At 36.5% G+C, this 288358-nt stretch overlaps 9 protein-coding genes, 2 long non-coding RNA genes and 1 other non-coding gene across 20 annotated transcripts; 4 read left to right on the top strand and 8 right to left on the bottom strand.

Moving 5' to 3' along the window:
- Window positions 1–31419: 31419 nt before the first annotated feature.
- Window positions 31420–32267, bottom strand: LOC128245558 (GTP-binding protein Di-Ras2-like). Its single transcript, XM_052963758.1, has one exon. It carries the CDS (start codon window positions 32149–32151, stop codon window positions 31420–31422), a length of 732 nt encoding a protein of 243 aa, XP_052819718.1. The 5' UTR covers window positions 32152–32267.
- A 26441-nt stretch (window positions 32268–58708) lies between these two features.
- Window positions 58709–62064, top strand: LOC128209763 (uncharacterized). Its single transcript, XM_052913965.1, has 8 exons — window positions 58709–58847; window positions 59456–59538; window positions 60007–60133; window positions 60517–60608; window positions 60722–60893; window positions 61193–61347; window positions 61654–61743; window positions 61880–62064. Exons 1-8 carry the CDS (start codon window positions 58787–58789, stop codon window positions 61925–61927), a joined length of 828 nt encoding a protein of 275 aa, XP_052769925.1. The 5' UTR covers window positions 58709–58786; the 3' UTR covers window positions 61928–62064.
- A 3174-nt stretch (window positions 62065–65238) lies between these two features.
- LOC128209748 (alcohol dehydrogenase class-3-like) lies at window positions 65239–76990 on the bottom strand. 3 transcript variants are annotated; one of them, XM_052913952.1, is made up of 11 exons: window positions 76883–76990; window positions 73374–73475; window positions 71416–71557; window positions 71006–71093; window positions 70260–70392; window positions 69763–69849; window positions 69417–69546; window positions 69035–69165; window positions 67368–67503; window positions 66588–66726; window positions 65239–66079 (listed from the first exon to the last, which is right to left on the bottom strand). In XM_052913952.1, exons 1-11 carry the CDS (start codon window positions 76898–76900, stop codon window positions 66052–66054), a joined length of 1134 nt encoding a protein of 377 aa, XP_052769912.1. In that variant the 5' UTR covers window positions 76901–76990; the 3' UTR covers window positions 65239–66051. The 3 variants fall into 3 exon arrangements, with proteins under 3 accessions (XP_052769912.1, XP_052769894.1, XP_052769903.1); XM_052913934.1 differs by having other exon boundaries at window positions 76853–76915; XM_052913943.1 differs by having other exon boundaries at window positions 76880–76915.
- Window positions 76991–82563: 5573 nt separating this feature from the next.
- On the top strand, window positions 82564–88973 carry LOC128220245 (prefoldin subunit 1-like). Its single transcript, XM_052928565.1, has 4 exons — window positions 82564–82648; window positions 86214–86380; window positions 87541–87625; window positions 88516–88973. Exons 1-4 carry the CDS (start codon window positions 82595–82597, stop codon window positions 88597–88599), a joined length of 390 nt encoding a protein of 129 aa, XP_052784525.1. The 5' UTR covers window positions 82564–82594; the 3' UTR covers window positions 88600–88973.
- Window positions 88974–89085: 112 nt separating this feature from the next.
- On the bottom strand, window positions 89086–92608 carry LOC128206818 (uncharacterized). Its single transcript, XR_008256594.1, has 3 exons — window positions 92520–92608; window positions 92051–92106; window positions 89086–89203 (listed from the first exon to the last, which is right to left on the bottom strand). It is a non-coding gene; the product is annotated as an uncharacterized LOC128206818 (long non-coding RNA).
- Window positions 92609–92665: 57 nt separating this feature from the next.
- LOC128215857 (uncharacterized) lies at window positions 92666–93704 on the bottom strand. Its single transcript, XM_052922471.1, has 2 exons — window positions 92782–93704; window positions 92666–92681 (listed from the first exon to the last, which is right to left on the bottom strand). The coding sequence occupies exons 1-2, from the start codon at window positions 93702–93704 to the stop codon at window positions 92666–92668; spliced, it is 939 nt and encodes a 312-aa protein (XP_052778431.1).
- An 11682-nt stretch (window positions 93705–105386) lies between these two features.
- Window positions 105387–176034, top strand: LOC128207939 (filamin-A-like). 5 transcript variants are annotated; one of them, XM_052911153.1, is made up of 17 exons: window positions 105387–105607; window positions 154267–154402; window positions 156833–156961; window positions 157900–158070; window positions 159888–160046; window positions 160218–160424; window positions 160693–160845; window positions 161687–161815; window positions 163076–163240; window positions 163615–163716; window positions 163999–164136; window positions 168929–169059; window positions 172363–172496; window positions 172650–172804; window positions 173356–173571; window positions 173853–174044; window positions 174928–176034. In XM_052911153.1, exons 1-17 carry the CDS (start codon window positions 105488–105490, stop codon window positions 175113–175115), a joined length of 2625 nt encoding a protein of 874 aa, XP_052767113.1. In that variant the 5' UTR covers window positions 105387–105487; the 3' UTR covers window positions 175116–176034. The 5 variants fall into 5 exon arrangements, with proteins under 5 accessions (XP_052767113.1, XP_052767123.1, XP_052767132.1 ...); XM_052911163.1 differs by lacking the exon at window positions 105387–105607 and adding an exon at window positions 118423–118752; XM_052911172.1 differs by lacking the exon at window positions 105387–105607 and adding an exon at window positions 144154–144394.
- A 1020-nt stretch (window positions 176035–177054) lies between these two features.
- Window positions 177055–186748, bottom strand: LOC128246233 (uncharacterized). The gene is made up of 16 exons (XM_052964429.1): window positions 186685–186748; window positions 185392–185494; window positions 184818–184960; window positions 184271–184368; window positions 183926–184128; window positions 183244–183410; window positions 182866–182981; window positions 182496–182567; window positions 181523–181624; window positions 180581–180739; window positions 179462–179546; window positions 178713–178896; window positions 178339–178521; window positions 178038–178207; window positions 177613–177717; window positions 177055–177342 (listed from the first exon to the last, which is right to left on the bottom strand). The coding sequence occupies exons 1-16, from the start codon at window positions 186685–186687 to the stop codon at window positions 177100–177102; spliced, it is 2136 nt and encodes a 711-aa protein (XP_052820389.1). The 5' UTR covers window positions 186688–186748; the 3' UTR covers window positions 177055–177099.
- Window positions 182267–182343, bottom strand: Trnah-gug (transfer RNA histidin (anticodon GUG)). Its single transcript has one exon. It is a non-coding gene; the product is annotated as a tRNA-His (tRNA).
- A 13239-nt stretch (window positions 186749–199987) lies between the features above and the next one.
- On the bottom strand, window positions 199988–230366 carry LOC128213182 (uncharacterized). 2 transcript variants are annotated; one of them, XM_052918738.1, is made up of 8 exons: window positions 230300–230366; window positions 230164–230209; window positions 216676–216906; window positions 213940–214149; window positions 212440–212553; window positions 209973–210742; window positions 205238–207824; window positions 199988–205048 (listed from the first exon to the last, which is right to left on the bottom strand). In XM_052918738.1, exons 1-8 carry the CDS (start codon window positions 230354–230356, stop codon window positions 204117–204119), a joined length of 4947 nt encoding a protein of 1648 aa, XP_052774698.1. In that variant the 5' UTR covers window positions 230357–230366; the 3' UTR covers window positions 199988–204116. The 2 variants fall into 2 exon arrangements, with proteins under 2 accessions (XP_052774698.1, XP_052774703.1); XM_052918743.1 differs by having other exon boundaries at window positions 212449–212553.
- Window positions 230367–233580: 3214 nt separating this feature from the next.
- On the top strand, window positions 233581–275676 carry LOC128211443 (zinc transporter ZIP11-like). Of its 2 annotated transcripts, XM_052916247.1 has the most exons (10): window positions 233581–233714; window positions 236631–236669; window positions 236922–237089; window positions 238057–238171; window positions 238538–238693; window positions 239384–239453; window positions 250585–250683; window positions 251747–251905; window positions 259714–259797; window positions 270877–275676. In XM_052916247.1, exons 1-9 carry the CDS (start codon window positions 233607–233609, stop codon window positions 259790–259792), a joined length of 993 nt encoding a protein of 330 aa, XP_052772207.1. In that variant the 5' UTR covers window positions 233581–233606; the 3' UTR covers window positions 259793–259797; window positions 270877–275676. The 2 variants fall into 2 exon arrangements, with proteins under 2 accessions (XP_052772207.1, XP_052772211.1); XM_052916251.1 differs by lacking the exon at window positions 259714–259797.
- Window positions 243196–244363, bottom strand: LOC128211454 (uncharacterized). The gene is made up of 3 exons (XR_008257291.1): window positions 244246–244363; window positions 243762–243870; window positions 243196–243323 (listed from the first exon to the last, which is right to left on the bottom strand). It is a non-coding gene; the product is annotated as an uncharacterized LOC128211454 (long non-coding RNA).
- Window positions 275677–288358: the final 12682 nt, after the last annotated feature.

The following is a 288358-nucleotide window of genomic DNA, read 5'->3' as shown; positions in this document are numbered from 1 at the left end:
ATAATAAAATCTGAAATATATACTTTAAAGCTCATAATGGGTCTATGTCATTTACGAATGTATTCTTTTGGGCTTTCAAATAAACTGATTAAACTGTATTTTTTTTAAACTTGCCAGAGAGGAGCGTTAAAGCAACTGTGTACCAGACGACCGTATTTTTCCATTAAAAAAAGTTTACTGGGTATGTCTAACTAGTAGAATTCATCCCTTATGCGTGATTGGCTAGTCGATGTTATCACGTGATATTACCAAGTTAGGTATATACCTTAAATATATCACTCGTTTAGAGTAATCCTTCGTAGCTCAGTGGATACAACGCACGACTGCAATTTTGGCAACACGGGTTCGAACCCGGTCTCCGACACAATTTATTTTTACATTTTGATACTTTTTTACAATTATGATATTAAAGCGTAACACATTCTTTTAAAGAATTGTCCTGCTTTCTTTACAGGAAAAAAACTTTTTTGGTGCCAATCTGGTGTACAGTCCCTTTAATATTTTCGGAGAATAAACGCACACTACTATGAATTTGAGACCTAATATTATTTCTGTTTTATACGTTTTGTGTGTATATATGAACATATAATACTGGCAATTACAAAAACAGAGAAGTACCTTCAAAACGCTCATATAGCGCAAAATAATTTGGCCTTCCTTAGATATTCATGCACAGCGAAATTCTATCATAACATCACTTGAACATATCTTTGCTTTTATGTTTATTTTTTTATCCTGGGAACGCATTGTGATTTTTTGATAAAGTGAAAGCGACAAAAAACTAAACAAAATATTAATTTAATCATTTAAAATTTATATTAATGCATTATGGAAGAGAGATCTATTAAAGACCTCGATTGTTAAGACAACAATCTCGGTTTGATTAACAATTGTGAATAGTGTATTACTGTTAACATCCCTCGGCACAAACATGCTTAAGCGTATTATTTTCATATTATCAAGGCCTATTTGATGATCCTGAAGGACTGAACAAAACTAACGTGCTACACGGCTCGATGGCAAAGTACGGCGCGTCGGGTAAGGAAGGGCACAGCGGAGTATGTCCGTCGTTCGATCTTGGATAGTTCGTTTGCTGAGCTCTTCAAAACAATGTGTAGTCAATAGCAGTGTTTTACAAAGACTTATGTGTATTTTATTTATATAGTGGCGAATTTTCCGTACAGACATACCTTTTCTTAGCATGTTCTACATTTGTTTTATTTGATTAGCAGTATACTCTTATTATAGATATCGATAGAAGACAATTTCGAGTGTCCGAACGTTCCTCGTATTGACCGTAAAATAAAAAGTAAGAACCTAGCGAAAGTGTTGATTTGATGCAAATTCAACTTGTCCATTTGTTTTGACATTATACTTGTTTAAAAAAGAATACATGAAATGATCATGCCGTTTAAGACTCTTTGTTGTTGATGTGTTCTCACAAGTTTATACTTTTCTTGAGAAATAACTTAAACGTACCTGTATTACGAAGAGAAAAATGTAACTTTTGTGCTTTGAGGGCCATTTCAATGGATATATTTTTATCTAAAAACAATCTACTAAAAGCATTTTACTGCAGAAAGACACCTGTTTACAGTCACTATTACAATAGCTAGCACAAAGATTCATTGTATCTGATTCTGTTTTATTGTTCTGCTTTCTCCTCAGCAGATTTACTTTGGGTGACACGATCTTGATACCATACAAAAATACAGGCAGGCTACAGTTGTCATGACATGTTTATAGAACGTCGTCTTAATTAATTGTCGTAATGAATATTATTTAAATGGAAAAAACTACAGACACAAGTCGAGTGGTCGAAAGCTTAAACATAAACCCCATTCAATTTTATAGGACCAAAGCCATATACACAACTTAAATATACACACAAAAAACACACATATAGAATGAAACAAACTATGGGCGTTTACCAAAGTGTTTATCGAACGAATAATTTTCAGGAATTGTAATTTAATGCCTTTTCGACATTTAACGCAAGTCAGAGCTAGAAATCATCATTTTACGTCTTACTAATTTCATAAAATTAGCACAATTATCAAGATCTTAAAAGTAGATTTTTATGTCTCATTTGAAAATCTTGTCCAATTAGGTCATCAGTAGGTTTCATGTACTTAAAGCAAAGAAGTTAGAATCACTCCGTGATGTTGTATCGCTCCGTCAGTTTGCTTTAACCAGATATAATCTGTTGATGCTCTTAATGATCCTGCAGAGTTAAGGAGATTTGTCACATGCTCCAGCTGGCGATGCTCTGTTCATACCTCATGTGGTGAATGTATGCACTTCGGCAAAATAATGCAAATTACTGTTAACAGCGCAGTATGTTATGTGCACTTTTTAGAAGATTTAATGTTATAACAAAAGTTCTAATTTGGAAAGAAGTCACATTCTGTTTAACAAAATTACAACTACAATGTCAAGATGTAAAGAACCTTCAATTTTAAACTACCAATACCTGGTTATTTATCCCTAGCCCATCCTAAGGGTCGGTCACCAGGGCGCATGGACTCTAAACTATCGATCACCCTTTAAATCAACAAGGCGTCTGTAACTTCTCTCATGGAGTTTGTATACTCGTCTCAGTGCTCCGCTACATGTCGTGTAATTATTGACTCGTGGTCAGCTGTAATAAAGCTTCCACCATGAATTTTGATAACGGTAGGAGTCAATAGCAAAATGTGTTTTCTTTCGTAGTTTTATTTATGCTCACAAATCAATTCATTTCAATAATGCAGTATTCAAATATAATGAGATTTTCATGGCATTTTTTCAATGTCTGCATTATTAATAGAGTTTATCTGCAATAGGTGTACCCCACTCCCTTCACGCACCCAACCTTACATTGTTCGCATCTGTACGCCTTTCTGAGGAAGATCCCGTTAATCGTAAATATGAGTTAAGGGTGCGATTGACAGATGTACAACTAGGGAGAGTTTGTTTTTATATGCGATTTAAATATTAAAAATGAAAAACAAATATTGTTGGAACCATTTCCAATGACCCGTGTATTGGTAAAAATATATAAAAACATTGCACCACAAACGTTATGGATACCTCGATAACAAATTTGGGTGCATAGACAATAAACATCTAGTTTAAACTTTATTTAATTTTACAACGATTGTGATACAAGCTATAACAACTTATATTAATCACTCTCGTTGTGGTCTTGTGTTGTGGGGGAAACCGGAGAACCAGGAGAAAACCCACTTGTCCGGCTTGGTGACCACTAACCGAACTCAATAAACATTTGAACATTCAATAAGTATCAAAACTGTTTGTTTCTCTTTTTGTGTTTGTGTGTGTTTTTCTTTAAATATAACCTACTGTTTATATCATTTTTTAAAGATATATAACTATTCAAATGGATTGATTGAAGATATTGTAAAGGTATGGCATTTTAAACAAACAGCAACAATATATATTCACTATAAAAGGAAAACTATATGGACATAACCATCCTTAAGTAGTCAGATCTAAGCTAAAGTTATAGCAGTCCTCACGATGTATACTTACAAAAGCGATATAGAAGATCAATCGAATAACTATTAATTGCCTGAAAACAACAACTAAAACAACGGAAAATAAAGAAAAATATTCCACTATGATTCTACATAACGTTTCAGCTTTTCAAAAAAACGTTATCATATTATGTTTGTGCAAGTATAAAAACAAGCGTAAACTTGAATGTTACGTATGTCTATATTCTTTATTCGCCTATCACAAATCAGGTATGATTTATATATTGCAAATCCAATTAGCTAGCAGTAAATTGATATCATTATATTCTTTAACGTTTACTTTGTATCCTGTTAGAATAATTATATTAAAGTCATTTTAATGAATGGTCAAAATTTCAACTCTGAATTTTCCAGTTATATCATTCCATAAGTTTTCTTTTTATTTACACTGTATACAAAAGTGATTCAAAATTTCCATTTCATTTCACACGGAACACAATGGATTAGATCGTATTTCCTACATGTTAAGATTTGTATTTGTAGCTGTTTTTCTTTGAATTAATTTGAACTTAAAAGTTTTGATTCCATTATGAAATATTTCTAATATTAAAATTAACCGAATTCCACTAAGTATGCGTATCGTCAAGTTCTGTTGGTGTGTGTGGCTTTGTGCTTTTCTTTCAAATTAAAAGTTGTTTTATGCATTTGTTCATTGAAGTTCTACCCGTAAGCTTATAAAGCATACTGGATTTGTTTGGTAAATCTATAGTTTAGTCTGGACATTTTTTAATAATGCATGTATAATGTTTGTTTCAAAATTGTTGGAATAGCTTTCTTTAAGCACTAATTTCAGATATCCAATTAGATTTAGATCTTAATTTACCTAATATACAGACTTCATTAATATTTCCTTCTTTTAATATATAGTCGAGATATATACAAATAGATTAAATACAGTTAAATTAAATTAAATACTAGAAATTTGCTTTTTTATTTTAATACAGCAATTACCCCATACAATTTGCTTTCTCATTTCTGTAAAGGATGTTAGCATATGAACAGAAGCAGGATTTTTAGTTAAATAAAGGCGTACAAAACACGTTAATATGAGAGAGGTTGTTTTAATTTTACCTTTGGCAGAGAGTTTATGCTGTCTGTATTCACATTGAATATAATTTAGTTCTTGTCGTATTGATTGAGAAATGAAAAGGGGCGGATTTATTTTCCAGTTTGCTATTTCTGGATTTTTGAGTGTTTTAACCAATTTCATTTGAAGAGTTTTATAGAATAGAAAGATATAAATCATTTCTAGTCCTTCATCTAATTTATCTCCGATGAGTTTTGTTCTTTTGATGTTCTCACTCTTATATGACCAGAGAAAATTTAATTCTTCAAGTACCTTCCTTATTGTAAAAAGGGATTGCATAATATGTGATATTTAAGATAGAAAAAGAATTACCACCGTTATCTTATCATAGAATATCAGTGTTCTTTTGCTCCATTGATTGATTTTTAGTTTGATTTTTTCCAATTTAACATTCCAATTCAGTTCTTGCATTTGACTTAAATTCGTACCGAAGTAAACACCTTGTGCGTTGATGTATCTTTTAAATTGGATGCCAGAAACGTTGTCAGTTTTACATGCTCTGAGTGTACCTATCCATATCGCCTCGGTTTGTGATTTTTTCAAATACTGATCGGAAACACGACTAAATTAATCAGTAAGTTTTAAAATAACACGAAATTCATTTTCCTATTTTTGCGGATACCGTAGTGTCATCTGCAAGATGCATTATCCTAATGCATGTATTCTTTGCCACTTAAATGCCTTTCATATCTTCGCCAGACTTTATTTTTAACGAAATAATTTCGACAACATTTATAAATAGCAAGGCAGAGATAGGACACCCGTGTTTAATGCCTCAAGTTAGTTTAAAAGGTTAAGATTGCCATCCATTATTAGTAACGCGTGAGGAAATATTGTAATAGTCGTAACCATTGTGTAAACATTTCTTCAAAACCAATTTTCTTCAAACAAATCATCATTAAAGGCCATTTTAACCGTATAAAAAGCCTTTTTAAAATCTAGAAATATTACTGCCCCTTCTATATATATATCTGTTCAGTATATTCTATAATGTTTTTCAAATAATTCTGTTTTTGTAGCCTCATTGATTCTGGCTAATATTTAATTTCGTAAGACGTTTTAAAGTGGGGCTGCTTATGGTTTTGCAAGAATTTGTAGTCAATATTTAATAATGATATTGGTTTCCAGTTGTTCACAATCTCCGGGTCTCCATTATTATGCAGCAGTGTAAATATTTGTTAATTTTCGGAGTTAGTAAGTTTTTCTTTCTCAAAACATTCATTTAAGGTATCTGTTAAAATTCAACAAAAGTATAGACCAGAACTGTTTGAGACAAGTATTGGTTTTTAGTAGAATATAACCTCTGTTTTACAGTAAGTATTTCATTAACACTAGGAGCTTTGCAATCATTAATATTTAATGCAGTCATTATTTTCCTGGTTTGACGGGATTTTTCTAAATAAATAAAATAACTTGAATTGGTTCACCTTCTTCAATAAAGTCTTCTTTGGATCAAATTTGAGCACCTTTTGCTTTTTCATTATAAATATTTAATTTCGTTTTCAAGTCGTAGTACTGCATTATCATTTGATTTGTGATTTACAATGTCAATTGCATGCAATATCCTTAGTTGTTTTAAAGTTTTTGCAGATGATTATTTTTATATCTTGCCATTCTTTTGAGAAACTGATTGACTATACTTGTATTAATTGTTTACATATTCCCATTTATTTCGCAGAGATAGTATTTGAGCATTCAATAATAGCCTCTGTATTTTAATAGTAATGAACGTCTTTTTATAGAGAATTTTTTTAATTTCCAGTTACCAGGACCCAGTAGAGGTCAATACTGCTTCGTTCAACGTTACATTTTCTTCTCCACGTATATTGTAAATACGTTTGATTTAATGACCTCTAAATATCGACTAAATAATTTGATATGATATTGTTTTGAAAATTTACTTGTGATTTCCATTTGAAGGCGATACCCTTTCATGGATGTCTAGTGTATCCACCTATGACATTTAACCCTTGAGATATCTCTTGCACTGGTTTTTATATGTGTTCAAAGAATGCATTATGTTCATTTTTATTATGGGAGCATAAATATTCATTAAGGTATACACAGTCTCACAGATTTCAATTTTCATAATAATATATCTACTGGTTTTGTTGTACGATGTAAGTTATCGTTTGATATTATTGAGCAGTCTCTACTGGATGAATTGCAATATACATGATGTCATTCCCGGTTTTAACTCTGAAATTAAAATATTTTCTTTGTTTTGCGTAAAGTACACAGACATACTATTCACTGTAACAAAATAAACATCACACACATGCTTCAAGTAATTTAAAAAAAAAAAACAAATTTATTAAGTTGAAGTGAATTTATATTTAAGATGATTTATTAAATTAAACAATCATAAAATATGTGATGTAGGCGTCGTACATGAGGTCTAAGCATTGGTTTATTCGGTTTGGATAATTTCTTTCCATATGTTAACTGTTCATGATTTAACCAAATATTTGGTAAAAATGTGTCGCTTTCATAGCTTCATTAGCCTTGGAGATTACCCATATTCCTTATCAACGCAGATAATATATCTATCTGGATTTCAAAGTCATATAGGAGAGGACTAGTTTCCAAAAACCAGACGATGAAAGGATATATAATGCATATGCTTTGAACTCATTAATTTTAATATAGTTTTAACATTAGTCTGTTTTCACTCACAGATTTCATGTTTTTCAATCAAAATCAATATTTGAAAACTACACATGATTCAGAATCACAACGCACGATCCGTTGCACAGTTACATCCCTTACATCATGTTGGAACTGCTTGTTTCCACACACATGCTTGCCGCCTCCAGTGACAACAAATGGGTTGACCTATCCAGTTGATTTAAGTTTTTGTTTACCAGTCAAATGTATTTAATGTTAAAATTATATTGCCATAAAATAATTAAAATTGCAGACTTATGTATAAGAACGACTGCTTATATAAGCTAGTGAAATCTTAAATAATCATGATACAATCAAGATACAATATAGAAATTTTAAGAAAATATTCGCGCAAAAAATGTAAAAAATCAATCTTTTGTCAATTTTAACCCTTTTTATGAAGTGCATGTTCATCTACTCTTGGACACGAAATTGGATGGGTTTTTTACCAAGGCAACAATTTTGGAGAATAGAACAGTTTTTTTCCGTCAGTGAATGATGGATGTACTTTTTTTGCTTCGACATACACTACATTCCACTAATCAGTGTCTACACCTTCAGTTTTTTTTATTTCTTTAAATCGGTTTTACCTCGTTTGAAGTTGGACGTGTGAAAACCGACTGGAAGCCGACAGTTATAAAGCATTTATCATATTCATATGCATTTATAGTCTCACTATTGATGCATTTATTAATATATTGCATACATGCTTAAATGTGACGTACTGAGAGTTTTTGATTGTCCTCTTGTTTACACATAATGCCTTGTGACTATAAATAGGCAAATTGAATATTCTACATCAAATTACTGTTTAACTTAGTCAGTAGAGCGAGGCACGTCCATTATTGTGTACCTGCTATAATACTTTAAAGAAAAATGAGATTCATGAAGAAAATAATATTCTACTTACATGGAAACAAAAAATAAAAAATCTATATGATAAGATTACATATACCTTTTACGTAGGGAGCATTCTGAATATGAAAATTACCAACGGACATGGTCGTATAGTTATACAACGACATTATTGTACTTGTCCTTGACCATAAGTATTATAATGACCTCGACGTTTTTGATACAGCACAATCAAAATAAATAAAAAAATTATCTTATGGCAAGGCAATTATTCAGCCAAGCCACCTTCCTGTTGGCATTGTGTATGTCCTTCATATAATTGCATGGCTTCGGTATTGCTTGAACCATCACATAGTCTTACTATCAGACGGCAGTCATATTGACCAGTGTATCCATGGTAACACACCCGAGGTGTACAGCCCCATGCCGAACAGTAACAGGCCTATGGAATCCATTACGGCCTCACCAGAGGCTAGTGTTTTAGACCTTCTGGAAGTAGAAGGTAACGATGACATCAAACAAATCCAGGAAATACAGTGTTGGTTTAATACCTACCCTATGGATAAATTTGTTGATCATATATTGTTGTCATACCAAAACTCAGATCTCGTGATAGAGGAGGTACGTGCAAAACTCTTCGAGGTCCTACGCCAGAATGACGATAACCCGTTTGAACGTAATCGTGAGTTGAAGCGAAGAATGAACTCGCGCCTCGGAGACAGCGCTTGCGTGAAAATGGCACGTGATATACATACCATTACTTCAGTGATCGAGGGAGACGACTTCCATTTATTGACCGAACTCCTTGGCAACCCAACGAAGCATAAATCACGACCGTCGACGTTCGAAACACCGACGTCTCAAGGGACGACAACGTGTGAGTGTGCCGCCGATGTTCAGGTCCTAAAAGACACTGTTAAGTCTCTACAATCTGAATTGCTTCTTATTAAACAGAAGCAAGCAAAGATCGACAACGATAAAACAACAGATGTTAAATCGCTTAAAAAGTATGTCGACACAATGCAAGAAACCATGAATAACGCGGAAATGTATATGTCGGCTACGTGTACAAACTTGACGAAACATTTACAAGATCTCGATTCCCGGTTCTCTAATGAACGCTCCAGGTGTAAGGAAAAATCACTTTCAGACACGGAGTGTATTAAAACTATGCAACATAACATTTTAAACATAAACGCTGTGTTGCCGCATATTCAAACATCTATTGGGAATATTCAAGGTTTCATACAAACCAAATTCCACCAACTCGACACTAACGTACGACAGGGTACACTGTCCCCAAACGAGTATAATGAACCAGAGAGACGTCATGAAAACAGTCGATGCCAGTCTTCTTTTGACGTTGATGTGCCCGCTCAACCAAGATTCAGTGCTGAACGTATAGACAATTCCAATCAAATGACTGCTAAAATAGTCAAACAGCAACAACACCTCAGAGTCCTATCGACAACGCGTATTGCAGAAATGACACAATAAGTGATGGGTCGGATCCAAAGCGCATCCCGACGCGTGTTTTCGCCAGAACGACCTACAAGAAGAGAGCACTTCCAAAACATCAGAAGCAAGACATTGCATCGACGGCTCCGAACATCAACTTTGATGTAATAAACGATGAACGTTCTAGGATACAAGAACGCCGAAACCATACATTTAATCAACATAACAATCGTCGAATGTATGACGCAGACGTCGCTGAGCACACCGATGTGGGCGACAGTGATGGCGAATTCGAGAAATATGTTCAAAAGCGAACCAAACATTTATATATAGGTGGTTTTAAACCATCCATAACCGAAGACAAAATTGCCAACTATATCAATAAACGCGGCCCAATGGTTACTCATGTAGCTATATTTCCAAGCCGGCGTTACAACAAAGTCGTGGTGCGCGTTAACGTAGAAGACGATGATACGGCCTCTCTTCTCACGGACGACCCGGAGTTCTGGCCACGTGGTATAACGTGTCGGCCTTGGGCCAAGCAGAGATCGAATAGGTTTCAGGGCCCACATGAAAATGACGTCACTTCCGGAAACCGACGGGGACCACAGGCTTCAAACGAAAACCTCCAAAACCACGGTTTCTTTGACAGTAACCAATACGAGGTGTTAAGTATTGAATAACATTTTCTTTTGTATCATGACACTTCAAACATTAAATATAGCAACCTGGAACGCAACAGGTATAATGTCTAGTGCAAGCTATTTGAATGAACTTCTTACAATGAATAATATTGACATATGCGGCGTCTCTGAGCATTGGTTGTTTCACAAGGATTTACACTTTATGGGCTGTATACACAGTAACTTTTCACATTATTCAGTGGCAGATCCAGATTTATTAACTGTAAGTAAGAGACGTGTTGGTAAAGGAGGACTCTCAATATTATGGAACAAACGATTTAATGATATTGTTTCACCGCTTGTGCTTAATTCGAAGTATATTATAGGCATAGAAATTAATATTAGCCCAGGGCATTATGTATTTGTATTTCAAGTTTATGTACCTTGTAAGAACCACAATACAGCACTATTTGATAATTGCATTGATGATATTGAAAACATAATATGCAGTTACATAAATAGAGGCAATATCTATGTTATGGGAGATTATAATACAGAACTCCCCTCCAGGCATCAAACATCAATTACCTTAGACTCGAGGGGTAAAGAACTTGTTGATTTAATAATACGACACCAGTTAGTCGCTGTAAATGGTTTATCGATTTGTACAGGAGCGGAGTTCAGTAATGTACCATATAATAGTACGAGGGAAACTCTTATTGACCATATGTTAATTCAAAGTGAGAATGTTGATGTCACAAATCTCTTTTTACATTTATATTATGGTATTATTATTTAATACAATTTGCTTGTACTAGTTTAAACATTGATTTAAATCAATCATAAGGTAGTATTGTATCGACACGATTCGGTAACACTTGACCAATTTTCACTGCTCTGACCATTTTTACGTCATCATAATTTGTACATGTTTTGGGTGTGTAATTCTCTAGTTATTTGGGAACAGTTTTTTGACCAAGACAGACGTGTAACATTCTCTGAGTGGACGGACGGAACTGCCACGTCTGCAGTTATGCAGCCGAAAAGCTGTTGGGGAATGAATGTGCATTAATACTAAGTATTATTAACACCTGATACCAGGGTAAGTGCCATTACATTATAATTGTTTTATAGACATTCTTGCATGACAATTTAGGTTTGTAAATACAGTTAAATATTGTCTCTTGTACATGTACTTTGCAATTGTCAGGTTTTTATATTGCAAGTAAGCGTTGTAAACATTATTTGCTCATATAATTTTCTAGAGAACTATTTTCGTGTTAAACTATAATTGTTTAGATTCTCACAGTTTTGCCTTGACGGGGAATGAACCGACATTTTATTGTTATGCTTTGCATGATTGTTGAGAGTAAAAGTGTATAATCATGCTTGTTAAATATAATTTAGGTAAGCAATGATTTAGTAAATAGTGTGACTTATGTCGTAATTTTGAATGTCAGGTTATACGTAAACAGCAGAACATCGTTTGCTATGGTTGCCACGTTGCGGTTATATTGATGTTTTGGGGCTCATGACGTCAGAGGACGTTTTCAACGTAGTTGGGCTTCCGGACGCTAACAGGGCGGGATGTCAGTGGACCTCGTGTTTGTACCGGTAACACAGGCTGGTGCTGAGGACGGATACGCCTAGGTGGGCGTTGATATATCCTATCGTGGACGTCGAGAGTCGGGACGTGTATTGGATTGGCATCTGAGTGACGTCAGTGTTGACGTCTAAGTGACGCCTGTATTTCCTGTGGTCGGCGTCTGTGTGATGTCGATGCGTCTATGTGGTGTCTGTTTGACGCCGTTGTCGACATCCGGGTAACGTCTGTGTGACGTTTACGTTAGCGGGAGATTGAGATAGTGGAGTGGTAGACTGGTAACAGCGTAACAGTGTGGCAGTAGTGACATTCAACCATAGTTCATAAGAAGATCTCTATTTATTGTAATATATGTAAATAATATATTTGTTAAAACTTGTATTGTCATTTGTCAATTTCTTCATAACAATTGGGACTGCCCCTCTCTATGCCATTCCTGACCTTTGACATTGGTGTCAGAAGTGGGATAGTTCTAGGAGTTATGAAGGGATATTGATAGTAAAATAATATTAATTAAGTAATATTTTCATACAAGTAACATTTATATGTCTATGTATTTTACCACTATGTGTATTACTTTGTGTACATACATATTTTTGTGTTTTTCAGATTTAAGGTTTTGCTGTGTAACCCTGGAGTCAGGTGGTGTTTGTATGGGTGTTGGCTTGGGTGGTTATGGTTTACATACGGCTGCATGACTGAACGCTGTGGTATGTACATGTGCTGACACGACGACGTAGACTGTTGACTGTACGGTAATACTTACTGAGTGTTACGTTATTACGGGGGTACGTCATTATTTAATTCTTAGTGAAACGTCGTCAAGTGTTATGGTTAGTTTTGAACAATACAGTTTTATCTGTGATTTCAATATACTCTACTGTGTGTACTTTAGGAATAGCATTTGTTAATTTTATGCCATTGTGTTTGTTTAACCATGGATGGTCTTGAGCAGTTAACTACTCAGGGTAAAGAGTTAGGGTACAGCGGAAAGGAGTTGCAGGACTTTGTGCGAGAGCAACAGGCCATTCAGCGTGAGGATCGGCGTATCCAGTATGTTAAAGAACGTGAACGGATGGAAATGGAACGTGAGCGAATGGCACATGAAAAGGCACTTAAGGAAATGGAGGTAAGAGATGTAAAGTCTGAGCATAGGGAGCGCACAGATTATGTTAAGGCACCTAAGTTACCGTCATTTGATGAGACCAAGGATCAGATGGATTCGTACCTTTACCGCTTTGAGAATACCTCTCAATTCTAACAAATGGGACAAGTCTACATGGGCAAATGGGACAAGTCTACATGGGCTCTTAATCTGAGTGCATTACTCAAGGGTAAGGCATTAGATGTTTACGCAAGGTTGCCCTGTGATCATTCTCTTGATTATGATGTCCTTAAGACTGCACTACTTAAGAGATTTGATCTGACGGAAGATGGTTTCCGGCATAAGTTTCGGTCCAGTTTGCCTGAATACGGTGAGACATTTCTTCAGTTTAGTAATAGGTTATCAGGGTATGCGGACAGATGGATTGAGCTATCCAAAACTGAAATGACGTTTGAAGCTGTGCGTGATCTTTTGTTGCGAGAGCAAATATTAAATATATGTACTAAGGATTTGGCTCTTTTCCTCAGATAGCATGTACCCAAAGACGTAGCTACAATGGTAACGCTCGCTGATCAGTTCCGTGAAGCACGGGCGGTAAGTACAAAATCCTTGTGTTCTTCTTTTAACAGGTCACGTAATCCAGAGCATAACGCACCAGGAAACAAAGGCCATATTCATGGAGGCAACCAGAGTGGCAAGAGTGACAACAGACCGGCAGATACAAAGGGAAAAGGTGACGGTGTCGGACGTCCTCAGGGTGGAAATTTGAGACGTTGTTACCGTTGTGGACGACAAGGTCACATATCTACTGACAGTATTTGTCAAGATAGAAACAAGAAGAGTGCAGCAACGGCGTCAGTGCAAAAGGACGGGACTGAAAAGGAAAAGGGTTGTGCTGCCTTTCTTCCGGTTACAAATATAAGTATATACTCGAATGCTGATTTTGATTTTGATGTACGTCGTCTGATAATGTAATGCCAACGGCTGAAGGATTGCTTGGTAATCGTCATGTTAAGGTGTTGCGAGATACAGGGTGTAGCGGAGTCATTGTGAAGAAGGCACTAGTTTCTATAGATGATATTACAGATCGTACACAGACTTGTCTGATGGCTGATGGTTCTAAGGTCACGGCTTCCATTGCCCGTGTAAGTCTAGACACACCATACTTCTCTGGGGATATTGATGCTTGGTGTATGGAAAACCCTCTGTATGATGTTATTATTGGGAACATTTCTGATGCTAAGGCTCCAGTTTTACAAGCAACCGGCGGCTCAGCAGCCAGAGTGACGGCGGTGCAGACTCGACTGATGAAGAAAGATGAAAACGAACGTCAGAAGTTCAAACGCATGAAAGCTCCAACGTTGATTGATAGCAGTGCAACACCAGACGACATCATGAAAGCGCAACAGAGTGATGCGACATTGGAAAGAGTGAGAAAATACGTGACTAAACCAGGTACCGATAAGACCAAGTTTGTCATCGTAAAGGGTATCATTTATCGGGAGTTCTTTTCGCCTACAGTTGACCACGGCAAAAGATACTTGCAGATGGTAGTACCGAAGAATTACCGTGAAAAGGTTATGAGTCTTGCGCATGATTCCATTATGTCTGGACATTTAGCCGTCAAACGTACCGTAGCTAAGGTGCTGTCAGAGTTCTACTGGCCTGGGGTACAAGCGGACGTGAAGCGCTACTGCCAGTCTTGCGATGCATGCCAGAGGACAATACCGAAAGGTAAGGTAACTAAGGCTCCTTTAGGTAAGATGCCACTAATCGAAACACCTTTTCAGCGAGTTGCCGTAGATATTGTGGGTCCGATAGAGCCCAGATCTGCAAAGGGAAACGGGTATATACTCACCTTAATGGATTATGCCACACGATATCCTGATGCTGTTGCTCTACCCTCTATAGAAGCGGAACGAGTAGCTGAAGCGTTGGTAGAGATGTTTTGCCGTCTAGGTGTACCTGGGGAGCTCTTGACAGATATGGGCACGCAGTTTACTTCAGATGTTATGAAGGAGGTAAGTAGATTGCTTTCTATAAGACAGCTTACCACAACACCGTACCATCCCATCTGTAACGGACTGGTTGAGAAGTTCAACGGCAGCATGAAGCTTATGTTAAAGCGTTTGTGTTTGGAAAAGCCCAAGGACTGGGACAGATATCTTGGACCAGTTTTGTTTGCCTACAGAGATGCTCCACAGGAGAGTTTAAGGTTTACACCTTTCGAGCTCATCTATGGTCGATCGGTGAGGGGACCTATGAAGATACTCAGGGAGCTGTGGACCAAGGATATTCAGGACCAAGAGGTAAAAACCGTTTACCAGTATGTTGTTGACCTGAAGGACAGACTAGAATACAGCGCTGAAATAGCACATAGCAATCTGGACAAGGCCAGTAAGAGGTACGCTGTCATATACAATCGCAAAGCCAAGGTTAAGCGTTTGGATGTTGGTGATCGGGTATTGGTCTTACTTCCAACCAAGAATAACAAGCTTTTACTTCAATGGCGGGAACCATATACAGTAACTGGAAGAGTAGGTGGCTTAGACTACAAGATACAGATGGACAATAAGGTCAAAACATTTCATGCAAATATGCTAAAGTTGTATGTTGAAAGGGACGCAATAGTACACGGTGTCGCAAGTGTTGCTGTTGTCGATGACTATAGTGAAGAGTCACTCAACGACGAGGAACAATGCATAGTGGAGCCGCCAACGTTGTCAACAGGAAAAGGTAAAGACTACCACATAAGCGAACAACTGTCTCCAAATGAGGTTGAGCGTCTGAACGATCTGTTGGAAGAGTTTTCCGATGTGCTATCTACTTCACCAGGGCGTACAAGTTTAGATGAACATGACATAAAACTGAATACAGACACACCAATAAGGTCTAAACAGTATCCTTTACCTTTTGCAATGAAACAAACTGTTACTGAAGAGGTAAAAGGCATGGTGCAACTTGGAGTCATTGAACCGTCAGATAGTCAGTATTGCAGTAATTACGTGATTGTAAGGAAACCTGACGGGACCAACCGTTTCTGTATAGACTTTCGTGCTATAAATAGAGCGAGCATCTTTGATTGTGAGCCAATGCCGAACATTGATGACATATTTTTTAAAGTTATCCAACTGTCGCTACATCACCAAGGTGGATTTGACGAAGGGATACTGGCAACTACCACTGACGGAGCGGTCCAAGCCTCTCACAGCCTTCCAGACACCGATTGGTCTGTTCCAATTCGTCACTATGCCGTTCGGTTTGGTTTGCGCCAGCGCTAATTTTACTAGGATTATGAGGAAATTGCTTGATGGAATGGAAGATATCGACAATTTCATTGATGACATCATTGCCTACACCGAGACCTTTGAACAGCACCTCAAGGTTCTTAGAGAACTGTTTGAAAGATTGCGTGACGCCAAATTGACTGCTAAACCTAGTAAATGTTATTTTTGTTTTCAGTCTGTAGAGTGTTTGGGTCATGTTGTTGGTAAGGACCAGGTTGGGTTGCTACCAGACAAGGTTAAGTCCATTGAAGAAGCGCGAAGACCGGAGACAAAGAAACAGGTTCGTGCATTTTTAGGTCTTGTAGGTTTTTACCAGAAGTTTGTGCCACATTATTCTTCTGTTGCAGCCCCATTGACAGATCTTACCCGGAAAGGACTACCTAACAAGGTTAGGTGGGGCGAAGCACAAGAGAAAGCGTTTGTCACACTCAAACGTGCGCCGTGTTCATTTCCAATACTGAAGCTACCAGAATTGGGTAAGCAATTTGTTTTGCAGACTGACGCCAGTGACGTCGGAGTAGGCGCTGTTTTGCTCCAACAATGTGAGGATGAGCATAGACCAGTTGCTTATGCTAGTCGTAAGTTAAATAAGGCTGAAAGGTCGTACGCGACGGTGGAGAAAGAGTGTCTGGCGTGCGTCTGGGCGATACTGAAGTTTCATAGGTATCTCTACGGACAAGAGTTCGTTCTGGAGACGGACCACCAGCCTTTGTCACACCTCCACAGGGCAAAAATAGGTAACGCTAGGCTTATGAGATGGGCCATTTTGTTGCAGCCTTACCGTTTCAGAATTGTGGCAATTCCAGGAAAGTCTAACGTTCTTGCCGACGGGTTGTCGAGGCTGTAGGGAGTTTGTAATAAGGATTTGTTGTACAAAAGTGCAAGCACTTCCTTTAGGTGGGGCGTATGTCACAAATCTCTTTTTACATTTATATTATGGTATTATTATTTAATACAATTTGCTTGTACTAGTTTAAACATTGATTTAAAATCAATCATTAGGTAGTATTGTATCGACACGATACGGTAACACTTGACCAATTTTCACTGCTCTGACCATTTTTACGTCATCATAATTTGTACATGTTTTGGGTGTGTAATTCTCTAATTATTTGGGAACAGGTTTTTGACCAAGACATACGTGTAATATTCTCTGAGTGGACGGACAGAACTCCCACGTCTGCAGTTATGCAGCCGAAAAGCTGTTGGGGAATGAATGTGTATTAATACTAAGTATTATTAACACCTGATACCAGGGTAAGTGCCATTACATTATAATTGTTTTATAGACATTCTTGCATTACAATTTAGGTTTGTAAATACAGTTAAATATTGTCTCTTGTACATGTACTTTGCAATTGTCAGGTTTTTATATTGCAAGTAAGCGTTGTAAACATTATTTGCTCATATAATTATCTAGAGAACTATTTTCGTGTTAAACTATAATTGTTTAGATTCTCACAGTTTTGCCTTGACGGGGAATGAACCGACATTTTATTGTTTTGCTTTGCATGATTGTTGAGAGTAAAAGTGTATAATCATGCTTGTTAAATATAATTTAGGTAAGCAATGATATAGTAAAAAGTATGACTTATGTCGTAATTTTGAATGTCAGGTTATACGTAAACAGCAGAACATCGTTTGCTATGGTTGCCACGTTGCGGTTATATTGATGTTTTGGGGCTCATGACGTCAGAGGACGTTTTCAACGTAGTTGGGCTTCCGGACGCTAACAGGACGGGATGTCAGTGGACCTCGTGTTTGTACCGGTAACACAGGCTGGTGCTGAGAACGGATACGCCTAGGTGGGCGTTGATATATCCTATCGTGGACGTCGAGAGTCGGGACGTGTATTGGATTGGCATCTGATAGACGTCAGTGTTGACGTCTAAGTGACGCCTGTATTTCCTGTGGTCGGCGTCTGTGTGACGTCGATGCGTCTATGTGGTGTCTGTGTGACGCCGTTGTCGACATCCGGGTAACGTCTGTGTGACGTTTACGTTAGCGGGAGATTGAGATAGTGGAGTGGTAGACTGGTAACAGCGTAACAGTGTTGCAGTAGTGACATTCAACCATAGTTCATAAGAAGATCTCTATTTATTGTAATTTATGTAAATAATATATTTGTTAAAACTTGTATTGTCATTTGTCAATTTCTTCATAACAATTGGGACTGCCCCTCTCTATGCCATTCCTGACCTTTGACAGTTGATAATGTTGTATATTGTAAAATGCCAAATGATAATTGTATTAATGTATCAAGCCACCGTCCTATCATTATAAACATGAAAGTACAAGTAACAGTACAGAGAAAAATTAATACAGACATTATAAATTGGAAGAACATAAAAGATTCTTATATAACTCAGTATACTGAGTGCGTGCAGAATAATGAAATTTTAAATAATTTGTTAGAGAAGAATATTAATACAACAGATGACATTGATTATTTGTATCGTACCTTTGTATCAACGTTACATACGATTTCTAAAAAGTGCATCCCCAAACCACGATATAAACCATATTTAAAGCCATATTGGGACCAGACTTTGGCTGTTTTACATAAAAATATGCAAATTCGACGAAAACAATGGATAGATGATAATCAACCAAGGGGGGGTGAATTTAATACGTACGTCGAATACAAAAATGCAAAGGCTCTGTTTAGAAGAAAACATAGAGAACGCGCGCAAGGTTATATTGAAAAACTAGAAGCAGAGATTGATCAAGCTGCTGAAATTGACAATAATGAGTTTTGGCGCTTAATTAACAAACGTCGCAAGTCAACAACTAACCAAAAAGGGTTTTAATCGGGAGTCCATAAGGGGAAAAGTCGCTTATTTTTGACGGTCCATGGCATCGGAGAGTAGAATTTGGCATGCATGCTATATCTTAACTTTGATATGTTAGCAATCTGAAACTGCCCCATGCCATCCGAGATTTGGCCCTATATGCTCAGAATTAGGTCAAAGGTCAACTGAGTGCACTTTATGTACATGGTAATTGAAAAAACATCATATCTTTGTCAGTTTTAGGTTTACAATAACCCAACTGGTATCAAAATGAAGCTTAGGCTTTGGCCTTTATTTGCCACTTACTAAATTTTATATACCTAATTTGTATACTCATGAATATTAATGAGAATGTCCAAAAAAGGGTGATTTTTTAAAAAATATAATAATTTATGGACACTAGTTTGGCAATATCTTCGTTATTTATGTTATTTATACAGCCAGACTTTACCAAAATAAGGATGAGATATTCCTCTATCAGTAAATATATACTTTTTAATATTTTGATGCATCATTTACATGCACAATTACTGCTTAAAGTGGGTGGGGTAACTTGACACCAAAATCTTGAAAAATCCAAATGTTGTAAAATTAAAAAATCCGATGTTGTTTTCTTTTACATATGGTTTATGTATATAATGTGTATTAATAACCAGTATTTGTACATGGATCAATAACAATTATATAGGTCAAAGGTCATTCAAGTGCAATAATAAGTCAATTCAAGTCAATGTGTTACGTCGGGAGACCATAAGCGGAAAAGTCGCTCATTTTTGACGGCCCATGGCATCATAGAGTATAACTGATTCAATTCCATAATCGTATTGCCCAATATCAGCTGTGTGTGACTCCACACAATGCCACTGACAAAATCGAATGTGAAGGTGAGAAACTAGGTCAAGGGTCAAGTAAGTGCAAAATTTATTGAAACTCTACCTGTCTTACTCGATGTCGTTTAACTTTTAAACGCTTATATTTATCAACTTATATTTTGTTCTATATTATCATTGTATATATAGCTTTCTAGTAAATTCTCCAACAATGTTTCCAAAAGGTAGGGTTAAGGTCATTTAAAGGTCAACAAGCGAAACATACTCGAAAATTTTAGTATACATAATATGTTTTCTTTTTATTTAGCTTTACGCATCTTTATATTGGTGTTTAAAGGTAATACAAAACAGCCCATTGTATAATCTTTGGTTTCAGCAAAATTGGGCACTAGAATGATGTCGGTTACTATGGTTACCAACAAAGCACAAAACATTGCCCAGGTTTGCTGATTCAATGACTTATGTTTTGCATATCTTATATCTGTTTTATTTAATAAAATATGTTTTTTTATTAAAAAAATATATCAGTTCTATGAACATATAGCTTTTGTGAGGCCAACTTTTAAAGTCAAATAAGGTCAAGGTCAATGTACTTTCGAGGTCAAACACGGAAATTAGCAAATAAAACAACATCTATGTGTTATCAAGAATTATTTGCCTTTGTTATGCTGTTTGGTACACACAAGTGTATTAGTGAGGATGGAAAAATCTGCAACTGTGAACGTTGCCATGGCAATAAAATAAACCAGAATAGAGATTACGCACATGCATAACTCATTGACGTCTCCTGGTATTATAAATGTTCACTATTTTATGTTGACAACAGCCTTATATTTTAAGTATATATTGCACATTGCAAGAGCAAATTATCAAGCAGCAATTTGGATCACAGCTGATGTACCAATTGTTGATACAGAGATCAGGCCTGTAGATACTAAGGCATGGCAAGATGGTCCTGATGGATTAGAAGTTGTCTGGAAACGATTACCAACAGTACCTGATGCTTGTATTGAACTGACAAGTTGTGGGTGTAAAACCAAGTGCAAATCTATCCGCTGCAAATGCTTTAAAGCGTCATTGAAATGTACACCAGCATGTGGGTGTGATGGCATCAATTGCGCTAATCCAATTGACACTTGAGTCTATTAACTATGCACCTTTAAGTAAGAAGTTGGAAAACTCTGCATATGCATTTGAATTTACACATGTCCTACACATAGGCAATTGTAGTCAACGCCTATTGACAGCATTGTAGGGAATGAATCAACTGCTCTTGACAAGCAAATGCTCAATTTCCAACAGTGATTGCAATGCAATTAAACAAGGAAATTATATTTTGCCTTGATTTTTATCAAGTTTTCCTAGTGGATACTCTTTACATAGATTGTGGGCAATATATTAACTGTTCATACTATCCTCGGCAAGCAATGTTTAGATTTACCAACAAGGAAATCATCTGATAAAGAATAATGAGTGTGGATGTGTATTGAACTAATGGCCGCATCTCAGTAAAGATGCATTAATATGCTAACAGTAATATCTAATAGGTATTTCTTCCAAATAAGTACTGTAAAGTGCCATTATATTTGAGACTACATGTATTGACAACATTGTATGATATGAAGCATTTGCTAGTTGCGAGCAAACGCTTCATTTCTTAAAATGATTTAATTACAGTAAACAAGAAATGAAGTTTCAGTTGCCTAACTGTTAGTATTTTTATTAGAGTTTTTCATCACAGATAGGTCTAAGCATAGCTTGATGAGTAAATGGTTAAACACTAAACATTTCCTCGACGAGCTATGTTCAGACTTACCAACAATAAAAGTATCTGATGAAAAAAGGGAATGTTAGTGGCTACATGTTTAATCCTATGCCGCGTCATATCAGACGCATTAAGATTGTACCAGTAATATGTTATAGAGCTTTCTCACACAGAAGCGCCGTCTATTAATGCCTCAACATTGGATAACATTGAAAACATTGTAGGACATAAATGATTGCTCGAGCAAACGCTCTATATCCTTAAATGGTTTCAATAAATAAGAAAACAAATAATTTGTAATGCCAATATATTCATAGTTTTCATTTGAGTTTAACTTGTGGATCATTCTTACAAAAGCCTTCGTAGAAAATTGTAAAATGTTAACATGTTCATTTTAACACAATCAAGATTTGCCGATAAGGAAAGTGTCTGATGAAAAATATGTTAACATAGACCTGTTTTAAGTGTATTGAAATCATTTCAGCAAATACAGATTTTGCTCGAAACAATTAAGCAAACGATTCATCTTCTACTGTGATTTTAACAGTCATTACAAATGTGGCGATAAGGGCATTTCTGTGTAGAAAAATCATTAAGAACACACTAAACATTGTTAACTTAGTTTGGTTAACAGTGCAAAACATAATAGTTATGACTGCTAGTGTTTCATGTATGTCTTTGCATTAATACATGCATACTTTAATAAATGACTTAAATTTACTTATTATTGCACTTAAATGACCTTTGACCTATTTAATTGTTATTTATCAATGTACAAATACTGGTTATTAATACACATTATAAACATAAACCATATTTAATAGAAAACAACATCTGAATTTTTAATTTTATAACATTTGGATTTTTCAAGATGTTGGTGTCAAGTTACCCCACCCACTTTAAGCAGTAATTGTGCATGTAAACGATACATCAAAATATTAAAAAGTATATGTTTTCTGATAAAGGAATATCTCATCCTTATTTTGGTAAAGTCTGGCTATATAAATAACATAAATAACGAAGATATTGCCAAACTAGTGTCCATAAAATATTATTTTCTTAAAAAAAAAAACCTTTTTTCGGACATTCTCATTAATATTCATAAGTATACAAATAAGGTATATAAAATTTAGTAAGTGGTAAATGAAGGCCAAATCCTAAGCTCCATTTTGATCCCATGTGGGTTATTGTAAACCTAAAATTGACAAAGATATGGTGTTTTTTCAATTACCATGTATATAAAGTGCACTCAGTTGACCTTTGACCTAATTCTGAGCATATAGGGCAAAATCTCGAGTGGCATGGGGCAGTTTCAGATTGCTAACATATCAAAGTTAAGATATAGCACGCATGCCACATTCTACTCTCCGATGCCATGGCTCGTCACATTTTCCTCTGATGGACTCCCGACTATTTGAAATGACATTTGGCGACCGTAGATGTAATAATTCTCAAGATATAAACAATGGTTGGGAAGAACATTTTTCTGATCTATACAAAACTGACATTGATTCGAGTTTTGATGATGAACACCTTTTAACGTGTGAAGAAAGGTTGAACATCATCAAATCTAATCTGCCAGTAGGAACTTATGTTGACTTCCATCTAACAGAAAAAGTAATTTCACAATGTTTGAAAACTTGCAAAAAAGGAAAAGCAAGTGGCTATGACAAAATTAATTATAAACACTTAATATACGGCGGACAAAAAACAATTCTGTTATTATTACGTCTGTTTTACAATATTACAAAATTTGCTCATTTCCCTATTGACATGAAAAGAGGCATAATCACGACTTTATACAAAGGCGGGAACAAAAAGAAAAGCGATCCGAATAGCTATCGTGCTATATCATTGTGCTCTACAGTACTGAAACTTTATGAAAAGGTAATTCTATTTGACATGAAAGGTGAAGACTGGCTTACGTGCAATAACCTCCAAGATGGCTTTCAAAAACATTTTAGTTGTATTATGAAGTCATTTCTTGTTCGTGAAAGCATATATTTCACAAGGGAAAACAAAAGTAAGCTGTATACATGCTAACTTGATGTTCGTCAGGCGTTTGATCATGTTAATTTTACAATTCTGCTTACAAAGTTATACGATGCCGGTGTTAACCCATATTTGTTAAAAGTTTGCATTAATATGTTCGAAAACGTTTATAGTTGCGTACGAACACAAGGATGGGTATCCAAATGGTTCCCTATACAACAAGGAACGAGACAGGGCCAGTGCTGGAGTCCATTTTTGTATCTCCTCTACATTAATAATCTTATGCACACAATTGAGAAATCAAGGAACTCGTTGACTATATTAGACGCCAGTGTAGGTTGTCCAACGCATGCCGACGACATGGTACTACTCTCGCTCAGCAAAAATGGCCTGAGCGAACTAATGAACATTTGTTATTCTAATTCAATCAAAGGACGATATCAGTATAATGCTAGTAAAACAAAAGTAGTTGTATTTAACGAATCAAAGTCGATGTTCACACGTAGTGAACGATCGTGGTATTTAGGAAGAGACTGTGTAGAAGAGACAGTCAGTTACGTGCATCTCGGGGTACTATGCGACAAGTATATGAACTTAAATAAGAGTATAGAAGATGCATGCAGTAAATTAAGAAAAACCTATTTCGGTCTTACAGATTGTGGGGCATCAGATGACCAAAGTATACACCCCCTAACCATGAAACATTTGTACGAAACGATAGTACTTCCAAAGGCTTTATACGGTTGCGAGGTTTGGTACAATATCTCAGTAACACAATTAAACTCCCTTAATCGTGTCCATAAACAATGTATTAAGTCGATTCAAGGATTTTCACGCGCATGTAGATCAGACGTAGCACTAGGCTCTATCGGTATTTTATCTATTGACTACATAATAGACAAAAGAAAACTTTTGTTCTTCGGACAACTTTGCAAACTGGACCCCGCGAAAACCGTTAAACGAATATTCATATACAGACTTCTTGAATTCCTCGAGAATCCAAGTCAAATAACAGGATTTTTCCCCGACATATACAAAATATTATGCAAATACAATTTTTTGGTTTATGTAAACCAGTATCTAGAAAATGGCACGTTTCCAGAAATGTGTACGTGGGAAAACCTAGTTAAGAAATCTATCTACGAAGTTGCTAACGCAGAATATCAATCAAGGCTATTGAGTAAAGACAGTTTGCGTGGTTTTCTGTCTATAAATAATGAAATATCACCATGTATTATATGGAGGTTCAGTCAAATATATCGCGAGCAACTCAAATATTGCAGGACGGTGGCTCTAGCTCTAAGTAAAATTTTCAGTAGACCCTACGTTACTAAGTGCACACTATGTTCTGATCAAACGTATTTCATTTCAGAACATGTTTTGTTATTTTGTCGTTCGAACGATACTACTAGGCAGTGCCTTTGGCGAAAATTAAGTTTAATGTTCACAGTAAATCAGTATGACGAATTTTGTCAAATGCATTATTCCGAACAATTATTAGAAATGATGTCCGGTTTCCGATCTTTTACGCTCAGCGACCACAGTCAAGTACATATTTTCAAGACGGTACTACGATACTTACATTTTCTCAGCAAGCCACTGTGTGTGTAATGTAGGGATATGTCATTTATTTCCCATTCTTTGTATTGTTGTGTACCCTGAAATTGATGCCATGCATATCATTTTCCTATTCTTTTCTATGTTATGATTATATATCAACTGTATATTCATGTATTGTATGTTTTAAATATGTAATGCTCTCCATTGTTGGAGGAATAAAAGAATCTATCTATCTACTGGTTTTGTTGTACGATGTAAGTTATCGTTTGATATTATTGAGCAGTCTCTACTGGATGAATTGCAATATGCATGATGTCATTCCCGGTTTTAACTCTGAAATTAAAATATTTTCTTTGTTTTGCGTAAAGTACACAGACATACTATTCACCGTAACAAAATAAACATCACACACATGCTTCAAGTAATTTTAAAAAAATCAAATTTATTATGTTGAAGTGAATTTATATTTAAGATGATTTATTAAATTAAACAATCATAAAATATGTGATGTAGGCGTCGTACATGAGGTCTAAGCATCGGTTTATTCGGTTTGGATAATTTCTTTCCATATGTTAACTGTTCATGATTTAACCAAATATTTGGTAAAAATGTGTCGCTTTCATAGCTTCATTAGCCTTGGAGATTCCCCATATTCCTTATCAACGCAGATAATATATCTATCTGGATTTCAAAGTCATATATGAGAGGACTAGTTTCCAAAAACCAGACGATGAAAGGATATTTAATGCATGTGCTTTGAACTCATTAATTTTAATATAGTTTTAACATTAGTCTGTTTTCACTCACAGATTTCATGTTTTTCAATCAAAATCAATATTTGAAAACTACACATGATTCAGAATCACAATGCACGATCCGTTGCACAGTTACATCCCTTACATCATGTTGGAACTGCTTGTTTCCACACACATGCTTGCCGCCTCCAGAGATAACAAATGGGTTGACCTATCCAGTTGATTTAAGTTTTTGTTTACCAGTCAAATGTATTTAATGTTAAAATTACATTGCCATAAAAAATTAATATTGCAGACTTATGTATAAGAACGACTGCTTATATAAGCTAGTGAAATCTTAAATAATCATGATACAATCAAGATACAATATAGAAATTTTAAGAAAATATTCGCGCAAAAAATGTAAAAAATCAATTTTTTGTCAATTTTAACCCTTTTTATGAAGTGCATGTTCATCTACTCTTGGACACGAAATTGGATGGGTTTTTTTACCAAGGCAACAATTTTGGAGAATAGAACAGTTTTTTCCGTCAGTGAATGATGGATGTACTTTTTTGCTTCGACATACACTACATTCCACTAATCTGTGTCTACACCTTCAGTTTTTTTTATTTCTTTAAATCGGTTTTACCTCGTGTGAAGTTGGACGTGTGAAAACCGACTGGAAGCCGACAGTTATAAAGCATTTATCATATTCATATGCATTTATAGTCTCACTATTGATGCATTTATTAATATATTGCATACATGATTAAATGTGACGTACTGAGAGTTTTTGATTGTCCTCTTGTTTACACATAATGCCTTGTGCCTATAAATAGGTAAATTGAATATTCTACATCAAATTACTGTTTAACTTAGTCAGTAGAGCGAGGCACGTCCATTAGTGTGTACCTGCTATAATACTTTAAAGAAAAATGAGATTCATGAAGAAAATAATATTCTACTTATATGGAAACAAAAAATAAAAAATCCATATGATAAGATTACATATACCTTTTACGTAGGGAGCATTCTGAATATGAAAATTACCAACGGACATGGTCGTATAGTTATACAACGACATTATTGTACTTGTCCTTGACCATAAGTATTATAATGACCTCGACGTTTTTGATACAGCACAATCAAACGAAATAAATAATTTATCTCTGGGCAAGGCAATTATTCAGCCAAGCCACCTTCCTGTTGGCATTGTGTATGTCCTTCAAATAATTGCATGGCTTCGGTATTGCTTGAACCATCACATAGTCTTACTATCAGACGGCAGTCATATTGAGTCAATTATTGTAAAGTACAAAGACAGCAATGCTTCAAAATATGCCAATGTGTTCGTTAATCGTCATTCGAATTCTTTGGACTCGCGACACTAACAACAAGGTTCAGCCCAAAGCAAAAGTATTTAATGAATTGAAGTAACATTGAAAAGTATAAAATTTACAAATTGTACAGATGAATTTGTATGCCAAAAGCTACAGAAACAAGCTCAGTAGCAAAAAAGTTTAAACATAAACCGGGTTTAATGGCACTGGGCATGTAAAGCAAAGCCAATAGCAATTGTACAGCTAAAGTATGAAGAAAGTCAGAATATCGCAATTGTTATATGATGTCACTAGACAAGAAAACAATTGATGGCAACAGGTGGCTCCGATTTTGTGTTGAAATTAACTTAAGTACCAATTCACTTACGTCAGTATCATGATTAGTTAACGTGCAGTTGTAGATGACCAAAGGGTATTTGTAATATGGCATATAAAAACGTATCGATTTCAGCTTTTTATCTTCAAGTTTATGATCAGATACGAAATCAGGTTGATATAGTTTTGTCAATATATTCCAAGGATATACCGTGATCAATAACAATGTCGCTTATTTAAGGATTAAAATTCGACATGTTGCATTTTATTGGGGTTATGGTATGCAATGGGGCCGTTCAAAATGGGTGGAGTCCGAAGTCTGAACTGCGCCATTGCATACCATACCCCAATAAAATGCAACATGTCGAATTTTAATACTTATATTTACATTTATTTAAATCTACATTTCTGCTAAAATAAATTGATTATTCAAGAGCATTTTCTCTTTTTTCTTTCTCTCGTTGTTCTCAACGGTGGGTAAATTAGAACAGCTATCATAACCTAATTTTATACAACAATGAATGCACAGATAAAATAGTTCCTTATTTATATGTTTATTTTCTATCTTTTCAATTTCAAGAATATTATAAATACGTATTATTGCATAAACTGTGTGTTTTCGGTCCGTTATCGTGGTGTATTAAAACGCAAAACCCGGGCTTTTTCGGTAGAAAACGTGCATTATTCAGTAAATTCACGTGTCGTTAATGACCGTTTTTTTTTTGTTTTACATATGCATGCGCTATCAGGGCCCGCATCATAACAATGAAGGCTGGGCGACCTGGTTTCTGACCGAAAGTTGGTCAACGATGCAAACTTTTGCACAAAAACATATTTTAGCATATATAATGTAGCTGCATACAAATACCAAAACATGAAATAAACCACATATAACTTACATATTTTCTGCTGAGTTGTCTTTTCCTGGCAAGCTGATGTGTTTTTTCTGCAGTTGTTTCGACTGTTAAAAGCACTAAATTATGTCTTAAACGACTAACTCCTCCGAACTTAAGTTATTTCTGTCGATTTTATTCAGAACATACGACTTATATGGACATGATTCCATTACGTCGTATGCAATGAACAAAGAAATTTCAAATATTTTTTTCTCTGATGCCGATCGAAGATGCTGTACATTTTATCAAGAACATGTTTTCAACAAAATGTTCAGGCTTAAATTAGTTATCAAAACAAATAATGATTAAAGTAGGACTGTATAGGTAATTAATTGATTACCCAATAGGTATTGTGCGTAAATAATCCCAGTAATCCAGTCAATTTCGAAAAAAACAACACTTTCAAAACGAATGAACACTGCAAAAAATGGCGTCGAAACAAAATGCCGCTGCCGAGTTATGTTGCGGCCCGAATCGAGCTTAATGTAAAACTTTTTCAATGACATCACTCATGACGTCATACATGCACCCGTTATAGAGGTTATTTTAAACTAACTAACTGTTTTTGCATTTTCGTGACATTTAACAGTCTATTAAACACAAACGTTTCTTCAACTGTTCCATCCATCATGAAATCATCTACATTCAAATCAATCAAATTATCGATGCTTATCTTGTTTTAACTGCTTTACTGCAGATTACAGTTTTGCATGTCGCCAATAATTTTACTACGATTTCATTGAAAAAAATAATTCCGTAGGAAATATGCCCCACCCATTAGTATTATTGCGCCTAATGGCAGGACAGAAGTATTAAACAAACGCACGCGATTTCGATGGGAAATACCATTGCACTTTATACAGATATAATATGAAATTGATAAACAACAACCATCGTTAAGGAATGAAGTGTTAATGTAAATATATGAGTCATGAATAAGTATTCTCTGAGATATATTAATTATGTATCTTCAATATTATAAGTGACTGTGTTAGAAGGTGACCCGCATGGGATATACGGGGCAAAGGAAACTATATCTGATGAGAGCGAAGCGTTGGAGGCGTAATGTAAATATTTAGGCCAAGTTCTATTAAGTTCATGATTTTAAGTTTGCAGAACAATACATATTTTAAATGTACAGTTAATATAGAAACAAATTAAAGGGGTGGGTTTTTTTTAGAAAATTTCTATGATTATTTATTGAAACTGGTTATTGGTTTAGAAGAATGGTTATTATTTAGTTGAAACTGTGAACTGTTAATTACATAAAGGAATATGTTTTAGTGAAACGGATATTTCTATTTACAATATATATGAACATGTTTGAACTTTGCTAACACATCGTTCAATATGACATTTTTTTGTGTGGGTTCAGATCAAATAAGACAGCTGAAAAGTCAGTCTATATGTGTCCATGTTCGTCTTAGACAAGATTCAATTTGATAGAATTTCTTGGTGAGATGAACCCGTTGATATACAGAACAATGAAATATTAACTAGAGCGCAATATAACTAATAGCCGTTAGCAATCGTGTCAATATTTCTAATTTGGTGGAGACTTTCAAATGTAATATATGCTCTGGCCTAATGTAATTAAGTACGTATATATTTCTGAAATCCCAGCTCTTTGACACACAAAAACTATCATATACAGCAGTAAAACTATTGCACATTAAAACAAATATAAAAAGTTTTTAAACAGCTACAATGTACATTTAACCTAACCCAATGCTTATTTTATGTAGAATTATACTGTTTATGAGGGTAGCAAGATATTGTGTTAGACAGAATCGATGGTGTGAAATAAAATTTACCATTTATAAAATATTAAATGTAATAAAAGATATCTATTGACTCATGTTTCAGTCCGAATCTTTTATAAACCTTAATCAATATGTTTATATTAATGCATTTATGTTCCAAACAGTAAAATGTGATGCGCAAAATAAATTAAATTGAACTTTGCATAAATATATTGAACACATTGCATATCCATATTTAATTTAAAACTATTTTTCCTCTGTGTTTCATGATAGATATGCAATCGATCTAACTGCCAGAATACAGTCAGATTCGCTTTAAGATCGGTCGTTCTCTTGATGCCGTTTTTTGGACTATGAAGTATGAGGTACGTCAGTTTCCTGTTCAGTGAATTGTCCAGGGAACTCTAATGCAAAGCCAGACATTTTAGAAATCTTTTAAAAAGATGATATAATACCGTATTAATGCTCCATCATTTGTTTGTTTGTTGTTGTTTTAATTATTATTTTGTTTGAAAGCTAGTTTTCGAGCAATCTGCTTTAATAAAAGATTTAAAAAATAGGATAACCATTTTATCTTTTATTTTAAACATGATATTTTTTTTACATATTTGGCTGTTTCAAGAGTGAGGATGTTGATGAAAGGGGAGTAGGTATATTTTGATTTTTGAACTAGTTTTTGATCAGGTGTTTAAATAAAAAAAAATCACAAGCAAGGTCAAAGAAGTAAAATATGAAGAAGGTTAAAATACTATTTCCCAAATACAACTATATCAACATTTCGTCCATTTTTCTCTAAAACAACCATAGTGATCCTTCACTTTCTAATGGCATGTTGCCACGACAATACAGTCGAACCCCGTTGGCTCGATTTCATCGTTGGCTCGAACAAGATTTTAAGGACCCATTTCTTTAAACTGAATGTAGGAATTTCGGCTTGGCTCGAGGCTCAATGCCGGTCCCTGGGAGTTCGAGTCAACGAGGTTTGACTATATTCTTGAACTTACTGAATTACTTCATTAGTTTAATATCACAATTGATAGTATTTAATATCTGCTTAAATAATCTGAATACCTATTGCATTCCTTTAAAAGTTCACAGAAAAGTTTCCTAGAAGACTTATAGACGCATACACGTGATTACGTAACACCAAAATAAATCACATTGTATGTATTGTTAAAATCGCTAAAATATTCAATCAGAAATTTCTAAGAAATAACACAGTCCTGTCGGTGCTGGGAGCGGGCGTGAGACTTTCGAATCTTTGGCTTACTTCCTCGGCGAATAAGACTTCTGGTTCTACTAAACTTGCTCCCATTTTCACTAGTTTTATCGGCACTGACCTTTGCCTGGGATTGCACCTCCAGGGAATGTTCACTCAATCTGCGCGGCATAAAGGGTTCATTTATCTTTGCTCTTGGATTCTTTGCTTTTTCCATTAGTAATTTGAACACTTCTACAATGCATTCACCGTTCTTAGCAGAGACCTCTACGAACGCCCCACAGTTTTCATCATTATAAACCCAGTTTAGTGCGTCAAATTTCTCCACTTGCCTGTTATCCTCAAGGTCAACTTTGTTACCAACAACAACACATGGCAAGTCCTCGTAATTACTTCTAACTTCCTTGATCTCTTCCCACAATCGTTTTACTTCTTCAAACGTTTCGGGCTTAGTCACCGAATATACTAGAACGAAAGCATGTGCTGTTGTTATCGACAGGCGCCTCATTGCTGGAAATACCAACTTCCCAGCGGTGTCCAGAAAATCAACAACCACTTCCGCACCTTGAATAGTGTATTCCCTAGAATACAAGTCTTCTACTGTTTCGAGGTAAGTATCACTGTAGGTGTTGAACAGAAACCTTTTCAAAATGGAGCTTTTCCCGACCCCGCCAGCGCCGAGGAAGACAACTCTGTTTCTTTGGTCTTGTTCACTCATAGTTTTTCCTGGCTATATTAGCATTTGATTGTTTATGTGTTATGCGGAAATTACTTTTTTGCCTGTGACATTTAAAATTAGTACTTATAGGACACTCTCAAATTTTCAAAACAACAAATAAGCTGACTTCATGATAGCCAATAATTGGAAAAAGCTAAATTAAACTGTAATATAAGACCAATTTGTTTGACAGCGCTTCTATTTAAAACTAACCAAAGCATTCGGTATTGATACGACAACTATGAAATATTGCATACAAAGTTCACATGAAGTCACGTTTTCCGTGTTCTTCAATCCGCTTCCTTAGTCGTTTAAAGAAGCATTAGCGCAGTGTAAATAAATTGTAACCAGACATTATTGCGCACTCTGGACTTCATGTTATCCAATTATCTCAGAAGCGATACATCGTTCAAAACAAGGAAATTGTCCGTGGAAATAACGTGTGAAACTTAAAGTCAATACGGGCGAAAGTCATGTATTGAACTCGAACTATCGGTGTCTCTCTTCCGTGGTATATTCCCCAAAGTGATATTCTCGAGTTAATTGAAGCACTTCTGTCTACGTACATTTATGATGTCAGCAGGATATATCATGATCTGAAAGATAGGAAACATGCATATCGTGTTAATAACTTTCGAATGGAAATTGCTGTAATACTGACAAATTTAACATTGCAGCAAGGCAGATGGCTGCATTATAAATATATAAGTTTTTTTTATTAATTATTAATTATATACCAGTCGTATTGAAGAGTCCATATCAGCTTTTGTGTGTGTTTCTTTGTTCACGTATTATGAAAGTTACAGTTTGATGAGTGCTGCACATTGCGCTTTATTCAAACTTTCACTGAGGTGTTATTCAACACTAAGCGATGCAAGAAACTTATTTTATTTCTTAACGAAACGGCTTAACCAGAATACGATCTGCTTTATAGTATTTCTTTATTTTTTGTTGTTGTTTTTTAAAAGTCACTTTAGTGTTGCTATTTATTTATGACATCAGTTTCGGTAAACGGTATTGTGGATGTAGAGGTTTACTGTGTGTTATCAAGATTTTTTCAGAAAAGAAACTTTAGTAAACTAGTTTACTAGTTTACAGACTGAATCATCTTAGGTTCCGTTTCAATGGAAACAGTGAAAAAATGTGCCTTAAGAAACATCCCGTAAGGCGTGAATATCTTAGAATTGCCAAGCTATGGTAATACACATTTGCAAGAATGACATTGACAGTCATTATGCAGATACAAGAATTAAACTTGAACGGGTACATCGTACCGGCCAATTCGAAGGGGGCGGGATGTAAACTCGTCCTAAAGTCGCCAAGTTTCATTACTATGGTGACAAGATGGAAATGAAACAACGTCCACGCGATAAGCAGGCTTACCAACATCCAGGTCAAACCCTTTCAATCAGAGTCAGTGATCAGTATCCCAAATATGTTCAAGAGCACCGTTGAGGAAGTTGATGCCATCTCTCATGCAGGCTCGTTAAGCGCATGTTCGCATTATTATGACACTCTTTATATCGATAACCAAAGGTTCACAGCTGATCATCTCACCCCAGGCCCAGTACAAGGACTCCCACCGCGGCATCCCAGGAGCTAGGCTGCTGCTCGCCAGTCGATATACCGTTCACCGCCGGCAAGTAATAGTGCTCCACACGCGGCCGCTGTTCAACCCGAAACCGGGACAGGCGGCTCAACCCGACACGGACCCAGTGACTCCGATGGACCGGAAGCAAGCGGCGGGACTCAAACATGGTACCAAGGGCAACATGGATACAGCTTATGAAAGCTATGAGATGCACCACAAATTATAATTTGGAATGTTAACGGTTTATGTTCGAAACTTGATGACAATGACTTCCTAATTGTTATATTTAAGAATATCTTATTGTTACATATTAAAACATGGACTCTTAAAACACAAAAATGTTAAGAAGTTGTGTGTTTTCCTGTCCGAGACCAAAATATAATTTAAAAAGGCTGAAGTCTTAGTATCGGTGTCGTTATGTATTATAAAACTAAGCGCATAGTGTAGATAAAGCTGAACAAAACGTTTTTTGGGTCTACATTATGATATACATATAAGCTGTTGTTATATTCCGCCTGAGGTTTCTAGTGTATATAACGAAAGAGATTCCTCATTATTTGAGTTCGATTTCTTAGATAAGCTTGAGGATGATATCCGTCTTTATTTCAAATTAGGTGATATTATGATATCTCATGAACTAAATACTAGATGGTATCAAAGGTCCGTTTGTTGAAAATATTAATATTCACCGCTATGTTGATTTCCTGACGATAATGTTGTACCAATCGATTTACCGATAAGACAATTATTTGGTGATTTGCCAAATAATTTGACAATAAATTATTATCCCTTTCTAGGATGTCTACTTTATACATAATAAATAGTTGTATTGAACCTGGACGTTTTACTTGCCATAAGTTAATCCGTAATAATGCATCGGCAAGTGTTGTTGACTACGTTATATGTGATAGAAATCTGTATTCGATTTTTGATAATATAGATGTTAAACAGTTATCAGAATTTTCGGGCAATTGTCCTATTTCGTTTACGTTCCAGTAGAACAATAATACTATGTGTAATAATGTTCAATGTGTTGTGTACGATACAGCTGTACGGGAATATTGTGATCGTGGACTTATAAATATTGTTTTAAACAATAGCAAAATTCAATTTGATCAATGATCTACTATTGAATACTATAACTTTAAGAAGTGTACGATAATATGTCAGATGGTATTTATGGACGACAATTCTATAATTACTTAGCCCTTTTTTAATAAATTGGTTAACGGATCCGCCGCCCAATTATTTCGAAAACTCCAAAAATAAAAATTGAAAAAAGGAAATCAGTTGTGTTCTTTTGCGCACATGAAATGATGTAAAACCTGTTGCCTGTTCCTTTGCAACATAAGGATGCAGTTTTAAAAATTGTTTTCAAAATGGCGGCCTCAATTGAGCTGAGATCATACAAAAAAATAAATTCTCATTTTTAACATACCATCTGCATTTAAACTATTTTTTTTGGTATAAATGACATCAAGGCTGATATCAGTATCAATGACAACAAATCACATATAAACCTGAGTAATTGATAAAATATATTGTCCTGTGTTCGTCCCGGGGGGGGGGGGGCATTAATTGTTAAACAAATTACATGGAGACTACTATTCAAGTAATCAAAATCTGGGGTAACTTAAATTTTGTTAAAGCTGCAGAGAAATAACTTCAAAGAATTCATTACTGACTATAAAGTCATTTTTATTATTTACATTTCCTTATTCCATTTAATAAATAAGTGAGTCAGTAAAATTTGTTACATTGTGCTTTTTCTGTTGAGAAGAAGTAGTGCCCAGCAATGAGGAGACACAGGCATATTCATTGTAAGGTTGATATGTGGAAATAGTGTGGCAAATAGGGAAACTCTTGCAGTCAGGATGTGCTTCAATAAACATCAACAAAAAGTGACAGTAAAACTGAAAGTTTATAATAATATTGACTTAATATGTGACATTATTTTAAGGTGAAAGTGTATAAAATGCTTATATAATGATTACATTAATTTGGATATGAAATTGGTAGGAGAGAAAAATGGACTGTAAAGCCAAACATATGTGTATGACAAACATATCAATATTCATTATAATATTGAGGCATTGAAGACATTGTGTTGCATAGAAATCAAAACTTTAATTAAAAATAAGCATTTCAAATGCCATTCATAAGATATCTATGAAGATGTCTTTCCTGTTTTTTTGTTATTTTGATCTTTTGGTTTTGGGTTTCGCAACAAACGCATGAAAAATACATGTACATGTATTTAAAAAAAAATTAGTATGAGTATGAAATCCTTTTTTTTTCGCACCACCCGTCCAACATTTTTTTTAAAAAATCCGTTAACCAATTAATAAAAAATAGCCTTATCTAAATAAAACAAAAGTTAAAAAGTCGGGCTTGTTTAACAGTATTGTAAACGTTGTAAAGTTGAGTAAACATGTGCAAACGTTGTTGTTTTTTTAATTTCAACCCGACTACTAAAACAATATAAAAAAAATCAATACTTGTAGTATGTTTTGTAAAGCTAAACATTTTGCCAAGTATGATTTTCATTACAAAGTAAAAAGGACGTTATCTAAGTTGTCCCCAGTTAACAGAATTCACATATATTTTGGAATTTACTGGTCGTACCTTTAAATAGACCTAATACTTGGCTTTTTTATCTTAAACAATTTAAGACAACATGGGACTCCGTGGTACTTTCACGGCTTCCAATGCTGATGTTAATTTCTTACCTCTGTTTGAACATATACTGTATGATCAGTATACAAAGGAGTGTAACACAACTGTAGCTAGTCAGTCCAAATACGATTTCTATAGACTTTATAAAAGTGAGCTTAAATTTGAAAAAAAAAATATCTTAATGTAATTTATAATGAATATATAAGAGATGAAATGTCGGGACTACGTTCGTGATCTCATTTTTGGAAATTGAAACGGGTAGATATTTATATATTGAAAGAAATGCTAGACGTTATAAATATTGTCATATTAGAGTAGTCGAATCCAATTATCATCTGTTTTGTGTTGCCCACTTTAGCGATATTCAAGGCTAAAATATCATATTATGTATTTGTTTTGATAATGTCATTTAAAATTTTTAGTTTCTGGTAAAATAAGAAAAGGTATAGAGAAAATTATCCCTGTTTGCAACAGTTAATTTACACCAAACTCATAATTTGGTTTACTAGTATATGTTGTTGTTTGAATAATGTGTTTGTCGTAAAGGTATTATATCTGCAGAATAAGATAAGACTTCCTTTATTTAGCTATAATGTGTTAACTTAGGAAACTAGATAAACTTAAATGTTAATCATTAGAATAATTTTATAATTAAAAAAATCTTTGGAGACAATGAGAGGCAATAAGGAAGACGATATCTATGGCGACGTAACTTTAAGAATTATACAATTGCGAATGTCTTATAAACAAATATGCAGCCAATGCTTTAAGAAAATCAATGAAATGTTTCAAAAAAACCTCTCTCGTAGTCAATGTTATAGACGTTGATGTTACAAATTTTATTCATTTTCAGAAATTAGTATAACAATATATATAACTACCAAACACTAATAAGTTCACATTCAATTGATCATAATGTTATGTAAATTCAAGCTTAAAATGATTCCATTTTCAATTGCGTTTACTTAAGGGCAACTATAATAACATTGAGTGTCACTAGGTGAGCGTTATATTGAGATGGAATAATCACGTAGAACAAGTGGCGTCAAGGATAACGTAGTTTAAATAATGCGATAAATGAACCAAACATCAGCTAGGGAAATGCATTATACGTAATATATAGAACGTTTATGTTTAATCTTAATGATTAAGAAGGACAGAACAAGCTAAGCTAGAGAGTTCATTTTAGTCATATGTTCTTACTGACTTATAGTAGAATATGTTTTCAGCAAGCAGGAAACCAAATAATAATGTCATCTTTGTTAATTGTAAACAACAAGCGAGTTCATTGGAATGTACTGTATAACACTGTTTAAACACGCTGTCTCGATATCGCTTGTTTTACAATCCTCGTTAGCTCGAACTGGATTAAAAGGACCGATTTCCTTTTACTATACGATCATAGAAAAGCGTGAGTAAAAGAGTAGCATCTACCCCACCTTGGCAATACCTCAATGAGTGTATATACTACAGGCCAATCTAACCATTTACGTTTTATAACCTCCTGCCAGGAGGTGATCACAATGGTCTTGTTTTTATTTAGTTTTCGCTTATGTTTTTATTTAGTTTTCGCTTATGTTTCTACTTATGTTTTTGTTTAGTTTTCGCTTATGTTTTTAGTTTGATAGAAGCATTTTTACATGTCCAAGTATAAACGTACTCACCAATTTCAGGAATTGAAATTAATTGACTTCGAAACGTACCTGTTGGGATTTTTACGTAATTGAAAACATTACTTTTCAAACAAAGCCATTTCTTAGAGTTAGACCTCATTAGGATGCTCACATGTTACGTCTAAACAATCGCATGACTCAACTTGTATTGTCTGGAACTAATAAGTACACATTTAGGTTTATTTAAAGGTTTGGTCAAAAGGCCGATCAAAACTGGTTCACGCCATTGTAAGCGAAATGTTACTTGTAATGCTAATCTTATTTATCAGTATGTGGTGTAGTTTTATGGCTTCGTCACTTTGTTTAAACCAGATAAAAACATGTTGCTTTTGAATTGCGTGCTGAGCTTAGGAGCTTTAGGCACATGTTCGACTAGGCGATGTGTAATTTATGCATACCTCATGTGGCGGTTTTATAACCCTTTTCCGTCACATACATGTTTGGTAAATTAATGCTATTTAACTGTTTACAGATTACGCAGCATGTTGTTTGCATTTTTTCCATTTCTTTTTTGCAGATTTATTTTAATACCAAAAGCAAAGATAAGTCAATTGAAAAGATGAATTCTAACGTTGAAACATGTTGAACAAAAACACAAGTACAGCAAGAGGAAAAACCCGTCGACCAAACTACAAATACTTTACAAAGCCCCGCACTTATATAGGCACTTATATTCTTTAAGCGGGGTCACCCTTTCACTCCAAAAAGCGTCTCCGGTTGCTAAAATATTATGAAATGAAAGTACCTACTTTATCGTGCTTTTTTCCGTCAATGACGAGTTATTATTGATTTACCTGCACAAAGCTGCAATTTACAATCTACACGGTACGGTGCACATGATTCGCGTGGTCGGCCGATTCCGGTGACTTTTTTTAAGTCAATAGCAGCTTGTGTATTTCTTATTTGAGCATGACTTCCGTTACGATGTAGAGCTCGTTATGTTTGTAGTTAAAATATGCCATCTTTGCATATAGATAACCGTGGATGTTCAAAGTAAATTAAAACTAAGTGTGTTTACATTGATTACAATTTGTAAAAAACACACAAGAATATCATCTTAAAAGTTCTTATGGCGTTCTTTTCAGAATGTCTGCGTTGTTGAAAACCATCAGACGCAAGGAACGTATCCAGTGTACGACATCGGTCTTATCGTTTAAATGAGGAACACTCGCCATTGAAACTGAAAACAAGAAAAGAGGGGAAAGGGCTTACTGTAGAGTAACTACAATCATAAGTAAACGCGCACGTATTTTAGAAATGGGAGCGGTAACGCCGACAGCGATGAATTGCCGTGGACAGTTTTATTGGTGAAGAATGCAAGATGCAATGAATGAAAAAAATGATGGAAGTCGCATGAGCTTATTTTACGGGAGTTCCGATAATAACGATGGCAGAAGTAACAGCGAAGGCATGCGCACTTTTCTCGGTGGTTATAGCTGTAAGAATGCCAAAGAGTGCATATTTGACCACAAAGCGAGTGATGACACCGCCGACAAACTTTCCTGCGACGGAAAACCACCATCTCAAAGATGTAGGCAAATTAAGTGTAAAAGAATCAACGCAAACGAGAACAATTTTAGACAAACGGAGCGGTACAACGCCGGCGAACGAAACCTTTTCTGTGCTTGGAGAAGTACCAAAGGCTACCACTCACGAACTTTGGCAAAGTGAGCGGTAGCAACATCAATAAAGACATAAGATTCAAACTACGGCCTTAAAGAAAAGTGGAAATGACGCAGAAGGGTATGATTAGTAACCAAGGATGCAAGTTTATTGGATACATGCGAGGACAATTATTTCATTTTGAAGTAATAGTTCATCAGTTTAAGTGAACAACGCATCAGAGTTGCTTATGTTATGTATTTAGTTAGTGCTACAACACATCGACCTACTTAAGAAAAGGAGGAAGGGTTATCCCTCTAATGCACTTACGCACTTTGCTTGCCCTTGAACTTGCTTTGCACTTTTTAACCATCACTATCCGTGCGTCACTTTCCAAAAAGGATGCAACAGGTAAATAAACAGAGTTTGTGTTTGAGATTTCCAAAAGATCAAGCAATCGGTAATTTACAGTCAAGAGGGCAAACAATGTGTGTTATTCAGCTATTTGGAACATTTATGTACATAATCGTGTAAGTATAAGAATATCAACCAACACATTGAGATGATGACTGAGTACTTGGTAGAGAAGTAAAGCTTAAAAGGGGACAATCATTATTGTCAATCATTATCACTTACTTTAAATGACAATAGAAAGTTTTGTCGAATGACCAACTTTGCATTAAATAATACTTCAGATGTCTTCACATTCATACAATGTGCATATAGTGAAATGTACATGTGTTCCATCAACACCACATGAATATGCAAGAAATCCAACTGTTCATTGAACGCATCAAATATTGAATCATATTATCTTGGCCAAGCTGCAAATGGATATCGACCAATGGCAAAAAAATAGTTTCTCGCATGTTGTGCATTTCGTAATACTGTCTATTAGTTTATATTACTGAATAGAGACAAGTTAAGTCACTGTTAATTAAACTGGTGTTTGAGTTCAAAGAATGGTGTATGCTAAACTTACTTCGTATTTACAATGTTTTGTGATAATTCCCAATATATTTTCGGTTCTCTTTATTTGGGAAATTGGTTTCAAAAAAAGTATTTTTATAATATCAACATTGATGGAAGCTATTAAATATTAAACAAGTGACTCGTATTATAAATAAAATAACATGTCAGACTGCCACTTGAACCAGCTTAACTCAATTTTAGTTTGTCTCAATGCGCTTATTGTCAATCAACAACGATTGAACGTATATTTATGGATCAATCTTAGGCTAGTAGTGATTTGTTTAGATATCTATTAAAAACATATTGTAACAATCCAATGCCAACATTCGATTTTATTATTTAGAAAATATTTTGTAAATGAATATTAATTAATGTTTTTCGGTGGAATATAACGGTGGATTATAAACTTATAAACGTCCTACCCAAAACTTCAATGAATAACATACGGTAAAAACAAGCAATTTTACTACTTTTGAAAACGTATTAGAGACAGATTACATACGACATGTTATTCAACATAAGACATAGTAACACATGACCTACGTTTAAAAGGAAACGTATTTATATAAAGGCGGGCAATACTTTCTGACGTAATCGACAAATTCTTCTTCTTCTTCTTCTTTATAAATATTAATTCCGTTCATATTGTTGCCAGTCTAGAATGTACAAGTCGGAAATGAACTGTATGCCTATTTGTCTGATATCCATTTCTATTCTGAATATAACTCACAATTACGGAAAACAAGTAGATCGATTTACAACAAGTCATAAACGCCGACAAGAAGTTTAAATCCAATGCCTTTATGGATAATATATTTCTCAAATTAGTCTTTCTCATTTTTTTATCCATAATTGGATGTATTTGTGATATAATATACACTTAGAAATCCGCAAAAAGCCTAAAAGCCATTAATTTGCGATCTGAAAGACATCTTACCTCCTAGAGTGGCCAACCTTACAGACTAAATTACAATTTTACGGGATTTTTGAAAACCATGAATTGTACTCAAGAGAAAGTAATAGGTTTATTGAAACCGGGTTAAAGTCAGGCAATTATAATCATACATATTAGTTCGTTCGGTGTGTCGTCATGTTCTCATCAAACAGCTTTATAGTTGCTTGGTATTATCGTAAGAGAATAATAGAAAGAAATAAAAAATAATTTAAAAAATGACTGGAGCTATTAACAACGCACTAAACATGAACCTAACATGCACTCAACATAAAAGAATCTTGCTTTACATGTTAAATTACTCGTAAATTATTTAATGATTGGCTTTCAGGAATAAATATGCTTCATTATTTGTGTTCGTCGCGTCCATTTGGACAACCCCTTTACAAATATATATAATACATATGAACGTATTAATGTGAGAGGGAAAAAACTATTTGAGTATCCGTCAACAATACTTTTCCCTCTTACTTTATGGAATGATGCTTGCTATTGTATGTTTAATTAACCAAAGCAATATATTTGCGGTAGTTTTAACAATTCAACATACATTTCTCTTAGTCAAAGAAGCTAAATGGAGTGCTGCTTTTGAATGTGTAATAGCATTATGCATTGTTTAACTATAATGTGAGGTTATGTAGTATTTGTACAATTATATAAATGCTATTCAGGCAAAACTTGTAGAGGTTATTTTATACACAAACAAAGCCATATCATGTCTTATATTGCTCTATAAATACAATGAACAAAGTACAAAATTAACCGACGTTTTGATTGCTGTTTATCTGTCAAAAATATTATACTTTCATACTCTTCTATGTTTAATGCTGAAAAAGAAATGACTTGCATGTTTTCATCACTGCTTGGTTGCCGTTGCTGTACAGTTATATTCTGTTTCCATTTCCACGGTTCCAGGCATGCTCCGTCATAAATCTTCACAGTCCTCTCTATTTACTCACTGAAACATCATCTTCCACTTTGTCTACTGTGAAGTAATCAATTATTCATTGTAACAAAATTCACTGCTCATTCGATGTACTAGATAACAAGATCAACGTGGCACCTCTTCAGAGAAATGTATCAAAGGTGACTTTACAGAACTAAATGCCGTTGTTTTGCAATTATGGGAGCCATCGCCCCCTGCCGGAGTTGTCTTTTGATGATTCAGTTTCTTTGTCTTCGTAAATCGATTAAATGTCATCAAAAGAACTCATGCGAAAAAAGCACCAGTATACGGCCGACTAGGTATAATGTTGTACAAAGATCCTTTAAACTTCGTGCTGCAGGTTAATTAAATTTTAACCAAGCATAATCCGATGCAATCCTTCCTTCAGAACTCGTTGGACGAAGTCGTTGTTCAACTGTAAGGTCGGTGGTAAAAAGCGCCGAAACCCAAGCAAGGGTTTTACTGTCCGATACTAGTTGTCGACGTATTAGACTGCAAAGCCCTTGCCCAGGAATGGCATGTATGGTTGAAAATACCTTGCCCAGGAGTGGCATGTGTGGATGTCTACGTTTTGGACTTCGAAGCCCTTGCCCAGGAATGGCATGTGTGGATGTCTAGGTTTTGGTTGAAAATACCTTGCCCAGGAATGGCATGCTTTGTTGAAAAGACCATGCTCAGGATTAATATGGTTTATGTCGATGTTTTAGACTACAAAGCAAGTGTCCTTGCACAGTAAAGACATGTTTGGATGCCAACGTATTAGACAGCAAAGCCTTTTAATAGGAATGGAATTTTCGGAAGCCTACATATTAGACTCAAAAACCTTTGTCCAGAAATGGCATTCATGGATCACGAGGTATGAGAGGGCAAAGTCCTTGCGCCTAAATGCCATATTTGGATGTGGAAATATTAAAATGTGAATGTGTGAATGTCTTGCTCAAGACTTTGATGTTCCGATGTCGATATTTTAGACTTCGAAGGCCTTACACATAAAATGTCATGTTTTGATATAGACGATTCAGACTGCAAAGCCCTTGACCAGAAATGGCATGTTTGTTGTTTTGCAATCTGACTGTTTCCATATATCCCTTTAAGCTCGTTATTTTCCCTGAGGATATTTTGTCAAGTCTGCAGCGACAAACATTGCGGTATTGCATGTATTGCACAATTCTTCTTTAGTATTGTGCGCGTGCTATTTTGAACTGTCCCACTTAGGAACCCCAATACTCTAAAGAAGTGGTTTTATTTGTTATCTATGAAGCTAAATTCAGCAAAAATAGTGTGCTTTTCAAATATATATTTTCAGATTGGTATGCATAGTACGATGAAAAAGATAAAAGTTGTTGCATAAGTTACATGTAAAATTTCATCATGACGCCTTTGTCAAACTTTTTGCTTGCGTGGCAATTTGATATAATTCATTGATTCTAGTAAATATATTTTAATCACTGATCGCCATTACTGTTTTTATATGCTGTAAGCCTTTTGGTATTTGTGTTGAATCTGGGTCACAAAAAAATCAGCCCTTCGTTATATCCTATTTATTCCTTTCCTTTAAAAGGCGCAGATTATCTTTTTTGAAAATTGCTCTTGTATAACAATAATATTAAATCAGAAAATCGCTCTATATTTCATGGTGCAATTATAAGCTTCGAGGCTAATTCTAAATACAGTCGGGTCCTTGTTTGACACATTCATCAGTAGGAAGCCAAGAATGAGATCTGTAAGCATTGCTGACAGATTTGATTTATAACAGAGACTGAACGCGCGGCTAACTACGTGAATAAAACATGAGTAGCTTTATATCTTTTATATAACATTGTTACAAGCTGCGAAACAATTCTGCTTTATTTGCATTCCCCCCGCATGCTGTATGAATATTTCAATGTTTGCTGTTTTGTTTAACTGCGACTAAATATTCATTACAGCGTCTATTCTTGTTCCAAACTAAATGTGTATCGTGATAATATATATTTATATAAAGTAACAAGTTATTTTAAAATCTGTCCATACAAGGGAAAGTTACAGCCCGGACACGACAACCTATACTCTATGTCCTATATGCAGCACTCCATTATGAATAAAGACTAAGTGTGACCTTGACCTTTGAGGTAGGGACACGGGTCTTGCACGCGACACGTCGTCTTGGTATGTGGAACACATGTGGCAAGTTATTTTAAAATCTGTCTATACAAGGGAAAGTTACAGCACTCCATTGTGAATAAAGACTAAGTGTGACCTTGACCTTTGAGGTAGGGGCACGGGTCTTGCACGCGACACGTCTTCTTGGTATGTGGAACACATGTGGCAAGTTATTTTAAAATCTGTCCTTACAAGGGAAAGTTACAGCCCGGACACGAGTTATTGAGCCGGACACACGGACGGACGGAAGGACGGACGGACGGTGCGATTTTAATATGCCCACCTTCGGGGGCATAAAAAGTAAGTATATATATATATATACTTACTTTTTACTTAATACTTTTTACGTAATATATATCATCACGATAATATATATGTATGTATGTATGTCATGCATGTATGTATATCCTTCTTACTTTACTTGCATTTTAAATTAAATCGTAATATTATAGTAAATGTAATATTACGATTTAATTTAAAACTCTTAACATTGTAAATCTAACTCGAAGTAATAAAGGTTCCAAGAAAAGCGCATTTAATCCAACAAATATCATTGTATTCTATAAGTCTAAATATGCAGCACCTGATGCTTTCGTTTCTTATCCATAGAAACACATTAAATTCAGATATATTGATGCTAGAAATTAGACACTAGACATATTTAAGCATTTTAGTACTTGCATTTTATTAACAGGGACGAAAACACCTGAGCCACGTATAAAATTGTAATTGTATATCACGTTTAATGTCATACATATTCCAACGTTTAAGTTATCGCTTGAAAATTGAACATTTGTTAGTCTTCCGTAAATTAGAATGTCTTTAATATACACTTTCAAATCGAAGAATTTTATACGAGTTTATGATTTTGGATTACAGATATTACAGCGAATCAAAACCACAATACATTTCAATTTCGCTTTTTATGGTTTTCGCTATGCATTCAATGCAAACAGACAACATTTCAGATTTGAAAAAAAATATATTTCTAGCGTTTGTATATAGTAACCTTACAAAAGAAGTTTTTTAAAGAAGTACATTGCATCAATTTCAGCAAAATAATATCTGAGGTTTGTATGCATTTTTTCTCAGATATTGGACTGAAGTATAACAGTTATAAATTATGTGCATTACTCAGTCATAATCAAAGTATAATTTGAATTAGCATTCTCAATCTTAGATATAGAGAGGGCATCCTGAAACATAACTATTTTTAATAAAGTAAAACTTTCCTATAGGTTAACCCCTCACTGCATTGTTTAACATAAGACACCTTCTATTATACCTTCAAACATAAAAACACCCAAAACTAGCTCAATAGACTGTGTCAGGCTTTCCAGTTTCACTGCCAATCAATCGCCAGAGAGTCTGTAATTTTAAGTGGTTTAAAGCATCAAATGTTGCAGTTCCAAACACAACTTTGCACACACTTCAAGTTCCCGCAGTAAAATTTTCACCAAATTTGGACATTTTGCGTTCGCGTTAAAATACAGACGACTAAAAATAACAGCTTTTAAATGAAAGTTACTGAAACCAGAAACTAGCATATTTTGATCAACCTGAAAAGACGATGCATTTAAAAGTGAAAATAAGCCCGAAAAAGTGAAATGCAATACATTTCTTGACATAGATGACAAAAAGCAGTTTGGTTCCTTAGATCAAACATTACTAAATTATTTTCCTATGCATTCAAGGCAAACAGACAAAATATCAGATTGGAAAAAATGTCATTTCTAGCGTTTAACATATATGACAACCATACAATTTAGTACAAACCCTATTGATCTAAACACTACTAAGGTTTGTCCTTAGAATATTCACTTACTTTGAAGTTTTGCTCCGATTATTTTTCAAGGAACCCATTTTGTATCAGGCCGGAAGACAGCTAGTTCTAGCAAAATATATTTAAGCTTGTCATTCTACTGAATTTAAAGTATAACAATTATTAATTATATGCTTCACTTACCCATAAACAACATTTCAATCTGAAGTAGCATTCTTAAACTTCAACCACATACAGCTTTTTGGATTCAGTTTTTATGTGCCATTATTATAATAAATATGTTTTTATACAGTATATAATTATTGTTAAAACTGTGTACGTGCAGAAAGGAAGTAGGGCTGGAATAGCCATTTCTTTAATTATCTTAATAAATATGTATTAATAACGTTAATATAGCTAAGAGGATGTTACAGCTATTTCTATATGGCCTCAGTATCAAGTTTAAAATCCTCTTTCTGTTAGCACGTTGGACGAATGATGACATCAAAGAAGTCATTAAAATATGTGATGGTTGAAGCGAACCTAAGGACTTTGCATCGGTTGATTCAAGTTCAAAAATGATCATTTCAATGCCGATATATTTTGACTGACAGGTGTGTAATTAACTTTAACCGAATATTTGATAGAGGTTTTAAGTTTATTTCGGCTCCTATAAGGGCGTAACGTTTAAAGCTGTTAACAGTTTGAACCCAGCATTTATAGTAGCATAATCAGATCCATATACATTGATAGTGCTAAGCCAATAATCTTTAATGAATTTATTTATGAAAAGTGTTATTTGTGATGAATAACCGTTCTCTGTAGGGATTGTTTGGTGTTTTTTGGATTGTAATTATTTTCACATAATATATTGTCTTGTATTTCGAAAGCAGGCATGATAATATTAGAATGTTCTAATACTTGATTTGTTTAGATTGTAAATAAAGGATTTTAATCATGTGGTTACCATATCGAATCAAGTCAACTCCATCTTATCTATGCATCTGTTAAACATATTCAAAGCTGGCGTTAAACTGTTCTGACGTAATGATTCTATACATATGAACTTCTTTTCCCTAACAAACATAATCTGGACAAACACTATTTAGCCCCATTGTAGTCAGACGATAAGGTAATTCCCCTAAGCCTTTAAAACCCAGACAATTAGTGTCGGCAAGCATGGGTATCTATCTTTAATCGAATTAGTTATTGACCGAATCAGGATGAAACATGTATCAATCACATTCGTCTTCCATTTCATTGTTTAAAGAAGGCTGAACGACCCACTGCGGACTAAGATAGGGGTAATTCGCCTACTATCTCGTTTCCCCGGATGTTGTTATATTTTGGCTGTTTGAAAATACTATTATATTTGTATTTACTATGTCTGGGTGAATGTTGGAAAGCTGATTAATCGACAGTAACCTCTGCAAATAGGGGAGACGTAAAAGGAGTAGATGTATGTAAATATATCGAAATTATATAAAAGTGGAAGCAAAGAAAGTAATGTTAATTTCTCCCGCAATACGAGCATAAACAGGAATGGTATTACACAATATTCAATCAACTCACTAAGCTTTTTTGAATTATTCAGAAAGAACAAACATTGAAAAAATATCTGGATTATATTGTCAATAATACTTGTAAAGTCTAGAGCTTCCATTATTAATATCTTGATAGGGATTGGTACTTAACAAGGTGTAGATGTCAACCATGTTATGAAATCGGCGGTGAATAAAAGGTATTGTCTTTCACACAAGCTTTAAATGTTTGTCATATTATTTCATTACATATGTATTATACATGCATGCCGAAGCAAGCATTGAAAAAAAAGCGAGGTCTTGAAAACTAGTACGTATAACTAATAGTGTTACCAAATATGGGCTAGATGTGTCCACGGAAAAAATACTCTTACCTTTTAGTACAAAAACTAATAAAACATATATTATACAAAAAAACGCATTTAATTTGTATTTAATTTGATCTTTAATTAAGAAAATCAAAAACGCAACAATATCAAAGCATAAAGTAAATCTGAGCGTCTTACCTGAATGTAACCCAATTGAAATGGTATTGCCATCACATACAAACACGATACAGATAATAACCGCCACGTTCAGTGCTTACAGCGTCATTTAAACAATACCAATAGAACATGTCCAGTTGTCAGTATAGGCAAACATTGTCGCACTGGCGAATGGCAGAAAGGAGGGAAGCTTTTGTGGTAAAACTCGATATCTGGTCCTGACAGATGCGCAACTCCCACTTCAATTTTCCTGAAAACGACACTGTTCAGCCGCTAGCAATTTTCTTAATTACTACTAAGTAAGGTTTTAAAATGACAATACGTTTCAATTATGGATATTTACATCGGTACTAAAGCTGACCTAAATACCCAAGGAATTCAATTTCGAAGCAATGTTTGCATCGTTTTGAAATGTGCGCAAATGACACTTGGCAGGTTAACAACTATACGCACATATTTAACGGACAAGTAGGGTAGCCGGCCCGACATAAGTACTACCCAGATATGATCAGATATAACCTTATTTTCGGAGTCTAACTAGTATTTTCATTTATACTCCTTTTTGCGTACCCTTTTTGTACCCACGTGATGCCCCTCTTGCCCAGTTTTGATCACCGATGACGAGTTCAGAAACGTCGACTCCTACGCCGGCTTCTGGAGAAATAATTCGCCGTCATTTCATTTTTAAGTGTATTAACTAGTGTTTCAGTGCAAACATAGTATAACAATTCATCAATTTAATTTCTATTACAATTCATCAATTTAATTTCATTGCTATTTTTTGCTCCGAATGATAACTGTTAATGAGATAGCAATTCACCCGTGCAATCAATGGATTACTATGTGTTATATCAATATAACGCTTGAATTGCTTTACTACAATACTATAAATGCTCTCACTTCAAGACAAAAGTTGATCTTCTTGAAGACTTTGGTGAAGAGCTTTAACTGTGTACCTGCGTGATCAATTGACGTATCGTTGTTCAACTAAATAAATGGCAAAACAATAAATGTTGTAAAAGCAACAAACGAACAAAAAGCGAGAAGCCGGATAAGCACACTATTATGTCCGGTCAGTTTCCTCCGTTAGCCCCGGCAGACCAGGACGCGCCGTCTACCCCTCTTCCGGGAGCCCAGTGTGCCTCTAAGCCTCTGATTACCCCGCAGCAGCAGATGTTTGACAAGTTCTACCCACCTCACCTTCAGTACATCACTCCGCTCATGTCTCAAACTTCCGGTCCCTCCCGTTAAGGACACCAGTAATCAACAAATCATGGCCAGGCTGAACATTATTGAAAGTCGCTAACTAAACTTGACCGAATTGAAACGAATGTGTCAACAATCTCTAAAAACGTAACTCTTGTAGAAGGCAAAATAGGTGACATTGAAACTAAATTTTCAAATGTTGACAAGAGGCTGATTGACTTAGAGAATAGTCGAGCTTTTGATATCATTCAATGTGATGAGCTGAAAGAAAAGTGTAATTATATTGAAATTAATTTGAAGGCTGAAAAGTCGAAAAACATTGAAAGGGGTAAATCCCTTGACTACCTCAAGCATGACCATGTCTGTCTAAAAACTTAATTGACCTAAAATCGCGGTCTCGCGGAGGGATAATCTCCTCTTTTTCAGTTACGAAGAGTCAGCAACTGTCGATGAAAGAAAAAAGGAAACCTTTTCGAGAAAATAATTTCTTTCTGGGAACACAACCTTGCCATTGCAGATGCCCGCGCAAACTTTAAGATCGATCGTGCCCACCGCATTGGTCGTTATGTTAACAGTTCCAAATTCCCAGTTGTCTCCAAATTTAATTTCTATGGAAACGAAAAGGTTGTCAAGGAAAATGTAACTCAGAGACTCGAATTTCCGTGTGGCCGACCAGTTCACACATGAAGTCCAGGAACGCCGGAAAGTCCTTGTTCAGTATGTGATTCAAGAAAGCACTCAAGTTAAACGGTCCTCTCTAGTGGCCCACAAACTCTACATCGACGGGCGTTTGCACACGGTGGATTCCCTGCCATCGGACCCTATACCGGAAATCCCACCGTGGTGGCGCACAGAGGACTTTCTGCAATCAAAGGAATACGTCTTCCGGTGAATCACTATTGATTCGAATGAAAAAGGGTATATGTGTATCAAACTATGTATAAGCTTTTTTGGAACTACTAATGATGTGTTAATTATTCACTGTAACATTCCCTTCGAAGACTCAGTCGTTTATAAAAAAACGACTGTCTCCTTTATTTGAATTCGATTTTTTGATAGCATCGCTAATGAAATCCGTGGTTATAATTTACTTGGTGGCATAATCATGACTTGGTGACTTAACGCGAGAATAGGTCAACCATCAGACTTAGTTGAAAATATTAATCTGCAAAGATATGAACAGATTTAAACATGCCTGATGACGATAGCAATAGTATGACTAGTAATTTGCCGCCTGGCACGTAAATCCGCAGCTTTGGAAATAAACTGTTGTCACTCTGTAAAGAATGTAATATTTGTATTGTTGAACCTGGTACTTTTACATGTTATGAATTTCTGTTGGAGCCAGCGTAGTAGATTATGTTATTTCAAACTACAATTTGTTTTCAACGTTTCAATCTATGAAAGTTTTACATATAACAGAGTTGTCGTCCCAATGTCCCGTATCATTTGTGATTTGCTGATCCTGGCAATATTTTACATGACAAATTAATCTGGGATGAATCCAAATCCCAAGAACTTATGCCATTCTTACACCTTAAAAGGGATCTGTTTGATGTTATAAAAGAACAATTTTCTAGTGGTGAAATTGATATAAATGACTGTATTAATACATTATCGGATATTATTTACGATGTCTCATCTATGGTATACGGTAAAACTTTTTCATCGAAACGCTGGAATTCGAAATATAAAAATAAGAAACATGCATGGTTCAGTACTGAATGTAGACAAGCATATACAGTTTGTGACAAAACGAGGCAGTTTAATTTGTTACCAAATGATTTTAATAGACTTAATTTTCTATCTGCAAGAAAACAATACTGCTCCGCGAAGCGTAAGGCGAGATTATTATTTTATAGCAAAGAGAAGTCTAATAGGTTAAAATTTTGTAAAAGTAATCTAGAAAGTTCTTGAAGTACTTTAAAACAAAATAATAAGAAAGATGGAACGTCAGTCGATGTACCATTAGAAATATGTGTTAACCATTTTAAGAATATGTCATCTACACCAAATGCAAGTAATTTTAACCATGGAAATTTCAACAATAGTGATAATATCTCTTTTGGAAGCCATGATTATGCTTTGACGTTAGATGAGATGGTTAATACAATCAGTTCTATTTCTAGACACAAAAGCAGTGATGTTAGTGACAATGTTGCAGATTTTTTCATAGATGCAAAAATGTTTTGTTCCGTATTTATTAACTATTTTAACAAGATATTTGATAATGGTATTTTTCCAGTAGCCTGGACTAAAGGTGTGAGGTGTAATGCCATAAAAAGGTGATAAAACTAACACATCTTATTATAGAGGGTTAACACTATATAGAGGGTGTGAAACTGAAAATAAATTTCGTGAAGCGCAGTTTGGTTCTTGTGACAACAGAAGAACTGTTGATTGTATATTTATACTGCATACTATTATCCAAAATGGTTTTAGCTCAAAAACAGAAATTGTACTGTGCTTTTATTGATTATGAAAAGGCTTTTATGCACGGAGTTTTGTGGATTAAATTAGTTCAGTCTGGAATAAGCAGTAAAATGAAAAGGCAAATGTTAAGGCGTGTGTCAAAGATATGAATACTATGTTAAATTCAGAACTGTTCGTTAGATCTCTTGGAGTGATACAAGGGGAACCTCTTTCTCATCTTTTATTCATTTTGTTTATTCAAAGTTTCAAAGTTTATTGGCAGATCGGCATAAAATAGCCTTTGGCCATTAACAACATTAATATGGCAAAAGCATATATCATCTATAGAGAATAACGGAAAACTAATAAATATACATTATGTAATTAAATATCACAATATAAATTATAAAACATTTATAAGGAAAATACATAAATAAACAAAGCTTAACATAAGAATCATTGCTATTGTACAAGGAAAGTATTTCTTCAATTCATGGCTTCTTTAATGTAAATTACTAACTTAGTTGTTCTTTTGCTTAACATTAGTTGTTAAACATATCTATATCTGGCCATGATATTTTACCTGCGTATTTTAAGCGTAAAAGTTTAAATTTACTACAGAATAATAAAGAATGGTTTCATTTTCAATTGCATTAGCGTTACAGCATTTGCATAGTGTGTTTTCTCTCGAAATACCGTGATTTCTGTCATTCGTGAGTATTCAGATTTTGAAAATCTAACCCAGAATGATATAACTAAGCTGACTGTATACATGTTACTGTTTGATGACGATATTGCTCTGTTCACAACTGACCCTAAATGTCTTCACGCACAATTGATGCAATACATAGATATTCATGCAAGTGGGGTCTTAAAATTAATTTTGTTAAAAATAAAATATGTATTTTTGAAAAACGAAGAACATTGAATCGATTTGTTTGGGCCATTAATAATAATGTTGTCGAAACAGTGGATAGCTTTTGTCATTTGGGTATAAAATTCAATTACAATGAAAGTTTTGGAAATGCAGTAATGAACGCGCCATTACGACGTTCCAGCAATAGGTACCAATTTCTGCCGTTCTGTCAACATATATCATTGAGGAGTTGTGTATTTCTTATTCACATGCAAGCACAAAAACAACTGTAATCTATTTTCTAAATGTTATTATACACAGAGAGAGAGATGGAAATTTTCTTTATTCCATTATGAAGCGACATAATTAAATCAAAATAATAATAACACTACAAAAGAAATGAGATAAACATTCATGTTACACAACTACAAAAAGTCATATTTCAAGTAACTTCTGTACAATAGAATGAAATGTAAAGGGACAAGTCCAGGAGCCGGCACAATAACGATGACCCTTTGAATGGCTCAAGGTCCAAGCAGTTAACGAGACCCAAAACACGTCGGTTAGCTTACAAAATGTACAGTATACGTTCACAATTATACAATATATTGAAATAGGGGACACGGGGATTGTGTAGACACAGTATACATGACCTGTACTAGTGGATTGTAATAGGTAAAACCACTTTAATTTGAATGCAATTATTACAACTCCTCTGTAATAATATTATATTACTGAATAGAAATCAAGGAAGTTGCAGCTCCTGCAAGCGCCGCCGGTATTTCTTCATTGAATATCGATACGGTTTGATAGGCATTTGTAATTTACCATTCCGGGGGTAACAACTCTTCAATTTGAAACATGAAACATCCATTAAAAGAACATCTCAAGTGATGTTCAGCTAGTACCTTATATTTCATATGTTCATAAATCTCTTTAATGGATGGTTGACAAAGAAAGGAGTGATTTTTCAGTCGTGATAGCAAACCGTTATTACAGTCATTTTGCTGTTAACCTTTTATATGTTTTCAGAAACTAAATCAGTGCATCTGTACAAAAGCTATTATTGCCGGGTTTCTCATAATTTGTAAGCTCATAGATGTTAAATGGATAGTTTTTAAAACGAGGAATGATCTTTGCGGCATTGCAGCTTTAGTCATTTTTAACAATGGTATTTTGGTAAGTAACAAATACGCAAATTATTTAAATTCATTCTTCATTGCAAGTGTTTGCCATCAATAAATTTCAGTTTGCGTTAAAGTCATTTTACAAGATAGAAACAAATTATTTAAAGGTAATAACTCTGCGCACGGTTTTTGTCAAAGGCCGAATTACTGTCATGACGTTTGTTAATGTTTCTGGCATAGACAAAAGGTAGACAGTAGTAGCCATGTAGGATTTTAAGAAACAACTTCGTACAATTATGCATGACCTTACTATTTATAAAATAGGCGTAATCGATTAAATGATGCAACAAAACAACGTTCAATCAAGTGTTAACTCGAGGTTTGCAAAGATAACACCAAGTAGCCAAGTAGATTATCAATATTACGGTGAAACAGAAGTTACACGCAAGTTCAAGTGTAGAGACTTACCACGGTAGACTGATTTAAATGATTTTCATAGTATGAATCAGTTTGCCACTATCCGTGAGTAACACGCAATGTATGACATGAAATATAACATGCAATATATTCGTTGCATCGCTGTCAAATCCAAGTTAGTGCATCATTGCAAACAGCATTAATTTAGAAATATATTAAAATATGGACAGACGTATGCATAAGGATTGCTTACTTAATGTATCCTAATGTACGAAGATGTGAAAAAGCGTGAGACGTGAACAGATGAGAAAGTTTATGGGCGCCTTGTTGAAATAATTCCTTAATATTTTATAATGCAATCAAATAAAATATTTACATACATATTCATGGTTTCGTAATCTAGTGCCCATTTGTTGGTCGAATCAATACAAATAATTACGAAAAAAGACTATATTGCGTTTAGTATAAACTATTGCTTATATAAGCCATAGAGAAGGTGTCGAGTATATCAGCACTGGAAATATTAAATCTTCTTTACTCTTATATCAGCAGTTCCATTTAAACAAACATGACTCGTTTGTAACAATGTTCCGGAATGTATCAAATAATAAGACAATAAGTTTATCATAAGATACCAATAGTGTTGTATTACAAGTTATATATATGAGATGTCACGAGTCGTCATATTATAACCTATTTTATTTGAAACAATATCATGATATTTGTAAGTAAGCGAGCCTTTGGTTAGAAAATTAACATTGTCTTCCCCTGATTATTTGGATTAAAGTAATCATAATAAAACAGAAACAAATAAGATTATGTATACATGCACATGTATTTAAAAATGATTGCTTCATAAGTAAGTAAGACATTAGGCCAGGTGTGATGAAGGCAATGTACATGCTAGGTGCGGTGTTAACAGTACAGTTAATTACCTGATACGATTCATCAGCCTTCATGTAGGTGTTGTTCAGCGGCGTGATAGTCACGATGCACTTTACTGTTCTGTTCTTGATCAACATGTGTACTGTAATATTAATTATATATTATTCTTTTTAATCAATATTATTCTTCAGTAAGCCGGTGAAGTGTATGTAACACTCAACATGGACCTTGTGGTATACATATCATCTCTTAACATTGACAACTCTAACTGTAGAACTTTAAAACAGATAACATATAGGCGTAAAAAAGATGAAAAATTATATGTATTTGAACTTTAGTAGGCAATAAGCAGGTAACTGAATATTCGAATACCCAGCTTATAACTTCCTCCGAACTTTACCGTCATTTTTAAATCAGTAGTGCTAAAATGTAAATCCCTAGAATAAAAGGATAATCTGAAAAGACAAACAGTCCAGAAAATATGTAAATATTGCGAAACTATTTCAATTTATCTTATATCTGTAGAAGAGCCTTTCTTTTTATGAAACTGATGCGCGCATCTCTGAATTAAGACATGCATCCGATATTTGTTCGAAATGATACTAGCCCTAATTGGAATGTGTATCTGTAGCCCTGCATCAGAATATCACTGCGGTGGTGGTGTGTTAGCTTATTGATATTCGCACTCGGGACTTGCCCATTCGGCGAGTGCTCCAATAAGATTGTTAGTAATTTAAGTTTTTTGGAGCAGTAAGAGCCTCCTTGGTTCTTTTACGTGCACCAGTGTAGAACACTGCCACACGGAATCAACATTTCACGTCCCTCCCGGAAGACGATAAGTATTTTAGTGGTGTGGTGGGGAATCGAACCTGCGACCCCTGGATTGACAGTCAAGTGTTGCCACTTGACCACGGTTCCACCATATCACTGCGGTACTACAGAGCTAGCACTATATTACCCAGGTGAAGCAAAATATATGAGCAAAAGTTTAAACATATTGTTCAAGTTTTAACATCAATATCGGTATAACAATAAGATACAATTTACAGAATGTAGAAGTGTGGAAGATATATAAAAGTGTAATAAAACATTTCAGACGGAATAGCACTTGTGTATGCAGTTTAAGATATATCTTGTAACCTGGCAGTGTCAGGTCCGTTCACCTACCGTATTTGCATCTTCTTATGGCACTGACGTGGCAGTTTCCGGTCCGTTAACTTCCGTATTTGTGTCTTCTTATGGCACTGACGTGTCAGTTTCCGGTTCCGTTAACTTCCTTATTTAAGTCTTCTTATGGCACTGACCTGGCAGTTCCCGGTCCGTTAATTTTTGTATTTAAGTCTTCTTATGGCACTGACCTGGCAGTTTACGCTTCGTTTACATACAGTATTTATGTCTTCTAATGGCACTTACCTGGAATTTTCCGGTCCTATCACCTACAGTATTTATGTCTTCTAATAGCACTTACTTTGCAGTTTCCGGTTCGATCAACTACAGTATTTATGTCTTCTAATGGCACTGACCTGGCAGTTTACGGTCCGTTTACATACAGTATATATGTCTTCTAATGACACTTACCTGGCAGTTTCCGGTCCGTTCAATTACGGTATTTTTGTCTTCTTATGGCAATTACCTGACTGTTTCCGGTCCGTTCACCTTTCGTATTTCTGTCTTCTAATGGCACTGACCTGGCAGTTTCCGGTCAGCTTACCTACAGTCTTTATGTCTTCTTATGGCACGTGCCAGGCAGTTTCCGATCCGTTCACCTTTCGTATTTCTGTCTTCTTATGATACTTACCTGGTAGTTCCTGGTCCGTTTACTTACAGTATTTGTGTCTTCTCATGGCACTGACCTGGCAGTTTCCGGTCCGTTAACCTTTCGTATATCCGTCTTCTTATGGCACTTACATGGCAGGTTCCGGTCCGTTTACCCACAGAAGTTGTATATTCTTATTACACTGACCTGGCAGTGTCCGGTCCGTTCACCTTTCGTATTTGTGTCTTTGTAATAGCACTGACCAGGCATTTTCCGGTCCGTTCACCTTTCTTATTTATGTCTTCTAATGGCACTTGCAACTGCGTCGGTTGGTACAATATATTCAAGTAAAGTACTTATAACGATTGTGTCGGTGATAAAGAGGCAATCAGCAACTATGGGACCAAGAAAAAACAACTACCTCTTTATCCTGTTTTGACGTTCGCTTAATTTTGACAAGTGCCTGCAAAATTGTATATAATTACTAATTACAAATATGGGTCGCAATACAAATTATAGTGCACGTGTAGTGGGGTGTAGTATCTAGCTCACCGGAGTATAGGCTGTCATATGCATTTGGTCGATTTAAGAGGGCCTTATTCTCTATGAGCAGGGCCGCACAAGAGAGTACCTGTGTTAGACTAACAAACTTCTTAATCGTAACGGACAAGACAGAAAATCTGGAGAGTCGAATTTGAGTTGTTTACATATCAGAGAGGAGAATATATCCCGAATCCAACTAAACACGCCCCATTGCTTTACATGGACTTTTCTATTACTTCTAAGCTGTATGAATGCGTTCCCAAAATACTACTTCAGTTTTCCGAGAAATGTCACTTATTTCATATAAAACCAGGATGCAAATTAGCGAATGGATAACTTTTTGAGTCGAATTAACGGTACCTTTAGACGGATTCAGTTAGGCTTAACACGCTGGCATTCGTGAGAGGTGGCAGTCCAAATGACAGTTCCTTCATTACGACCAGCAATATGCGTCCTCTGTTTGGTTCAACGTCAGAACCATTCTATGTATTGGATTGATTGGAAATAATAAACCGTAAACAGTTAATCTATATTACACGTTGATGTTGGAGTCAAACAAATAGCAACAAAAACATTAACTGTGTCATGTGCTGAAGCGTTCGAGTCATATAAATATTTTTGATATTTGTTTGGTCTCAATTCTAGCTCAAAATCAATCTTGTACAACTACGCCGAACAAAGGTTAAATGTATCAGCTCAAAAACCTAACCAGAGCTACCAGGCTGAATAAAGTATACATAAGTGTAAAGCGACATTGACCGTTTGTCTTTCGGCCTCCGATGTTTGTTTTGTTCCTTATATGTGTATCTAAATGATATCTGATTGAATCAAGGATATACATGCAGTCAATCCGCAAGCCGATGTCCTTGACCATGCGTGGTTTTGTGAGAAGGCTCCGAATGAAACTGACAACTTTCCGGATTTATTTTAATTGTCAATGATCAAGATCAATTGTTTGTTTCGATTCAACAGGAAGAGATGGCAATCATGACTTCAAGTACCATGTGTTTGATCCGGGAGTTCAAGTGTTTTGAAAGTGTATGTAGTGTACTGCGTGGCAAACTTTTAACATTGTCGTAACGGACATTTACATGACGGTCATGGAGAAACAGCTCTTTGTACTTGCTGCCGTTTTATTAAGTTTAGCTGCAGGTACAGTGGAGATTTTAAATATTTATCATTACAAATGTGTTGTACATGTAGTTTTTGATAGAAATATGTATCTTTGTATACTTTTATGACATTTGATGAGTATTTTTTTCAAAACTTTGCTGATTTACAAGTCGTAAATACTATAACTTACTATTACTATTACGCTAATTTGGTAGTTACAAGGCTGCATAATGCCATATGAAATAAATGGAAATGGTTAACCATTACCTTATTGCCGTACATTTATATAGCAACGGGCTTTTTTAACTTACTTAGTCAATAGTGATGGAAGTTCCGTAGTTATTCTATAGGTCAATATTTTAAGCATAAATACTAGGCCTCTTCCTTTACTATGTAAGGGAAGTTACAGTGTTATGTTTACATTCTTATTAGTATCTATAATGGAAATAACAATTTTATCTTCTGGTCGGTGGCTATATTATTGACGGAAACCATGTGGACAAAGGAGGGTAAAAAAGCTTGAACTTTCTTTATTTATATTAAACTTTTCCATGGCGTGCGTGTCCTCAAATATGTGGGAAACATTGGAAAAGCTCCAGTAGTCCTCGCCCTACCAAGTATTAACAAGTTGTTGGTCATTATTTCAGCCTCTGGTGTGGACGAGTGCCAGTCATGTATTGACCAGGTCCATCAGATGCAGACTGGAGTGGCGTCTTTGCGGAATGCAAAAGTAAGTACATTTTTGTTAAGTTTGACAATTGTTAATATTCAAATTTAATTTACCTCGCTCACTTTTGATTCAAATAACGACATCCAAAAAATGGTATCGCAGCATTCACAACAATGGCGACATGCACAAGAATGCCACAATTACTGTGAAGGTCGCGATTGCTGAGGATATTTGATTGTGAATGTTCTGAATATTGTGAAAGTCGCGAATGTTGTGAATGTCCCGACTGTTTTGTATGTCAACAATCGATTGTCTCAAATCTTTTTAAACCTATATTCAAATTTCGAGTTTTTTTATGTTGAGCCAATTTGACACACTAAGATTATCATGCTACCCATATAACAGACTGTCTCGGATTTCAAACTACCTAAAATAGCGTTGACTCTTACGCTTCTAACGAGCGCAGTCAATTTTTTGGAAATTAAAGGTAGAATTGAATAACATAATGCCCTTGTTTTGTATGTACAGCTCCGCGAGATAGTGACTAGATCTTCCGCACGGAGCATATGTGCTGCAATTGGCCAGTGTCCGGAAGATGGTGATAATACCGACATGCAGGAGGAGTTCTACCCCGCTGTCGACAACGGCCTCGTTGGTAGGAAAACGCAATATCATGAATATGTCTAATCTTTCAGACTTGTTTTTAAACCTTTAAATACCATGTTTCTATTTTTTCCAATTAATTCTTTTTCCTGATATACGAGCATAATTAATGAGCGCATGTGAGTTTGTTTGCGGTCACCGAGTTGTTTCTTCCGAGTACTCAACACAAGACAACAATATTGTGTATTATCGTGCCAAGAAGAGTGATTAGATTTATGACAAAATCACTTGTTTCTCAACAGTTGTAATATAAAGAAATAAACTTTATACTGTATGAAGCACCAATGTTTCCTCTAAAAAAGGAGATTGCGTACTATAGCTTTGTTTGACTAACATGAATTTCAACACTGCGTTTAGTTCCTTGTACATTTCTAGATGTCACGGCCCTGCACACGAACTCCATTTGCCACATCTGCCGCGTGACCTTTAACTTCCTCCACAATTTCCTCTCCAACAAACACTGGCAGGTGAGTAGCATTAGTAAACATGAATAAATCTAAATCGTACGCACCAGTTTGTATGTACATAAAGTGTAAAATTATGACCATGTTTCCTTCTTCAACCACGTGCCTTCCCCCAGACTGTGTTGCTGCGACTGTTGAAGCTTGGGTGCCACTACATACCGTTGTTCTCCGCCACGTGTACGAATCTCGTCGACCAGTGGGGCGGGATGATCATCCACCTCCTCGTCAACTATCTCAACCCCCGCATGTGCCACGACCTGCTCCACATCTGCCCTAACGCTACAGCAGGTCAGTGCATGTCGAAATATATTCTTAATAGTAATGTCTTTAAGCTATGAAACTTAAAACCCGGAGGCGGAAAGAACATTCCACGGCTTAATTTTAAATGTTTTTAAATGTGATTCGCTTTCCATTGCGACCTCAGTTAAATAAGCTTTAAACGAAATATGATTTAAATCATTAGTGTATGTATACCAGTCTCCCTTTTCAATAACACGTATATACAAATTATCGCGCCTCCGGAACAGTTCAAGGCTATCATTAGTTTAACTGGCTTCATGAATGCATCTATATTTTCTTCCTGCCAGTTTCTGAGGCTGCGCTTGCGGTTGACGACTGCCGGATGTGTGAGTTTGGTCAGGGGCTGGTGTACGACACCGTTAACGACCCAAGTCTCCACGTCAGGTTGGACAACCTCGCCAGGGAGATCTGTATCGCCGACGGTGACCAGATGGATGACGGGGTCGGGCAACGGTTTCTTCTTAAATTATAGTGCAATTCTTGTTTTTGAATAGCTTGAGGAAAAGAGTTTTTTGTTTATGGTGTCCGTCTCTCTCCAATAGATCGTTTGTTCAACCCCACTTGACAACAATACTAGTTCTGGTTTCAACTCAGGATGGTGAATGTTATCAGAAATCCGTCTTCACGATACAAAATAATTAATATAAACTTAAACTAAACATACGCATACTTTCACTGTCAATTATGTCTTGTTTAAATACTTTCATAAAACTACCATGTAAAGTTCTTTATATATAATTGATTCCAGTGTGTGTTTGTAACCTCACAACTCTCCGAGGCATTGAAGCAGGTCGCTGCGGACCTAAAACAGTCCACAGCCCTGAAGACTTTCTGTCAGGTAACAGTTTCCAGTTGTGCGACGTCTGGCTGTAGTTTATCTGTGTATCTGTTATCCGTAGCTTCATCTTAGTCACATTATACGGTTGTTTATGTAAGAAAACACGAATAATCTAATGAATTTCTATGTTTTGCAGACAGAAAACATTTGCCCCGCTGGCTTGAAGACGATTCTTGACAACTAATCAAGATCTATCGCTGGGATTCCACATAATTCAAATGTTTCTGCAATGAACTGATTATAACATTAACTGTGCTGCTTGGAGTGTTGACCTTCCAAAGAACGATTGGTAATAAATTAAAATAAATAAGTGTACTTTTATTTTGCGTTGTATGCATTATTTGCATCCGTATTTCGTACCCTTCAACTACATCTTCATATCACAGGCTACAAGCAAATTTCGTGGTCCTAGGTTAACCGTGATAAAAGTATTTGGACAATTGTGGTGTTGAACATAGCCTTTGACCTAATGAGTTCCAAGAATATCGGGATAATCTACTGGTTGAGGACGACATACCAGTACAGCTTCATGGCCCTATGTAAAACTGCTTTTAATTTATTTCACTGAAAAATATTTACAAACAACATTGACCTTGACCCGATAACCTTAAAAACTATAGGGGTCAGTGATTCTTCATGGTCCAAGGAGGCCAAGCTGTTGTCTAGTTATAAGTCTAAAGACATTCTCTTCAAAGATGAACATCATTCATTGAAGGGTTATGTATATCCATGTCTAATTTTTGGCAATATTTGGGAACGTAACCTATTAAACAATTCACTTGAAAATGTCTAGCGATTCAAAAGTCCCCTTTCGGTTGTGTTGTCATAGCAACATAATTTTAACATGATGTGCATAATTTCCGTGTGGCCTCTTACCACTAGAATACAACAGTCCAAATAAGTGGCACACTTTGAAAAATTTCATTAATTATAAAACGTTTGTGAAGAAAGTTATACAGTTGGCCTTCTTCGTATATACCAAGTTTCATGAATGCATCTTTTATTTTCTTTGTTTTATGCAAAGATCCAGTATAAAACGTGACATTTTCAGTATTTTTGTTGCCAAAAAAATCAATCCTGAACAAAAAAATACGGTGGGTCCAGGGCAAAGCCGTGGCTATGGGTCCAGGGTGCTTGGGGCGCCCATAATCTCCTGAGAATTATGGATTTCAAATGGCTGGAAACGCCTTGAGAATAAATTGGCATTGAAATAAGAATCTAGCCTAACTCGATGATATGTTGTACCATAATTTGATAAAGGCTCCTTAATGTTAAATGCCTAATGTCTTTTAATTAACACATGCCAGTAAATCAAAGCATGGTTATACCAACTCAGACTATAGACTACCTTCAATATTTACAGGTTTTAAAGCTGAATTATTCGGGGGGGGGGGAGGTTAAACGGTTGAACATACTGGATGGACGTGATCTACTTTTGTGTTTACAGTTCCATCGCATTGTTACTCGAACACCAGATATGGTCACTTTACAGAATACACAGTAGTTAGTTGAACCAATTTTATTTTTCCTTTAAGAATCGTAACTGTTAATCTTAGTTGTATAATGTTTAGTGCACAAGTGAAGCTTTCTCCCAATATATATTGTGTTGGGATCAGTGATATCTTGCGTGCAATTTGGGAGACTCAGAATTGGTCAATCGACTATAGAATATATATTGATATATTGAGGTGGTTGAACCTTGTGTCAATTTCGTCAGAATAGAACGATTAGATCGACGGGGATCTGATCATTTCCTAACCTCTCAATCAGCGGCACTACAGGGAGATGGAGAGATGATGCTTCTTAATTTACTTTCATCGGTTGCTCGTCGTCTGCTTCGGCTTCGGTGATATCAATCCGTAAAGACGCCAGCTCCGCCGTCGTGTCGGTCGCTAAAGCGCTCCTTGTGCTCTCAGCGTTAGGAAGCAGTGGATGGAGCACGACTCACATACGAAGTCGACCTCAATCAATCCCTTTTCATCTTGGCGTACAGACATTTGGAGATTCCTGTGTTGCCACATCCACTGATATTGCTAACCCTTCCACTCATTAGATTCTACCGCTTGGTGATAGTTGTGTACACGACTCGAACATGCTACATGTAAGCATATACCGTGTAGTTGTAGCCATGGTTGCAATAAATGCAGTAACATCAAAATTGTGCAGTGCATATGTATATAGAAGACTGGAGTGACTCGAATTACTATAAACAGTACGACAAATAAATTACATTGCTTTGACATTCCAACAAACGATTATATCAATACGATTAAATGTTAATTAGTCACTTACTCTGTTTCTAATTTCATTTCATAGATTTAACTTCATTTTTTATACTTACAGTTTACTTTTATTTGTCAGCTCAAGTGTTAATATTTTCCACATTTATATCTTAATCTAATACACAATGCAAATAGCAAAATAAGACACTCACATCAAAACAATAAATCATGTTTGAAATATATTGGTCAACGGTTACGATAAGACTTATTGACTAAGATCGGGCGGTCGCGAAATGACTATAATTCGATTGGCGATCTCCGTAAGCGAAATAAAAAGTTTAAACGCTGAAAAACCTTTGTTAGTTTAAGATCAGGAAATTTCTCGCTAAAAAAGGTTGTGGAATCAAACTTTTCGTTGGCCTTCGAGAAATTATGTGTGTTAAATAAGAGGAGTTTGGTCATAAAACCTTCTCAACTGACTATCAGGAATATCCGGCATATGCCGGAACACTTTCACCATGAAAAAATGACATGAAATATCTTCTAATGGCTTTCTATTCACATACCAAATATTATGAACAACAGGTATCGTTCGAGTTGATCATGATCATGTCAAAATGGTGTTTTCATTATTTGTGTTGCCAATGCAATTTCAATTTCGCACGACAAACATACGTACATAATAAAGTAATGACCCTTTCTCAACATCCTAATTTTATAAATGAAAGAAAGCTTTAAAACTTTCAGAGATAACCAAGATCCTGTCGACGAGTTTCCACTATTTTGTTGCCATAGCAACCACAATTTCCATACAACAAAAAAATGCAAAAGTTCCTTATGGCGTTATATCAACAAATCGACCTTATAGAATGTATCCTTTATACTTCATCAGTTAAATCAAGATCAAAATAAAAGGTGATCACTTCAAGTTCTTTCGTTGCCAACGCAATCACACAATTAGTCCGACAAAAAAATAGTGCGACTGACGTACACAATATTCTTATGGCCTTTTAACCAACACGCCATGTTCCATACGAAAAAACCGACGGACGGTTAAACGGACTGAGGATAACCCTACATTTATATCTCTTATTAATCGGAAATAGGAATAGGTGCTGAAATGACAAAAGAATCATTAATTAGTATCTCTTTGGAAGACAATAATTGTAGAAATTCAAATGGAGCACTCTTCTCACATAGTAAACTTTTGCCCCGAAAACTTACAACTAAGTAAAATGTAATGAACATCAAATAGGTATCAAAGAGAACAGAATTATATTTTTAATTTTATTTAATAGATTTAGACGATATATGGCAGGAATTATAGCACTAATAGTGATAGGATTGTATACTTTTTCAAAGTTGGAAAAGTCTACAGAATAAATGCATGTATTATCATTCGATTACAGGTGACATAACCATTATTGTATTTTCTGAGAAAAAAACACATTCAAACTTATCAAATATGTGTTATTGATCATGTTATCTTTTATCAAAACAATACCTTTAATAGCATATTCACTTTATACGTATTGCAATACTGGTAGTTGTCTTACGACATCATGGTACACAGTAGCAACTACATGTATACCACATGTTCCAGCCTAGATGTAACAACATTAGTTAATGATTGTCACCACGAATCACAACTCACATAATCATACTTAAGTAAGATGTACAGTATACATAATGTGTGTTCTATCACAAACCAAGCACCAAATTATTAAGACTAATTAGTTACAGACCATGTTTGGTACATGTCCACAATGGCTGGTACATGTGCCCATATATATATATATATATATATATATATATATATATATATATATATATATATATATATATATATATATATATATATATATAGTTTACATGGGTGGATAGATGACTAGTACTCTAGACATTCACAACATCCTTCATAAAATCAAAGGCAAACAGAAATAAACATTTAGCAATAAACACATCATTTCTATATTTGTAACTTCTCTTTCAAATGTCCTCTTAACATAACATTTGAAAATTTTAATAATCTTTTCTGCCATGATGCATTACCGGGGTATGTTGAGCATACAAAAGGGCTTCCCATTTACTGTAGGGCCACGACCGCACGAATACTGAAATCAACGAGACATGCAATTAAAAGAGATGAAGAAAAAATCCTTATTAAGATTTCAATTTGTCTATGAAATCATGTTACAGAACAAAGATAAATGCCAACTGATAAAAGTTCATAAAATCACAGAGCATGTTTATATGGATGCTAACACTTGTCCTTTGTCCTCAGTCGTCCAAAGGGCATCACTCAACAATTAATTTAACCAGTGATTGACCTTTGTGCAAAAAGCAAACTGTCACTGTTGAAAGTGTACTAATTGTCATGTGAATAAACAGTTATAGCAACATTCATTGTCAATTATGCCACCATTTCCATAAATGGCAAAACCAGACATATATAAAAGCATGAGCCACCCTCAATTCAATTGTTGTCAATTTGAACTAAAAGTGAACATACGCAATAACCACATGCACATACACTTAAAAATTACCACAATATAGGTTATTAAAATAGGGAAGAAATCAACATCTTTTTTTAAAACATTTTGCAATCATAAGTAGGAGTACCTCTTGCCAGCGTGCATAAGGTCAAATGCCTCATTGATATCGGAGAGGGGCATGTTGTGAGTGACAAACTCGTCGACCATGACCTCCTTCTTCAGATAGCGTTCCACCAACACAGGGACACTCTCAACACTCTTCCAACCTGGCCAAGTACAAGCAAGAAAACGTAATATATATGTAGGATTAATATCTTGTGTCATGATTAAGTCCAGTAGCACTTACACAATCTTTTTTCAATGTTCAATAGTTTTTATAGTTACGAGTCTCAATCAAAACTTGAATACTAATTATTTTAATTATATAATACAAAGCTCATAGTAACCTTTCTATGATTAAATCACAGCCAGACATATTTAAAAGATTTTCAAGATAATGAAAACATATTCAAAATGATGGTTCATGCAAATGCTGAAAGAACGTAGCACATATCATATTCATAAGATACGCATCATTTTCTGAAAACCATCTTTTTTAATTTCTATAATCATTACGTCGCTGATGGCTTAGAATTTTCAATCATGACATAACATCTCCTTTTGAAAACATAAGCTAGGGAATTTAACCATATATGGATATGGTATTTTTTAAGAGAAATCAGTGGAGCTCCATATGATAAGGTTAACTCCACAAAGGCCTATTATTAAAGAAACAATTTAAATGGAATCCTTGCAACAAACATACTGATTTATTTCTCTGAGAACTGCAGATTCCACAAAGAACCCAATATGAACTTGATATTATTTTCAAAGAAACCAAGATGTCTGAAAATCAGATAAAACTAACCCCCAAAAGCTGTTCCCTTCCATGTTCTTCCTGTGACAAGCTGGAATGGGCGTGTCGCGATCTCCTGACCTGCTGCAGCCACTCCGATGATTGTGGACACTCCCCATCCCTTGTGACACGACTCGAGTGCTGCTCTCTATACCAGCAAAAAAATGGCATTTTCATTTTCAGGACAATCACAACAAAGAAGTGCTGCATTATACCTGATTGGAGATTGACAGTATACATTTACTGTATTAAACTCTTCTGAGCTATATCTAAATCATAGAGTTTAATGGTATTGATCTAATATTTACTTACCTTCTTTAACTAAAATTATTACATCTGCAAAAGCCCTAAGCATAAACCACGTGATACAAGTGAGAAACATCAAAAAAAGATTAATTGAAGGCCAAACAAAATAATATACATGGTTCCGTACACCTGACCAACCCCAAATATTAACCGCCAACCCTACTTACTGCTGCGAGTACCAGTACCAATCTACTGATTTTTTTAAGTTGAACTAATAAAATATAATATGGCAGCCTCAAAGATGGCTTTATGTCTTCTGGCTGTAGTTTCAAAAATGTTTCCATCTGGAAACTTCACCAGAAATGGGATCATACCCCCATATCACAACTTTCATCAATCTACAAGCAATAATTGGCAAAAAAGTGCTGCTTTTGTGAAAAACCTAACTTTTTACTAGAACAAGAGCTGTCGTAAGACAGCGTGCTCGCCTACGCCGCTTTTGACTTAGACGTGAATACAATAATGATGTGATATGTGCCTGTTATTCAATACCAACCCTTTGGTGCTTAAAAATCCAAGTATATCTTTGTCATTTCGTCATTACTTACAATACCTCTAAAACATGTATAAAACTTACTTTTAGTCCTGTCAAACGTATAAACACATTATTTGTAAAACTAACAACACATGATCTTAAGCAAACATAGAAGTTTTTTAATTAAGCCACTGTTTTGTTTTCAATGAATAAGATCTGCTATAATATTGCAAAATTATGAAGGTTCATTCTGGCTGTTTTAAAAATCATGTTAATTGCTTAAGCAGTTCTGAAGAAATTATATTTTCAAGTTCAAAGAAAGCACAATAATAGGCCATTTAAGCATAACATGCATTGTTTATTTTACTTTAAGTACTTGTAGAGTAGAATATATAAATATCATCACCTAAAATAGAATGATTTCAAGTCCGTGCAAAACTAGTTAAATTGTAGCGTCAGAATTTTCTTACTGTTTAGTCGTAAAGTTTGCCTTCAAAATATTCCTTGTGAACATTAACTGACACATTAAAAATATAACTTAAATCTAAGCTTTAAGCTGCACTTTCACAGATTGAGCGTTTTGACAACTTTTTTTATATTTTTTGTCTTGGAATGAGCCAGTTTTTGCGTAGATGTCTTGAAACCAATAATACAAGACTGCTGACAAAAGAATCAGATCACAGATTTTCATATTTAGGTTGGAAAAATAATGTTTTCAGGCTGAAAAGCATTAATAACGCTTTAGGAAAAAGGAAATTTTCAGCATTTTTCCAAACAACTGAAATCTGTTCTATTGCGAGTTATCTTATATGACTGAATTGGCATTGATACCAAACCCAGCCGATTCTGAGACAAAAACGTCAAAACTTTCAATCTGTGAGAGTTTGAATTTCCATACCATGGTGGCGACATTGCCAATGCATTCAAAGGTGTAGTCACAACCCCCTCCCGTAATTTCCACCATCACACTCTGGATAGGCTTGTCATGCTCCTTGGGGTTCACAAACTCTGTACACCCAAACTTCTTAGCTGAAAGAGTCAACTTAGTTTACACCCACGAGCGTCTGAACATCATTTCTTGACAAGTTTGTTCTATAAAACAACTTACATATTTCTAATATAAATTCAGATAAGTCCATTTATGAACGTTTATAGTCTTAAAACAAATTTTATTAGACATGCAAACCAAAGCTCGACATTATTCAAAACTTTAAATAAGATTTCTATCATAACTTGTGTATCCTAATCACTAAATGACTGTAAAATCAAACTCCTTATACCAATTTCAAACTTGTCCTTGTTGATGTCGACTCCTATGATCCTCTTAGCTCCTGCAGCTCGGCATCCCATGACAACTGCCAGCCCCACAGCCCCCAAACCCCACACAGCACAAGTGGAACCCTCCTCAACCTAAATGGATGGAAGTTCTCAAAATATCTCATATTGGCAAACAATGAAGATTCCATAGCTTGTTAAATATTACTTAGTTCTTATCACAGAATCAAGTGCTACTCAAAGATTCAATTCATGCTAAGAACTACATTGTACCACACAACTAATTTTACCCATTATTGAAACAACTTCTACATAATAGGTGTTATACACTTAGATATAAAATTAACGCACCTTGGCAGTATTGAGTGCAGCTCCATAGCCGGTAGAAATACCGCAGCCTAGCAGACACACCTTCTCCAAAGGGGCTGCTGGGTTCACCTGTATAACATATATGAAATGTACATCTACAGCTGTTGTCATCAGCATATTTATATTTTTTACAATGGTGTTTTTTTTTTATGAACATCTTTAGCAATAGATATACGTGGTGCACAACGGCATGCTGACATAATATCACAAAGAAAGCGTATTTGACATAAAAGTCAACAAGGGCATCACAAGCAGACCCAAAGTTGTTACCAGTCTTATGGATCCACAATTAAATCAAAAATAAAATGTATTGTAAGCACGATTAAATCTGTCCATTATCCCAAAACACAACGATGAAGGCTGTGCCTGAAAATAAACTTCCTACAAATCTATGTAATAAGACCTTTTTTATTCTGTCAGTAAACATTAACACAACCTAGTGTTCAATCATGAATTTCCAAACAATTAGCATTACTGACCTTGCATACAGAGATATCAGCGACAACAGTGTACTCGCTGAAAGAGCTACATCCCATGAAGTGGTACACTGTCTGGCCCTTGCAGGTGAATCGTGACGTGCCATTTGGCATCACCCCACGACCCTGAGTCTCCCTGGTGCACATCAGGGAATTAATTAGTCAAACATACTTATGTTCTCTTAAAAGAGACAAGCTATATTTACAAAGATCTGCAACATCTCATATAATTGCAATGTTTGAAAGACTTCATTCATTCTGACATACTCACTGACCTGCTTAGACCCTGTACATGTACATCTTTATGACATACAAGCATGTAACTTGATGGCATTAAAGATTAACTCATACCTTTCAAAGTGCTCATAGCACATATCAAATTGGAATGTTTGACTTTTAAATATTGCAGATAACAGATTTAGTCCAGAGCTATCACAGATGTTAAGAGTGTAGCCTGCATATGCAATTCTTTTGGAGCTTCATGTGACATTTCAGACCATTTTTTACTAAGTGTAAAGTTTTAACTATTGTTAGACTGAGTGAAATGTCAAACAAATCACCAGTGCAGATCTTCCTGTGCCGAGCAATGTTCCTATGAGGTTTCATGAGTGTAGGTGCTATACTTCTTGTTTTAAATGTGACACAATTTATTCATGACAGGACACACTGGTATAAAAATGCAATTTAAGTGTACATCCTCAAATATATCTGAAACAGACAAAAACATTGAACTGGTTCATGCTTGTTACCGGATTTTACTGCAGAGGTTGGTCTTGGTGCTCTTACAGAAGACACACTCCTTACACTGGGGAATGTACAGAGGAATCACATGGTCTCCTGTAATACACAACACACATCTACCACAGTAAATAACATGCTTAACAGACTGCTGCAGGCAAATAGTTTCATGAATGCAATGATTTTAAGTTTGTTATCATAAAATACTAAAGATTGAATTTATAAAAGAAATTGCCTGTTGTGTAAAGTTATCACTTGACTTCCAGTAACATTTCACTCATCTATTTAATAGCTTGTCTGCATGGTCTAATAATGAATATTATTGTTTTATAGTAGAGTAGTCTTTATTTATAACTATATGATTCAGCTACTGTTACAGCTTGTAAAATGAACAAATATCCTAAATAGAGAGATGTCTTACCCGGAGCAACTGCAGTGACGCCCTCACCAACACTCTCAACAATGCCACCACCCTCGTGACCCAGAATCACGGGGAACTTTCCCTCCGAATCAAAACCATCCAGGGTGTAGGCATCTGTGTGACACACACCCGTGTGGGTCAGCTGTCAGAGAAAATAGGGTCTTTTACACAATAGTATAATGCTAGTATAGAAAAAAAAATTGTTATGTCATGAGTCCTGATGTGATGTTAAGGAAAGAGTAACATTTCACATTTTTTCTCAACCTGATAACATAAACTTTGTTTTCTTCTTGGTAATGTTATATCTTCCAGCAGACTCATTTTTACTGACAACGTCACAATTTGTGACAAATATATTTACATGCAAAACGCTTCCAGTACATGTTAATTATAAAAATCAATTTTAAATTTGCATCCATGCAATGTCCGTCTTTGCATTCATGTAACAGAAAAACAGCTCTACATACATAAAAGTGAATAACTTTAGCTAGTCGCAGCTACAGTGTTTATTATAACATTAATTAGTGTAATTGGGGCAAGGCCCATTGAATTGCAAAAAATGCAACACAATATTTTGAAAAGCCGGTGACTATTAAAAATATTTTAGTTATGGGACTAAATATAAGGTTGCAAGATACAACTTTTTTTTATTGAATTACACATGAGATCTACAGAAATTTAGAACAAAATAATGGAAAAAAGATATAATAACTAGATAGTTGTTGGGTTCTTTTCAACAAAAAGCTGATGTCTCCCCATCTCCTCCAATCATAATAAGATAAACATTTATGGCGAGTTATTCCAAAATCCTATAAGCTGTTCAAGAGAAATGGAGCAGATAGGGATGTAGTCAAATGACCTTTGACCTGTAAGTCTAACCTTGACCTTACATTGACATGGTTGTATCATGCACTTTGCACATTGTCTCAATATGGTAAACATTTGTGGTATCGGGTATGCTATTTCAAAATCCTTAAAGTGGTTCAAGAGATTGACCATTGACCTAATTTTAGTGTGACCTTGACCTGAACCAAGCTGGGTTTTTTAATATGCTCAAGGCATATTATTACAATATGGTGAAAATTTGTGGTAAGTAATTTCGAAACTTCTCAAGCTGTTCAGTAGATATGTACCAGACACAAAATAGAGTAATAATTTTGCCAAATGACCTCTGATCTATAAGTATGACTTTGACTTTGAACCAAGCTGATCTCTTACATGCCCTCCTCACATCGTCTCAATATGGTGAGCATTTGTGGGGAGTTATTTCAAAATCCTTCAAAAGGTTCAAGTGATATGGCACATACACAAAATGTAGTTATATGACATTTGACCTGTAAAGTGTGACATTGACCTTAAACCAAGCGAGATGTAACATGCACTTCACAAAATGTCTCAATAAGTTTAACTTTTGGGGTGAGTTATTTCAAAATCATTTCAAGAGATGAAGCAGACAAGAAATCTAGTCATATGACCTTTGACTTGTTAATGTGACCTTGAACTTAGCTGATTGTAACATGTGCTTTGCACATCATCAAGTTATTTCAAAATCCTTTATGCAATTCAAGAAATATGGAGCAGATATGAAATGAAGTCATATGACCTTTGACTTCTTAGTGTGACCTTGACCTTAAGCTCAGCTGATTGTAACCTGCATTCTGCACATTGTCTCAGAAACATTACTGCTTTATGTGGTTTTGCCATTTAAAAGAAACATGCAGTTTTATATGTTTTTTTCAATAGATAAAGACCAAATAGCTCCTTATACTAAAACCACTGTGATTGCCCAGACAGACAGAAGGACAGAAAACTGGAATAAAAGCAATATGTCTCTCTAACAGACATACATTTTACTACCACCTATGTGCAGAATTTGTATTTTCGGAGATATACATCTGTCCCAATTTTGGCAACATTTGAGGTAGAGAAAAAAAAATGCCCTTGAAAAGATTTTGTACCTTTATCCTGACTTCATGGGCCTCAGGTGGTGCCACCTCCACAGTCTCGATGGACAGAGGTTTCTTCGCCTCCCAGGCAACTGCAGCTTTGCATGTGATTGGCTGGTAAGAAATACTGCATTCATGTATACATTTTATGAGCAATGTTAAATTTAGGCAATGCATGGAGTATTATCTAAGTAAGATACCTGCATACTTTATGACTACATTGTACAAATTCATGTACATGAGTTATATTACATGGTATACATGTACATGCACATGTAGCTCTGCTCATTCATCTATTTTTAAGCCTTTTATTGGCAGGAATATCTGATGCTCCATCTCTTTTCAGGGGTGTCTTGGAGAAATTTGATTTGTCCTTTTGGCATGTAGCCCCTTTTCCAAAAATAGGCTTAAAGCATGGTTAGGTGAGCTACATGTAGGGCTATAATAAGTCTTGTATGGTTATTATTTCTACCATACTGATGCTGTAAACAGGATATTTGTTAATTTCAGTGTAAGATCCTTTTTTATTCACGAGTGTCATAGAACATAATTATAGTTTTTCAATGTTCATAAGCGACATACAATATGATCAAACACTGAAATCAACAAATTTTCTGATTCTTTTATGCTTATTTTTAGTATTTTAATTTATTTTTCAAAGTACTCCCTTTTAAAGGTGCTTTCTACTGGTGGGACGCCTCTCATGCAAAATTATAGCTGATGAAGTAGTGTCAATGTTCTATTTTGTTTGTGGAGAATAGTACTCGGATATTTTTTTAACTAATGCATCTATGTTCCACAGCAGAATCTGCAGAATCACTTCACCTGCCAGGGGCGTAGCTTCCTATAGGCCGTGTAGGCCACGGCCTACACATTTCCCCAAAAAGTCGAAAAAATAAAAATGCCAAAAAATGCAATAAAATTGGAGGGGGAGGGGGGTAGGGGTAAATGTGAACAACAGAAACAAGATTTGCCAAGAAAAAACTGTGCTTGATTTGTCGGAAGCTACACGTATGGGGTGATTTATAGTCTATACATGCCAAGGAAGAGTTCGAACGTCTGGAGCCCGCATATTGTTAAGGTTGGACCGGCCGCGTATTGTAAAATTCCGTCTTTAAACATTACAAGCAATGTTTGGTGGGCTCTTTTTCTTTGAAAGTAAGGATCGGTAAAGAAAAAATCGATACATATTGTCCAGATTTTTTTAAATAATTGTGCTTTGTGCAAAGTAAAATATACCATTGCCCGGACACACCGTAAATAACAGCAATTTCATGGCGGACCTTTGCACAAAATGACCTGTCTTAGCAAATCATCTGGACAACGCACACTATAACAGTTAATACACTTCACCAGAAATCCAAAATGAATTAATTGGCATTTGCGCAAGTCAGGTGAAGAAACAACTTTTGGACGACTGTCGGTCGTGCCCCTATTATGCCATTATGGTTGATGAAGCAACATGTTCAGGACATACGCTTCCTGTTTGATTATTCTGCTAAATGGTTGTTCTCATTCCAGGACGAGCTGTCACACGATGTTGCTACCCAAGAGGAAATGAACCAGCGCACTAAGCTCCGCACTCTGTGTGAAACACGTTGGTCCAGTCGGGCAGACACTCTTGAAACTTTCAAGAATGCATTTCCTGTAGTGATTCACGCATTGCAGACATTACAATCTGATGGCGACGAAAAAGCAGGGCAATATCTCTCAAATTTCTAACTGCGCTCCTTGTGGCGGAACACATTCTGAGTAGCACCGTCCCCCTGACAAATCTACAAAAGCAGGACAACGATTGTTGCATGGTATGAGTGAATCACGCGTAATTATAAAGCTGTGCAACGATGAAAGGGCTGACCAGTATGTGTGTGATGCTCTATACGACAATGCAGTAAATGCTAGCCCTTTTGACTTTTGACATTCAACCATCAATGCTGAGAAGAGCTGGTCGACACCAGAACAGAGCTAAACCTGATGTCCAAAAGGTGTCCGATTATTACACGGTCACTTTGTATAATGTTTCCTGGACCATTTAGTTCAGGAAATCGCATTTTTGGTAATGGAGATCGTTACTGTGCGCAACACTAATTGCCTTCTAAACTGGCTGACTTGCGGGATAATATGCTGCCGCCAATATATGCCGACTTTGCCCCCGGCCCTCCTCAAACATAGGAGACATTCATGTTGGAAATTGCTAGATGGAGAGTTAGATGGAGTATGACAGACATTAAGGCTTCAAGACTCCAAGACACCCTTCAACTGACGTACAAGGACTTGTATCCTTGCATTTGTACCATCATCGGGGTCCTTTTGACCATGCCACCGACCTCGGCTCCATGTAAAAGGTCATTTCACTCTTGCGCACAGTGGTCAGAAATTGGCTCAGTGTGAGCATTATTTGATAAGCTCATAGAGAGCTGAATTTTCTACCTTCTGTACCCTGTGCGGTAAGTGATTAACGTGAGCCTCATAGAAATGCAAGAAACTTTTTTTCTAAATTCAGGTTGGATTATTGTTACTTTGACATTGACTTGAAACGGATTCATATGTTGAAAATTTATGTCGCTAGTTTTTCCTCTTGTCTTTTATTTCCAATAATCACTGATCGATATTTCATTAATTTCAAAAACAATTATAAGGAATAAAGGGTTAAAGCATATTGATTAACATAACGGCATAGCATATATTTAATTCATCAATATAATTATGTTAATGCAGAAAAAAAAACTCAAGTGGAAAATAGCCAGCAATTAGTGTATGAATTAACAATATAAAATCAACGTTCAGTTGCTGCCAATTTATTCAAGTCACGAGACTTAAATCTAAGTAATATTTTATGATATATATGGTATATGAAACATGCGCAGATTTACCAAAATACGCCAAAACGCACCTCTGACAATCTAGGATAAAATCATTTTCTTGGGGAGCATGCCCCCAGACCCCTAGAATTCGGCCTACACATTGATTCCATCCAAGCTACGCCCCTGCCTGCTAGTTTCTAAGGATGTTATTTGATGTTATTTCTGTATTTGGTGCTTTATCTGTATAGTTTGATTTATAACTATAGCTATAGGGTCAAGAAATGTTCATGGAAATGTTTGTTTTTACTCTTACGTAACAGTGCATTAGTGATAAGAAATTTAATTAAGGCAGTCCCCCACTTTTTTTAAATAATTCATTATTCACTTGTAGTTGGATAAACAATGGCTTTGATCAAAAACGTATTAACAAAAATATCGTTTTCAATTCAAAATCCGCATCACTTTAGTGGTGACATGGCAATGACCGTGATTCAAATCATTACCTTTGTACATGTGCTACAAAGTGAACCTCAAAGATAAATTAAGGAAATGTAGAATATAACTTAAAAATAACATTTCAAAACATTTCTTGACAAATTCATCCCTGCTAAACATTTAAACCAAACGTGCTCATGAAATGACAACAGTGAATGACGCATGACAATAAGTATTTACACCTATATTTACTATAATAAAAGAAATTTCTTCCAATACCACCTTTCCCGTAGTCGCCATATTTTGACCTTTGATCTTCGCCGTGTGCAAAATGGTCCGGTATCAATTGTGTGATACGTCGTAACCGGATAATAAATTGTCGGTATCCCGGTATCGATAGATTGGGTGCAACTTATACGCAATTGACGTCTTTGACTTTTAATAAATTATAAACCAGTAAAGTGATTTTGATTCAGAGTGGATATTTATGCGGTACATTAATTTCATTTATAACATAACTTACTGCGCAGGAGCACAGGCATCTGGATCATTGTTTGTCACTTAAATGTTGTTTAAAACCATTTTGGGTACATACAATGAGATAAACAACACATCTGAAGATATTTAGTGTCTTTGATATACAAAAAAGAAACAAGGTATGTAACTCAAACTTACCAGATTTCACGGTAGAGTCCAGTTTTATGCAAATTTCTCAACCAACATAAAAACAATCCATTTTTAAATAAGTGACATGGAAAGAAGAGTCAATTACCTTTAAAATGGTGTGCGATATGTTGGTATATCTATAATGTCTTAGACAAACAAGCATAATTAAATGTCCAATTATCGTGTTTTTCTTTAGTCGGAAAGAGTACAGCAAATTCAAATCTTCAATTTTCCCCGTGTAAACAGTACTAATGACAGTCCTACTGAAGTTATTTTATGCTTCAGTGTACAGATAAATTAATTCCATTCCTTAATATCACCATAAGACTAACACCACAGTTTAAGAAACAACCGTATCAGTCTTCAAATTAAATCCTCTTTAAATTTCGTAGGCAGCCTGCCATTTACCGACAAGCGCCCAGATGATGCCATTGACATGTACATTTAACATCTTTGTACCGGCTTGAATGTGAGCCACACACGCTTGGATGGGTCAAATACTCTTCTTTGGAGGTTGATCAGAAACATCTGAGCGCTGTCATGAAAATGTCAGCCTCAAACAAGATTTTAAAGTGGATTTAATTTGAAGACTAATACGGTTGTTTCTTAAACTGTGGTGTTAGTCTTATGGTGATATTAAGTAATGGAATTAATTTATCTGTACACTGAAACATAAAATAACTTCATTAGGACTGTCATTAGTACTGTTTACACGGGGAAAATTGAAGATTTGAATTTGCTGTACTCTTTCCGACTAAAGAAAAACACGAAAATTGGACATTTAATTATGCTTGTTTGTCTAAAGACATTATAGATACACTAACATATCGCACACCATTTTAAAGGTAATTGACTCTTCTTTCCATGTCACTTATTTAAAAATGGATTATTTATATGTTGGTTGGGAAATTTGAATAAAACTGGACTCTACCGTGAAATCTGGTAAGTTTGAGTTACATACCTTGTTTCTTTTTTGTATATCAAAGACACTTAATATCTTCAGATGTGTTGTTTATCACATTGTATGTACCCAAAATGGTTTTAAACAACATTTAAGTGACAAACAATGATCCAGATGCCTGTGCGCAGGAGTGATATAACCCCATGCAATATTGTTCATATATAACTAGTGTAATAACTATGCAAATTAGGTAACCGCATCACAGAAAATTGTATTCATACGCGCTGTCAAAAAACGTTAACAAACATCAGAAACAATGTTTCAAAATAATTCCTGTCGATGTCAACAAACTCAGCTCCACGATGAAACGTATGGTGAAGAAGGCTGGGCTTAATCCAATCAAACGACCCCCTGATCACAGCGCCAGAAAATACCACGTCCAGGAATTGAATCATAAATAACAACAATGTTCTTGCGTACCAGATTATGCAAATATCGGGACACAACGTCACAAGAACATTGCATCTTTAAACAACCATAGCCACATTAATCCAAATTTAAATCAACACAAGAAAATATCCAACATCCTGTACTCCAGTGAAAAAACCTGTACAATGCTCAGTCTACGCACACAGTTCGCCAGCAATGCTCAAGTTCACACAGTTATTGATTCAAATTTCACCTTTTCTGTTGGATTTTACAACATTTCTGGTGCTCCAACCAATCTTTTGGTCAAGATATTGAATATATATCATTTTAAAACCAAAAAAAAAAATAGAGGATATTTGTTTATTTCAGTGTAAAATCGTATTTTATTTCACGAGTGTCAAAGAAAAACATATTTTCACGAGTGGCGAAGCCACGAGTGAAAATGTAGTTTTTCTATGATCACGAGTGAAATTAAATACGATATTACACTGAAATAAACAAATTTTCTGTTTCTTTTATGCTTATTTTCGGAGTTTTATTAGTTTTTTTTATTTATTTCTTAATTACCCCCTGTTTTAAAAAGGGTGGTTTTTACGCCGCTACCCGTGGGGCCCCCACATGCAAAATTATAGCTGGCAACTTTTATATTTCCGGTTTGTTGAGAAATAGTTCTCTGCTATTCATTTTTATAGTTTATTATTCGCTCGTTTTTTAGTGCAAAGCTTTTAAGAACAGTCATCAATGAAGTTTTATAAGTGCACATATGCTCCAAAAAATAATGAAAACACTTGAATTTTAAGTTGGGCATGAATACATAACCAAATTACTACGCCGCTATTTAATGAATGAAAATTTGAAGGTCAAATGTGTCAGCAAAACAAACGCGGATACTCATTGGATTTTAAACATTCTTCTTATTTTAAGACTGCATGTGTTTCATAGTTAATAAATATTCAGTCATCTTACTGTCAGAGACCAGTCTGTTTCGCTTGAAAACAGGTTTGTTTTCCAGATAAAGGGTGAATGCCACGCTAGTTTGTTGACAAATTTTGAGGTGTGGGTGGGGTAAAAAATATCAGATTATCTGTAAATTGTTGTGGGAATTTTCCGGGAAGCTCATTTTACGTACTACAAAGGCAAACAGTTCAAAATACATTTGAACGATGATATAAAATTATATTTATGTTCGAACAGTTGTTTTTGTCTCTAATTTGTTCTTATGAAAGCAAATGTTCGAACATTCAGCTTCAAAGATCAAGAAAATATTTGAAAAACGGGATAACCGGTATTAAATAAACGGTAAGTTGTTAATTTCCAAATATATATTTATTTAAATTTATAAAACATTTCTTTAATTTTTGAACATTTTTTTGCCAACATTTACTGGTACAAATCAAAGTCAAGTGTTCTATTTTGATCAAGGCAAGTAACTACAAAGGAGTTTAAAAGTAGTTCTAAAAGTTGATATTTTCACTCCTTATTTTGCAGTGAAAATATCAAATTGATATTTTCACTGTCGTTATTTCACTGTTAAAAACCCATATTTCATCGAAAAGCACAGTCTTCGCACTATTTTTTTTCAAGCACTAGCCCAGTCGGGCTAGCAGCCTGGAAAAAGCACTAGCCCGAATCAAGTTTCACTAGCCCGAACCAAAATAACTTTTTAACAGAGATATTTTAATATATGTGTAAGGTAATAAAGCTATAACACCAGTAAACTGTTTTCTCATTTTAATCTCTACTGTATTCCATCAACAATGAAAACACAAGGTCTCCTGACATCTCGCAGTCGCTTTCTCCGTCACTATCGTCTCCATCATACATCATCTTCTCTTGCACCAGCGATGTCGTAGTTGACTAAAAGTAATGCATGAAATGGCATAAAATTGATTTGTCAAAATAACTGTTCAACCGAAAATAGTATTTACTAATTATTGTAAAATTCAGTACAAACAGTTATATTGTAACTGAGATCTTTTGTTTGATTGTGATACCTGGATTTCACTGGTACTTTGAGAGCGTGTGTCTGCCATCTCGTCTGCCTGGTCCATCTCATCTGCCTGGTCGAGATCAGAGTCTGCATGGGTGATGACCTCCTTGGGTCAGGCAGGCTGCTTTATACGCTCTCCTACTCATGTCGTCTGGCCAGATGGAGTTGAGGTCTGAAATTGTGAACATGTACATTGTATTATTAAAACATATCTAGATTATTCAATTATTGTTTGTCATGCTTTTGAATTCATAAAGTTTCATATACTTTTTAATGACTATATTAATTCCTGCTGTATTTAACCTACCATCCATTCAGCGATGGCTGCTTTAGGGTCGAACTCTTCGATGGTTGGAGACATGATCTTGAAAGCCATCAAATCATTCAGTCGAGTGTTTCCAAGTCGTCCTCTTCTCTTGGTCTTGACTGGAACTTTCGTTTTCTTGCCTTTTCGTAAACCTTAGTTACCTCCATTTTAGCATCAGGCTTGTCACCAGGAGCCTTTCTTTTCGGGGTAGCTCCTTAGAATTAACGTAGAAGCGACATCGTTCAGTGTGAAGAAATGACAGCTACACGAATAGACTGTATCCCATTCTCAATTTTTCAAGCGTCCCTCAAGTACACGAAATGTTACATTTTGAATAAGCATTTATCGATCTGATGCGAATCGCGGTAAACCAGTCATAGTGCAAGCGTCTATTAAGCGCATTTCAATAAGCGTCTAGGTAGCCTGTTGTAACAGATACGGATACCGTATTTTTTCGGATAATTATTTTTCGAGAAAAAATCACTCGACAGGGCGGGCTAGTGACTTGATTTTTTCAGTCGACCGAGCGGAAAACAGCTCGACTCGGTCGATGGTCGAGTGGGTTACGTCGAAGACTGAAAGCATGAAAGAATTTTTTTTTTTTTAATATTACTGTATCTAGTCAATGTGACGAGCACCTGTGGACTGTGACGCTAATTAACGGTCTTTTCAAACTTAAACCGCCAAATGACATGTACACACTCGCGTGATTATTAATGACGTCACGCAGTTATGATATTGCTCTAATTATTAATTTAAATTGATTGAAATATGTTCTTTTCTTTGTTTTTAAGTGAAATCTTTGAAAATCGGTTGATAATTGAGACATGGCCTATGTTTTTTATTGTAAATAAAATGTTTTTATGTCGTAGTTTTTTCTTTCAGGACTGCGGATGAGGCATCCTAATAACACTCAATGTAAATTCATCGCTCTAGGACACGAGAATGTGTATTGAAGAAACTTTGACCTAGGTTTCAGCCTTAATTGAGTTATGTTATTAATAGAATCTCAAATTCGTGATTATTTTGTATCAAATTTATTAAACTCGTCATTTAAAAACGATAAAAACTCGGCAAAGCCTCGTTTTAAAATAAACTCGTTTAATAATTTTCCAAGGTATAGACAACCCATAAAATTCAATTTCAAACTACACAACCACACTCTAAAAGAAGTCACCTATGTTTAGATCAAGCTTTACAAAGACGATGGGAGATCTAAAAATAGAAAACCCTAACAATTACCCGGAGAAAAGCAATATTTAATATGATATACAATATAGCACACAATAAAATTGCCATTGATCAAGAAAAATAACTTAAGAAACCTCATAGACCATATTACACCTTCCAACCTGCTGTCCAACAAGCCAGCACCACCTCAAGACAACGTACAGTCCTACTACCTACTACCCAAAGTCGACCAGAGACTTGAACACGCTGTAATTAACCAGACATCACGTCAACAGCTCAGACGATGACTCCAATGCCAGACTAGCCACATATATTTTCTTACTCCAATACTTTAAATCTTTTATTGTTGATACCCTCACTCTCTCTATATACATGTATATATTTTATTTCCTTCTTGCAACACCAGGCAGAATATTCAATTTGTTAAATGTGGCCAGTATTGAAGAAGAAACTGTTGTCTGCATCTTTTTTCTTTCCAGACAATCTTCAATTTGAAGATTATTTTCCAAAATGGCGTCCAGCAAGGCAACGGGACAAAAATCAGTAGATTTGGAGCTAAAAAAGGTTTATTATTTGTCCAAGAATATATTTTAAGTTGTTTTTTCACTCTTTCAAACATAACTTTGTCGAGATATCAGTTTCCCTTTTATTCAATATGCTGTACCTGTTGCTTTCGTGAAATTAATGGAACTCTCTGAAAGCTGTTTAAGCATGTCTAACCATGTTCACTCCAGGCATAGTTACAATTATCATATAATAAGTTTAATTGATTAAGTGAGATAGCATTATCATATTATTTTATTGTCAGACTCAGTGTATATTCATACTGTAAAAAAACAAACTAACCATTTTAAAGTGATATTTTCACCTTGAAGCCAGAACTACTAGAATGCATATGCGGATTGCCCGTACAACGGGGAAAACTAATTGATGATATCATTGTCTTCATTACTCTAATCCATTCTATTTTTTGTAATTTTATGCAAGCATATCTTTAGAAAAATCTTTTGTAAATCATTGATCAAATATTGTACCTTTTTAGAACTATTAGCCATAAAAATGCGCAATCAGAGAACTTTTTTAAAATTTAGATATTCATTTTGTTCCCTTAACGCCACAAGTTGACTGATTCGAGTGTAGGATGATATCCCCCCCCGGATGATTGCCCCCCCAGACATTAGCCCCTAGGACCATATCCCCCCCGGATGATAGCCCTCCCAGACAATAGTCTAAAATAATAGACGTGTTATACGGGATTCTTCCAATCCCTAACGTCTAAACGGGAATGTGCAAAAAACGGGGGTGTTTTAAAAATATTGAAATTGTTTTAAGTGAAGTATTTTATGGTTGAAATTGATCATAAAGAGTTATATTCATATTTTACAATGTAAGTGAAATGTTATTTTGCACTAAACAACCATTTAGTGCATTAAAACAAGTTGTTTACCTTTCCAATAAAACGAAAGTTGACTGACACAGAAAACAATTATGCGAAGGGGAACAACTCGATACAATCGTAATAACTCGACCTCCTCCGACAAAGCTTCGAGATAGACCTCGTTATACAATCGTAATAACTCGGCCATAGCCGAAATGTTCCGAGCGATTAAAAACTGTGCCCTAAAGCCTTGCAGGTGCCCTTCAAGTATATATCGTTATGTTTTGACAGAATGAAATGAAAAAAAGCCGTCAAACTCATAATTATAAGTTGGATATTTATTTTTTTGTGTACGGAACTAATATAAAATAACATTATCTGGTAATATTTCTTGTTTTTATGATATTTTATAGACGCTATATGCTTTAACCCGGAATCCTGATCGGAACAACTACCCACTTTTGATACTAAACAATTTGTACGTGAAGGATTTGCCATATCAAAAATCTAAAAAAATCCGTCAACGTACAATTATTTGGACTATCCCAGACAATAGCCCCCACAGACAATAGCCCCCCTGCATATATATAAATGACTTTACATATATATACACTCTTTTAAATTTGCATATTCATAAAACTCATAAAACATAAAAAAATGCCATTTAGTGGTCCTTTTCTGGTTCTCTATACAGACTAGTGAATCGAGTGTTCAGCGAACAATAAGCAATAACACCCTGATAAGACAGATCATGTATGAGCCACCTGATCTGGGTCCACACTGTTTGCAAATGTCCCTATTACCATCAAACAGAATTGTAGTGTTGAAGGGTACAATGAAGGGTGGCCAATGTTGTGGGAATTAGTGTTACAAGTTCGATTTTGACTTGTAAAAATAGTCCTCACAATTTCGAGTCATTGAGGTTTGAGAATATCATACAAATTTAGGAAACTAAGAAATAACCAATAAAACAGTAGTTGATTAACTTTTATATAAATACTGATATATATCTACATTTTTTTTTCATTGATTTATGTCTTTGGGTTGTTTCATTTTATAATAAAAATCTTTGTTTTGCAAATTTGCTTAAATAAACTGGTTATAATATGCATTTTAATATTGGGGGGGGGGGGGATATCGTCCGTTTTTTCACTAAGACGGGGGGGGGCTATCTTCCGGGAGGGCTATGGTCCTAGGGGCTAATGTCTGGGGGGGCAATCATCTGGGGGGGGGATATTATCCGTACCTCGAGAGCAGTAGAGGGGTCCCATAAGCGTTATATTTTACCTACTGTCGGTAGAGTTCACATGTATGTACCATTCAATTACTGTGGGGTCTAATCCATGTGAACACTTACACATCCAAAACATGCCTATTGAAACGTCGTATTGAGTGATTTTATCAGAATTAAGTTGACTTGATGAATTTTAAGGAAATATTGCCAAAATCTATATTTTTGTGAACAATTTTAATAAAATAAAACATACGGAGAATGGTACTGTATTTATAAGTCTACCTTTGGTTAATTTGAAAGCTTTTCCTTGATATTAAATATCTTAGCAAAGCCTATTTCATGATTGCGTATCAAACATTTGTATATGTAAATGTGAAAAACATTTGCTGCAATTTTTATAAACCAAAAGTAAAATTGGTTCCTTAAAATGTTCAGCACTATTTTTTTAAGTATCAGAAAGTTTTTTACTCGAAAATTGAAGTTATAGCACTTGTGAAATTGGTGGAAAGTACATGTATTCTTGAATACCGGATGTGTGTTTCTGGTCATGTGACCAGTGCTGGAAAAAACATTCTTGCATACCGGATGTGTGTTTCCGGTCATGTGACCGGTGCTGGAAAAACTCGTCTTATACCCCCATGTAATATGAGTCACGTGCAACAATGCGCCACTTCTTCTTGTATTGTATGGTTTATGAATAGTATATTATGCCATTTCAATAAGGCGCAAACAAAAATATAAGTATACAATCCTTTTAAGTAAAATTGACAAAAAATAATCATAAAAGCTCAATTTTTAAAGGAAGTATTTGAAGTTGAAAGTGATTTAAAATTACTGCGCTTTATGACGTCATTACACAACGTCACACACACTTTTTGGTACTAAAGTGCGTTTTCTACGTTAATTTTCCCACAGATTCATAATTTTAGGTATGCAAGAAAAAATATCAATTATGTTTTTCCGGTCCTGATAAAAAAATCCAACACTAGTGCACGCTGGGTGACCGGTAAATCGGCAAGCCTCGTTACTGGTTTACGCGTGTGCCCTTGGGTTGGATTTTTCTTTCCGTACCAAAAACACATGATAGATACTTATAGTCTTACACTGTAACACCCCCCCCCCCATGTAAGATGAGTCACGCGCAACAACGCGCCACTTTTTATTGTATGGTTTATGAAAAGTATATTATGCCATTTCAATAAAACGCTATCACATATAAATGTTTGCAAGACTTTTAATTACGATTGAAAATAAATGATCTGAAAAACATGATTTTTAGAGGATCCAGATGATGTCAATAGTGATTTAAAATTACCAAGCTTTATGGCTCAGTAAACAACGTCGCACGCTCTTTTTGGTGAAATGATTACGCGCGTGCCCTCGTGTCAGATTTTTCTATCCATACCAGAAACACATAGTAGATACTTATAATGTTTGCCTGAATGTTTATACAAAAGAACTGGGATCAATGACAAATCCTACTCCCATGAAAGAACAATTGTTATTATATTTTCCAGGCTTTCCAAGAGCTCCAAGGGAAGATGATTATGACTCAGCAGCAATTGAAGATCTCAGATGCCCAGATTGAGACCCTGAAAAGAACAGTCACACGAAACCTTTTAGTGGAAAAGGAGCTTGGTAGACTGCCTGAAAACACTCGTGTCTATGAAGGAGTTGGAAGAATGTATGTACTGCCATATCTTTTGCTTCCAGTTTACATTGAATGTACAAAATATGTCAAACTTTGATCATATTAATGTTCACAATCTTTTTCTGAAAATATACTGTAAACTCTTAATTTAAATCCTTTAAAGGCATATAATATATATCATAATGATAAACATTGACTGGGAAGGATGAAAGTAATTGTCTGAAAATAAATGTCTATTTTCTGAAAATATACTGTTAACTCTTAATTTAAATCCTTTAAAGGCATATAATATATATCTTAATGTAAAACATTGACTGAGTAGGATGCAATTAATTATGTTAACATGCGGCATGAATAGTTCTTACATTTTACAATTTCAAGATAATCATTGGTGTAAATCAGCTGATGTAGACGTTTGTCCACACTGCTTGTCTGGAATACTGGCCTCTGGCACTAACATTTTGTGCACATGATATGGAATACTGGCCTCCTACACAAGCATTTTTTGCTGGTGATATGGATAACCTCATTATTAGCTTCTTACACAAGCATTTTGTGCACATGATATGAAATACTGGCCTCCTACTCAAGCATTTTGTGTACAATTGTAAGCAAATGGGGTAAAACATATTGCTGTTATACATAAGTCCAACTCCTAGTTAAAAAGTCCATATCAAAAAGTGGGTCTCCCATACATGCCATATCTCCCCATTATTCTTGCAAAGTTTCGAATAGAGTTGAATTTTACTCTCCAAGTAGCGACAAAATCAATTTGCTTATGCCAATGGTAAAAAGTTGATGTTGCTTCACAATAACACTTTTTCTTTTAAACAGTAGCATAGAATGAACGTTTTTTGTTTGAAAGTATTTGGAAAGGGTTGCTGTAAATATTAATTTTTCCTTGTAAAATAGGAGCATTCAATTATTGGTTTGTTTTTAGATTTTCTATTTTTCTAAGGAAAATCCAAGATATGATTATGAAATGCAGGGGGACATAATATTTATGTCCTTGATAATGGCTAAAAAATAGACTAGTTTTCGCACCACATTGCTCTTGTTTTTTTATTGCCTGGAGCATGCAGGAAACACAGGAAATTTTAGTTGAGTTTTGAATAATGACTGCATAACAGAACAATACCTCTTGTTCATGAAAGGTGTATTGCCTCCCTTTGTCTTATGTTGTGTGTTTACAGGTTTATGCTGGCCCCTATACCAAATGTACTGAACACGCTGGGAATGAAAAACCAGGCAGCAGAAAGCAAAATCAAGACTATTGAGGTAATCTTACCCTTTCAAGTGTATTTGATTAGTTGATCATGATCAGTATTACCCCAGTGTCACTTGTCACATCTGTAGCCTAGAATATCATTTGAATCTGAACTTGTCTTTTCACATTTTTATGGAATATGTATGAATATGTATGTAATGTATGTATGTCAATAAAATATAAAAGATGAACAAACAACTATTATTGTGATAGAAATTTTTTTGCATACGAGACTTTATTTTTGTGTCATCTGACCAGTGCTAGAAAAACCAATCTTACACCCTCTATGTAATATGAGTCACACACATTTCTTTTATTGTAGGTTTTTTTGAAAAGTGTATTAAGTCTGAATAAAGCACAATCAAATGTAATATAAGTATGCAAGACTTAATTAAAAATAATTTTAAATAATCACCAAAAACGGGACTTTTAGAGGAACTTTTTGACGTCAGTTAGCAATGTCGCACACGCTTTTTGTAAAAAATGCATTTTTTATGTCAATTTATGCAAAAATTGATAATTAGGTATGCAAGAAATAATATTAATCATGTTTTTTCGGTTCGGACTGGAAACAAATAGAGATAGATATTTATGTTTCATTGGCTACAGAACTTGAACATTCTTTATAACAGTAAAGATCTAGATGTATAGTTAACAAAATGCATGTTCATTGATGAAAGATGACAAAGTTAGCCATTTAGTTCATGATAAGAAAAGTAATGATATTGAATGCAAGAAGTATCTGAAACCCTTTGTTGTATGTCGGTGAAGCGTGGTGTTATCTCACTTATGCTGTGGCTGAGTGCAGCAGAAGCCAGTTTTAGAAACTCATTATATTTGCAAAACCAACTCCAACAATCAATTATTTCTTAGTGAAGGTTGATTATTGTTCTAATTTCAGGGAAATAAGACATACCTGGAACGGAATATGAAGGAAAGTGAAGACAGCTTACGAGAACTTGTCTTATCCAAGACGGGCAGATGATAGAAACTTGCAATATCTGGAATGTTTTCGCTTATTTTTGTCCTTCATGACTGTCGAATCTGAATTCATGTGCTTATTATTTATTCAGATACATAATGCCTTCTAGGACACTGTATTGCTTTATGATACTTTTTTTTATTTTGCTTATTTTTTTGTATAAATATGGAACAACATGGTTTTACTAAACTTGCATTACATAATGTTTTCTGAATGAGATGTTACTTATAAAACATTTATTTCTTTATAATTTGAACTACTTGATAAAGAAACATTTATCATGTTCATTTGACTACTTGAAGTTACTGATTTATTTCATCTTTATTATGCATGTTAAGAATTCTTCTGACAATAAAATATTGAATCAAGTTAAAGAAGTGTTGTTAGAATATTTATTTTCATTCATGACTTTGTCTTGATGTTGTGTTAGAATATTTATCGTAAATGCAGTTTTTTCAGAACTTCAGCGGCTATGGTAGTTAGGGTAGGCACACGGTACGTCTTTGGAACATTATTGCACACTGTGACGTAATGAATGACGTCACCAATGGGTTCCGACTCGCTGTCCACATTGCTGTTGGTGTTGGAATTCTTGTCCTGTTGAAATCTGTAACAAAAGGAAATATTTTAAATGTTTTAAATTTGGGATGATTTTGATAACATGCCGCAAGTAAACATGAAAAAAATCATGGGAAAAAATTGTTGGACTACCCCTTATTCCGAATCTTCATTCCCCTGTGAACTCCAGGTCAAGAATAATTGTGTAGTCAAAACGCAAGGCTCTTAATCAAATGCTGCATATGGCGTAGCTCCACGAAGGGGTAGAGGGTATTTGCTTCACATTAGAATATTAGAAGTCTCTTTTCAGGATTTACCAAATATTAGTGCAAAAACACACCCAAGCGCATAATGCCCGAACCTTACTGGCAAACCGGGCCTGCACATTAACTCGGGCCTAGCTATACCCCAGTGTTCGCATCCTTTCTTACGACTAACTTGCGGTCAAAATTCTATCTAACCTTAAGGAAACGAGTCAGTCAGAATTAGTGTGGAGTTTTTCTGTTTGACATGTAGTAATTTCGAATAGAAGATGATTCATGTATGTTAAAAAAGTCACCAGGTCAAATTTTCGATAAAAGTAAATACCCATGATGCAACATTTCATACCCGCATCATTTGGTAAGTGTTCTTGTCATAATTTTATAGTTCGATTATTGGCCATGGGGGAGGGGGCAATAAACAATAAAATTCGGTTCTGTATATAAGGGAAGGTGCAAGTCAACAGCGTATGCACCTACGTTGTGCACCCTCTAACGTCAAATCGTGGAACCGCCCCTGTAGGCCATATGTCGGATGAGCGATAACCACATATGACCTTCATGGCCACCCTAACAGAGGGAGACATACGGAGACTTCCACTGGTGTCCATGTGGTCTTCATTATAGAGAATATATCTTCATAATTGGCTGACGGTTACTGAAGAAACAACACCACTTTCCTCCTGTCTCAATCTCATAAACTTTCTGAACTTATGAATATGGTATGCCATCAAGTCAAGCCACAGTCGTCAAAACATGCACTTATACAAGTGCTGACTACCGATTATGTAATACTTGTCGTATAGAATCTTTCTCAGAGGTTGTTTTCTGTTTTACCCCCAAACTGCCGCGATTCGACAAATGTGAATCACCCAACTACGTCAAATGTTGACATTGCCTACTTGCATCACCGTAGGTATCATGCAAGGCGTATTGTTTATGATTATGCAAACCGGGCGTGTGTTTCCACTTTCAATCATGTGACCAGTGTGCTGGAAAACCCTTTCTAGCACACCGGATAGGCATTTCCGGTGAATTCAGCTGTGCTAGAAAACTCCATCTGGCATCCCCCCATGCCAGATGAGTCACGCGCTGTGACGTAATACTTTTCATTTCTTTTATTTTACACTTTATGTAAACATAATTATGAGATTTCATTAGATGAGTTCCATAAACATCAACTTTACAAAAATATACCTTCAAACTTATACAAAAGATCCTTAAAAGACGTGATACTGAAGGAACTTCTCGGCGTATGCAGTGAATAAAAATCACTGCGCGTCATGACGTCATAAAAGTATCTATCATGTGTTTCCGGTACGTGTAGAAAAATCCGTACCGAGTGCACGCGCGTAAGCCGGTAACGAGGTTGTTTTTTCTTGCATATCTAAAATTATCAATTTGTGGAAAATTTGACGTAGAAAACCCACTTTTGTACATTTCACCAAAAAGCGCGTACGACGTTGTTTACTGACGTCATAAAGCGCAGTAATTTTAATTCACTTTTGATCGCGTTTTTAAAATTATTTATTTAAATTTTAATTAAAAGTCTTGCATACTTGTATATTTAATTGCGCTTTATTGAAATGTCATACTATACTTTTCATAAACCATACAATAAAAGAAATAAGAAGTGGCGTGTTGTTGCGCGTGACTCATCTTTCATGGGGGTGTAAGACGGGGTTTTCCAGCACTACTAAACTATGAAGTTTATTTCCCCCCGCGTTGTTATGACGTCATATGACAAACTGTTTCTGGTTACGGTCGGGTCGTTCTATTTACAAGATTGGTGTGAAAGAATTACTGAAAAGTTTTTTTTAATGAAATAAAATATTTTTTTTACAAATCTTGAAACACAAAATGGATTATTGGTGTAAATATAGTAATGAATTGCGTGTTTGGTGTCATTATTGCGGTATGAACGCAGTTGGGCTGGTTAAAGTGTTTGGAGTCCAAAGGACTTCGGATATAATACGAGTCTTAAAAATAGTCCATCGATCATGGCGCACCTGTATTGAAAATGTGTTTTCAACCGCAAGGGACATACTTATTTATTAGAGGAGAAAGAGTGACATTGCCGGTCCTATATGGGTCGAATAGCATAATTAAGACACCAATCAAAATATTTCATTCCAGTATCGAATGGATCTACTTAGATTAATGATATTTGAGTTTATCGCCCGCGACTTCATGACATGGTCGCGCATCTTAAAGCTTTTTACGAGGTATATCCCGAACTTAACGGAGGTGGCCGAGTTGTAACGAGTTGCAAACTGGTTGATTTCTTTGACAGATAAAGTACGCGCCTGCAACTTATAAGATCAATCGCAATGCTTGAAACTTGGAAAGGACTATTTCGACAACATATATAACTTATTTCATTGCATTGTCCAGAACTTAATGGCCATATGTGTACGGGAGTATACGCAGCCCGGTGTATGGATACACTTTGTGTAAGTAACACTTGCAAACTATGGAGGCCAAATCCTGCTTACATGCCAATGATACCAACAGCCTTAGAAATGTCAAATTCGTTCGGAGTCAGCACCTGTACCGCGCTACAACCATGTCCAAAACTAGCATTGACTTCGGAATTTGATCGGCTGTATTGATAAAGCTTGCCGGGATATCCTTACCTGTCGCAACGGGAACACCCGGGCCTGGCGTAGGAGATACATTTCTCGCTCTGTCTCTGAAACAGGAAGTGACAGTACAGAAGTTACAGAGAAGGCCATAAGGTCAGTGGTTAGTACTCCAGGTTGCATTTTTTTTTTCGAAAAGTAATACCTACAAACTGTACCTAGAAGTAGAGTTTCCTTCCAATAATTTCAGATTTCGACGGTTTGTTTATGTTTTGTAAACTTTACATACTTTTTATGCTGGCAGTTTTATGGTATACCGCTATACATTATTCGGTAACATATCCAAGAAAAATAAAGAATGCAGTTGCCTATTTCCTTAAATGTATTCAGCCATATAAAAACAACTCAAGGGTTCCCTATACCTGCCTGTCTTAAGATTACCTTATCATCCAGTAAAACTTTGACTTTGAGCTGGAAGGTATGATCGGCTATTGCGAAATTCGGACCTAAATTCTATACGTACCCGTTTGTGTTTGACGGGGCGGGAGCGGAGGTTATAGAAGGCCATCTTGTCCCGTTCCGCCTGGCGCCGGGACCTCGTTACGGGGCCACCTACTGTGTACGGGACCCCTGTACCCCTATGGATGGAAATGATTTGTTTCATATAAGTTACCTCGAGTCATTACTTAAAGTATTAAAGTATAAAATTTCACATTAGCTCATTATATGGCATGCATTCGACTTTAAAAAACAAATTGTAAATCGATATTTGCATTTTTTCATACCTTCGTTGTCGGCGGCGGCGGAACGCTCCGACGGTGTGGTCGGTGATGAAGCTGTTCACGGCGCTGTCCAGAAGGCCGTCCGATAGCGACTCGTGTTCCATATCGATGGCCGGCGCTAGCCGCCTTGCCACCTCACAGGAAGTCAGTCCGCTCCGGCTGTTGTTTCCGCTAGCGTTCTCCGTGCACATGTGCGAATCTGAGACATCGACTTGTATTTCGGAGGGATCAGCGATATCAGTCTCCAAGATCATCGACGTGTTGGATAAACTCTCATTCTGGGTAATATTGGCATGCTCGTTAATGTCTGCGAATGTAACACGGGAATCCAACTTTGTCGTGTGAATATTGGTGTTTGTAATGGAATGAGACGGACTGGACTCCTCCGAATATGTCAGGTCGGCGTCCGAGTCACCGAGAGAAGAAATGTCGCTGTCAATACCGACGGCTGTTCTATAAGGGCCGTGAGTGTAACCAACATTTGAGGCACAAACGTTTTGAAAATAGTGTTGAATTTTCCCTAGACGTCGCTTAATATCATCATAGTTAGAATCATCTTCATTTGCAGTTGCTTTTCTTGTTTCCGGAGTGTTCGTATTTTTACTAGCATGTATTCTGTTATTATCACTGCTTTTGTGGAGCCATATCCTGGCGTCTTTCTTGTATTTGACTACCTCACCACCAACCTCACAGTGTAAACAGTACGGGTCGTTGTCTGACGGACAATAGACCACATTGTACGCCGCGTAGTCTATAGGAAACTGCAGATATTGGGGCAACGCATCAAAACTCAAACTGCAATGTTCCTGTTGGTTGTGGTTTTTATTAAAACCATCGTCGGCGTCGGTAAAATCTTCAGCCTGTTCCCGGTCCCGTGTATTTACGTTGAGGTTGCTGGTCGAGCTTACCTGAACTACCCTGGGCATTAGAAAGTTCTGTTATGAATTATTAATTGCTGGAATTTTATTTTCTCACATCTTTTGAAATTAACGGAAGTAAAAAAAAATGACGTGACGTCAAAGGATTCATGACAATTACCCGCGTCATTTTTTAAGAAACGGTCAAACGTTATTTTGGGACGTTCTCGACATATAGAGTAACGAGTGGTTAGCGCGCTCGCTTCTCACCAAGGTGATCTGGGCTCGATTCCCTGCCTGGGCGCTGGTGAGTTAGGTTGGTGGTCACCAAGCCGGACAAGTGGGGGTTTTTTGGGGTTCCCCGCGCCACAAAACCACACTCTCGTGCAACATCGTGCCAACGAGAGTGATTTAGTTTAAGTTACTATAACAGTCTTCACAATCGTTGAAAAAGAAATAAAGTTTAAACTAAATGTGGTTTGAGTATCAATGTTCAGTTTTATCTGCGATATGTAGGTACACATTCTCAAACTCGATGATGAAATCACAAACATCACAATGAAACGACATATCAATATGATTTAAATTTTATTGTTTACCTCTTACAATCGATATGACATCTTTCTTGCAAGCATAACGAGTATAAAAGGCAAATTGCGAAAAGGCAGTAAAACATTTAACAATGAAAATTGTGTAAAAACTCGAACCACTTCAGTCTCAACGCCGACAATGACGACAGACACATTGGGGAATTTGGATGAACTTGAGAGAAGAGAACAATGCGACGACAGATAAGACGACACGAGTGGTTAAACTTGAAACATGATACACCTTACACAGTTGAATACGATTATCATCGTGACTTTCTATACGAATAATAATATGATCTGTCATGTGTTCCCGTTCTGGATAGAAAAATCCGACCCGAGGGCACCTGCGTTGCCAGGTAACGAGGCTTGCCGAGGCTACGCAGCGTGCCCGAGGGTCGGATTTTTCTATCCGGAACGGACACACGACATATATTTTTTCTAGCATACATTGAATTACATTTTTTGTGAAGAAAATACATAAAAAAGCGCATTTTTGTACGTATCACCAAAAAGCGCGTGCGATGATGTTTACTGACGTCATGACGCGCAGTAATTTGTATTCACTGCATACGTCAATAAGTTCTTTCGACATCACGTCTTTTAAAGGTTATTTTGTTTTGTTATTTAAAGTTTATTTTTGTAAAGTTAATGTTAATGGAACTCATCTATTTAAATATCATAATTATGATTACATAAAGTGTATTATAAAAGAAATTGAAATTATTACGTCACAGCGCGTGACTCCTCTGGCATGGGGGATGCCAGATGGGATTTTCCAGCACGGCTAAATTCACTGGAAATGCCTATCCGGTGTGCTAGAAAGTCGTATAAAGTAAAAACACAATGACATATTATACAATTGATAATGAAGACCTGCCCGTAGATTCTATAACTTCACTCCTAACATGTAAAACAATTTGACTCGTCCAACAAGAACAATGCAAACTTTGATATTGTCACAATGAGGATCATAGTCATTGACCACGCAAAGAAGCACACGTGTTTTCAAGTTTGTCCGCAATAAAACTTTGTTGAGAGTTTCTAAGTCCTTCCATGAATTTGCCGAAAGCGTCCGGTCCCCTCCTTTGAAGAATAAATAAAAATTTGGCTATTTTCTCCTTGTTAGTTCTCTCAGCTTTAATCTCCTCATACATATCATCAGCGAGAACCATTTGTTCTACCAGATAGTCCAGAATCTCGTTCATTGTCAGGTTTTCGTTCAAATACAGCCAGTTCAACCGCAGCGTTTCCCGATGAATCTCTTCCATTTTAAATACTAAAATAAATAAAATAAAAAAATGAACATCACAAATAAAATTTAGCGCTGAAAAGTACAGGGTACCTTTCATTCAAGACTCAAATCAAATGAATGGCTTAATAGGTTTTATACACGTTTAAATGTAAGTAAATGCAGGTGTTTATTGTTTGTATTTCTATTAAATCAACACATTGATATTTTGCAATATGGAAACTTGGTGTTGTATATTGAACATAGATAACAGCTCTCATAAACGAAATATTTAGATATAGGCTGTATTTCTAACAAGATCTGAGATGAATGTTTCAGCTGTGCTTGTTTATATTGAAATATCATATATGAGCAGATCATCTGATATTTCACTTTAAAAGTTAGCATGTATGTCGTTTATCAGGTTGTTTACTTTAACAAGTTCTGAACTATCGGCAAAATGTATTCCACAGTGGTTTGAAGATATGTTAGCGGTATAAGGCTTGGGAAAACCTGATATTGTAGTTTACATACCCTTACACTTAAATCAGAACAAGAAGTGCATACACACTGACTTTGATGGTTTATCCACTTTGATTCAGTCACAAATCCCCCGAACCTGTAACATGTTTACACATAGTTGAGACTCAATCATACTGCATGTTTTGTCAATGTTAATGCATATGATTTAAGTTTGTTTCAAAGTGAATCATTAACGTCATAAACAGGCTAAATTAATGAGTAAATCCGGCTCACTTATCCTCCAATCAATGTTATCTATACGAGTGTACGAGACGATTATTATATGAACATGCCCATTATTTATTTCTATTAAAATTGTATACATTTAAAGTATGTTAAATTTCCTCACCAAATGTGCTGGGCGTACTACATTTATTTAACAGGTAATTTAACACAACGAATACATCCAAGTATTGATTGTTTGCAAATGGAATTAGATAACTAGGGGAAGTAAACATGTCCGGTATGATACCAAAAGGGAAAATACTCTATAACAGAGACCGTTAAATACTGTAAATTTATACTTAAAGCTGCACTCTCACAGATATATCATTTTTACAACCTTTTAAATGTTTGTCTTGGAAAGAGCAAATTTTTGCGTAAATATCTTCAAACCAATGATATAAGATTGCTGACAAAAAATCAGATCGCAGTTTTTCATATTTCCGTTCGAAAATTAATGTTTTATTGCTTAAACCGTTATTATTAAACGGTTTAAGAAAAATGCATTAAACATCAATTTTTTGATCTTAATTATATCTGCGATCTATTTTTTTGTCAGCAGTCTTATATAACTGGTTTCCATGGATGTTCTCAGATATTGGCTCGTTCCTAGACACTGACAAATAAAAAAGTTGTCAAAACGTTCAATCTGTGAGAGTGCAGCTTTAAAATGAAAATCTCTGCACCAAATGGTATGGTTTATGGTCACTAGGCTATACAACCAATTATATAACATGTTAAGGCTAGAATGTTGTTCTATTGGAATAAACAATAAAGTAATTGCTGCTAAAGATGATAACATTTGTTGAATATTGAACAATACTGCCGCGAGTTATAATTACTCATTATGTGGTTTGGATTGTGGTCCATGGAATCCACATGTTAAATCATGTTCAGACGATCTTGGTCAGGGGCGTAGCTAGCCCTGTATTCATGAGGTTCATAATTGTGCTAGGTTGGTAGGTGGGGTTGGGGGCAGCCCCTCCCCCCCGGAACATTTTGAAAACCATGGTGAAATTTGGTGCATTCTTGGCGTTCTGAGGTGATTTATTTAGAACTGGAAAATGGACAGCTTTAGATCATGAAGTAAAGTACGCATACTGCAATTTTGGCTGATCATTTTGGTCAGATTCATGTGGATTCAGTCGCGTACTCGCGTATAGGCAGCTACGCGCCTGTTGGTTTGTCAGATTTCTTTATGTATCAGAAAAGGCCTTCTGAGTGTTCTAACGAATGATATGAGACGGTAAAGAAGGCCTTCTGAGTGTTCTAACGAATGGTATGAGACGGTATAGAATGCCTTCTGGGTGTTCTAACGAATGATATGAGACGGTATAGAAGGCCTTCTGAGTGTTCTAACGAATGATATGAGACGGTATAGAATGCATCCTAAGCGTTTTAACGACTTATATGAGACGGTATAGAAGGCCTTCTAAGTGCTTTAACGATTGATGTGAGACGGTATAGAAGGCATTCTAAGTGTTCTAACGAATGATATGAGACGGTTTAGAAGGCATTCTAAGTGTTCTTCTGAACTATATGAGACGAAATATAGAAGGCCTTCTGGATGTTCTAACGAATGATATGAGACGGTTTAGAAGGCATTCTAAGTGTTCTTGTGAACTATATGAGACGAAATATAGAAGGCCTTCTGGATGTTCTATCGAATGATATCAGAGGGTATAGAAGGCCTTCTAAGTGTTCTAACGATTGATGTGAGACGGTATAGAAGGTATTCTGGGTGTTCTAACGAATGATATGAGACGGTATAGAAGGCCTTCTGAGTGTTCTAACGAATTATAAGAGACGGTATAGAAGGCCTTCTGAGTGTTCTAACGAATGATATGAGACGGTATATAAGGCCTTCTGAGTGTTCTAACAAATGATATGAGACGGTATAGAAGGCCTTCTGGGTGTTCTAACGAATGATATGAGACGGTATAGAAGGCCTTCTGAGTGTTCTAACGAATGATATGAGACGGTATAGAAGGCCTTCTGAGTGTCCTAACGAATGATATGAGACGGTATAGAAGGCATTCTAAGTGTTCTAACAAATGATATGAGACGGTATAGAAGGCCTTCTAAGTGCTTTAACGCAATATATGATACGGTATAGAAGGCCTTTTGGGTGTTCTTACGAATAATATGAGACGGTATAGTAGGCCTTCTGAGTGTTCTAACGAATGATATGAGACGGTATAGAAGGCCTTCTGGGTGTTCTAACGAATGATATGAGACGAATATATGAAACGGTATACTAGTATAAGGCCTTCTGGGTGTTATATCGAATGATATGAGACGATGTAGAAGGCCTCCTGGGTGGTTTAATGAACTATATGAGACGGTATAGAAGGCCATCTAAGTGTTCTTACGAATAATATGAGACGGTATAGAAGGCTTTCAAAGTGTTCTAACGAATGATATGAGATGGTATAGAAGGCATCAAAAGTGTTCTAACGAATAAAATGAGACGGTATAGAATGCCTTCTGAGTGTTCTAACGAATGATATGAGACGATATAGAAGGCCTTCTGGGTGTTCTAACGAATTACTAGTATATGAGACGGCATAAAATGCCTTCTAAGTGTTCCTACGATTGATGTGAGACGGTATAGTAGGAATTCTAAGTGTTCTAACAAATGATATGAAACTGTATATAATGCCTTCTGGGTGTTCTAACGAATGATATGAGACGGTATAGAAGGCATTCTGAGTGTTCTAACGAATGATATGAGACGGTATAGAAGGCATTCTGGGTGTTCTAACGAAATATATGAGCCGGTATAGAAGGCCTTCTGGGTGTGCTAACGAATTATATCAGACGGCATAGAAGGCCTTCTAAGTGTTCCTACGATTGATGTGAGACGGTATAGTAGGAATTCTAAGTGTTCTAACAAATGATATGAGACGGTATAGAAGGCCTTCTGAGTGTTCTAACGAATGATATGAGACAGTATAGAAGGCATTCTGGGTGTTCTAAAGAATAATATGAGACGAATGATATGAGACGGTAAAAAAGGCCTTCTGGGTGTTAATGAATAATATGAGACGGTATAGAAGGCCTTGTGGGTGTTATAACGAATTATATGAGACGGTATAGAAGGCCTTCTGTGTATTCTAACGAATTATATGAGACGATGTAGAAGGCCTTCTGGGTGTTCTAACGAATTATATGAGACGGTATAGAAGGCCTTCTGAGTGTTCTTACGAATGATATGGGATGGTATAGAAGGCCTTCTGAGTGTTCTAACGAATGATATGAGACGGTATAAAAGGCATTCAAAGTGTTCTAACGAATGATATGGGACTGTATAGAAGGCCTTCTGGGTGTTATAACGAATAATATGAGACGGTATAGAAGGCCTTGTGGGTGTTTTAACGAATTATATGAGACGGTATAGAAGGCCTTCTGGGTGTTCTAACGAATGATATGAGACGGTAAAGAAAGCCCTGTCGGTGTTCTAACGAGTTATATGAGACGGTATAGAAGGCCTTTTGAGTGTTCTAACGAATGATATGAGACGGTAAAGAAGGCCTTCTTGAGTGTTCTAACGAATGATATGAAACGGTATAGAAGGCCTTCAGAGTGTTCTAACGAATGATATGAGACGGTATAGAAGGCATTCAAAGTGTTCTAACGAAAGATGCGACGGTATAGAAGGCATTCTAAGTGTTCTAACGAATGACATGAGACGGTATAGAAGGCATTCTTGGTGTTCTGACTAATGATATGAGACGGTATAAAAGGCCTTCTGAGTGTTCTAACGAATGATATAAGACGGTATAGAAGGCATTCAAAGTGTTCTAACGAAAGAAATAAGTCGGTATAGAAGGCCTTCTGTGTGTTATAACGAATTATATGAGACATGTAGAAGGCCTTCTTGGTGTTCTAACGAATTATATGAGACGGTAAAGAAGGCCTTTTGGGTGTTCTAACGAATTATATGAGACGGTATGGAAGGCCTTCTGGGTGTTCTAACGAATTATATGAGACGGTAAAGAAGGTATCAAAGTGTTCTAACGAAAGCTATAAGACGGTATAGAAGGCCTTCTGGGTGTTATAACGAATTATATGAGACGGTATAGAAGGCCTTCTGGGTGTTATAACGAATGATATGAGACGATGTAGAAGGCCTTCTGGGTGTTCTAACGAATAAAATGAGACGGTATAGAAGGCCTTCTGGGTCTTAATGAATGATATGAGACGGTATAGAAGGCCTTACGGGTGTTCTAACGAATTATATGAGACGGTAAAAAAGGCCTTCTGGGTGTTAATGAATGATATGAGACGGTATAGAAGGCCTTCTGGGTGTTATAACGAATGATATGAAAGGATGTAGAAGGCCTTGTGGGTGTTCTAACGAATGATATGAGACGGTATAGAAGGCCTTCTGGGTGTTAATGAATGATATGAGACGATATAGAAGGCCTTACGGGGGTTCTAACGAATTATATGAGACGGTATGGAAGGCCTTCTGGGTGTTAATGAATGATATGAGACGGTATAGAAGGCCTTCTGGGTGTTATAACGAATGGTATGAGAGGATGTAGAAGGCCTTGTGGGTGTTCTAACGAATTATATGAGACGGTATAGAAATCCTTCTGAGTGTTTTACGAATAATATGAGACGGTATAGGAGGCCTTCTGGGTGTTCTAACGAATTATAGGAGACGATATAGAAGGCTTTCAATTGTTCTAACGGTTTAAGCGAGACTGGTCTATCAATCCTTATTTCTATGTCTAAAGGACATTTTCTGAAACTAAAAACAACCAGCTATCTTTGGAAAAAGTAAAAAAAGAGACAACCAGAAACACCAACATCAGAATGTAAAAAGATCTAAACATTATAAGTCTATCAAAACAAAGGCATGTTTAAAAAATCTAAAAATAGTTTACCTACAGATCTATTATCTGTTTGATATTACGAATATCAAGCATAAATTCATATTCACCTTTTACATAGCACAATTATCAGTGCTTTGTAGTGCAAAAAAGAAGTAAAGAGATATTTGCCTCATATTCCATTAGCCTGCTGAGTTGAGCCAGGAATCATTCTACCTTTGAAAGCTGCACTCTCACAGATATACCATTTTTACAACTTTTTTAGTTTTTGTGTTGGAAAGAGAAAATTTTTGCGTAAATATCTGCAAAGCATTGATAAAATATTGGTGACAAAAGATCAGATCGCAGATTTGTATATTTCCGTTCGAAAATTAATGTTTTATGGCTTTAACCGTTATTAACGGTTTAAGAAAATGCATAAAACATTAATTTTTGAACTTGAATATAAAAAAATGCGATCCAATTTTTTGACAGCAGTATTGTATAACTGGTTTCCTTGAATCTTCGCAAAAATTGTATGATGAAATGAGAATACGATTTCTTGGGATCAAACCTCCATTTTTCACAAAATACTTAATCCTATGTTAAAGCTGCCCTTCTCACAGATTGAACGTTTTGACAACTTTTTTTTATTTTTTGTCTTGGAACGAGCCATTTTTTTGCGAAAATTCATGGAAACCAGTTAGATAAGACTGCTGACAAAAAATTAGATCGCTGATTTTTGTATTTTAAGAGATGTTTACCCAAAATTTCTCTTTCCAAGACAAAAAATAAAAACAGTTTTAAAAATGGCATATCTGTGAGAGTGCAGCTTTAAATGACTAACATTTAATTAAAACACAACCCGTAGTTTTGAACATAACGAACGTTTGGATGTTATGTAGTTTGATATGAACGCATACTAGTTGAAGGCGGGTCAAGTCTAACGGAAAGTGGTTGGACAATTCGCCATCTGCATCAGAGCCCGGTCAGAAAGTTTTCTTCGATTGATATCAAAGTGTTCTTACAAATGTCATCGGTTATCGGTATATGTAATCTGAGACAAAGATACGCTCTTATTTTCATATAGTAACTACCCATGCATTTAAAGCTGCACTCTCACAGATTGATCGTTGTGACAATTTTTTTATATTATTTTTTGTCTTGGAATGTGCCAATTTTTGCATAAATGTCTCGAAAACAGTGATATAAGACTGCTGACAAAATAGCAGATCGCGGTTTCCATATTTACGTTCGGAAATTGATGTTTTATTCCTAAAAGCGTAAGGCTAACGCTTTAAGAAAAAATAAATTTTCGGCGGTTTTACAAACAGTTGAGATATGATCTATTGTAAGTTATCTTATATTGACATTGATGCCAAATTAGCTGATTCTGAGGGGAAAAAGTCAAAACGTTCAATCTGTGAGATTGCAGCTTTAACCACCCACGCATATTCATACCCGTGAAACGTATGCCGTATGGAACCTTTTAATTTTAGTACCTGGCATTCGGCTTTGGCACATCTTCTTTCAGAGGCATCATCATTTGACACTTGCCAAGGCCGACCCAGGGGATTGTGCCAAGTGGAGAAAAAGGCGTTGCAAATGTGGGTTATATTATAATGTTAATTTCGCACGTTTCAGCAAACGTTTACTTGCATGCACCACTATTACTAATTTACATGTGCACACTGAAAGGCCTAATAGATGAACGCCTTTATCATTTTTAATTTTCTCTACTTGTGGTTGAAAATAGTTAGTAACTCGGACACAATCAAAGACGTATTTCAGGCATGAGCACGTACTTGCTAATGTTCTTGCTTTTGCAAGGCGTTTACCCTCTGTGGCATAATCCACAGGCGGCAGTTGCATTGACATGACACAATCTACGACCACACACACCTTAAAAATCAGTCAAAAACAAATTTTTAATGTTCAGGACCAAAATTATTTGGAACATGATCATCTATCACAAAACCCATAATATCAACCAAAAATTCCAAGAAAAAAATTCCCCAAAATACTAATATAATTCTAATTCGAAATATTCTTGAAAATAATTTGATTTTTTTTAAGGAGGGGGTGTTGCCATGTTAGTCATGTCAACGCAACTGCCGCCTGTGGTGTTACCTACATGTTTGAATCACATTGGCAAGCACGATGTGCCTAAACATGATATAGGTTGCATATGTCTGTCGGTCGGTGTAAATGATCGGTGATCGGTAGACAGGTACCCGACGCATACAGAAATATTTGCCCGTCTGTCTTCTGCTAGGTAGCCATATATGGAAACTTCTTAGGTGGAAAGCATACCGGTTATACCAGATGAGTCCATATTAATTTTTGAAACAGGTATTTAAAGGTCTTTACACGGCTCCTTATTTACAACGGGTAAATGCCTTCCAGTTATTTTGCGTTCAAGTACGACCGGTTAGTAAACGTTTTCATTAAACTTTAATTAGACAATATAATATAATGGGAAGCCATTAGGTCAAAGGTAATGACCTCCTCTAATAATACCATTTTTTCCATTTCCCGGTTCTTTATTTTTGTTTATATGTGTTAGGGTGTGATATTCAAAGACTTTTGGTCGTGTTCGCAAAGTTTCGCTTTTGAATTCTGACTTGTCATGACCTTTAACATTCTAATAAACATATTACATTAACCCTGTTAAAATACATGTTCAATTAAAGAGCAATTTCGCAATTCTATTTTTTCATAACAAATACAATTTAAAACAAATCGATTTTTTTTCTATTTTATGTCTTTTTGACATGACCCCCAAATAAGCATGTTGAAAAGCTTTTTTAGAATATGTTTCTTGGTGAACCAAAATTCAGAAATCACTTTCCAGAAATTTCATGAACAATCCTGAAAGAGATTTGTTTTGTTTGAGTTTGTTTGACGATTGTGATGTCAGTTCAGCGCATCATTAATGGTTTTACTAATTAATTGTAATTTACGAGCAAGATCTAGCACGATATAGTGAGTTCCAAGCATTCTTCTGAACTTGGCAACCATTCTTGACTTAAATAATTTAATTCCAGACAAAGTGAACCAGCTGTCACTACTTTAAATGTTTTACATTTTCCCTAAAAATTATTAGCAAAGAAACAAATTGGAACCGGCCTAATCATGATGCGTTCAAGACATAACAACCCTGAGTAAGCTCGACTGGCCCATTCTAAGGTTTCGGCGATGCTTTCTTACAGCATCGTAAAAATTAGCTTCTGTGCGGGAAATTCCTCTTAGAAACGTTTTTTATTTATAACATATAATATATATATATACAATATTGATGAGCTGAGGCAGCTTACATTCCAGGGGGCGAACAAAACACACCCCCGTCAGAAAGCCTCGCAATTATGTAATTTAAAGGTGGACAAAAACATTTTCGTTTTCACAAGAACAAAAGGTTATTACAAAGTGGAAAAACACGCCTTCGCTTTTTAATACATTGGACAATGTACACGTTGACCAAAATACCCCCGCTGTTTAAGTTATTTAGAAAATGAAACATACACCAAATTGGTGTACAGTAATGTTTTAAATTGTTATGCATGTCTCAATTAAAAATGAAAATTGTGTACACAGGAATATATCGGTTATTATCTTACATACAAAAGAGTAACCATTAATAGTTATCTTAGAGTTTTGTCCGTCTGATAAAAATGATGAGGGGAGTTTGGTCCATCTATACGAAAATGAGCAGGAGGTGTTCAGTCTGTGGGGAGTTTTGTCCCACATTCAGTATTATAATATTCTTTATACGTGATTTTTTTTTACTGTGAACGTATAAAACACCATACCTTAATCGCGTATCTTTAATCATTAAAACATTGAACTGAAACGGTGCGTGGGTGCAGAAGGAAAGTATTTCCTGGCCTGATAAAATACGGGAACGCATGTCTGTTTTGCAAGTGAATACTGAAGATGCGATCTGCCAGTTCTGCGCTTGCCAGTTGGGCATCACAATCCAAAATCAAGTGTACAATATATACCTCATTTATTTCAGACAATGACTGTAGAGCGTATACATATAATTTAAAGTTACATATGCATTAGCCATGAAACACAGTCGTTAATAAGATCTTGATAAAGGGACTATTTGTCCAGTGCATTTACCTGTAGGAGAGCGTTTGGATAATTGATGTGACAAGAATGCGCGCGCACGTCGGTAAGAATTAACTTGGCTCAAACCCCCTCTGTATGGCAGCTTTACAACATAAACCGTGATTTATTAATCTCCACGTGCTGCAACAGATTAATGCCAAATCAGTAATACATCAGAACTGTTCAATGTTCTTGTCTTCTTCAACCATTTTACTCTGCTGTTCGTATTTGAATTATCTCCCCTAAGTGCCTCTAGTCAAACCGTTTGGCTCCATCTTTGACAGGCGTTTAGGCGAATAGGAAGTGTCCAGGTGAGAGAACTTCCACTTATTTGACACAGCTACAGGTGACTACACGATGCAACCGGAAAGGAATTTTGAGATTGAGAAATACGTATATCCGGCATATCTGAGGGAGCGGGAGTACCCGAAATGGACACCGGAGGACTCTATGAAGCTTCACAAGTACGAAATTAAGGTAAGAGCATGGTCGGTGTCCAGTGGTGGCTGTTCTGTTCATGTCCTTGGTTAGGCAATCTTTTCCCTGTCCACATCGCTAAGTTTCCTTACATGCAAATGGCAGAACTGTGCCAGGATGCATCACTATAAAATTGGGTCTTAAGCATGTACGACACAGTGACGTCAATCATTGCTATCCGGTATTTGAAAGTGATTTTAAAGGCCTTTCAAATCAGTTTCAGTTGAGTACTAATTCATCATTCCATAAACTATCATGAACGGGTAAATACTTGTAACAAGCTCATTTTCATACAAAACACATGCATTTTTATTTTGATTATCAATGTATTTAAGCGATATTAATTAATCAGTTTATTAATTATTTTTTCATTTGATTTATGGGTTTTGTTTCAGTTGTTGTTATTGTTGTAATTTTGTTGTTGTTGTTGTTGTTGTTGTTGTTGTTGTTGTTGTTGTTGTTGTTGTTGTTGTTGTTGTTGTTGTTGTTGTTGTTGTTGTTGTTGTTGTTATTATTGTTGTTGTGTTTTTTTCTTGTTGTTGTTGTTGTAATTGTTGTTGCCGCTGCGGCTGCTGCTGCTGTTGTTGTTGTTATTGTTTTCATTGTTGTTGTTGTTGCTGTTGTTGTTATTGTTGTTGTTGTTTTTTTCTTGTTGTTGTAATTGTTGTTGCCGCTGCTGCTGCTGCTGCTGCTGTTGTTTTTGTTATTGTTTTCGTTGTTGTTGTTGCTTTTGTTGTTGTTATTGTTTTCGTTTGTTGTTGTTGTTGTTGTTGTTATTGTTGTTGTTGTGGCTGTTGTTGTTGTTTTCATCTCATATTATGACAAGATATATGTAATATGTATAAGTAATACGCTCTTCAAAACAATATCAACATATTTTGAGGTCACGTTTTGTTCTGATAAGTAACCTGTTGCTAAATAATTCGTTAAAAGAAACGAGGGGGTGTAAACGGCGAATATCACAAAGTTTCATTATAACAACGGTTAACCAAAAAAAAAACCAAGTACTTTTTCAACAAATTCATATCGGGAACTTACCACAACTTTGGTATTGAGTGGCGGTAAAGGTACTAGTGATTAAAAATATGTATTCATTTTATGCCCCTGCTTATGAACAAATTTTGATTTAAGAGAGAATCAACATATGATTATGTTTTTGTTTGGAATAGTTGAGGATTGAAGCGCATGTTTTTATTTCCGATAACTCATCGCATACCTGTCTCAACAAAGATGTTTATTATCTTGAATAACTGTATTTCTTGAAATTATTGTTTGAAAAAAATAATCGAGGCGTTATTTTGTGGCATTGTTGCAAATATATTTAACACAAACGCAGTTTTCAATATCAATCTACAATAAAATTTCAGCTTGAAGGAATTTTGTAGGATGATGCAACGCTGAAATTTTGGCATAGAATTGCATCATTAAGATTCAAGCAAATCTTAAATATTTCACGCGTGTAAAAACAGAAAACAGCATGGTCTTATATAGGCTGTGCAATGTTTGCATTACCTTACTGTCAAATATATTAATCAGAAATTAATGTCACTTACTTGTTTGTTTACATCGCTTGTGACCCGTGCTGACCCATGTGAGAACCACGTTGACGTGAGTACTCACCCTGACCTTGTTTCCGGTTAAATATTCATTATCAGCATGTGATAAAAATAATCTGACACTCCTCATGATTTGATACAGTATACTCATTTAACATGTCCAGGTACACAAACTTAAAGCATATATTCTTTAATTATATAGGTACTTGTTTACTTCCATTTTGTAATAAGAGACTAAAATACAATAGATACGTTATGACAAACTAAGCGTCCCATTTATTCTAATAGACGAACGGTAAATTGCATCTACTTAAGTAAGGCCGCACGGTAAACAGCATGAACTTGAGTAAGGCCGCACGATGAATACCATTTACCTGAACAAGGCCACATGGAACATAGCATGTACTTGAGTACGGCCGCACGGTGATTGACATGTACTTGAGAAAGGCCGCACGGTAAATGGTATGTACTTGATTAAGGCCGCACGATAAATAACATTTACTTGACTAAGACCGCACGGTAAATAGCATGTATTTGAGAAAGGCCGCACGGTAAATGGTATGTACTTGATTAAGGCCGCACGGTAAATAACATGTATTTGAGTAAGACCGCACGGTATATAGCATGTACTTGAGAAAGGCCGCACGGTAAATGATATATACTTGATTAAGGCCGCACGGTAAATAACATTTACTTGAGTAAGACCGCACGATAAATAGCATGTACTTGAGAAACCCGCTCGGTAAATAGCATGAACTCGAGAAAGGCCGCACGGTAAATAGCATGTACTTGAGTAAGGCCGCACGGAATATAGCATGTACTTTAGTAAGGCCGCACGGTAAATGGCATGTACTCGAGAAAGGCCGCACGGTAAATAGCATGTACTTGAGTAAGGCCGCACGGAATATAGCATGTACTTTAGTAAGGCCGCATGGTAAAAAGCATGTTCTTGAGTAAGACCGCACGGTAAATAGCATGTACTTGAGTAAGGCCGCACGGAATATAGCATGTACTTGAGTAAGGCCGCACGGTAAATAGTATGTACTAATATACAGTGAAGTAGACATAAGATAACTATTGACCGTTCCAACGCCATGAACATCATATATTACGTAAAATGCTAAAATTACCTGATGTAGATAGTGTGTTTTTTTCATTATGGTTAATCGATACTAAGTGGCTAAAATATAATGTAGGCCTGATCATTAAAAAAATAATACTCAAACACGACCTGGTTATTTACCGAAGTGTCCACACTTGCTTTCGGTCTTAAGATCGGTCTCTCTATGCATTGTGTATTTGGCATGTTGAAATATTGATAAATAAATTTAACACAAAACATTGTTAAGATTACCTGAAATAAAATATGTTCTGTTCTGTTCTATTCGGAACCGTTTTGTGATCAATATACCCAATCTTATCTCTATTGATGTTAATTACGTTTTAAAAAAATCGATAGTGACTATAGCTTTGACGCGAGAACCATACGTTAATGAACTCCCATTGGTTACCGTAATTTTCAAACATGGTTAGGTTATTGTAAGTGATAACATAGTTTCTTTCATGCTTTACGATGAAATATGAGGTTTTAACAGTGAAATAACAACAGTGAAAATATCAATTTGATATTTTCAGTGCAAAATAAGGAGTGAAAATATCAACTTTCAGAACTACTTTTAAATTCCTTTGTTGTTACATGTACTTGCCTTGATCAAAACAGAACATTGGACTTTAGTAAATTATGTTAAAAAAAGAAAGAAATATTTTATAAATTTAAATAAATATATAATTGGAAATTAACAACTTACCATTTATTACCGGTTATACCGTTTATCAAACATTTTACTGATCTTTGAAGCTGAATGTTCGAACATTTGCTTTCATACCAAACAAATTACAGACAAAAACAACTGTTCGAACATAAATAAAATTTTATATCATCGTTCAAATGTATTTTGAACTGTTAACCGTTGTAGTAAGTAAAATGTTATTCCTGGAGAATTCGCACAATTTACAGATGGATCCGATATTTTTTACCCCACCCACACCTCAAAATGTGTCAACAAACTAGCGTGGCATTTACTCTTTATCTGGAAAACAAACATTTTAAATCGAAACAGACTGGTCTCTGACAGTAAGATGACTGAATATTAACTTACTATAAAAACACGCGTACATGCAGTCTTAAACTAAGAAGAATGGTTAAAATCCAATGAGTAACCACATTTGTTTTGCTAACACATTTGACCTTCCAAATTTTCATTCTTTAAATAGTGGCGTAGTAATTTGGTTTTGTATTCATGCACATCTTAAAATAAAAAGTGTTTTCATTATTTTTTGGGGAACATATGTGCACTAATAATACTTCATTGTTTACTATTCATAAAAGCTTTGCAATAAAAAACGAGCGAATATTAAGCTATAAGAATGAATAGCAGAGAACTATTTCTCAGCAAACCGAAAGTAGAAAAGTTGACAGCTATAACTATGCATGAGGGGCGCCCCACGGGTAGCGGCGTAAAGCCCACCCTATTCAAAAAGGGGGTAATTCAGAAATAAATTTAAAAAAAAACAAATAAAACTCCGAAAATAAGCATAAAAGAAACAGAAAATTTGTTTATTTCAGTGTAAGATCGTATTTAATTTCACTCGTGATCATAAAAAAAAACTACATTTTCACTCGTGGCTTCGCCACTCGTGAAAATATGTTTTTCTATGACACTCGTGAAATAAAATACGATCTTTCACTGAAATAAACAAATATCCTCTATATCATCGTCGGATAACCCCGATACATAGTTACGGTATACCCACGGTACATTTTCCGTCACACTTCATAATGATACTGTACACATACGTAGTAGTGTATCGGGGGTATCCGACGATACGATTATGAAGTGTAATGAAAAATGTACCGTGGTTGCCGACGATGACTTTGTATATACATGTAATTCGATACATAATGACTCATCACCTGGGAAATGTGTATAGTAAAAGCGCAATATTTTACTAAATGGGCTTTTCGGCAATACTATCCCGACTGGAAAAAAACAAACCTTCAAATGGCACCCCCTCACCCTACTCATTTTCAAATAGGTTTTCATTCGGTGCCTTTATCACATCCTGTGAAGGTTCTAGTTGTGCAAGTTTCTCTCTATTGTACATATTGCAGTGATCATTGTCACAGTTATATACGTGTATAGTTAGAGTTCACCATTGTCGTCATTAGCAAACTTGTCCTCTAAGCCTTTCTTAAATGTCATACTGTCATGATTTCTTAATTGTAAACTTTGTTATTGCTACTGTTTGAGCCTTTAACGTACAGGTACATATACATGTATGCACTAGTGGATGTGAACCCAAGGACCCAACCGATTTGATTGTATGGTCTGATAGCACTGCTCAAAGTGACATTAACTGCACAGAAGTTCTTAGATGCAAGCTCTGATGTTGATTGCCTCGGATGTAGACAAGGCCCGCGGCTCACCTGCCCAGTTATACTCGCCTACAATAAACATTCCGGCTCGTCACTCCATGTTTCCGAGTGCCTGTTATCATAATACGAATCAGCATTTTCAAAGTGTTTCTTATATCGCTTTCAATTGTTATGGAATACAGATTTATACGTATTTATATACTGCGTTCAATATGATAAGACCTCGCTGTATTCAAAGCAGAAGAACAGGTTCCTGATAATAATTTTGTGTCTAGTTTAAAAACCCTTTTCTGCAGAAATTCTTACAATGTACCGGTACACGATACCATAGTTGTACTGGTATTTTAGGTGGTTCTTGGAAAATTGGATGCGAGTAAAATCTTTGCCTTTACCAAATATATTGAACAGCAACTGGTAAACACGTTAGACGGCTTTTTACGACTTTGTTATTTCCCTTTGAACATGGCTGCGTTCGGGTTATTCAAAACGTTATAATATAGCATCTCCAACTTCTACTCATATCGTTGGAACGTTTTAGTGAAGCCTTTACCTACAAAACACAAATAGGAAAAAGTTATTTAATTTTAAAGAAGTATACCTCATATACACTGGTCCATATTTATACACGGCTCTATATCTATACACTGGTCCATATTTATACACGGCTCTATATTTATACCCTGGTCCATATTTATACACGGCTCTATATTTATACACGGCTCTATATTTATACACTGGTCTATATTTATACACGGCTCTATATTTATACACTGGTCCATATTTATACACGGCTCTATATTTATACACGGCTCTATATTTATACACTGGTCTATATTTATACACGGCTCTATATCTATACACTGGTCCATATTTATACACGGCTCTATATTTATACCCTGGTCCATATTTATACACGGCTCTATATTTATACACGGCTCTATATTTATACACTGGTCTATATTTATACACGGCTCTATATTTATACACTGGTCTATATTTGGACTGTTTTATGATGTAAAGACTCAAGTCACTAAATTAAGAAATTAATCTTCATTGACAAATTAATCATTAAATTGGAACCTAAACCATAAATTAAGAAACTTTATTGCAGTGTCAACTCAATCCAAACACTTTAATATATGATTAGTTGTCTGATACATATATGCAGCTTGATTGAATTGTCGAAAAAAATAAAAAGTAAAATGTTTAAAGGTGGTCAATGAAGTATGGACTTCAAAAACATATGTTTAAGACTTAAGTGTATTGTTGCTGTGAAGGAGCTACACGAAGGCTGGGTCAAAAAGTTTATCGAAAATAGCTCTAATCTATTGACTTACTGAGATGTGTTGATATTTAACAATATAAATACTTCATCTTGAAATATCGCTTGATATACTTTCAAAGGCAGTATCAAAACATCCACCTCCTGTGAACACAGTTCCCAGATAATTAAATTTATTAACAATGTCAATGTGATCATTATTATAAGTGAAGATGACATTACCCACTCTTTTTAAATTTCAAAACTATCATTATTTTAACTTTGCTGGCGTTTACATTTAGCTTCCATCTACTAGTATCACAATATTTTTCCAGTATATCTAAACCATCTAATAATCTCTTTTATGTTTCAGAAACAAATACAAATATCATTCGCATATGCAATAAGCTACAGTTTTAACAAACCAATATTAGTACCATCATGACCTTTTCAATGTTTCTTCCGAGCCAGTTAAATGTTTCTGTGTACTGGTTGTATATTGTGTAGAGTTAGATCAAAGCGTTTCCGTGTATATGTACTGGGCTATTTACCATACAGTAAAACTTTTTGAATGACCCCCGAACTCGGCAAAATAAGTTTTTATTTATAAGTACAAGGCACATACTGTGAAAAGATAAAGGATGGTTATGAATGCCTAGTGTGGGGTTGAGCCCCCTCACGTGTCTTTGATTCCACCTGTTTGTTATAGTATTGTATTGTATTATAGGTTAATAAGTCATTATATCTTTGTGCCTTTTAAACGTAGGCTATTGTAGGAATTTGGCTTCTGTGCTTGGTTTACCCAGTTTTTTGTTTGATAATATGATAATGGCTTCTGTGCTTTATTCCGTAGTTTAATTACATCTAATGTTGCATGAATGCCAACTTGAGAAATCACTTAGATTAAGCGCTTGCTAGTTCCGTAGCGCAGTATTTATCATAAGTGAGCACTTTTGTGTTTGCCCGACTGAAGATGATTCACTGAAGGTATTCCATACACATATGGCCCCATTTTGGTAAAATTTTGATGGGTGTATGTGTAGAAGAAGATTATTCAAAAACTATGCTTAGAATAATACAACAAATACATTGCAAAAAGGTCCTGTTACGTCCGATTCCAGTTGAAATAAAGAGCAAATATACACACTGAAACAAGTTAAGGAATAAAGTACCTTGATCAAAAAGGTTTTACATTTCACTTGATACCAACATTATACGGGGTCACCATGCAGTAGAATTTAATATCATTGTTAATGGAGCTAGCTAATTAATGGTTCGGATTCCTTAAATTCCGTATTATTATGACTATGTCATTTACCTTGGTATAATTGAGACATGATAAACAACAATGAAACCAATAGCAATGTTTTAATAGCAAAAACCGAGAAAACTAAATGAAGCCATGTATGCGTCACCCTTTTTACCTGCACTCAATATTTATCTAATGGAAACCAGCGACCCAACAACTTACTGTTGCCTTGGCACAAGTATCGAAACATGAAGCCAAATAGACAACCAAATGAGCCTCACATTGTTAGAAACTCATATACATTTTGAATTATCGTTAATAAATAAATGTAGTGTTAACCGCATTTGAAGGGTCAGAGATATAACTGTAGAGTCTATCGCATTAGACCGGTCAGCGAAAAAAGATAGGGTCGACCGCCTTAGAAGGGTTTGAGAAATAAATGTAGGATTTACTGCATTAGAAGGAGTAGCGATATAAATGTAGGGTCTACAGCCTTGGAAGTGACTGAGAAATAAAAGAATGATCTACCGCCTTAGAATGGTGAACGAAACAATTGTAGGGTCTACTGCCTAAGAAGGGGTAGCGATATAAATAACGTGTCGACGACTTTCAAAGGGTAAGCGATATAAATGTAGGGTCTACCGCCTTAGAAAAAGGTAGCGATATAAATGTAGGGTCTACCGCCTTAGAAAAGGTAGTGATATAAATAAGGTGTCGCCCACCTTAGAAGTGTAAGCGATATATTTGTTGGGTCTACCGCCTTTGAAAGTTTCGCGATAACAATAACAATAAAGAGTATTTCACCTTAGTAGGGGTAGCGATATAAATGAAGTGACTACTGCCTTATAACGGTAAGCGATATAAATGTAGGGTCTACCGCCTTAGAAGGGTAAGCGATATAAATGTAAGGTATACCGCCTTAGAAGGGTAAGCGATATAAATGTAGGGTCTACCGCCTTAGAATGGTAAGCGATATAAATGTAAGGTATACCGCCTTAGAAGGGTAAGCGATATAAATGTAGGGTCTACCGCCTTAGAAGGGTAAGCGATATAAATGAAGTGACTACCGCCTCAGAAGGGTAAGCGATATAAATGTAGGGTCTACCGCCTTAGAAGGGTAAGCGATATAAATGTAGGGTCTACAGCCTTAGAAGGGTAAGCGATATATTAAATGAAGTGACTACCGCCTTAGAAGGGTTAGCGATATAAATGTAGGGTCTACCGCCTTAGAAGGGTAAGCGATATAAATGTAGGGTCTACCGCCTTAGATGGGTAAACTCCGGCACTGTCTTTCGTAGTCCAAAAACTTTATTATTGTGTTTGTTTCTTATTACATTATGTACCAAGTGCTTTACATGGTGTACAAACATAGTTATGTCAGTTTATCTTTATATGTTGTGGTTATGTACTTATATTATGACAGATTTTATTATATTATGCGGATACATCTTTATATCATGTAGAAATTTTAATACGTTATGTGCATAAATTAATGACTTTTAATTATAAACCAAAGAAATTGTTCGTTCATTAACACAACGAATATTTCCTATATGATTACGGTATGTGAATTTAGTGAAGTGACGCTAGCAGGGACACTGAGCCCGACCTTAACACATTATGGCAGGGAGGTCATTCGGAAGCACATACTACATTCGAAATGGGTAAATGCAGTCTCGGTCTGTTTGCGCCAGTTCATTGGCAGCAGTCTCTGTTTGTTTGCGCCTAATCGTTTGCAGCAGTCTCGGTTTGTTAGCGCCAACTCATTGGCAGCAGTCTCGGGTCGTTAGCGCCAGTTCATTGGCAGCTGTCTCGGATTACTAACGTCAGTTCATTGGCAGCAGTCTCGGCTTGTTTGCTCCAGATCGTTTGCAGCAGTCTCGGTTTGTTAGCGCCAGTTCATTGGCAGCAGTCTCGGTTTGTTAGCGCCAGTTCATTGGCAGCAGTCTCGGTTTGTTAGCGCCAGTTCGTTGACAGCAGTCTCGGTTTGTTAGCGCCAGTTCGTTGGCAGCAGTCTCGGTTTTATTGCGCTAGTTCATTGACAGCAGTCCCGGTTTGATTAAGTTAGTTCATTGACAGCTGTCCCGGTTTGATTAAGTTAGTTCATTGACAGTAGTCCTTGTTTGATTAAGTTAGTTCATCGACAGCAGTCGCGGTTTGATTAAGACAATTCATTGGCAGCAGCCTTGGTTTGATAGAGCCTGTTAATTGGCAGCAGCACAGGTTTGATTGAGCACGTTTATTGGCAGCAGTTCCGGTTGGACTAAGCCTGTTTATTGGCAGCAGTTGAAGTTGTAACACATTCAACGCCCCTAACGACCAACTTACAGCTGTCTTGGTTTGGTGGCACTCGGAACTGGAAGATGCAACACATTAAAACATCCCATTAAATACACTTGTATAAGTGCATTCCTTTGTAAGAACTTGAGAATTTGTAAACATTTACTTCGTTCGTCTATCAAGCAAGGTTTTCCACCTTAGGACCTTCATTGAAAGCTATATCAGAAGGTTGTTTCATGAATAAATAAAAAATAATAATAGGAAGGTCACGCAGTGCTTGTTCTAACATGATATTTCAAATAATTTATATAAATCAACTGCACTTAGTTAGATATTCTGATCTTATCAACAGAAATGCAAGTATGCAAGGTAAATAATGAGCAAGAAATTGGCTTCATTAGAATTTGACTAGCGGAATGTCTTCATCCACTGTGCCCCGGATAATCACTTTCCCAGGCTAGCTCGTGCCGTCATTGCTCTGTGTTTGGAAGCTTAACGTTTGTACGAGCACTAAGGGGAGGATTTTTTCATGATGAATTGATGTTAGTTTCTTTCAAGTTTCCCTGTTAGTTCCTTGCACGCCCTCTTCATCAAACGTTTTCTGGTTGCCTGGATCTCTCCTGTACAGAGTAAAGACATACTAATTAAGGGCGTCTTCCTGGGCACTCAAGTTACGTTTGGCCACACAAAATAAAGCAATTTCATTGAACATGTTGTTATCTGCAATGCTTTGCCTACGATGCTTATAACGTTTTAACCCTCACTTGCAATACATCCGTTTTATACGCCCAATTCCACGTATCATCTGCATTACCATTTCCAATCTGTAGTCGATATCCGGTTTAACAAAGCTAAGTGCGGTTTCTTTTATGCAATTTCTGTGTATCTTCAGTTTTAAAGCAGCTCCTAGACTATCAATAAGGTAGTTATTATAAAGCATGCGGCATGCTAATAAATATATTTTGATACATGTTGATATGTCTGTGCTTTGTTGTACGTGGTATGTCTGTGCTTTGTTGTACGTGGTATGTCTGTGCTTTGTTGTACGTGGTATGTCTGTGCTTTGTTGTACGTGGTATGTCTGTGCTTTGTTGTACGTGGTATGTCTGTGCTTTGTTGTACGTGGTATGTCTGTGCTTTGTTGTACGTGGTTTGTCTGTGCTTTGTTGTACGTGGTATGTCTGTGCTTTGTTGTACGTGGTATGTCTGTGCTTTGTTGTACGTGGTTTGTCTGTGCTAATTCGTATGTAGTACGCCTGAACTATTTGTGGCTGGTCAGTCCTATTTTATCGGTGTGTGCCCCTCGTTTCATGTACGTTGAGCTTTGACCTTGTCATTGGTCGTGGTGATAGTTTGAACACTGGGTAGTCCCTGTAGTTTTCATTGTATAAACAGAAACAAATCACAACATGTATTTGTTGTGGTCAATTCTGTGGTCAATTAACAACCTGGCCAAAGTGTAATGAAAACTGAAATCAGGCCTGCCACCGTGTTGTAGGGGCAATGACACTAGAGGGTATTCGGATGTCCTCCCCTCACCAACTTGAGGTCGTGGGTTCGGGCATCACCAGGGTGACATACTGTTGGCCTCTCAAATATGGCAACATTACTGGTTACTACCCATATAATCGACAGATATATAAGTATAAAGCTTCTTACTGTTAGTAAGTATCATACTATTGCGTTAACAGTAGATACGAATTGTCAACCTACATTGTGAAAGACATAGCTGCAAATGCGTTCTTTCGAGTTTGCTGGTTCATTTGTTCGTCCTCGCAATCTACACCCGTCATAAAAGGCAAACAGTGGTGTAAAAGGTTGTGAAGCGACTTTGCTGTGCCTTGTATTAGAGGAAAATGAAATCTAATCGGTACGATTTAAATGCCCGTGCAAGTGTACAATGTCAACGGAAGCCTTTAAGGGCCATCGCGAAAGGAAAATCAATAACATTCGTTTGTGACATTTTCGTTTCCCATTTTTCAAATTTTAATTAAGTCGGTCTTGAGAAAAGAATCGCGATATGAATTGTTATATCGGAGCATTCCCCCCTCCCCCCTAACAACCTAAAGGTTTACTACATATTAATGTACATGTGTTGTACACAATGGAATAAAACAACTATCGCGTTTCTATCTCGGACATTTTCAAAAGGCAGGAAGAACAGGATCGCGAGAGCACTTAACCAAGGATTCCCTTCTTGCCAATGTTGCTCAATCATTACTTTCAAATAAACAGAGACTGGTGAAATACTTCGCGCTTCTGAAGGGTCTCTTTCAGGATAGAATTGCCCAATATTTCATCCAATCGTTTACCTGTTCGTTTGAAAATGTAAATGTAAATAAAATAACTTGGCCATGGACATCAATTTAAACAGTTTGCCAGTGAATTTTCCGTGCTAGTGTATATCAATAAATTGCTAATCTTGACGAAACACCAAAGATAAACATTCCTGAAAAACAGTGTGAATGTTAAATACGTATTAATGACGTTACATGCTCATAATCATTTCATGTTGTTGGCGGGCAGCAAATAATGGCCGCAGCAGACAAATGTTTACAGGTTCATAACGAGTTCATTCCTGTTCATATCCATGCGGATGCTAGCATTTATGACATATGGTGTACCTGTTAAATGTTTGATAGTCGGGGTTCTTTCTGGGATAAAATATTACGGAAAACTACTTTTCCTGGCAATGAGTATCTCTGTATAATAAAAAGTAGTTTCCTTCTTTTTTTTTAAATAAATATAAACTACCATTTAAATTAAATTAAATAACTGTTTAATTTTAAACGGCATTTTTTGTGTAGGGTTTTACAGCAAACTTACAAACTTAGTAACTAATCGAATTATATTATGTTGTATTTCGAATGTGTACCTTTGGGAGAAATTAACCAGAAGGCTAGAAACGTAAACTAAAAGCTGTAAGAAACAAACACAGCAGACAGATGCGTGTTAGAACATTAATTCTCACAATCAAGGTACAACGAACTCACGTTTGCCCTGCACCTTTGTGAGGCCTCCTTTCCAGCGCGGGCTGTTATAATTGCTTTCGTATCAAGGCTGAGATGACAATTGGCGTGCTCAATATCAAACAGTAGTGAGAATTACGAGCTAGCCCATAATCCACTGAAGATCTTGACATTCTGGAAGGTCGTTGTTGATGGTAACCGCGGAACACAGTTTCAAAAAAGCACTCTCAATACCAGGAGAGTTAAAGTATATTTAGGTTTCAGGGACCATTGAATTTCATCTTGTATTTAAAGAAAGTGATTTTTCTACTTGGATTTTCATCAAATAAATAAATTAAAAGCAATGGCTCATAACTTCATGAGACAGCCGTCCGATGGACCCGTGCATCCACAGGTATTTTGCTTGCATGTAATACTCATGTAGATTAGAGTGTGTTTTATAGTAAAATGTGTTAAAAATGTGCCCCGAAACGTAGTTTAATTGACATCACAAATGTTTAAATCCAAAATGTAATAACTTCGGTGTTTTTATATAAAGAAATCAAACCATTTAGGGTTGACGCAATCTATTTGAACCGATTGTACTGTATCCTGTATCTATGCGAAAAATTGAAACCGAAATATCAGATATCTGTTACGAAGAAAGTTTGCAGTTTTGTCGTTCATACAGAATAACATATGGATCCATCAATTACCATTGACAAGAAATGGACATTCGAGTGGTTCAGAAAATATGAGATTTAGAGAAATGGAGGCATAGGATCTTATTCAGTTTCTATTTTACTTACAAATTAACTCTTTAAGAGAAAATATAATATCAAAAATCAGGATTATGTTTAAAATGCTATACACAAGAAAGATAAAGATAGCATATACATAATTAATATGATGATACATTTTCCATCTTGTTAGAAAAAGTTGTAGTGACCGTGATCATTTTTAAATCCATATTTTACACTATGAACTACTTCATAATGAAATAATTTTTCTGGGTTTGAAGAACCTTCTAAAATATTCATCGCGCTTGAACATTGAGATATTTCGGTTCCTGATAAAGTCACAATGCTGATGCAAAACCTTGATTATGTGTCCGTGACGTTGTAGTGTCCGTGACGCTGTAGTGTCCGTGACACAGCCAACTGTCTCCCCAATTTTTGTTTGTATTTTCATAAATTTTTGCTTCTTTTTTCAAGGTCAGGGTGCAGTAGATAAAAAAAATACACAAAGTATTCAAAAGAATATAACAATTGCGGATATAGCAATGTCAGAAATAAGAAAGTTTTATGTTTTGATCATAAAATGATATATCAAGAAATGCAATACACTAAGGGCTATTTTTCCAGAGCTTATGGGTTTATTTAATTAAAATCACGTTAGATCATGAAAAAGAAAATAAGATTCATAACTTTGAATGTCAAATTTATACCATTGGATGAAGGTCACTTTTTGCAACACACCTGCTCGATATAATGTGGAAAATGCAGTACAGTCATAACTCGCTACGTCGAAGTCATTAGACCTTGGTTAATACTTCGATATAACAAACATTCGATATCACCGAAATACAAAACATGTCTTACTCAACCTTACACATTCGAAAAAGTTCGACATTACCAGAACATCGAGATAACACAATTTGACAGAGCAATTTTCGACTAAATCGTTCTTGTTGTACCATGCAGGATAATTAAACAAGAGCGTGAAAAATACACTGTCCAAATATTATATCTGAAAAGATGTATTTGAATACATTCGCTTTGTTTACGAAAAACCTTCGTTTAATTCGATATAGTAACAATTCGAGATACCATCGATAACAAAACATTGTACCATTTAGCCGAGGTAAAGGTTGTCTAATGGTAGGGTTCACATTTATTAATCGGTATTGTCATATTCTAATAAAACGCTGTTACCCATTTTTTTAACAAAATTCAAATCGATGTAACGCCAACTTGACAGTTATTTACAAAAAAAGAATGCCAAGTAGCTTCTAACTGTAAAAAGGGGATATCACCTAATTGACAAAAAAAACTGAAAAAAAACCCTTGAAATTAGCGTGTATCTATTGGCTGCATCGGCTTTAAGTCCCTGGAATAATTCAAGCAAATGGTTTCCACCTAGGTACACGTGGATAAGCTTTTTTTTTTATATAAAAAAACACATTTGATTGCCTGGTATATCGTATTGTGCTTTCATTTCGAGAAATACTTGCTAATAATGTTAGAAACGCATTATTGTAGAATCGCAATACGAAATGCGCAAATAATTTGACGATGTCACTTGCTTTACAAATTACTAACCATCATGAACAAAAAAACCAAGACAAACGGGGTTTAATGACATCTTTCTAGTACGCATAATAATGTTCAGGATAGTTGTGTTATTAATGTTTATATCGCTATGCAAAGTGGTTACCTTTGTTTATGTAGTTACATAAAAAAACGTTTTATTATATCCCAAGTACTTGATTTAACTGTTTCTGTCGCTCTCTGAACTAGTTTCCAGATTATGTTTTGTGTAGTGTTCTCGCGAGTAAGAACAATGCTGTCATCAAGATTAATGATGTCTTCCAGGATATAATTCAAACGTATAGGCTTCTTAGAATGACTACATCCCGAAAACATTCGCTTAATATGCAGTAATAACATGGATGCGTTTGATATCTCAATGCATTGTGATATGTTTCTACAGAGGACAAAAGCTACAAGCCTTATTTTGCTGTCCATGCAATATATACGTGTTCACCACATCAGTTCTCGTTTGACCCTACTTTAGGCGGATTTTACATTGCCTACCTGGCCTTCACCAGTGCCGTACTAATTGCCACCAATAACATCAAAAACAAATGAATATATATATAAATAGCAGTCCTATACATTATAGTTTGCATTATTTAAATGTGTTCCACTGAGGTAATACTGTATTGCCTTTTGGACAGTGTCTATATGTAATGTAGTTTACGTCCTGGATGATCCACATGCTGGCATCTCAATAAGTGTATCAATATATTATTGATATGGAATAAGACCCATTTAGTGAAGAAAACATGTTTTTTTCTAGACTCACCTGCTGCCATGCTTATCAACTATTGCAAGCAAGCAAATACAGTAATTTACAAGGGTAATAATTTCAGGTGTTTTTTGTTAAAGTTCAATTTCAGCATGAATTCAGTTATTCATACATGATTGATAACGATAAATATACTAAGATTTTAGTATACTGAAATGTCAATGTAAATGTATATGTTTTGTATACACCTATTTAACAAAAAGTCAACACTTTGATACTGAATAATGCCAATGGTAAATTGTTACTAACGCTAGTAACACCATAATTGCTGTATATCCTTTCAGTTTGGATGAATTGCAAAAAAACATCTGAAAACAAATTATAAACACAAATATTTATTTCATAAACAGTCGGGTGGTTCCCCAATACACGTTTATAAATATGGTACTTTGACTGTAATGAGAGTAGTTTGCGTCGTCCATCTCTTTGTGGCACGAGACCGGGAGTCCTGTCGCGGCATCTTCACCTTAATAACGGATTGGCTACTTAAAGCTTGTCCATTTTTGAATAAACAAATATAAAACAACAAATAGTGCTTGAAATTAGTGTCAAAATGCTTCGTCTAAAAACATTACTGGTACAGCATTTTAGTTAAATGGGGTCATATTTAAAAAGGGGTAGGTGCGAATAGTAAAGTAAGAACCACACTCCTCATAAGAACAACATTTGTTTTGTTTAGATATTGTGGCATTATAATGAAGACTAAACAACCCATGTGTTTCATCATAGCATCTCTGCTAATAAACGCAACGATAAGCTAGTCTGCCAAGCAGCATTCTTGTTAGCTATATTGTTATGTTCAATATGTCATTCCAAACATATATGAAAATTAAGCGGCATTCTTGGACGTATTTCATTACTTATGTAATAATTATGCCAGTCTTACCTATGTGATAATGCAATATCATCACCATCTTTTAGTTGCTAATTCAACAGTTGATGCAAGAGGAAAAAACAGTTGTGATAACAGAGTGGCATGTATGGTATATAGTAAAATGTGAACGCGTGGATTATTTCATTGTATGGGCATCTTAACTTATTAAACATTGCTGTTGTTCATCAAGTTCTGACATTCATTGCCAACAATTATAAGACGTTAAAATCATTAAAAACAGTATATTGAAATGTATGTCCATACACCTTAAAAAAATATGTGAAAGTAAAAAGAAAGAAACCGCCAAGGCCGTCACTAATCACTTGACCTGATATTACATAAATGCGAACATCCCTAGTTTCTAGTCATTGCGAAGGGTTTAATCGTCCGTTCATTACCTCAATTACTCTTAGTTAAAGAGGATATGAAAGGCACAAAATTCTCACCAAATTACCATGCTCTTGCTGGAACTGTTATACAGGTAGTTTGGCAGTATGCCAACGATAACAGTGACGGAGGTGCACTCGTATCTCACATTGAACAACTGTTTCATATTATGAAGTTGAAAACTGTTTATCTTACGTAAGATTATGGTTGTCAAATAGCCGTGTTCTACGGATCAAACCCCTGAATTGTTTATTAAAAAAGAGTTGAAAGATTATGTCCGTTTATAAATCGGAAAAGCATACCACGATTCCTGTAACCTTTCTACCATATGTGATACACAAGCCTGTCAGTGATTGAAAAAATGTTGTTGAATGTAAATAAAAGCTAGCAGAAAAAAGGTTTCAATCCAGGGGTTGAGGTTTATCATACAAGTCTATTACAAACTAGTAATTTCATGTTAAGATTTTACTGGAAAATATATTAATCATACACCCACTATTGTATGGGAAACATATCCAGGTCTTGGATTTCGCTTAGTCACGCATTCCGTAGCAGAACAGTGTAGTACCGCATAGTACAGAGCGTGGCATCAACCAAAATTCCATAAATCATCATAGCCGACCTTGCCTCGTGTTGAAGGGACACGTACGGTCATACTAAACGTCAATAATAATATATATTGTTAAGTATATTTACTAAGCTATATGATATAGACACAACAGTGTTGGTGCCAACCTTATCTTGACCCTGGAAATGCCCATTACTACAGTGCATGTCCGCCTCTGCCTAGTTTGTTAGTTATGAATATTGTCACGATACCAAATGCTTATCGTTCAAGATTTCCATTCAGTTTGGCAACACAAAGTTGCTTAATTAATAACTTAGTTCATATCATCGTCGTGTTCGTCATAAACGACTTTCTTTCAATGCCAATCTATACATATATTAATGCAGCTTTGCCGTAAAAATGATATAGCTGAAACAAAAGCTAAATAATTTCAACATACGCTGTGTTACAAAGGACTTATTAAAATGGGTAATCATATAAAGTATTTTAGCCTGAATATTTTCTTATGATTGTAAATTAGACATCCTTAATTGATAAAAAAAATATTGAGACCAAATGAAAAAAGGGGGAAAGAAACTTTATAATAAGATTTTAATTAAGAAGCGATCGTGTGCATTCATGTAGATGCATATAAACTCTGCATGTAACATTCATAGCTTATAAGCTTCTTTATCATGTGTAAGTGTATATAGAACTATTGACCATTTTATATTTGTGATAGTAACCCCCGATTTAGATGCCTAAAAATTAGGAGACGAATTTCATTATATTTTTAATTGTAATTACTTTATTTATGAAAGACGTAAATATGTTAATCCCAACTTCTATAGTTATCCAAACATTTTGAACTATACAAATTTAATGTGTAGTACTAAAAAAAAATACATTGATAAAGCTAGCACTCTTTGCAAAAATAATAATGCTGAATTTTATTTGAATCATCTTCCTTAATTTTATTCTAAAATACTTTTCATGATACTGTATGCTGATATATATTTTTTTTTTGTTTTTTTTTTTTGCTGTTCATTTTCATATTTCTATTTTTCTTGCTGTTTTATGTTTTGATACAAGTTTTGTTACCTCTCATGCCAATGTGGGCCAAGAGTATGAATAAAACTTGAAAACCCCATTGCTAGACTATAGATGGATTTCACTAAGACCATGGCTGACTGAACAGCTCATGAATTATTTAGTGGGAACAAGAACGCTCTGCTGCTGATATGCTCCCAGTAGTAAATTCAATACATTGGTGTTTGTATGGTCAGTTTATACATGTTTTCTGTAAGTAAAATTGGTGAAATGGTTAATAGATTATGTGTCGTTGGATGTGCAAATAGACAAAACAAAGAAAAGGTAATATCTTTGCGCAGATTTCTTAATACCCATTGAGTAGACACATTGAATACATGTTTAGGCTGTTGCAGACTATACAGAAAAAAAAGATTCTGGAGTAATATTTGACAATATGTACAACACCAAGGTGACATTTTTACAGGTATATCCCGTGATTTATTTTTGTGGATATATACTCAGTTAGAACCCAATGTACTTCAAGTTGCCCTCTCTCTCCCAAATAAGATTTACCACAATTAATATAAATGTTTTGATATACCAAAAAAAGATAAATACATGTCGAAAACAATGTTCTTGAAGGATACCGAGTTGAGTTTGAAAGAAAGGTGCAGAAAACAAGGCATTTTTACAAAAAATAGATAGCAGTGAATTTTTTAGCACTCACCAATCAATTAATATTTTTGCGTTTTCAGATATTAAATACACGGTTACAATCTTGTCATCAGTTATGAATGTGTTTCATAAATGCATCATTTAGGAAGAAGTTAAAGGTTAATCACTCAAAATGTATTTTTGTTATACATGTGCATGTATTGATTGATTTTGAATCAGAGTGTCACTTTAAAAAAAGGACTGGCAAGACTTTCACTTAAAGACCACCTCTTGATTGTCCTAATGAAAATTGGATTAGGTCTTTCAAACAAAGACATATCATATAGCTTAACACTTTCTGGGGCAACAGTTCCTCGAATTTGGAACACATGGATACCAAGTTTAGCTAAATGTTTGAAACAATTAAATATTTAGCCAGAGAGGGAGGTGGCACGATCAAATATACCTGAGGCATTTTAACCTGGTTACAACAAAGTGATTTCAATAATCTATTATTTTTTATTTTTTATTGAAAGCCCGCATAAATTTACAACAAGAGCACAAACATGGAGCAACTACAAAAATAACAATACAATAAAATATTTGATATCTATATCGCCAACGGGAGCAGTAAATTTGATTACGGTTGGGTGGGGTGGACGTGTGTCGGACAAGCAAATAACTTTAGAATCAGGATATTATGTCCATCCTTTTGCCCGGTAATGTATAGTTGACAGAAAGGGGGGTCCTTGTTGCCGAGGAAATGGCAGCATCCAGCACTGTTCTTAGGATTCCTTCATTCACCGGGCAAAAAAAAACTTTCTGGCAATGAACCGTCCAGAAAAATTGTCACATGTGAGAATACATGTTGAGCGTGTCATAGGGAGAATGGACTCAAGTATTCCTGTTAATGAACTTACTTTATTGAATGACAATTTGATGCCTTCAATCATTACATAGAACTAGGTGTTTACATCTAACAAGAAACGCAAAGCAAATATTTGTGGTCTTAATTGTTCATGTTCGAGATTAACGGGAGATCACTGCGTTTGAGATTGGCACGCCGACTACATTCTAGTTATAAGACAACACCCTCGTCATGACATTAAACATTTTTGGCAGAGGAGCGATACTGTTTTTTTCGCAAATGCTTAACGAGATAAGTTCTAATCTAGGCCTTATTTTTGTTTTGGGTTATTCTTGGTACTGAAATATCAAGTTAACAAAGCGGCATAGTTTTAGATGCACTGTTAATTTTATAACTCCCACCCCACCCTTTATACTCCCACTGATGAGTGTGCGAGGGGACTATCACAGGACTCATATTTATTATTATTCATACTGGGTACGTTTGTGTAATAATAATAATAATAATAATAATAATAATAATAATAATAATAACAATAGTAGTAGTAGTAGTAGTAGTAGTAGTAGTGGTAGTGGTAGTGGTAGTGGTAGTAGTAGTAGTAGTAGTAAACTATCATCGATGATATATAAATGCATATACAAAACAGTTTTAAAAGACATTACCTCCAGACATAATAAGAATACGATATCAATGGTTCTTCAATATAAAGTCAATACTAACACAGTGTGGATTGGTAGGAACTTGGGAATATCAACAAGATGTAAATCCTAAATGGCTTAAATTCGCGGTTAAGCGCAAGCTTAAAGATCTATTCTTAACATCGTGGTACTCCCTTATTGAAAATGCTAGCAACAGTCAATTTTATAAATCTTCAAAACGTCTTTTGGCTATGAAAAGTATCTTCATTCAACACCAAAATCATTATTATATCCACTTATCAAGTTTAGAACAAGAAACCACAGACTACCAATAGAAACGGGCAATTGGAATAGAATACAAGTCAATGAAAGGAAATGTCAAACATGTAACAAACTAGGGGATGAATTCCATTTTTTATTCGAGTGTAACATTTTTGATAACGAGCGTAAGCAGTATATAAAACCATATTTTAACAGACATCCAAACATATATAAACTTGAACAGTTGGTAAACACAACTAATAAAAAGGAATTTTTGAATATGTGTAATATGGTATCTGTTATTCTTAAACAACTTCGTTAAACATTACTGTTCTTATTTATCTAAGACATTTCTGCATATATTAGTTGACTCTCCCATTGTACTTAACCCATTTTATAACTCGTAAACTATAACACTGCTTGAATCCAATGATCCATGTACAATATTTATCCTGTTAAACGGTCTTTAAATATTTGATACACTTGAATGTATGTTATGTCTTTGAATCCTCAATTTGAGCCTCTGAAATGTATTGTCTTTATCAATTACCTCAATTTTACATGTTGTGCATGAATTTGAGTGAATAAATGTGTTCACTTGACTTGACTATTTAGAGATACACATCATACACAGACAGAACATATGTTTCAAAAGTAGTTTGCAAATGTTTGCCAATTAACACTAGTGTGCATACATGTAGGACAAAACACATGTGGCAATTAGTTCACTGTCAAATGTAAACGAGTTGCAGTAGATCGTCGTACAAAGAACTGCATTCAAACTGTCAAAGGTATGAAGAGTATTTGCGGTAATGAGCGCATTACCTTCATAGTTTGTTGTTCATTAGTGTTCCGACAATGAACGAACTCAATCACTCCGAGACTGATGTGTTCAAAATCTGTATATATGACACCCGTAACACATTTATACTATGTGCTTATCGGTGAGTTTCGATCTCGACGTTGCAGTTTGATAGAAAGTCGGCCACCTATTTGATTTGGTACTTCATCAAAGATAAACAAATACCAATTAATTTAATACATGTTGTACGTGCAGACGCTTGCAATACAGAAAGAGCCTTCGGCGAGTATATACAACTACAACTGATATGTAAACATTGAGAGGTGAACTCGCTCAGCAATTTTCGATTTTTACTACCATCTTATGGTGTGCTATTTTAGAAAATATCTTAATTTTAAATAATGACCAGATTATTGGTGACTCTTGCGTGATTAACAATGAAGATATGACTGCTTACGATCGTGTCAAACAAACAAAACAATGAAACATAATTATGTGAAAAAACGTAGATTACGAGCAGAAACTTCGTTTTTTGTTTCAGTTTTGATTTATCACTCTATAGATAATGAGGCTACTATTGCATTTTTTTTGGTTCCGACGCAACATTCCATTTTCAGTGTAATTAAGACGGATACTTTCCGCATCGGCGTCGGAAAAAAAACCCGCAGCGGAACGAATTCGCTTTGCATTATCACCATGACAATACCCCAAATATAAGATTTAAATTAGGTTTAATATTGCTTTGTTGCATGAACAATCAATGTCAAACTATGGGTATCTTCAACACTCCTATGAGCAATTTCATACATGGAAGAGATTTCCAAGTATGTGTTACCTTTTACTTCCAACGGTAGTGAAACATGTAAGCCTTGGTGAAAATATTGACTGACTGAAATATACGACATAAAATGGGGTTTTTGTGCATTCGTTTGAATTGATATACGTAAAAATAACACAGAAAAATTTAAAAATCCTCGAATGTCAATGACCCAAACAAAAATGCACCAACAGTGGCTGTGGCCGATGTATGCTCTATTTTATGTAGATCATCAAAATTGAGCTTGAAACTATAAACTATGTTAACTACTCCTGTTGAAAATAGGTACGAAATCTTGGTATTCCAGGATTATTGATGAAACGACTATTAACATAATTATAGAGTTAGGTGTTGCCTTAAAAACTGCCGACTCGGTTATGTCGCTATCATTTATATAATTTGGTCTCAGAGATATTGGTATATTAGCATTTGTAAAGCGTTTTTTATGTAAAAGCTAAACAAAACTTGGCGTGAAATGACCCTTTCCAGTAGTCTGTTTACAACATCAGTTACGACTAAAGGTTTTGTTCTAAAACTGGACACAAATGATCACTATAAAATACACTAGAAATTTAGAACTGTGCAAAGGTTGGTCATACAGTCGGTTGTATGTTGCAAACGAAATATAGTGTTTTTTACCCTGATTGTTCTGGAATTTTGAACACACAATTACCATTAGATAACTATTACCTTACTTATTTCTATCACTTGTTCAACAGTTATGTACCCTTTCATTTAACTTCTACTTCATAACTGTATGGTGTTTTGCGGAGCGAACTTCTTCCATAGTTGAAATATTGTTCTGAAGCTCGGTTGACATGATCACCATGCAGTGCACTAATTCCTGACATATTTTGGGTCAGTTGAAGCAAATGGTTCAAAAAGTTCCATGCCCTTTTATTTTCGGTTAATGTGTGAAAGGCATGCCAAGGGTAGAATAGAATCATATTTCTTGTTCATATCTCATGGTGATGGGTATTTTAATTAAGACGACATTTCTCCTGTAAGGTTACACCTGGTGGATATTTGTGTAGCGAACTACTTCCACAATTGCAAGCCCGAACTATGTTTCCGATTTATTTGCGCCTCATCTTCTTTTTTAAACTTCTAATGATATTGATTCGTGAAGTTAACTACGTTTTCGGTTAAACATTTTTTATTATATTTGTTTAACTACCTGAACATATTATATTCTCAGTCAGTTTTTTACCAAGTTGTCAGAAGTGCGGGGTAGCCATAAGTCCTAAAATAGCTTCAGTTCTAATAAAACTGGTTTATACATTTACAGCAGATGGGATTTGTCTTGACTGTTTTTTAACCTTAACATTAGATATGAAATGGGTTTTTAGCGTTTCGCTTTAGGATTTTGGTTCTTGCGTACTTAAAAAGAGGGAACAACTCTCATTTCGAAGGTAAATATTGTTTTGGACATACCTACATGTCTGTATTGATCATATGCTTAACTTCTGTAAAGAATTAAACGTCTAACAGCAGAAATACTTCAAACCGCCAGACCAGCCCTCGCTAATTGGTTACGTGCAATAATTCCGGTTTGATCCTCAGTTAGATGCGGATATATACATCAATAGGTTTCCCTTGCAATATCTTTTTTCAGCAAAAACACACACCAAACTGCGTTCTTCCTGTTTACTCGATTTTATTTTATGTCTACTAAATAAATGTTAAAGGAGAATTATGAATGGTATGTATGATGCGATCTTCACAAGAAATGAATGGAAGCAATTGTTCGGACCTTTGTGATCTGATATCTCCTTCATAGGGAATCTGCAAGACGATCTACCAAATAACAAGATCGGACAATTGCCATGGCCATGTTCGTCCACGTAACATGCCACTATCGTTTCTCGTAGGTAGCTGTGCAATTATCTGGATCCATATTGATTATGCATCTTTGGTAATATAAATTGTCACGTCACACTTTTGATCATATTCGCTCATATACCAGTGTCGACGGGTTCTGTGATATATGTAGCACGTTATTCCGTGTCACAAGACAGTATTGCCGAGATCCATGTGTTAAGCACTGTCGGTCAACTCTGACAAAGGCCTAAAATCAAGAAATTGTGTGTTTTGCTGGATTTCAAAACTTTGGACAGTACATTTTATACAATGTCTGCTACTAAAAAGGACTACACCTGGAGTTTCAGCTCTACAACAGATCGCCAACTGGGCAAAGCGGTAGGTTTTTTCATAGTTATTATGGTAAAGAGATCTGAAGTATTGAAAGCAATGCAAAATTAATATGGAATGCACTTGAAATACCAAATCGGTTATTACATGCTGTATATGTCGTCTGCAAAATAGTTAGAAATAGTATACACAGATATCAAATGCCAAACGTCAAGTGGTAAATATAAAGCTGAAATATGTTGGAAAGACCTTTGACTCATTTTCTCTTCCATCATATTTAGAAAGGGGGTCTACTTAAAGAGTAGGCATTCGCGTGGATACCAGGAAGCATTTTTGGTTGGATATGGTGTCACAGTAGTTCTTTATTTGAACGATATTTTCTTATATATTTTGAAAGGTTTAAATGGTAGGTGTATGGCTGTATTTGTTTTGGACGGCAAATGTCGGAGATGAAATGGCCTCCAAACATTCGAAGTTAGTGTCCCTACAGTCAAGAGATATTTATTTAGCGTTGTCCATCCTCCCTTTCGTCCGTCCGTTCGTTCGTTCCTCCCTCCTTACTCCTCATTATGGACATTAAAATGAGTATGCAATGTTTTAACTAGAAGAATTTGTTTGTATCACAGATTTACATATGTCTGCAGTGGTATAGATAAGACTCATTTGTTGCATTTAGCAACAAACGTTACAAATGTTATATTAACATGTTGTTTTTGTTCTATTGTTAAATATTAAGTGCTTCTAGTAATTCGTGGTTGCTGTCCTATGTGTCTCTCATTGTCTATTGAGCTTTGATCGTCATGCATCTATTTGAAAAGTATTACAGTGGAATCTGCTGGACTGTTCTTGTTTGAAACAAGTAACATACACAGATGAGCAATTCCGAAGCTCGCTACGAACAGCTGCGAGCTGTGGCGGCTATTTCGAAAGTTGGTATCTTTAATCTCAAGAATATCAACAAATACGAGTTTTCTTTTAAAAGTAAAAAAAATGCAATTCAACATGAAATGAATATAATATGAACGTGTCTATCATATAATTTTATCTGTATTCATGCTCCCGTATTTTTCTTATTACCGCTGACAATATAACTTTAATGATCACTTTAGCAGCAACAATCTGTTGAATAAGGCGATAGGCTATAATTAATATATCATAAACAGATTCACTGACGATCAGTCCTGATATAATCTATAGTTAACGCCCGCCAACTGAGCCAAAAATGATATAGAAATATAATTGTATCTTCAAAATTGTTGAAAGTTGAGAAAAATAAATCAAAAACCGTTGGCGTAGTCCAAATAAGTGTACGTTGACGTTTTTGTACGATTTTTGATACGGAAAATCCTTCACCTACAAATTGTTTTGTACCAAAAGTGGGTAGTTATTCCGATCGGGATTCAGGGTTAAATCTTATTGCGTCTATAAAATATCATAAAAACAAGAAATATTACCAGATAATGTTATTTTATTTTAGTTCCGTACGCAAAAAATTAAATATCCAACGAATTATTATGAGTTTGATGCTATTTTTTTCATTTCATACTGTCAAAACATAACGATATATACATGAAGGGCACCTGCAAGGCTGTGGTTCACAGTTATACAACGATCAGAATACTTCGTTATTTTTTTGGAACATATAGATGCACTAATAAAACTTCATTGATTACTGTTCATGAAATATTTGCACTAAAAAAGAGCGAATAATTAATTATAAAAAAAAACATGAGAGATTTTTTTCTCAACAAACAGGAGAGAGAAAATTGACAGCTACGTCATCAGCTATTTTATATATAGAATTTGCGTTAGGGGCGTCCGACGGGTAGCGGCGTAAAAACACCCTTTTTAAAAAGGGGGTAATTAAGAAAAGAAATTAAAATACTAATAAAACTCCGAAAATGAGCATAAAAGAAACAGAAAATGTGTTTATTTCAGTTTAAGATCGTACTTTATTTCACGAGTGTCATAGAAAAACAGGTCTATATCGAAGCATGTCGGAGATGTTTGAGTTTTTTACGCTTGGTATAATTGTTGTCTGTGTCAGTCAAGTTTCGTTTTATTGAAAAGGTAAATCCTGTGTTTTATGCATTTAATGCTTGTTTAATGTAAAATGTCTTTGCATTTACACGGTAAATATGAATATAAACCTTTATTATCTATTTCAAACATAAAATACTTTTCTAAATACAATTTCAGTATTTTCAAAAAACCCTGTTTTTTGCACAAACCCGTTTAGACGTTAGGGATTGGAAGAACACGTCTATTATTTTTAGGGAATTGAAAAGTCCCATATAACACGTGTATTATTTTTGACTACCAGTTGGCGGTATGCTGATTTGGTATTAACAAAACTTGCCCTTTTGCAGGCTTTCATCCAGTTTGGCACCATCTCGAACTGCCTTCATGTGCATGCATGAAGTCTCATGTAAATGCTATAGTTCATGCATTACCAAATTAAAAAAAATATATTCAAATGGAGCGACAGCGTGTCACATTATAAGGTAGAGCTTCTTTATTAAGATGTTTATTTAAATGATAACCTTTTGTTTTTGGTCACAATATACTACCACTTACATATATGATGAAGAAAAACCGCGTTTATTCTAAACGTACAGGGTCTGTCCCCGAAAAAAATGATGTATTCCTCTACCAGTTAGTGTTCAGACCATACCCGTAATCCTGACCATCGTCTTATTCATAAGGGAGCTGCATGTGTCATCTTGTTCACTGTTTGGCTTAAAAAAATAACGATTCAGTAATGCTATATCAAAATCACAATCACACAAAATAGCATACTGCGAAAGTGGCAAGTACACTAGTTTTTGCACCGTCATCATGTTAGTGCAGTTGTAGCATTAGATCATCTTGATGTTCGCGTGAGTGCAGTCGTGTTGATATAAAGAATGTATAAAAGCAGTGACAACAAACATAATTTTACCATAAAACTATGATGTTTTTTGCACTTTTTGAACCCAAAAATAACTTTGGCCTTGTGTAAAAGAAAAAAAAAATGAAGCACTAATGTCTTGAGTCTGAGTTTGAGGCTTAAATTACATTTTAATTTATATCAGGATTGAGCTATGCGCACTATTTTTGTTTGGTATAATTTGTATACTATTATTTTGAGTGTACACACATGAAACTATGTTTATGGTAATCACTATACCTATTTCTTATAATCACAAATTGAGTGTAACGAATTAATTTGGCTAATTGAAATAAGATACTTGAGCTTATTACGCTTAAAATATTTGGAGAAAATGGGACATTGCTTATACATTTGATGATAAGAAGACACGTTGAAGACTAATGATCTTTTCATACCGATCGACCGCGGTTAAATTAGCATTAAAACTAGATTTGATTATGTAAGATAAAGTTTTTTTTAAGAATTTCTTTTAGAATGAATATCCTGAATGAATTTAATAAATATGTAAAATGTATAATTATAAAATTACATTTTAATAAAGTTATTACGTCAAGCGCGTCCAATTGCCTGTGAACGCAACGTCAATTTGGAATTGACGTCGTTGAAATTGCGTCCCAGCACTGTGCGTGCTGCTCATTAATTTGGGATTGAGATAACATTCGAAAACAGTAAAAAGAAATATCAATTGATGTTTTCATTGTTTAAAACAGTGCAATAAAATTGTATTTCACTGATAAAACGCTATAAACCAGCGGTAAGCATATCATAAAAAGCATTTAATTTATTATATTTCACTCAAATTTAGTGTGTGTTTAACATGCATTCAAGCAAAAACAACAATCTAAGCACCAAAAAAACCTATGTTATAATAGGAATTTCCAGATAACGCCAAACTCTCAGACAATTTTAACAAGGAAAGATTTTAAGTTTATAATAACAAACAAATCCATAGGATTAAACCAGACCAACATGCCCGACCATTTTGATGAAATCTGGATGTACTTATAATAATTTATGTAGAACGTACGTATTGTATTGTAGAGTATTGAATGTACGTATAAACAAGTTTGTATATTGTGTCATCTTTTAAAGCTGCACTCTCACAGATATACCATTTTTACAACTTCCGTTTGAAAATTAATGTTTTATGGCTGAAACCGTGACTAACGGTTAAAGAAGAATGCATAAACTGGTTTCCATGGATTTTCGCAAGAATTGGCTCGTTCCAAGATAAAATAAATGTCAAAATCTTCAATCCGTGACGGAGTGCATCTTTAAGCATTGGTCATATTTAGCTTTACTAGTTGGCTTATTGAGTTAGAATAGCAAGTGAATAGTGCTTACATGACAATATCGCTTATAATGAGGACGGTTCAGTGCCAGATTGGTTACTAGTATGTCGTCGTAACTAGTATACCGGCAATAACAGCGGCATAGTCGCAACATACTTGATTAGTTCAATGACACACGAACATGTAGTGAACGTTGTCAGACATTTAGTCCTACAACTTAACATCGCCAAGTAGAGCTACCTTGACACATTGTAATGAGTGCGTGTGTGTCCTCGAGATCGCGCTTTGGGTTTTGCAATAATAAAAGAGAAACTATACGAGGCCGTGCACTTAATTGTCTTATTTTCGTAAAAAACGTGCCGACTGACATTGGGATTGCGTTTTAGCATCGTAACACCATCTGTTAACTATTTTCTTGTAGTAAAAAGGTGCCTACATAACTTGTGATTCTTGTAACGGATTTAACGATCCTCTACCTCATTAATTCCGGAAACAACTAACTAACCATTTTTTATATGAAATGGTTAATTTAGAACAAACCTATTAACTATCAAATATCAAAGGCCTTATTTGACCTAAGAGTTTGTAAAATCTTGCATAAACAACTCTAGACGTTCAAAACTCTTGATAAAAAGTACATTGCTAGTTTAAATCATTTAAAATACCGTACTTTTTTAAAGATATTTACGGACATGACCGCCCACGTTGGACTTTTCATCATCGTGAATGCTTTTCTTTTCAACGCCTCAACAAATTGGATCATTTTTGGCAAATTGCTCGTAATGATTGAACTTTTGCAAATGCTTACACAAACTGAGTGAGGAGAGACAACGCGTAGCAACATAGTTACCTACCAGTCTAGTGTTCCTTGGTTGTCTTTGCCTGGTATCGGCTGTAGTAAAGGTAGATCAATCTTGTAAGCTTACTCGTATATACCAGAACACACATACTCTATTGTATCGCATCTACTGCGCTCATGGGTCTCAGTTGCTTCATGTGACTATATGGAAAGTTCGTCATTTATTTATGGTCTATTTTTGCACACTGTAAAAACAAACGACTGAGAATCGGACAAACAAATGTTATCTGATTTAACTCCTTGAAAATAACAAACATGACTTAACTATGTCAATAAAAGAACCTACATATTATGCTAGTGCCTATAGTATGACGTCTAATAATACAACCATGTCAAATATACATTGTACTGAAAGGTCTCAGATATTTTATGTATCTATTTTCTTTCTGTGAATGTTAAAAATATCATTGCTTTAAACACATGTGTTGAAAAGAGGCCGCTGAACTCATTTTTATCGACCGTGGTAAAATAGATTCAAATCCTTTACCGGTTTGTTCACTGTTGAGTTTTTCCCGTCATCCTGGTTAATTAACTTGCTTCTGGTGAAGACGATTCAGTGCTACATTGTCAAGGTTATGTCGTTGTAACTAGTTTTACGACAATAGATGTGGCATTACCGCAACACAGTTGATTAGTTAAATAACATAATGACAGGTAACATTGCAGCACAACAACTGCAAACGTTCAAAACGATAGTATAATGAAACCTAATTTGTATTCTTTAAATACTTATTTAAAAGAAAGTTACGCTAAGACCACGACCACCTGCATGGGTCTTGTTATCATTACGGGTGCTATACTTTTCAACAGCTCAACAAATTGGATCTTTTTTTGGCAAATTCCACAGTTAGGTTGAACCCGAACAGTGTAAGGAAAGATAACGCGAGAAATTACCTTTTTCAACCAGTATAGTGTCCCTTGATTTTCTTGGCTGGTATTGGTAGTAAAGGTGGATCAATCTTGCAAACTTACCTGTATCACCTGGCCTTCCAAGGCAGCCGGGCCATCGATTACATACTTGGCTGTATCATATAACTAGATCTGTTGTTCATTTATTTAAGGTATATCCAGTATGGACATAGGACACACGCATTTCATTTATTTCAATACCTTGAAATTAGTTTAAATGACTTATGCAGTATATACTCCTCGTACATTGTGCCAGATATTGAACATTTGTTTAGTTGTTTAAACGATTAAATAAAAAAATTCTCTGACATGTCTTATTTTGTAAACATGCAACAGTTGTAAAATGTCCCCTGTTTTTAGTGTAATAGTAAAGATCTTACCATTTTGTTAGATTTTAAAGGCGTTCATTTCAGACAACGTCAACGGAGCTCTTACGTATTATTTTAAAAGTTGAAAAACACATTGATTTCTGCAAGAAGTTTGTTTACATGCATTAAAATGTTGAAGCATCAGAATCACCACTGTTGATATCAAAACATCGTCTACGTTACAGAAGGCGTAACTGACAAATATGACAAGTATGTCTGATTTTTTTAAACTAAAATGCTTTAATGATAAACACACGTGAAATGTCCAAAGTAAAAGTTGAAGTAATTTTACATTTGAAACACACGGTTTTTACTATTAATTACAAGTACCATGGTTCAGTATAAATGCCCAATGTGTTACTGCCCAATGTGTTACTGCCCAATCGTTACTGCCCAATGTGTTACTGTCCAATCGTTACTGCCCAATGTGTTACTGCCCAATCGTTACTGCCCAATGTGTTACTGTCCAATGTGTTACTGCCCAATGTGTTACTGCCCAATCGTTACTGCCCAATGTGTTACTGCCCAATCGTTACTGCCCAATGTGTTAGTGCCCAATGTGTTACTGCCCAATGTGTTACTGCCCAATGTGTTACTGCCCAATCGTTACTGCCCAATGTGTTACTGCCCAATCGTTACTGCCCAATGTGTTACTGTCCAATGTGTTACTGCCCAATGTGTTACTGTCCAATGTGTTACTGCCCAATGTGTTACTGCCCAATCGTTACTGCCCAATGTGTTAGTGCCCAATGTGTTACTGCCCAATGTGTTACTGCACAATGTGTTACTGCCCAATGTGTTACTGCCCAATGTGTTACTGCCCAATCGTTACTGCCCAATGTGTTACTGTCCAATGTGTTACTGCCCAATCGTTACTGCCCAATGTGTTACTGCCCAATGTGTTACTGCCCAATCGTGACTGCCCAATGTGTTACTGCCCAATGTGTTACTGCACAATGTGTTACTGCCCAATGTGTTACTGTCCAATGTGTTACTGCCCAATGTGTTAGTGCCCAATGTGTTACTGCCCAATGTGTTACTGCACAATGTGTTACTGCCCAATGTGTTACTGCCCAATGTGTTATTGCCCAATGTGTTACTGCCCAATCGTGACTGCCCAATGTGTTAGTGCCCAATGTGTTACTGCCCAATCGTTACTGCCCAATGTGTTACTGTCCAATCGTTACTGCCCAATGTGTTACTGTCCAATGTGTTACTGCCCAATCGTTACTGCCCAATGTGTTACTGTCCAATGTGTTACTGCCCAATGTGTTACTGCCCAATGTGTTACTGCCCAATCGTGACTGCCCAATGTGTTAGTGCCCAATGTGTTACTGCCCAATGTGTTACTGCACAATGTGTTACTGCCCAATGTGTTACTGCCCAATGTGTTACTGCCCAATGTGTTACTGCCCAATGTGTTACTCCCCAATGTGTTACTGCCCAATCGTGACTGCCCAATGTGTTAGTGCCCAATGTGTTACTGCCCAATCGTTACTGCCCAATGTGTTACTGTCCAATCGTTACTGCCCAATGTGTTACTGTCCAATGTGTTACTGCCCAATCGTTACTGCCCAATGTGTTACTGTCCAATGTGTTACTGCCCAATGTGTTACTGCCCAATCGTTACTGCCCAATGTGTTACTGCCCAATCGTTACTGCCCAATGTGTTACTGTCCAATGTGTTACTGCCCAATCGTTACTGCCCAATGTGTTACTGCCCAATGTGTTACTGTCCAATGTGTTACTGTCCAATCGTGACTGCCCAATGTGTTACTGCCCAATGTGTTACTGCCCAATCGTGACTGCCCAATGTGTTACTGCCCAATGTGTTACTGCCCAATGTGTTACTGCCCAATCGTGACTGCCCAATGTGTTTGTGCCCAATGTGTTACTGCCCAATCGTGACTGCCCAATGTGTTAGTGCCCAATGTGTTACTGCCCAATCGTGACTGCCCAATGTGTTACTGCCCAATGTGTTACTGCCCAATCGTTACTGCCCAATGTGTTACTGTCCAATCGTTACTGCCCAATGTGTTACTGCCCAATGTGTTACTGCCCAATCGTTACTGCCAAATCGTTACTGCCCAATCGTTACTGCCCAATCGTTACTGCCCAATGTGTTACTGTCCAATCGTTACTGCCCAATGTGTTACTGTCCAATGTGTTACTGCCCAATGTGTGACTGCCCAATGTGTTACTGTCCAATGTGTTACTGCACAATGTATTACTGCCCAATGTGTTACTGCCCAATGTGTTACTGCCCAATCGTTACTGTCCAATGTGTTACTGTCCAATCGTTACTGTCCAATGTGTTACTGCCCAATGTGTTACTGTCCAATGTGTTACTGCCCAATGTGTGACTGCCCAATGTGTTACTGCCCAATGTGTTACTGCACAATGTGTTACTGCCCAATCGTTACTGCCCAATGTGTTAGTGCCCAATGTGTTACTGCCCAATGTGTTACTGCCCAAAGTGTTACTGCCCAATGTGTTACTGCCCAATGTGTGACTGCCCAATGTGTTACTGCCCAATGTGTTACTGCCCAATCGTTACTGCCCAATGTGTTACTGCCCAATGTGTTACTGCCCAATGTGTTACTGCCCAATGTGTTACTGCCCAATCGTTACTGCCCAATGTGTTACTGCCCAATGTGTGACTGCCCAATGTGTTACTGTCCAATGTGTTACTGCCCAATGTGTTACTGCCCAATGTGTTACTGCCCAATCGTTACTGCCCAATGTGTTACTGCCCAATCGTTACTGCCCAATGTGTTACTGCCCAATGTGTTACTGCCCAATGTGTTACTGCCCAATGTGTTACTGCACAATGTGTTACTGTCCAATCGTTACTGTCCAATGTGTTACTGTCCAATGTGTTACTGCCCAATGTGTTACTGCCCAATGTGTTACTGCCCAATGTGTTACTGCACAATGTGTTACTGCACAATGTGTTACTGTCCAATCGTTACTGCCCAATGTGTTACTGCCCAATGTGTTACTGCCCAATGTGTTACTGCCCAATGTGTTACTGCCCAATGTGTTACTGCCCAATGTGTTACTGCCCAATCGTTACTGCCCAATGTGTTACTGCCCAATCGTTACTGCCCAATGTGTTACTGTCCAATGTGTTACTGCCCAATGTGTATGTAAACGTTTGTCAATTATTTATTTCTGTAACAAAGACGTAGCTTTATCGGTATGCATAATGTGTTTTCAACATCTGTAAGCTTCAGCAAAACTACCATCGTTTCAGTTAAAACATATACTGAATGCCCCTTGGAAGGAGAACTAGAATATTTTGAATATGTGTTTATTTGACTTCGTCAAAGTTATGTCCTTAAGCACTGATTTAGAATTTTAAAAACCCTTTGTATTAATGTGTCTTTATTATTATAATACCCTACATTTACAAGCGATGGGATCGCCTATGCGCCTCAAATACGTACCAGGCTTATTCGATAAGAATTACCGCGGTTAAATTAATCTAAGAATTGCAGTTTAACAATTTAACAACCATGACGTTATAAATTGGCTCTCCGCCTGTTTAAGACACGTTCTAATCTAGGTCAGTTCGAACATTTTGTGTAAATTCTTAATTACTAATAATGGCGCATTTTTAATCAGTTGAGCAATACTTAGATCCTAAATATAATTGTGCAACATCTAAATGCTTACAAAGGGTGGAGCGAGCGGAACGAGCCCTTCTTTGTCATTCAGGTTTTACACAATAAAGTCCTAGTGATTTATATTATAATGTGTTCTCAGCAATCAAAGTACGACATCATGTCTGTTAATGTCTGAACGATTAACCGAAATACAAATTGGAGGCGATCTCATTTGCTGGAAATGTAGGTTAAAGTATATGATTTATGAAAAGTTTCATCATTAGATTCGCTACTTTCAACTGTTTGTGATAAAAGAAGACAAGAATGTGCAACCCGCATTGTCATTTGCATTTTTGTGTAATATATGTTTAACTTCTAGTCACATATCTAAGTATAAAGCCGGTGTTCAGGAAATTTGAAAGCTGGCGAACAAGACATTTGTATTATTCCAGTAATTGGTAAGAGCCAGGAACATCCTAATACCTGTCACTCTAAAGCTTGTGGAAAGCACATAAACTGCCTTTTCATAATACAGAACACATGGGTTTAATACAAGGTACATAGTTCTGAATGCATAGCGAATAGCCTTATACATTTGCTAAATCCCGATGTCAATTTACCCATCAACAATGGCGTGACTTTTTTGTTGTCATTACGTCTTCACCATACATTAAATGAAAGGTGTTTTTTTCATGCACCGTTCTGAGACAATGCTTACTATTTTCGTTTTGACCTTTAAGCAAAAAAATGGTTATAAGTATTACGTTATGACTCGTGAGATTGTAATCTAGTCGATTTTTGCAGGTTCGGATTTCACTCGGATCAAAACGCATTACCGATAACCCTTCTGGTTTAACCCTTTTGGTTTAACCATTATTAATTTTGATAAAATAAGAAGTTCCAAAACACACATAATACCTATCAGACAGACAAGGTAATCATAGTAGTCGATATTTGTAAGGTTGGGGAGAAATCAAGAAGTTGTTCTACTAGCAATTAAAGTACACATTTATAGAATTGAGAAATAAGCATAAATGCTTTTTATAAATCTCTCTTCTGTATATCATTAGAAAAATTGACAAATGGTGTGGACTACCAGAGTTGACATGTGGTCATATTTGATTTATAACTCTCAATAGTATAATACTCTTTTATATGATACGTTACTGATTTAATTTACCAAAAAAAGTTATCATATAACAAATCGTATCTTAACGAAGCACTTTTTTCTGGCGTCATTTATGTGCATTGCGCAACAATACATGTTTTGCCGTTATGACAGCGGGTTGGAATACGGCCGTGTTGCGATAGGTGGTATACAAACAAGTTAAATTTACGTCATGATTTGCTTGTAGATTTATCATGATAAAGTCATTATATATGATAGCCTACATTTACAGCCAATGAGATTGCCTATCCGCCTCCAACAAGTACCGTGTCTAATTGTTAAAAAATTGAATTGTAAAAAGTGTACATGACATGGCGTCATAATTTGATTCACCGCCTGCTGAAAACACGTTTTAATCTAAGTCGGCACAAGTGCAAGAGTTTATTTCCAACGGGGTCCATATTTGTGTATAATGGTGAATTAAAAAGTATTAAGTGTAACGAAATTTTCGAAATTTTAATTGTGTATTCTCAGATTTGTTGAATTATAATATAAGATTCTCAAATGCACTATTATTGATATCACATAATTATAAAATATTAACATCTCAGTTATCTTTTAAAGATCTAATACAAATATGTTATGAATATGTAAGTTCTTGAAAAGCGCACATATATTTATAAAACAACTAAAATTTATGAATAAAAAAAACAAATTCCTCAGCCTTTCCATATCCTTTGAGAGAAAAGTTTTTACAAGTGTCTGAAAAATATTCCGATTTTGCGACTTTGATAGTATATGGAAGCATTTTCTAATCCCTTATACCATTGGAATTAAATGAAGATGCTGTTAAAACCATCAATATGTGGAACATAAATAGTCAAGGAAGAAATATTGTGCAAAATCTTAAACGGTGGACCGAGCGGGTAATCAATTTGTGACGTCATATCTGTTAAGTTATAACTGTACACGTCGATAAGGCGTTGTAGTTTTGGATGGCTATATGCGATTTTCTAGGCCGGAAATGTAGATTATAATCGGAAAAAAATGTTCGTGCATGTTAATCACACGACAAATGTCTCAGAAGTGATCTAATGCCCAGCCCCCTTTTATGAACAAAGGCTTGAATATATTCATTCCACTGTGTATGTTCAACCATTATTTCTTACGCTTAATTAATACTAAAATAATAAATAAAAGTATAAATGACATTTTATATTTGAACGCATATGAATAGTATTATTTTTTAATGATGCTGTTATTTTGTTGGAAAAAGTTCTGTTGAAAATAAGATTAACTGTTGTCAATAAATTCAACAAATATAACTATTTATTATCCTGTAACTTTTAAACTATTGAAATGAAAATAATATACTGGGAACATATGTGTTTTTCATCTAACATCTAGTTCATTGGCATGGTTTTTTCTTGCTAGGTACGCGTTGAAATGATAACTTAGTGCACATGCTTTATCAATAAACTCCCGATCGTTCGATTTGTGTTTTCTGGCAATTAGGAAGAATCAGACAGCTCCGAAAATATCACCTGTCGCATCGAATTACAGTATCATTAGGAAGAAACTGGCTAGGCTGTTGTCGTATGACATTATTTATATACCCTGTGTGTACTGGCTAGGCTGTTGTCGTATGACATTATTTATATACCCTGTGTGTACTGGCTAGGCTGTTGTCGTATGACATTATTTATATACCCTGTGTGTACTGGCTAGGCTGTTGTCGTATGACATTATTTATATACCCTGTGTGTACTGGCTAGGCTGTTGTCGTATGACATTATTTATATACCCTGTGAATAGGCTTAACAACGTAAAGGTCGATTTGTAAAATTGAAGAAATATTCTTTATTATTTTCATTTATTGTTTACTTATAGGACAGTCTATTAAGCGTGGTCATAGAATAATAAATATCGTTCCATTGGTATGTGTGCTACTATGCTTGTTTTAGACCGATTTAATGGCATCATACAAATTTAATAGTTCAAATATCAATGTTCATGTAAATCGTGTCCACATATATATTATGAAATTATACAAAATGATCATAAAAAAGTTGTTACGAGTAATGACAGAACGATGTACGGTAATTAACACTTATATAGGTCAACAAAGGACCTCCGACGTTATCTGAATGAATGTGTGTATCATTATTGTGAAAGGGAACTGTCATAATCATGGGCTAAAATTACGTGTGTTAAGTTTTCAATTTTAGAAAATCGTAAAAAAATGCTGTTGAAATTTACCATTGTAAAGCCGATGAATATAAACCATATGTATAAAAAGGTAACTTCACAAACAAAATGTTTATATATATATATAAATATACATCTGTGCGGTTACAACTGGCCTTGTTTACGGTAACTTAATTACCAAATCAGGTAGAAAGAACTTTACTGGTCTAGTCTACAACAGACTTAAAAATTAACAAGACGCCCTTGCACCGGTAAAGTTTTACTGCAGAGTCTGAAATTGACGGCAAGGTCCCGTCCGCGGCCCGCGAAGTACATTCTTTTCCCGCTTCATCATTACACATCACTCCAAGATAATGGCAAAACGCTCACGTGTTTCCATGGCAACAGACCATCGCTCAAATCAGCTTAACAATCTCGGAGGTATGCTTGTTTGAAAACTTCGGAAGTTGTAAAAATAGTTGTATGCCTGTATGTGCATTACTAGGAAGTAGAGAGTCATTGAATGAATGTTAAACAATAGTTCGTACAGTGTCGACCAGGAGTCTGCCCCAAAAATAGCTGGAGTTTAGTACATAGGGTCTTCTACCCCGCCAGAGACAGTTTGACAGTATTGTGACGGTCTATCGGATTCCGAACGTTTCTTACAACATCGGTAAGTCTACAAGTATGCGCGTACATTCCATTTTTATAAATTTGTTGCGACCCTTGTATTCTTATTAGGGTTAATATGTCAGGTTAAATAAAAGTATTAATTATATAATATAAGCGTTAAATGACACTCGTATTATATTAGTTTATTCATAGTAGTTACATTCATTGATATTATGTATGAAGTAATTTGTGGTTTCGTTATATGTATAAGTGCGTGTACTGCAGCATATATTTGAAGTCGTATAACTATCATGGAAGCGAAAGAATGCTGAATAAAGCATTGTAAAACATTAAAACCGATAAGACCGAAAACGTTGGTCAACACGGTTTTCAAATGAAGACACTGGATTTGATGTTAGGGGTGGGGATAGTTTTATGACTTTTTTGCTCTTTCTGGCATACTTTACATTTGAAGACAAATAAATAATAACTTTCTTAATATTCGAAAAGCGATTGTTCACTTAAGTCTTGGGTTTCTCATGGATTATACTTGTGGCTATGGTTGAATATAGAAACTTCAAAGTGATAGGTTAAATGAGACTCCACACTGAGAACATTGAATAGTTCCTCAGTGGAAGTGGCATTCCGTATCTTATCTTAGAAATCATCAGACAATCCCTCCTGCTTCCAAAAATAATAAACATGGGGCAATAGATAGTATTGTTGTCTGGATGAAAAATAAACTCAAAACACCTGAATGGTTTGAATTCTTCAAATGCTGCAATTGATATATAAAACTATCACTGAGCCAAGATCAAAATTAATTAAAGCAGAATATGAATCATACCAGAGGAGAAGCAATGGCGCCTACAGAAAAGTCCTCTAGCAGAAAATACCTGTACACAAGATTTAATAACTGTAGAGATAGTTCAATATATGAAATATAACCAATGAATGTCGGCTTATTGCAGCATTGCGCACAGGTTTTACAACCAGTTGTACAGAATTAGTTTATTATTTGATTTGGTCAAAGTCAGCCAATTTGTTTATTGATTGGTCAATACATGTATTTACACAATACTAACTATTAACCAATAACTTTATTTAAATTTGCAAAGTAACCAAAAGATAACCTGTAGACAAATTATCAAGGTTTTCTACAAATAACTGCAGTAGTTTTTGAAATAACGACAACATGAGGTACTGGAGAAGAAGACGACTTGTATGCATGACTTGTTCCCTGTTTGGCTTCTTGTCAAATGACGCACTGGTATTTATAGAAAAACGTGGTTACAGCACAGACGGGCACTTGTCGGTCCTGCTATTAACTTATTTATTGGTAAATCTGTAATACTTGAAAGATCTTTATAAATCTTAAATGTTTTGATTCAAAACTTGTTAAACATCTTCCGCTGTATTTTGATTCAATTGGCTGCTTTTCCAATGTGCGGAACTGATTAACAATCTATACAGAGAGAAAACATTGCTTCATTATCGTCCGGGAAATGTAAACAATGCTAAAGATTATTCTTATTATCATTATATATTGTGTAACACTGCATATGGGATATGAACGGGTAAAAGGCTTCCTAATTAGAAAAGTGGATGTTGTTGTTCTAGCCTGTTCCTTAGGGGACTTGTTAGCAAGCTTATCTTGTTGTCATCTGGCCTTATCTCCTATCCATCTATCTCTTCCTCTGTACACATGCTATGGTGATGTATTTGAATGTAGAATACTTATCATTTTCAGGTAAACAAAACATGAACAAAGGCAGGCATATTCTATAAATATAAACAGTGTTTGTATTAAAAGTAAATAATCAAAGACACTTATTGAGGTCAGACTCGTATACGCTACAAACTGTTCGGAACCGAATAAACATTTTTTTTAAAGTCAACCTTTGAAGCGACCCAAAGTGGGGGTTCTAGAGGTATTGACCACTAACAATTCTAAGTACTTAAAAGACGAAGTATTTTAGAAACGGAAAGAACGGAAAAGTGTGTTGCCGTTTGATTCATAGGCTTAGTTTTGGTGCCCGGCTTGTCTCTGTCTAGGTTTCCTTTGCCAGTGCTGTTTATAACTGCACTTAAGTGAAGTAAAAATGAGTAAACATTTGCACATTTAGAATCTTTTGTAAGCATTGAAACGATTTTGTTTTCATCAAATTATTTGTCCTGCTCTTTATTTTTGCATACATTAAGTTACGTGTTGGATGAATTATTACACAAAATCGTATGCTCGTTTCCACGTAACGCATTTTTTACGGTAATATAGAGGTGAAAATAATTGCATTCTGCCGGTAATAAACCATACTATACCTACAGTTTGTTTTCCGTGCTCAATGACATTGTAGAACATAAACCAGGCTCTGCATCAAAAGAATTGTGAGCATAACGTAAGAAATTATGTCTGGAATTGTGAAGTATTATTTACTTAGAATTTCTAATACCCCAGGGTCCATACAAGAATATGCCGTTTGTTTTGCAACGTGATGATGATAATAATTACCTCCGCGTAGAATGATTATTGTAAACTTAAAATCTCACGAATGGTTACATCTGGAAAATGGAGTATACAGCAAAGAAGAAAAGTCTGTTGGTACCATTTAACAAGCAAAAAACGTATTGTTTCTGCTATGGTACTTGTAATACGGTTGTTTCCGGTTAATTTAGAAAAGAGGTCAATGACAAGGTCATGTTCAGGGTTTGTACTCACAAACCACCAGTCTGTCTCACCGTTAACACTACGACGATGCTTGATTCGACACAAAATTGCAGGTCAAGGCAAAATGTGCATTCAAACACACGTGGTAAGACCAAAAGTGTACTGCAAAAGCTAAGGTACTCATCTACTAATCTATTAAACACGCACCAGTATTGTAAAAAGAACGTCTCTTTTATTTGTAATATAGCAATAACATAACGTTTTTCTTTTAAAATAAATGAGTAACACCACTTACAAAAATGTTTCTGATTCAAATTATTTCCTCGTTTAAATTGCAAGCGGTTATCCTTTTTGCTATCTCCGAGCATTCGATCCCGGAAACAGAATACACACGTGCTTTGTATGTGTCATACCCCGGCATCATAAAGGCAGTACGAAACGATCATACAGACTAATAACAACGTTTGGTAAAACTTCAAAGGATGCTTTGTGCAAATATTGCCACATGTTTTACGCGTTTTACCGATAAATACACGTTCTATTGTACCAATAACTGGCAGAATTGTCAACAACAAGATGCGATACAGCTTCATCACTATTAACACAAGTGTGACCATCTTTAAATACTGCAGCTGATGCAAGTTCCCTTTTCATAAGCTGTTACTGCTCATAAACTCATATCAAAAATAAATTGAATATACTCGGTTTATAACTCCGGGCTAATTACCTAAATACCGGTTCACGGTTAATAAGTCGTCTTCAATTACTTTTATTACCGGTTTATCGGTGTGTTTTCCAGCAAATGTTGGTTGTGTTGTTGTTTTTTTCACCTGAACTCTGCTTGTGATTACTTTAGTGGTTTATCTGGTCCGCGTTTCCTGCCTACTGTATTACCGTGGAAAGATTATTTGTTCAAGATTCTTTCAAAATCCACTATGCTTTCTAAGTAAATCCGATTGAAGTATATACTACATAGTAATTATTTTACTTACAATTACTTGAAAAAGAGTGAAAAATTTGATAATACTTGACAAAGATAGAAACCCAGCTTTTATCTTACACATCCTTAACATTCATTCATTGGGAGGAAAGCCTGGAAGCCCTAGATGATCATAAAATGCGGAAATAACAATGCTGTCTTATTGCAAGTATTCTGTTTATTGAAGCCAGAAATTGCACAAAACATTTGATCAATAAAGAAGAGAATAGGGTGCCTAAGAGTATACACATACGTCTTGTTAATTACAAATACCAGAACAGTGCTTATGTACGCTTTGATACCAGGCCTCAATATCGCAGAATATAAGTAAGTCAATTCACAGTCTAAATCACAATTCTTTTCACAACAGAACCGCATAACATGAACCAAAATAGAATACGTTTTACCATTATTAAAAGAGCATTCTCTCAAATTGATCATTCTTTGAGGAGTTATAACTCCCAATTACATTTTGTGCTGAAGAAAATATTTTCGTTAGAATATCGAGCCATGATGAATACAACATGAAGAACAAATGAATGTGCTTCATCGAAAAATCGAAATTTTGAATCATGTCCTTCTGTAGTATGGAAAAATGAACTGATACCAGAAAGATCATGAAATGACTTGAGTATTCTGGTGATAGTTTGGGCCAGATCTGATTCGGTCTGGTCTAGGTTTTCGCCTTTAATAAAAAAATAAATAATTAAGTTTCAAACCGAAGCATTCGAAGTGCATCTGAATTCAGCTTCTACTTTCCCCCGTGTTTTCCTGATAGCACGTTATATTTTTACGTTCGTTACGTTTTCCTGCATGTTCATTTTATCCTCCCCTTATGTTTCGCTGATTGCATGTTCATTTGTACTATCTCCTACGTTTTCCTGATAACATGTTCTATTTACTTTCACTCACGTTTTCCCGATTGTACGCTCATTTTACTACTCGTTATGTTTACCTCATAACATGTTCGTTTTAACTACCCGTTATTTTTCCTGGTAGCAAATTCATGTTAACTATCCCTTACGTTTTCTTGATAGCATGTTCAGTTATACTACCCGTTTTTTTTCCTGATAGCATGTTCATTTCGTCTCACTGCAGTTTTATTCTTTCTGAAATAAATACATTTCTGAACATACGAGTTTGATAATCTCATTATTAGTTGATCCTATCGAGTTTGATAAACTCGTTTCATTTCTCATGAAAGTCTTATCTTTGAAGCCAATTCGGATGCTATTTCAATTTGTTCAACTCAATAAAATGAGGGTTGTTCATTATAGTATTTTCGAACCTTTTTTGATACTGGTTTATAAAGCCCTTTTAATGTCATTTGATAAGTACACTGTTAAATCATCTGTCATCGGCGCCCCCCCCCCCCAAAAAAAAAATAAAAAATAAAACTACTGTTTCATAGAAATTGTGAAATCCCTTTCTCAAAATGTAATTTGTAGTACTTTATTACATTTTGACTGGACCAACTATCAATTGTAAAACTTAAAATAAGGTACTGAAGCGGAGTGAAAAGAAAAACTATTGTTTAATGAAGAATTTAAATATAATAAATTTCATGCAATTTGACTCTTTTCTCATCGTTATACTCATTAGGTCGAACAAATAAGCCCACAATAAACATTTCTGACAAAATAATGTTTCTGTATGTTTGATATATTGTTTTATGAACCCTTGTCATATTGCATGATTTCAACTTGTCTGCTCTGTGTACGACTATTTTATTCTGAGATTACATAACAGTTTAAATGAATGTTTGTGTTCAGATGGACACGTATGACGTAATATAATATGCATTCCAAATTAATAAGAATTGAATTAACTTATCTTAAAAAATCCTCAAAACATGACACAAAGTTGCACTTTACCCGAAATATAAGCCAGTACACAAAACTATATAATTATATTTATCAATTACTAGGTACATGGAATATTTAGTACATGTGGAAGGAAGTCCTTCCTATAAACCTTCGCAAAATTATCTTGACACATCTGTTTGGAAATGCAAATGGCAGTCGCATTATATATTGAACGGCCCTCGGATAAATGGTTAGATATTTTGGGCGATACAAAATTATGAAATTACATAAAAACAAAGATGGTACGAATATTACAGTCTTCCATTCAGATGTTATCTTATTTACTGCATGCAGACGTATATGTTGGAATTTTAAACGATGCACCACTAAGTGTGTTCAGAATTCCCTGAATGATTAGAATGTTCAGGGTGCAGTCAATCCTTAAATACCTGGCTCTTGTGGTTTTCAACCGAAATACTGTTAATTTTGATCGTTTGAATGTGAGACTGGTCTGTTGTAATATGTCATTTATGAGCCCCCGAATCTTATTTTGGATCAAAGGAGCGGTGCTAGACATTCTTTCGTATAGGACTTCTTTCGTTTGAAATGAACATAGGTGTAACCGAATTATTCATATTGGTCTTGTATGTATTGGTAAGAGGAATAGATTCAAGCATTTAATCTAAGACGACAATGGCTTTCTGGGAATCACAGACACCCAAGATAACTTACACTAAGTAGTAACTGTAACAATGTGTGCAGACCTTGTTTGTCAAGGCAGATTATCGTCATGGCCATCTTCCGTCTCGCCTTAATCAGGGTTAATTACTCTCATATTCACTTTTGCTTTGATCATGCGTGCACGTTACTGTGTGGGTCACTGTGATCTTAACCCTTTGACACTAAGACTCGACTAATTATATCAGTGCTGCCATGTTCTATTACTGTCCAACATGGACACTGTACAGTACACACGAAAGAAAAGCTATACATTAACTCACACCTCTAACTGCCCTATATCTATCGCCAAAACATTGACCGCTTGAGATATACTTTACTGAAGCAGATACAAACATTCAATTCCACACATGATTGTTGATTATTTTTAACTTTCCATATTAACGTAACACACATGAGCCACATGCCAATGATATCAGTCAGTTTGGCTGTTCTTTAAAACACGTGTAAATATTTGTATACTATCAATTGTATCATTGTACATATATCATAGACGTAAGTCACAATACAAAAAACCTTCGTTTCGTCTTGTAACTGTCTTATGGAGTTTCCTGTGTTCAATATTAAACTCGAATGCCAGACCAGACTCTTTCGTGATATCCATCTTTAGATCGCAATCGCTTAGACGATCAAAATAATGGACAACGACACGTGTAGATTAATTTTTCATGCCTGCAAGTGCAAGGGTACGTTGATTATTTCTATTGCTGAAGATCGTTTATCATTTCGGTATAACCCTAGGCTGTTTGCCAATGATGCCAAGAGATACTAGCCAGAACGTAGGGAACACAAATACTTTCAACAGATGCAAGAAGCCGGAACTGCATCGGCAAACTGCTACACTTATAGATGGTGCTTTCGAAATAATTACTTAGGGATATATAAGTAGTAGCTCAAAATATTTCATCAATGAAAGCTGTTACCGCATTGAAGCAGTAGAATAATTTTCATTGCCCAAACAGTTGTTTCTAAGAAGACTAGCCCGGACTGTGGTTTTGTGGTTAGTAAATTACATAATTCAAACAAATGTTGAATATGGAGTAGCAGTGAAGTTATTACCATATTGGTGTGGAGGCGTGTTTCTTCATCGTTCATTGTTCTGTGAAGTGTTTGTTCTACAGAAGGAAAGTCGTGTGAAGTTATTCGAGTGTAAGTCAATAAAGTGACCGAAGGTAGAAACTTTGCCTACGGGCGTTCTCTTATTTGCGTTTCCTTACAACAGGAATAAATGAAAAGGTGTCAGTCGAAACTTGAAAGTAAACTTTAGCTCTTACTTGAAAATTCTGTGATATTGAATACTTAGATTATAAACTGACACTAATTCTCGTGTGTTTGTTATACTACATCTGTTGATATTAAAAGGTAGTTTGTCAATCCGTTTTAGGGTATAAAAATAAAACGTTCGGCGGAGAAAAAAAAACTGAACAGTATTATTACAAAGGTATATTTGTTTTAGAAAGTATGAATACCCTTTATGAAAATGACGTTGTTAATTTCATAATATTTAGTTGTTTTCACATTATGAAAACCAAATAATGTCGAAACGCCTTGTTAAAGTGAAGGTTTTCTTTTCTTTTTCAACATTATGTAAGTCTTTGATCCTGGTAATGAAAACTGTGGGTTGTTTGTTCAAGTTCAAGCAAATATTCTACCTTGGCATTATCCGCTATATATTGAACTTCACACTCTACAGTTGATCCTGGCTCAGCCAAAATGGTGTTTGCGTTTCTTTCTTTTTTGCAATTTATTACCGCCGTTTTCCATTGATTGAATGAAATCTCAATTATCCCATAATGTACGACTAGTCGTATATGGATGGAACGAATTCATGACCTGCATTATATTTTCGACGATATCGATCAGGATATAACAACGATGACTTAACAAACTTTAACAAATCCTCTGTAGTTTGTTATTATTTCTAAGATGTTCGATACCTTGATTATATCTACTTTGCAGATATTATAGAATCATAATTTAGTATTTCTGTAACCACTACAGGTATCTTCATCATTTCCTACGACGGTATGTGGGTTGCAACGAAGCGCCGGGTTATAATGCAATTCTTTTGAATAAGAAATGTGTTGTAATTGCTTGCATACGCTCTCAAGTAATAATGGATGTTTTTACCTTCATACAAAATATTTTGAGTGTGTTTTTGCTGGTTTAATTTCATTCTTTCGCGGTATGAAGATGTGCCTTTCTGTTCACCTATCAATCATGTCATTCAAATTAGACTTATATTTGCGGAACTGAATACAATGCCAGTCGCTCTATGTGTCGGCTTTGTAGTGTACACACCAAGATGAGATTTCCATGCCAGCGAATTTGCTTTTCTTCTCTAACGTGAAACGTATTATTTTTTTACTGAATTGGGTTCAATTTGTGTTGTTTTCGGTATTATACAAAGTCGCCTGTCGAGTGTGTTGCTTGTTTTAAACTTTCTTCAAGATACTGAAGCCAGCGCATTCAGGGCGTTCTATGTACAACTAAATTAACTAAACGTGATATTTTTTATTTATTCAATGGACGTTTATAGTAAATGGTGTCTTTCTGTATTTGTATGATTTAATCACATGTTTAGAACAATATTCATCGAGTCAAATTTTCAGGACAATACCAAAAAATAATGTATTTAAGTAATAGTTAATATAATGTTATTAATTGGGTGATTTCATATTGGCCTAGTTATTTGTCCGAGGTTAGCTGTATTTGCCTGAGCCCGAAAGGGCGAAGGCAAACACAGCTGACCGAGGACAAATAACTGGGCCAATATGAAATCAGCTAATTAATAAGTATTTTATTAATTAACTATTACCATTTTGGTTCAAAACATTCTTATCACTTACCTTTAGTTCACATTGAAGACTTATTTTAATATCCTTTATTCATTCATGGTGTCAGTCTGCTTTTCTAGACTTGACTTTGCTGATTTTGACATGTATCCTTAAAGTGACATTGCACATACTTATGAAAAAAGCACTGTGCATTGTAAGGAAGCATGTCTTTTCGTCTTACTTTGTAAATCGTTTGCCAAAACGTCAAATGTTTTACCTTCTTCGTCCATTTTGTCGGCGTACAAAATCATAATAGTCGTAAAATCCACCAACGGGTTAAATACAACTGTAATATCAAACCGTACAAAGTGGTTCAACCATTCAATGGGTTCAAGTATTCCAAATAAAGTTATATGAAGAACAAAATATTTAAAACAGTCGGAAAACGGAAAACAAAATGGCTACCTTTAAAACGTAATTTCCAGCATATTTTTCATATTAGGCGAGTTTCGACAGCCAATGAAAATGGTCCATTTCTCAAATCCTATATTAGGCGAGTTTTGTAGCCAATCAAAACGGAGGAAACTCATATTAGGCGAGTTTTGTTGATATTGGCCGAGTTTGGTCGATATAGAGCGAGTTCTGGCATTTATTGTCTTCAATTGTCTGGTATTGGTACCGCAATTGTCTCTGTATCTCGTCAAATACGTAATAGTTGATTAATAAAGAATTAGAATAGTGTTAGAATTGGATTATGTTTTAATGGTGGCATTAAAGCACGTGTTCTTTAGATCAGGTTACACAATATACACATCGACATCAGTAAAAAATGGCCCTTGAACATTGATAAATTGTATGTTATGCATATATATATATATGGCGAACGGTAACAAGGTATAGCACATGATAATGCTGATCTTAAACGACATTATAAGAAATGGCTATAACGATATGCTTGTGTATTTTCAGTACAAAATGCCGACGCCCGAGGGCCTATTGCCTCAGATTAAGGACAACAGCGATGGGTCCATCTTCGTTCAGTACCACCCGGTGGTACAGGGCCGACACGAGGTGCAGATGTCATACGAAGGCGCCGGCATTGATGGTAAGCACAATGCAACAGTTCAGTTAAGGGATACAAAAATGCATGTTTGTAAAGTTAACGTTTGGCATTTGCCAATTTTTAAGTATATGATTTGCCACATCTTTTGCATTAGGTCAGGAGATCAATAACTTGCAGATTGGATGAAGATGATATGATAGATAAGTTAATTATCTTATTTAGAAAAGAAACGCCGCATTAAGTGGCACTTGTTATTAAATTAGAATGATTCACTGCCAACACTGGTTGCAATTCATGTTCCTGCTGCATAAGGACAAAGTAAGTGTACTTTATTCATATGATAATACATCGTGTTAGAAATATCTTCATATCTCAACGTCATGCAAATGTATTAACATTAATATAACCAATACACTTGCGAATACAGCCCTATATCTTTCATCCTAAATAGCTTTTTAAAAAAACAGTCAAACCTATCACAAATCCAAAGATATTATGATTTTCAAGTACTGTGCAATTTTGATACTAAGCCACCAGTGTAGACATTTTATTATTGGTTGCTTTCCTTTAAACTAATCAAAATATATTCATTTCATACAGAACGTGTGTTTTGCAACATTCCTCTGTTTTATGTCTACATTTTGGTAATGGTTAGGAAAATAACCATTAAATCCATATGCCAGAAGGCATTAAGATGATTTGCGAAATCTTCAGATTTGTTGTAATTAAACACAAACATCTGCTAATCATCTTGAAATGTTTTATATTCTTCAGATTCACATTGAATATCTGATTGTGTTCAAAGCGGTGTGTATAAAATCAAGTAATGGCACTTATGTGCATGAAAAAAATAGTTATATTCAGACAAGCAATAGTCATGATATAGTGCCTTCGAAAAAAACATCCAATACGTTTCAAACGTGCTTCCGTTGATCGGGTATCATTGCTGGATTTCCACAAGGTTGATAACCTAAAATCCCCTGAAAATATAAACATACGCGCACAGGTGTATCGTGTTAAGCCGGAGAGATAGTTTCACCATTTTTACCCTTCCTACGTAACCGATAGCAACAAGTTTGCTCGAAGCTCATATATCATGATTACAAATCAATTAAACATAGCCTTTTGCAATTCTGGACTAGTCCTTTTTTCGTTTACTGTGAATTGCAAACAATCCGATAATCTTGGCAATAAGGTTCATTTGTCCTCACATTCACCTGCATAGTAGGTGTACAACAATTGTCTCATAAATGCAAGGTAGTTTTATGGAATTAAGATAAAAAAAATATTATCCAAAATAACTTCGGCTTCATAAATACAAAAAAAAACGTGAATTATAGTCTCATAACTTCAGTTTACGTATGCATGCAAGATGTTTTGTATTGGGATTATTCAGTCTTATGTTAAAAACCTATTGTAACATTTCATAACTCGAACATGTACTTTAATTTCCTCCTGTAATGACGAGTAAATAGTTCTTTCTAGATACAAGATGGAAAAGAAATGATTTCACGTCGGGTATACATAAATTAAAACACTAGCTCGCAGAACTATTTTCCGACAAAATGCAAATCAAATATCATATCAATAATAAAACACAGAACCTGTAAGATAATAAATAAATAAATGCATTCAAATAAGATTAAAGTAACAAAGAATTGCCACACTATTTCAGACAGAATAATATCGTATCAAATTATTATAAATACATCGATTCCGAATTCTCACGACATGCGGAGAAATGTGCGGTATTTCTAAAACATTCATGTACTTTTGGTGATCGTTTCTAAGACCACATAATGAAATATTAATCCATTTTGTCGAGTGCACAAAATTAGATGTTTTCATCCTGTGTATTAGTACAAAACGAAATGAAGGATAGGAAAATCGGCCCTATGGTTCGTTGTTTGCACATGCTTGGTATAGGTTGAAGGACAGGACAATGCTTGTAGTCATCAAACAGTTTTACCAACATTCCTTCGACAACATTTTAGCAAATTCCATTCCGCTTTACTGTACATTTATTGACTTTGAAGTAGCATTTCACACAGCCGTTCAATGTTCTTTATCGATAAAAAAGATTGTTCACTATGAAATCAAGTGCTTAAAATGTGCAAGCATTCCCAGTTTAATGTTTCAATTTTGTGCGAAATATAAAGATAGTATATCATGAGTATATCATGTTCTTGTGTAAAACAAGGGGAATCTTTATCCCCCTCGTGTTTATACTTTGTAGCAATGGTGGTTTAGAGTTGACATACTAAATTAGATGATTTATCTAATAAAAAGATTTCGGGTACACATGTATCTTATACTTGTCGTCTATATGCTTGTCTAACTTTCCTTTTTGTGTTGCAATTTTGTATATATTGCTATGTCTGTTTGATCAAGAGCAGGTGATGCTGCCAATAAAATGAAACTTAAACCAAACTGTTATTGATTTCATATATGCATGTTTTAATCCCTCTGCAGGAAGCCCGTTCCAATGCCTGGTGGATTCCATCGCCGGCGGGTTTGTGTCGGTGTTCGGGTCGGGACTCGTCGGCGGCATGTCTGGCGAGAACGAGTCATTCACAGTAGTGGCCAAGCACGGAACACTCAGTGAGTATAGACACATTAACTCGTTGCATGGTACACTGTAAGGTGGATATATGGTAGCGTTAAGACAGGTGAACTTATGGTATTACTTGTATTTGGACTGTATAAACAGATCTCTGCTAATTTCACCAATAGAGAACCATGTAGGCATTATACAAACCCTACCAGGGGAATTCTTCGTATGTTTATGAATGTTGGTAGCCTCTTTAAAAACAAGTACTGATAACTCATCTACTACATTCAGAATTTAGATACTAGGATACAATCATCTTGGGTTAGTGTGAGTTTTGGGTGTTTGAAAGTTCCATTAACGATGAAATACCCGGGGAAGGAAACAAAAACGCACTATTGTTGAAACTGAACTGTTAAGTGGTTTTGGTCCTGTTATTGCATTTGAAATAAATTTATGTAAATTCCGACTCAATATTTCTTGCAGAGTAACCTAATATGTTTTTTTTATTATATCTGGTAGAAAATGCATTTCTAGTCTTTATTAAACAGATATCAGTCTTTTCCCGCTGTTTTATTGTTAAAGTTGGCAAGTTTCCTTTCTGTTAAATGAACAGAAGGAACACCCATAAAGACGACCAGTTAAATTTACATCTCGCATAATTGCTGCACCACATCAAAGTTCGTGTTTTAGGAATTTTGATGAGCATTTTGCCGAATTAATTTAATCGTTTTAGTTGCTGTAAAGCCTTTCTGTACCTTTAAAAGTTATAGCTTTACAATAAAAAGCTTATTGTTATCTTGCATTGTTTGCTTAAAAATGTGTAAATAATGAATGTATATACATGCCGAATTGTGTTTTATATTTAACCACATTTTTGCTGTAGATGAATGTACTCATGCAGTATTTATAATTTCAGTGTTTAGGTAGTTAAATCATAATTTATTGTCATATTCTACCGGGGTCTTAAAGTGTGTGTATATAATTTCAGACGACGTGCAAGTGTCTATTGATGGCCCGGCACGCGCAGATATGACGCGGGAAAACAAGGGTGACCGGTCGATCTTCAGCTACCTCCCCATGACCCCCGGGGCGTACAACATCAACATCAAGTACAAGGGCAAGGACATCAAGGGATCCCCTTTCCAGGCCAAAGTGTCAGGTATGTAAAATTCTGATAACTTATTGATAGTATGGTGTACGTACGTGTAGGAAAATTGTTAATATGTTGTGGGCCAACAAACTAGTCCAATGACCCTCGGTCTATAGAATATATAAATCTGCCTATTTTGCAATGCACACTATTCCAGTAGTTAACATATCATGTGTTAACTTTTGGTTAAATCCATGTTTCGGCTATTCCTAAGTGCATTTAGTGTTCTTGTCAATCAAGAACAACCTAATTATCTAATTCTACATCATGACCTTGTTGCATTTTGCATGTATCTTAAAAATAGTCAGTTTAAATGAAATATTATAATAATGTATTAACCCTCCTTAGCCAAACTTAATAAATCACCATGAAATAAATAAATCAGAAATCTGTATGAATTAAAATGGCCTAAAACAGAACGAAATATCCGAAAACTAACCATTCTACATGTATAACAAGGTCAGTCATGTATAACAATGGTCAGTCATGTACAACAATGAACAGTCATGTATACATTGGAGCTATCATTGACGCAGGTATTGGGGTTTTGCAACTGAATGAAGATATACATGATTTTTGTCTCTCTGGCATCACTATAATCTGTTAACATGCTTTTACTATTATATAATAATATACCTTGATTTAAAAGCTTAATATCTTGATGTACAGGTTTGAGGCGCGGACTATGTTATTGTTATCAAAAATAACATTTCATATATAACACATACAGAAGTGAAAACCGGGCATATTTAAGATTTAAAAAGGAGGTGGTTGTTCTTGTTTTTTCCGTTTTTTTTTATTTCAATTATTGTCTGATCATTTTCCAGTGGCATACCTGTGATTCAAACAGCAAATATTGCCAATTATGGACCATCATATAAAACTAAATTAATGTACGTGAAGCTCCCATTCTTGACCTATCTTATGAAGATACCACTAGGGAGTGGATAAAATCAAATGAAACAACATCAAGTGTTCCGTTTCCTGCCATCATGGATGAGAGTGCTGCCGGCGTCTGTTCTCAATTGCAGTAATTTTGCCAAGAAGCTTATTAATAGATTAATGGACTGACTTACAACCACCAGGCCCTTGAACTCTCATTTACACGGGCATGATTTCAATCAGAGGGCTAGGAGTCCATTACAGCATTTTCTCGGTACAATAGCAGTGTAGCCCTTAATTTTGTTGACTGCGGCCTTGTAAGAGAGAAACTGACATACCGACAATATAAATAACGTATCTGGCAAGCTGTTTCTTACAAGTTTCTTCGCCAGTACACTTAAGCCGGAAAACGATTTTATGTGGCAAAAAACTGTGATGTATGAAGATGGAGGTTGCCTTCCTTCCGTATCTCTTACATAATGATAGGAATAACTCTCTTAGGTATCGATATGACGATTTCTTCTCATAATTACTTCTGGTAAACCGATCAGATTTTAAGCTAACACGTGATATTTGTTCATACACTATAGCTGCTGCTCGTTTTATCGGAGCTTATTCGCTCAGGTCGGCATCATATCTACATTTGCTCGCTTACAACACGACCGCCCCATGTAAACCTAAACACTGAGTAGCTAGCTGTTCATACTTGCGCTGTTAAACGCTGTTACAAAACAAGTAAACGCCGTCTCCTTTATCTTGTACAGAATCTCTCCGTTATCTTTGACACTGACTGTAGACTACATTCACTTGGTTTTCTTCGCAATGTCGGTTTTCTTCAACCCTACCTATTTCAAACGATCACATTTATAACATCAATATATCTTATGAGACTAGTGCCCATGGGCATTTATATCATATATGTTGTTTTTTCTTGTTCGCGACAGGCGAGGGCAGGAAGCGTTCCCAGATCTCCATCGCGAAGAGCAGCGACTATGCCCTGAACGTGATAGAGCCTGACATTATTGACCTGGCCGCCTCCCTCAAGAAGCCTGGTGGAGGCATTGAGCCTTGCATCCTTAAGAAGCTCCCAGACGGCCATCTAGGTAGACATACGTGCAATTACATGTGAATAAGGCGGTCACGAATGCACATCTCTACAATATTTCTTTAATAACTTTGCTCTGGATTGTTTTAGTAGCAATACTTTACGTCTTAATTTGTTTTGTTTTTTCTTTCTTTTTTATACTGATTGCAATTATTCTATTTTCCTACAGGTATCGCATCGTTCGCGCCCAAAGAGAAAGGCACGTACCAGATTAACGTACACACGTCTAACGAGAAGCACATCAAGGGGTCCCCGTTCTCCATCCCCGTGGGGGAGTCGGAGATGGCGCACGCTAACAAGGTTAAAGTCTCCGGTTCAACCTCCACTGCACAGGCTAACTGCGAGAACTACTTCGTTGTCGATACAACAGGAGCCGGTTAGAACATTGATAACTATATTTGAATTAATTCTTCCGGTCCTACGCAAATGCAAATTTCACACCATAAACATCGTTTTGCGCTTAACGTATGGATGGTGTTGATGTTTCGTTATATTTTAAGTCAGTCGTGATGTATTAATAACAGTCTTTAAAATATTTATACAAATATAGTTGGTTGTAAGCACAGTCGATGGATCCACTTCATTTCATATCGGTATTTGTATATATGGCGCGGTACTGTACTGTTTAGTGTACCTCTTGTCAGGTTACGGTGGTATCTCCGTGGTGGTGGAGGGGCCACACAGGTCCGAGCTGGACTTCGAGGAGGTCGAACCCCGCAAGTACAAGATCTACTACAGCCCCCATGAGCCGGGAATATACATCCTCAACATCAGGTTCGCGGACGAACACGTTAGTGGTAAGCAGCCCGGGATTCTCCTAGTTGCAAAGCTTGGGACGTATACTAGTACATCAAGATATGTTGATGGGTTGGCCCTTGTCTGTGGAACGTCTCGTTAACCAGATTATAATTACAAAAAGTGTATATTATCTGTTTTTCAATACGATAAAAGGCTATATATCGTACAAGCCTGGTACTACATTTTCGTTTTTGGTCGTTAGGTGGGCAAAAAGGTCGTACTACGTAGCTTTATTTAACACGTAAAGTATTAGGGCCATTTTTATTCTTTAATAAATATTTCATGTGATGAATATTTCAATATTGTATGTGTACATTAAAAACTAATGAACGCATACAATTATGATCATGAAAACATGAAAACACAATTGTTTGTTTTTTACTTTTTAATTTTCTAGAAGCTACCTATCTACCAATATAGTCTGACGTTTGTACAAAATAAAATTTCAGAAAAGCGATCATTGTATTGTATGTAAGTTAAATTATTCAAAGATATGCACAATACACCTATCGTTTACCGGGTCAATGTATTATATTATTCAGGTAAAGTTGCTAATAGTATGATACATGTTTTATAATGCACGTATTCGTCAAAATTGCATAAATAGGTCATAACATATACCCAAACACTGATCACTGGTCATGTTGGCCTATTCAAAAGAAATAGTGTTTATTATATTCATTGAGTAAACTTTCTTCTTTAATTTGCACACGTGTTTGTTACACTTACACGACCAGTAAAATTGAAATCAAAAATATATTCCTGTCATTTTAAAAAAAAACTAGTTGTTAAGAATACCTTTTAACATGTACACGACCCATGTGTTTTGATTACCTGCAGGAAGCCCGTTCCTGCTGAACGCGAGCGGGGATCCTTCCGGCCGTATCCGGGAGACGGTTTCCCGGGAGATGGAGCAGGCCGAGGCTATCCAGCCTAACACTAAGTGCGAGTTCCTCCTTAAAATTCCCGGTAGGTAACGGCAATAAACTATATGATGTCTGTCGCGTGAGCAATTTAGTTGTGTGATTTTTATTGAAAACTCAGTTCAATAAAAAAGTATATCGACCTGTCCGATCCGGTTATGTTTCCATCCAACTGTCCAATCTAAGTATGTTTCCATCCAACTGTCTAATCTAATTATATTTCCACTCAACTGTCCAATCTAATTATGTTTCCATTCAACTGTCCGATCTAATTATATTTCCATCCAACTGCCCAATTGTGTAATGTTTCCATCCAACTGTCCAATCCGATTAGGTTTCAATCCAACTGTCCGATCCGGTTATGTGTCTGATGTGCAATCCAACTGTCAAATCCTGGTATGTGTCCAACCAACTGTCCAATCCGGTAATGTTTCCAACCAACTGTCCAATCATGTAATGTTTCCAACCAACAATCCAATCATGTAATGCGTCCAACCAACTGTCCAATCCAGTAATGTTTCCAACCAACTGTCCAATCATGTAATGCGTCCAACCAACTGTCCAATACGGTAATGTTTCCAACCAACTGTCCAATCCGGTAATTTCTCCTTCCAACTGTCCAATCCGGTAATGTTTCCAACCAACTGTCCAATCCGGTAATGTTTCCAACCAACAATCCAATCATGTAATGCGTCCAACCAACTGTCCAATACGGTAATGTTTCCAACCAACTGTCCAATCCGGTAATGTTTCCAACCAACTGTCCAATCCGGTAATGTTTCCAACCAACTGTCCAATCGGGTAATGTTTCCAACCAACTTCCAATCATGTAATGTTTCCAACCAACTGTCCAATACGGTAATGTTTCCAACCAACTGTCCAATCCGTTAATGTCTCCATCCAACTGTCCAATCCGGTAATGTCTCCAACCAACTGTCCAATCCGGTAATGTCTCCATCCAACTGTCCAATTTGATTATGTTTCCACCCAGCTGTTCATTTTGGTTATGATTTCATCCAACTGTCAATTCTGGTAATTTGTCCATCCAACTGTCCAATCTGGTTATTTGTCCATCCAACTGTCCAATCTGGTTATATGTCCATCAAACTGTCCAGATTGGTTATGTTTCTATCGAACATTCCGGTCAGTAATAATTTTTTAACATAAGGCAAGTATCGATTTATGGTGCTACTTAAATGTATGCATCTTACATACGATTACTATCATGTGTGCTCTTGGTGTAATGCTTAGGGCTATACAAATACACCGTTTCCAACTTTTCACTGACCAAATCTCCCTTCTTCAGGTACTAATCCATTCGATATGGAGGCTTCGATCACGGACGCGGAGGGACAGACGGAGCTATGCGAGGTGATGGACGAGGACGACTTCCACTACCGCATCAACTTCACCCCCACCGCCAAGGGAATCCATATCCTCTCCATCAAGCACAAGGGCATGCACATCTCAGGTACGTGTAGACATTCTCTTACATAACGGTCTATGTATTCCAGCGGAACATCGTTGTTTGTTTATCAACATTTGCTGGAACACTCGCGGTTTGAAACTGTACACGGAGCAAGACAGCGTTCCTTTTCAATAATATATTCATTATATGAATCAGCAAGATTTACTTGTAGTCTGTCATAATTTAGCTATTATACAGGATTCGTGTACAACTTTGTAGTAAAATATATAGTTTCTTCGCGCTTTTTGTATATATAATTTATTATGTAATTCGTATAAGAATATAAGATCTGCGATGTTCAATGACCAGCGCTAAGTGTGTAACGTACATATTTATGATCAGCCTTAAATATGCTTTGTTTTGTTCCTCTCTTACAGGCAGTCCCTTCCAGTACACGGTTGGTCAGCTGAAGGTGGGCGGGGCCCACAAGGTACAGGTGGGCGGCCCCGGAGTCGAGCGCGGGGAGGCAGGATCTGAGAGTGAGTTATATACGTGATGTTTCAATGAACATCATTTACATCAATTATGAACCACTTGTTATAAATATTTATTTTACATCTATGAGCGAACATATTTTTCGGGTGTAAATCCGTTACTAGTGTTTCACGTAAGTGACTTATGGCCTTCAATTTTCTGGTGTGCAGGAATGTTTCCAAAGAAAGACTTTAAACATTTAATCAATTGTCTTTAATTAGCACTGCTATAACCAACCAACATGTATGCATTTTACTAATTGTAAAGTATAATTTGTGTTTCCACAGATCACTTCAACATCTACTCGCGTGAGGCGGGGGCTGGAACACTGAGTGTGGCAATCGAGGGCCCCGGCCATGCCAAGATCCGCGTGGAGGAGCGGCCCCATGGCTTCCTCGGGGTCTCGTACAACGTAGATAAACCAGGTGGGTCACAGTGGGTTTGTGCAAGGAATATTGAAGTGCTATTTTACATGGCTGTAAGCACAATTCGGAACGTTATTGAACGTTTGGCATGTAATCAAAGTTAAATTATTGTTCATGGTTTTAAAAAAGCCAATAAGATCAATGTTTATTTAGCAGTCTACATTCCATTGTCGCTAACAAGTTTGATTGTCATTCATGAACTATTACCCTTACATAAAAATACAATGGCTAATGGCTTGTGTCCAACGATGATACACAGATGGGTTGTCAGTAATGGCTTGTGTCCAACGATGATACACAGATGGGTTGTCAGTAATGGCTTGTGTCCAACGATGATACACAGATGGGTTGTCAGTAATGGCTTGTGTCCAACGATGATACACAGATGGGTTGTCAGTAATGGCTTGTGTCCAACGATGATACACAGATGGGTTGTCAGTAATGGCTTGTGTCCAACGATGATACACAGATGGGTTGTCAGTAATGGCTTGTGTCCAGCGATGATACACAGATGGGTTGTCAGTAATGGCTTGTGTCCAGCGATGATACACAGATGGGTTGTCAGTAATGGCTTGTGTCCAGCGATGATACACAGATGGGTTGTCAGTAATGGCTTGTGTCCAGCGATGATACACAGATGGGTTGTCAGTAATGGCTTGTGTCCAGCGATGATACACAGATGGGTTGTCAGTAATGGCTTGTGTCCAGCGATGATACACAGATGGGTTGTCAGTAATGGCTTGTGTCCAGCGATGATACACAGATGGGTTGTCAGTAATGGCTTGTGTCCAACGATGATACACAGATGGGTTGTCAGTAATGGCTTGTGTCCAACGATGATACACAGATGGGTTGTCAGTAATGGATTGTGTCCAACGATGATACACAGATGGGTTGTCAGTAATGGCTTGTGTCCAACGATGATACACAGATGGGTTGTCAGAAATGGTTTGTGTCCAACGATGATACACAGATGGGTTGTCAGTAATGGTTTGTGTCTAGAGATGATACACAGATGGGTTGTCAGTAATGGCTTGTGTCTAGAGATGATACACAGATGGGTTGTCAGTAATGGCTTGTGTCTAGATATGATACACAGATGGGTTGTCAGTAATGGCTTGTGTCCAACGATGATACACAGATGGGTTGTCAGTAATGGCTTGTGTCCAACGATGATACACAGATGGGTTGTCAGTAATGGCTTGTGTCCAACGATGATACACAGATGGGTTGTCAGTAATGGCTTGTGTCCAACGATGATACACAGATGGGTTGTCAGTAATGGCTTGTGTCCAACGATGATTCACAGATGGGTTGTCAGTAATGGTTTGTGTCCAACGATGATACACAGATGGGTTGTCAGTAATGGCTTGTGTCCAACGATGATACACAGATGGGTTGTCAGTAAAGGCTTGTGTCCAACGATGATACACAGATGGGTTGTCAGTAATGGCTTGTGTCCAACGATGATACACAGATGGGTTGTCAGTAATGGCTTGTGTCCATCGATGATACACAGATGGGTTGTCAGTAATGGCTTGTGTCCAACGATGATACACAGATGGGTTGTCAGTAATGGCTTGTGTCCAACGATGATACACAGATGGGTTGTCAGTAATGGCTTGTGTCCAGCGATGATACACAGATGGGTTGTCAGTAATGGCTTGTGTCCAGCGATGATACACAGATGGGTTGTCAGTAATGGCTTGTGTCCAGCGATGATACACAGATGGGTTGTCAGTAATGGCTTGTGTCCAGCGATGATACACAGATGGGTTGTCAGAAATGGCTTGTGTCCAGAGATGATACACATATGGGTCGTCAGTAATGGCTTGTGTCCAACGATGATACACAGATGGGTTGTCAGTAATGGCTTGTGTCAAGAGATGATACACAGATGGGTCGTCAGTAATGGCTTGTGTCCAGCGATGATACACAGGTGGGTCGTCAGTAATGGCTTGTGTCCAGCGATGATCCACAGGTGGTTTGTCAGTAATGGCTTGTGTCCAGCGATGTTACACAGATGGGTTGTCAGTAATGGCTTGTGTCCAGCGATGTTACACAGATGGGTTGTCAGTAATGGCTTGTGTCCAACGATGATACACAGATGGGTTGTCAGTAATGGCTTGTGTCCAACGATGATACACAGATGGGTTGTCAGTAATGGCTTGTGTCCAACGATGATACACAGATGGGTTGTCAGTAATGGCTTGTGTCCAACGATGATACACAGATGGGTTGTCAGTAATGGCTTGTGTCCAACGATGATACACAGATGGGTTGTCAGTAATGGCTTGTGTCCAACGATGATACACAGATGGGTTGTCAGTAATGGCTTGTGTCCAACGATGATACACAGATGGGTTGTCAGTAATGGCTTGTGTCCAACGATGATTCACAGATGGGTTGTCAGTAATGGCTTGTGTCCAACGATGATACACAGATGGGTTGTCAGTAATGACTTGTGTCCAACGATGATACACAGATGGGTTGTCATGGCTTGTGTCCAACGATGATACACAGATGGGTTGTCAGTAATGGCTTGTGTCCAACGATGATACACAGATGGGTTGTCAGTAATGGCTTGTGTCCAGCGATGATACACAGATGGGTTGTCAGTAATGGCTTGTGTCCAACGATGATACACAGATGGGTTGTCAGTAATGGCTTGTGTCCAGCGATGATACACAGATGGGTTGTCAGTAATGGCTTGTGTCCAGAGATGATACACATATGGGTCGTCAGTAATGGCTTGTGTCCAGCGATGATACACAGATGGGTCGTCAGTAATGGCTTGTGTCCAGCGATGATACACAGATGGGTCGTCAGTAATGGCTTGTGTCCAGCGATGATACACAGGTGGTTTGTCAGTAATGGCTTGTGTCCAGCGATGATACACAGATGGGTTGTCAGTAATGGCTTGTGTCCAACGATGATACACAGATGGGTTGTCAGTAATGGCTTGTGTCCAGCGATGATACACAGATGGGTTGTCAGTAATGGCTTGTGTCCAGCGATGATACACAGATGGGTTGTCAGTAACGGCTTGTGTCCAACGATGATACACAGATGGGTTGTCAGTAACGGCTTGTGTCCAGAGATGATACACAGATGGGTTGTCAGTAACGGCTTGTGTCCAGCGATGATACACAGATGGGTTGTCAGTAATGGCTTGTGTCCAGCGATGATACACAGATGGGTTGTCAGTAATGGCTTGTGTCCAGCGATGATACACAGATGGGTTGTCAGTAATGGCTTGTGTCCAGCGATGATACACAGATGGGTTATCAGTAATGGCTTGTGTCCAGCGATGATACACAGATGGGTTATCAGTAATGGCTTGTGTCCAGAGATGATACACAGATGGGTTGTCAGTAATGGCTTGTGTCCAGAGATGATACACAGATGGGTTGTCAGTAATGGCTTGTGTCCAGCGATAATACACAGATGGGTTGTCAGTAATGGCTTGTGTCCAGCGATGATACACAGATGGGTTGTCAGTAATGGCTTGTGTCCAGCGATGATACACAGATGGGTTGTCAGTAATGGCTTGTGTCCAGCGATGATACACAGATGGGTTGTCAGTAATGGCTTGTGTCCAGCGATGATACACAGATGGGTTGTCAGTAATGGCGTGTGTCCAGCGATGATACACAGATGGGTTGTCAGTAATGGCGTGTGTCCAGCGATGATACACATAATGGTTGTCAGTAATGGCTTGTGTCCAGAGATGTTACACATAATGGTTGTCAGTTGGTTACTCTTTTGCGTACATCTTTCAAGATTCATTAAGATATGTTCTTTGGTCGATGCTATGACTATCATGCCATTTACATGTCTTAACATCGAATATTATAACCGTGATGCAATGCTATTCTTGTCAGAAAGGCATTGAGTACTGCGTTTGATCTTTAAGATACACTCAGTCGTGCTTTTCATTCACTCTTGCAATATATACAATCATATGATTGTGCTAATTTTTCAACAAATGTTCTTTCTTTTACAGTGTTTCGATAATTCGTGTTTTGTTGACGTACAAGCGGGAATGAAATTCAGTATATGAGACACATATTGCTAATAATAGCACTGTTCATTTATACTTTTTTTTTCTTCTTACATATTTCCATTTTTTACAAGACATTAATACGAAGTGTTAATATTGACATAGCAGCGTCCTTGTCGTTATTGGTTTACTTACAGAGCTCTGCACCTAGCCACTTCAAACGTTACATTGCATTTATAAGACCATTGTTTGTAAATGTGGATGTTCGCGTGGAGATAAAGTATAAAGGTTTCTGGGAAAAGGTAGAAACACAGAATGTGTGCGTTTTTTCTTGGTTGGCAGTGTTTAACATTGCATCTTTATATATCTAAATGTAAACTGATATGATTACATTCTGACTTGAAAATGTGCAAGCAGATTGCTGCAACATTTCAGAATCGTTATGTTTTGTAAGATAAAAACTCTTCCCATTGTTTCCGTGACGCAGATGACGTTATGGATGCTCAATATGATAATATTCAATTGTTTCTTATCGCCTTTGTATCAACGTGGTAGTTCTTTGTATTGTTAAGACAATAAAGACAAACCTATGAAGCTGCTACATTTAATTGAACTGTCACGCATGTTATGTTCCTCATCAAAGTACATGCTTGAGCAAAATGTCATCTAGTGCAGGGGATATCCGGCGATGCGCGTGTGTGCTCTGGTTCTTCATACTTATAACAATACTTAAGGACATTTTTACTGAATATACGACATATCTGTATAACCGTCCCTCCACCCCTGCAGGTCAGTACGGCATCCATCTGAAGTTTAACGACGAGCACATCCCTGAATCGCCCTTCAAGGTCAGCATTTCACCTGATGGAGGTGTGGCCCGCCAGGTCACCGTGCACGCCCTCAAGGACAGGGGACTTTCGGTAAGTACCAAACCTGCAAGCATGTGTGCACTTCGGCTTCCAATGTAATTATTTCTATGTGATTTACCATTTAGATATAATGTGTCGTTTGTTTTATAATGTGTATTTGACATTTCATAGTGTCTAGATGCACGTGCTTCAAAACGGGTACTGTGTGAGGGGGTTTGACTACAGGCGGTTATATAAGTTGTGCACGTTTAGCAATCCAGTTTGGATTACTTGCAGCCAGGTTGATGTGAGCCGAGACCAAGCGCGTGGTCAGTGCGCTCACGTCAAGTCTTAGAACATGTCATAAAGATATTGAAAGACATGTCTTTGTTCGATTATGCTTTGAATGATTGTTCTTTAGTGCTTTGTAGACTAGTGCTACCGTAGTAGCTTTATATTTTGCTGTGTAGTAGAAGTAGTTTGCAGCAAAAGCATACCTTGTATAAAACATAGCTGCTTACAAACCTGTGTATGTTTGTTGGCGTATGGACTAGTTCTTTATGTATGTGATGCACCAGTCAATTGCGACCACGCCCCGCCCCCAGGTCCGGTGGTATACCGGGAATAGCCAGGGGAATGGGTCGCGTTTTAACCTTCCAGGTGGCCCCGCAGTGCCGGATGAATGAGGTGGTTCTGTCGTCGCGCCAAAATTTGCGGGGAATGGGCCTTACCTAGGGTTCCGTGGGTGCGGGTGCATTTAGCGGGGATTTTACCAGCAGTTCGTCCCCGCAAGGCAAGGATATTACCCGGGCTTGGCTGGACCGAAAGTCAAAGTTCCCGCTTTTCTCCGGACCTGGGGGCCGTAGTTACAATTGACTGGTGCATAATTGTTATGAATATAATGTTAGTTTGTAATGAATGTTTTGACACGAGAATGAATGTATGTAATGTCAGTTGGTTTTTATTTCCATTAACGACAGGGAGCCAATAAGGTTAGTCCACGGTAATGTGAAGGTCTCTTTCATCCCACAGCCAGTATTGCCATTGTGTTTTCATTTATTTACTTTCAGTTTATTGTAATTGTTTTATTTTGGTTTGTTCACGTCTGGTTCACATGCTAAAGTTCTTTCTTGGCATTAAAACGTAATGGTATGATTATAAACACTGAATGCATTTTCTTATTTACTTTTAGGAACTTCTTCTTAAGGAACATTGTTTTCTTCAATAAAAGACATCGATGCCTAAACTTATGATCAAAGATCGCTTAATAGGAACGCAATATGGCTATAACATAGTATTTGAAAAAAAAGTAATGGCCGGACCGGAATTTGAAACAGACATGTATGCTTACTCGCTGGTCTCATGTAAGGCTTCACTATTAACATTCCTTTGTGTACAGACACAGGAATCTAAGCCAGCTTGATGCCAAAACATGTTTTAAAGCGAAATGATTCGTCTGGAATCACGTGGACGAAATGGATTAAGACCAAAGAATAATATTATTGTAAACAAAACAAAGCTAATTGGAAGTATGTAGTCATAAACGATATAATAGTATGTGCAGTCTTTCATACGTATTCTATTAGATGTGCAAAACTTTCGTATGTATTCAATTAGATGTGAATTAGATGTGCAAAACTTTCGTATGTATTCAATTAGATGTGCAAAACTTTCGTATGTGTTCAATTAGATGTGCAAAACTTTCGTACGTATTCAATTAGATGTGCAAGATATCTGTACGTATTCAATACTATTTGCAGGACTTCTGTACGTATTCAATACTATTAGCAGGACTTTCATACGTATTCAATAATTTTTGCGGGACTTTCATACGTATTCAATATTTTTTGTAGGACTTTCATACGTATTCAATTATATTTGCAGGACTTTCATACAGAACAGAACAGAACATAGTTTATTTCTTATCAATCAGTTCACACAATAAACACAATGATATAAGTCAAAGATGACCCTTGATCATTGATTAATTTAATATTCTGAATATATACAAGGATATATAATAGTTGCAGGACTTGCATATCGAGGGGTGAATGCGAAAAGGTTCTAAGTGACATTAAATAAAGAAGCAGATAGAACCTTTTCGCTTTCACCCCTCGATATGCATACAATGATCTTCGGTACCCAGGCTATTCAATTCCATTGAGTGGAGTAATCGTAATACAAGAGCGTTGATTCCGACGGTGATGATTAGTCTGTTCAGGCTTTTAGCAATGTTGAAATCGACATGACATGATTAAAACAAATTGCAATTGATCCTATCATGATTACACATATTACTTCCTGTGGTTGTAACCTCTATATCCTAACATTGGTAGGCCATATCTCTTTGTTACTGAACATTGGTAGGCCATATCTCTTTGTTACTGAACATTGGTAGGCCATATCTCTTTGTTACTGAACATTGGTAGGCCATATCTCTTTGTTACTGAACATTAGTAGGCCATATCTCTTTGTTACTGAACTTTGGTAGGCCATATCTCTTTGTTACTGAACATTGGTAGGCCATATCTCTTTGTTACTGAACATTGGTAGGCCATATCTCTTTGTTACTGAACATTGGTAGGCCATATCTCTTTGTTATTGAACATTGGTAGGCCATATCTCTTTGTTACTGAACATTGGTAGGCCATATCTCTTTGTTAATGAACTTTGGAAATCAGTATTGAATTTTCTGTTATAATAAGTAAATTACTAAAATTAATGTTGAGCATGGATAAGTTCCAGCTGGGATTCATTCCCCGGCTGTGGTGCCGTCTGCATGAAGCATCTGCACCAAGCATCCCCTGCCAACTTTCTCGTCTACCTGGCCAAAACCCTGCCTAACAAATAACCAACTTATTTTGCTTACTAATGCAATATCTCGAGGAATTTATGGAGATGTGTATTCCAGGTAGCACAATGGAGCTAACGACAATAAGAAATAATTGAGCGTGTTGTTAAGCGATTGAGCGTTTAGTCGCCGACTGATGAACCTGTTCCACGGTGACAGGTGTCATGTCGGGGATTGCCGCACCGGCTTAACGGCTGGCCTGGCACCGCCGACCCACGCTGTGTGCCGCTTGTACCAGTAATGAGATGCACGTGTGGATTTCTAGATTTGCTTTATAACGATGAAATATGCTTTTTAATGAGTTTATTGTAAAGTTATAAAAAAATATTATTCGCAATTGTTCAGAAAACAGGGAATTAGTATTGTCTATGGTGTTGCAATTCAACTAAATGGCAGATTAATACATTTTTTATGTTCTGTAAATGTAAGAAAGCCTTAATGTATGACGCCCACGAACGAATATTTCACATTTTATTTTAACTACGCACATATTATTGAAAACTCATCCCGTGTATCCCCTGCAGATTGACAAGCCGGCGACGTTCACGGTGTCGTTCAATGGCGCTTCCGGTCAACTGCACTCATTCATCCGGTCACCATCTGGCGGCCACGATGACTGCTTTATCCAGGAAATGGACTCTGGACTCTACGCCATTAGGTGGGAAAAAACAAGATTGGTGTCAATGATTTAAAGAATCCCATTTCGTATCAATGTTAAAAATAAGCACAAACAGACACATTCATTCCAAAGGTACTGCTCTTCCCTTACATGTTCTTCACATGTTTTTCACTGTCTATCATATTTCCATAGGTTTATCCCGAAAGAGAACGGCGTGCACTACGTGGACGTGAAGCTGAACGACACGCACGTGCCCGACAGCCCGTTCGCCGTCATGGTTGGATCCGTAGCCGCCGATCCCGCCATGGTTCACGCGTTCGGAGACGGACTCGAGAACGCAAGATGCAGTAAGTAGATGGCGCATTTTTAGGTGAAATCATATTTTTATGTACGTTCGAATCCAATATCTCTGATCTTCATTATAAATACGTTTAAATCCAATTTCTCTGATCTCCATTATGTATGCGTTTAATTGGAATTATACTCACGTTTTTAATAAAAGACTTAACGTTACATTAACTTTAAATTTGTTTATGAGTCATTGTTGGCGTGTGGGTTTGTTGCCCGTTTTCTAATTTTTCCTTGACTGTATCGGCGTTGGTTCGCTCCCGACTTAAACCAGAATATTTTTTTTATAATTTAAGTCTCTTTTTTCTTTAATTTCGGCATCAAAGAGTAATATAGTTATAAAAAGTGTTTTCAGGTTCATTACCGAAGAGGGACGTGAGTGGGGTGGTGCCTAAACATGAATGTTATGTTTTTATTTTAAGATATGATTATGTGATACACAGCAATTACTTCACTTATACTTCCAGCTTGAGGTCGTTACTCCAGTTTGGCTTGGTTATTTCTATGTTATTAAGTTAGTAATCTATATTTACCTTAATAACTATTGCAGACCAAAAGGCAAAGTTTGTGGTGCGGACAGCTGGCGCTGGTTCCGGTTTCCTCGCGTGCTTTATCGACGGGCCGTCCAAGGCAGCGCTGAGCTGCGCGGAAGTGGACGAGGGGTATGAGTTCAGTTACACGCCCTTTTCCCCCGGCAAGTACCTCATCACCGTCAAGTACGGAAATATCGGCATCGCAGGCAGCCCCTACCAGGCCGTCGTCACCGGTAAGAATGATTCGCTAAACTGGATTTAATTTTAATTGGTTATAACTGATTTTTACGTGCAGTGCCTGTAATGAAATAGCTGTATTGAACATTAATTATGATCTGCTCTGGCTCGAGCGTAAACAGTCTGTGCACCGGTTTCAAGACTAGACTATTCTGACTGCGTTTTAAACTTTAACCAATGAAAAAACTATCAGATTCATACGAGAGGCCTTTAACAGTTATGCATCGATACAATCGCCGCTGCCCGACGTCTGTACGCTGTCTTTTTTGACCTTCAGGTTCCGGCCGGAAGCCGTCACCGATCCTGGAGCAGTCGTCCATGGTTGTGGAGACTGTGGAGAAGAAGCCGGGTCAGAAGGCGTCCAAAAAGTTCCGTGGAGATGCTAGCAAGGTGGTTGCCCGTGGACCCGGCATTAAGAAGGCCTTCCTCAACAGGGCACAGAACCTCACACTCGACGTCAAAGATGCGGGTATGGGCAAACTCTTGTCATGGCGGATTTGATCTGATTAACTTTTTTTCTGTGCCCTATATGCACTTTTCACAACGTCCCTTGATAGCCGGAAAGGCTCAGCGTAATCATCTACAAATAGGTCCTGTTTTTTGGTAATCAAAAAGGCCGTTATGTGATATCAGATAGATGAGAGGCTGAAAATACACCGTAGTACTCGTGCATGCACGTGAAGCTACACACGTGCAGTTAACAGTTGTAATTTCGTACACAAGTTTATTGCGAGTTTTTATCAATTAAAGTGGCACGATATAGGTCACATAATCGATGCACCTATATTTATTTTTAATACATTATTATATTGAACTCATTTCATTTCAATAATTAAATGAAAAATAAATGATTTGTGTATAGATAAAATATATTAGCGATATTTGTTGCGCGTTTGAACGGGTGAGTGTGTGGAAACGTATTGATTGCAACCTCATTAATAAAGGCCAATATTTTAACTGTACACAAATGATTTACTTTTTATTTTGATCATTCAAGTTAAATAAATGAAATATAATTCTGCATTAAAGTTAAAATGAAAAGGTTTGCATCTATTAAATTAAAAGCTATATTGTGCCCATTTAAACATTTTTTGGAAGCTCACTGGTTCTCGCATACACTTCATGTTCCGTGCTTTTGTATGTTAATCTGAGCTTTGTACAATGGACACATACGCTTATTACGTAGTACATGAACAGTAGTGTTCGCAAACGCCCGCATGCCATACATGTAGATTGTCTTGGTGTAAAATATTGCGTTTTTGGAAGTCAGAACATTATATCACGCACACTCAGTTATGCTAGTGGATTATCTTTTATCAATTTAACACCAGCTATTTGTCATTGTCTAACAGGTAACGCTTTGCTGTCGGTCGGTATGATCGCACCATCCGGCTTGCCGGAAGCGGACCTGAGCGTGAAGAAGACGACGAACACGTCAATCACGGTGACGTACACTTGCAAGGAGCCAGGCGAGCACATGCTTTCCATCAAGTGGGGAGACGATGACATTCCCGGCAGCCCCTTCAATTTGCACGCTTAACTTATGTATTTTCCTTATGTGTTTTGTTACTTTGTATAGCTTTTATCTGTGTACAGTGGTGACATGCGTGATTCAATTTATTATGAATTTCCTTGTTTTGTAATCGGTATAAACGGCCATTACTAGGCTGGTGATTGCTCTACGTGTAGAGGGTTATGTTAAAGTTGAAATGGTGTCATATCGCTTAAGGACAAGTGAAAGTTTTCGATTCAAGCACCAGAATGAGGACAAGCTAGTTACAGGCGTCTGGATCTAGCGCCCAGTCGGTGCCCGACCCCGGTCACCAGGGGTGTTTGTAGCGTCCAGTCAGTGCTCGACCCCGATCACCACGTGTGTTTGTAGTGTCCAGTCAGTGCCCGACCCCGGTCACCACTCTACTCTTACATTTACCTTATAACGTTTTCATCCCCATTACGGGCGGAAGGTTTTAGCTGTTAGGACTTTCGACCATGATAACGCAGGGCGTCTTCAGTGCGACGTTCAAGGACGCTTGAATGACGTCACTATTACTTCAAATACATCGTGTGCTTGTCTGTTGAACATTATTCCTGAGTGATTTAGATAGATTAATTTTAATTTTATAATAGATATAAACGTTCTTATTTGAAGTGTTATGGACAACTATAATTTCGCCAAAATGGTACGAAATACTTAACCTACATAAATATTTTTTTTGTGTTTTGTCGATGTGCAATATAAGTTAATTCCCACATATATTTATTGTATTTATTGTGTTTTGAAATGTTAAGGATTCTACTGTATGATTGTATGTGTGTTTGTGGAGCCGCCTATCCTGTACTTGGTGTTGTCAGTCAGTCTGTGGTGGTTGGGGAGTGTGTCTCTCGTTGCGCGTGTCACCGGCGTGATTCACAATATCTAGGAATGTTTATTAATAAATTAAACATTGGAGGTTCAACAATACTTGTTTTCTATCCCCATTTCACTGTCTTAAGAGTTATTGTTTTATATATCAAAATCCACTACCATTTAGTCAGAATCCCAATTCGATACAAGTATTCTGTAGCACAATGTAGAGACAAGCGTGCAGCGTCCGTTGCATTTCGGCCGTCTGTTGCATTTCAGCTGTCTGTTGTATTTCAGCCGTCTGTTGCATTTCAGCCGTCTGCTGTATTTCAGCCGTCTGTTGTATTTCAGTCTGTTGTATTTTAGCCGTCTGTTATAAAAGGAGGCAACACTCGACACTTATTAAAGCCAGAGAAATTGGTTTAGCTGTGTATGAACGTATTGTGTTCTGTCAACATGCGCATCAAGTTTCATTTAAATATCAGTTGTGTCCGGGGTTAAAAGTTTTTGCACAACGACTAGTAAGCCGACGATACCGACCTCTCCACGGCTATAGCTCAACTTTTTTTTCGAAAACATATCCCTTGTCATTACAAACCTTCAAATCGGGGCCACCCTTAACTGTGTTTTAAGAACTGCTTCAAGTCACTTTGGCTTATATGATTGAAGACAACATCGTCGCATATATGACCGTGTTGTTAGTTACCAACAGATTTAACCACAGCTACTGTTTCGGAATGGCATCTTAATATTTGACATATAATTTCACATTTCCCTTTCAACATAGGAGCTGCGTGGCGCATCAATTCAACGATTAATGCTTTGAGGTTATTAGAAATCCTTTCGAACGGTCAAGATGGACTGGACATGGAATCAATAGTGCCGGTGTTAAGTATAATTGCGTGTGGTATAAACCTCAGTTCAAGTTAAATATTACAGTTTGTCTCAACAAATGCGCGAACATCTGTACAAAGTAATTATAAGTTCAGCCAATCCTTTAAACATAGCACAGTTACGTCACCGATACAAACGTACGGCAGTGCTGCGGCGGACGTTGTCAATGCTTTGGCTCTGAATGAGTCTGCCAGCTGCCATATGTAAAACAATTCATTATACATAATAAGGTTGCCTAGACCACGAGCATGACATTTTATTACATGATTTAAAACATGGCAGCCACTCAAAAATCTAGGGTGAGATGCGTGTCGTGCCCGTCCCAGCAGCGTGGGAGACCGTCACACGCGGCCATAACGTACTGGCCATGGGCGTCCATGTGGATGTCGATGCTATGCTGATGTTGCTGGTCAGTGGTCGTGAGGATTCCTCGCACCGTCTGGCCCTTCTTCATGTCTTCAATGTCCGCCTGCGTGATCATCAGGTCGTGACCGTGGTAGCCCGGTGGATCCTGCGTCGTCGGTGTCACCTGCGACACATATAGCGGTTACATAGCATACTCTATTCCTTTATATTGTAATAACAAATACTTAAGTTTATAAAAACCTGCAATGAACAAATATTTTACCCGGCATCTCAATTAAAATTTCATCTTTACAGAGCTCAGTATGGTGATACATGTATATCTTGTCTTGATTAAGGTGATCGTCTCCATTCTCTTGGTCATATTTATCACCATATATAATACACATATACGGATGTCGTTAACAGCATTAGGAATGTGTTTTACTGGGCTTACCTTGAGCATGTGCGGCTGCTGGTTATACTGTGTGTTGGCGTTAGAGACGGTGGTTGGCTCTACTTCAAACAGAGAAGAGTATTTGGCCATGTTCATGACCATCTCCTGAGAATTAAATGGGTCGTACGTTAGCCATGAATGCTGCGCTCTGTGTTGCTTTTAAGAGTGATAAGACCTTCACAGAGAGAACTCATACGATACAAAATATAGTTTTGTGTTTATGAAATTGCCAAAGTGAAGATTAATTGATGTACAGCATGCAAAAGTGTAAGCTCTGACCGCACACTTTATTGTATACTAGTTGATAGTATTTGAATGCATCACAGGTCCGGATAACAACCGTAAATATTACAATTGTATAATATTTGTTTTTCATAGTTTAGCTACCCGTAATTTGTTCGAAGTTAAGATGTAGAATGTGTGACCTTGAGAGCGTCGAGTTCCTTCCGACTTTGCTCGCCGTCTGCGTGCACTGGCATGATGGGATATCTCGTGCGCACCTTCCCTACGCCTTCAATGTTTGGCAGGATGATGTGCGTACCGGAAGCAGCCACTTTTTGCACCACGCCATGAGGATCCAGAACTCCGACGGAAGCTGGAATTATACTTGGGACTTTAATATCTTAAATAACCTTACCATGGCCGTTATATTAGCACAAACAACTACATGGTATATGCATTAACTACTTAATACTTGTCAAATAACGGTGACTATTAAGAGCTTGCCTTTCGCTGTGTCCGCCCGGTCAGCGCCGACGGCCTTGGTGGTGGAGAATAATTCGATAGGTGTCCGGTAGAAGCCTTTGTCCCATGTCCCGTTATAGGCGTGGTCGGCGTCCAACTTCCCATTCCTGACCTGCCCTTGGGAGTTGTGGGTCGTCGAATAAATCTCGGGACCCCCAGATGCCGCTAAATATAATCACCAGATGTTGCTTTGAGTTTTTAGTTTGGCCCATATACAAAACGATGCAATTGTGGAAAGATGGGAGTCATCGGTAAACACAGGATTTCAGAATCCTTTCACATATTAAATAAACCAAATATGAGGACACGTAAGCTGTAGTATAATAGGCGTATACAAAGATGTGTCATCCACTTACTGGTGTGACGGAAGTTGTGTGGATTCCACTCGTAGAGCGGTGTGAGGTAGATGATCTCCAGGGGGATAGCCCACGTGTATCGCTGGGAGTAGTGCGTGCAGTTGTGCACGTTGTGATGGGTCTTGTGGTCGCGGTAATCCTTACATGTATCCACAGACAACGCCGCAATCCTCGGGTTTGACGTCTGCCATGATACAGCGGTGCAATATTGGTAAATTGAAACTATTTTTGTCGGTATTTTCTATAACTGCTAGTATTTGCGATTTGAAATTGTTATGTTTAAGGTTACATGCTATACTAAACACTAGAAGTTAAAGCTGCACTCTCACAGATTGAACGTTTTGACAACTTTTTTTTTTGTCTTGGAACAGGCCAATTTTTGCGAAAATCCATAGAAACCAGTTATATAAATCCAGATCACAGATTTTTATATTTAAGTACAAAAAATGATGTTTTATGCATTCTTCTTAAACCGTTAGTAACGGTTTAAGCCATAAAACATTAATTTTCGAACGGAAATATGAAAATCTACGATCCGATTTTTTGTCAGCAGTCTTATATCATTGGTTTGCAGATATTTACGCAAAAATTTGCTCTTTCCAAGACAAAAAAAAAAGTTGTTAAGATTGGTCAATCTGTGAGAGTGCAGCTTTAACATTATTCGTACCACGCCATGGCGACCAATGTTTCAAATGGCCATTCGACAACCATGTTACGATATACCCGTTTGCGTGTAGTCTAGCGAATACCTGTGCAGCGAAGAAGTTGGAGTCGGAGAATCCCCGGTGGACGTTCTTGTTGCCCATAGCATCCTTCTCGACGATTTTGTACATCCTGGCGGACAGACGACATTAAAGACACTGTTTCAAAATTTTCGATAACAATACATTCGAAACGTTTTAAAAGATGTACCCCTTTCAATCTCCAGCACTCGGAAATAAGTCGTTTTAAATACAGCCAGAGATAAATCATTGTGTCTCGCAAGTGTTCGACGATTCAGACAATACATCTCTGTCAGTAAAAAGCTACAATTTGGGGTAGAATTTTGCAAACATTGAAGTCAGAGAGATGTGTCAGAGTGACGTGACAGGCTATGTATGCATGCGTATTCTTAAACTAAAAAACACTTGTTACAAAATTTCATGTCAATTTCAATAATAGCGTTTATCCGACAGCTGACGTTACGACTGACATTACGAGTGATATTTCGGCTGACATTACGAATGACATTACGGCTGACATTACGAATGACATAACGGCTGACATTACGAATGACATTACGGCTGACATTACGAATGACATTACGGCTGATATTACGGCTGATATTACGACTGACAGTGCGGCTGACATTACGACTGACAGTGCGGCTGATATTACGGCTGACATTACGACTGACATTGCGGCTGATATTACGGCTGACATTACGAATGACATTACGGCTGATATTACGGCTGACATTACGAATGACAGTGCGGCTGATATTACGGCTGACATTAGGACTGACAGTGCGGCTGACATTACGAATGACATTACGGCTGATATTACGGCTGACATTACGAATTACATTACGGCTGATATTACGGCTGACATTACGAATTGCATTACGGCTGACATTACGACTGACAGTGCGGCTAATATTACGGCTAACAATACGGCTGATATAACGGTCAACAATACGGCTGACATTACGACTGACAGTGCGGCTGATATTACGGCTAACAATACGGCTGATATAACGGTCAATATACGGCTGACATTACGACTGAAAGTGCGGCTAATAATCAACATTTACCAAGACGACGAGCTCGATGATGAAACTATTAACAATTACACAGTAAGCATGCAAGGGGTTGCAGATTACTCCAGACCTGTTGTAGTAAGCGGTATTGACGGGCTCCAATGGCTCTGTATTGGAATTGACGTGATACATGGTCAGACCAAGAGAGTCATCGGTGATATTGGCCCCGTAGTTATCCTTGCCCGGAATTTCGTACATCAAGTCGTCCAGCAGACCCCACAGATACGTCCTGAAAGTTAGAGTTTGTTTATAGGAATGGTAAATATAAACCTGACATTGCAGATATGAGCTAATCATACATATATCGAGAGAGTATAACACATGACAGATATGTTAGATGGGGAAGTAGCTGTGAGAGTATATCACATGGCAGATATGTTAACTGGAGAAGTTGCTGTGACAGTATAACACATGGCAGATATGTTAACTAGGGAAGTAGCTGTAAGAATATAACACATGACAGATATGTTAACTGGGGAAGTAGCTGTGAGAGTATAACACATGACAGATATGTTAACTGGGGAAGTAGCTGTAAGAGAATAACACATGGCAGATATGTTACTAGTAACTGGGGAAGTAGCTGTGAGAGTATAACACATGACAGATATGTTAACTGGGGAAGTAGCTGTGAGAGTATAACACATGACAGATATGGTAACTGGGGAAGTAGCTGTGAGAATATAACACATGACAGATATGTTAACTGGGGAAGTAGCTGTGAGATTATAACACATAAGAGATATGTTAACTGGGGAAGTAGCTGTGAGAATATTGCAGATATGTTAACTGGGGAAGTAGCTGTGAGAATATAACACATGACAGATATTTTAACTGGGGAAGTAGCTGTGAGAGTATAACACATGACAGATATGTTAATTGGGGAAGTAGCTGTGAGAGTTTAACATATGGCAGATATGTTAACTGGGGAAGCAGCTGTGAGTGTATAACACATGGCAGATGTGTTAACTGGGGAAGTAGCTGTGAGGGTACAATAAATTATGGATAATATTACCTAGGAATGTAGCTATTTCTGTTAGTGGGGATTTGGCGACGGAGCTGGAACCTGGCCAGGCGGGTCTCATTGTATCGAGACATCGGCATACCCTTCTTCATCCTGCACAAACATAAGTTACAAACAATGTTGAAGTAAAATTTAAATCCAACACTAAGTAACTGAAATGATAAAAGAGCGCGAAGCGCGTGTTGTATAATTTTATGAAGGAAATCGATGTAGAAACTTGTTCGTACCATAAAAGTATAAGCGTATATTTGAATATCGTTATATCTGAAAAGCGATTTTTGTATGTATAAAAGACAAAAAAGCTTTCCAGTATTGTACAAGTGTGCAATATACAGGATATATGTATTGGTATTACTGCTATGTTAATCGATTCTGCAACATTTTAACACTGGTTTTAATACTGGTTATATTCATGAAATGTCCAATGAACTCTTGTCATGTTACAGAATCGATCGGGGTTTATCTCCATTGATCATGTGGGGAAAAAGAAGTCAACCCATTTGATGGTGGTGTTAGTAGTTTATACTCCGGGTCCCGGCGTGAGCACATTGAAGGGTCCCAGAGTGACAGTTCAACCATCGCACACCTATCCTGGCAGACTATATCAGGCGGTTAATCAGTACTAGGTGCCTTCACCTTTGCAAGGAACTGACAACTTCTGTACATGCCAGGGGCAGTGATACAGTGCGAATGGTCGTAGAAAGGATTTCATAACCAATCACAACAGAGGTGACCTGGTCCGCCCGGGAATCGAACCCGGGTTGTCCGATTCACAGTCCAACGCTCTACCGATTAAGCTAACCAGGCGGACCCATTTGTCAACTCCAGCCGTCTAAAGCAGGTATACATGTATATGATACATACGATAATTTGTCATTTGCGAGATGGCCCTTCTTTCAGTGTTGCTATTGTGTTAGTAAAACGTTGGTATTCCGTGCAAATAATGAACGCAAAGAGACGTTACCGTTCTCCTACATCGTCAATCATCTCGAAGGCGCTAGTGGGCAGATCGTTCTTCAGAGGATGGCACATGATTCTGAAACAATGAACACATGTTACACATTGAATGGAAACATGCATGCAAACAAAATAATGTTGATATTGTTTCGTGCAGTCTTGCTTTTGTTTCGTTTCTCAAAAGATTCTGTTGTGTACAAACGGGCTTTCTTCAGCAGACTTTGGCTTGAGCAATAAAAACTATCCAAGAATGGCCCTTTGTCGTCCATTTGGCGTTCTCTGTGTGCCGTTAACAAAATTAATGGCTGTGCTTGCATTTGGCGGAGGACATGAAGCGAACAGGCTACATGGAGGCAGGCCAATAAGGTTTATATTACCTGTAGTTCCACTGTGCGTACTCGGGCGTACCGTTGACCACGTTAATAATGGTTGTGGGCAGGTAGGCAAAGTTCTCCAAGCTGCTCTTGCCCCCGGAGTAGGAAGCGAACCGCACCTGTAGGGAAAAAAACATAGTGACCATGTGGTCGGGCCAAGTTACTGAGCCAAAATGGAAGCCAAACAAAAAGAGCTTATTGGCGTCAACGTTTATAGAAACTAATTTTGCACATTCTAGAAAATAACATATCTCATAATATCATCTTCCATAGCAACTTTGTTTTACAGAAACTGCATTACCTAACATGAATAGAACAATAATAATTATTATAATAAAATATTTTAAATTCGATTCCATTTTTTTTTTCAAAATTTTATACCTTATCCTGGAGGTCGAACCAGCTTGAGGCGTCAATGTGGTGTCTGTCCGAGAAGAATGGTTCCTCGAGTGTCTTTGTGTTCGTGGTCCAGCCGCCCTCCATGTAGCATAGCACAGGCTTGAAATACTTCCGGTAGTCACGGACAGAATGGTCCTGCATCTTGAACGCTAGGGCGTAAACGAGACGTATGCTAAACAACAAAGAATCTGGGTTCCCTTAAGTTATTAGTATTTCAACAGAGCGTTTAACCATAATCATTTGAGCGCCAAATTTGTCGAAAAAGGGGCGTAACTCGACAGGGACAGGGTAATAGGCATTGCTATCCATGTGCGAATTGTACTGGCGACATTTGTGGACCAAGTGTCATCTTGAATAATTTCTTAAGTTATGGCAAAAGTTAAGGTTTTTCTTAAGAACGACACCGACACCAAGGTTACAACAACATGTGTATCAAATTTCAGTGGCATATTTTGAACGGGATTCAGGTTATGGCAAAAGTTTAAGATTGTGTATTGTTTTGTCGAGAAAGGGGTATAACTCGACAGTTATCAAAGTCGTATTAGCTTAGTTATTGGCCTTTCTAAGCATGTGCGTACTGTCTATGGCAACGACACCCTCACCAGGGTTATGACAATACCTCGATAATTTTCTTCGAAAAGCAGACGAGCTAAAAAAAACTCACCTTTGAACCATTCTTTCATCTCCTCGACCTGCTCAGCGACGGTGAGCTTCGCGAGGACTGCTGGCGGCACATCAGGGAATGGGATCTCGCGGCGCCCGTTGTACGTGCGATCGGTAGTCGGCATGTACAGTCGGTAGTCGTTATGCCGGGTCCGGAACTCCACACCGTTCAGAACGACGTTTAGTTCGCCCATACCAACGGTACTGGAATGAAAGTTAATATGTCACGAGTAAACAAATTTGCCTTGCTTTCTTATGAAAACGAAACGGGCCGACGTTGTTAATATGAATCATAAACTACATGAACGTGGACTCCATTTTCACTCAATGTATAAATAAAACCTACCGGATGTTGTTGACGTGTTCGTGGATGCCAGCGACGCTTCCCATGGTGGCATAGTCCGCTGTCAGGTACGATCGCTCGCCGCTTTGCTGATTTCGCACCTGCGAATGCACATTGCTATTATGGTCTGTATATTACTTTCTTCTGCATGTGCGTTTAATAGAACAATATACAGCCTTCATTTGTATGTCGCCTGCAGACCATGGTACCCACACTGCGTTGTTGATTGAGTCCGCGTCGTCGTCGGCTTCACACTTTCGTTTCTTATCATTAACGTTTGAACAATTTACATAACTGGCCTATATTGGTGTTCCGGTAAAAGTTCAAGGTTATGGTAAGTTTACAGAAGAAATTCTGAGCGCTTGGGACAGGTGACAGATTCGTTTCGCAGGATTCTAGAAAATTCTAGAATATAAAACAAAAAAGAACGAACATTCTTAAGGATTTCCATGAAACGTTCAGAACATCTTATTTTAAATTAAACTATTTGGTATCCTCTACAAAATATAACAAGCATTATACGCCGCTGCCTCCCGTTCAACTAAAATACCTGTTTGAGTCCGGAGCTGCCATCTGAGCGGATGCGCTCTTCAACGAAAAGCTGCTGCAGCATCACTTGGCGGCTCAGGTCGCCAACCCCTTGCTCCATCGTCCCCAGTCTCCCCCGAAGAGCAGCGTTTTCCGCTAACAGGTCTGATGGACAGCAACGAAGCATTTGACATAGATGTATACATGTAGGGCGCTGTGGTTTAATGTTATTTTAAATACAGCCTCAAGTCCTTATTCACAAAACTCTCAAGTTAAGAAAACTATGGACAATGAGTAAATATAAATGCCGCTGGCGGAAATATGCATTAAGGCTGGAAACAATCAAAGAACGGGACATGTGTTACATATAATCTTACGATGGTGTATCACTTTTACCGCTTTAATAAAATATATAATATCAATTAAATATACACGTATATAAACATATCAAGTATCGTCATATGCTAATATTTAATTTTGCTATAATCTATTCAAATTTCTATATTGCCTTTGCTTTATTATTTACGTCGTTTTTTTATATTGTGCATTTAATTCGAGAGATTAAAAGTGTTGGATTAATTTTGATGTGTACCAACCCTGTATGAGTTCATGGTCTGTTTTTGGTATGGGTGTGGTCGTAGTGGGATGCTGGTGAGCGCCCCAAGTGACAGCGAACAACGCCGCCAACGTACACAGGAACTAGTTACGTTATAACATGCACAGTTATTATTATGACTTATTATACTTGCTAATGTTTTTTCACATATGCTGATCGATACACCGGTGATGCTGACATGTATATTAGGACAAAAATGCCACGGGGACGTGTATATATAGCACACAATAGGTCGCCGTGTTCATCGTCACCTTATGTCCACAACCTGTGACAATATATCTTGTGATATACTGAACTCAAACGGCCTTCTACCGGAACTATTTTACAGAATCAGACTGTACTGGGCAAATCATCCATTGAAGGTGAGTGGTCTATTTGTATTTATATAAGTGTCTACGTCTCAGCCATGGGATTCCCGCTATGGTCTCTCAAACGGACGCTAGTGTAGAAGTTTCCGTCGAGGAAATGTTATCAAGCTATCAGATTCGGTCACAATCGAGCGGATTTACAATAGTCCGCCAGGATAAGGGAATCCTCGTGCGCTTATTTTAAATATAGCAAGCACGGTAGCGCTAATTAAGTGGACTTCCCGATGTCTCTCATGTCTCTTATGCAAATATGAACATTAATATTATTTTACTCTTTTATACCGAAATTTCAGAAAATAATATAATAAAAGTATTTAAAAAAACTATTTGTGGTGGGAGCGAACCCAGGCCGGTATATTTAAGATTGCTTTTAGTAAAACCGATACCTTATCCACTTGCCTACGGTGACTCATGCTAATTTGAATACATTTAAAACATTGGTAGCACCATGTGATAATGTCAATTTACACCAATCACGCTACGACCTTTTGTAGAATCGTGTAAGTAAAATCATGGACTTCAAAGACAATATTTGAGCATGTATCAACATTTATTGAATGGTTACAGCCGTCAGTATCTAAGTTTTAACAGTCCCCATGATATGCCACACTTTATTTCGTAATAAAAAAACTACATTTTACCATGAACGAGTCCTTTTAAGGAAATATATTTTATTTCATGTTTAATGATGCCTAAAGTATGAATATGTGCTAAATATTGTCAGCTTCATGTTATATATCACCGGTGTTGTTGGGCGATTAGAAACTGTCATATATGCCTTTTCTAGGAATGTTTAACGCCATCGCCAATTACATTTAATATAACCTTGTAAAGAAAAAGTTTCATGACACATATTCAATATATATTATATTATATATTCAAAATTCAAGCATGCATGTGCTTACCATTGTGTTCTGTGAAGCTCAGCTGGAAACAATGAATAATTGGTCAGTGTCTTGTGCGATAAGGTATATATATATGTATAATCTGTGACCCTAATTAGTTGTATGACGTTGCAACAGGGATCAAAATGTAAGCCAGAGTGTTCAAGTTAAGGGCCTTCCACAATACAAAATGTAAGCCAGAGTGTTCAAGTTAAGGGCCTTCCACAATACAAAATGTAAGCCAGACTGTTCAAGTTAAGGGCCTTCCACAATACAAAATGTAAGCCAGAGTGTTCAAGTTAAGGGCCTTCCACAGTACATAATGTAAGCCAGAGTGTTCAAGTTAAGGGCCTTCCACAATACAAAATGTAAGCCAGACTGTTCAAGTTAAGGGCCTTCCACAATACAAAATGTAAACCAGAGTGTTCAAGTTAAGGGCCTTCCACAATACAAAATGTAAACCAGGGTGTTCAAGTTAAGGGCCTTCCACAATACCAAAATGTAAGCCAGAGTGTTCAAGTTAAGGGCCTTCCACAATACAAAATGTAAGCCAGAGTGTTCAAGTTAAGGGCCTTCCACAATACAAAATGTAAGCCAGACTGTTCAAGTTAAGGGCCTTCCACAATACAAAATGCAAGCCAGGGTGTTAAAGTTAAGGGACTTCCACAATACAAAATGCAAGCCAGAGTGTTCAAGTTAAGGGACTTCCACAATACAAAATGTAAGCCAGAGTGTTCAAGTTAAGGGACTTTCACAATACAAAATGTAAGCCAGAGTGTTCAAGTTAAGGGCCTTCCACAATACAAAATGTAAGCCAGAGTGTTCAAGTTAAGGGCCTTCCACAATACAAAATGTAAGCCAGAGTGTTCAAGTTAAGGGCCTTCCACAATACAAAATGTAAGCCAGAGTGTTCAAGTTAAGGGCCTTCCACAATACAAAATGTAAGCCAGACTGTTCAAGTTAAGGGCCTTCCACAATACCAAAATGTAAGCCAGAGTGTTCAAGTTAAGGGCCTTCCACAATACAAAATGTAAGCCAGAGTGTTCAAGTTAAGGGCCTTCCACAATACAAAATGTAAGCCAGAGTGTTCAAGTTAAGGGCCTTCCACAATACAAAATGTAAGCCATGGTGTTCAAGTTAAGGGCCTTCCACAATACAAAATGTAAGCCAGAGTGTTCAAGTTAAGGGCCTTCCACAATACAAAATGTAAGCCAGAGTGTTTAAGTTAAGGGCCTTCCACAATACAAAATGTAAGCCAGAGTGTTCAAGTTAAGGGCCTTCCACAATACAAAAGTGGATTGGGATTCGTTTATTATTTAGTTTTGAGGCACAATATATTCCAAGAGTAAAACGTTCACGTACACACTTCGAATTTGCATTTTTTCTGGTAATGTATTTCAACAATACAGATATGTTTTTTTTTTGTTTTTTTTAAATCACAAAATAGCAATCGGGATAACGCCACAGACATTGTTAATTGTGTAAAACATTTTGGTACCTGATCTCATAACAATTTTGCCAAAAAAATGCAAATTATACATGCCTTTTGGACCAAACTCTGGTAAAATAGTACTATCACGTGTACGGACGGACAAATTAATATGCTTGCTAAATATTGTAAGAGTATTCAGTTTACCCCGCTTATGAAATGCAAGATATTATTTCGCTAGAGTGACCCCTTTTTAGTCGTTAGTCTGTGAAGGTTAATTATTGTTGAACGAGAATAAAAAGACGAAAATATGTTTAAATGTTACTTATTTTATTTGTTATAATTAACCAACAATGAAGCAATATAGTTACATTTGCGACGCCATCCGTAGAAGTCTTAAGTTATGTAAGTTACTGTTAGTTATGTTAGTGTAAAAGAGATCCCTGTTCTTCTGCGCGTTCCATTTTATACCCAGCTCCTTGATACATCTTCAGCAGCCACCGTAGTAGTACTTCGTCAGCTCCCGCCAATGAAAATGCTGCATTCGCCAATTTCCCTCTTCTCAGCCAATCGAAAAGACGCGACAAAAGTCTTCTACCTTGTGTCAGTCCGCGGTCCAAGAAATAGTTATAGGCCGAACATTAAAGTTATTGCTAATTTCAATAACTAATATACTAAAACTGTTCTGCTATATTAATACATCCATATATAATCATAGTGTAAATTAACCTTACATGATTTGCTGTGTTACTTCGCAAATCTCACAAACCAATATTTCGTAAACAGACAAGTTCAGATGGCGCCACATATACATGTGATACAAAAGTTACTTTCCAGTGGAATTATGACGTTACCAATGAGATACGAATAGTGTAAGATATACTCTTTCACAAGTGACAATATATTTTATAGTGATATATGCATGAAACCTTCTTCAATGGTTATTTACATGCAGATGTCATATATTTCCGCGACCTGTCAAAACTGTCAGAAACTTGGCACATTGATATCTATAGAAATCGTGGTAAATATGTAAGTATGGTTAAAGTTATTGTTCATCGTTGTTGCCAATCCATGTCAAGAAGCAGGCCCAGTCCCTCACATTATACTTCCCCTCTCTTTATTAAAATAATCCTCCTGGATTATACAACAGTTTGAATAAATAATTGATAAGACAATTTAAATATCTAACTTTATATGCTTTTTAAGAACACATCAAACATTTTAAAACACATACTAACAGGAACGTATTAACTGAGCATTACTTAGTATGAATATTAACCGTCCTAAACACACTGTTCAATCGCACACAATTTAAAGTCTAATCTTAATGCTCTTAGTGTCCATCCCTTCAAAAATCATGTCACAGTCAGTCCACCTTTCGACACGCTCAAGGCTTCCTAATATACCATGAGATACTCGACTTTCAGTTATATCCCCCTTTGCTATTCCCTTCAGATATGCAAAGTTATAGAACCGAATCTTTGAGTCTATCTTATCGCAGTCCTCTTCTTCAACCCCGGGCTTCCCTTCCGCCTCAATAGCCATGAACTGGTACTTGTCAAGTAGCGTCCTTCTGGTCACGGTTGGGAAGGAAGTCACTGTCATGGACTGTTCCAGGAAGATGGCAGCATACTCATGGGCCATAAGTCTTTGGTCAGCTGTCATGGAGCGCCAGTTTGCTGGAGGCCAGCATAATTTCTGATGACCTCGCTGGAACGAAAAGTCCGTGACATTTGACCAATTCCTCTTAGCCGGCGGGCACAAAGGCATACAGCCCTTCATCAGGAGACGGACAGCCCTGTCCTTAAATCCACCCTGGCTCTGTATACTGCTTTCTGATGATGAGGAAGATGAACTTGCTGCAATGCTCCTTGGTGTACTATGTCCAGCATCTCCAAATGGCCCGACTACTTCTTTCTGTGGAGCCGCCTCCTCCCCCAATACAATATCATCTACATATTCCAACTCACGATCTTCGTCCGCCCTCTTTCTTTTCTGCCCTCTTTCCTCCACATTGGTCTTCTCTCCCGGCTCAGCACTAGACTCCTCTCTCCCCTCTCTTTTCTTCGCCTGTCCGCTGGTCACTAACTCTTTGCCACATTCCGTCATCCTTTCGTGACTTCTTCGACTGGTGTTACCATGCTCATGTTATGTTCTTCTGTCCACTACCTTTCGCTGGTCCTTGCTTGGTGTTGTCTCCCGCGATGTACCTTTGGAGTTCTTCCGCAGCTCTTTATTTATTTCTACACCTGATCTCCATCCCGCAGCCATCCGTTCTGTACGCTCCTTTCTGTCAGGAAATGAATCAGCCCATTCCCTCATTGCCTTCCTGGCTTCATACGCGGCACGCGAATCATACTCTGTGACATAGTCAGCTACCCTGGCATAATCCTCTGGATGCTGCGCGAAGTAGAACGCATTAGCCCTGTAAAATCTGTCCTTAGCGAGTTTCACCTCCGGGTGTACAGCCTTTACATGGACCTCACAGTCTCCGATCCTGGTGTAAATCCGCTCCGATGCCTTGCACCATGGACAGTATACCGATAATCGACGGTGGGCTGATATGACGTGAGCACGCAGCATCTTCTGGCTTTGAAGGTAGACCTCACACAACCAGCATTTTACCCTGAAATATCCAACCATAGAATAGCAAATTCGGGAATAAACTGATTTTTAATCTTCTTTAGTTTGATACAATGATATGTACTATTACAATTTTAATATTATTTAAACAAACCTCCACAGACTAACACAAATTATTTATTGTCAAATATAATTGTATGTTCATATTTATGTGCATTTTGACTGGACTTTTGTAATCCAACGTGGAATGTTTGCCCCCCTGTATGGAAAGAGTCTGTCCACGTGGTTCGCCTTTGGACATGCTCTAGATGACAATTTCACCTTGCATACCATGTCATCTATTACCCTAGTGATTAGAAAGGGACCCTTCCACTTAACGGCTAATTTAGAGCTGACTCCGACTTTTCTTGAGGGATCGTGCAACCAAACTACTTGTCCCGCCAAGAATTTTCTCTTTTTAGCGCTGCAGTCATAGTGTTTCTTTTGATACATGGCTGCAGACTTCAGATGCTTTCGCGCCACCTCATGACAAAGTGTCAGTTTTCTTTGTAGTCCAGCAATATAGCTTTCTGGTGTTGTGTCTGTTAAGTTATTTTCAGGGCACCCAAATACTGCCTGTAATGGAAGACGAATATCGCGTCCAAACATCATTTTGTTCGGTGTTATTGAGGTACTACTTTGTGGGGATGATCGATATGCCATTAAAACTTGTTGAAGGTGGGTATCCCAACTGTCCTGTTCAGTTTGACAATATGACTTCAACATCGCCAAGAGTGTCCTGTTAAACCTCTCTACTAGTCCATTTGCCTGGGGTCTCTTCGATGTTGCGTGCAGCTTCTGTATTCCCAGGTAGGTACACACATCTTCTAAAAGTTTGGACTCGAAACTTCGGCCTTGATCTGTGTACACCTGAAGTGGGGTGCCATAACGACATATGAAGTTGTCCACAAACGCCTTGGCGACAGTTTTGGTCTCCAAATCTGAAATTGCCACCAGGGCTTTTTCTGCCCATTTTGGGAAAAAGACCCTAGACATTTTGGGAAATTTTGCGTCGTGAAAATGCGGAAATTGGGAAATTTTACAGTGAAAAGAAAAAGCTGTCTAGTCTCCTGTGAATAAGGAAATGATTTAATATTAGTTTATTTTCCCTTTAAAAGACCCACAATGGCTGAAATATCAATCCTTGGGGTGTAAATATCTATTGCAATAAATCATGACATATAATAGTTCATATGTCTGAATGTAATGAAAATCAATGATTTCTGAGTTCAATTACCAAAAAAACTTACAATCACATAATTTATTAGGATGTTGAAAATGAACCAGTACAGGTAAAAAGAAATTCTAAAAAAAAAAAATTTTTTTTTTTTTTTTTTTTTTTTTGGATTGGGATTTTTTTCTGAAAATTGGGAAAAATATCTTATATTTTGCTTTGGGAATGGGTCCGATAGTCGGACCCGTGGGTACTATAGAAAAAGCCCTGGCCACGCACTCTGTCCACTTGGTAAACCAGTCTATCATAACCAGAATATACCGGCTTCCATTGGTCGTGACCGGAAGTGGCCCCAATATGTCCATTTGTACTCTCTCCATAGGTTCTCCAACCAAGTACTGTCCTAGTGGAGCTTTATTTGACTGTCTCGAAAGTTTGTTAACCGCACAGATGTCACACGTGATGCAGTAACTTTTTACACTTTCAGCTATCCCAGGCCAGTAAAATGATTGTCTTATTTTGTACAGGGTTTTCATAACCCCAAGATGCCCTCCAGTTGCCAAGTCATGGTAAAATTTAAACACCTCTTCACGCCTGTCGGATGGGGTAACCAACTGGTGCAATATTCCCCCATCATCTTCTTCGTACTTCCGGAACAGCACTCCCCCTACAACTTGCAACCGATCCCATTGCCTCCAAAGAGTTTTTGTCTCAGCTGTTGCACTTGAAATATCATTCCAGTCTGGTCTTGTTCTGTTTTCTTGTTTTGCAAGTTTGATTGTGCCAATGCTAGTGTCAGCTTGTTGACTTCGTGAGATGTCTAGTGGTTCCCAGTCGTTCAAGAGAAAGTAAGCCCTTTTCAGTTGTAATGATTGTGCTGCTGTTTGGCTCCTAGTTACAACCCTTATGGTATCTTCAAGTGGTTCTTGATCTTCTTCCCCCTCTTTGGCCTCCTGTAACTCTTGTTGGTGCTTGCAGGACTTGCACGGTTTACGCGATAGGGCATCAGCATTACGGTGTCCCACTCCAGCCCTATGTTCTACCGCGATATCATAGGTGTTCAATTCTTGAAGCCAGCGAGTGACCTGACCTGTTGGCGCTTTCAATGTTCTTACCCAGCTGACAGCCGAGTTATGTGAAAATGTTTTAGAGCACAAATGACAGCTAGCAATTCTTTTCTTGTGATGCAGTATGACCTCTCATGGACATTCATCGTCTTACTCATGTATGCAACCACTCTCTCCTGTCCATTTTGAACCTGCGAAAGTACTGCCCCTACTCCGTTGTCCGAAGCATCGGTATCCAGAATGAACTGGGAACCAAGTTGAGGGTATGCGAGAATGGGAGCAGACGTTAGCAATCTCTTGAGGGGGTCGAATGCCTCTTGACAGTCGTTGTTCCAGACAAATTTTGTTCGCTTCTCACAGAGTTTATGTAGTGGTTTGGCAATATCTGCAAACCTTTTAACAAATCTTCGGTAGTATGATGCAAGCCCCAAAAAGCTTCTAACCTCCTTGCAGGTTTCTGGTACAGGCCATTCTTTGACTGTTCTGATCTTCTCTGGATCCGTTTCAACACCCTGCTCCGAAACTATATGCCCTAAAAATATTACTGTCTTTTGGAAAAATACACATTTCGATGGTTTCAATTTTAGGTTGGCTCGTCTTAGTCGTTCAAAAACATTTTTCAATCGTGTTAAACATTCATCAACTGTTTTCCCCGGCGTAATTATGTCATCTAGGTACAGCAAGGACTCGACCCACTGCAGGCCCCTCAGAACGTCCTCCATGACCCTTTCGAAGGTCGAAGGGGCATTAACTAGACCGAAGGGCATGACCTTGAAATGGTACAACCCCTCGCATGTGGAGAAAGCTGTTTTAAGTTTGTCTTTGTCATCCATCTCAACCTGCCAAAATCCCGAGCAAAGGTCCATCGTGTTAAACCATTTGGATCCGGACAGCGCATCTAGACAATCATCAACCCGTGGTATAGGGTATGCATCCTTGATAGTGACCTCATTTAGTTTGCGATAGTCCACACAAAATCTGGTCGATCCATCTTTTTTAGATACCAAAACTATTGGCGATGACCATGGACTATTGGACGGCTCTATGATACCCTTCTGTAGCATCTTCTGTACTTCACTTCGTTCTATTTCTCTTTTACCGTATGGCTGTCTTCTTGGTGGCTGTCTGATAGGGTTAGCTGTTCCAGTGTTGATAGTGTGTTTAACTTGGTTTGTACAGCCAAGGTCATCAGATGATCTTGCAAATATGTCTAGTGTTTCTTCTGTTTCCTTTAACATATATGCCATTGTCCCTTGCTTTCGAGTTGTCCCAGATATGCCCTACCCTCATACCCCGCTTGTCGACGCCGCATGAAACGTCAGTGTGTCTAGGTCGATTTTTATTCACACCCGTCACATCACGACCTACTGATGAGACGGTTTTAAGTTTTCCGACTGCAAAAATCTTCTATTGTCACTACCTCTTACCGGACAATCCCTAATAAAATGGTCCCCTGCTCCACATCTATAGCAGCACGTCCTCGCAGGAGTTTTGCTTTTGTTAACAATCTCAAGCTTGTCCAACCGTTGCTCGATTTTGATTATGGCATTACGCAAATCTTCACAATTTGTTTGGCTGGTAATGCTAGGCCTTGCTGTGTTGCTTACACTTGTAACACCTCGTATGGGCAGCGACCCTGTGCCGATATTCGCTCGTCCTAGCACCTCTTCATAGCGTTCGACGACTTCAACGGCTTCGCTTATGGTCTTACAATTTCTATCCATAAGGCGACACCTCATTTCTGCGGAAACGTTCTTGTTGAAATATTGAAGCGCCAGCATCTCTTGTGCCTCTTCATCTAGTGTCAAATATGCTTTTTGGGCCAGCAACCGTACTTCGTCACCAAAAGCAGCTATTGTTTCAGATTTTCCCCTTATCTTGTTCTGCATTTTCGCAAGCCACCTATTCTGTTGCCGTTTACTGCCAAATCTCTGCTCAAGTCGGCTTGTCAGTAGCTTGTAAGAACGTTTTTCCGAAACAGGTAGAGGAACTGTAGTGGACACGTGCCTGCTGCTTAAGGGAGGTCGCCAAGTACAATAGTTATTCTTTATCTGTCCACTGTGCCAGCTCCGCACAATCTTCAAAATAAGTAAAATACTGATCCCAATCTTCTTCTCCTGTATATGGGTCGGGTTTGATGTTTGGGTGTGGGCGTCTCCTGAACATCGGTCCTGTTTCAGCATGGTCACCCTCCCCATCATCCCCTTGATGCTCGTCCCCATGTTCGTTTTGGTTCATATTAAAGTCGATCTCAGTGTCGGACTGGTCACTATTATCACACATTTAAGAACAATTGTATGGCTACAGAAAATAAAAAGAAGAATGAAGATTGTTATGAACTTCTTTCCTTTAATGTATGATAGTACATAAGCATTAAACAGATATATATATATATATATATATATATATATATATATATATATATATATATATATATATATATATATATATATATATATATATATATGTGTGTGTGTGTGTGTGTGTGTATATATATTTATAAAGCAGTCAATTCCGCTCTGCCGCTCCCGCTATGCTATTCAGCTCTACCGCTCCGCTCTCTTATTCCGTTCTGCCGCTCCCTCTCTGTAAAAGCTCCCGCTCTGCTAAATCCGTTCTGCCGCTCCCGCTCTGTCAAATCCGCTCCCGCTCTGCTATTCCGTTCTACCGCTCCCGCTCTGCTATTCAGCTCTACCGCTCCGCTCTCTTATTCCGTTCTGCCGCTCCCTCTCTGTAAAAGCTCCCGCTCTGCTAAATCCGTTCTGCCGCTCCCGCTCTGTCAAATCCGTTCCCGCTCTGCTATTCCGTTCTACCGCTCCCGCACTGCTAAATCCGTTCTGCCGCTCCCGCTCTGTCAAATCCGCTCCCGCTCTGCTATTCCGCCCTGCCGCTCCCGCTCTGTCAAATCCGCTCCCGCTGTGCAATTCCGCTCTGTCGCTCCCGTTCTGTCACTCTCTCCAGAAATAATATCTTAACAAAAGTTCGTCGATGCTAAAAATATATCAGCATCCCACTTCTGACACCAGTGTAAGAGTATTCAGTTTACCCCGCTTATGAAATGCAAGATATTATTTCGCTAGAGTGACCCCTTTTTAGTCGTTAGTCTGTGAAGGTTAATTATTGTTGAACGAGAATAAAAAGACGAAAATATGTTTAAATGTTACTTATTTTATTTGTTATAATTAACCAAAAATGAAGCAATATAGTTACATTTGCGACGCCATCCGTAGAAGTCTTAAGTTATGTAAGTTACTGTTAGTTATGTTAGTGTAAATTTTGATGTTGTCAGGCCTAATGAAATGCAAAAAGAGATCCCTGTTCTTCTGCGCGTTCCATTTTATACCCAGCTCCTTGATACATCTTCAGCAGCCACCGTAGTAGTACTTCGTCAGCTCCCGCCAATGAAAATGCTGCATTCGCCAATTTCCCTCTTCTCAGCCAATCAAAAAGACGCGACAAAAGTCTTCTACCTTGTGTCAGTCCGCGGTCCAAGAAATAGTTATAGGCCGAACATTAAAGTTATTGCTAATTTCAATAACTAATATACTAAATCTGTTCTGCTATATTAATACATCCATATATAATCATAGTGTAAATTAACCTTACATGATTTGCTGTGTTACTTCGCAAATCTCACGAACCAATATTTCGTAAACAGACAAGTTCAGATGGCGCCACATATACATGTGATACAAAAGTTACTTTCCAGTGGAATTATGACGTTACCAATGAGATACGAATAGTGTAAGATATACCCTTTCACAAGTGACAATATATTTTATAGTGATATATGCATGAAACCTTCTTCAATGGTTATTTACATGCAAATGTCATATATTTCCGCGACCTGTCAAAACTGTCAGAAACTTGGCACATTGATATCTATAGAAATCGTGGTAAATATGTAAGTATGGTTAAAGTTATTGTTCATCGTTGTTGCCAATCCATGTCAAGAAGCAGGCCTAGTCCCTCACATTATAATATGTACTCTTACAAAGACATAAAACATTGTCTTTTGAAGATTTTTCAATTTGGTCTGTCAAACGTGTAATTCTCGATTAAATATTTTTAGCATACCCAATAACAAGCTTTTTAGATTTTGAATTATGTACACAAGTGTGTATATATAATTTGCTAGATAACTCAAGGACTGGCTGCTTTGCTTTTGGAGACATACTATACGTGTGTTGAGATGTAAAAAATCTGTAAAAGTGAACAAAATTATATGAAGATTGGGAAATCTCGGAAAGTATTTATTTATTTTAAATGTGCGGAGATTGATTGTCATGTGCCACCATGGTAACCATTGCAAAAAGTACGATCGCATAAAGTGACAAAGTATCTGCAGTCATTAAAATACTTATACTATACATATTGAAGTCAGAGTTATGGTCCCTGATTTATTGTGCGTTTCTACCAACATGTTAACACAGTTTCATGTGGATGTATGCCCTGGAAACTGTGAGTATTTCAAGTTGTTATAGTGATTTAAGCCTATTCGTAATTGTATGATCTTGTGGGCAAAACTCTATTAAGCATGTTGCAACGACACGAATGGACAATGGCGATAACAATATTTCTTTTGTTTTACGAAGAGTTTAGTTATTTACTAGTCTATATTTGTTTTTAAACAAATGTGGACGAAAATGACCTGAACTATTGTTGCCATATGTAGCGTTATCATTGAACTGTTCTCTTGTATATGTATGCATGTGCCTTATCTTGATGTACTTGTTGCTATGCAAATATCGGTCAGAAGTTGGTCGCTGGAGCAGAGCTCCGGATCTTGACCCAGCTATAAAACAAGACATTGCATGGCGATCAGATTAGTCTAGAGTGTCTTTATTTGTGCAGAGCGTCTATTGGTAAATTTGTGTTCGGCAACGTCTAAAGTTAAGTTTAAGCGAGTATGGACAGTTGGTATCATGTAGGTTACCATGGTAACCAGGACATCAACCAAGATGCCCGCACATGAGCACACGACCATTCTTATTAAATTTACAACTATTTACCACAAATATGTATTGACTTTAATATTTGTTGTACATTAAATGTGTCAGATTTCTAACAAACTGCTTATTAAGGTCACCAAAGGTCAAGCCCAGTTAGCATGGCCATATCGGATAGATATCAGCATCTGGTCGAAATGTTGGTTGATTGGTCAAATGACGGTCCATTTACATAATTATCCCCGTATTTGCATTGGTACACTGTAGCTAAATTGTAAATTATACAATTCAATAACTGAAATACTCATAACATTTATTTTTTTTACTTTTTTTCGGAAAAAATATCAGTCCAGTCAATATCGGACCAAAACATTTTTAAAATCAAATACATATTTAGTACCTCCCTCGATTTTAATTCACTTGATTTTATTTTCATTTGTTTGAAGCTCAATTGAGATCAAACAAAATAATTTAAGAACAAAAAAGTTTGTATACAAGTTGATTTTATAAATGTTTTCATGAAATGTTTATTTTTGTTTTTTTAGGCTTGAGCTTCTTGCCTATATTTGTGCATCTGGCACAGCGCGTCAAAAATGTCGAATCGATTACTGACTGATGACGGACAGATGCCTTAAGTTATATCGGTCCGATATCGGCCTGATATGGTTGCCGACAAGATATAGGTCAGACTTGTATTGGATGGGCAAATCGTTAACGATATCTATCCGATATATGAAATATACCGGCCCGATATCTATCCGATATGGGATAGGCTGGGAGGTAATTTCAGGTTGAAATATTTTTTTACTTATCGCCCTTTGTTAATTTGCATACTCTTTGTACGGAGCATAACTTGAAAAGTCTTCAATGTATCGACTTAAAACTTTATATACAGATATATCTTCAGGAGGACGAGTGCAGTGCAAATGGTAACCGTAACTCTGGCTACATTTGTTTAGGTATCGCCCCGAGTTGATATTCATACTTATTGTTTGCCCGGAGCATAACTTAAAACGTCTTTACGGTATTGACTTCAAACTTCATAAACAGATAAACTCATTTAGGAAGAGTGCAGTATTTTTGTCAATAATAGTCCTTTGTTAATTTCCATACTTATTTTTTTGCGTGAAAAAAAAACGTGAAAAGTCTTTTAAGGTATTGACCTCAAACAGATATATATCAACGAGGAATAGTGCATTGCACAGAAACCATAACTCTAGCTGCAGTATTCTTTCGAGTTATTAAACTTTATTAATTTGCAAACTTAGTTTTTGTGCGGATCACAACTTGGAAGTCTTTGATGTAAAAGTGTTTGTTTATTATAGTGTCACCCCTCTTAGTAAAGGGCCAGCCCGTTGGGCTTATGAGACACCTACATCGTGAACATCTTTACCCCGATTCCTTATCCCAAATGCCAGGCGCCTGACAGGAAGGCAATCGGTACCCCTCGATTTAACTAGCTGCTGGGTCGGCAACCGGCCATGTCAGAACAAGCCCCTTGTGAGATTCGAACCTTCGACCTCCGGCTCCGTAGGCGGACGCCTTAACCACAAGGCCACGGAGAAGGTCCTATTGACTACAAATATATGTCATTGAGGAATAGTGCAGTGCACAGGAACCATTACTGTGGCTGCAGTATCATTTTTAATTGTTGCTCTTTCTTAATTTTCATCAAGGCGAACTTGATACAGTTCTTAATTCGGCTGTGGATATGGCAGTCAGTGACTGCTCTTATTAATAAAGTAAGACAAGGCATGGGCTCAGAAAAATAGCGGCCATCTTGGCTGTTGTCCTGGTAACCATGGTTACCTGCGGATACCAACTGGCCACACTCACTAAAAATGTCCTTCAGACATCCCATAACAGAAATATAACAACAAACACTATGGACCAAATATGCACACAGATACCTCTAGGGGCTGTATTATGAGGCGGTCTTACAAAGACATGATTGTATGCATTGTGCAGGAACATCAATCAACTATTCTTAACTATTTCTAACTTATATGACCATAAATTGAGTGAGCTTACTCTGCATATGGATTTTTTTTTATATTGCATAGTTTAAAAGGAGATCACAAACATTGTTCTTCTATTTATTCTTATTAATAATATAAACATCTAAAAGCATTTCTTTTTACCTAAATCTACTGGCTGTGGTCAACCATCCCAGGGTAGAAACAAAAATAACATACAAATCAATTTCAAAGTCATTTTATAACACGATTTTAATACAAAATTGCTGCACTTGCATCAGAACAATGATTTTTTTTTATAAAAAAAGTATATTTTACAGCTGAAAGTAATTGCCCTTTTTTATTTTTACAATAGTTAAGTTATAATGCTGAAATAGCTGAAAAAACCCACACATAAACCTAATTTTGAGCGATAATGAAAATAACCCTGGCATGGCTATCCACATGTAAATTATGTGTTCACAACAAATTATAAACATAATGAAATAAGAAGAAATACATAACAACTTAAGGTTAAGGCTACTTGGCACTGACATGGTCTTTATACAGTTATACATTAAACAAGTACATGGTACAGCACGCTACAATTATGTATGCTAACATTTGAACAATTATTGCAACTAAACAAGTTCCTATTAACCAGTTTCCACTCAACAATCATTCTGGGGGTTTTCTGGGCTCTGTTTGCTTTCTAAAATTATAAGATTACTATGTTGTCAAAATCAGAAAAAGCAAAAAAAAGTTCATAGATGACAAATTTTGCAGGATGTATTGCAACTATGCATTTTTTTTATTATAAAGATCTATTAATTTCAAGCTATTTTGTATTTTACCTATTTTATAGTTAAATAAAAAAAATGTAAGACAAATTAATCATTTGAGCTATCAAAAATAAATGCAAGACTTACAATGTGATTATGCAATAAATGAGATTTCCATACCAACAAAACATAAAGATTATTTCATAATGGGTAGGTAATCTGTAAACAATATATAACATGATCATATATATATTACTCTGAAGTACAAAAAAAAATCATACGAATGCATTTGTAAGACAATTTATAAAAACACCAGCAGTTAGTTACTGTATATGAATACAACAGAATAAGTTTGTTAAACCACATGGCACAAATACAGGCAAGGCTTTAACTAGCACACTTGGACTTTAAGATAAGAAATAATCACGGCTTACTCACTTGTATAAACATAATGTTGAATAACTGAAATACATAATGATTTTAGTACTAAATCTTATAGTATTCGGTCATGTTCAATAAATAGAACATACAATTTTAGAAGACATATAATTGATCATATGTTTCAATGAAAATTCTAATTGAGGCTACACAATGTTATATATCACAAACACAAACTGAGAACTAGGCATATTGCACCCTAAATATTTATAAATCACCGAAAATATAAATGCTCAACGAAAAGAAATGTCTGAACATTGTCCCCTCCCAATATCTATGGAAATAATGCCTTTATCCTCTTTGTATATGTTCAATATCAACAATATTGATTCATGAGTGCTTCTCAATCCAGTTTTAATCAATGATATACTCATGCATATACTAACTGAAAACAACAGAATGTTTGACAGACGTGGCAATATTTTTCTTTTCCTAATATCTGATTCCAAGCTGTATTTCCATAGCAAAAGCAAAGCATTGGGAAAGGACACCAGACTTTGAAAACAGTTATACTACTTCATTAAGATACACGGATACATCATGCATAGAAATCTGAATGATCATTGAATGTTTTTTTACTCTCAAATTAAAATAATGCATTTGAATGGTGCAAAAAACAGATTTGGTATCAAGTACTTTGGTCAATTTAATCAATTCCCTTTGGTTTTTTGGAGGTAAAATTGTAGTGTTTTATTTATTTTTTTAAACAAATAATTTTAGCCATATTGATCATTTCACAGCCTTGAAAACTATACCTCTTTTATAAAATCAATTGTTGCATACCACCTGAAGTTTGAATCGTCAGACTTACACATTGTACTATGGCAACAAAACAGAAACAATTATATGCATACAATGACTTTTTGGCTTCACTAGAACCATCTAACCTACGTTGTGAACACAGTCACATATGACACACAAAGAGTGAAAACAGATTCCATTAACCGGTCCCGGCGACTCCCAGCAATACCAGCACCACTATGTATGCCAGTAACTGCCATATTTAGAACCAAAGGATACAGTCAAGAAGCATATTGTTTTTGCTTTTTGCTTTGGAAGCAGTCACATGTTCTTACCTGTCACAATACATAATTATATCGATGTGTTAAGGTTAATAACTGTGGCATTGACAGCTCTGATAATTACATGTATGTAGTGTTTTGCTAATATTTCTTTGATTTTTTTTTTGTTTTGTTACAAAACAGGATGAATGAGGCAACAAAAACAATATATTTTGTACTTTAAAAGTCAACTGAATAGAAAATTGAGCCCTCAATAGACTTTATTACAATTTTTGACCTATAAGCTTGCTTTTAAGCATTTGAAATGAAAAAATGAAACCAAATAAAAGCTCATTTTTTACCGCACAATAGTGTTTGTTTGTTTTAACTCGGATTGTTTGCTGAAGATGTTCATCACCAGTTATGTTCACATTTCCTTTAAACAGTTCGTTGTTTCTATACTGCTAAATATGCCAAATACTGTCATGAATAGCAGTTCTGCTGTTAATGGAATTTGCCCAGACCTGATTGATGAGAACACATACAAAATATGACAACACAGATATGGACAAGAACACAGGACAGTATAGTGAAGGCAACAAAAAACAGAGATCACAACACAGCAGTTATTGGCTTATTGTTCACTAACCTTGGAGAAATAAAAATCTCCACGCATAAAATAACATAAATAAAAACCTCCGGAGTAAAAGAATAGATTCACAAAGGTATGATCGTAAGAATCGAAAATATGAAATGTGTTTTAACAAATTTCATGATAAAGCACATATTCATGATAAAGCACATAACTGCACTTAAATCACTTCATAAAATGTAAAATACATGTAAAAAAGTAATAAAATACTAGAATTTTGTTTTTTAACATAACAGTACTAAAAACTGTGTTAATAAGAGGCCCAAAAGGGCCTATGCTCTACTGGAATGGCTTTTGTGGTCATCTCAATCCAGAGCATGTATGTATGGGTAAAAGGCAACAGACATATAGTTTATGTTTTGTGTTTGGGTTACCTGAAACGTAGCACGTTCTGAGCCCAGAAAGTATTGTAAGCAGATTAGTTGCATGAACATTTTAATATGTGCCAAGTAAAAGTCATCTGACAAAAAAAAATGCTTTTAAAACTGTACTCATAGTAAAAAATTCTGTAGTTTTAAAAGTTAAAAAAAGTTGGTCAAAAGGTCAAAGTCAAGGGCATCCTTGGACAACATTGATCAATTTGAACAAACATTTACAATCAATTGTGCTGAGATGGATGCACGAACACACAAAAAGATTTTCAAACCTTTCCAGATTTATGTTTACCAAACCTGTGAACCCTGGGTGTGGCCAGTAATGACACCAGGTGCATAACTTAAACATTCACAACCAATTTTGTTAAGATGAATGCACAAACTACAGAACTTAAAGCTAAAAAATGGCCTTTGGGCTTTCAACAAGAAAAAGGCAGAGTAATTCACAAAATCAACTGCAGAAGCAAAAAGCAAATTGTCTCTCAAAATCCTAGACTTGCAAATTGTCTCCCTTAACTCTAGACTTGAATTTACATGTACATGTAAACTTGGCTAAAAATAGAATTTGCTCATGCAGACCTGGCTAAAAATAGAAAGCATTTCTTTAAAACTTTCATGCCCATAATCTAGGCATTCATGGGCGGATCTGGCTGGTTTTCGAATAGAACCGAGCTCTAATGGATATCTAGATACTGTACAAGTTTCATTGAGATACAATCAAAACTGAAGACTGTATCGTGTTCACAACCAATTGTTTACCACAATAGCATTTTTTAATACTATCAAGGGCCATAATCTAGACATGCATGGGCAGATCTGGCTGGTTTTCGAAAGGAACCCAGCTCTAATGGATATCTAGATACTGTACAAGTTTCATCGAGATACAATCAAAACTGAAGACTGTATCGTGTTCACAAGCAATTGTTTACAGACGCACGAACGCACGGATGCACATACTACATACACAGTACCATCGCATAAGCTCTTCTGGCCTTTGGCCAGTAGAGCTAAAAATTGGAAGATTCAACTGAAGTAGTGCTTTTGCCAGCGTTAGATGCTGCAGCCTGCCTCTTGTCGGCCTTGGAAAGAGATAGGGTAGCCAAACGCTCCTTAGTGCTGGACCCACTGAGACTTTGGCGCTCTCTGCTGCCGGAACTGGCGAGACTGTTGGAGGAGTAGCGCTCCCGATGTAAGCTTCCGTCCCGACTCTGTGCATGGTCCTTTCGGGCCTTCTGGGCAGCCCGAGTGGCAACCATGTCTATCATGGAATACTCCACAGGTACTGGCTCAGCAGCTTTCTTCGACTTCTTTGTTGATTTCCGGGTGTTTCCAAATCTCTCCGGTATAGAAAGGTCCATTTCTGCATAGTTTAGCATTCTAGCCTGGGAGTTAGCTGCTTCACTCCTCCCAGCCTCACTAAGGTCAATTTCTGCATAGTTAAGCATTGGTTCAATCTGCTCTGCTGGGACAAGAAGTGGCGACTCTGGAGGAGACATGTCACCAGTGAAGTCAATGTTCATGTACATGGCAGTGGGTGACCGCATACTCTCACTTCTTGTTATGATACTTGACTGATCTGATGATGAACTCTTGAAAAATTTAGATGACTGAACCTCTGAGCCACTGAGGAAGGACGATGTGACAATGTTGTCAAAGGTGAACACAGAGCCAGTATTTGGTGACTGTGGTGTCATGAGGGGGCTGGTGGTGACACTGTCGTCCAGGGTGCGCCGACGCTCCACCTTCTGGTATTCCTTGCCAGAGCGGGGCCGGAGGATTGTGGAGGCAGGGCTGGAACGGACCATTTCATCTCCTTGATGGGTCCCACTATCCACGGACCCGAGGGACAGGTTATCCCCCTCCCCCATCTCACTCACCTCCACCACCAGGGTTGACGTCTTTTGGCTGTCCGCTTCACTGATCTCTGACTGTGTCTCATCTGGAAACAATAATGCAAACCATTAAACATATTATATAACAAATCCTATAATCAGTCAAATGTAACACATCAACATCAACCAAGATTATGACATTTATCACTGAAGAGTTATAACTAAAGTTATAAGAGTTATTGTTCAAGGCAGTATTTTTCGGTCACATACAACAATTGAATAAGTAGAACCATCACCTTCAGGTTGAACAGCAGTCCTGGGTATCCATATCTTGCCATGCTCGTCCTCCGAGGGCGGGGTGATTCTCAGAGTGGCCTTCGCCTGCAGTTTCATTAGACTTGGGCTCAACACAGGGGACTCCACACCACCTGGTCCCCCTTCCTGCATGGACATGTCCAGAGGGTCAGGTTTGTCTCCCTTCGGAGTGTTCCTCTCTAGTACTGGAGATAGCTTTGTTGGGTAGCTCTTCATTTTAGGAGGTATAAATGGTGGAAGAGAAGAAATATGTTTTGCAATTGCACTAGCTTTTTCATCGGGTGACAGTTCTTCCAATGGCAGGGTAAGTTTCGATTTAAGATCAGCAATTTTATCACCCTTTTCAGACAAAGAGTGAGTAGAATGCCACAGTTCTATTAGTTTTTCATCATCGGTTTTACATGAATCTCCTTGTACATTCAGAACAGTAAACACTTTCCCACCATTTTCATCTGAAACTTCTTTATTGAAATCACTTTTAGTGTTATCACCTACTTTTGAAACTTCTGGTTGTTGAGATTCATATAGATCATTTTTTATTGTATCTTTCTCCTTATTGCTTTTCCTTCTAGATTCCAATGGTCCCATAAAGAAGTATGACTGTTGATCATAGTTGCCTTTTGAGCACTCATCTTTCTCTGGATCAAGGGCACTATCATTTTCCTGAGCGTTCAGATTGCCCTCCGTGCTACTGGTATGAGTGGACACTGTTTCACAGCTATTGAGAGATGAGTTAGTAGCACCTGAGTGTTGAGACAGAATGGAAATCCCTGTAGATGAGCTGGAGTTGCTCTCGGGGTTCATAGCTACGTAGCTTGAGCGGTTTGGAAAGCTTGAGGAGCGGCTACGATCCTTCGGTGGGAAGACTAGATCCTGTTGAGACTGGGAGCGACTACTCCCCTGTGAGCTAGATGAACTAGCATACTCCTGTATCACAACGTCCTCCTTGATTGTTGGTTCACTCAACGACGTTGCTAACAAGTTCTCCTGACTCTGTGAAACACTCTTCCTATCTCGAGAATTTCTTCTCATAAGGCGGGAGAAAAATCCTGGCGCTTTTCCTGAGCTTGTTTCTCCTTTGCTGTTAGAGCTCTCAGATTTTATTGATGCTGTGTCTAATTTGTCATTGTTGGGATTCAAAAGAACAGGCTTCCTATTGACCTGTTGAAATGGTAGTGTAAAATCCAACAAGTTATCAAATGGCATTTCTATATTGGACAACTCCAGTTGTTTGTCTGATTCAAACACTGGGTCACTAGAACCTTCAGGACCATCAATTTCACAGTAATCATCAGAGGTAAATGTCAACTCTTTCTTTACATCCATAATTCTATTTAAACCTTCCTCCACTATTGAAGAGTTTATATAAAAATCTTCCTCACAGACACTGGGCTTATCAGGAGTCACTGAAGACATGAGGATATAGTTCTCCTCCCTGATTAATGTTTCACGCCTCTGTTCCCTGGGTGAGTTACCCGCACTGACACTTACAGACTCGGTTCTGGGTGGGGGAAGGGGAGAATACGTATCCTCGTAGCTGGATTCAACACCTGATGCACTGATAGATCTCATAAACGTTGGTCTTTGAGAGCTATTCACAATGTCCCCTGATTTTGATTTGTCAAGTTCCATGATACCAGCCATTTCCATATATGAATCTTCCACATCACACTGTGTATATTTCTTTTCCTTTGGGGGTAAACTTACAACTTGCCTGCCTGTCAATGGATCAACCATTCTACACGGCTCATTGTAGTCTATTCTACAGTGAGTTGGCTCCTTTTCAAAGCTACCCATCATAAAGTAGTCTTCCTCCTGACTAGATTTGTACGAGACTTGACGAGCAAATGGTGAGCTATTGTTTTGTGAGCGTTGTTTTACTGGCCTGCGTTCAGGTGGTCTAGGTGGTGCTGGTGGTCTGGAAGCCATATCTACCATAGGTTTAGGTCGATATCGCAAATTTGGTCCTTTTGGAGGTAATTCTGGTGGTGGTGTCTCCTCTCTCGTATTGGCATAGATAGGCTCGTAGGAGAAACTGTTGTTTCGAGTATGAGCACTAGCACGTAGATCAGAAGAACTAATACTCTGTAGGTTTTCATGGCTCCCAGGAAGAGACAATGACACTCTGTGACTATCCTTTCTCAGTCTGTTACCACTGGGAACATTGTCATACCCAGCATTTCGTGACCTTGACCTCTTAAGGTCACATAAAGAGTTCCCGCCATCAGGGGCAGATGTAGACACAGCTGGAACATGCACATGGTTGGCACCATCCACACCATCATACTTTGACAAATTAACATACGGCAGTGGGGCATTGAAATGGGACCTCTTTGGTATCCTCTTTAGTTTGTTCACAAGGTTTGGACTCAGCATTAGACTGTTAGTGGTGCCAGACCGTGGGGAGGGGCGACAATGGGTGTTGTCTGAAGAGATGCTAATGTTGTCAAGAGATCCCCTGACCCCTGACCCCTGGCTTCTTGGGTTTCCATATTGATGACCCTGTTTTAAAGGGAGTGGGGGAGGCTGCTGGTCCCACTCTGAGTCTCCTTCTGTCCTCTGGCAAACCTGAAAAGTGAATTTACACATCATAGCAATAAATAATTGGCTTTAATATAATTATTCTACACTGCATGAATTCTTTGAAGTGGTATCAAATCAGCTATTAAAATTGTTCTACTGAAAAATATCTATGCAAACAAAAATCATTACTTTAATCATTATGAGATTACAATTCTAACAGATGTAACTCAGTTTATTGCATTGCATCCCTACATATGGTGTTAGAAATAGAATTACGCAATTCTTGCCCGTCGAAGTACATGCATAGAAAATCTGCCACAATAACTAAAGTTTAAGAGTGTGCAATATAAATTTGATCAAATTAGTGTAACCCGGTGCTAATTTGCCGTTTTTACTATTTCCTTGATAGAATATTATGTTGTGAAATTAGCGTTTTCACGCAGAGAGATTTTCGTGAGATGTTCTCACTTAAAACATTGCTTTTGGGAGACATCTTGTATTGTACTTTTTAAAGTTAGAAGTTTTAGCATTATGACATTTGATTAACAGTACACTGACAACACGGTTATGGGGTGAGATAGGAAGACGTTTCGAGATATTTATAGGACATTTGGTTCCACATACCTTATGTTCAGTTATATTATAGAACGACACAGTTGTGATACTCGTGGAATACACATATGATGAAAAGATATTGTAGTTGTCAATTTATCCACTTCAACCTTAATCCACCTGGACATTAAACCCGAACCTTACACGTCGATTCTAACTTTCTATTTACCGGAAATGTCGGCATGTTACATTAGGACAATTCAAGGGCCATTACTCTTTGTTGAGATATTACACTTTTAAACTTTGTTATCTGGTTGAGTTAAAATTAAATAAAAAATGCCCAAAAGAGCATTTCCCGTTAAAGGTGCTTGGTCAAATTTAGACAATTAAAGGGATGAATCTACATTGTATTATAATATGAATGTTGATTTACCTCTTAATTATGCCTCTAAACTTAGATTATAAGTTTGGTAATGATTGGAAATAAGAAATACAATTTATATGAACTTGATAAAATTATAAAAAATTAAGGGCTGTTAATCCAAAATAAATAATGCTGGTGGTTGATCACCGCCAATAATAGTTTTGTTAACCAAAATTGCTCAATGAGTAAACAGTGTAATCTGGCAGCCTCTTTATCAAACTTCAGTGAGATAGTTTGCCTCAAAACTTTGCAAGTTTCACTTATTTGGTAAGGATAGGTATTAACTTATGAAATGCTCAGATAGAGATCAAACAAAGGAAAATTGGTAAAATTTGGATAATAAAATGACCATATTTGGCAGTGAACAGTGCAATCTGGCTCATTTTTTAACTTAATCTAGATGTTATTTTGAATCCAAGGTTTAAGAGAGGACATGGAAGTGTAACACAGTGGACAATTTATATAAATTGTTCAAACAAAATAGTATTTGACTCAAGTTAAAATGGTTCTGGTGTACAATATGACTTGTCCTGGTTTAACTGTCGGTGGCATCAATGACAAAATACACTCAGTTCATTCCCTGTATTCATTATTGCTTATAATCACCTTAAAAATAATTGAAAACAAACTAACAAATAAATTAACCCTACACTGAAATATATGTGACCTCAGCAAGCAAAAGCTCAACTGGACACTAACCCAAATGTGGACAAATTAAGAACTATATATATATGTTGTTATCTTCACATCATAATTTTAATGTAGGGCCATTATGGGCTGGATTTGCACTTTAACTAATTTTCTGTTCCAACATTTGCTAACACAGCAAAAATAATAAATTTCAATTTGAATTAATGACATTTAATAGAAAATGTAAAGGACGGAAATAAAACTTGATACTCTGTTCATTGGTAAGAAATATGCACACTCGTTATCTTTTCAATAAGAGTGAATTCTATGGACAGTTTGTATGTTTATACAAATATTTCAAAACCCATATCTACCCTGGAATATCCAATGATCATGGGTTGACCTGACAAAACACATGGCTTTGTATGCAAGCAGATGACTAAACAAATGAAGAGAATGTAAACCCTTTCCAACAATTGGTTAGCTTTGCCAATTGTTGGAAAGTGTCTACTGGTCACAACAGTTGAACTGTTCTGCAACTTGTTGTAAAAAGCTTGATTGAAGGGAAAGCCAAGCCTTGTACTCACTTGCAGCATCTCATCGAGAAGGGACATTTCCTTCTCGATCTCCTGCTGGCTCTGGTCCAGGCTTCTCATCACTTCATCATGCTGAATGTCAAGCACTCGGTCTAGCTCTGCCCGCTTCTCACCTGGCACTGATTGGCTGATGTGCTTGTAGTGATTGGTCAATGGCTCGTTTACAAAGTTACACAGGACAGGTGCACTGGAGGAGATGGACATGGTATTGTGATCCTGACTTTCACACTGCAGAGATAAAACACTCCCTATTGGTGAGGTAGAATCTGATTGGCTGCTGGTGATAGTGGTTGTCTCTGATTGGTCAACACTGACAGTATCAGACTGTTCTACACAGTTTCTTGGCACTTGATAGGACATTACATTGTTATTAAATTCACCAGTCCAATTGAGATAGTTTTCATTACCCTGTGATGATTGTCCATAAATATTTCGAAAGGCATTAAAGTTTTCATCAAAACTGCGAGCAGAGCTGTTTTCACTGTTAAAATTTTTTTGTTCTACTTTACGAATCCTTCTTGGAGGCACGTCATAGATTGCCATTAAGCGCTCCTTCTCAACATTTTCAATGCTCTGTAAATGTTGTTTATCCGTGTAAGTTTTCCCTCGCCGAAAATCAGTAAAGCTGATGGAGTGTCGTTTGTACCGGGGCCAAGAGTTGTCGTCGTGGTAATTCTGGTCTGCAAACACCTGCCGGTTCTCAAACTTCTTGAAGACTGCGTCACTGACTGACTGCTTGCTGGGCTCCAGAAACTCACTCCCTGAAACACAATATTAACAGTAAATTGCTTATATTGGGGTTTGTCCACTTTTAAGATGATTCATAAAACTACCTACTTTCAATATCAGCAGACACCTTAGTTGTGTTAATAGATAAAAAATAAATGAAAATGAGGCTGTAGTTATTTTTTGGTAAATTCATTGTTGGCAGTATTTGTGTTCTAATTAGATGAAACTTAATGAGCACTAAACAAAGACAACAAGCAACTTGGAAATTGATAACCCCTGCTGTAGGAATTTCATTGCTAAGATTTTAACATATCAAGACTCCAATTTAAGCAAACATCTCAAAGGGTAATTTATATATATATAAGAAAGTAATTGTGATCTTGGTGGACTATTTAATATAAATTTAATAAAATAAATAATAAATAATTTAAAGTAAAGTTTTGCAAAAACATAGTTATGTCTTCAATGTGTAATAATTTGATAAATCAAAGGTCAATAATTGTGATGGTACTGATCAAATCTTAACAAAATATGTGCATGCACCTTTTCGCTATGGTTGAACACACATGTAAGTTTCACGAAGTTCTGTCAATTATTTAAACATGGCTCGACAAAAGCCAAATGAAGGCTTTTTTCATTAATGAAAGGGCAATTACTCTTGTGTTCCTGACCTCATTCATACAATTGTTGAACATGCACCATATTCCTATAGTTACCGTATACACAATTCATGTAAGTTTTGTTAATTTCAACTTATGTTCCGTAGTATAAGCTCAGGGAAGGCTAATTCTTAGCTGGTTTTAGTGGCTTTGATCATTACTTAAGGGCAACTTCTCTTGTGATACTGTCCTGATCAAATGAAAACATTGAGCGTGCACCACCACACTATTGTTAAACCCACAAAATTTCATTATTTTTTTGTTGATTACCGGTATATACATAAGTATGGCTGCAGACAGACAAAATTTCACTTTTTCACTGTTGACTGACCCGATTCAGGTGAATCTTGCGCTTGCTCTTGACATAAGTTTCATTAATTACTTCTAAGTAGTTGCTATACATTGCAATGACTGGATGGACAAAAGGACATAAAAGCGGATAATGGAATTTTTCGGCAGGCGATGATAATAAAGGCAGGCAAAAACAGCACATCTATTTACTAAAACATAAAGATTATCACTATTTCATGCAGGAAATACAACACAATTGAATCTGCACTTATCTTAGACAGCACTTATTGATCAACATTCCTACCAATTACCTGGCTATTACTTTAAAAAATCTATTTAAGGACACCGAGACAGACAACTTCTGATAGTGAAATCAAATCTCAAGGCAGGAATGGTGAGCTTGTTTGTTTTTGTAAAGAAAGTTTAGACTGGCTGAATGCCCACATTCACAAATTATCATCATTGTTAAATGTTTGTTCAGTCTGATGAATGTAGCAGGAAATATTTAAAAGAAATGAAGTGAAAAGCTATGTGATATTTTATATGATTCTGTGAAGCTTAGTACAAACAGATGCGTCTTAGTTAAAATATTTCTTCTACATATTATGTAGTAACATCAGGATTGTGTTTCAATGTCTGTATAAAGAAATAAATGTCTGCCAAGGCAAGCTTATACATGCATTGAAATTAATCTACCATCATTGCATCATGCTGACAAAGCATACAGCTGACACAGCAGCCATGTTAGTGTATATTGTAAAAGCAGCATTTAGACATACTTCGTTTACCAGTTTGTCTGCGGATAATAGGGGCCGACTTTCCGGCACTGGCTCGAGAAATGATCTCTGAGATCTCTTCCACCTGGTCTGTCTGTAACACGTGGAAGCCTGCACCTGAAATACAGAATTTAACATTCAAAATTGGTACATAAGTTACAGTTACACTGGTTTGGTCAGGGTTATTAAAAGAAAACAAAGATAATTGCCATGCATCTTACATTACTGAACATTTTGGAACCTTGATGACTCCAGACAAATTCAAAACATTAAGAAAACAGTTGTAAACCATGAATTTCTTTCCTGAGGGTGTTCATTATTTAATCATAAAATTTGAATTAATTTTAGATATTGATTGAAATGACTGGAACAATGTTTGACTAGTAATGGACACATCATGACCAATTCTCATATCCAAGACACATCACAATCAATTCTCATGTCCTAAATATATCACAACCAATGGTCATATATCCCAGACATATCACAATCAATTCTCATCTCCTAGACATATCACAATCAATGGTCATTTATCCTAGACATATCACAACCATTGGTTATATCTCCTAGAAATATCAAAATCAATGGTCATATATCCTAGACATATCACAATCAATTCTCATGTCCTAGACATATCACAACCAATGGTCATTTATCCTAGACATATCACAATCAATTCTTATGTCCTAGACATATCACAACCAATGGTCATTTATCCTAGACATATCACAATCACTGGTTATATATCCTAGACATATCACAAACATTGGTTATATCTCCTAGAAATATCACAATCAATGGTCATATATCCTAGAAACATTACAATCAATCGTCATATATCCTAGACATATCACAACCAATGGTCATATTTCCCAGACAAATAACAACCAATGGTCATATTTCCCAGACAAATAACAACCAATGGTCATATATCCTAGACACATAACAATCAATGGTCATATTCAAGACATATCACAACCAATGGTCATATTTCCCAGACATATCACAATCAATGGTTATATCTCCTTGAAATATCAGAATCGAAAGTCATATCTCTTAGAAATATCACAATCAATTGTCATATATCCTAGACAAATAACAACCAATGGTCATATACCCTAGACAAATAACAACCAATGGTCATATACCCTAGACAAATAACAACCAATGGTCATATACCCTAGACATATCACAACCAATGGTCATATTTCCCAGACATATCACAATCAATGGTTATATCTCCTTGAAATATCAGAATCGAAAGTCATATCTCTTAGAAATATCACAATCAATTGTCATATATCCTAGACAAATAACAACCAATGGTCATATACCCTAGACAAATAACAACCAATGGTCATATACCCTAGGCAAATAACAACCAATGGTCATATACCCTAGACAAATAACAACCAATGGTCATATACGTTTATATGTTTAACTTTTCCACAAAACTTACTTAAACTTTGCACTCAGATTCCATTGTTTCCCCCCTTGCCATACCTTTACCACAGCGTGATCCTCCTTCAAAGCAGAACTTTCCGTCGATGGCACCAAATCTGCGTAGCTCGGACACCTGCCAGCTGCCAAGGATCTTTGGTGGAATGTGACCAGTCAGGCAGAACTTGGAGCCATGGATGTGCATACGAAGGAGGTCAAGTGGGAGCTTACTGTGGGACGGGACCTTGATGGTGCGCACGGGAAACTGGTGCTCTGGAATAGAGATCATAGGTTGCAATGTAAGAAGTATAACTTAGTAACACATGTCATATACTTGTCAATGTCTTTGTCATGAATACTGGACGCAAGTTAGATCTATTGGGCTTTCCAAACAGTCTTGCAGCTCTCCCTGACATAATACTCTTAAAGAGTTAAAAGTTATTGCTAAACAAATAAGGTTACCTTCTTATGGGATTTCATTAAGTAAGTCAGTCACTTATTTGTATGGCAATAGAAAGACTGAATATAGATGATTTAGATGTCAATTTCTACTCAATAGTACAGTTCATTTATAAAATGTTTGCTTGTTTCAATGATTTCCACAAAACATTAAGCTTACACTGTTTTCATTCACCTGCAGCTGTTATGAAACTGCTACCCACTGCAACCACTTTATATATGATGCAGCAAGTGCTTAAAGAGCCATCATTATGTTTAGAGCATATAAAACACTGGTGCAGGTAAAACAGTGATAGTTTATGTTTACAGAATTCAGCCTTGAATAGTTTACTTTCAGCTAAAAAATTCTGAAATGTTTACAGGCATTACTCCTGAATGCTGTGTCTGGTGGTGATAAGTGAACTACCTACAACCAAATGGACTGCTGAGATGTTATCACATATACAGTGGATGCAAACATGCTTCATGAAAGTTACAAGTACTTAAGTTGTTACTTGGGTTAAATAAATATTGGTGAATACATGTATTAAAGGTATTTTCCTGAAATTTGTAAAGCAAATTAATACACATAAATATAGAAATAAATATATAATCAGCTGCTATCATTTTTGTTTACAAACATGATTTCATAAGTTATACCAATATTCACCCTGGACTTTTGAAGTTTTTTTTTAAAACAATATATATAAGAATTAAAAATAAGTGCATTTGTTCCGCATGATTGAGCTTATCTTCTCCAGTATGGTTTAACAGCAGGCAAACTGAAGACAGCAACTGCCAGGTAATACATTCTAGCTCATCAAATACAAATATCTGGCTTATATTCAGTTCTGACAGATATAATTACACAAAATATTCGGAGCTTGTTCCCACATCTCAACTTTTTCCATGACCATTTCAGCTTTCAATTACTGAAATTTCACACCCCCCAAAAATATCAAAGCACCCCATTTGATATCTTCCCTTTTCACAAGTTAACAAGTTCGAAGAAATGTTATCTGAAATTGAAAACGTTTTAAATGAAGACAAGTAAATGGCGAAAGAACTAAAATATGGGAGATAACAATGTGGTAGAATATTGCAAATCTTTTCTTAGATGACTTCCAGTAGTTATGTGGTAGAATATTGCAAATCTTTTCTTAGATGACTTCCAGTAGTTTCACAGTAGTAGTCAAGAGGCCCTGACTAGAAGTACTTCTTAGCTCCCAGAGGCCCATGTCATCTCACTGCCATAAAAAACAATTATCCAGTCTTCTTCAAAACCAAGGTTCACACGAAACCCATGCTGAATATTGATGAAATCTTCAAATGGAAATCATTTTTTTGAGTTTAATTGAATTTCAGTTTCTTTGCAATTAATAGTTAAGCTAATTGTCATGTGAAACTGTGAGAAGAGAACGTTGATTAGGCCATGCTTGTTTCATGTGGAAGCCAAAGCTATGTTGTCTTTGAGTTTTGTTCTTTGTGACTTTGTAAAAAAAAATACATTGGTAGCTGTACGTCAAGCAGGCCATTCAAACTGAAGAAAACTGGTGAAAACATCAACCCTTAATTATTAATGTATGTTTTATGCTTATTTTAGAACAAATGCAGAGGCTCCAGCAGTGGCCCATAGAAAAGTAGTCATAAAACAGGTGCTTTATTGACAAAATAGTAGGAAAAAGCAGGATTTTTTTTTGCAACAGTAAGAAGAGAAATGAGGAATTTTGTACAATTCAGTTTAAGATCATCTTACAAGAAGAACAAATCACTTTTAATGTCTTTCAATACCTATTTCAAACCTGTCATAAAACTAAGCCAGGCAAGTTTTTTGAAAGTTTATAGCCGTCTGAGGCCATTTCAGATGGGCAATGTTTCAATTGATTATTACTCGCTGCTTCAGAATCATTAGGTAATCGGTAAATGAAACAAACACACAAATAAAAAATAAAAACTGATATATAGATCAGCATTTTTCAAAAAAAAAAGTAGTAGGTTTTGACATAAAGTAGGAAAAATAGAAAGCCTTTTCAAAAGGTAGGAAAAAGAAGAACCATGAGAGAGCCTCGAAATTTGGAACAAGAGTGCCACCAGTAGATGTCAACGTTTGTTTATTTTTCACTGTTGGCCAAGGTTCAGAAGATCAAATTAATCTTAGCTTTGCTTCTCACTATAAATATTTTCATTGGAATTATATAAGTCCGATGTTAAGTTCTTGAGCGTTTTTTTAATTTATGCCCAAAGGTTTAATTTTTTGTATGACTTCACCACCAATGACAGCCACACCAAGGTTATGACAGTACCTTGAATGTTTTACTGAAAAAAAAGTTTAAAATGGGCATTAAATATTATAAGAATTACCTTCTCCTAGACTGCGCCTAATCTTGATCTCAAACTGTATGAGAGTTTCACGGGAGTCGAAGGCCAGTAGGGTGATCTGCTTGTTGCAAATAATGGCGAGAACACTGGTCTCCTTGTCAATACAGATGCCAGACTCGAGTCCGTAGAAACCGTCCAGGGGGAAGCTTGACTTTGCTGAGAGGCCCTTTACCGCGTCCCGCACATCCTTGTACAGGTACACCAGCAGACGGTCTGAAAATACACAACATATGGAAAGTGAACATTCAGTCCTCTTCTTATTCAATTGTTAGTCTATAATCTATATTAAAATAAACAGTCTAGTCCTCATGCCTAGATATCAAGCAATATATAGTGATTTGCATCAATGTCCTATATGTTGGTTTGCCTTCAACCTAAAAAAGTCATTTATCATATAGAAATAAAACAGCTGTCAACAAAACCACAATATTCCGTGATCTTCCATTGAGTACCAACACGAACTGCTTTTTAATTAATGCTTGGCAATGTTTGGAGCAGCCATATGTGAACCCAGTTCTCCTCTGTGATGCACACTTCTAAACAGTGGTAACTCACATCTTAGTAAAAGTAATTAGTAATGAACTTAGAGATCTAAAGATTGTATATCAAATTAAGGTAATAATATAATAAGAAGAAATAAAAATCTTGCACATATTAATCAGAAAACTACCTGATAAATAATTGATCAAACGATTTAGTTACTTAAGCTTCCACTGACACTTACATGAATTACTTTTTAAGAAAGGTCATAGAAGTCCCAGGCAACAGTGAAAATCCTTATCCAGTTAAAAACCACTCCAACAGTATAATCCAAAAGCCAGCGTGTATCAGTCACTAACATTAAGTGACACACCTTACCCTACCTAACAATAAACCACAGCCATTGGTGACCAGCCACAGAAACTATCAACACCAATAAACAATCATCACCACACTTGAACAGATACACCTATCTAACTTTATTTTATTTCTATTGTCTGGATTTAACATACCAACACAGACATCCACCCACAAAATAGATTAAATAACCAACTGTATCTGCAACCTGAACTAAAGATGAGCTACTGAGATGCTCCTCCACACAAACAATTAAGACAATCTGGTGTGCCCATTTATCAAATGGCAAGTTTTTTACCAGGGGCTAGGGCTGGATCTGTTGTATATGTTCACTTTTGTTTTCAATGTTGTCTCATTAATTGTGCCTCTGACTACAATAAACATGATCACTGCCAGGTGGGGCTACCAGGCATGACTGAATGGCTTTCTGAAGTTTTGCTCAGAGGTTCACTTGAAGTCACAGTTATCGCTCAACCTCAGCAATCAAATGTACAGCACATATCAATATTATACAGTTATTTATCTTCTGTTGTAGAACCAAATTCTTTTACACAGGCAATGGTTAATTATCTACAAGATGTGTTGTGAATGCTTTTGTACTGTTTAATCTAAGTACAACGTCTTTATTTGTTTGATATTTTTTGTATATTTGTAGATATTTCAAACAAGAAAAGGTGAATTGAACAACAATGCAGTCTTCACTGAAGTATGTAACTAGTCTTGGGATTGAACCGGAGATCCCCCTAGTGCTCCACCATTTGCTAGCCTTGGGATTCAAACTCTGATCCTCTGGTACTCAACCTACTGCTACCCTTGGGATTCAAACTGTGACCCTCTGGTGATCCACCAACAACTAGCCTTGACATAAAATGACCACTTGTGCTCCACCAACTGCTAGCCTTGGGATTGAACCTGTGTCCCCTAGTGATCCACCAACTGCTAGCATTAGCAATGAACCTGTAACCCTCTGGTGCTCCACCAACTGCTAGTCTTGGGATTGAACCTATGACCCCTCTGGTGCTCCACCAGCTGCTAGCCTTTTGATTAAAACTGTGACCCCCTGATATTCCACCAACTGCTAGCCTTGGATTTGAACATATGACCCTCTCGTGCTCCATCGACTGCAAGCCTTGGGATGGAACATATGACCCTCTGGTGCTCCAACGACTGCTAGCCTTGGGATTGAACCTGTGACCCCTCTGGTGATCCACTGACTGTTAGCCTAGGGATTGAACCTGTGACCTTCTGGTGATCCAACAACTGCTAGCCTTGGGATTGAACCTGTGTCCCTCTGGTGCTCCACCAACTTCTAGCCTTGTGGTTGAACCTGTGACCCTCTGGTGCTCCACCAACTGCTAGCCTTGGAATTGAACCTGTGACCCCTCTGGTGATCCACTGACTGATAGCCTAGGGATTGAAACTGTGACTGCCTGGTGATCCACCGACTGCTAGCCTTGTGATTGAACCTGTGACCCCTCTGGTGATCCACCAACTGCTAGCCTTGTGATTGAACCTGTGACCCTCTGGTGCTCCACCGACTGCTAGCCTTGTGATTGAACCTGTGACCCCTCTGGTGCTCCACCAACTGCTAGCCTTGGGATTGAACCTGTGACCCCTCTGGTGCTCCACCAACTGCTAGCCTTGGGATTGAACCTGTGTCCCTCTGGTGATCCACCAACTGCTAGCCTTGGGATTAAACCTGTGACCCCACTGGTGATCCACTGACTGTTAGCTTAGGGGTTGAAACTGTGACTGCCTGGTGATCCACCGACTGCTAGCCTTGTGATTGAACCTGTGACCCCTCTGGTGATCCACAAATTGCTAGCCTTGGAATTGAACCTGTGACCCCTCTGGTGCTCCACCAACTGCTAGCCTTGTGATTGAACCTGTGACCCTCTGGTGATTCAACAACTGCTAGCCTTGGGATCGAACCTGTGACCCCCTGGTGCTCCACCAACTGCTAGCCTTGGGATTGAACCTGTGACCCCTCTGGTGATCCACCAACTGCTAGCCTTGGGATTAAACCTGTGATCCCTCTGGTGATCCACCAACTGCTAGTCTTGGGATTGAAACTGTGACTGCCTGGTGATCCACTGACTGTTAGCCTCGGGATTGAAACTGTGACTGCCTGGTGATCCACCAACTGCTAGCCTTGTGATTGAACCTGTGACCCCTCTGGTGATCCACCAACTGCTAGCCTTGGGATTGAACCTGTGACCCCTCTTGTGCTCCACCAACTGCTAGCCTTGGGATTGAACCTGTGACCCCTCTGGTGATCCAACAACTGCTAGCCTTGGGATTGAACCTATGACCCCTCTGGTGACCCACCAACTGCTAGCCTTGGGATTGAACCTGTGACCCCTCTGGTGCTCCACCAACTGCTAGCCTTGTGATTGAACCTGTGACCCTCTGGTGATCCACCAACTGCTAGCCTTGGGATTGAACCTGTTACCCTCTGGTGCTCCACCAACTGCTAGCCTTGGGATTGAACCTGTGACCCTCTGGTGATCCACCAACTGCTAGCCTTGGGATTGAACCTATGACCCCTCTGGTGATCCACCAACTGCTAGCCTTGGGATTGAACCTGTGACCCCTCTGGTGATCCACCAACTGCTAGCCTTGGGATTGAACCTGTGACCCCTCTGGTGATCCACCAACTGCTAGCCTTGGGATTGAGCCTGTGACCCTCTGGTGATCCACCAACTGCTAGCCTTGGGATTGAACCTGTGACCCTCTGGTGATCCACCAACTGCTAGCCTTGGGATTGAACTGTCAACCTGTGACCCTCTGGTGCTCCACTGACTGTTAGCCTAGGGATTGAACCTGTGACTCTCTGGTGTTCTCAAACTGCTAGCCTTGGGGTTGAACCTGTTACCTCGAGTGATACATTAAATGCTAGCCTTGGATTTGAACCGGTGACCCCTCTGGTGATCCACCAACCGCTTATCTGGGGATTGAACATATCAATATTTTGTGCTTCGCCAACTGCAAGTCTTGGGATAGAAACTGTGAGAACAAGGTGCTCAATCAACTGAGTAACATGTAAGTTAAAAGTAGGTTCAATGTCAAGACTGGCCTGTTATTTTTATTCTGATTATGTTAAGAAGCACTCAGATTCTTAAAAAAATATACAGGTTCAGATTCATTTCATTGACAGCCATCAGCCACATCAATTGAGGTAAATATATATTCATACTTCAAAGGTAGGAGTATAAATGATGAAAGCCAATGAGAGCCACGCATGGTTGTTGGTGTTCATGACTCACTGGATTCAAATAACTGGCCATGATATCATACTTACCTGCTAATGATCTTCTTTATAATACATGAGTTTTAACAATTAACTGTATGTGTAGTATAATTCATGGATTACAAAATAAACAAAACATATTCCTGGTGTTGTTTTGGTTGCACCTAGGTTCCCTGGACTACTGGTCTGTGATTGACAGGACATCAGGATATCCAGAGTCTGGAGCTATAAAATTACTCTCATCAGGGCAACTGAGAGTACTTTAAAACATCAGTATCATCAGGTTTCAACAAATTTCAAACAAAAGTGAAAGATCTCCATCAGGTTAGCTAAAAGTTTGAAACATTTCAAAACATTACTGAACGAAATATACCAGCTACAGAATTATTCAAAATTAATGAGAAAACCTTTTTGTCTAATTTTCAAAGCCAATTACCAAGGAAACAGACCCTCACACAGAAGCCGGGCCAGAGGAAGCAATTTCCTCGTTATGAAACCTGATAAGCTTGATAAGATAACGTTGCAGTTATCCACATGAGGGGAACCAATGTTGCTTCATTAAGCCACTTAAAATCCAGGTATATTCTGACATACAAACAATGCATGATCACAGCTGTCACTTGAAATAAGAAAAAAAAATGGTTGAAATGATTATATAGACACTTGCAACATCAATAATCATTGATCATTACTGGTACAATGAGATACATAGGCAAAGTGTAACTTAATATGATTTTTTGTTGTAATAATAATGCGTTGAAAATGTGGTTCTGGGATCCATAGCCATGTAGACATCACAGAAAACACTTGATTTTTGTAAACAGTTGGTCCTTGCTTGGAATGTGAGCATTTTGAATATAACTGGAGGCACTTGGCCACAGAGTGTGCAAACTAAATCAGTGTGTAAGCACCAGCTGGGGATTGTGACAAAAACACCCTGGGCATCTCCTACCCCATGGCTTTATCATCTGTGTACTGGTTCTAAATGAAAGAAAATTGAGATATCAAGATATGTTATCTGTTTTACAATCTTTCAGAAAAAATCTCCAAGAAAATGAGTCCCAGATAGTTTTCAGAGAAATGGGAACACCCTTAACCACTGACAACAATTACTGACTATTAAACTGGCCCAAAACTTTTCCAAATTGGTTTTCCTGCATTTAGCGCTACAAAAATGCTTGTGCCAAAAATGAATGCAAATGAACAGAATTGCGCATCAAGTGTTTAGTTGGGCTACAAACTAACAGTACATGTAGGTTTCTGTTTATTTGAAGGTCTTTTTATTAAAAATGGAAATTAAACCTTCAAGCCCAGCACAGCTAGGCATTTTTTGTTTACAAGAGATGTTTGTCAAATATTATGCACCCCCCGAGCGCCATGTTGTCAGGATTATAAGGACAATTGAATTGACACCGACATTGGATGCCGTTGAGGCAGATTTAAAGTTATGATTATTCAAAGGGTGAGGATAGAGTGTGTTTTGACCATGACCTTCGACTCTATGACCTAAGAATCCGTAGGATTCATCACCAAAAACCGAAAAATATCAAGTTTGAGGGCCATGGGCAGGCATTGTCAAGTTATCACACAGACAAGCTTTTTTCGTTCAAGGTCACTGTGACCTTGACCTTTGACCCCTAAAATCATAAGGGGTCATCTATAGGTCAGGCGCAACCCCATGTTAAGTTTGAGGGCCATGGGTGCAGGCATTGTCAAGTTATCACTCAAACAACATTTTTGCATTCAAGGTCACTGTGACCTTGACCTATGACCCAATGACTCCTTAATCCCAACTTCCATAATTATCAAGTTTGATGACAGTAAGTCCAGGCATTGTTGAGTTATCACTCGGACAAGCTTTAAAATCCTTTTACCATTAAAGGTCACTGCGACCTTGACCTTTGACCCAATGACCTCTAAAATCAATAGGGGTCATCTACTGGTCAGGCCCAACCTTAATGTCAAGTTTGATGACCATACGTGTTTTCAAATATAAGTAGCATAATTTATAGTCCTCCATCTGTGTCCCTGATCAGATATTCATGAAATGTTTTCAACTTTGAGGTTTCTCTACACTTCAAGCATTTTATAAATGGACACTGCACTACAAAATAAACTACATATTTCCATCATTTTACAACTTATACAACTACATATAATGTGAAATTCAAAGGGAAAGTCAGTCCAACTCCCCCCCCCTCCCAAAAAAAAACATTTGTAAAATTTGTGTTTTTATATATATATATATATATATATCAATATATTTTTATTTATTTTCTATGCCATCTGTCCAAAAATGATTACAAACATTATTGAAGTTGTATGCATGAATGTATATATATAGTGTGTTTATGCTCATGTCAGAAGAATTCTGATTCAATGATTTGGAAACCATCTGATGGCCAAACTTGCATTAAGTCATTAATACACTCAGCTTTCACCAATTTAATGATTTATTCAAACAAAAGTAAACAATACCTATTACTCAAGATAAAAAGTTGATGAAGTTTTGTTGAAAATTGATTGTTAACGATTGAGTTAGCAGATAATCCATTATATAACCTCGGAATCGATATTGTACCTATATGTGGTTGTATTCTCTATAAGAAGAACAGTTTGGTACAACAGCTGTATAGATCATTTTGAATGATTCATCAAGAATTTGCTTTCATGTGCATCCATTGTGAAGTGCACTAATGTTAACATTCAAATGTAGCTTGTAATTCTTTCAAACTACTTTAGTTCAAACATTTATATTAACTTTTGATTTTCAACTGATTTTTAATTACTAACTATATTACACAGTGCAGGTCTTTTAGCTAGATACGTACAGCGTCGTTTGATTTTACATGTGACAAAGACATCAAAATACTAAGTGTGGTTTTCACAGATTTAGCACTGCACAAATGCCTGTTGTATTTTCCTTTTCTTTGGCCTGTAATTAGAAATGCAGAATCTTTGCATACAGACAGATTTTATTATATCTGTGATATTTAAATTGATTTTTACTTGATCAACTCACTTATTTTTCTTATCTGCAAACCACAAGTTACAAATTCAATCAATTGGGTTGACAAATAAGTGAATGCATTAAGATTAGACCGGAGTATTTGACAATAATTTTAGCTATTTTTAAATTTACAACTGACAGATATTCTTCAAAAAGTGAGTTCCCTAATTTGAAATTTGAAATCAATTACAAATCTATTCTAACAGCATTCAATATATCCGAAAAACACTTCATACAACAAAAGAAATTCAATATATTTCTTATATTTTACTAGACTATTTTCACCAAGGGAGCATGTTTCCCAATCAACCTACCAGGATGGACTTACACATAGCTGACTGTTCTGCTACGAATTGTTGTTTTTTAGTGTATAATTGTGATTTTTTTTTATAAAATTCACTCACGCAATAATTTTGCAAATATGTGGGAGTTAGGAAACCTTCCCCTACGCCTGAAAAACCCTCACCTTCAAGTCTGGGGTATTTTCAAAATGATTTTCTGAATTTTCATTCTGGAACGGGTACTCCTGCTACATAACTATATACTGGTGCATCTGTCCTTTAATCAGCCATGAAGGCATAAATCTAAAAGGAGATGAACAGAAGCAAGCCTTCAACTTGCTACACAAGGACAGATTAGTTAACACTTGTGACAAGTATTTGGTGAAAACAGATTTACACTGGGCTACTTATTGCTCATAAAAGAGTTGTAAGTGATATAAAATTGTCACCTGCTGGGGCAATGTGTATTTACTATAAATTACAACATAAAAACTTCCCCTATCAGGTCAAACAAAGACCAAAACCACACACAGTAGATGGCTGCTGAAAGTACTAATCAGCTTCGTAAATATCTGTTATAATTATGATGATAATACCAATGTACAGGCTTTGAAAAAGAGAAACATTTTCTATTACAAATTGCCATTTTCAAAATCAATGTATGTCAACTTTGACATTCTTCTTGAGAATTGCCATGGTTGTCTGGATTTGTGATTTGTGACTTTTTTTGAAATTATGTGGTTCATGAAATGTTATTTTATCATTTACAATTCTCAGACAGGGTGTGTGTAATGTGTATTGACCCATTTATAAGTTTGAATCATCAGTGATTAATTAGTCATGCCCAGGAGGCTTATCAGCTGTCTGAGACATTTCCAGGAAACAATGGCCAAGAGCTACTCACAACAGAACAGAAAATCATGTCTCAAGCCAACATGAAATACATGGGTAAAATTTTCCATTAAAATAGCAAATGAGATTAACAAAATGCTTACTTAACAGATCATTGGCAAATTAACATAATTCTGATTCAACAAACAGTACATGTAACATCTTTCTAAAACTTTTCTGGAGTGCCCATCTGATCTGTTGACTTCTTTTCTTGCCTGCAACTCTTAATTGGATCTGTTACTCCTGATAACGCTTGACAGGCACCATGAATGAATTGCCAAACAATAAAGCCAGTGCCAGGTGCAGCCTCCTTCAACTAAACCTTTGGACTTCGGAATGATGCAGGAATGATGCACCAGGAAATACTAAAGTCTTCCAATAAAACAGTCAGCATGGGAGTGCCAAGATGGGAAACAGAACTGCAAGAATTGAATACATTTTTTATAATCATTTCAATTAAAAAATAAATAAATTCTGATTTAAACAATTTTGTGTTTTAAGTTTTGCTAATTTTATCTAGAAATTTCTGTTAACAACCCACTCACTTTAGAATCAACAGAAATGCTTTCATAAATTCTGTTTTGATGAAAACATCTGGGATATCTCAACTATCAATCAGCCAATTAGTTTAATTACCAGCTCATTGAATCACTCATTTCAAGGTATATGTTGGAAATCAAATCTACTCAAGTAAAAAACCAACTATCATCTTTACCTATATGTGCTCTCAGACCACTATTTCCTGTTTTTGCAAAATCAATTATATCATAGCGAATAAAACTTAGGAAAAAAACCGAACCACAAGTGCATGGTATTGGTAAACTTCTATCTTAATTTTATAAAAACTGAGGCTAAACAAAACTTCTTTTTTTTACCTCAGATTTTTGAAACTCTATAGCATTACACAACGGAAAAATATGTCATTTTTCTGGGGAACAGTGACACAGTCATGTAAAATAAATACTTGTGGGATATTTCCCTATTAAAATATCATTAAGGAGGGAGAGTAACATTATGACATGATGACAGGCCAAGAGAAAGTGCTCCTAGAGGTCCATAATGACAGGCCAAGAGAAAGTGCTCCTAGTGGTCCATAATGACAGGCCAAGAGAAAGTGCTCCTAGTGGTCCATAATGACAGGCCAAGAGAAAGTGCTCCTAGTGGTCCATAATGACAGGCCAAGAGAAAGTGCTCCTAGTGGTCCATAATGACAGGCCAAGAGAAAGTGCCGCTATAGGTCCATAATGACAGGTCATGAGAAAGTGCCGCTATAGGTCCATAATGACAGGCCAAGAGAAAGTGCTCCTAGTGGTCCATAATGACAGGCCAAGAGAAAGTGCTCCTAGAGGTCCATAATGACAGGTCATGAGAAAGTGCCGCTATAGGTCCATAATGAAAGGCCTAGAGAAAGTGCTCCTAGTGGTCCATAATGACAGGTCAAGAGAAAGTGTCCCTGGTGAGGCTTTACTTCTTGGGTGAAAGGCAGACACATGCTTTCAGTCAAGTATTTTTAGATTAATTTCTGTAATTCAGGTAAATTAATGTTCTTGTAAAACATAACGAAATGCTTACTCAAATTATAGGCGCAACTTAGACATTAACTTAAAATGAAATATTTTGGGTGTTTTTGAAAGCTTTATGGATTCTTAGTCAGACAGACCTTCACACACCCTGTCATATCATGAAATTTATTTATAAAATAATCATGATACAACTATAAACACTCAAAAACTTTAAACAAAAATGAGAAATAATAGTTATACAATATATCACAACAGATACCATCGACAAATACATAAATGTAAGCTTTTTACTTAATTCAACCAATGAATTTCTATAAATTGTTTTAGACTTTTCATAAAACCTTGGTTTCTTATCTAAAGAACATTACTGAAAAACATCTAGGTCAAGTATGAAGATTAAATCTTCTACAAGTTTCTGAAAAAAGGCTCTGAATTAATAGCAAGAACTAAGAAAAAGTGCACATGTATAATACATTTGTCAGGGCAATAAAATAATGCAAGAGAGTGGAAGAAGAAAGGAGTTGTAGTGATAATCCAATAAAAAAAGCTTTTAAATTAACAATACAATTATAAACCAAGATGGCCAAAATTATTTCTTAGGGTAAGATTTACACTAAAACAATACCATGCTGTGCTTTTATGGATTGATATTCATACAAACTTGTTGAAAAGTAACACATACACTCATCTGATATTTAAATGTTAGCATTCAAAATAAACCACCATGAAAATGGTAACTAAAACATTGAATATAGAAGTTTTAAGGAAGTATATATGAAAGCAATGAATGTCAATATTTGCTGAGCTCCCTGTGCCATGTGCTAAGGCTTCCTCACCACTCCCACTTCCTGTGTGTTAAGGACACCACAATACCTGATGAGGACACCACAATACCCCGATCTTATCTGACCATTAATCTTCACAACTTCAGTTTTTCATAATTACTATGGCTGTCCCATACTTGTACACATCTTCAGAGTATCAGATTAAAGCTTCCATTTTTAATTGTCAATAGAGGACAAACTTACAATTATAGTTTATAATCTGTTTACACTGATATGTTGCCTTTAGGGTAGGGCATCTTCCAACATTCAGTGATGCCATTAGTGGTAGTTTAGTCCATAGTTGATAAGCAAACATCTCCACCAATTTGTCAGTTAAAATTTAAAGTACCTTTAAACTAATTAAATCATATTGCATTGTATAGGCAGAATGCATTGCAGTAAGTGATTCATTTTAAAGACATCTGAAGATTAAAATAACTTTATAACAATAAAAAAAAAAAAACCTATAAAAACAACATACTTCTCCACACTCACTCATCTGTTGTAACAGTTTTTCAGTATTTGACAATTATGAAGATAAAGTTATGGACCTCACTGTATACAAGAGCATAACATCTCTGGCAACATGTGCAGGGGTGTTGAAATGTTTTTAAGTATAAGGACATATCCCTAAAGTTGGTGGGGGTCTGGGTGTCCTCCCTCATGAGGGGACTAAGTGTTTTCATTGCGCTTTACCCACCTACCAAAATTAGTTTTAACCTTTCTGAAACACCAATTCTGTCTTCTTGTGATTTATTTTCATTCAGAAACACATTTTACATGAAAAGAATCATGTACAATATCATGATTGACTAACATAAGGTTCATTTATGTTTTAAACATACAAAATATAGACAGGGATGTCAATGTAAACTTGTAAAAAAAGAGGAAACTAGTACGAAATAGGAGTATCGCAATCACACTATATATAAATAAAAAAAATAATTGCATAGATCAGATAAAGGCATCAATATAAATTTTAAAGTTTTGTGGCCAAAATAGAGGAAATCAGCTGAAAAGAGGAAAATTGGCATCCCTGTTATAAGATCAATTTACATGTTAGAGCTGCACTCTCAAAGATTGACTGTTTGACAACTTTTTTATTTTTGGTATTTGAATGAGCCAGTTTTGCGTAACTGTCTGGAAACCAGTAATACAAGACGGCTGACAAAAGATCAGATCTGCCCCACAGTTTTTCATGTTCACAAAAATAAATGTTTTATGGCTTAAAGCGTTACTAATGCTTAAGGAAAAATAAAATCTGGCAGTTTTCAAAACAATTTAGATCTGTTCAATTGTGAGTAATCTGATATATGACTGAATTGAAAACATTGATACCAAAATCTGCTAATTCTGAGACACTAACTGAAGAAAATGTCAAAATTGTTAATCTGTGAGATTGAAGTTTTTATTCATGTAAATAACAAAAATTAAAAATTATGATGTTGCTGTAAGAAAATGTCGTTACCCTGGCAAGAACTTCTCCTTTTCAGGGTTAGAATTAAGCTTATCACGCAATTGCATAAATTTGCGCATAGTTTAAGTGCTCACTTGCAAAATGACAACATTAGATATCATTACCATATGAACGTAGGCTGCAGTTTTTATTAAATGCCTGTATCCATAATAAAATGAAGGCCATCCAACAATGCTGTCTGCAAATTATGTCAACATTAATTTAATTACAGTCTGATCATGAAAATAAAGGTCCTAAATTTCAAATCACAAAACTAGATTGATTGTGGGGAAAACCAAATACATAATTCGAACCCTGCCCGTCAATCTAGAATTTGACACCATTTTAACATCTATTTTGGAACCATACAAAACAAAGAATAGATGTTGTTTAATTTAAAGCTAAGTTTGTGTTTCTAACTAGATAAAAGCCAGTGTTCCATTTACAAAAAAAAAAAATCAGATCAGGAAAGTATATTGAAAAATTTTCAGTGTCCAAGATCTGCTCTCCCTCTGGTAATGATTGGAATCAGCCTATCAATTCTTCATCAAATAAACTCAATTAATTAAATTTGAATCATTGAAATTTGTATTAATAAGTTTATATACAAAATATCAGGTAAAATAATAATTTATGCACTAAATAAATCTACTTTAACTTCATCTTCTTGAAAATACATATTCAGCATACTCAAGATACAACAATGGCATTGGAATTTTTATGACATTCATGACAATATATTGAACACTCAAAGAAATAGGGACATAGACAATGTATTGACCAAGACTTGATTTTGTTATGATCAGTAGTGTAATTCTAATTAAGCGCATCGTTTATTTAAAATAGCACCTCATACTTAATATTCTAATGGTTAGATGCTATGTGACATGATGAGATAAAAGGCAATTCATCATACTTTAAACCTGTAAAATTATACTGCATGTTCTAAACTTTTTAAAACATAGTCAAAATATCTTATACTAATCATGGTTTCTTTGGTTTTCATACTATGTTATAACGTATCCCATCATATACATGGGACAACTCCCACCCAAAATGGCAAGACTTCGGAGAGGTATGACTTTGAATAGGTACAATTACAGGTCATAATAATTTTGTATTTACAAAATATCAATATATTAGAATTTTGAATGAAATACAATTTAACATGGTTAAGCTATGGCTGACATAGTATTGACTGACAGAACGGACAGACTTATAAATATATTGTATGACTCCTTTTCATTGTTTAAGACCACACCATAAATATTGAAACTAGCGATAATGTGTATAATCACATGCCTATAAATTTTGGCATATTCATCACGGATTAACACAGTTTGGGAAATGCAGAAACTTCGAAAAAGACAAAAAAGTAAAAGTTTGTGATTCACTCACCCGCGACTGGGGAAGGTTTTTTCATCACACACCATCGTGGTTTCCACTAAAAAAAAGAAAATAAGCGTTTTTCAAGGGAACCAGAACTCTGCATTAAATGCTTTTATGCAAATGTCAGTATTTACAAGATATTTACCTTTTTACCGTCGCGATATTTAACTTTTCCTTCCACAATTGTACTCATTTCGGCCATGTTTATCCATGTTTTGATTCCAATGACCTGAAAATGTAACAGAGCCATTGATTGGCCAAATCGTTTTAGTTACAGCGAACTTCATGGGGGAGGCTACACTAGTCAACGGTGCGAAATGAACAGGAACTCAGTAAGATAAACATGTACTGTGATGTATATATGTAGAAGCCTATGATGTATTATTTCTTTATACATTCATTTTTAAGTCAGGAACATATATTTAACAAACAGCAAAATATGTCCAATTACATGAAATGGTTCTATTACATAGCTTTCCTATTTCGGTTTCATTTCTTTTGTATTAATAAAATATACTTGCAAAGGAGTTATGTGTCTTTTATTTAAGGCTGCATGCAATATTTTGTATACCAATGCATATCTCATCATGGTATATATAGATAATAATGAAACAACTTTTCACAACAGACTTTTACTGTAACCTTTGTTTTCAAAGTTTCACACACGACTGTAAGGCCTGGGCCGTATGTGATATTTCATAAAGCGTAAGCCGAAGCAATAATTCATTTAATAAAAGCATATGCAGGATTCTACTTCTGACCAATGCAATATTCTTTACAGCTCTGACAGTATGATAACATGGGAACAAAGAGTAAATTACAATAGCTAGGACGGGTATACATAATAATCAATCGTTCTGATTTTGGTTTAAACATTTTTATGAACTAAATGATAGTAATAACATACACCAGAACCAAATAAAGTATACACCATCTGCCACATGTTCACGTCGCGAAAGCAAGACTGTTTTCATTCACATTGCTTTAAAAAAGATCTAAATGCGTGCAGGTGCTTTTTCAATTCATATCAAGAAAAGAAGATTAAATAGATGTTTGATGTGTTACAGTAGAGACTGTATATCTCTTTTATCCAACACGCATTTTTTCATAACATAGAAATCATTAAAGTAGTTGCCTACATGTTATAGCAAAACTATTTTGGAAAAACATGTATATAGCATGTCACATTGTCTCAAATGTATCTGAGAAGGTAATTTTGTAATAATGAATATCTCAAGTTCATTATCAATCTTGGCATTTTGCTAACAAAGGAGATTCATTAAAATGTTCTAAAAACTTTTTGTATCAGCAACAAACAAATGAGGGAGAAATTGCCCCCAATTATCATGGGATTTTCTTAAAATTAATTTACAAAGTGCTGTTGTTGTTTTTAAATTCACTACAAAAGCGGCAGGTTCCCGATGGCAATAAAATGACCCTGTAATAGCTGCAATGAAGCCACCAAAATTCTTGCTTAAATATAACATAGCAATTATATACTAACATGTATGTATTATATCATGGAAAAATAGCATGAAAACTTGTCGACGAATGCAATTATTTTCAAAAATATTGCAGGCACGGATTCAGCCCTGTGTTGTAGGGCTGAAGCCCTCCACCCCAGTTGGGCGCGAGGATACGCTAAGGGACAGGTTGGTCTTTTTTTCTTTAATTGTTAATTAATGCAGGGCTGATATGTCAATTTTCATGCGGAGTATTCCCTTATAAGCAGATCAATACATCATGGTTTATTACCGTCAACCGGTCCGGGGCAATTAATTGTGTGTACAGCTGACAACCAAGCAAGCAGTTCGTCTAGAATACCGTGACATTGTGAAATTTATAATGCGAATTTGATTGCTTTTATCACGGACCTATAATAGGTCCATGCTTGTATGCAGCTCGATTTACCAATGAAAACGAAGGACACGGAGAGCGGCAATCTTTTGATTGCCAGTGATGCAGAGTGCAGTGTTATGACAAAGTCCTATTGTTTATCTAAATAATAAAATTGCACCTAGTTTTAATATGATATGTTAGTAAACTTTGTTCAGTTCTTTGCATTTAATCCTTATCAGTGAGAACTTCGAACTTATTACCATTGCAAATTTTATATGTTACACGTTCATATATCTTGTATCAAAGATGGTAAGTTTATGAGTATGCAAATTTGTTCACGACACTATCAGTCTGTACAATAAAAAATAATAGTGTGTAAGTGTGATAAAATATTGCTTGCATTTTGTTGCATAAGTACCCTTACATACACATCTTAAACCTGCCACTAAATGCTTTTTTTTTCGTTTTCGATAAGCTCTTAGTTATATGACGGGTAAATATACAGTATGCATGCGTGTACATATTGAATGCAAAATTTGAAAGGTTGGTTCAATCATTATAACCAATCATTTGTAAATAATCATACAACTATATAATATGTATAAGTAATGTACTTTTTGAACATGTATTATTTATATTATTAACTACATTGTATGCCATGTCACTTATATCATATGTTAAATCACTGAAAAGTGGAATAAAAGAGAATATATATAAGCAAGCAGTTCGTCTAGAATACCGTGATATTGTGAAATTTATAATGCGAATTTGATTGCTTTTATCACGGACCTATAATAGGTCCATGCTTGTATGCAGCTCGATTTACCAATGAAAACGAAGGACACGGAGAGCGGCAATCTTTTGATTGCCAGTGATGCAGAGTGCAGTGTTATGACAAAGTCCTATTGTTTATCTAAATAATAAAATTGCACCTAGTTTTAATATGATATGTTAGTAAACTTTGTTCAGTTCTTTGCATTTAATCCTTATCAGTGAGAACTTCGAACTTCTTACCATTGCAAATGTTATATGTTAAATGTTCATATATCTTGTATTAAAGATGGTAAGTTTATGAGTATGTCCTTGTATTTGCTGCCTCCCAAGGATACATGTATACTGATATGTAAAGAAGTAGGAAATCGCACAACTATGAAGACAAAAAGTGTGTTGAAATGACTTTATTTGCTGGAAAACTCGTCCATTGTAATCATCCTGACTTGTCTGAATCTGGCCCTGTATTGAACATTATTTTATATGAAGCGGGTCATATTTCAATCTTTTAAATTGTGACAACACAGTTGTCAAAAAATATGCTCGCGACGTCAACGAAATATGATGTCGAACATAATTATGTTTGTTGTAAATGAACACTACTGAATGTAAATAATTAAAAGGATAAGACGTTTTACTATAATAATCGAAACATAATTTCATGAATGTTGCATAACTGTCTACGATTATGAAAGAATAACAATTGTTCTTTGAAGACAGTATATATATATATATATATATAAAACTTCATTGTCAACTACTGTACATAAAGTCCGCTGTAATAAAATAAAACCTCAATTATCGCCCTTGTTCAATCTTCCGCTGGTCCACATCATCTCAAAATGATTGCAGATGTTCATCCTTTGATACAAACTTTTCTGGGAACTTTATTTACATGGGGCCTTACTGCACTTGGCTCTTCACTCGTATTTGTTTTTAACAGCGGGCAGGTAAAATCAGACTCGAACCAATCTTTTCAATACCACACTGGTATAATTGAATTTCGGATAATCTATTTTCGGATAAAAAGTAAACATTACCTGGATCTTCCAGCGCTTTGTTCGGTTTAGGCAAACAGTGGCTCACATCAGCAAACGATTTCGTTTTGTTTAACTGTTATATGAAAGTGAATACTGTACATGGCAAGCGGGGTACCACCTTGCTCACGTTAGAATTTAAAAGTAACGTTAGCTACTGTGAGCGAAAACCCAAACCCAAATTGTTTATGGATGTTTTATTTTAAGATTTATTTTATGGCAAATCCTTCACATTAATTTTTGTCACCATTTAGGTCCATTCAATCCGATTGGGATTTGTAGATGATAATATTACGTCAATGAATTATCATAAAAACCATTTTATGTTATTTCATAATTTTTTAACAATTATGTGTTTAAGCTTTATCTTACTATCAAAATACAACTGTATATATACAAGAAGTGCATGTGCTTTTTACTTATGCAAAAGATTTGTTAGCCTTAATTTGATATAACAGGTAAAGCCTGTTTTTTAATGCATTTAATTTTTGTTTGTGCTGTAACGGTCCACTTGTAGTCGGCGGATGTGCGTTATAAACGGAAGTACGTTCAAAACGGATGTTAACTTGGTTGGTAAGTGGAGTGGACCCCTTCAGGGTCGAGCATGCTTTTCCGTGAAGGGATCTGTTGGTGTTTGTTTCATTACACCAGAAAGCTTGGCTATCTGGTGTTTGTTTGTTTCATGGTCGCACGTTACAAATGGTGGCAGCAGTGGGATAATGACAACTGCCAGAACAGAGTTGCCTTACCTATAAGATTCCCAGTCTAAGACTCGGGACGAGTCTTCTCGGAGGGGAAAGTAATGTAACGGTCCGCTTGTAGGCGGCGGATGTGCGTTATAAACGGAAGTACGTTCAAAACGGATGTTAACTTGGTTGGTAATATGCAAATTAGCAAAGCCCGGGCTCTGTGTTAATAGAGAATTTGTGTATATAAATACGAGTGGACCCCTTCAGGGTCGAGCATGCATTTCCCTGAAGGGATCTGTTGGTGTTTGTTTCGTGACGCCAGAAAGCTCGGCTATCTGGTGTTTGTTTGTTTCACGGTCGCACGTTACAGTGCAAATTAAATACTTTTACAGTTTATGAGTTACATTGCAAATCATGAATATATAACATTTTATGATCTATTTCAAGCATCAGATATTTCTCTAAATACAATTACAATGTTTTTCAAAATACTCCCTATTTTTTCACCAACCCGTTTAGATGTTTAGGTATTAGAAGAATCTTGTTTTGAACATCTATTACTATCGGGAGCGACTGTTAAGTTTAACTGAAATTGGGGCTGGTTCTTGAGGGAAACAATTGGGACAAAGTGTTCCTTTAGATTTTCATTGCAATGTTCAATTATACAAGTTATTATTGTTTTTGCCTTCAAATTTATATTCCTGGTAAAATCTTGAAGGTCCATGCTGATCAGACTAACTGTCTGATTGAAATTTGGACAAAAACATGATTTGGTTTTCCATCAGTATTTTTAAAAAAACTTCCATAATTCCTAAATCTAATTTTGTACACTCTTGAGCCGAAAAGTACAATGTTTTTTTGGTTATCTTGCGTATATACATCATATTACACGGCATCCGGGCAGTGGGACATTGCATTGTATGATGCTCAACCGTAAAAAAGACATTGCAACTTGCCAATTTAACAGAAACTGAAGCGGAAATACACGACATTCAGATTGTTCCCATCTGTGTGGTCAAAATGAATGTTCGAATGCCGGGCCAAATATAATTGGACATCTCGAAGGTCATTTTCTGGTACATGGTTAAATAACAAAAACAACATGTTTATTATTATTCACTTGTATCAATATTACATACATAGGAATACATATTGAACTTTTTAAATGCATTATTATGAATTATATACTGCGAAGAACAGTTAGAACATGGAGACTTGTTATTTTTTTAAATAGCAGCTCTATTAACCATATAATGATAGGTCTGACAACTCTGTCAGGTCTGACTGAAATTTTAGGTTTGAAGGTGTCTGCTTTCATTGTCATCACCAAAGAGGACGTTGCTTCAATCCCCACCAGGGTAACGTTCTCAGAATTGATACCAATCTCCAGTCTGTTATAAAATATATTTCAGTGTATTTCAAGTATGAAGTAGTCTGTTTACTAAGACACCAATTATGTGTTGCATTGTGGAAATCACTCATATGTTCAAAGGCTGTCGTTTACTATATGTATACTAGTCATAAAATGTAAAATAAATATCAATAAATCGATTTTTTTTTACAAAATGGCCATATTGCAAAGCAAAGTGACAAAAAGAAATTCTTTTCAGAGATTCCGATGTTGGATCTATATGGTAGTGTCTATTCATATTTTTATTACTCATTTACATTTCTCACAATTAACTTCTCGTCATTTACTTCTCATAATTTTCTACTAAAATGCCCATATCAACTAATATCGGTCATGCATTAACAATGTTAAACGGTTTTTCACACCTTATCAATTGCCTTTCAACTGTCACTGCAATTTTTACAACTTGAGAAAATTTTAATACCTAGCAATTGTTTGTTTATTTTGGAACACGCGTTAGGGAAAAAGTGTGAAATTATTACCTCGAGGGAGCCATAAGGTTTTGTGCATGATTTGTGTACTTGGGACCGAGAATATTGCTTGACTCTTCGACATAATTAGGTTTCGATGCAGCGTAGGTATATTTTATATGAAAATAGAAGCAAAAAAATTCGGGACCAAGCTCCGACCCCTTAGAACATTTTGCAACCTACACTTTTTTGTTTTCTTAAGTCTGCTCAATAAATGTGATGTTATTGTTTGAATTTTTCTTATTTACTTTATTTTCAGCGAAAAATTCTTGATGGCAGCTTGGGATTTGCAGCAGGGGTAAGTTACTTACTGTGGATACCAAATTTCTGAAATGAGAAATTGTGTGTGTGTGTTTGTCACAAAGTACATCGAATTAGAAAAGGAATGCTATTAAATCAAAGAAAATTCAATGCAAACTGATTTTCAATAGGACAACATGCTTGTAGATAGATACTATTTTCATCGTGGTAATTTTTTATCATGAATTCAGGTAAAGTTATCGGTAATTTGTAGTACTTATGTATATATATATATATATATATTTTGCAGGTAATGATGGCAGCCTCCTATTGGTCACTGTTGGCCCCAGCTATAGAGATGGCAGAGAGATCAGGGAGTTATGGTGCCGAAGGTCAATGGGCGTTTATTCCTGTTGCCATTGGTTTCACCCTTGGGGCTGTGTTTGTGTACGGTGCTGATTTCTTCATGCCCTTACTGGTAATAGTTACTTTTGTGCTCCAAATTGTCTGTGTCATGTGAAAATTCTACTACTATAATGTATCTATAGGAAGAAAAGTGCCATACTCAAAACTGACAACTGACCTGAAAATTATTATGATGCAATTTGCCACAATGATCTAACAGAAGTTGGGAATGACATCCACACACTTGTACTTATTTTATGTTTTCTATTTGTGAACATGGAGTGGCAGTGTATTTCCAACAGGAAAACAAAGGTAAGAAAAGTCAAGATGTAATGACTTGTGAAAACATATATTTATAACCTCGACAAACAAAGGGGATGTATTTGAGTCACCCTGTGGATGGACGGTCAGTCAGTCCATAGCAATATACCGGAGGATAACTTGAAAATTAATGGATATAATTTAATTAAACTTCGTACGATGATAGAATGTTATGTGAGGAAGTGTAGTGAAAAGAACCATAACTCTATTTTAGATAATTACAGAGTTATTGCCCTTTGTTACTTTTTCTTGCTAAGAGCAAACCTGTTAACTCAGAGATGGAACTTCATACAATGGTTATGCACATTGAGAGAAAGTGCAGTGTACAAGAAAAGACATATAAGGCATAATTTTATTTCAGCTAATTACATAGTTATTGCCCTATGTAACTTTTTCTTTTCAGCAGCATATCATTGAAATTACTCAATTTATTTTAATAATTCAACATACTTTGGTCAAGCATGATAAGTAGAAATGCAGTGTACAACAGCCTCTTTTCAAAAAAAGTTTGCCATTCCTGTGCATTCAGGGGTATTCGTCATTCCTGTGACAAGAGTTATTTTGTTGTAAGGTGCTACACTTACAATATCGGGCAAACTTGAAGTTTGAAAATTAAATTCAAAATAATTAAACCATTCAATGCTAGTGTAAGAGGAATGCTATGGTGTAACTTATTTCCAAACAGCAATAAACATGCATTTGTGTTGTGTCACTTTCAGGGTGCTGACAGCACTACGAGCCTAGCTCTGTCCCTCGACTCGAACCAGAAACAGTACAAGGATGGACACACGCTAGACTCCACCATACAGATACCAGAACACCAGTATGAGGATGGTAGGAATACTAACTTAACTTTCTCTGTTTAATTTCGGTATTTAATCTTCATTTTACAAAATAAATATTATTTTATCATAATTGTCTTGTCAACCAGCTTCCTTCAAAGAATATAACAGAATAATTAGACAGTGAGGCCCATAGCTTTACAAAAATATAGTTGTGCTTAGCTCCATGCTTTTATAAAAGACTTGAAATTGTTTAAAAAAATGGGGGGCTGTAGTAATATCAGTTCACTGATGTCATTACTTATAAAAGGAATGCAATTTGAGGCGATATATTAATGTTTGCACCAGATATTAAGGTTCTTGAATTTTATAAATTTTAGATTTACTTGTTCAACTTATAACTTGACCTGCCCCTCAGGTTACAAGTCATCAGGGGGTCTTCAGCGACGGCGGGGTGGTGACCAGCCTGTATCCCCATCCCTGGGCGACCAGTCCATGCCAGGCAATACACCTTCAGTGAGCTGGAGGAGAATACTCCTCCTCATCATCGCCATCACAATACATAACATCCCTGGTATTTCAGCACTTCCGGCATTTATATCTTGTTATCAATTTTAAAATTTTATGCTTTAACTGAAACTACTAAGTGTTATTATATAATAAACCAGGTTTTCAGAAAGTAAAACCTGGTTTTTAGAAAAAGGTACCACATTGTTTGGGTGAAAGGGCATCTTTAAGTTTACTTATGGCATTGGTAAATTTATTTAAGTTTGAAATATAGCGACCAAACTTGGTAAATAGAGAGAGTTTATGGAGATCTTTCATAGGGTTGCATTTTGGGCTACTAGAGTCAAGAGCAAGGTCACTGTTACTAAAATAGAAAAATGGCTGGTACTGAATAGGTTGACATATTGCGACCAAACTTGGTTTATAGAAAGAGTTTATGGCGACCTTTCATGGGATCGCATTTGGGGCCCCTAGGGTCAAAGTCAAGGTCACTGTTACTAAAAAAGGGAAAACAGCTTAAATTGAAAAACTTTCGTTAGATTTGACATATTGTGTCCAAACATGGTATGTAGGAAGAGTTAATGGAGGTGTTTTAATGGTCACTGTTATTAAAAAAAAATAGAGCTGAAACTGAATCTCTCAACGAAGGCTGAAGTTCTTCAGTTTATTGAAAACCTATAAATATAAAAACAATTATTTGCATTATTAACGTTTGTTGAATATTTCAAGGACAGTGCATAATTTCATATAACTTCAGAGGGCCTGGCAGTAGGGGTGGGGTTTGGTGCTATTGGGAAATCTCCCGCAGCCACTTTTGAAAATGCAAGGTAAGAAATGCACATTTCTTTGTGGGAGATAACCAGCCCAATTTCACACAGCGTTCTAAATCTTGCTTGTTGCTCTTTGCATACCACATGATGTATAAAAAATGTTTTATAGTCATTTATTGAAAATACTATGAGCTTAAGGCCAAAAAAAAAAAATGTCTTGTTTCTGGTCACATGCCTCAAAAAAAACAGGGTCGGTAGGTAGGTTTTTTTTTTTTTTTTTTTTTTTTTTTTTTATTCAAACCTTTGGAATGAAATAGTATAGCGTTTGAAAAATGATGAAATATTGTCTGCCAATACAACATCATCAAATATGGCTTAAAGGAAACTGGACACAAGTTTATAACCATATTTATGTATTTATTAGTTTAACAGAACAACAACAGCACTATTACATGACAAGAAGCAACAAGTCCAAGACTAGAATTTGAAATAATCTCAAGAAACAATTGTCATTCTTTGTCAGAAAACAAATATAAACATGGATGGAAGAAACCGTAATACTGGGTATTTAAACATCACAGAGACAAAATATCATTTTATTAGATTCAGTGGTTTATGCAATGCATAAAACTATGTCTGTGATAACCTTTAGCTGTATATTTTTTTATGTTTAATGAAAATTTTGAGTCAGATATTTATCTAAATATTTTTTTCACAGGTTTTATAAAAAATGATGTCTTTGTTCTGATCATATTTACACACACACACACACACACATATATATGAAAATAATAATAAAATGACATGTGTTTATATGAATAAATCTATAAACATTTTCACCTGTTCATTATTCATTCAAGACTTCCCCATGTCCCAACCCCATAGACCAATTTATCAAGGTATATATATATATATATATATATATATATATATATATGCATTCATAGCCAAAACAGTGAAAACTTAGATCTGTAACATACTATGTTAAGCAAACAGATTTGACCCTGATCAGACAGCTCATTGAGATGTCTTATCAGGGTCTACTCTGTGTGCAAAGGCATGCCAAAGGGTTTCTGAGGTAAAGGGTAAAGTTTACTACTTAGTATGCACGGTTAAGTATTGAGTTCTACTGTAAACACGTCATTACTTTTTGGCACCAAATGGACGGGCATGAATTGGTTCGAGTCCCTTCTCAATGCAAGTTTCACAGGTAGGCAGCACAGTTTTGAATCGCTTTTTCAACTCTGCATCAACTTTTGCATTATCTGATGCACAAAAGCAACACAGATCAGCCTTGGCAAAATCTGATCTGTAGAATGCAAGCTCTACTGAAGTCTCACATGTAATACCAAGCCTGACATGGACTTTGTTGTGTAGAGAGCTATTGGGCACAGTAATGAATGAGCCACATGTATATTCATCCTCTGAAAGCAAAGTAATAAGCTGCATTTGCTGCCTTTCCGTGAGCTTGCTTTTAGCATATAGAACTCTAGGCTTTGTACACTCTACACACTCTACAGAGTACCTTGCATTTTGTGCTGTGAATATCGAGGCATCGACATCCGTCTTTGAGAAAGCTGTGGCTGAATTCTTTTTAAGAGCTGTAACCCCTACAACGTTACACTTACCTTTAGCTGTGGGTGCGGTATAACTTGGCCTGTCATGGTCGTTTGTATCCTGCCCCTTTACTTCGGCATATGACTTGTAATGTTCCTTACTTTCATCTCGAAAAACAGGATCTGGTAGCCATTCAAGAAGTTCCTGAGGTGTACTTACTGCTGTACAACAGGCAGGATCCCCACACTTTCGAATTTGGAAAGAGTATTGTCTTTGTCGAGTGTGTTGGTCAAGCCATGTTTGAAAGGATTCTACTGACTGGGTGTGTTTTTTCTGAAGTTTGCTCAAATCAAGATCAGGGAACATACCTGCTAGATGTCTCTTGAACAAGTCAATGTCATCATCACTTACGGGATCCTCTACTTTAAATGAGTTGCCCTTCAGTGACAGTCTTGAGAATCTATTTTGTACAACCCTTTGAATAGGCTCGACTGAAGAGACCCATTTGTCTTTGAGTTCTGGCTTTTTACCTACCAACTCTCTTATGCTGTTCATGCTGCTACAGCTTTTGAACACCCCGTCATCATCAGCTCGCTCCAGGGCACAGTTTTGCAAACCCAAGTTGAGAATGCTCATTATGCGTTCTGCTGGGTTGCACCAGCTGTTGCCTGGTGCACATCTGGCCAATATCAACATGTCCAGATCCAGCTTGCTGAAAAGACCAATGTTGGCACACTGAACACTTACCAAATTGTTCCTTTGGTCAGTGCCACCGTCTGTGTATCTCAAAAGCACCTTAGGCGTTGGACCTTGTGACAGTACTTTTGTCAACAATGCAGAATGACGAAAAGCACTAGATGTCTGGAAAACTGAATCATTGACTACTACATGCACAGTGCCAGACACAAACGACTTGTCAGTACTGTCAGGAACATCATTGACTAAATACACGGATGGTGTTAGACTACTGCAGTGCATATCATGATCAGCGGCTACATTTTCCATTGATGCAGGGGTAATGGTTTGTTTGCCTCTCACACCGGTGGAAATGGGTAATCCAGGATTGCCAACAGGCACCTTGGCCTTGTCATCTGAACAAACAAGCATGCCATACTTACCAAGCTCTATGGCTTTACTCTTCATGTACTTGTACATTGCAGCACAAAAGTGCTGGTCCTGGTGAGCTAATCTTAACTGCCTCCTTTGGATTTTGTACTGAACAGGTATTTTACTAGTGAAGTTCAGTGCTGCATGTGCATATGGATTTCGTGGCTGGAACTGTAACCTTACCAGACTTTTTGAAGGGACAAGCGTTCCCTCAGGACACTTGTCGGCTGCCTCAACAATCATCTCTTCCAGATTGATCCACTGACTAAGGTGAAGGCCACTGTGCCGGCGATCATCAACTGCAGTGTATGACTCAACTACTTCATTTAGAACAGTAAAAAAATCATCAAACTTGTCTGATGGTCTGCCAAAATTCATATCCCTGAGGTCTGCAATCAGTCCCGTTTCACCAAGGGCAATAAGCCGCAGCCTCTGTTCCATTTCTGGGTTACTTACCTGACTTGCATCAAGGGCCAACTCTTTATATATGAAGTCAACCACACTTGGTTTGAGAGTTGCTATATTGCTCAATTTCTGTTTGAAATATCTTTTTTGATATCTTGTGTGAAACTCTGGGAGCTTATTTTGGACTTGTGACACTACTCGAATAGGGTCTACTAAAGACTCTTCAGAAGAACGATTTTTGATTGTTTTAGCAACAAACACTACAGACACAGAACTCCCCCCGGGACAATACTTGTACAAATCAATGTCGACAGACAGGGACATTTCTGCAAAGAATCTAGCTCTCTGTTGGTTCTTTTGAAACGGTGTTGACAAGTGTGTTTTTTCATCAAAGAAAATGGGAACATTAGTATCTGGGCACTGGGCAACAGCTTGATCAAATACAAGATATTTTTCCTTAACAAATACAGATTTGGCACGATGTTCGATTGAAATATCAGACCCTACTGTTCTAGGAGGGTGGTCAGCAGACTGCCTTTCAGATTGAGAAGTCAGCTGTTTCTGAAGATATTCCTTGTATCTACAAAGACAAGTAGCTAACGTTTCTACATCAGCCTTAAACTCAAACCAGCTACTTGAAAATATTGGTCTGTTTAAGAGGCTAAACAAAGCTTCTGAATGTGAGTGTAGACCATCTTGGGTCAATGGTTGGGCTTTCAACTTCTTCCTCTTGAATTCGTTGTAACCTTGGAACTTCTCAAATGGCTCGGGCACAGGAACAACATCTTTGAAGCGTAATGACGTATCATTTATGGTCTGATGCTGGTTGGTGATATACCATAAAGCGTTGGTCAATACCTGCAATAGAGCATAGATAATGATTAACCTTTTACCTTTTTCATATCATTTATTTAAGAACTCCGCCCACTATGAACATTTACTCTGGGCATTTTTTTTATAGCCAGGCATCTCAATATTACAAATAGCAAGGAGTTAGGACTGATATCTATACTAAATATTCTTTAAATAAGCCAACAGTTTTAAAGTCCTGATCAGATGGGTCCTATGGCTTTATCTGATTTGGGTCTTCTCTCTTTGCAAAGACATATTTATGAGATCAAATAATGGGTGAGCCCAAGGGTAGGTACAATGTGATCCTGAAATAAACTATTTGCTTTAAATGTATTACAAATTAACAAAGAGTGTTGCAGATCATGATCTGACAGACCATGCATGTATGAATATATTTAGATGTGTTGACACTTAGTAAGTACAAAATAAAATTTGATGATTTACCTGGATGATGTATGAGCCTTCATCTTTGACAGCGCTTTTGTGTAGTTTAAGGTCTCTTGACACACACATCTCTACAACGTCATTGTAAAGTTCATCTTTTCTGTTGTGACTGTACAAATAAATAAATAGGTTTGCAAATCTTATATATAAATTTCAAAATTCAAGGGATTAAACTGCAAAACTAATGCATTTTTATTGTTGTTTTTTAGTGTTGAAACACTTTTATAATATCGCCCTTTTATATATAAATCAGTTTTCTAAAGTCATTATTTCTGAGAATAAAATCAGGGACCTCATATTTAAACATTTTGCATTCACAGCTTATTGACCGATTAATATATATTAGTTCAGAATGTGCACAAGTCTGACTGGCAATATACTAGAGCTTACTTTAATTGTTGAGATATTAGGCCTTAACTTTAACCACAGATTCACAACATTTCATTTGTACTTTTTTAAATATATATTTAAAAAGTTTTAATACCAGGTTTTCTTAACAGGATGAACCTTCGTGCCAGCCAGAAGAATATTGAAGGCATTCAAAGTGGTGGCTATTGGTACCCCTTTGGTACTGCTCGTTTCATCTGGTGTTGCAGTTACACATTGCAGTTTCAGTGATTTGACAGGATAGAACCCCTTTAGGTCACCAATTGTTAGATCTGGATCAATCTCGTATAATTCAGAATCTGGCCGTACATCGGTCTGTAAAAAAATAAATATATGCAGAGCTTCACATAAATCTCTTTTATATTTATCCAGCAAACCCTATCTTCTATGTGAGCAGGACTAGTATTGCCTCAAAAAGCCGGGTGTTACAAGATAGGATTTGATGGATACACAAAGAAAATATTTATCATGAAAACACAAAATATGTTTTATATCTGGAGCTCTTTTTATCTAAATGACCACAGTTCCTACTTTATTTATTAAAAGCAAACTGATCAAATAACCCAGATAAGAGATCGCCCCTTCATTCTTCTATCTGCTTTAATTATAGTATCGGGCATCTAACTAAGTGTAATGTCAATGGTTCTTCATACAGAAAATTAATTTTAATCCTTTAAAACATTAAAAACGAAGGTCCAAAAATGAAACGTTTTAATATGACGTTCGGTATTTGAGAGAGACGAAGTATTTAAATCCATTCACTCAGCATAATGATTCACGCTTCGTCGGCATTATTTTGCCTTAATTCGTCCGATTCAAATAAACCTTGTATATGTGTATAGATAGTCTTTTGAATTACGAAAATGTCGGTGCCAAAACTGTCATTCTCGGTCGAGGCATTATTTGTTTTACGATGGCCCTTTTACGATATCTAAACAACCATACAACTTACCGAACATTTAGCTTCAAGTCGGACATTTTCTCGCTCGCCATGTAAATCGATGAAAAGACTTTTTATTGTTGTTTGCGAATGGACAACTTTAATGACACTACAACCGTCGAAGTGCGAACATTTGTCTATTTTTATGGCTATCAAATGCGTAACAGACGTCGTCTGCGCAGGGCCAGCCATCTTCGACACGGCCGTATAAAAAACACGTCACGAATAGCGCGGTTTACTCTTCGGCGCCGGGACCGGGAATCCCGGCTCACTTTACGCTAATTATAAAAAACGGTCTTTACGCTATAAAAAAAAAACGGTCGGGGGGTAAAAAGTAGGGTCGGTCGGGTGACCAGAAACAAGACATTTTTTTTATTTGGCCTAATGATATATGGCGAGAGGTTTTGACCGGGTAACTAAATTTTTTGCTGTCTATTCAAAACTTCTGTGCTTGACAGTACTTAGATTCAGTAAAATTATTATAGAATATGACCTTGATTTGAGAAAATCGAATAACAGAGTAATTAATTTTCTTATTAATAAAAAAGCATCAAAAACTAATCTTGAAGGAAATGTTATGTAAACAACAGACAAAAAAAATTTTGTTGACTTTTAGTGTTATTTATATGAAGCTATGTTATAATGTACAGCAGTATAAAATCAGTGGATTGGTATTTTGTGGTATTTTCATGTTCAAATAAATTAGCCATATTTTTGGTCTTTTCATTGTTTGCTCGAAAGAAACATTTCCAGTCGAAAACATTGATCCATGAGGTTTTATTTCTGGTCATGCAAGCATTGTCAGTTATTGGTCATTGCATGTAACAAACCGTTCAACAAAATGGAACTGAATGTAAATAACATGGCCACAGAAAAATCACATATCAGAAAACAACAACAATGAATCTGATATGTGAACATTTTAGACAAAAGCATGACTTGAAAACATAACAAAATGATGAAACCATTGATGTCTGCAGAAAATGCAACACTGATGCAAAAAATGAAAAAAATAATGTGAAACCTCAGATCAATTTCAGCATTATAGTCATTTACATTCCTGTATTTGAGTGTTTTCATTGAGTCTTCAAACCCCTCTTCACAAAGCAGAATGAGGGCTATATAGGAATCAAATGCATTGCCATTTATGTTCATCTGGGCAAAATGAGGGAGGGGGTGGGGGGGGGGTCCATTTGAGTTTGGACACCTTATTTGGTCATGTTTTTCTATTGAAAACATCACATAAAAATACACTTTTAAATTTATTCTTTAGCCACATGAACAAGAAATGTTGGTACATCAGTTCATTGGTCAGTCAGTCTGCCCTGTTTTTGTCCGGTCCACATATTTCTCATTCCTGGTTGGATTTTAAAAAGTTTTGGCAGAAGTGATCACCATAGCATTCGGATGTATCACACTCAAGACCCGTGTCCTTACCTTCCAGGTCAAGTTCACAGCAACCATCTGAACTTAGTATGTGTAAGTCGGTCGGTCCTGTTTTTGACTGGTCCATATCTTTTTCATTCATGGTTCGCTTTCAAAAGTATTTTGCAGAAGTGACCACCTTAGTATGAGGATGTGTTGCGCACCAGACCTGTGTCTCTACTTTCAAGGTGAAGGTCACAGCAACATTCTGAACTTAGTTTGTTTTACTATATAAGTCTTACTGATAATAGTTTGTGCCGGGTCCATATCTTTCTCATTCATGTTAGGTATTTTAAAAGTATTTAGCAGAGTAATGACAATAGTATGACGATTTGTTGCCCTTATGGACCTTTGTCCCTACCTTCAAGGTTAAGTTCACTGTAACCTTCTGGATTCAGTATGTTTTGCTATATAAGCTTTTTCTGATAACAGTCTGTGTCCTGTCCATATCTTTGATGTGTTGGATTTTAGAATTATTTGGCAGATGTGACCATCATAGTATGACACAAGAACCATGTCCCCACTTCGAGATCAAGGTCGAAGCAAACTTCTGAACTTAGTATGCTTTGCTTTGTAAGCATTTCAAATGATAGTTTGTGTCTGGTACATATCTTTGTCATACAAGGTCAGATTCTGGCATCCTAACACCTGTTTGTGTGTGGCTATAATTAATCACATTCTGTTAAAACTATAGTTTACTTTCCTATATTTGAGTCATTTCTGTTACTTCATTTGAGTGTTTTCACTGTTTACTTTTTGTTGTTTCTAGTCCTGTTTTTAGTCAAAACTGATCTGTCTTATTTTGATATTTGTTCTGTTACAGCAGTTTGCATTTAAATTAAAGTGCCAAAAAATCATATTCCATTATATTACTGTACTTTTAAAGAAGCAATATACTGTGGTATGTATGGCGGTACCTGAGTTGCTCTGTATTGCAGTATACTGTGGTACGCTCTTGGGGTATCGTGGCTCCTCCAATGACTATTATCATTTCAATACTGACTTTCATTGATGCGAATAACTCATTAGGTCATAGCAAATGTCTATTTTGTGTCTAATATGATTACAGTAGTTCATAAGAACTTGATTGAACCTCATGTACATAACATTTCCTTTTTCTAGAGATGCAAACGAATGGCAAAATTGATATTCGGTAATTCTTTCAATCATATATTCGAATATTCGATAACAAAAACAAATCTTTTGGATGTTGCAGTTAACCATTTTATCCTCTTTAGTAATATCCAGGGCCTTTTTACCCGTCTTTGTTGTGCCCTGTTCCCGCTCCCTGATTTCACCTTTGAAACCAAACGTTTGATCAAATATTCGAATATTCGTTTGCATCCCTACACTTTTCATACAATAAGTTATATTTGCTGTCTGATCATCAGCAGTAAATATACCGGTAGGTACATAATAAGGATTAAAGTTTTGCTTAAATATGGATTACTTAAGGATGAGTATTTGTGTCGATGCTCCAAACAATATGAAACCATATGACCATTGTTTGATAACTTGGTCATATTGTTAGTAAGATGTGTTTATAAGGGCCTAGCTGTCTTGTACACTGGCCATTGCATGAAGCCTTTAATCAATATTTTTCATTATTTTTGAAAGAAAAAAAACAAAAGTGACAATCTGTATTGATTTCATTTAAACATAAGTACATTAATAATGTTTAATAGTTTAAGTTTGTTCTAGATTTAGAAGAATGTACAGTTTGTTAATCAATGTAGGTGTCTAACATTGTCACAGTGTAGCCAGCATTATATCAATTTATCTGCCTATCATTGTCAGAGTGAAGCCAGAATGTTTTTCAATGTTGGTGCCTATCATTTTTGTAGTGTAGCCAGCATTTAATCAAAGTATATGCCTACCATTGTCAGAGTCTAGCCACTGTTATATCAAAGTAGGTGGCCATCAATGTCAGATGTATCCAGCATTATGTCAATGTAGTTGCCTATCATTGTCAGACTATATTCAGCATTTTGTAGGTGCCTCTCATTGTCAGAGTGTAGTCAGCATTATATAAAGTAGGTGCCTGTCATCGTCAGAGTGTAGCCAGCATCATATTAATGTAAGTGCATATCATTGTCAGACTATATGCAGCATTTTGTAGGTGCCTCTCATTGTCAAGAGTGTAGCCAGCATTATATCAATGTAGGTGCTTATCATTGTCAGAGTGTAGCCAGCATTATATCAACATTGGTGCCAATCATTGCCAGAGTCTAGCCAGCATGTGTATCAACGTTCTTGCCCATCATTGTCAGAGTCTAGCCAGCATGTGTATCAACGTTCTTGCCCATCATTGTCAGAGTCTAGCCAGTATGTGTATCAACGTTCTTGCCCATCATTGTCAGAGTCTAGCCAGCATGTGTATCAACGTTCTTGCCCATCATTGTCAGAGTCTAGCCAGCATGTGTATCAACGTTCTTGCCCATCATTGTCAGAGTCTAGCCAGCATGTGTATCAACGTTCTTGCCCATCATTGTCAGAGTCTAGCCAGTATGTGTATCATCGTTCTTGCCCATCATTGTCAGAGTCTAGCCAGCATGTGTATCAACATTCTTGCCCATCATTGTCAGAGTCTAGCCAGTATGTGTATCAACGTTCTTGCCCATCATTGTCAGAGTCTAGCCAGCATGTGTATCAACATTTCTTGCCCATCATTGTCAGAGGCTAGCCAGCATGTGTATCAACGTTCTTGCCCATCATTGTCAGAGTTTAGCCAGTATGTTTATCAACATAGGTGCCTATCATTGTCAAAGTGTTGCCAGCATTATATCAATGTAGGTTCTTATCATTGTCAATATGTAACCAGCATTATATCAACATAGGTGCCCGTCCTTGTCAGAGTTTGTCAACATGGGCTTGTCAGAATGTAGCCAGCATTGAAAACAATGTAGGTGCCTATCATTGTCAGAGTGTAGCCAGCATTATATCAATGTAGGTGCCCATCCTTGACAGAGTTTGTCAACATGGGCTTGTCAGAATGTAGCCAGCATTGAAAACAATGTAGGTGCCTATTATTGTCAGAGTGAAGCCAGCATTATATCAATGTAGGTGCCCATCTTTGACAGAGTTTGTCAACATGGGCTTGTCAGAATGTAGCCAGCATTGAAAACAATGTAGGTGCCTATCATTGTCAGAGTGTAGCCAGCATTATATCAATGTAGGTGCCCATCCTTGACAGAGTTTGTCAACATGGGCTTGTCAGAATGTAGCCAGAATTATATCAATGTAGGTGCACATCATTGTCAGAGTGTAGCCAGCATTATATCAATGTAGGTGCACATCATTGTCAGAGTTTATCAATATAGGTGCCTATTATTGTCAGACTACCCAGCATGATATCAACATAGGTGCCGTAATTGTCAGAGTGAAGCTAGCATTATATCAATGTAGGTGTTATCATTGTCAGAGTTTATCAATTTAGGTGCCTATTATTGTCAGACTACCCAGAATGATATCAACATAGGTGCCGTAATTGTCAGAGTGAAGCTAGCATTATATCAATGTAGGTGTTATCATTGTCAGAGTGTAGCCAGCATTATATCAACATAGAAGCCCATCATTGTCAGAGTGAAGCTAGTATAATATCAATGTAGGTGTCTAATCATTGTCAGAATGTAGCCAGCATTATATCAAAAAAGGTGTTCATCATTGTCATAGTGTACCAATCATGTTTATCAATGTAGGTACCTATTATTGTCAAGAGTATATCAATGTTGGTGCCTATCTTTGCCAGAGTGTAGCTAGCATTATATCAAAGTATGTGCCTATCATTGTCAAAGTGAAGCCAGCATTATTTTGTTTATGAAATGCTGAAAATTCAGTTCCATCAGAGGCATAGCAGTATCTGTAGTGAAAGCCATATTGATTATCTGATATTTCTTTGGCAAGTAGCCTTTTGCAGCGGCATGCAGTGCCGAGGACGTGGCTCTTCATATTTGGTAAATATTCAAATAGTGGTTGATAGACACTCTAATGCATATGGACAAGATACACTTTTGTAGGAACATTATTAATTGCTGTCTGAGAACTAATGTAGGAAACCTTTGTTTATTTCAGGAATTTGGCAATCGGCATCGGTATACAGAATTTCCCTGAAGGGCTTGCTGTGAGCTTACCACTAAAGGGATCGGGCATGTCAACATTTAAATGCTTCTGGTTAGTGTTGCAACCACGGCAGCACTCTGGAGAGAGTACCCTAATTCATTTTGTAACACTTTATGCTAAAACTCTCGTTTGAGTAATGAAGTGAGTTGTTGATTTGGCTTTTATATTCACCAGACAATATCAGTGTTAGGAAGCGCTTTATCTGTTAGTAATTTTCTCAGTAATTTTGAAAGATTCTTAAAGACCTTATTAATAGAATATGAGTTGAAAAAATATTTCAGGTTAGATATTTGTATGTTTGATTGAAAGTCACATACAGTAATGCATTTTAAAAGCAATATTCAAGATAAGTTATAAATTTACTAAAAAGCTAAAAAGATATGTTAAAGGGTAAAATTTAGTGAGGTAGATTGAGAAAAACAAAGACTGTGACATTGTTAGCGCATGCTTGTATATGCTAGTATATAGGAGTGAGCTTGTTGGTCAGTCAGTAGGTTGGTTTGTCCACATGATGAGTTGCGTTACTCATGAAAGGTTCAACAGATTTTAATTATATGTCACCTTAGTGCAAGAACTCAACATCTGCTATTTCTATATTCAGTTATTGAGTTATTGCACCAGGGTATCAAATTATATTTTATGCACATGACTGTTTAAATATGCAATAAAGGTCTAGTTTGACTTTGGTAACAAACTGTCAACTTTTAACAAAGTTATTGCCCTACGTATTTGTATACAAACTACTCATTTATGACAGAGTTATGGCCCTTTCTAACTTGTTATTTGCCAAATTTTGTGTCCAGATGATAACTTATGACAGGAACGATAGATTTAAATACTTTTTGGTACATGTGTTTGACACTATAAAATACAGTAACTACAAATTTAACTTGACGGGAGTTATATTTTGACAAAGTTCTTGCTCCTTTTTATAGAAAATAGTTGACCATTTATGTGTCCAGGTGGCGTGTGTGTGTATGTGTCACTCCTGTGTCCAGGTGGCGTGTGTGTGTGTGTATGTGTCATTCCTGTGTCCAGGTGGCATGTGTGTTTATGTGTCACTCCTGTCATTCCTTTGATAGCTCTACTACAGCTGTTGTATGTTTCATGGCAGGTATGGTCAGCTGAGTGGTATAGTGGAACCAATAGCTGGTCTGTTTGGAGCAGTTGCTGTGGTGATAGCGGAACCCATCCTGCCATATGCCCTCGCATTCGCTGCTGGGGCCATGATCTACGTAGTTGTTGATGACATCATACCCGAAGCTCAAACATGGTACGCTACACTAGATAGTTTTTGTGCAGAAGGGAACGCCATTAACAATATGCTAAAATGACATAATAATTAAATTATTTATGAACAAACTATTGTGATGACATATCGTATATAAAATCAAATATTCTGTATGGGTCATAATTTGTTGGCATGTTAAATTGTAGCAAATTAACTAAGCAATTCAACTTTATTTTGATACTTATTATGTAGAAGGGTCGTTAAAATCAACAAAGAATGTATTGTAGGATGAATTGTGATAGAAAACCTTGTTAATATTCTGATTTAGGTTCAGTCGATGTCGTCAGAACCGGAAATACTCAAAATAAAAAAATATTACACCAAACCCAACACATTTACATCCAAAAACTTCTCCCTGATATTTACATCGGCCATTCACCATTCTTGTAATAGTTTTCTGTCGTGAAAATAGCAAACTTATTTTTGAAAATAAACATTGAATTTCTTTGATTCAATTTTATAACATTTACGTTTATTGATAACACTAAAACCAATATCAGACAAGCACATACATGATATAATGAAGATCGAATTAGCACATTAACGATTATGGTACATTAAAAAAAATACATTCAAGCTATTTACGCGTACAATGGTTTAAAATGGGCTGTAATTTTGAATTTATACTGGGCCCTTCTCTGATAGACCAGAGCAGTGTCGTACTCACATCTATAAAATTTCCATATTTTAAAAATAAAAATGAAATCACTCTTTCATGACTCGTCCCTGAGAAATAAATGTCTGTTCATTAATTGCGTAAATAAATATAACTTTAATTATTGGCACTTACCAATTGTTCAGGAAGGAATGAATTTTGGACTAGGATAGAAGTTTGACATAACCAGAAAATCAAGGTAATCGAGTATGACGTAACAGCTTTTGAATTAGTTTGATTTTCTCTTTTTGAAATGTTTATATGTTAGTTTTCAGAATAAAACACTATTCCTAGTATTGTCAGATTGACAAACAAATCTTTTTAAAAATATATTTTTTTATTTCAATGAAAGATTTTCTTCTTTCACTTTGAACACAGGTAAATTTAGCACAGGAAAATTTATCGTTTGTTCATATCCCTAAGAATAATATCATGTTACTTTCAATAGCATTTATCTTTATAAGGGAAATACCTCTCTATCTCATCTATATCTCTACTAACAGGTTTTCTGATTTTTCCTTCTTGTGGTTGTCTCCCTTGGGTATATTTCACTAGAACACTGTGTCACCAGTGCACAAAATCTTAACATTAGTGTTGTATAGCCGTGAAAGTGGGTCACATTCCAGCTGAATTCCTTATTCAGGTATCCCCAGGTGAAGTGTTTTATCTGCTTACTGAATGTAGAGTGCATGTATGGCTGGCTCAGCCTGGCACTTCAAAGTCACTTTGAAATCTGACAGTCATTTGAAACACTAGGCTATTTACATGATGAATGTATACTATATCAGTGTATGCCCTGTTTTGAATTTTAATCATTGTTACTACTACATTATCTTGCATATAAATTTTGTGATACATGATAAATGCTTTAAACTAAAATTTACAGGAAGAATTTTTCACCTTATATTTTTCATAAGTCAGGGCTTTTCCTGCCCAATTTAGTAAAAAGAATAGACATTTTGGGAAGATTTGCGTCGTGAAATATGACGAAATAGGGAAATTTTACAGTTGAAAGCATAACCCTTTTTAGTGTTCTTCAAATGAGGGAAGATATAATGTGTCTGCATTAGAAATGTTAAACATTTTTTTATCATACACAATATTAAAATCTATATGGCATCAGTTTATTATGTGGTCAGCAGTTCTCTGAAGTAAGCCATATATGAAACCCAAAATTTTAGGGAAATAAACAAATTTAAATGATGTTGTTATAGGTGGGATATTTTAAAACAGGAGTCAATTTAGCTTACTTTAAATCACTTTTTGTTGTTTTAATATGTATACCTTTTTTTTTTTTTTAAAGACACTACTAGGCGTTGTCTGTGTCAGAGCCTTTCATCTTCACTTAAAATTTGTCAACATATTCAAATGATACTTGGCTCACATTTTGCCAGAAATGATATGCATATGTATACCAAAGGCAATAACTCAGGGTTAAAAAAAAATGTCAAGTTATTCCCCTTGATAGTCTTAAAAAGTCATGCAAAAATTTTGAGCTTGGCCATAACTCAACAAAGTTTCTAGATATTTGAATGAAACTTGGTATACAAATTACTTGTAAATATACGGTATGCATTATTTGTATTAGAGCCAGAGATGCAAACGAGTGGCAAAATTGATATTCAAATATTAAGTAATTCTTTTGATCGAAGATTCAAATATTTGATTACCAAAATACATCTTTTAGTAATTGTAGTAAACTATTATTATAATTAGCTAAATCAATAGCCTGGGCATTTTAACCATTCTTTGTCGTAGCCAATATGCGTGGCGGGCCCTGATTTCCCCTCTGAAATTCCCCATTTTCAGGAAGACAATAGCAATCCATTATGAACAACAAAAAACAAAATCGAATAATTTCAATTTCACTGCCATTGTATTTGTAAACAATGTGAAAATAGATTGATTCCTGGTCAAATGGCGTTATGCACAAATGGAGGGTCTTTCCATAGGATGAGCAGCCTAGTTCTTGGATTGACCTCTACTAAATATAACTATGGAAAAACCAAACCAACTTGGGAACTAGTAAATTGATAAAAACGAAAACATAATAATATTATGTGGATTTTGCCTCATCTATTGTACATCAATAGAGGAAATATATCCTAGTGCACATATTGTAGCAAAACATGGAAAAAAGTTTAAAGCAAATACATTAGTAATGACATTATTGTGGCACATGTCATTCATATCATGACGATTCGAGCTATATTGCACAGCTGTATTTGCAGCCATGACAACACATTGGTGTGAAGGCCGATTCCTTAAATCCCTAATTGGCAAAGGCATTTAAATTTACCAAAATTAATTGAATTTTTTTATGTCACTTTTCTAATAGCCAGTTATTGTAAAATTACGGATACTTTTGTAGTACCAGACGATATGTCCCTAAATGACATATGACACGTGTAAAGTGTGTTGTCATCACATTCATACCTCTGGAATTATGGGCCAATTCTTGTAAAAACAAGACAAACAAACTTTATATACAACGACAGAGTTGTAGGCAAAATATTATCCCTTTTTATTCAAAAACAGAAAATCGAATATTCGAATACTGATTTTGACATTCGAATACCAAAGGTTTTAGAGAATATTTGAATATTCGTCTGCATCCCTTATTAAAGCCTATCACTCTGTCTTAAAGAACTGCAGAGTTATGCCACTTCGTGAAAAGATCTTTCAAAAGCTTTATCTTTGCGATTCAAGTTATCTACATGAAATTTTGTACACATGGCACCAGGTATAGTATGCAGGAACCCAATCCTCTGGCTTCAAAATTTGTTAAGTTTTGCCCCTTGATAGTTTAGAAGTCATGAAAAAAATTATGCTTGGTCATAACTCAATTAATAACGGTTTAAGGATATCACATGAAAATTGTACACATTATTAGTGACAAAATGTACATGTTAAGAGCATGGCTAAATATAGTCATGTTTTCCCCCTTTTTCCAGTAAAAACTATGATAAGCGCTGGAGTTCTTGTTTTTTTCATTCTGGTTGGAATGTTTTCTGGTTTACTACTGCCTATCATGTGATGTGATTTGCATGTTACATGCCATCAAAGTGCAGTATTTTACTTAGGATGATAACTGAAGCATGAGCCTGTATCTTGTGCCAGGATTATAACTGCAAAAAAACTGGGTCTCGTTGCATGTCAGCAGATCATATAGATCTCGTACAGCTACATAGTGCTGATGATTATAATTATACTACCAACATCCTATATGGCTATAGGGAATATAACATTTTTGTAGAAGTCTAGAGTTCTTGCTAGGCTATAAGGAATATTAAGTTACATTGCAGTAACATCATTTTATACCTTATTGCATAACATGTATTTGTCTGTGGATGTTATCAAGACTTAGGTCCATGTTTTGGCTTAGCTCATAGAATTAAGATGAATTTGGCAAAGCATCGGTGATTTCATGGCCATTTGCATGTTCGCTGGCATCTCTGTTATTGGTAATACAGTTAATTTTGGCCATAAATCAGGCACTGGTGAAGATATTCAATATAATGCATATACATTTAGCAAGGGCCGGTGGTCTGATTCCGATATTTGTTGACTTATGATTATTGGAAAACAGACTGTTGTTTGCTGGTACCTGGATGCACTGCTGTGCTTAACTGTTTTGTATGACTTATTGTTGGAAAGGATTGGTGTGTAATGTTATACTATTCGCTTGTAAATACACAATGACACATGTTATGTTATCAATGACTAACAATGTGAACATGTCACTTGTAAATGAATGCTGGTATTTATAAGTGCAAATAATTTCTGTAGAATAAAATCAATAAACATCATTATATCGATTACCAATACTGTATGCATTTAATCTGTTTGAACATAGCAACATGGCTATAGGTCTATAAAATGGCATTTAAGATTTCATAGCTTGCATTCTTTTATGTGACTGCTGCTTATTTATGGGAGAAGCTGGCACAGTAGTTAGTCTCTAGTGGTCATTAAAATAATAATCAACTAGGTGATAAGTTTTATATAGCCTTTTTCAGACATAAGGGCCTCTTGAAACAGGTAACTTTTTTTATTCCTTCATACGCCAGTAGGAAGTACAGGACGTATGTTGTGATCATCTATGGCTGAATTATTTTCCAATCTTCACCATACTTGGTTAAAATGTCTTTGACATGTTTTATAACCATTTGAAGGCTTCATTCAGTCCTAATGTGTAGCCCTTGCTTTATAACTTTACTCTCCATGTACAAAAATGTATCACTGTATGTGGCTTTTGATGGGATTTCTAATGTTTTGGATTTATTATGGTTGTTTGAGACTTCAAAATAACCACAAATCCGGTTGTTGGAGACTTCCAAAATATTCAGTAGTCCATTTGTCCAGCATTCCTGTTGGCAGAGACTACCAAAATGATCAGCAGTCCAGTTGTCAAGACTACCAGTATGGTTGTCTTTAACTACCAAAATAACAAGCAGCCCAGTTCAGTTGTTTGTGACTTCCAAAATATCTAGTAGTCTGAATGACCAAGACTTCCAAAATAACTAGTAGGAGGTTGTCTGAAACTTCCAAAATAAACAGTCGACTGTGACTTCCAAAACTCTAGTTGTTCAAGACAGCCAAAATTTGATAAGGACTTGTACAAGTTTATCAGGACTTTTTGTCAAGTACAGTAGTACTGTGATTCCTCGAGCAGGCAATTTCTTGAGAACGCCTGATTGGTCGAGGTCAAGGATGAGTCCCGACCTTTATTCCATTTTCATTAAAATGTACTGATGATCCCGACATTATGTCACAGCAAAAATAAGTCAAGGACTCGAGCAGCATTGCTTGTCCCAAATACACTAATCATACACAAAAAGCTTATGATTACCTCAAGGTCATAATTTCACACATTTTCCTGAAAGCATGTTCCAAAATAAACAAACAATTGACAGTTGTTTAAAATTTTGCAGTTGTAAAAATTGCAATAACAGATGAAAAGAAAATTAATTAAGTGTAAAAACCTATAATCACCATCTACACATGACCAATATGAATTGATAAGGGAATTTGAGAAAATGATGGTCAGTAGGTTATGATGAGAATTTAACTGTGAGAAAAGTAAATGAGTAACTCACATATGAATCAAACCCTACCATAACAGTTGAACATCAGAATCACTGAAAAGAATTCCTTCTTGTCACTTTGCTTTGCAAATATGGCAAATAAGTTCTGCAAGACATTCATGATGTACCTATCATCAATCTTTGATTTTGCGAAACTTAAATCTGACCAATACCATAATATGCCATGTCATATTTCAATGTTGCATGTTTACAAAATATGCCTTTTGTAAAAAAATCAACATTACTATACATTGACAGTTCTGTTTAACTTTCACATTTTCACATGAAGTGTACAACAGGCTTTGAATGAATGAGTGTTTTCCACAAAGCATTACATAAATGGTGCCAATGTGTAGTAGACTACGTTTGGAAAATAAAAATTTAAAATGTAATTATATGAAATATTACTAGATATTTGAAGTGATTTTGCTTTTGAACAATGAATGAAGCAGTAAAATTAAAAGCATTATTACAGACAACGCGAAAACTTTTTTCTTCAAAGGACATTGCGACAGTTAAACTCTGAAAGTTTACCTGTCGCACCAAATTTTTACCTGTTTTTTTACCTGTCGCAATGTTACAAACAGTATTCAGTAACATCAGCCTAAACCTTGATTTTAAGCCTCTTATTTAAATAAGTTTTGTTATTCCCCATTATAACAGGTTTAGATCTTCTTGGTTAGATGTGTCCTACTATTATAAATTACAAAAAAGAAGCTAAACATCATGTAAAAAAAATCAATATTTCGGATCTTAAGTCATTATTTTTTTCCTCCCTTGCCTCCCCCAAAAAAACTCATATCCAGTTCCTCTACCCATGGAGCAGCTAGATCTGACTCTTTTAATTCATCTTTAAATTAAAGATATAGTACGGTTATAAAATATAACGAATTGTACTACAAGTCAAACTCAGACACAACATTTATGCAAAAACGAAAGTAGAGTTCTTGTTATTGGCAATGTTAAACAGAGCGGAAAGAGTGTCAGCTCGGTATATTCATCATCATATTTAAATTAACAAGATTGCCGGGAACCACTTCGCCGAAAAAAATACATACAGAATTTTGTAAGGTCTGAACCTTTCCGTAAAATTCCGTCTATTAAAAAGTATTAGGGTACGAACTGAAATCGGAACTTTACGGGGGTTTTTTTTTGGCTTTTATGGAAACATGTGCAAAACGGGGTTTACAAATAGTGATACACGGATTAACACGCTGAATAATCATGATATAATAGTTAAAAATACCTCTGAACATTTATTTAGAAACTGAAAGTAAATTTTCCGAAAATTAAACGGTGCTGACTGTAATTTTTCACCGGACATTTTGACCGACCAAAACAAAATATTCGTCGGTCAAAATGGAAATATACCGGACATGTCCTACTGTCCGATGGACATTCGCATTGTCTGTTATTATACTACTAGATGACTTTAAACTTTGAAAATCAGGCATTTCATAACAGACTAAAATGGCCTGAGTTATCGCAGTTCTACATGGGCCAGGAGACTTGTGTTTTTATCATGTGGGAAAACATTCAAACTAAAAAGACCTGTTTGGTTGTGTTTTTTGTAACAAAATAGAACAATACTGATATCAGGCACCAGTAAACAGTACTTTTTGACTCTGGACTGCCCCCCAAAAGTAAAGCAAGCATCATGCACCAGTAAACAGTGCTATTAAGCTAAGACTGTTCCAAAATAGTAAAGCCAGCATCGGGCACCAGTTAACAGTGGTTTTGACTCGAGGCTGCCCCAAAAAGTAAAACCTGGATTTGGCCCCAGTAAATCAAGCTCTTTAAGTAAAATCGAACCGCTTTGGCTCGAATTCCTCGTTGGCTGGAACTGGATGTAAAGGACTGCTTTCTTTATACTAAAGCTAAGCATTTCTGCTTGGCTCTGAAATTTCGAAGGCTCAAGGTATTTTTGCTGGTCCCTTGGAGTCAAGCCAACTGGGTTGGACTGTTCTTATACATGGGACACAAATCTTGTACTGAAGAATTTAAGTTTAACCTGACAGTAAAATCATTATGGTACATGAATATTTCAGTGGTAACGGGAAGCTGGCCTCCTGGATGTCCATAGTTGGCTTTGTGGTCATGATGACATTAGATGTAGGGCTGGGCTGATACGGGTGAGATACTATACAATATACTAGTCAGCTTTATATTACAGTTATGTTCAACTAAATTAGGAACCTAGCTTTAAGGTTGTATTCAGGGGAGGATCTTGGATTTGGCATTAGAGGTGGCACTAATAAAAAGTTGGTAGTTATAGTAAAAAATAGTGGATTTTGGTGCAGTTTATGCATAATTTCTCTACCATATAAAAATGAGGTGTTAACTTTGAAAAAGTAAGGGGTGGGAAGTGGGTAAGGTGATGCTTTTATTTGACTAAAAGCCATACCAATCACAGTGAATCCTGTAGTGTACTATGTTGTTGTCTAGCTCTTCCTAGCATAATGCCATCCTGTAGTGTATTATGTTGTGGTCTAGCTCTACCTAGCATAATGCCATACTGTAGTGTATTATGTTGTGGTCTAGCTCTACCTAGCATAATGCCATACTGTAGTGTATTATGTTGTGGTCTAGCTCTACCTAGCATAATGCCATACTGTAGTGTATTATGTTGTGATCTAGCTCTACCTAGCATAATGCCATACTGTAGTGTATTATGTTGTGGTCTAGCTCTACCTAGCATAATGCCATACTGTAGTGTATTATGTTGTGATCTAGCTCTACCTAGCATAATGCCATACTGTAGTGTATTATGTTGTGGTCTAGCTCTACCTAGCATAATGCCATCCTGTAGTGTATTACTGTGAAATCATTGATGTTCGTGGGGCATTAATTTTCGTGGTTTTCGTGGGTTGGGTGATCCACGAATTCAAGATCCCACGAAATATAAACCCTTTATTCACTTTTTCAATTGCCTTTTTACGTACATACTCTAGTATATTCTTTACAGAGGTCGCAGTATACAGTGTTAAAACCTGTCTCACTGTATAACTTACGATCATTATTCTGTTAATATATTATAACTGCCTTTAACAAATAATAACGAACCAAATCAATTAAATGTGTTTTATGCAGCAAATGACAGTTATAAGCACGTGTTTAAACGTGTGCTGTTAATGAAAATCTCCAAGTTTACAAGATGTGCGTGATGAGTGTCCATACTCGATTTTTTTTATTTAATAAAATAATTAATCGATTACTAGTATATTGAAGGTTACTAAGCACCGAACGTGACAATATAAGCACCTTTTCGGTGTTTTCACAGTTTGCAAAATTCTTAATTGGCATTCAATGGCTTCCCCTATCTGTATTTATGATCAGGGTACATCTTCTTTTATTACCTTTATTCCCAATTAAATCGATAAGTGACATGGGTATATGCACTAATTGGCATGTCGTACCACATTAACGAGTGTCATAAACCGAGTGACGTAGTAGACAGAAATCACGGGCCAGCGCGTGGATATTATGCAGACGATCTAGGACGATCGCATCTTCGATTTTTTTTTTTTTTCAAAAATTAAAATCCACGAATTCAAGTACCCACGAAATTGTTTTTTTTCGGCAAACCACGAAATTTCATGCCCACGAACATTAATGATTTCACAGTATGTTGTGGTCTAGCTCTACCTAGCATAATGCCATCCTGTAGTGTATTATGTTGTGGTCTAGCTCTACCTAGCATAATGCCATCCTGTAGTGTATTATGTTGTGGTCTAGCTCTACCTAGCATAATGCCATACTGTAGTGTATTATGTTGTGGTCTAGCTCTTCCTAGCATAAGGCCATCCTGTAGTGTATTATGTTGTGGTCTAGCTCTACCTAGCATAATGCCATCCTGTAGTGTATTATTTTGTGGTCTAGCTCTTCCTAGCATAATGCCATCCTGTAGTGTATTATGTTGTGGTCTAGCTCTACCTAGCATAAGGCCATCCTGTAGTGTATTATGTTGTGGTCTAGCTCTTCCTAGCATAATGCCATCCTGTAGTGTATTATGTTGTGGTCTAGCGCTACCATGCATAAGGCCATCCTGTAGTGTATTATGTTGTGGTCTAGCTCTACCTAGCATAATGCCATACTGTAGTGTATTATGTTGTGGTCTAGCTCTTCCTAGCATAAGGCCATCCTGTAGTGTATTATGTTGTGGTCTAGCTCTACCTAGCATAATGCCATCCTGTAGTGTATTATGTTGTGGTCTAGCTCTACCTAGCATAATGCCATCCTGTAGTGTATTATGTTGTGGTCTAGCTCTTCCTAGCATAAGGCCATTCTGTAGTGTATTATGTTGTGGTCTAGCTCTACCTAGCATAATGCCATCCTGTAGTGTATTATGTTGTGGTCTAGCTCTTCCTAGCATAAGGCCATCCTGTAGTGTATTATGTTGTGGTCTAGCTCTAACTAGCATAATGCTATCCTGTAGTGTATTATGTTGTGGTCTAGCTCTTCCTAGCATAAGGCCATCCTGTAGTGTATTATGTTGTGGTCTAGCTCTACCTAGCATAATGCTATCCTGTAGTGTATTATGTTGTAGTCTAGCTGCACATATCATAAGGCCATCCTGAAGTGTATTATTTTGTGGTCTAGCTGCACATATCATCAGGCTGTCCTGTAGTGTATTATGTTGTGGTCTAGCTGCACCTAGAATAAGGCCATCCTGTAGTGTATAATGTTGTGGTCTAGCTGCACCTAGAATAAGGCCATCCTGTAGTGTATTATGTTGTGGTCTAGCTGCACCTAGCATAAGGCCGTCCTGTAGTGTATGATGTTGTGGTCTAGCTGCACCTAGCATAAGGCTGTCCTGTAGTGTATTGTGTTGTAGTATAGCTGCACCTAGCATGAGGCCATCCTGTAGTGTATTATGTTGTGGTCTAGCTCTACCTAGCATAAGGCTGTCCTGTAGTGTATGATGTTGTAGTATAGCTGCACCTAGCATGAGGCCATACTGTAGTATATTATGTTGTAGTCTAGCTGCACATATCATAAGGCCATCCTGTAGTGTATTATGTTGTAGTATAGCTGCACCTAGCATAAGGCCAGCCTAAAGTGTATAATGTTGTAGTATAGCTGAACCTGGCATAAGGCCATCCTGTAGTGTATTATGTTGTGGATAGCTCTACCTAGCATAATGCCATCCTGTAGTGTATTATGTTGTGGATAGCTCTACCTAGAATAAGGCCATCCTGTAGTGTATTATGTTGTGGATAGCTCTACCTAGCATAATGCCATCCTGTAGTGTATTATATTGTAGTCTATCTCTACCTAGCATAAGGCCATCATGTACTGTATTATGTTGTGGTCTAGCTGCACCTAGTATAAGGCCATCATGTACTGTATTATGTTGTGGTCTAGCTCTACCTAGCATAAGGCCATCATGTACTGTATTATGTTGTGATCTAGCTCGTATTATGTTGTAGTCTAGCTCTACCTAGCATAAGGCCATCATGTACTGTATTATGTTGTGGTCTAGCTGCACCTAGTATAAGGCCATCATGTACTGTATTATGTTGTGGTCTAGCTCTACCTAGCATAAGGCCATCATGTACTGTATTGTGTTGTGGTCTAGCTCTACCTAGCATAAGGCCATCCTGTAGTGTATTATGTTGTGGTCTAGCTCTACCTAGCATAAGGCCATCCTGTAGAGTATGATGTTGTAGTATAGCTGCACCTAGCATAAGGCCATCCCGTAGTGTATGATGTTGTAGTCTAGCTGCACCAAGCATAAGGCCATCATGTAGTGTATTATGTTGCAGTCTAGCTCTACCTAGCATAAGGCCATCCTGTAGTGTATGATGTTGTAGTCCAGCTGCACCAAGCATAAGGCCATCTTATAGTGTATGATGTTGTAGTCTAGCTGCACCAAGCATAAGGCCATCCTGTAGTGTATGATGTTGCAGTCTAACTCTACCATGCATAAGGCCATCCTGTAGTGTATGATTTTGTAGTATATCTGCACCTAGCATAAGGCCATCCTGTAGTGTATGATGTTGTAGTCTAGCTGCACCAAGCATAAGGCCATCCTGTAGTGTATGATGTTGTAGTCTAGCTGCACCAAGCATAGGGCCATCCTGTAGTGTATGATGTTGTAGTCTAGCTGCACCAAGCATAGGGCCATCCTGTAGTGTATGATGTTGTAGTCTAACTCTACCATGCATAAGGCCATCCTGTAGTGTATGATGTTGTAGTCTAACTCTACCTAGCATAAGGCCATCATGTAATGTATGATGTTGTAGTCTAACTCTACCTTTCATAAGGCCATCATGTAATGTATGATGTTGTAGTCTAATTCTACCTAGCATAAGGCCATCATGTAATGTATGATGCTGTAGTCTAATTCTACCTAGCATAAGGCCATCATGTAATGTATGATGTTGTAGTCTAATTCTACCTAGCATAAGGCCATCCTGTAGTGTATGATGTTGTAGTCTAACTCTACCATGCATAAGGCCATCCTGTAGTGTATGATGTTGTAGTCTAACTCTACCTTTCATAAGGCCATCATGTAATGTATGATGTTGTAGTCTAATTCTACCTAGCATAAGGCCATCATGTAATGTATGATGCTGTAGTCTAATTCTACCTAGCATAAGGCCATCATGTAATGTATGATGTTGTAGTCTAATTCTACCTAGCATAAGGCCATCATGTAATGTATGATGCTGTAGTCTAATTCTACCTAGCATAAGGCCATCATGTAATTTATGATGCTGTAGTCTAATTCTACCTAGCATAAGGCCATCATGTAATGTATGATGTTGTAGTCTAATTCTACCTAGCATAAGGCCATCCTGTAGTGTATGATGTTGTAGTCTAACTTTACCTAGCATAAGGCCATCATGTAATGTATGATGTTGTAGTCTAACTTTACCTAGCATAAGGCCATCATGTAATGTACTATGTTGTAGTCTCACTCTACCTTTCATAAGGCCATCCTGTAGTGTACTATGTTGTAGTCTAATTCTACCTAGCATAAGGCCATCATGTAATGTATGATGCTGTAGTCTAATTCTACCTAGCATAAGGCCATCATGTAATGTATGATGTTGTAGTCTAATTCTACCTAGCATAAGGCCATCCTGTAGTGTATGATGTTGTAGTCTAACTTTACCTAGCATAAGGCCATCATGTAATGTATGATGTTGTAGTCTAACTTTACCTAGCATAAGGCCATCATGTAATGTACTATGTTGTAGTCTCACTCTACCTTTCATAAGGCCATCCTGTAGTGTACTATGTTGTAGTCTAATTCTACCTAGCATAAGGCCATCATGTACTGTATGATGTTGTAGTCTAATTCTACCTAGCATAAGGCCATCCTGTAGTGTATGATGTTGTAGTCTAACTTTACCTAGCATAAGGCCATCATGTAATGTACTATGTTGTAGTCTCACTCTACCTTTCATAAGGCCATCCTGTAGTGTACTATGTTGTAGTCTAATTCTACCTAGCATAAGGCCATCATGTAATGTATGATGTTGTAGTCTAATTCTACCTAGCATAAGGCCATCATGTAATGTATGATGTTGTAGTCTAATTCTACCTAGCATAAGGCCATCATGTAATGTATGATGTTGTAGTCTAATTCTACCTAGCATAAGGCCATCATGTAATGTATGATGTTGTGGTCTAACTCTACCTAGCATAAGGCCATCCTGTAATGTATTATGTTGTAGTCTAACTTTACCTAGCATAAGGCCATCATGTAGTGTACTATGTTGTGGTCTAGCTCTAACTAGCATAATGCTATCCTGTAGTGTATTATGTTGTGGTCTAGCTCTTCCTAGCATAAGGCCATCCTGTAGTGTATTATGTTGTGGTCTAGCTCTACCTAGCATAATGCCATCCTGTAGTGTATTATGTTGTGGTCTAGTTGCACCCAGCAAAGGGCATCCAGTAATGTATGATGTTGTAGTATAGCTGCACCCATCAAAGGGCATCCAGTTATGTATGATGTTTTTGTCTAGTGGAACCCAGCAAAGGGCATCCAGTTATGTATGATGTTGTTGTCTAGTGGAACCCAGCAAAGGGCATCCAGTAATGTATGATGTTGTTGTCTAGTGGAACCCAGCAAAGGGCATCCAGTTATGTATGATGTTGTTGTCTAGTGGAACCCAGCAAAGGGCATCCAGTTATGTATGATGTTGTTGTCTAGTGGAACCCAGCAAAGGGCATCCAGTAATGTATGATGTTGTTGTCTAGTGGAACCCAGCAAAGGGCATCCAGTTATGTATGATGTTTTTGTCTAGTGGAACCCAGCAAAGGGCATCCAGTAATGTATGATGTTGTTGTCTAGTGGAACCCAGCAAAGGGCATCCAGTTATGTATGATGTTTATGTCTAGTGGAACCCAGCAAAGGGCATCCAGTTATGTATGATGGTGTAGATTAGCATATTTCATACCCTGCACAAGGATTTCAAGCCCCCCCCCCCCCCCTTTAAAATTCCTTTTAATGTTTAAATTATCTAACACACTATGGTTGTTTAACAACACTACAGGGGATATAACAAATGCCTCTCTTCTCTTGGATTGGTTTAAAGTGGGACGTGACTGCCTTCCATTCATAAACATGGTTTCATTGATAGATAGCATGTATACTTTGGAGTCATATGATGTAGTTGTTCAGTAGGTCAGTGTGTTAATTGGATGGTAGCGGTACCAATATGTATGAAGGATATCCGCTCCTATCTAGTACAAGATGGTGCTTGGACCAGAATCATATGGCCAGTAGAAATAAGTAGCTTCCATAATAGGAATGCCAGATATGGGGCAGTAGACAGTTTAAATATGTGCTTGCGGTTGACCACAGTAGACTTCAATATACATCCAGTATACTTCAATGAGTTGACTTATTGTCATTTTGTTATTGCTATCCATCATGGACCACTTCATATTAGGAAATTGATTCTTCAATGCTCTTGAGAGATTTTAATAAAACAAAGACAGTTTTTTGCTGTTAATGCTTTAATACATCATTGACTAATTGACGTAAATACTGTCTTATCTCAGATGGCCATACAAGCTATGATATCCATTTCTTCATAATCTGTTAGTGTTTAAAGTATGGATTATGTTGATTTCTTTATTCTCACTAATTGGCCATTAATGCAGCTTTTTAATTGGTTAGTTAGGGTACAAGTCAGAACCAATAATGTCACAGTTATATGTGGCATACTGATCAATGTATCAGTTGCCATATAGAGATAGTAATTCCAAAAGTCCCATGTAAGATCTGAACTTTTTGTCAAGCTTATCCAGCAGTTACATAAAAGAAATACAAGTATTTTCCGGGATTGAGAAATCTGTCCTGATTCGAGGTGAAGTACACCCAAGTCAACGGAAATCTGATCCTTGCCATGTAGTCAATCTGGAAGTTGATACTTTGAATAACTCCCTCAGTCATTGGCATATCTTTAGTCGGAAAAGGGTGACCAGTATAATAAATAAGTTTTGTTTAGCATATTATTGGCTAGCTGTCATTGTACAAGGTATTAAATTAAAGGAAATGCATACTTATTGGAGTGTGGAACCAAGAATTCTACGCAAAGCGAGCGAAAAGGTTTACAAATGTCAATCTGTTTGTTTTTACTTCCGTGTTCCGGTTACAAACGACAACTGCATATACGAATGTTGTGCCCTAATATAGTTGAAAAGGCTACAGAACAGTAAAAAAAATGTAAGAAATTAAAATACATTGGAACACACATAAACATGCTTAGCTGTCCTGTGATTTTTCAATTTTTCCAAATTCAGCTGATCATTGGGACGCCCACATAATCAAAGCCATCCAATACACTTTTCCAGGTTCCTGCCCGGTTTTGGAAATGGATAGAACTTAATATTGTTCTCAAGTCTTTCGAGGTATCTGCTGTCTGTGTTGCAGGTACCATAACTGCACCTTTTCACCATTTTTACAGCGAAAAAAACATTGACGGCTATTGACGGATATAACTTGTTTGTCGGACAAAATGGCGGAACGTAACAAAGCCGATGCGGGCTTATCAGGGCGGCTATCTGATTGGTCAATTGACCTGTCAATTAAAGTCCTGGCGTAAGGTCAATTACCCATTACCTAGACAATAGACAGAGTTGAAAGGCCCTCAATGACCAATCAGTGATCAGTATGCACTGCATGGTAGCTGTATACACCCTTGTGTGTGTACCAGGGTGTGTATAAATTAGATTTGTTCCATAATCATGTGGCGTCCAAATACTCAATACACAACTTTCAGTGGATCATCAACTTTGAATAGTTATCACATTTATTCTGCCTGACAAGGCATCACATGACCTATTCATTATCACATCACTTTCACCGTCTGCACCTGTCACTCTATATGATATAGGGTATAGGTTTACCATATATGCAAGGCGCAATCATTCTGAGCAGCTGTTCCTAAATGGCACTTTTGGAGCGCTTTTCATCGGAACATGTTGCATTTCTTTTAAATATAAAGTTAAGGTATGCATTGTTCATGTCGCAGAATCAGATAATGGACCCACACAAAGATCCCCAGGGCATATATAAGGGTATGCATGTTTTATAGGACATTTACAGTTACTCTGTTCAGCTTTTCTATTGTAACATTGATACCAAGTGTATGTTATGTTTAAATGTGTTTAGCGAGATTTATTTTTTGTTTCTTTGACTTTTTAAAAAATGTTGTCCACAGGAGAAGGAATTAAGAACTTTCCTTTTGTCTCAGTTCACTTTTCAATTCATTGAAGTTAAAATTAAAATTATTTTCTTTTTACATTATCAATGGGAAAGCATTTGTCAGTCTGTAATTTGATTACGTTAGATCAATGTCCAGTTCCATAATGTTAAAAAAATAAACCAATTAGCCAATATAGACAACCAAAATGAAAAATATCGTCATCAGACTGATGTGGAGGTCTGTCAAGAACAGATTGAAAAGAATGACATTTTTTCCGAGAATAATTTTCCGATTTTCTTTTTGTTTTCAAAAATAGCCAAAAAAGGGTCGGCAGGTCTGGGTAACGAAAAATAAAACAAAAAAACCCTGGCCTTTGTGATGTTTATTGTATGCTTTTAGTCACCCAGTAAAGCAAAATATTATTATGAACTTATTTAGTGGGCACTTGTATGTCAGGGAGTACTTCCCAAAGAGATCTTCATTTATGTGATATAGTTAGATTAACTTAATTAAGATTAAAATCATATTTTGGTAATGTACATTTCACTTTTTGACTGAGACTTGATGATGCTCTGTATAGTATCTTTGTCAGCCTCTAGGAGTATTTATAATTGAGACTTGACCTGTCTTGTAAATTTTATTTGCAGCTTTTGAAAGTGAATATTATAGTTAAACAACTATTCATTTATTTGACAGTTTCACCACTGTTTGTTGTGTAAAATTTCACGGATCTGCCAATCCTATATATCTGTATGTAATGTTTGAAATCTTTGTCGTCCAATGGAATGGCGGTATTTTACAAAACGTATTGATTGCCTTCTGTTTGCCATATTTATTGGTTGCATTGGCAACATATTGGTCGTTCATATCTAGATTGTCACGTTATAATTTGTTATTATTATTTTATGTGAGTAATGAAAATCGTACTATCAGACGGCTTTATATTTCTGTTGGAAATATTATAGAGTTGTAAGAAGTAAACGGAGGATTTTCTTAAGAGGATAATCATTTCATAAACCAGTAAAATGCATTTGGCAAAATACTTAATGTACAAATATGTACATTCATGATGTGTCATTTGCCGTGTCTTACATTTTGGTTTAGGGTAGAGGCAAAAGATAAAATGCATAAAAGTTGACAATGTGGGGTTTGTCAGTTACAAAAATTGTTTCAACCATGACATACGTTATCATTTATTTGGAAGTCTATATGGTTGCATCAGACTTGAATGATTCATTTTCATATAAATCTCAAAACAATCGATAGGCTATACAAAATGGAATACATATTAACTGAATAATTTTTGAATTATTTAACTATCATCAACGAAAACCAGTTCATTGTTTTAAACAACATTGTCCTTTTTTAGAACATGCAATTTTCAGGCATAATTTATACTCCTTCATAAATTTCACAATTTACTAAGTCATGTATGTTGACTCCTACATATTAAAATGTTGTGGTCTTGTTATTAATATTGAACAACCACCAGTCCTGTAGATCATTTTATATTGACATATTTCAAATCTTCTGCACACACATCAATACTACTGTTCTTTCTTTTAATACTTGAGTTCTGATTGCATTTCTTTGATAGAGTTTCTGAGATAGGAGTGTCTGTAATACTGGTATGGACTCATCTGAATACATGACATGTATGAACATTTTTATCTTTTGATGTATTCATCTTTTTGGTTTTATTGCTTTGATGTGTGAATGTTCATCTTGAATATTGATTCAATATCCAGAAATACTTGTCTGAAATTAATATCTTTTCTAGAAATGATATAGAAAATAAGTAATAGGAGGAATTCTGATGGTTCATCTACTTCTAGTTTCTCATGAACCCCCTTATAAGCCATTGTTGCTGTAGGTACAACGATGTGTCAGGAAGTGACTTAATATTTTACATCTGTATAACTACATGGGATTTAATCATGATTTATTTACTAAGAAGATATTTTGGCAACTCTGGTAAACATTATTTTGCATACTGAGCTGTTACATGTGGTGTCGGCACGCGCTGTCTGCTGTAGGGCCGATGTACAACTCCCCGAGGACGGGCTGCTCTTTTGGTACCCCTCATCTCATGTTGCCGCCTCCAGCCAGTTATCTTCCACCTAATGAATGGCCATTTCTCAGTCTGCAGTGCTCTTATCAATATTGATCAATTGTTTTGATGAGTATAAAACTTGCAAATGTGCGTCTCTATATCTTAATTAATGTCCTTTCTTGTTAGACAGTGTTATATAATTTTTTGCAGCACTTACAACTTGTATGAATTTTGTCTTGAGCAGTGTAAGTGTGTCTGCTGTTTTTTGTAGCTCGTGTGTACATGGTTGTATCAATATGTACTAAGCTTGTCAGTTCATGTCAAAAATTGTAATGTCCATGAAATAAAACATTATTTTTTATGCTAAAAGTTAAGAAAAAGAGAGAAATGGCATCATGCAGTAACATTGACCTTGAAATGACAGAAGAGAGAAGAATGCCTGTTGCTTTGTGGTGTATTGCTTTTGTTCAACCCTGTCTTGTATGTTTCAGATGAGATTGGAGGGGCTGTGCAGACTCAGGGTCCTCATTACATTCCGCCTAGCTTTGGCTACAGTCCAAGTCACACACTGCAGTCTTTCAACCATATATACCATGTTGTTTTGTATAGACCTTATTATAATATTATGGAATTTATGGATGTTTGCTGTGACATTGTTTTTTACAAAATTTATGAGGTATTAGGGTTTAAAATATTAATTTTTTTTTGCTGAAACAATATTGATATAACACTTCTGTTTGCAATGAAATTTGCCATTACAAGGTTTTGAAGCATTGAATGAGTGTGGCTTTAACTCTGACCAAGTCCACCAAGTGAACTTAAAAACAAGGCAACATAAAGCCAGTCAATCAACTTGACACATCAACGAAACCAAGTGCCACAATTCAGTAATCTTGGGAGTAACCGTATCACGAGGAACTGACTACTGAACAGGCAGTCCCATACCTCTGCAAGTCATCCATACATACTCAGTTTGCATTGGCTCACTTTAAAGGACCAATGAAAATGTAGCTTTATATAACACTTGCAAGAATGGTGTGGTAACAAGAGACACTTTTTAAATACTTAAAACTGTTTATTACTTTTCGAAGCTCGGCACAAATTGACCATCTCTACGGTGCCAAGTGGCATTGCAATCGAGCGATGTTTTAACAAGTATGACAAGTATGTTTTGCCAAGTTTGTTTGCAAACAGGGGAACAAGTATATGCTAATTAAGTTTCAAATAATAAAGAAATTTTGAGTGATTGTAAACTAATTCTAACATTCTACTAACATTTATAAATACATGTAGTTGTTTATAAAAAGAAGCAAAATTGTGTTATTGTTGTGTGACCATATGCACCTACTCTTTCACAATCTTGTATTATTATAATAAAGAGCAGGTGTCTGTGTTCAATTTAAATTTCGGCTAACTGGAAAAACATGAGGAATAAGTGGACATAGTTATTATGTTCAAGGACCCAGACTTACTTGTTACTGTGCATTCTAGATAAGACATTGTTAGTACTTGTTTCTATTTCATATTTAACATAATTTATCTTTTTAGATTCCTTTTTTGTTTTTATTAGCTCACCTGTCACTTTGTGACATGGTGAGCTTTTGTGATCGCCTTTTGTCCGGCGTCCGTCGTGTGGCGTGCGGCGTGCATCGTCCGTCAACAATTTACTTAAAAGACATCTCCTCCTTAACCGCTGGGCCAATATTAATAAAAATTCATAGGGATGTTCCTTGGGTGGTCTTCTATCAAAGTTGTTCAAAGAATTCAATTCCATGCAGAACTCTGGTTGCCATGGCAAACAAAAGGAAAAACTTTAAAAATCTTCTTCTCCCAAACCACAAGGCTTAGGCCGTTGATATATGGTAGGTAGGATCACCAAATGATCCTCTACCAAGATTGTTCAAATTATGGCCCTGGGGTCAAAATTGGCCCCGCCCCGGGGGGTCATGGGTTTTCTCTATATGTTTATAGTGAAAACTTCAAAAATCTTCTCCTCTGAACTTACTTGGCCTAGAGCTTAGATATTTGGCATGATTCATCGTCTAGTGGACTTCTACAAATTTTGTTCAAATTATGGCCCTGGGGTCAAAATTGGCCCCGCCCCGGGGGGTCATGGGTTTTCTCTATATGTTTATAGTGAAAACCTTAAAAAATCTTCTCCTCTGAACTTACTTGGCCTAGAGCTTAGATATTTGGCATGATTCATCGTCTAGTGGACCTCTACAAAGTTTGTTCAAATTATGGCCGTGGGGTCAAAATTGGCCCCGCCCCGGGGGGTCATGGGTTTTCTCTATATGTTTATAGTGAAAACTTAAAAAATCTTTTCCTCTGAACTTACTTGGCCTAGAGCTTAGATATTTGGCATGATTCATCGTCTAGTGGACCTCTACAAAGTTTGTTCAAATTATGGCCGTGGGGTCAAAATTGGCCCCGCCCCAGGGGGTCATTGGTATTCTCTATATGTTTAGAGTTAAAACTTCAAAAATCTTCTCCTCTGAACTTACTTGGACTAGAGCTTAGATATTTGGCATGATTCATTGTCTAGTGGACCTTTACAAAGATTGTTCAAATTATGGCCTTGGGGTCAAAATTGGCCCTGCCCCGGGGGTCATGGGTTTTCTCTATATGTTTATAGTGAAAACTTCAAAAATCTTCTCCTCTGAACTTACTTGGCCTAGAGCTTAGATATTTGGCATGATTCATCGTCTAGTGGACCTCTACAAAGTTTGTTCAAATTATGGCACTGGGGTCAAAATTGGCCCCACCCCGGGGGGTCATGGGTTTTCTCAATATGTTTATAGTGAAAACCTTAAAAAATCTTCTCCTCTGAACTTACTTGGCCTAGAGCTTAGATATTTGGCATGATTCATCGTCTAGTGGACCTCTACAAATTTTGTTCAAATTATGGCCCTTGGGTCAAAATTGGCCCCGCCCCGGGGGGTCATGGGTTTTCTCTATATGTTTATAGTGAAAACTTCAAAAATCTTCTCCTCTGAACTTACTTGGCCTAGAGCTTAGATATTTGGCATGATTCATCGTCTAGTGGACCTTTACAAAGATTGTTCAAATTATGGCCTTGGGGTCAAAATTGGTCCGGCCCCTGGGGGGTCATGGGTTTTCTCTATATGTTTATAGTAAAAAAAATCAAAAATTTCCTCTGAACTTACGCTGCTTAGAGCTTAGATATTTGGCATGAATTATCGTCTTGTGGACCTCTACAAAGATTGTTCAAATTATGGCCTTGGGGTCAAAATTGGCCCCACCCCCTTGGGGGGTCATGGGTTTTCTCTATATGTTTATAGTGAAAACTTCAAAAATCATCTCCTCTGAACTTACGTTGCTTAGAGCTTAGATATTTGGCATGATTCATCGTCTAGTGGACCTCTACAAAGTTTGTTCAAATTATGACCCTGGGGTCAAAATTGGCCACACCCCTGGGCTGATGGGTTTTCTCTATATGTGTTATAGTGAAAACTTAAAAAATCTTCTCCGAACTCACAAAGACAAGTAACGTCTTAATTTAAACTGGATAACATATTTAGTACACATACCAATTTTCAATATGGGCCACATACAACAATTAATAACAAATATACATATATAGATACACACGTAAAATCAAGTAGTGACAAGAGCTTAGATATTTGGCATGATATATCATCTAGTTGACTTGTACCAATATTGTTCAATCTTTGGCCCTGGGGTCAAAAAATGGCCCCACCCGGGCGGTCATGGGTTTCCTTATATATGTATATGATGAAAACTTAAAAAATCTTCTTCTCCGAAACCAAAAGGCGAAGGCCTTAGATATTTGGTATGAAGCATCGTTTATCGGACCACTATTAAGATTGTTCAAACTTTAGCCCTGGGGTCAAAATTGGCCACGCCTCGTGTTCATAGGCTTAGGTTTTCAATATTTGTATATAATGGAAGAATGTGCAATATATGACAGGTGAGCGATTCAGGGCCATTTGGCCCTCTTGTTATTCAATTTTTACCCATGTTCATACTTTTTTGGTAAGGGGTTTGTTAAACTTTGATATCTGTTACTTTGAGAATTTGTAATGTTAAAAATACTTACTATTGTCCAAGTGGCATCCTGTTCTATTTTTGTTGTTTTGCTGTGTCTAAACTGAGCAAGATATGTATGCAGTATGTTTTCTGGATGATTTTTTGTTCAAATATGAATGTATAAGTGATGTTAATATAGAAATCAACGAAAAATGTGTATTATATTTAGACTTGATGGAGTCAAGTGTATAATGATTAAACAGCATATACATATCTATATTTATGTTTACTTAAAATGATTGGATCATAGAAATAGCTGTTTGATATTTAAATGGTGATTGTACAACATTGAAAGTTTATTTATAAAGAGGTATAAGTTTTAAGTGGTTTGCTTCAATATTTTAAAACGGCTGTTGTTGCTTTTAAAGAATAATCTTTGAGGTATTGTCATAGCCTTCATGTCACTGTTGGCGGCGACATTGTCAGCTTGCAGAAACTAAGTTTGGCCATTACTTAAAGACAATGCAGAATATTCAAATGAATGTGGGTACACAAGCTGCCAGACACAATACACACATACTGAAAGATCTATAACTGTTGTTGTAATAGTTGTCTAGTAATGCCCATGTTTTCTACTAAAAGACAACAACAGATGAGCCTTACCATTCTCTCCATGGCACTCTTATTATACTTCCCCTTTTTGTCAGCTTGTTTGATTGAATTTTACAATGATTCTCTTTTATACTGTCAGTTGTGCAAAAAACATTTTTGACATAATTCAGTAAGCGCAGATAAATGTTAAAACACATCACATTCTCAAAGCTGTCTTAATTTGCATGAAGATGTTCATGTAAAGAATAATTTAAAGAAATGATAGAGCAATAGTCAATCAAGCCTTGATCTCATTGTTAGCAGCTGCGTCATTGCCATGGGGACAAATCTTTATTGTCAGCTTTAACTTGAAAACCATTAACAATATTTACATTAAATAAGGTATTTATATTTACTATGACATTGAGCACATATGTAGATAGTGCCATACCAGATACACTGTGGAGTTATGCCCCTTGAAAGGCCTTGGCTAACTGGAAAATTGACAAGGGTTGGCATCTTTTGTTTCTTTTTGTATCATGAAGCTCAAAAGCTTTTATTATTATCCACGAAAAAAAACTATGCATTGAGGTTTTACATGTTTAAAGTGTTAATGTGTTATCAGCTGATATCTATAGTAGTTATAGTAAATGAATTAATTTACCTTGCAAATAAAAAAGTAAAAATTACTTGTGTCATTGTAAATTTGTCTTGTATTTCTTACTTTTTACTGCTGTAAATGGAAAGAAAGAAATATGATATTGAATTTAAACATCGTGGTAACAATTAAATGTGATCTTATTTTATTGATATACCCTTCCTACTTCCTACTGTACCACATAATGTCACCATGTACCAAGGTAGTGATTGGTTGTACCTGCACACAGAATTTCTCAGGAAAGACCAGTAAACTCTTTGTTTAAATCACGTAAGTGATGATGACACCAATTGAAATGTATTCAAATGAAAAGAAGGAAGTAACAACAGATGAGTATTTGCGTTTATTTTCCCAGGATTTGTTTTTCTGTTGAAAAAAGCGTGGTATGCAACCGCCTTTCTATTTGTGTTATTGAATTAAATGTTCCTTATAATGTCATGTGACTCTTGGAGTAAATACTTTGTTGACAAGACAATCTGACAAATAACGAAAAACATCCGTAATTACAACTTACATTTGCCATTAAAGAGATAGATATTCAATTCTGTGGATAAATGAATATGGAACTATTTTCATTTATTAATTCAGCGTTTTTTTTCTGAAGAAATTAAAATTTATGGGTAACATGAAGCTATTACTGTAGTAATTTTCTCTTGAATATTTCAAGAGACTATTGGAGAGTCACTAGAGATTTAATGAAAATCAAAAGAGTGTCGCAATGTCATCACCCACTGCGTTGTAAATGGCCGTTATTGAATCAAATATATCTTGAATATCTTATAAAACTCCCACGTAAAAGACCGCTTTACTGGCTAAGCAAAGTTTATGCCAATATTGCACAGGCTTTTGAATTATAAAGAGAGTTATTTGAAAACAAGGACTGAGATTATTGGAATAGTGCTTTTACTGTATTCGAAAAAGCTCATGAAGATGGCACTTTTAAAGAAATTGTTCTTTCAACTTTAACCCAATAACACCCCAAGACAACACATGACCTCCCACGGACTAAACAAGGACACCGTTGGTCAACTTTAACCCAATAACACCCCAAGACAACACATGACCTCCCCAGGACAAAACAAGGACACCGTTGGTCAACTTTAACCCAATAACACCCCAAGACAACACATGACCTCCCCAGGACAAAACAAGGACACCGTTGGTCAACTTTAACCCAATAACATCCCAAGACAACACATTACCTCCCCAGGACTAAACAAGGACACCGTTGGTCAATTTTAACCCAATAACACCCCAAGACAACACATTACCTCCCCAGGACTAAACAAGGACACCGTTGGTCAACTTTAACCCAATAACACCCCAAGACAACACATGACCTGCCACGGACAAAACAAGGACACCGTTGGTCAACTTTAACCCAATAACACCCCAAGACAACACATGACCTCCCACGGACAAAACAAGGACACCGTTGGTCAACTTTAACCCAAATAACACCCCAAGACAACACATGACCTCCCACGGACTAAACAAGGACACCGTTGCTCAACTTTAACCCAATAACACCCCAAGACAACACATGACCTCCCCAGGACAAAACAAGGACACCGTTGGTCAACTTTAACCCAATAACACCCCAAGACAACACATGACCTTCCCAGGACAAAACAAGGACACCGTTGGTCAACTTTAACCCAATAACACCCCAAGACAACACATTACCTCCCCAGGACTAAACAAGGACACCGTTGGTCAACTTTAACCCAATAACACCCCAAGACAACACATGACCTCCCACGGACAAAACAAGGACACGGTTGGTCAACTTTAACCCAATAACACCCCAAGACAACACATGACCTCCCACGGACAAAACAAGGACATTGTTGGTCAACTTTAACCCAATAACACCCCAAGACAACACATGACCTCCCACGGACAAAACAAGGACACCGTTGGTCAACTTTAACCCAAATAACACCCCAAGACAACACATGACCTCCCACGGACTAAACAAGGACACCGTTGGTCAACTTTAACCCAATAACACCCCAAGACAACACATGACCTCCCCAGGACAAAACAAGGACACCGTTGGTCAACTTTAACCCAATAACACCCCAAGACAACACATGACCTCCCACGGACTAAACAAGGACACCGTTGGTCAACTTTAACCCAATAACACCCCAAGACAACACATGATCTCCCCAGGCTAAACAAGGACACCGTTGGTAAACTTTAACCCAAATAACACCCCAAGACAACACATGACCTCCCCAGGACTAAACAAGGACACTGTTGGTCACCTTTAACCCTAATACAACCAAGAACAATTGCTTTTTGATCACCATAGACTGATTACACATGTATATCAAAATATTCCGGAAACTATTACAAAAAAATGGTAATTCAGGGTACAAAAAGTAGGCAATTAATATGTGAAAATTAATTCAGACCAATCATTCATTTGTTCCTTCAATCAATCAATTAATAAAAAACATAAATGGTTGCATGTTGATGTAGTCTAGGGTTACCTGGTGTGAAATTTACGTGTTCTAGGGTACAAGTGGAGTGTCTTGGGGAAATGCTGGGGTGTCTTGTCATGACTTATGGGTTTATTAAGGTGTCCTGTAGGATTGAGACCAACCGATGCACTAATGGATCCAGGGGAGGGGGTGCACTTGACGCCTCCCCAGTCTCCCCAAATACCCTACCAGCACTTTAAACCAAATTAATTTTGGTTTTGAGGGAGGGGTTCAATTCAAAAGGTTACGCCCCTAAGTTATGCCCCCTGTAATGTGGAATCCTGGAGCTGCCCCAGCAAAGGCACTCTACACCCCATTCAGTTGGTATTAGATGTTTGCAATAATTCAGTTTAAAAACATTTTTGTCACAGGAAAGAAGAATTAAGCCTTAAATCATATACTTAGTGATATAATTATGTTAAGTGTTGGTCTTACTTATGGGCACTGACCTTGTGTATAGGACTTTGGTTTGATGTCATTAAGAGCATTAGCAAATGTAACCCTTTTGTTTCAAGTAAGTTTTCTAAAATATATTGAACAGAAGGAATTCAATATGTTGCTAGAATAACTAATTCTGCCATTCTTACCACATCCCCTCAAAATCACAAACATTTGGAGTGATTCTTGAACCTCCTGGACGGTAACAGTGTATGTGAACTGTGTGTATACTGCAGACATGAGTCTGTACACAAAACAGCATAACATCAACACACAATAATGTCAAGGCTCAATTTCTGAAATTGCTATTCTTTATATACCGAAAAAATAACACGAACATTCCTAGTGATACTTGAACCATGCACTCTTTCGATTATAACAAATATGGAATAGTTGCAGTGGATGATTACGTGAACTAGTCATATATTGCACAGAAATCGGTTAACAGCAAAACACAAGATATGTCAAGGCTCATTGACAGGATTTTCAAATATCACAAGATATCCCATTCACAAAATGCAAGCTTATCATTCTTGTTATCAGTTTTCACAAAATAAATTGGGATTTAAGCCGGAAGAGAACACCTATCAAATTACCATTTTTAACATCACCTTTGTATTGTAAAGTAGACAACTATTTAAAGTCATTGAGCATTACAAGTAATTGAAATGCTTGACCCATTTCACCATTGGTAAAGTCCTGATAGCTCACAAGCGATGCCTCTTGGGTGATATAGTGCACCTTGCCTCTAATGTTTAACAGGTATCTCAATGTCGGGTAATTATGGGTTCGGGTCCCCCTCCTTTTTCATATTCAGATTCCACATTCTTCGTAAAATGTAAACAAGGTTGTCTAGCCTTGGAGCCCATTGACTCCGTATCCCTGAATTGGGTCAACAAGCTGCCTCCACCTGCTCAATGACAGGGCGGTTCTTATAAATTTTTTTGTGTACAGTCACAAATAATGTTGCTCTATATTTGTCTGAAAGGCTACAAAGCCCCCACTGATCAGGAGTAAGTAGCATAGCTTTTTCTGGTGAACCCTTTTTACAACATTTAAAGCTTTGTTTATATCCTACATTTATGAATTACCACCTGTTCAAAAGGTTGAAGGGGTAGAGATGCTGCATGGGGTTTGTGCAACAAATTGAAAGGAAATGCTTAATGCTCCATATCCACAAATTCCTCACAAGAGGCATGAGTTCATAAAGAAGGTTAACTCACATGTATATTATTTTAGTCTTTTCAGCAATAATAACTCAAAATGTTTGAAATAAAATTGGTATGAAGTCTTCCTACAGTAGTTTTAAAAGATTTCAGTTATGAAACAATAATAATTTCAGAACTAGTGAAATGTAACCTTTTAAAACATGCTTTTCTTTAATTACATCCCTTAGTTCCGGAGTTGCCATAAGGTATTTGAAATAATATATATATTTTTTTTTTTTTAAAGAGTTTCCTCTTTGGACTCAAAATCTAAATGGTTTATCCATGGTACTACAAGCATTTATATGTGATGTAGTCAACATTTTCTGTACTCTTGAATATTAAGCTTGAAGAATTGCTATTGGCTTTGTTTTGTTATTGTCAGCAGCGGTGTCATTGAGAAACAATTTTAATTTTAACATTAAAGTAAATCATATTTAATTTTAAGATATTCAATTGAAACTTGGCACACATGTTGCCAGACAATTTAGTTGACCCTGATTTGACTAAAAATTAACATACAAGCTTACTCAGTCGTTTTCCTATATATATTAAGGCCCCACTGTAGTTTTCTAAGATTTTTTTTCTTTTTGACGTTTTTATGTTTCCCTGTAATGGCACAACTCTGTAAAATATGATTTACAAATACTGGTAAGCATATCAACTCAGCCAGAAATACTGTTTGGTATAAAAAAAATGTCATATTTTATACCAGTGTCATGTCTTCTTGGTTTACACCAGGTAGGTAAACCACATCAAGGAATGCACTGACTTGCACATCTTTTCATGCATGACATCATATTTCTCTTTTCATAAAAAAACATTTAGCCAAAGGGTCAGAACATCTGATAGCAATATTTCAACTTTGGATAGCTTCAGATATGGTTCATGTTGAAATCATGCATGGGCATAGAAATGTTGGAGTGTTTCACATTTTAGTCAACAACAAGAAGTATGGTTGTCACATGTCAACAAATACCAAAAATAGTATAAAGACTCCTGACATATTTATAGCGACTAGGTTCCACTAATCTGTCACCTGATTCTCATTTCCTTTCATTATGTATAAAAAATGTAGGCGGAAACTAAAACATGTCGCCTTACAACAATTATCATTGTCAAAAAAGTTACAGAAGTAAATTTGAGCCAACTGTTCGGAAAATAACATAAAATCCATGTTCACTTATGTATGATGTTGTCTTCCTTCGATTTATTTCATGCTTATTTGATAACAAAACATTTTTTTACTGGATAATCATAATGCCGCCATTACATCAAACTCATTCTCATTATGTTCTAAAAATGAAGCCAATCTGTTGCTCTAATCAGAAGTTGTAGCAAGTTTTTAAAAGTTAGTTTACAAACTTAATGGATGGGCATAAGTAAGATTTATTTGGGAATGTTGCTCAAGAACCTGGAGCCCATTCAAAATTATTGGGCAACCATCCCATCCTGCAATAAGACAGACTTACAACAAACTTAAAATGAGATAGACATACTAAGAACAGACATGCTGTACCTTGATCCTTATAGGGACGTATTTTGTCATGGTGCAGTAGGGTGTCAATTGGCAGAGCATGTGCACACTGACTAGTGTTTTTGTAGCTTGTACAACCTGTTCACAGACAAACCTAAATTAACTGTATAACATGCGTTATCCGTCGTTTTAGTGCGTCTTTTTTTCGTCTTAATATGAGCAAAACAAAATAACAAGTTTGCAACACTCTTCACGTTTTGAGTATGTTTATTGCGTTATTACACAGTTTTTACAACATTCCCAGACCTCAAGTACAATGTATGTATGTATGTATTTCTTTAGACCTTGCGATCAAGGATAACCCGTGAAAGTGCAAGCACTTATTTCCAACGGGGTCCTTTGTTTTTACTGAAGGGACAGCACGCTGAAGAGACAGTGGTGGGATACAAGGAAGTCCGGGTGCGAGACCCTAGCTCTTTTTCGAAGAGACCCCTTGGTTCTTTTACGTACTCGGTGTAAAGCACCGATATACGGGGTACAACTTTCCTGGCTTAAACCAGTACTGAGTACACCACTTTTCCAAGCACTACCCTTTAAATGCCAAGCGCCAGGCAAGGGAGCTACTTGTACCAACTTTTAACGTCTTTTGGTATGACGCGGCCAGGGATCGAACCAACGACCTCCCGCTCCGTAGGCGGACGCTTATCCACTAGGCCACGGAGACGGTTGGATATAAAAACAGGCCATTTCCTCACTGGTTCATCATTTGGTCACAAGATTATAAGCCTGTTGCTGACTTCAAGGTTTCAGTATCAATTGCCCAGAACGATGGATAACCTTGAAGGTCTTTCTTAACTTGGTGATTGTAGGTTTCATGCATTCTTTGTTGGATGCAGAGCATGAAAACAATGACATGGTATGGAGCATGAATTAAGGAAGAAGGACAAGACCAAGAACCTGTTGGGGTTAATACAGAAGAGAAGAAGCCATAGGACATTAACATCAGCTGATGGAGGAGCTCTGCCTGAATGATCAAGATTTCTTCCTCATTTTGAAAACAACCTACCCATGTTAAACACACCCTGTCTGTCTGGCTCTCCTCTTCTTTGAAGGCATGATGATCACAGTTTGAAGCAGCGAACAAGAAAGAGGACTGACAGAAATGTGGCGGGTTTTTATAGCCGTGATGAGAACGTGGTCAGAACAAGTCATTCTGTCTTTGAACGTGGTGGTGGAGGACAGGTTAAAGCTGACTACTGATGGATTTGGACAGCTTGGAAATTTTGTCCCTATAAGGTGTACAGCTAATTTTACCTCAGCTGGTATTCAATTTACCATAAGTTTATCTTATGGTAATACATCATTGACTTCATTCACTGTATTGGTCAGTAAATAATAAAAAAGTAATCCAAAGAGCTACATCATTCTTTGATCCAATCAAGACCAATATTGAATACCAGCCCTGATCTGAACTTGATATAAAACGACTACAGACAGGATACAGAGGATAATTATTTGTTACAGAGAAAAATCGCAATATATTTCACCTAGTAAGCACCCAAAGCTTTATTTCATGAGTGGCATAGCCTGAAGTGAAATATATTATTTTGGCGTTCCGAGATCTTACACTGAAACAAGCTTTTTCTTTTTTAAAATGCTTAAAAAGGATATATAATGGCAGTTAATCATATTTGTTTGGAAAAGCGTGCCATTCTTTTGTATGAGAACACAAAACCATCTTTGGGAAAAGATGTCGTTGAAAAATGTGTCCCAGTCCTGTGCGCGCTGACTTTGATCTAGAGGTGAGAGCAAGTTAAAATTTCAAAAACAGTGAAAAAATAATAGATACTTTCAATGTTTGAAACGGTAATATACTTTTTTTCACTGATAAACCACAGGAAAGCATATTATAAATACATTTAAGCGCATTTTTTCAGAAATTTATCAATCTTTGCTTGTTTTTCCTTATTGTGTTTGTTATAAATTGATAAAACAGAAAACATGTTTTTGTATTGCATGCTATGATTTCGAGAGAAGGCAGAACCTATTAGTAATGAGCTTTAGATGCATAATGCCCAAGCTAAGAAGCTTACAATAGGTAATCTGAATCCTATGAATGCTTCCATGGGGAATTTGTGAATATAAGCCATTTCTTGTAATTGTTAAAACATGTTTTTGCTGTTGCATGTTCCAGATATGTTAAGTGTAGGAGCAAGTATGAGCACATGCAGCGGGATATTTTGGGTGCATACCCCTTGCCATTATGGGTTTATTATTTCTGGAAAAAGTTAAACGTTATTGTTTCCAGTACAATGACTTGAATTGTTCTGGGATTCAAAATGATCAGCTACCAAAACTTTCTCAGGTTTTCTTTTGAAGAAGAGGAGGCGTGTAATCAGAGATTTATCCTATTTCTTATTATTAAAGTGTCCGTGATGAAAATACGGCAGATCTGCTCCCCATCTCTCAGCTCAGCTACATCTAAAATGGTTAAAAATAAAAAAAATAATATTGGCTAGGGTTAGGGTTAGTCTAAATTTTACACATCTGGTAATTGCCCATGCTAAATTATTTATGAACATGAATACCTTCAATTTCTATCAAACGTGTATAATCTGTCTTATAATAAGTCTTGTTGAATACATATTACAAACCAGATGAACTTAAAACCATTAATATAAATCATTCAAGTCACATTTTCTTAATGGAGAAATCATTTCCAATACAACATGTTGCATTCTTAACAGGATAAGATTTACGACATAAAATCAACATAGAAAAACATAAAATTTCCTTGTTTTAGATTAAGGTTTAAGATTATGTTGCCACATTTGGGAACAACTCTAAGTCCCAGATGTCTTAGCAGCTGACGTCAAACATGATTACCCTTGCTTAAGATATTCACAAAAAGATTGGTGACTGCTAAAGAGGGGGAGGAAACTACAATAGGAAAATATACTTGGGCGCAGTTTTCTGCCATGTGCTTCTTAAAATCAATACCCAACTATTCACTTTTTTCTGCTACAGCATTTCTACTTGCTGTCATCTATTTGTGGTGGGCTGGAAGGAATGAATGTTATTGATAATGTGTACAGTTTTTCCTTCACATTAATTCATCCCGTTATGGGATGGACTGTAAGTGCTGATGCTTGAGTTGTACTATTCTTCCTGTAGCTGTAAGCTTCAATATTGCACTTGCTTTGGAAATACATTCAGCATTTTAGGATCTGGAAGTAAGTTTTCTACTCTATAATATTATCTATTTAGAACTTCACCAAAATGAAAGTAGGTATACTCATTTTCTGGCTGTCACACATGTCTGCTTCCATTCTGAATAAAAATGAGTCAGTGGAGTTTCATTTTATAGTAATTGATTTTAGCTTGATTGTGACGAAAGCTTACAGCTAATTCAATAATGCTGGAGTCTGTTTCCTGGGAAACGAGTATTGGTATCCATTTTGAGAGGCCATGAGGAGGACCCTGGTCGAACCCACAACGTCTTGGGCTGACCCTTATGCTAATAGACCACTCACACCCTTAAGAAGTGGAGTTTTAATTGTTTCAATAACAATATTTGAAGTGTATGTAGGAGTTGCTTACTTGGCATGGTATGCATTAATGCACATTTTTGCACCGCATCTTTAAATCTTGTGAAGCAGCATCCATTATTTCCATCTGCGGATTTTGTCAGGCATTGTTTGATATCATTCTTGAAATTCACAGGTTATTGGTTATAGAATGTTACTTTTTTCGGAAAATATTTTGAATGAACATGAGACTGGGTCATGCATTTCCGGGTCCATTTCCAGGTCCAGCATTAGGGCAAGACTGCTTTTTATGCGTTAGCATTAAGCTTGGAATCGCTCACATTTCATTATTTTGCTTACTAATATGTTGGAATGCAGAACAATTAAAACAAAGTCAAACAAACAATATGCTAAATAATTGTACCTGTCAAACTGTTAAATGTTATGTCTTCAAAGCTGATGTGAAATGGGATTCCGGCTGAGGTAACACATAGACACAAGACCTCTTTAATATTATACTGCTTGCATGCTCCAAGTCGGGACTGTGTAATATGTTTGCATGGTCACTGATTCAAATGTTGCGATAAGGATAATGTGATCCCTGACAGGGAACACTAGTGTCTAGCAGGGCTGATACGTCTACCTTTTGAGTCATGACTTAAAAAAGAAATTCTTATTTGGAGGAAGTTAAAATAACTTCAAGAAGGCACAAATGTTTACACATGAGCCTTTTCACAATGATTTGTTGATAACTAGATTATGCATTGGATACATGAACAAGCTATCAACATGTGACTTTGACAAATCTTTATTCTATTAAGAAGAACATCTTTCTGCTTTATGATCCAGTCAAATATCCACCAGGCCCTATACGTACATGTATTTTCTACCTGGATTTCTATGATTTGGGCAAATTGAGGGATCTGCAGCATCCCATCTGCTAGCACAGTGTTTTCCTGACTAATCACAAGGGGTCCAAGCTGTAGAATATTGCTGCAAACACTGCAGTGTGTCACTACAACGCCCTGCACCCCCCTGCATGTTTTGCAGATTGTTTTACATTGTAAGATGCTCATGACAGACATGCATGGACAATGTAAGATACTTGACAGATGGTATTAAAAATCCTACAGGTGCCAAATGATTTGAAGGGCCTGAAATTTTGTACCAAATCATACTGCCTCCATACAAATGTTGTGGGGGCACTGAGATGCCATCTACAATGTTTCTCAATGCTTGCTGGGAGTAAAAAGAACCCTTACAACATATTGAAAACTCTTTTATCTCTACGCTGATTTACTCTATGGTGATACAAAAACGCCATAGCACCAGTAGGGTAGCCACAGTTAACCTGAACCTAAACTGATGAAACTTGATAATGAACATATTTATTTGCATATTCAGTAAAATAAAGTGAGAATATAGTTTACATTGGTGAAATATGCTCTTTGGCATTCTCCTGGAAGTTGCATCAGTGGGGTATTAGAAGTATAACTTAATTTCACTTGTTTTAAGTCACAAGATTGCACATTCTATAGCATTATTCCATGTTCTTCCAATTTTATAGAAACTCTTAAGAAAGTTAGGTGCCCCTCCTCTTTACCAGAAGCAAAATCCTCCTTCCTGGTTTGTGTTCCTGTTTCCTCTGTGGCTGTAATAAATAGTTTAATCTAAATGTTTAGGAAACACAATTGTGATATTTGCATTAATAATTATTAATCTGATACAGGTGTTCCAGTATCTTGAAGAGAATTTCAGTGTTTTTGTTTGTTCATGTCTGGGCTAGTTCAGCCATAGAACAGGTCCAAAAATATATCATCAATAGCTGCTTATTTTTATAGCTCTGGAGGGTGATTTTAGGATGTACCTCTTGGAAAAACAAATAGGCAATCAACCCACCTATACTTCAAACCTGCCTGTCAAATTAACCATGAAAAACACAGGTAAATCATTGCTAAATCTATAACAATTTATTACCCTCTGGTTTCATTTCAGGAATGAAATGTACCAAATACATAAATACCCTCTTGAAATTGTGTTTTGTATCAAAAGATAAAAGTTTCAGACCGTGAGTCACATCCGGAACCACCTGATTCTGGAAAAATGGGCTGCTTTCCTTTGGAATAGATATCAACTGTATTAAAAAAAGGTTGAAGATGGTATTAAGATTATACCAATATAAAAACTGGGGTTTTCTATGCTAAAAGTGGTCTTCACCCTTCATCTTGTTCACCTAACACAAACTACCAAGCAGTTGCCTGCTGGCATCAGGATTTGATGGTTTTCCAGTACTACCAAAGCAATGAAGAACACTTGACATAAAGAACTTCAATCATCAGTGATCTATACTCCATCATCCATCCTCGTTATCACATGGTATATCTGATATTTTGATTGATTTTTTTATTGTTTATAAACAAAAATTAAAACATTTTGGAAGTGGATCTAAGACTGAATATACATTATCTAAGACTGTACACTTACTGAGAGATCAAAGAAAAAAAATCAAAATCATAGCCAAGTAACTATTAGTTTCTAAAACAGAGTAATTGTCTTTTATTTCACAGTTAAAGTGTATTAAATGCATGTTCTAATATTTTAAAGCCATGTTACTAATGCTTGAACAATGCTTTTTTTATGTCAGCTTACCTACACATTTTTGTCATCCTGAACATACTAGTTTATTATGATGTATAATTAGATAATTTTGGCTCTCTTGTATGCCTTTATGCACTTAAATGAATGACATACCCTATTCGGGAGTATTTGTTTCTTCCTGTGACAGCTCTGTTTTTCAAGACATGTATGGACAGTAGAGGAGAGGTAAATGATCTAACAGACAGACAGTGTCCAATATTGTTTCCACAATTCAATTGCTACTATTACGTCTGTCTGTAATGGATGGTCATACGTCTGTCCAGTCAGGAGGGGGATAGACAATAATGGCTATATTGATTGTAACTACATAGCTTGAATTGTGGCCAGACTTCCAGCTAAATTGTACAGCAAATACTCTCTGTAGAGGCAGACTGATTGACCCATTGTCTGCAGAGCATCTCTAAATGATGCAAAAAGTCAAAATAATACATCGTTTCTTTCCCGTTATAGACATTATTTGTTATATTGGTCAATATTTCTTGTGTCTGATTACTGTTACTACCTGGTAATTACAGCTACGCGGCCCTGTGTTTGTTCTATGACTTTGATTTGCAAAATGGAGTCTGCCTCAGCTCAAGGGAATTTATTTTTTTAATTCGAAAGCAACTTCTGAAAGATGTTTTCAGTTCATTTTGAACTTTGAACTTTTATTAAAATACTCATGGCCTATTACAGGCATACAGAGTTAATAAACAAAATGCAATAGTAAAATGGTATGACGAACAATGGATACACATTATGACATAACATACAAAGAATGACATGAAAATTAATCTCTACAACACTACAACAAGATATATGTACAATGTACAGTATATTTGTTGTATATATGACAGTCTCCGTAATTTTACGATTATTCCTGGCTGATCTTTGCAGTATTAATACCACTTGTGATTTGGTTTGGAGGGTATCTCAA

This window comes from Mya arenaria, chromosome 2 (assembly GCF_026914265.1).
Source record: "Mya arenaria isolate MELC-2E11 chromosome 2, ASM2691426v1".
Lineage (NCBI taxonomy): Eukaryota > Metazoa > Mollusca > Bivalvia > Myida > Myidae > Mya > Mya arenaria.
Note: the sequence above shows the minus strand (reverse complement) of the source record. Positions and strands in the feature narration are given on the sequence as shown.

Bases quoted from the DNA above. Each gene is read 5' to 3' on its own strand.
- LOC128245558 (XM_052963758.1), bottom strand. From the start codon at position 32,151: ATGAGTGAACAAGACCAAAGAAACAGAGTTGTCTTCCTCGGCGCTGGC.
- LOC128209763 (XM_052913965.1), top strand. From the start codon at position 58,787: ATGACGGTCATGGAGAAACAGCTCTTTGTACTTGCTGCCGTTTTATTA. The intron at 60,609-60,721 runs GTGAGTAGCATT...GCCTTCCCCCAG, and splicing joins TCTCCAACAAACACTGGCAG to ACTGTGTTGCTGCGACTGTT. The intron at 61,348-61,653 runs GTCGGGCAACGG...AATTGATTCCAG, and splicing joins GTGACCAGATGGATGACGGG to TGTGTGTTTGTAACCTCACA.
- LOC128209748 (XM_052913934.1), bottom strand. From the start codon at position 76,900: ATGGCGACTACGGGAAAGGTGGTATTGGAAGAAATTTCTTTTATTATA. The intron at 69,850-70,259 runs GTCAGTAATGCT...TATGTTATACAG, and splicing joins CTGATATCTCTGTATGCAAG to GTGAACCCAGCAGCCCCTTT. The intron at 67,504-69,034 runs GTATGGAAATTC...TTGCTGGTATAG, and splicing joins TTGGCAATGTCGCCACCATG to AGAGCAGCACTCGAGTCGTG.
- LOC128220245 (XM_052928565.1), top strand. From the start codon at position 82,595: ATGGCGTCCAGCAAGGCAACGGGACAAAAATCAGTAGATTTGGAGCTA. The intron at 86,381-87,540 runs GTATGTACTGCC...GTGTGTTTACAG, and splicing joins TATGAAGGAGTTGGAAGAAT to GTTTATGCTGGCCCCTATAC. The intron at 87,626-88,515 runs GTAATCTTACCC...TTCTAATTTCAG, and splicing joins GCAAAATCAAGACTATTGAG to GGAAATAAGACATACCTGGA.
- LOC128215857 (XM_052922471.1), bottom strand. From the start codon at position 93,704: ATGCCCAGGGTAGTTCAGGTAAGCTCGACCAGCAACCTCAACGTAAAT.
- LOC128207939 (XM_052911153.1), top strand. From the start codon at position 105,488: ATGCAACCGGAAAGGAATTTTGAGATTGAGAAATACGTATATCCGGCA. The intron at 163,241-163,614 runs GTACGTGTAGAC...CCTCTCTTACAG, and splicing joins CAAGGGCATGCACATCTCAG to GCAGTCCCTTCCAGTACACG. The intron at 174,045-174,927 runs GTATGGGCAAAC...ATTGTCTAACAG, and splicing joins ACTCGACGTCAAAGATGCGG to GTAACGCTTTGCTGTCGGTC.
- LOC128246233 (XM_052964429.1), bottom strand. The intron at 181,625-182,495 runs GTAACGTCTCTT...ATGTTTGTGCAG, and splicing joins ATTGACGATGTAGGAGAACG to GATGAAGAAGGGTATGCCGA. The intron at 178,897-179,461 runs GTATTCGCTAGA...GTATCATGGCAG, and splicing joins CCAACTTCTTCGCTGCACAG to ACGTCAAACCCGAGGATTGC.
- LOC128213182 (XM_052918738.1), bottom strand. From the start codon at position 230,356: ATGGCCGAAATGAGTACAATTGTGGAAGGAAAAGTTAAATATCGCGAC. The intron at 230,210-230,299 runs GTAAATATCTTG...TCTTTTTTTTAG, and splicing joins AATATCGCGACGGTAAAAAG to TGGAAACCACGATGGTGTGT. The intron at 214,150-216,675 runs GTAATTCTTATA...TCTCTATTCCAG, and splicing joins TAGGCGCAGTCTAGGAGAAG to AGCACCAGTTTCCCGTGCGC.
- LOC128211443 (XM_052916247.1), top strand. From the start codon at position 233,607: ATGATTGCAGATGTTCATCCTTTGATACAAACTTTTCTGGGAACTTTA. The intron at 239,454-250,584 runs GTAAGAAATGCA...TGTTTATTTCAG, and splicing joins GCCACTTTTGAAAATGCAAG to GAATTTGGCAATCGGCATCG. The intron at 251,906-259,713 runs GTACGCTACACT...TGAATATTTCAG, and splicing joins ATACCCGAAGCTCAAACATG to TGGTAACGGGAAGCTGGCCT.